This window comes from Anabrus simplex, chromosome 6 (genome assembly GCF_040414725.1).
Source record: "Anabrus simplex isolate iqAnaSimp1 chromosome 6, ASM4041472v1, whole genome shotgun sequence".
In the NCBI taxonomy this organism is placed as follows: domain Eukaryota; kingdom Metazoa; phylum Arthropoda; class Insecta; order Orthoptera; family Tettigoniidae; genus Anabrus; species Anabrus simplex.
Genome location: NC_090270.1, coordinates 269,169,869 through 269,453,871, shown reverse-complemented (window position 1 = coordinate 269,453,871; position 284,003 = coordinate 269,169,869). Strand labels below are relative to the sequence as shown.

The window sequence follows — 284,003 nt, the reverse complement described above, 5'->3', positions numbered from 1 at the left end:
TGTGACAGACTTCAGCAGCCGGCACAATTCCTACCCTCGCCGCAAGATGGGAGCTTCATTCATTCCATCCCCGACCCGGTCACTGACTGGAAAACAGGTTGTAGGTTTTCATTTTCCCTCAGGGCGCGGCTCTCCCACAGGGCTGTTCAGTTGCACTATGTATGACTAGGCATGACCTCTTGGGTCAAAATGAAACAGGTGATAGTGGATCCACACCCGATTATATTGAGATAGAGAACCAATGGTTGGAAATACGTATTTATTGTGTTATGGACATATACAGCGTACACCGCATAACAACGTAGCTCATAGTAATTGTTCAAATTGATGATCGCCAGTCTCAATGCATGTATTGCAATGGCATGAGCAGTTTTGCTGCACTCTCGTAAAGATCCTGGGTGTCTGTTGTACACTGGAACAGGCTGCGGGTGATAAACAGTGTACACCCCTGCCCGCCAAACAGATGTACTGTACACAACTTATCTCATACCATGTGTGTCATGTGACGACCGCATGCATCGCACAACGCATTATCCTGTGCCGCATGCACATCACTATCCCTGGTGTCAGTTGTCCATTGTATCAGACAGCTTGTAATGTGTCCATGGTGAGGTGTGTGACGCATGATACGTAGTAAAAGTTGGAATGTTACTCGTCATGAGAGTTGGCAGACACGCATTTAATGTACGGTGCAGCAGGATGTAGTGCCCGTAAAGAAGCACGCATGTACAGAGAACACTTTCCTAACAGGCGTCATCATCCTAATTGGAAGAAGTTTATCTCTTTGGATACCAACGTATGAGAGACGGGGTCATTCACGCCACAGAGAGCTGGCCAAGGTTACCGCCAAAGACATCTCTGAACACCAGACTTTGAGGAGATGGTGTTGGATCATGTGGCCGATCACCCAGCAATAAGCACCCGTCAACTTGGCCATGAAACACACACTTTGAAGGATACAGTGTGAAGAGTAATGGTGGAACAGGTATTACAACCCTATCATAACGAACATGTGCAAGACCTGGGACCAACGGTTTTTGAACTCCATGTTCACCCCTGTCAATGGATTATTCACTGCAGTGTGGTAGTGCCAAAATATGTACAGTTCTTCTTGTTCAAGAATGAGGCCTCAATTACCCAGGATGGTGTTTTCAACAGCCACAATGTCTGGATTGAGAACAATCCCCACGCCACCCATATCGGTGGCCACCAATTACAATTCTCTGTCAAGTTATGGATGGCATTGTCCAAGACCACGTAATAGGACCTTATTTGCTGCCTCTCCATTTGACTGGTCCATGTTACCTGATGTTCCTGCGAGATGTGCCGCCACAGTTCCTGGAGACTGTACCCCTTGTTGTCCGCAAAAGGATGTGGTTTCAACATAAAGGTGCACCAGCCCACTTCGATGTTAATGTCGGCAAGCACCTGAACAACACGTACCCTCATCATTGGATTTGAAGCGGAGGTCCTGTCCCATGGCCAGCGCAATCGCCTGATTTCACACCACTGGACTTCCTCTAGGGTTACATCAAATCATTGGTATATGAAACCCCCGTAGAAACGGATGAAGACCTGCTTGCTAGGGTCCAAACTACCTGTCTGCTGGTACAACAGACACCAGGGATCTTTGACAGAGTGCAGCAGAACTTCATGCACTATTGCCACGCATGCATTGAGAGTGGCGGTCATCACTTTGAACAATTACTGTGAGCTACATTGTTATGTTGTGTACGCTGTGTATGTCCATAACACAATAAATATGCATTTCCAACCATTGGTTCCCTGTCTCAATATACTCGGTTGTGGACCCACAATCATCTGTTTCAATTTGACTCAAAAGGCTTGAGACACCCTGTATTGCTTTTGTAATATCAAGGATTCCTACTTAGATTTTGGAATGTTGCAGTCGAAAAGATCACACTTTTTTCTTTTTCATGTGCTCTTCTTACACCGTGCAGAATTAACCATGAAAATGGAGCGGTGGGTTTTAACATGATAATTTTGTATACTCCTCTCATCAGAAGGCCAGTGCTCTATCGTCTGCACTACTCAGCCCAACTCAGTTTAATCACTTTAAGGAAAGATGACTAGACAGATTGTCAACTATCATCATCACTTTTGGTCCTTCTAAATGCTTTGAATATGGCAATAAAATATGAATAAACAATGATTTAAACATTGAAAGATCAAGCCAACCACTTGGGTTCCCATTGTAACCTGCACTAGTTACAACACGTTGGCTGCTGCCTGATGCGTGCATGTATCATGTCGTTCCCGCGCTACTAGCTGTTGACGTGCATGTGCATCATTGTACCTTACGATCTGTTTTCTCTTGTCTTTACTGGTCGGCACTGTGATTGGGCTTTGTTCTTCTGTAATGGCACTTGGATTGAGGTTCGATTTACGTTTTTTTGTTTTTTAAGAACAAAGAATCTCCCCAAGGAAATTGAGTTTAATTAAACATCCACCTGTTCAATACTGTACAACTAATTATAAAATTAGTCAATTTAATCTCAAATTAGGACATGTTTTGGTCCTGGTATGGACCATCATCAGCTAACGTCAACAGTGCAAGATAAAATTAAAAGAGTACAAAGACTTTTCATCAAAAAACACATGAATAAAATAATCTTACAAAAAATAATTGCTGTTTTGCATCTAAGAAGGATAAAAAAATCCTTTCATGTTTTTTGGAAAGCACAATGAACAAAGTACAAGGACAGTTAAATTAAAAATTAAACACACGGACAGGTTTAGAACTTCTTTAAAACTTCTTGTTGATTAGTGTGTAAAAAGAGGATGAAAAACAAGGATAAAACTGATGCTTACGGCATTCAATACAAGCAGTAAAACAACAAATGTCAAAAACACTTGAGTGTGTACCTGCATTAAGTACAGATATCAACAAAACTGAATGTGTACATCTGCGCTTCGAGGCAGGAGGATAATTCAGTCACTTTTATAAATTTGTTTGGATTTCAAATGACGATCACCTCACTGTTCCTTATTAAAGAACCAGCAGTAGTATTACATAATGACGGTTACGTTAAAAGATAACAAAGTAACATTTTAGCTTCAATCTCTTCACCAGTGGTTTTAGTGCTTTGTATTGAACACCATAAGCATAAATTTTAAACCTGTCCATACATACATACATACATACATACATTATCATTAAAGACTGTTATGCCTTTCTGCGTTCCGTCTGCAAGTCTCTGTGAATTTACTAAACGTCGCCACAATCCTCTATTTGCAACCAGTGCTGTGGTCTCATTTAGTTCTATACCTCTTATCTTTAAATCGTTAGAAACTGAGTCTTGGTCTACCTCAACTTCTTTTACCCTCCATAACAGAGTCCATTATTCTCCTAGGTAACCTATCCTCCTCCATTCGCCTCACATTACCCCATCACCAAAGCCGGTTTATGCATACAGCTTCATCCATAGAGTTCATTCCTAAATTAACCTTTATCTCCTCATTCCAAGTACCCTCCTGCCATTGTTCCCACCTGTTTGTACCAGCAATCATTCTCGCTACTTTCATGTCTGTTACTTCTAACTTATGAATAAGATATCCTGAGTCACCCAGCTTTCGCTCCCGTAAAGCAAAGTTGGTCTGAAAACAGACCGATGTAAAGATAGTTTTGTCTGGGAGCTCACTTCCTTCTTACAGAATACTGTTGATTGCAGCTGCAAACTCACTGCATTAGCTTTACGAAGAACATTGATTCAATCTCACTTACTATATTACCATCCTGGGAAAACACACAACCTAAATACTTGAAATTATTAACCTGTTCTAGCTTTGTATCACCAATCTGACATTCAGTTCTCTTCGATTTCTTACCTACTGACATCAATGTATTCTTCGAAAGGCTAATTTTCATACCATACTCATTGCACCTATTTTCAAGTTCCAAGATATTACACTGCAGGCTTTCGGAACAATCTGCCATTAAGACCAAGTCGTCAGCATAGGCCAGACTGTTTACTACATTTCCACCTAACTGAATCCCTCCCTGCCATTTTATGCCTTCAGCAGATGATCCCTGTAAACTATGAACAGCAAAGGTGAAAGATTACAGCCTTGTCTAACCCCTGTAAGTACCCTGAACCAAGAACTCATTCTACCATCAATTCTCTCTGAAGCCCAATTGTCAACATAAATGCCTTTGATTTATTTTAATAATCGACCTTTAATTCCGTTGTCCCAAAGTATGGCGAACATCTTTTCCCTCGGTACCCTGTCATATGCTTTCTCTAGATCTACGAAACATAAACACAACTGCCTATTCCTCTCGTAGCATTTTTCAATTACCTGGCGCTTACTGAAAATCTGATCCTGACAGCCCCTCTGTGGTCGGAAAGCACACTGGTTTTCATCCAACTTCCTCTCAACCACTGATCGCACCCTCCCATCCAAGATGCCAGTGAATACCTTGCCTGGTATACTAATTAATGAGATACCTCGATAGTTGGTGCAATCCTTCCTGTTCCCTTGCTTATAGATATGTGCAATTACTGCTTTTGTCGAATCTGAAGGTACCTTACCAACACTCCGCGCTAATCTTACTACTCTATGAAGCCATTTCATCCCTGCCTTCCCACTATACTTCACCATTTCAGGTCTAATTTCATCTATTCCTGCTGCTTTATGACAATGGAATTTATTTACCGTTCTTTCCACTTCCTCAAGCGTAATTTCACCAACATCACTTTCCTCCTCCCCATGAGCTTGGCTGTTCGCAACACCACCAGGAAGATTTCCTTTTACGTTGAGAAGATGTTCAAAATATTCCCTCCACCTCTCCAGTGATTTCCTGCAATCTATTATGAGTTCACCTGAATTACTCAAAACACTGTTCATTTCCTTTTTCCCTCCCTTCCTAAGATTCTTTATTACTGTCCAGAAAGGTTTCCCTGCTTCTTGACCTAGCCTTTCCAGGTTATTACCAAAATCTTCCCACGACTTCTTTTTGGATTCAACAACTGTTTGTTTCGCTCTGTTTCTTTCATCTACGTACAAATCCCTGTCTGCCTCGCCCCTTGTTTGGAGCTATTTCTGATAAGCCTTCTTTTTACGTTTACAGGCTGCTCTCACTTCATCATTCCACCAAGATGTTTGCCTTTTCCCATCTTTACACACAGTTGTTCCTAGGCATTCCCTTGCTGTTTCTACTACAGCATCCCTGTCTGCCACCCATTCTTTTTCTATATCCTGAATCTGCTTACTGTCTGCTGTTCGAAACTTCTCACTGATCATATCCATGTACTTCTGTCTAATTTCCTCATCCTGGAGATTTTCTACCCTTATTCGTTTGCAGACAGATTTCACTTTCTCTACCCTAGGCCTAGAGACACTTAGTTCACTACAGATCAGATAGTGGTCTCTATCATCGTAAAATCCCTGGAAAACTCATATATTCCTAACAGATTTCCTGAATTCGAAGTCGGTTAAGATATAGTCTATTATGGATCTGGTACCCCTAGCCTCCCATGTGTAGCGGTGACTAGACTTATGCTTGAAGAATGTGTTCGTAACAGCTAAACCCATACTAGCACAGAAGTCCAGCAAACGCTTCCCATTCATATTAGCTTCCATATTTTCCCCACATTTACCAATCACCCTTTCATATCGTTCAGTTCTATTTCCAACTCTCGTATTGAAATCGCTAATTAGCACTATTCTATCCTTGCTGTAGACCCTGACCACGATGTCACTCAATGCTTCATAAAACTTGTCAACTTCATAGTCATCTGCACCCTCACATGTTGAATACACGGAGACAATTCTAGTCCTGTTTCCTCCAACTGACAAATCTACCCACATCATTCGCTCATTTACGTGCCTAACAGAAACTATGTTGCATGCAATGGTATTCCTGATAAACAGCCCTACTCCATACTCTGCCCTTCCCTTTCTAACACCCGTCAAGTACATTTTATAGTCTCCTATCTCTTCCTCGTTATCTCCACTTACCCGAATATCACTTACTCCTAGCACATCCAGATGCATCCTCTTTGCTGACTCAGCCAGTTTTTACTTTCTTTCTTCCATAAGCCCCATTAATATTGATAGCTCCCCATCGAATTCCATTTTGTTCGCCAAATTGTTTCCAAGGAGTCTCTCGCCTGTCAAATGGGAGTGGGGCTCCTGTCCATGTGTTTCATTTTTAATTTAACTGTCCTTGTATTTTTTTAATTGTGCTTTCCAAAGGTCACGTTAATAAGAAATTAAAATGAAGGTCCACCTGTTCAATACCATTTACTATGATTTAAAATCACTTATACAATGTGATCGGTTTTGACCCCATTATGGGTCATTTTCAGCCATGGCCTAAAATTGATAATATATAGTGCAAATACAATCAAATTAACACTTGAAATATTATGTACATATTACAAATTATTTTACAAAAGAGGCAAAAAATCTCCCAATCTATAATACTGAATCTAAAGTCCACTAGTCGAATTTTGTCATGTGTGACATTGCCATTGATAATAATTTTAAGTTTAATTCTCAGTTTATATTGTACCATAAGATATTCTACAGAAAAGTCCACAACAGTATATACCTGTCTGTTTAGAGTTAGCCCTCAATAAGTATTTTTATGTTATAGTAAAATTTACTCATTCTGGACAAACATTTCAGATTCCCTATGGGAATCAACATCTGTATCATTTGATGGCCAAGCAGGCATCAATTTTTGGTAGTGAGACAAAGTCTCTCATAGTGCATTGGCACTGCTGGCGGCTTCAAGTAGCCTACACAGTGGCCTCTACGGTATGCACTAACCATGCGTCTTGGTAGGTGTGCTAGGTACCAACTGATGAGCCCAACCTAGCACACGGGGGCGAAACGCTGGCAACCAGGAATGAGTTAGCTGGAAAATTTATAATGTCCAATAATGGTCCATTTATATTGCTGTTATAAATTTACTCATTCGGGACAAATATTTCAGATTCCCTATGGGAATCAACATCTGTATCAACGGACATATTGACGTTTGTTCCTTCCTTCAATTAATTGCGGGCAGGAGCCAGTTAAGCTTAGGTCAGACTTACGGCTGTATGGTCTGAATCCTCTTTTATATCACTATTCTCCCATACTAATGTCAAGGGTCCCCTAACCACAAGCAAAAATAAGAGTATAACTAAGTGAAAATCAATAAACATCATTATTCAGAAATTATCAGCAACTGCCATAAAGTTTACATCCGCCAAGACACTAACTTCACAGAAATCCACATCCGTGCAGGGCTCTACAAATGACCTGTCTTGTGGATGGGGTTAACTTCCAATAAGTAACCAGGGGAACCTGACCCCTTCAGAGCGTGTCCCCAGGTGGCAGATAGGGCGTTCCCTATTGGGATGATCCTTGGATCCGTGGACCAACAGATAGCCCAATTCCAGGGGGCTTTAAAGTGCTGGGACACCCTCTCTCCAGGGGTCATAAATATAGAGGGCCCTAGCACAAGGTGATGTATGAAGACCTCAACAGGTTCATACGGTAAAGCAGAAGACCTGCGGTACAGTGTAGAAGGTGGAGAAGGCAACCCAATACTCGGGATAATATCATATAGGTAGCGTCTGTTCTCCATGTTGGGGGCGGCTATTGACAACGTCTGTACCCCAGGTTAGGGGTTGCTGAACAGAAACCAGAGAAGGCAACGGGAAACCACTCTGATTATACAAGTGTCGAGTCATAAGTCATGGCAACTATTTTTTTTCTCGCGAACAGGAGAAAACACAGAAAATCTAAGATATGCATTTGGAAATACAGGGCATGTACTTATGCATAGTGCCTGAAGACAAATTCTGACTTCAGAAGATTCTCATAGGAAAGTGACAGAACACAGGCCATTGGTAAACATTGTTTTATTATGTTATAGATAGCAAATACACAAGACTAGGTACAAAGGACAGGTCTCCACTGGTTACAGACCTTTGAAATAATCACCCAAGGTTTCCACTGTGCGTTGCCAGGGGTGGGGCAGGCGCTAAATACCATTCGCTGCATGTGTATTGCTAACGTGTGACACCTCTCTCCGAAATGCTGTAACGATGTCCTCTTTGTTAGCAAACTGTTGTCCACGTAATGGCTTCTTGACTTTGGAGATTAGATCATAGTCACATGGGCTCAGATCAAACAAATATGGCAGGTGTGGAAGAACCTCCCATCCCCACCGTTGTAAGCGACGCTGAACGATGGCTGCCGTGTGAACTGTCTCGTTATCGTGTAGGATTATGGCGCTGTCCAAAAGATCTGGACGTTTGGTTCGCACCGCACGGCGCAATTGGTACAACAAAAAAGGAATTGTAATAAACTGCATTGACAGTGTGCCCCTCATGCGCTGGATGACACACAGGAACACCTTGAACATTGTATGCCAGGATTACCATAATCTTATTGGGCAACTTATTTTGTCGAACCTTGTGTTTCCGTGGTGACCCCTGACGATGCCATTCACTTGACTGTCTCTTCAGTTCAGGTTCATAAGCACGTGCCCATGTTTCATTGACTGCAATAATGTGATTCAACATGGCTTGTCCTTCTTGCTGAAACCTCTGCAGATTGATGCAACATGTTTTGTAACGAGTCCACATCTGTACCTCAGTTGTGACGTGGCACCCACTTTGCACAAAGTTTATGCATCTGTAGGTCCTTGTGTAAAGTGCGCCGTATTGTTGCCGCTGGTATTGCTGTATGTTCTTACAATTCCGCTAGAGTCCAACGCCTGTCCTCATGTAAATACTGATCAATCACTGTTATCCATACATCCTTGTCCATGGACACTGGACGGCCTGGGCGAGGCAAACTGGCAGTTGATGCCAAGATAGGAAGCCTCTTTATCTAGATTCAGTTGTGTTTACAACATAGACAAGCATCTGTTATGGTCAAATTTATCAACAGGCATTAGTCGGAGTTGAAAATATGAAATTGGTTACAATGGTTTGAACATATGCTGCGAGCAGAAGCAGATACATTTTGAAAAATGGGCTCATGTTGGAAGTCATCAGAAAGAGACCCACGGGATAACCTAAGCAATGATGGGCTGATACACTACACAGTGACATGAAGAGAGTAAATCTACATCAGACATAGCCCACGACCATACAGAATGACGATAAGAGTCAACATTGCGGATCCTGCTACTAAGTAAGATGAGTAACTGTGCTTTATGAAAGTGGAAATGTACAAAATCTATATATATAAAATAAGAGTTTTGTCTGTACATTGCTCAGAATTTGAAAATAATGGTATTTCTGTATCGGTCATGTCCATAGTAACAGGAAAATGCACTTTTTACTTTTCCGTAATTTCTGTCTGTCTGTCTGTATGTATGTATGTACACGCATCACGAGAAAACGGTTGAAGAGAATTTAATGAAAATCGGTACGTGAAGTCGGGGGATGAGCCTCTACAATCTAGGCTATAAATCATTTTGCTCACGCTGAGTGAAATGGTAGTTTAGGGGAAGGCCTAAAATTGAATTCTCAACTATTTATGTTATTAGTGGTCGTATTTTAAAGAAATTGGGTATGCAAAGTTGGGGAATAAGTTGCTACAATCTAGGCTATCAATAATTGTATTCACGCTAAGAAAAATGGTAGTTTAGGGGAAGGCCTAAAATTTAATTCTCAAATATTGTTGTTATTAGTAGTCCTATCTTGGTGAAAATCGGTATGCAAAGTCGGGAAATAAGTTGCTATAGTCTAGGCTGTAAATTATTTTATTCACACTGAGTGAAATGGTAGTTTAGGGGAAGGCCTAAAATGTAATTCTCAAATATTTCTTAATAGAGGTGTAATTGATGAATACTACATAATTAAGGTTATATAATATTAAATTTCCTATTATTCATGTCTTATACATTGTTACCGTACTGGCTGTGATCACAAAGATATTCATGAATTTGGATTTTTGTTACTAAGTCCATATCAGCGCCGAGTAACGAGAAAATGGGTAAACAGTATTTAATGAAAATCGGTATGTAGAGTCGGAGAATAAGAAACTACAGTTTATGGTATAAAATATTGTACAAATCACAGAGTCGAAAGAAAACTAAATGTGAAGGCCTACAATATAGAAAGTTCATAACATTGATCAACAATAACATTACATTGACCATTGTTTGTCGTGATGTGCTTTGTGTCTTCTGTTGCCCGTCATCTCCGGTAGATAGGATTACTGCTGCGTACAGAGTATTTTTTATTTGATTTACGTTGCACCGACATAGATAAGTTTTATGGCGACGATGGGATAGGAAAGGGCTAGGAGTGCCTTAGGCCTTAATTAAGGTACAGGCCCAGCACTTGACTGCGGTGAAAGTGGGAAACCATGGAATACCATCTTCAGCGCTGCCGACAATGGGGTTCGAATCCACTATCTTTCGGATGCAAGCTCACAGTTGCGCGCCGCTAACCACACGGTCAACTCGCCCAGTCGTATAGAGTGTAACAGCCTGTCTGAATATTGATGGGAAGTAACTGGGGAGTTAGATAACTTTCTTCTTTAGCATGCCATTCCCCTGGTTTATAAATTTTCTGATACTACTGGTGCGTAACACACTGGATCATCATAGCATTCGGGCTATTCAATCCCTACTCTGAGGCACTGATTGGAATGAACAGTGTGCATATTTAGCGGAATAATGGCAGATGAGTGTTCATGGCAATCTGCGGCCTGGTCATCCCAGCTCTGGAACTTTGGACTATTAGATTGGCACCGCAATCTAACCGCAGCACTGTTCGTTAAAAGTGATAAAACGTGCGGCTTTCCATTTGATCGAGTATTTTATATGATATTGCTTTTAATCGCTACATTCATACTTACGTTTTTGTAATGACCTATGTTGATTTCAGGTTAGGAAAACCACAAAGTCAGTCTTTCTGAGAATCCCGTAGCGAAGCACGGGTACATCAGCTAGTATATTATATAATTCATGAACTTACCTCCTAAAAGATGTGGTAAATAACTTGTCAGAAGATACATATTTGTTTTCCATGGCCAACCTTTTTAGAGAGAGAGAATGAAAATTACTGCATCCTTGGAAGAATACGCCATGATGTCAACGTTAAGTAACAGTTCTGCTCTCTATTCACCTATAATTCTTTGAGATCAGTTACATTTCCTTTATGGGCACACATTGCCATGAATGTTGATGAAGCATATTAATTCATATAGAATCTGTTGAGATTGCAGTTTTTACAATGAACTCTTCTTCAAAATAATGATATTATCATGTTTTACTGTAACATAACCTCATCTTTTGTCCACCTCAGCCATTGGTTAAATGGTAATACTTAGGGGCCACTTGCAACTTCAACTTTTTGCTCATTTTGTGAAAACTCTTGAAGTATCTGGTAAGGCTAGGGTACATTTCTCTTCATATTTGTTATTAGTCAATCTGGAAAACACTCTTAGATAAACCAAGTTCTTTTCTACGACAATTGATGTTGCAATAATCTAACTCAATGAAAAGAAAGGAAAAACAGACTAACTTGTATGTTTGAACAAATTAAGGGTTCAAGAGAGATGTCAATTCTTGTGGAACATGAACTTTGGACTCTATATATTTAATTTATTAAATAGTAGGTGTAGTCATTTATATACAAATGCTCACTGCAGTCTAGTTCAGTGAAGCCAAGCTATCCTAGATTCCTTAAATTTTGACGGAAATACCTTTATACCACATGCTTTCATGTAAGAGACAGGTGCAAAATATTCAACATTTATCTACATCTGTTGCTGGGATGGTTGAAAGAAGGGAAACGGACAAGTAATTATACCAGAAATATTTATTGCTTTACAAATAATGTTATAAATTAATACAATATGACCACTATACAATATAATACAAACAGCATCCTTATAATCAAGTACATCACAGTACAAACAAGCATAAACAGAGTAAGAATATTGCAATAAGGGAAGGTGAACATGGCATCAAGACAATTCACAGTCACTAGAGATAGAAATGGGAAACGAGAGTGCATGTTTCAATGTCTTGATGAGGTGATATGTCTCGTGAAACTTTCAAAAGGAATAGGCACTTCTTATGTTACGTTGTGATATCTTGGTCAACCAGATAAGTCAGGAGGTGGTTTCATCTTCCATTCAAACTGAAGAGTATTGATGTATGTGCAAGCGAGCAGAAAGGTGGATAGCAGAATCTATAATTTAATTTGAGTCTGAGCCCGAGCTGTTCATTTTTGGTGGATGGAAAGGGTCTGCGTCCTCCTGCTCGTAACTTATTGAATGTAATATTTTTAACACACGAATGGCTATTGAGAAAAGGTTATGGGCTTGAGAGGACTTTACAGCAATCCCAAAAGACTAAATCAGGCACAATTCACCATCTGAAGACCCACAAGACATTTCAAGGCAGTCAAGTATCGGGTAGTAGCTCTTCCACTTCGCATGTTGTGTTTGTAGCATAAAAAATTTACTGTTCTTCTTTATTCCTTTTTTTGCAAATGAATAGTTAAAGTTTTATAGTTAAAAACAAAATTTTAATAAAAAGAAAGGAATAACACCACTCAAATTTTGTTTACTAGTAAATAATATTTTGTCTATTTTTGAAGAGTTTTGGATTTTGTTCTATTTAACAAAGAAGAGGCACTAGAGGTAAGAAATTCTAAAAAGATGTACATATGTTATGACAGATGACTCGAGTCTCAAATTTTGAGATAAAAAATGTTCACAACATGTCATTTGCAGAAAGTGCAACCCTATTCAGTTACACTTGTGAGAGGTGGTGAGATCCTCTATCAAGAAGAATTCTCATTCCTAACTACAGAGAGAAGTTGGGGAAAATATTTAATTAAAATATTTTAGTTAGAAACCTGCTTGACTGAAAGCATAAAAGTTGTCAATATTATAATTTTGTTCATATGTTCTATTTCTGCTTCTCCTGTATGACAAACAAGACTGGCTGTAAAGGGGCCAACAGGTTCAAGAGAGGAAAAGATGTTAGTCATACTGAGGGATTATGGGGTTAAATGTATATTATTAAAAAGCAATCAAAGGTATTGTTTTTGACAATTGGGTTATAGTGAGATTTGATGGTAGAATGAGTTCTTGGTTCAAGGTACTTACAAAGGTTAAACAAGGATGTAATATTTTACCTATGTTCATAGTTTACATGGATCATCTATGGGAAGGTATGAAGTGGCAGAGAGGGATTCAGTCAGGTGTAAATGTAGTAAGCAGTTTGACCTATGCCGAAGACTGGGTCTTAATGGCAGAATGTGCTGAAAGCCTGCAATCTAATATACTGAAGCTTGAAATTAGGTGCTGTGAGCACTTCCTGAGCATTTCCAAGACTAAAGTCAGAAGGGAAGAAACCTAAGAAAATTGAATGTCAGGTTACAAATATAAAACTGGAACAAGTAGATCATTTCAAGTATTTAGGATGTGTATTCTTCCAGGATAGTTAGTGAGATTGAATAAAAATGTTACAGTTGTGATCAGTGGTATTCTGTAAGAAAGAAGGCAGCTCCCAGATGAAACTATCTTCACACCAGTTTGTTTTCAGACCAACTTTCCTTTACGGGAGAGAAAGCTGGGTGGATACAGTATATCTTATTCATAAGTTAGAAGTAATAGACATGAAAGTAGCACAAATAATCCCTGGTACAAACAGGTGGGAACAATGGCAGAAGGTTACTTTGAATGAAGAGATACAGGCTAAGTTAGAAATGAACTCGAATGGTACACATAAAAAGGCATAGGAGAATAATATACTTGGTCACAGGGGGTAAGAAAAGTAGAGTGACACCAAAACAACAGTAATGAAGCTGTATGACATATGTATATAACAGAGCTATAAAATCACAAACAACATTTTCTTCTTTTTTTTTTAAATTTCCCTTCCTAAAATTAGGGTGTTGGATTATTCGCATATACGCTATATGGTATTTTGGTACACTGGACTATTCTTACCTTTAGGTGGCTAAAATCACAGTTTCAGAGAGACAGAGACAATCTATACATGTAATACTGAAATACTTTCCATCAAACTCCTTACCTTTGACAATCAGTGAAGAAGGAAATACCATCTGTTATGTACTTGATTAGGATACTGTGCCACAACCTCAACAGATGTATATCTATGTATTCATCAACATGGTCATGTTGATAATGGAATGTATCTTACCACAAAACAATTATGAGAGTATACCTAGAAATTAACTTAAACAGTCAATTGGAATGGAATTACCATATTATGTTAGGCCTAGTTCTTTTGTTTGTTTGTTAAGAAGGAAGCTATACTTTCCAGTGCCGACTCAGTTAAATGTAACTTAAAAGCTTTCCAGTCTGTTGAACACACAGTTAAATATAATATTACAATATAACATACCTTTAAATAAAAAAATATTATTTTTATTCCTTGTTTAATTATGTGGTTTTCACAGGTCTGTTACAGTGTTATATTATATTTAACTGTGTGTTCGATAGACTGGAAAGCTTTTAAGCTACATTCTTTTGTTTGTTCCAACTTGTATTGAAAGGACCTACTCTTTACAACAAAGTGTAGATCCTTGACTATTTGATATACGTATAACATACATTTTACCAATGAAAAAATTAGAATATTTTAAACAAGTTACCTTTTTAAGTGGGAGAGGTAAAATACAGCATTTACAATTTAGTTTTATTTTCTTTATAGAATATACTTTCCTCTTTAATCTGATGAAAAAGAAATTATCTTTTCTACTTCAAAAGATTTGTAAATGTTCATAATATCATTTGCAACTTTTAGTTTTCACAAGAGATTCTTCATTTAAAAACTACTGAAGATATCTGTATGAAAGTTTGCATGGTAGAGCATTTTATGTATATGAACGACATGCGACATGCTAAGGGTTTCTTCTTTGACACTAGTAATTTAATATAATTTTTGTTTTCCAGTCTGTTGAAACAAATTATAACACTTAGAAACACTATAATATACCTGTAAAAAAACAAACATGTTTAAAGAACAATAAAGGACATGTTTAGTTCTACAAGAACATCCTCAGATTCTATCAAACCACTTTTAACCATGTGTATATCATGGTTTTACAGGCAAAACACATTATGTCATATATCGTACTTCTGAGAAGAACTGGTCTGAAAGTTTTCAGCCTTTCGCTGCCAATATCTACTCTCAGAATAAGAATGTTTCCCTTTAAAATTATGCAACCAAAATAGCTACATACCACTTCTTGAGGCCTTCTTGATTTGTATACAGGTTCTGAGTGTATTTACATTGCATGTATACACAGTATATATATTTATAATAAATATAGCACAGAAAGGGGAGCACCCTTCAGGACCCCCTTCGCAGCCTCTCGCGCGGCTAACACCCATGCTGCCATCCGCTACACGCGATCAGTCCCCGGTCTGAGGCAGCTCGGGGATAGTTGGTCGTGGCAGGGGTCAGCGTATGGCAGCAAGGGCATTAGCCGCGAGAGGGGTATAAAATGAGTGTTATTAGTTATTATTACTGTATTATCATTATTTTTATTGTAACTAAGTAATCTTTGTTTCGTAGCTTAATAAGCATGTATCTATTTACTGGACAAGTAATTTTCTCATCCAGTTTCTGAACTGCGCTCATGAGAAAAGCTGATGGAAGAAGTTTTCCATGACCTCTTAATACTGTTTGTTTCTATGTTAATCACAGGTAACATTAAATACAGGAGAAAACTTTTAAACAAACAGTGAAGCTAATGTTACTGTACATGCAATTTACATTACAAGATATTGAAATCATTCCGTATTGATGGTTTTCACTTTACAAAGGAAAATTGAATGTGTCCTATTCAATACATAACTCCATCATTAGATGGAGTAACAAAAGTCAAACATGTTTTGACTCGTTTGAGCATATCTTCAGTCAAAAAAGGGGGTTAAAGTTATTTACATAATAGAAGTTGAGGACCTCTTAGTCTAAAAATTTTGCAGTGTGATATAATTAAAAACAGGACAAAATCACAACTATAAACACTTATTGTTCGTTTCCGTCTTATCTCATTTGTTTACATTCTTTTCTTCATAGGTTTTTAACACACTCCTTAGCTTCAATTATGTACAAATATTAACTTTTTTCACTGAAGATGTCTCAAACGAGTTGATTATTACTCTCCATCTTATGATGGAAATGTGTATATATTGAATTGTTTTTTATTTCTGTCACATCTCTTTTGTTTTTCATTTGTTCCTTCATTATGTTTTTAACACATTTTTAGCTTCTATTTTAGTAACACTAACCCCCTTTTTTCACTTAAGATGGCTTAAACGAGTCAAAACATGTTTGACATTTATTACTCTATCCAATGATGGAGTTATGTAGTGAATAGGACACATTAAATTTTCCTGTGTAAAGTACATGCAATTTGTAATCATTAGATTCACTCCGAGCGAGGGATGGCATGGTACGGTGTCCTGCGCTATGGCAGCAAAGTCACACGACTTTCCCTGCATCGGCCAACTACTCTCCATATTATTCTAAGAAATACAAATGCAAAGTAATATTTTTAAAAAATAATAATTTACGTATTCCACAGTTATAACCATTCAATATATAAAGATTACATCCCATCCATGGACACAATTTTCCAACCTCCCATCCCCAGCCGAGAAAGAATTACCTTACAAAACTGATAACTTTGTTTCTTGGAAATATAAAATTCTGAAATTTATAAACAATATATAAAACATCCCAGTGTATATAGTGTTAAAATTTGGATTCAATCAGATGATAGGTTTTGGAGAAACAATCTCTTAAATTAACAGGTAACAGGGAGGGATCGGCTTAGAGGCAGCCCTGCCCACGGAGTAGTGCCCCTGCCTATGTGAGTCCCAGAACACACTCACCCGGTGTGTAACATTTGGTAAAGGGTCACAGCTCAGGGTAACAAGTGAAGACCTCAACGGCAGCAAAAGCGGAGAATATGATTCGGTACGGTGGAGCTGGTGGAGGAGACAACCCATTCCTCTGGGAGGTAGTACAGATGGAACCCACTGCCTTGTGGGATGAGGAGGGATCCTCAAAGGCTAAGGGAGTAAACCCCGAAAGAAAATCCTCAACTACGTTATGCCTAGCAAGCCAGTAAAAGAGCTTATTTGTAGTTACTTTCAAAACACACAAGAGCCTCGGAACGCATTTATTAACCAAATTAAGATGCCAGCATGAACAGACTCATGTTAGGGATGATGATAGACAGGGTCTTGCACAAATGCAAAAATCCCATAGGAGACTAACACGGATTGGGACCATCAACGTACTCAGTCTCACAGGAAAATGTGAAGAACTAGTGGACCTCATGGAAAAAAGGAAATTGATGATACTGGGGATGAGTGAAACCAAATGGAGAGGGAAAGGAACAGTGGTGGTGGGCTCTCAGGAGCACATGAGCACGTGAACACCCAGTTTTAATACATCTTTACGCACTTATGGAGAATTTAAAACGTTTCTTTCTTTCGACCTGATTTCGACAATCGATCAAAAGCATTCGACTTATACCAAAGCTCCGTTACAACGACAGTTGTTCGTTTTGACTGACAGTGCAGCGAGCACACTGGGTAATGCGCTATTGTGCTGAAGACTATACGCATGCGCAAAGCAGATGACGTCATGGTTTATGCACTGATATTCCCGTTAGCGGTAAGGTACGTGCCTTGTCGTCTAGAGCCACCCTCAAACCAGTGACAGTATTACAGTTGACCACAAGGGTCCACCACCTCCCCATTACAGTTAGCCCCAGCCTCCTAGGAGCTACTATTTCATTACATTACCGGCAGATTTCGCTAGTAATTCTGAACAGGCATTTTCTAGCTCGTTGCGAACAGCTGTTCGTAATCACGGGAAGAAATTTGCTTTACCTTGTGATTGGAAAATCTTTTCAAGTGACATTCATTTGAATGTTGTGTTTTGCTTCTCTGTTGGTATGGTTTGTAAGAGGAAATGAATTCAGTTCAAGTAATTTGAACCAACGAAATATTAATCTCAGGATAAGTTAGAAATTAAAAGGTTTGGACCAGACAGACCAGATTTGATTATTGAAAAAGTTACAAAAACTGACAAACGCGAGTATAGGCGTAAGTTTAAGAGAGAAGTGTACGAAACACGCAAGTGGCTCTGTGGATATACTGTAGATCTAGGAATGCGCTTTTTTGTTTGCCCTGTTTAGGCCTATTGTTCAACAAAGAAAGAAGGGTATGGAATTGAGCTGGGTGCATAGACCTTGCTCATTTGAGTACAAAAATAAATTATCGTGAAAATTCTCATGCACACAAAAACACAAGTATTGAATTCCCTATGCTAATGTTGTCTATAATTTCCAAGACGAGAATAATTAACATGTGATACAGTAGAACCCTGATTAACCGAGACAATATGGGGACTATTGGGGTCAATTAGGAAACAATTATTTTTAAAAATCCACTGGTAAATGTGGTACACATTATTTCTATGCTTCTCGTCATGACCAGGTGAACTTCGAGCTATTCAAGAACCAAGAATAGTGCTCGCATCTTTCAATGTTTGCAGTGCAGTGAAGTTTTATGAATTTTAATTTTGTTCTACACTAATACAAACGGCCCCGTGATGTAGGAGTAGCACGCCTGCTCCTTACCCGGATGCCCCAGGTTCGATTCCTGGCCAGGTAAGGGATTTTTACTACGATTTTAGGGCTGATTCGGGTTCGAGGTCCTCTCAGCCTATGTGATTACAATTGAGGAGCTATCTGACGGTGAGATGACCGGACTAGAAAGCCAAGAATAACGACTGAGAGGATTCGTCATGCTGACCACACGACACCTCATAATCGGCAGGCCACCGGGCTGACCAGCGGTCACTTGGTAGATCATGGGGTTTGGTTTTGTTCTACACTAACACCCAGGTGAACTTCGTGCTATTTCAAAACCAGGAATAGTACTCACATCCTTCAATATTCGCAGTGTAGTAAAGTTATTATGAATTTTTCTTTTGTTCTACACTAACAGATTAGTCTAGTATAAAATTTATCCTCGGTTACAGGGGTTCTACCATATTATTTGTAAAAAAAGAACCACACAAGGAACTTTTAGTGAAGTGATTTATATACCTATGTTACTTTTTTGCTGATTTGAGACGCGAACAAAAATGTTGTTGTGAACCCCCTAAAAATTTTATCACGAGCCGCCACTGGAAAGGAATGAAGAAATTAAGAAGTATACACTGTATTGGCATGGAAATGACAAAGAGATGAGGAATGGTGTTGGTTTTATCATGAGTAAAGATCTAGAAGGAGTTGCTGACATTCAGTATGTTAGTGAGAGAATAATAAAGGTGACTGTGCATTTAGGGAAAGAAAAACTAACTTTGGTACAGGTGTATGCACCTCAACCTGGATGTTGTCAAGAGGATAGGAACCAGTTTTCTTGATGATTTGGAAATAAATATAGGAGATCTGAATGCACAGATTGGGACAGATAGAACAGGATATGAGAACGTAATGGAACCTCATGGATATGGTGGAAGAAATATAGGATAACACCTCCTTGACTTCTGTACAAGGCAATGGATTGGTGGTGAAAAATAGTTGGTTCAAGAAGAGGCAGAGCCATAAGATAACACGATACAGGTTGGGATGGACTACAAAAGACTGCAATTGATTATGTAATCTCAGATGAAGATAGGAGCAGAATGGTAACAGATGTCAGAGTAATACCCAGCGAGAGTCTTGATAGCGACCACCGTCTATTAGTAGCAGACCTGAAAAACTTCTATGTGCCAAAAGTACAGAACAGGAAAATGACAAAAATCAAAGCATGGGAACTCCATAAAAATAGATAAGAGAACTGAGTATCAGAACTGGATAAAAAACCCTGTACCCTAGAGGGCAGCTCCCTCGGTCGTGTGCACGGAGGATCGTTCTTTCAGCGAGACCCTTGTCTTATCTCTTTGGAGTGAATCTTTGCATTGTTATGGGTGTGAATATAAAGATGGAGCCCTCGCAGATTGGAGCGGCGTTCTTATGTTATAAAGGTTTATAACAGATTTAAACATGACCCATACCACCTTGCTTCTTATAATTTAAATTACTGATATGGGAGGTACGTTAATCTTTATTTTAACCATGCTTTTACGGTGTATGTAAGACATTCTTCACATTCATGTATAGCTGTTTGATATGTGTCCTTGTACTCAGAGCGAGAATGGGTTGTGTGTACTGTTGCTGACGTGATAGCGATGTGTTCATGGCTGGGTCTCTGATTTATTTTGGTGCACTGCATTGTAAAATACTTTGCCATCGTATGAACGAATGCCCTGCATCTCGGCTCGGAGATCCATTTCGGGTCGTACAGAGTGCATAAGTGATGGGTTTATGCGTGACCGTTAGGTCACTAATATGTTGCTGCTAATTGCCCGAGTCGTGCATGCTATCCCTAACATATGTGAGACCATTATTTGTGATCAGGTGCGTCACAATATACGAGTTTGTGTTCAACTTATTTACTGGTGCAACTGCTCGTATCATTTGCTGATGCTGGCAGTGTGTATGTGTTTGTTTTTGTGTGTGTGGGCATGTGAAAGGAGAGTAAGGATGACGTATCGATCAGATTATTAAATATTTTAATCTTTTTCTGGACCTCATGCTTGTCGTGGGTACGGCTATTCTTGTTTTCTTGTTTTGCCTTGGTGTCCATCCTGGCCGTTCGTTGACCTGGAGGCCGCCATGTTGTTTGTTTTCATTCGGGCTATGCGCTTACCTGTGCTTCTCTTTGGTTTTGAATTTTAATTCTTTGGTCCTGAGATGTTGCTCTCTGTGCTAAGATGTGATCTTGCGTGTTTTGTTTATGTTTCTCTGGGTTTATTGTTAACTATTCTTTTTCTGCTCCTCGCTGTAAGGGAATTATGATTTGTAGTAATTGTTGAGACGATGTGAAATATAATAGACATGTGGGCTTGGAATTTTCATTATGCTCCCTGAAAGAATGATTGAACTAATCCGTGTGGATTGTAATTGCATCATGGTATTATGTAGTGAGACTACAGTTGAAATGGCGAGTGCGTTATATTAATCATTTCAGCCCGGTGTTTTGAAACGAAAAGATGTGGTCACACATCAATTATATGATTTCCAGTTGGATGGGTATTGAACATGTATGTATTATCTCTTTTTGATTGGTGGCTTCATTCCTTATTTGTTCTTTTTTGAATTTTTCTATTATTTTCAATAAACACTCATTTGAATTTAATATGTATTTTACTGTTAGTAGTCTTAGTGTTTATCCTATACTGCGTTGAAATGAGGGACATTTCCAGTTCAGGGCTGTGTCATTAGCCTTTCCTAGTCACGGTCCACGCCTTGATTCTCCCGTTGTGCGTATCATAATATGTCTGATATTATCTAAAAAGGGAGGGGTTTGGTTCAGTTGACTACAGTTGGGAAAAACCACAAAAACAGTCAGTCCCTCTGAGAATTCCGTAGCGAAGCACAGGTACATCAGCTGGAATTCTAGAGGACAAACTGGGGCAAATACTCATTTACAGGAAGAGGAATTAGGGATTGGAATAATTTACCAAAGAGCACAAAGGTCAGTGTGGTAATGTGGAAGCCACAAAAACTGACGATGTGTTTTGCTTGCAAATCCATGATATACATTTGATTAAAACTTGCACAAGTGATTACTGGGCCTATTAAAATTCAATCATTATTTTCATGAACAATAATTAGTGTATGTTAACCACACTAAATTTTGTTGAAGTACAATTTGTAATTGCTGAGCCATAAGAATTAAATATTTACTAAATTTAATTTAGCAGAAACTGTATCTTGCTCCTTAAACAGTGGGAATAAGAAAAACTTTCCATAGTTTGAACATAATTTAAACTATTAAATAAATATGAGCTGAAATAAAAATCACTCATCTCTGAAGACCATTCTTCCAGTCTCACTGTTAACAAGTTAACAAAGAAAAGGATGGTTTCTAACCAATGAAATTCATAAGCTTGGATAACCAATTGGATCTTTTATATAGAGCTGTTTTCCATAATGCCTCTGACAATTTTAATGTTTTACAATATATGATCAAACACCTAAGCCACTTATCACATCTTTTTCCTGAGGGAAGGATAAAATCTACTAACATATATCTTGAGAAATATATAGAAAGAGAGGAACACAGGGCAGGATAAACAGAATTTAAGATCAGTGTGGGATGAAGGAGCAAAATAAAGATGCAACAAGTACAAACATTAAAACACAAAAGGGTAAGTACAATCTCCACATCTTCATACACTGCTGTCTTCAAACACATCCTCATCAATCTCAATTTTACCGGGCGAGATGGCCGTGTGGTTAGGGGTGCACGGCTGTGAGCTTGCATCCAGGAGATAGTGGGTTCGAATCCCACTATCGGCAGCCCTGAAGATGGTTTTCCGTGGTTTCCCATTTTCATACCAGGCAAATGCTGAGGTTGTACCTTAATTAAGGCCACGGCCGCTTCCAACTCCTAGGCCTTTCCTATCCCATCATCGCCGTAAGACCCATCTGTGCCAGTGCAACGTAAAGCCACCAGCAAAAAAAAGCGACGTAAAGCCACTAGCGGAAAAAAAAAAAAAACCAACTCAGTTCTACAATGATTTCTGCTTAGCCCCTAATGAGCTCATTTTTGCATCTCAGCTTCATCACGAGGGCTAAAGATAGGAAAAGGAAAGAGAAAAAAATATAGAAATGGATACAGGTTGTAGCAAACAAGGATCACAGGACAAACACGGAAGAAGAAAAGGAATACAACATATTTCTCTTATCTTTTCCTGTGCTGGTATTTATCCAGCTTTCTTCTTATCCTACACTTCCCACATCAAGCTTAAAGATCGGGCAAGGTGGCCCTTCAATGACAGTCGATGTTTGCCCTCCTGATGAAGCCGGAAAACAAAAAGGAGCTTGCTGGGGACTGAGAAGAAATGGATGTAAAGGAACTGGGTTTGGAGACGGGGAAGTAGAGTGGTATGTGATGTGGAGACTGTCCGTGTCCCATTGCTTTTTCATTTTTATCCTCATCTCCTTTTCTATCGTTTTCTCTTCCCACAATGACCTGTAATGTTCAGTAAGGAACAAATAGCAAGAATGAAAAGAGACAGCAGAATATGGAGAATAAAGAAATTTCCATATTCTACTTCATATCCTCAATCTCTCATCAACTGCACTACCTTGACCATTAATGTTCTTCAAAAGGAGATGGCCCAAATAATTTCCAATAGTATAGTTTCTATTACGGTTTTAAGAATAGTTTCATACATACAAAATCAAGGAATAACAAAGAGTTAACATTTTAAAATTCACCTTTACTCTGATTATCAACTGTGAGCTCCATATTTCTTTAACTGAAATCTGGTATATTATTCATTTCTCATAAAGGGGGGACCCGACTGAGATTTTAGAGAATTTTAATACTAGGACACACTCCAAACTTTGGGGCACATGGTGGTACCGTTCTTTTGTATGTACAGTCATCTTTAAAGATCCTGTGGAGACATTTAAATCACATTTGAGTTTCTATTTAACTGGGCATACCCATTCAATCATTGCTATTTTCTTAAAAGCAGCTAGAATTCAAAATACTCCAGACAAACCAGTTTTAACCTGATTAGCTTTATACGAAGCGTGTTTTTCAAGTAAGGTTCGTTTTGTTGTAGACACTAGTAGTTCGCGCGCATATCGCAATGAGCACGTGCACCGTGTACCGCCATGCCTCGGGAAAAACTCTGCTCAGTTTCAGCTCTGTAGCTAACCTGTACGGTTCTGTTCTGTGCTTTCAAAATGTTTAAGACTATCAACTCGCCCGCCGCGTGTGAGGTTCGGTCAGTAATACGGTTTTTGTCAGCAAGGAACTTGTCTGCTACAGAAATTCATCGACAGATTTGCGAAGTGTACGGTGATACTGTTATGAGTGAAAGCAAAGTGCGTAATTGGGACGACAATTCAAAGATGGCCGTGACAACGTCCATGATGAGGAACGCTCCGGTCGCCCTTCTTTGATTACAGACGATTTGGTGGCTTCAGTTGATGCGAAGATTCGTGAGAACAGGTGCTTCACAATAACAGGTTTCTCAAACGAATTTCCTAACGTGTCGAGATCAGTGCTTTACAACATTGTTTCTGAACACCTAAAGTTTAGGAAACTGCGCTCCCGTTTGGTCCCAAAACTCCTAACAAAGGACCAAAAAACAAAGGTTCGAGTGTGCGATGAAGTTCTTGACGCGTTATGACGAAGAAGGTGACGGCTTCTTGAGTCAGATCGTAACTGGAGACGAAACATGGGTTTCGTATACACGCCCGAATCGGAGCAACAGAACATGGAATGGAGACACACACACACACACACACTCCTGGAAAGGTGAAGGCCAAACAGACTCTGTCCCAGCGCAAAGTCATAGCGTCGGCGTTTTGGGATAGGCATGGTGTTTTGTTGGTTGACTTCATGCAACGAGGAACCACTATCAATGCAAAAGCATACTGCCAAACTCAGGGGAAAGCTACGCAGAGCGATTCAAAACAAAACACGCGGCATGCTGACAAAGGGAATTGTCCTTCTCCATGACAATGCAAGACCTCACACTGCAGGTCAGACCCACGATTTATTGGACAGTTTTGGCTGGGAAGTTTTAGACCACCCACCCTACAGTCCTGATCTTGCGCTGAGCGATTACCATCTGTTCCTCCACCTCAAACATCACCTCAGCGGCAACCATTACAATGATGACGACGACGTGAAAACGGCAGTGAACTCTTGGTTATCGGAGAAGGTGGCAAGTTTCTATGAAGAGGGTATTTTAAAATTGGTTACGAGGTATGATAAGTGTTTGAACAAACTTGGCAACTATGTCGAAAAATAGAGTGAAGTATGTATTTTCTGAAAATAAATTTACTTTTTTTAAATAACTTTTTGTTGTGTACTTATTTTCAAATGGACCTTACTTAAGAAACACACCTTGTACTTTGCACAAATGTGCACATATATGTTGTTCAACTTCCAGTAATCATTTTTAAACTTCCAGAAACACTGCAAGTCAAATTAGAGAAAACAGTTTCTAAATGCAATCCCACTTATTTTTTAAAAAAAGGTTGTTAAAAACATAAGTTCTTAATTAACTGAAAACATAATACTGCAAACTATTTCTTTGACCCTCCTAAGCTTAACAACCAAGTTTCAAACCAGAAAACAAAACACTGTTAGGCCTAGAGTATTTAAAAAAAAGACATAATTCTGAAATTAGTGGCTCACTTTAACACAAAGTTTGAATTTTTCTAAAGTTAGACTATGTTAACTGTTTCTTCAAATTTGGTGTAAGTTCAGCTAAAATTTACAAATAGAGAAAATTCAGTAAGGTATCTGTGGCTCAAATTTCTGGCAATGGAATGTAAGTCCTAATAGTTCTAATCTGATGTAAAATAATAAATGCAATATTTTGTGATCACAACAAGGAGTGAAGTAATATAAAATATCAAAGTCACTTGTTTTTACAATCCTAACTACAGAACCCCAACAATAACCATAATAATACTAAGTAAGCCATTCATGATAATTACAAAAACTGAACAAGAATTCTGACCCAGAACTCATCTTCATTATTTGTACAGCTTAAAGGCATACTCTCGCAACAGTCTGTCTTTATAAAAGAAAGATATGTAGTGCCACAACAGTGTCAACATAAACACACAGTTTGAGCTATGTACAAATATAAAAATACTTCCTTTTACAATGATACTGCATTGAGAAATTAAGAAAAAATAACAATAACTTTTCTGAAAGAGTCATAAATCATAACAGTGAAGGAGAACAAATGGGATTATTGGCAACTACCAAATGAGGAACAGCATATACCACATTTACAACTCATATTTGATCTCCAAATTGGACCATACTTATTTTATGCACCCTTCATATCTACTGTCATTTCCTTTCCATCGATAAATGAAAGGATAGGTAAATGGGAATTCACTAAAACTGAAATTGTGTTATGAACAGTGTTCTAAACCTAAATTTTCTAGCTGATGGTCTTAATTTCATTTTTTATCTTAATTGGACCCTGATGTATGAACCTTCTTGAAATTGGAGCTTTACTGAGTTGTGTAACACTCTTGCACTCAACACACTGATAAATTGGTGCATCTGATTACAGCATGAACATTCACAGTGCTGTAATATCATCTCAATAATATTTAGCTGTTTCGGTCATGTGTGGCATTACTAAATGACAACAGAGGACCGTGACAGTACCTTAAAGCATTAGTTAGAATTTTTTTTTTATCCTATTGATCCACCAGCGCTTAGAAATAATTTTATTATCTGTTGACTGTGAATGTTTATGTTGTGAAGGATCAAAGATGTCACTACATAGATTTTTTCACTAGGCTTACAAATACATTAATTTAGTTTTGTTATAAGTTTACCATGTTTCTTTGATATGATTTCTGTGTTTTTTGTTTTTCCCCAAACTATAATTATATGCACTTTTGTTATTCTCCTGAGTGTGCTTGTATTGGTGTTAATAATTCATTGTCAAGGCTGAATGATTCTGAAAAGCTAGATGCTTTAGATAGTGGTAGTGACTTTGATGATGCTTGTTGTTTAAAGAGGCATAACATCTAGGTCATCGGCCTTGTAGTGACTTTATTGTCGAAAGTGATTCAGATTAAACCGAAAGTGATTACTGTACTCCTAAATACTATATATACGCGAATAATCCCCGCATATTTTTAAAAATAATTTGAGCATGTTTGTGGCTTACTGTAGTCATGTCCTAGTTTGTGAACCATGGGCAACGGCTGAGTGGCCTAGTAAGTGGTCCTGAGAGTCGGGATACCAGTTGCTATGGAATGGGAATGGGCATCTCGGAAATATTCTGAGTCATGGCCCTCCTTGTGCTCAGGCGGCTAGGACTATACAATTCACCGGTGGTCCATAACCCGTTAGAGGAGAGATCCTCACTTGGACTATGTGCAAGTAGGATAGCATCCTGCTTCATGAATTTACCGAGCTCAGAACATTTTAAGCAAGCCTCGGACCTATGGGAGTAACGGAGTCCCACTCCCATTTGAGAGGCGAGGGACTCCTTGGAAACAACTTGGCGAACGAAATGGAATTCGATGGGGAGTTATCAATATTAATGGGGCTTATGGGAGAAAGAAAGTAGAACTGGCTGAGTCAGCAAAGAGGATGCATCTGGATGTGCTAGGAGTAAGTGATATTCGGGTAAGGAGAGATAACGAGGAAGAGATAGGAGATTATAAAGTGTACTTGACGGGTGTTAGAAAGGGAAGGGCAGAGTCTGGGATAGGGCTCTTTATCAGGAATACCATTGCACGCAACATAGTTTCTGTTAGGCACGTAAATGAGCGAATGATGTGGGTAGATTTGTCAGTTGGAGGAATTAGGACAAGAATTGTGTCTTGTGTATTCACCATGTGAGGGTGCAGATGAGGATGAAGTTGACAAGTTTTATGAAACATTGAGTGACATCGTGGTCGGGGTCAACAGCAAGGATAGAATAGTGCTAATGGGCGATTTCAATGCAAGAGTTGGGAATAGAACTGAAGGATATGAAAGGGTGATTGGTAAATGTGGAGAAGATATGGAAGCAAATGGAATGGGAAGCGTTTGCTGGCCTTCTGTGCTAGTATGGGTTTAGCTGGTACGAATACATTCTTCAAGCATAAGGCTATACACCGCTACACATGGGAGGCTAGGGGTACCAGATCCATAATAGACTATATCTTAACCGACTTTGAATTCAGGAAATCTGTTAGGAATGTACAAGTTTTTCGTGGATTTTTCGATGATACAGACCACTATCTGATCTGTAGTGAACTAAGTATCTCTAGGCCTAGGGTAGAGAAAGTACAATCTGTCTGCAAACGAATAAGGGTAGAAAATCTCCAGGATGAGGAAATTAGACAGAAGTACATGGATATGATTAGTGAGAAGTTTCGAACAGCAGACAGTAAGCAGATTCAGGATATAGAAAAAGAATGGGTGGCAGACAGGGATGCTGTAGTAGAAACAGCAAGGGAATGCCTAGGAACAACTATGTGTAAAGATGGGAAAAGGCGAACATCTTGGTGGAATGATGAAGTGAGAGCAGCCTGTAAACGTAAAAAGAAGGCTTATCAGAAATGGCTCCAAACAAGGGCCGAGCCAGACAGGGATTTGTACGTAGATGAAAGAAACAGAGCAAAACAAATAGTTGTTGAATCCAAAAAGAAGTCATGGGAAGATTTTGGTAATAACCTGGAAAGGCTAGGTCAAGCAGCAGGGAAACCTTTCTGAACAGTAATAAAGAATCTTAGGAAGGGAGGGAAAAAGGAAATGAACAGTGTTTTGAGTAATTCAGGTGAAGTCATAATAATAGATCCCAGGGAATCACTGGAGAGGTGGAGGGAATATTTTGAACATCTTCGCAATGTAAAAGGAAATCATCGTGGTGGTGTTGCAAACAGCCAAGCTCATGGGGAGGAGGAAAATGATGTTGGTGAAATTACACTTGAAGAAGTGGAAAGGATGGTAAAAAAACTCCATTGTCATAAAGCAGCAGGAATAGATCAAATTAGACCTGAAATGGTGAAGTGTAGTGGGAAGGCAGGGATGAAATGGCTTCATAGAGTAGTAAAATTAGCATGGAGTGTTGGTAAGGTACCTTCAGATTGGACAAAAGTAGTAATTGCATGTATCTATACGCAAGGGAACAGGAAGAATTGCAACAACTATCAAGGTATCTCATTGATTAGCATACCAGGCAAAGAATTCACTGGCATCTTGGAAGGGAGGGTGCAATCAGTGGTTGAGAGGAAGTTGGATGAAAACCAGTGTGGTTTCAGACCACAGAGAGGCTGTCAGGATCAGATTTTCAGTATGCGCCAGGTAATTGAAAAATGCTACGAGAAGAATAGGCAGTTGTGTTTATGTTTCGTAGATCTACAGAAAGCATATGACAGGGTACCGAGGGAAAAGATGTTCACTATACTGGAGGACTATGGAATTAAAGGTAGATTATTAAAATCAATCAAAGGATTTATGTTGACAATAGGGCTTCAGTGAGAATTGATGGTAGAATGAGTTCTTGGTTCAGGGTACTTACAGGGGTTAGACAAGGCTGTAATCTTCCACCTTTGCTGTTCGTAGTTTACATGGATCATCTGCTGAAAGGTATGAAATGGCAGGGAGGGATTCAGTTAGGTGGAAATGTAGTAAGCAGTCTGGCCTATGCTGACGACTTGGTCTTAATGGCAGATTGTGCTGAAAGCCTGCAGTCTAATATCTTGGAACTTGAAAATAGGTGTAATGAGTATGGTATGAAAATTAGCCTCTCGAAGACTAAATTGATGTCAGTGGGTAAGAAATTCAACAGAACTGAATGTCAGATTGGTGATACAAAGCTAGAACAGTTTAAATCTAAGAATTTCATTTTTGTCCGTATTGAACCGAGAATGGAAGATAGGAAAACTTAAAGGGTCCACCTTTTCAATACAAAAATGTTATAGTTTTATTTATAACATATATTTGCAATTGGAACTAGTTTCGACGCTGTTTGGCGTCATCAGCCAAAATGTGGGCAATAGGCCAGCATGTAGGCATTTATATTACACAAGGCGTTACGTTAAACAATACACATCTTACAAGGAGATAAAAACAGGGACGAATATAGAAACAAATGAATCGTTGAGAAAGCAAAAGTTATACATATTAAAAATAGCCTTAACCACACATCTTGCAGTGCGAAAATATTCGTCTTGAATGATTCTTGAATACAAAACACACGCGCACACATTTCTGAAGAGCCAGCAGGCAGGAAAAAGTAAAGTGAAACCTTAAGAGTTCTTCTGAGAAGAGTTCATCATTTTTTCTATGTTCCGACTAACTAATGAATTCTCCCTTGAGTTCCTGATAAACATACACAACAGGAAATTCTCCTTCACTCTCAACAGTAGCTATAAAGACCAACGGTAAAATTTCATTTTAAATATTGTGCAGAGACGTGAAAGCATGATCTTGAACATGATATAACTTCTTCAATTAACCCAATTTTTTACACAAGGTGTTATATTAAACATTACTTTTTCCTGCCTGCTGGCTCTTCAAAAATGTGTGCGCGTGCGTTTTGTTTTCAGGAATCATTCAAGGCAAATATTTTTGCACTGCAAGATGTGCGGTTAAGCTTATTTTTAATACGTATAACTTTTGCTTTCTCAACGATGCATTTGTTTCTACATTCGTCCCTGTTTTTATCTCCTTGTAAGATGTGTATTGTTTAACGTAACGCCTTGTGTAATATAAATGCCTACATGCTGGCCTATTTCCCACATTTTGGCTGATGATGACGCCAAACAGCGTCGAAACTAGTTCCAATTGCAAATATATGTTATAAATAAAACTATAACATTTTTGTATTGAAAAGGTGGACCCTTTAAGTTTTCCTATCTTCCAAGCTAGAACAGGTCGATAATTTCAAGTATTTAGGTTGTGTGTTCTCCCAGGATGGTAATATAGTAAGTGAGATTGAATCAAGGTGTAGTAAAACTAACGCAGTGAGCTCGCAGTTGCGATCAGCAGTATTCTGTAAGAAGGAAGTCAGCTCCCAGACGAAACTATCTTTACATCGGTCTGTTTTCAGACCAACTTTGCTTTACAGGAGCAAAAGCTGGGTGGACTCAGGATATCTTATTCATAAGTTATAAGTAACAGACATGAAAGTAGCAAGAATGATTGCTGGTACAAACGGGTGGGAACAATGGCAGGAGGGTACTCAGAATGAGGAGATAAAGGCTAATTTAGGAATGAACTCGATGGATGAAGCTGTACGCATAAACCGGCTTCGGTGGTTGGGTCATGTGAGGCGAATGGAGGAGGATAGGTTACCTAGGAGAATAATGGACTTTGCTATGGAGGGTAAGAGAAGTAGAGGGAGACCAAGACGACGATGGTTAGACTCAGTTTCTAACGATTTAAAGATACGAGGTATAGAACTAAATGAGGCCACAACGCTAGTTGCAAATCAAGGATTGTGGCGACGTTTAGTAAATTCTCAGAGGCTTGCAGATTGAACGCTGAAAGGCATAACAGTCTATAATGATAATGTATGTAATGTATGTATGTTGAGCACGAAGTTGGAGTTTTACTTGCGTCAAGATTGTCAACACGCTCCTGCGTCACGTAGTTTTCGATGTTGAGTGTACAGTGTTTTAGACGTGGAGTGCGACAAATTTTTAAGTAATTTAGGAAATGATTCTAGTATTGCAAGGGACAAAGAATCTTCCGATCTCCAGCAAATCGACCCTATTGCTAGTTCAAATTAATTAAATACTTGTTACGTAAGAAGGCCTACTTGCTAATTTTTATGACAGATATATTTTATTTAAAGTTAAAAATTTCATTGTTCCATATTGAAGAAGCACCTTTATGTGCTTGAGGGTGCGAAGAGTCTTGTCGTATTGTGGTTGCTGTTTGGGTTGGTTTTCTGAATATTTTGTAAGAGAAAGAAGAAGGATGTCTAGTGATAGTTAAGTCTAGAAAGTTAAGAGTTTGATTGTGTTCTGATTCGAGGGTGAATTTAATGTTAGAGTCTAAGTTGTTGAGATGAATAAGTGTAGAGGCTGCATTGGTTGATTCTTCATTTAAAATTACCAAAGTGTCGTCGACATATCTAGCCCAAAAGAGGATGTTGGAGAAACATTATAAGACTTTGCCTAACACTGCGCGTGCCATACTGCCGCTCAGAAAATTACGCACTGTTTTCTTTTAAGTGACTTACATTGTATCGCCTCTTCTACTGATCCGGAGTGTACTTAATCTTTTATCTCCTTTTCCTATGCATTGTTTTTCATGTTTTAATTGGCTGATGATGACCTGGACTAGGATCGAAACCGGTACCACTTCTACTTATTAATAAATAAGAACGTAATTCACTACATTTCTTATTCTTTTGTATTGAATAGGTTGAATCTCTTTATCAATTATTTCAATTTTAACTGAGATATATTTTATAGCAGTGATTATGCATTTTTATCACATCTAATCTGTTCAGGTAAAGTAGCTATATGTCATGTTCATATTTGCGTAAAGACCAAGTGAAACTCGAGGAGTGATACGGAATGTTTGTTTGTTTGTTTGTTTGTTTTTGTCCGCATTACTCTTTCAATGCAAGGAATTGCAGTTCATTTCATTTTTTTCAAAATGACCCTTCCCAACATTAGGGTGCGGGGATTATTCGGTGGTGGGGATTATTCGCATAAATACGGTATATCCCTACAGTGTCACAGCTGCTCTTAGGGCTGATGACCTAGATGTTAGGCCTCTTATAGAACCATCATTAGCATAGTCATCACAGCTGCTCACAATGTATTTGACAGTGAGGAAGTTAGGGTGGATGAAAGTGATGCGTGCAGTGAATAACATAAGTGAACTTCAAGAGTGAACTGTAGTGCACAATACATACCAAAATCAAACTATTCACAAGTACATGTTTTTGTTTTGTTTTTTCTTCCAAGTTTAACAGCAGAAATAATGTGTGAGCTTTCTGTCAGTGAAACCAGTCTTGTTTTTCAAAATTTCTTTTTAAAAACATTTGGTATTTGTTTTAAATGTTACTTGTAACAGCATGTCTGAAATGTTCAAGATTTTGGGTATTAGTGAAAGCTTTTTCATTTGAATATGTGTTGTTGCTGTTGTTATTACTTAGCACATGGCAATAAGTTACACATACATCTAAAATTATATAGGTACATATGTATGTAAACAAGATACATGAATCTTGGGGCATCATATCACATCTGAATATGTGTTAAATTGCTCACTGTTGATTTTTAAAATATTTTGCTCGCACAATTACAAAAAAATATACTCTGAGCTCCCTCAAGCAGACCCCCGCAGATAGATTGAGTACAAAGGGATTAATATGGGAACAGGCAGGAGAATGTTTAATATTGTATTAGGTGAATACTCAGGGCCTCATAGCCCATGAGACATCAGGCTCCAGCTAGTCCAGTACTGCTTCCCCTTACTTGTGCCAGGCATCTTTCTTCATTTTTTCCTGTCTAACCTCCCCATGTCACATTCTGCTCTTTTAAGCGCCCAACATAAGACAAAAAATAAGACTGAAGATCTTGCAAGGAGAAGTAGCTGTTATGAGTCACTGATTTCATTCAAACAGGGGGAAGTTGATGTACTTCAAAAATAAACAGATGGTAAGAAGTCTCAAAATAAAAAGGAACAAAAGGTAACTGACAGTAAAACTACAAACCAAGAGTGTTCTGTAAATAAAATTCCTACAAAAGAAAACTATCTTACATATCAGTTCACACAAGCATGAGAAGCTAATAAATGTGAGCTAGACAGGATTTAAACCCTGTAAAGGACAGTCAATCAATGATGTTTTGTTATCCAATAGGAATAAGACAAAAAAGGCATAATAACAAAATCATAAAATCAATCTTTACACCATTTCCAGTCAAATTTGAATTCATGCATTGCTCTCATATAATTATTTAGAGCAACTTTTTATCATCCACCAACTGGATCCAGTATTTCCCATGAAGCGCGTGAACAGTTGCCCAAAAAAGTAACTTACACAATTCAAGATCATCTTAGCCCTTCCTATCTTTGGTAACATATTGTTTTCACATATTTTATTTAGAAAACCATTTCAAGCCAACAAATTTGTGACAGGAAACAATTTCAAACCAATAAATTCCTGAGAGATTTGAATCATTTCACCTATTCATTACAAATTTGAAGGTCTCTCCGAGTTTAATCAACAATAGGATGGATATCTGCTTGTATCTAATTCTGTACCTTAGCACAAAAAATACTGTATTTCACTGCATAATCGTTGCACTTCTTATATTAAAATTTTCAAAAAAATTGCAGCATGCGACCATTATGCGAAGAAAATTTTAATACCAATATTTGTATTACTAAAAAAAAATTGTATTTGCTACAAGTGTAAGGTGCACGTAATACTCGCGTACATACATTGAAATAATGAAAATAGCCCAAATCTAATGTATAAATAAATAAATAAATACATAATATCAGTATATGTATGATGCATGACAATTAGAGTATGGTTCCCTCACCAGAATTACTTGATTCAAGAACTGGAAAAAAAGTCCAAAGAAAAGCAGCATGATTTGTAGTTTGACAATGTGGTCGGGAGACAATGTACAATTTATTCACCAGTGATATGAGTTCTCATTTAAATATGTAAGGCCATAAGTTATCACTTGTCAGCTACATCGCTGGGAAATAGTAGCACCGCACATACTAGTCTACTACTATGGCTTTCAACGCCTTGCAACCAGGGGCACACTGGTATCAGAATATGCAGGTAAACAGCGGCAAAATGAGTCACTGAGAATCTAATTCACAAAAACAAGTTAATATTGTTCATGTCACTGGTAACATCGAAATGAATTTGTCCTTTTTTCATTAACACTATCATGTAAACCATAGCTGGGCGACTGGAGTGGGACAGTGATGATGATGATGATGATGATGATGATGATGATGATGATGATGACTATCATGTAATCAGCTGTTCAGATCTGAAAGTGAGCTGGGATTGGATCTGTAGATTCATGACACGATAGGGATTATGCCTGCAAAGGCGAACATCTCTCTGACAGAGAATGCCAAGCGTTTCAGCGACAAAATCATAGATTTTCATCGCCATGGGACAGCAATGACCTCTTATCCCAAATTGGCAATGCAGATCAAACCATGACAAACTTCGACATGCCATGCAACACCACCATCAACAAGAAGGGAGAATCTAGCATACTTGTACGTACAAATGGGTGGGAAAAACTGCGCTGCACTGTCATGCTAACAATAACCACAGACGGAAGAAAATTGCCGCTGTACATTATTTTCAAAAGAAAAACAGTACCTAAAGCGAAGTTTCCCAAAGATATCCATGTACAGGTTCAAGAGAAAGAATGGACTGATACAGCTCTTGTTCAGTACTGGGTCCGTACGGTGTGGAGAGTACGGCCAGGGGCACTGCTTCGACGCCCAGCAATGCTAATGCGGGACAGTTTCCGTGGACACTTAGTGGAAGACACGAAGAAACATCTTCAGGAAATGAAAACTGATCTCGTTGTAATTCCTGGTGAACTCACACACTGTCTACAGCCCTTAGATGTTTCCGTTAACAAGCCCTTCAAGGACAACATACGTAAATTGTACGCTGAATGGATGGCAGGAGGGGAGCATGAGCTGACATCAGCAGGCAAAATAAAGAAGCCGTCAGTTGAATTGTTGTGTGATTGGGTTATGCGGGGATGGGTTATGGTGTTTACAGACGTTGTTGTGAAGAGTTTCTTGAAGATGGGCATAGCAAATGCATTGGACAGAAGTCAGGAAGATGAAGTATCGGATGGTGACCAGAATGATGTTTGTGAGAATAGCTCGGCGACTGAAGGCAGTGACAATGAATACGGTAAGTATGTCAGTTGTCTTGTTTCAATAGCCTAATGCAATTTTTATGTTTCTTGCAGGAATACAATCTTTTGCACACAAATTCTCACATATATCATGCACTGAAAACGTTCACACTTATTTTTTTGTCAAAAATGTGAGAGTTATATGCGAGCAAATACAGTATTCTGCGGTCTTCAAGCTAAACGTAATTGTCTTCGCTGAACAGTATGGAAACAGAGCTGAGGAAAGAAAATTTTCCATGAGTGAAAGGGTGGTGCATAACTGGCGGAAATTAAAAGACAGCCTAAAAAACACAAACTATTCTATACACATGTTAGTCAGCTGGAGCACCAGCTTCATCTGATGAGTGACGATGTCACATGATCACAGCTGATCAACATGGTTGGATCCCGATCCTCTGAAGTAGTCTCCGCATTGTCGATGGCAATGTATTCGGCGAAAGTTGTACAGACATCTCACAAACGCGACTGTGTTGCTAAAGTTCCCATACGCCACACACATATTTAAACTGCGCTTTCATATGCAATTTACACTGCAGTTCCGTTTACCTTTTAAGCAGCTCGAGGAACAAACTTTGAACATGCAACTATTATGAGATGAAATTTTAAAATCCGATTTTTGTGTTGAAAATAAAGGGCGCAACATTTACGCGGTGGCAACGATTATGATCTGATAAGAGGAGGAGACTGCTATGGGTTACTGATTTCATTCAAACTTTGGGAAGTCGATCTACTTCAAAGATAAACAGATACATATTTGAGGATTTGTGCCACTGGTCCTCATTTAATGAGAAGATGGTCCTTTTAGTTAAAGAGCCTGTATACCTGTTGGCAATTTCATACGAGAATTTGTGGCACTGTTGGTCTAGAGGTGAGCGTTCCTGCACACAAGTGTCTCAGGTTCAAGGCGGGTCAGTACCCTACTTTTCTTTTTCCTTCTATCTGTCCATGTGAACTAGGAAATGTGTTGATAACATATAAAGTATATCATAAAGTTGTTTACTATCTTGCTACTCATGGCTTGAAAATATTTTTTTTTCTGTGATTTTTATAACCACTGCTGCAGTTAAGATCTGAGTTGACTGCATGCAAGTTAACAATTTGCAAACTACAGAGAGAGGGAACAGGCAAGTGGAGTGCAATGACAAATTAATCTATAACCTAGGATGACAGTGTATGTGCTTGTTATGAGACAAACTTGCATTCATACTGTGCATTTCCTAGCCCACATGGAAAGTAAAAAAAACACATAAAATTAAAAGGGAGAAGAAAAGAAAACTCAGAAATGAGATGTTAGCACGCAATGAACCCAAGATCGCATGTCAAAATCAGGAATGTTGACCACCAGACCAGTGGTGCTGCAAATAAGCATAAGCAAATTTCCAAAAGTATGAAGAATGTTAAAGGGCTAAATAAGTGCCAACTGCACAAACCCTCAGACATGTATCTCTTTACTTTTGACGTAGATAAACCTCCCAAAGTTTGAACAAAGTCGGTGACCCCATAGCTGTGGCCTCCCCTTGTTAGTTCCCAAGTTCTGGGTCTTTAGCGCTTTAAATAAATGAATTTGCTTCAAGCTTCCACAATCTTATAAAAACTTATAGCCAAAATTTCATCACTTGCATTCAAATACTATCTCATTCTTGATTTGGAAAAAAAAAACAGCTGAAGTGACCCTAACTTCAGTGTCTTACAGCAAAGGTGGAATGTTATAAAAAATATGTATAAAAATCTATATTTCAAATGTTGGGAATACATTAGCTATTAAAAGTTAGATGGAGAAATCAGAAGAAGAATATATCATAAATGAGATTCCATACAAACAAAACTGCAAAGTTTTTTGGAATTAAAATCTTAAAATGTTAATGGTTTCAATACTTTGATTAAAAGGAAGAACCCATCAAAGAAAGTGGACCACCCAACCTGTCAAATCTTAGGGCATAATGTACAACTGAAATGTCCTTTAAAATGCACAAGAATGCAGTAGGAGAAATGAGGTCCCTGGTAAAGAGGGTAACATCAGTATGAGTGGAAACTACAGACTCAAGAATACAGAATATTAATATATATCTAATCAAACCTTTTATTTCAATACTACTTTTTGTCCAACTTTCAGCTAAAAATGTTAGAGCACCAATTAAATACATGAGATGTTCACATGAATGTCAACAACAAAGGCAAATTTGTTGCTTCCCATGTGTCCTCCTTTCAAACAGAAATATAAGGAGTGACCATTACTCATTCACAAGTTTCATAAACTACACTGTATTAAATATAACTCAGTTTATATTATATACTGCACATAACAAAGTTAGAATTTACAGGATTATAGTATTGAGGAGGAAGTGTGAAGCTTGGTCTAATGCATGTTCCATGTCAATAATAGTGATCATGCACAAATAACAAATCTCCACAAGATGGCATTACTGTCAAAGGGATTATGAGAAACATTTTCTTCAGCTGTTCAAAAACTAACCAATCCATGATGAATATAGCACCTAGAAACCTATAAAGCAGGTTCATCTTATGCAATATAAGAAATGCAGTGAAACATTGAGAGGAGCCAAAAAGAATTTCAATAAAATGAGAAAAATCTTCTGCAGCATTGACCTTAGTTTTAATGCAAAAGTTAGACCTTTGAGGTGCTACCAGGTGTATGCATAAGTTTTTGCCAATTTTTGTGGTAAAGAAAACAAGTAATTTTCAAGGGAAATTCATTTTTTGTTTATTCAAAATACTGGCCGTTGGCTTCTACACACTTTGCCCATCTTTCAGGTAAGTTGTGAATAACATGCCAGAAAAACTGCTTGTCTTTTGCAGCAAACCATTCGATGATAAAGATGTTGATTTCCATTGGGAAATTGAAAATATTTGTTCCGAATAGCCTATGCAGTGGCCTCCACGGTATGCACTAGCCATGCGTCTTGGTAGGTATGCTATTTACCAACTGATGAGCCCAACTTAGCACACTGGGGCGAAATGCTGGCAACCAGGAATGAGTTAGCTGGAAAATTTATAATGTCCAATAACGGACCAACTATATTGGTATTGCAAACCATTCATCGAGCCATTTTCCAACTTCCTCAAAATTGTTGAAGTGCTGCTCTGCAAGCGCGTGCCCCATTGATGCAATGAGATGATAGTCAGATGGCGCCAAGGTTGGAGTGTTTTATAAGATACACCTTATGTTCTATACACCTCAAGCTGGACTATTTTCTAGTGTATCATACCTTAACACATCTGGGTTACCTTCTCTGATTTGCTTTCAACGTTTTAACTTGTTACAATTTAAACTTTAACATTTGTCATTTTATTTGCTGTCATGTGTTTTATATTTTAACTAGTCATAATTTAACATTTTTTTTGTAAGTGCTGTCATGTGTTTTTTGTTGTTTGATAAGTTGTGTTTTACTCAATTGATTCATTGGCTGATGACGACGCGTAATGAGCGTTGAAACCAGTACCAATTTTCTTTAAACGACATGCGATTGCATTGAAAAGGTGGACCCTTAACATTTTCATTTTACTGTAAGGTTAGAGAAGTACAGCGGGTGTAGAAGGATGTCCCATCCAAGCGATTTCAGGTGCCTTTCACTGGTTTTGCTGTGTGAGACGGCGCATTGTCATGTCTTCTGGCCCATTCCGGTCATCTTTCAATCAATGCATTAAATTAATAATTTGTTGCTGATAGCGTTGTGCATTAACGGTTTTGCCGGGTTTCAAGAGTTCATAATACACAATACTGCTACCAGAGCGCGTATTGTCCTTAACATTGAAATCACCACGTTTAAATTGTCTCACATGTTCTAATCAATGGAGTGTGTTCACCATATGTTTCTACTAGCGAATAGCCTTTTTGTTTTGATTAAATAAGAAAAGCAATGTGTGCCGCAAATGTTCTTTTTTAGGCACAAACATCGACATGATCACTGAATGATACGACACAAATGCTAGTGTTTGGCGGGCTCAACTTGTGTGTGTTGGTAGGTTAAACAAACTGACATGTGTCAAATTCATAAACTGCGTACTGTTCGCTGGCGCCATCTCTTAGTGAAAGTGGAAAAGACTTATGCATACACCCGGTAAATATTTTAGACTTTTGTACAGAATGGAAACATGGACCCTGTATAAGAAAACAATGAAGAAATTGAAAACTTATGAATTGTGGACGTACAGGAGATTCTGAGGTTGAGCTGGATGACCCAGGTCATAAATGAAGAAGTCGTGAGAAGATGAAAGAAAGAAGGAAAATTCTCACCGTAATGAACAGGCTTTGGATAATTATACACCTTGCATATTGCAAATGTATATCTGCGGAAGTTTTACCTTTTCTTTTTGCTAGTGGGTTTACGTTGCACCGACACAGATAGGTCTTATGGCGATGATGGGATAGGAAAGGCCTACAAGTTGGAAGCGGCCATGGCCTTAATTAAGGTAAAGCCCCAGCATTTGTCTTGTGTGAAAATGGGAAATCAAGGAAAACCATCTTCAGGGCTGCTGACAGTGGGATTCAAACCCATTATATGGTATGATGATAAATGGGGTTAAAAGTCAGGTTGTGAGTTTCACAAATAAGAAAAGTCCTATCAGGGGTGAAAGTTACCTTTGGGGATCATTGTAAATACCTAGGTATAAATATAAGGAAAGATCTTCATTGGGGTAATCACATAAATATGATTGTAAATAAAGGGTACAGATCTCTGCACATGGTTATGAGAGTATTTAGGGGTTGTAGTAAGGATGTAAAGGAGAGGGCATATTTGTCTCTGGTGAGACCTCAACTTGAGTATGGTTCCAGTGTATGGGACCCTTACCAGGATTACTTGATTCAGGAACTGGAAAAAATCCAAAGAAAAGCAGCTCAATTTGTTCTAGACGATTTCCGACAAAAGAGTAGCGTTACAAAAATGTTGCAAAGTTTGGGCTGGGAAGACTTGGTAGAAAGGAGCTGTCAGTGGAGAGATGGCGTGGGAGGACATCAGTAGACGAATAAGTTTGGATGGTGTCTTTAAAAGTAGGAAAGATCACAATATGAAGATAAAGTTGGAATTCAAGAGGACAAATTGGGGCAAATATTCGTTTATAGGAAGGGGAGTTAGGGATTGGAATAACTTACCAAGGGAGATGTTCAATAAATTTCCAATTTCTTTGCAATCATTTAAGAAAAGGCTAGGAAAACAACAGATAGGGAATCTGCCAGCTGGGCGACTGCCCTAAATGCAGATCAGTAGTGATTTATTGACACTACCTCGCGGATGCAAGCTCACAGCCGCGCGCCCCTAACCGTACGGCCAACTTGCCCGGTAAGTTTTATCTTAATAGTGCATATTTTAAGAAGTATTTTGCATCCTGAATGTAGGCATCAGCTTCTCAATGTCAATACTGGAAAATGTGGCAAGTATCTGAGATAACTTCAGTGTTGGAAATCTGTATGTGACTTATGCCATGTTCATGTTCAAGAAGTTGAACTGTGCTGGTTATTGCTATCACAAATTACGCTCTTTGACAGGTGGGAAATGCGTTTAAAATTAACAACACCAACTTTACATCCGGCCATGTCTTTGTTTACCTGCAACCCAATTAGGCAGGTATTGATTCCTGAAATTTCACTCACAACAGGGCAGTCTTTTCCCCACTTTGTAAATGATTCAATATAATTTACTTTCATGCACAATTAGTTCTTACCAGCCCTGCTTTGGTTGTGTTGAAACAGGTTGTGGTTCATAGTGCATTAAAGGGCTGTATTGTTACAACTTAATTTATAATGCCTAAGGAGAAGAGACCGCCTTTGCTGGCAGGACCTAGTGTTTACAGTGCACTATGTCTTCCGGTATGGGCTAGAGCAATTTCGTTACTTTCATCGATCTGTCTCTGTCTTATCCTTGGCTTTGACAATATGAAAGTGACTGAGGTATGAGCGATGGTAGTAATGCCAATTCTTATGCAGCCAGTCCCTGCTTTGAATGGTGTGAAAATGTTGCTCATAGAGCCGGTTTGTGTATGCATTTCAGTGGGCTTGGCAGACTGATACATAATAGCAACTCTGGCTCGGTGAGGAAAGCAACGGGAAACTACCTCACTCCTCATTTCCCTAGTACGCCTCTTCAGTGATGCCTAGGCTATTCATGACAGCTGATGGCAGAGCTGTTGAGGATCCCACCAGCGGCATCGCTGACAGACTGAATATACATACAAAGGAGAAGAGAACCATTAGTGAAATATTGAAAGCATATTATGCGAGTTTGAAGACATTTCAACCGAAGAAAGTATTTTATTTTGCAAACACTGTAACACATTCATAACCGCAACTAAAAAATATAAAGTTCAACATCATCTTCAAATGATGAAACACAATATTGATAGTGGTAAACTTAAAACAAAAACACCAGCCTCTGGACCATCATGAAGTAAATTCAATGAAGACTTATGTAAAGCATTTGTCTCAGCAAACATACAGTACCAATGGCTAAGCTAAACAATAAGAACTTTGTTCAGTTTCTGGAGGAGTATATGAAACAACCAGCCTCAGATGAATCCACAATTAGGAAGAATTATGTTCCTGAGTTTTTTATAATGTGACGTTAAGTAAACTAAGGGTAAAGGCTGATAGAAAGTATATTTGGGTCTCACTACAAAATACAACAGATGTGGATCAAAGATCTGTAATATACTTGATGTTTGGAATTTTAGGAGAGGAAAGAGAGAGAGACAACTATGGATGTGTAAGCTAACAATAAAGCGAATCACTCAACAGTTACTGCATTTTTCAATGATGTACTTACTTTTCTGTGGCCATCCCACATCTTTGCTATCATGTTCTCATGGCCTGCACTTACATGTGCAAAAACCTGGAAGGTCTTGCAATATTACATTACAAGATGATGCACGTGACGAGTGTAGGACATGGAGTTCATAGAGTAGCAGAACAGTCTGGGCTTCCTTTCTGGTTTTGATCTCTACATTGAAAATATTCCTAAAGGCTTCATGCCACAAGAATACTTTTTGAATACAGATGGTAATGTCCCGCACCCACCTTCACCAGTTCATACAAGATGAGGAATATCGGTCAAATCTAGAGCTTAATATGCCAATTATTTTGATGTAGTACAATAGTTGAAAAACTTGATTTGAAAAAGCTGCTTCTATTAAAGGAGCACAAGAAGTCTAGAGCAAAGATGATATTTGTGAGCAACTTATAATTATTCATTTGTTCCAATGTGCATACTATCAGCCACCAAGACATTGCGAGTAAAAAGGACTTTCCCTTCACATCAGTACTGGTATTGCTGAAGAAGTTAATGATCCCTAATGAACCTAACAAATCATGTTTTCTCACGAAAAATTGCAGAGTGTAGTGTTAAAATCCCTGGTCTCTGCAAACTCAAAAGTATTCCTGGTGTTCTCCAAGACAAAGAAAAACTGACAGGACATCGATACAAGAAGAGTCTGATTTTGTTAAGCTGGAGTATTCTCCAATTGTAGCACATGATGTAGAGAGAGTGTTCTCCGAGTAAAAATTCATTTTAGGGGAAAATAGGTAAAAGTATGTGTTTGAGCATCTGTTGCACTATGCTGTAATTAAGTGTAATCAAGACTTGTAAATTTCATTGAGGAACTGGAGCATTTTACTGTGGTACAGGATGTAATTTTTTGTTACTTTGGTGATGTTTAAACTTTTATTTTTTATGATATAAATTGTTAATTGACATTAGATACAGGTTTGTTTTCAATGCATATTTTAAAATTTGTAGTGCATATCTTAACACATTTTAGTGCATATTTGCATTCATATTTTGGCATTTTTAAGTGTATAATAATTATCCAAAACCTGGTAATGAAGGTGAAGGAACTGCATTAACCAGGTCACTAGGATACTATAGTTGATCCTTCAAAGGAAATACAAGGCAGACATACATACATACTGGCTGGACAACTTGAAAATATGGTACAACTGCACTACCAGTGCTTTATTCAAAGCTGCAGCATCTAATAATAATTAACTGGTTTTAACATCCCACTAACTACTTCTACAGTTTTTAGAGATGCTGAGGTGCCAGAATTTTGTCCCACAGGATTTCTTTTATGTGCCGGTAAATTCACCAACACGAGGCTGTCGTATATGAGCACCTTCAAACACCACCCGACTGAGTTGGGATCAAACCTGCCAACTTGAGCTCAGAAGGCCAGCACTCGACCGTCTGAACTACTCGGCCAGGCACAGCGACATCTGTAGTCAGGATAGCTGTGATGTTTGTCTGCCTTCTAAGAGGAGCTGTTGCATAGAAGAAGAAGAAGAAGAAGAAGAAGAAGAAGAAGAAGAAGAAGAAGAAGAAGAAGAAGAAGAATGAAGAAGAGAGACGGAATTATTGAATTCCTTGTAAACAAGAAACATTAGTTGTATTTAACTCTCTCCTAAATAAAACAAATCTTTTCCCCACCCTTGATCATGAAAAGACAGGATACAAGTAATGATCAGGCTACATTTGGAAAAATTCAGAGTAGAAGAGTGACTTATCAAGGATGTGAAAGAGGTACAAGGTGCTAAGATAAAGAAAAATATTCTGATATAATATTATTACTTTTCTATTTTCCTAGATTTGTTGTTCCTCCTCTCATTATTTTGTTATCTGGCCTGATTCTTCTCCACACCTCAAATTTTACTTTTGAAAGGGCTTGAGGTCTCGCTCATTTTGGATACATGTAAACAATGATAGAGAACTTATGTATATAGTTTAAGAAGAATATGTTCTAAAATGAGAATACATATATAGGTCAAAGAAAGAACATCTGGTTACAAGTTACCAGCCTTTCCAGCTCATACACAATATGTACTTTATATAAAGGCAGAGAAAGATTTATTCAAATAAACTGTGTACTTCAAGAACAAGGTTGACCCAGTACAGCTGAAACTGATTTATATGCAACCTGGTTGTGTGTAGTTCTGAATTAAATATAGGTTCTTTCAAGAACCAGTAAAATGGCACTGCATTACATACAATATTTTTATGAGTTAACATGGTACATACCGGTACCACAACATTATGAGACAATAAAAGATTAATTTACCTGTCAATACATGTCTGCAGCAGTCATAAGTGACAGAAAATGGAAATGTATTTCTCTATTCAAGGAGGATAACCACAAAATCAAAAGCAGATATTGGAACTGGTATAGTTTTATCTCGCATCTACTTTTGAGACTTTATAACGAGCATTTCCTTGCTTTTTTCCTCCTGAATTCATACCTGCCAACTTTTAGAACCCAAAAATAGGAAGATTTTTTAATTCTTGGATTTCATCACGCATATTTCACCACAGTCTACGTGAAAATAGCTCAGGATAAAAGGCATACATACCTACAGTTACAATGCGAATTGATCATTAAATTTAAAATCTTAAACTAAGAAAACATAAAAATGGTTACAAGAAAATGTACCTAATCACTCTCATTTATGACACTTACATACGAATAATAATATTTATGTCACACCGACACACACAACAAAATCCATAATACCATATTTTCTTGCGTAATTAACGCACTTTTTTGACGAAAAATACAGGCGAAAACTGCGGATGCGTAAATTATTCACGGAATTCAGATCTTTACAAATTATTTATAATTCATTTACGTTTAAAAGATACATCATATATAGTATAAAGACAATTGATTCAACTCATTTGCGATTATCGTCATACAGCGTAAAATTCCGGCGTGAGATTTTTTTCTGAAAAGTCAAATAGGGTAAATCAGGTAAGTTAGACACGTGGGTTTCAAGTACCGACACTAGAAAATATTCTTCTCATTATGAGCTGAAAATACGACCTGAATGACATACCGAAAAAAAAAAAAAAAAAAGAAAAGAAAACTATCCAACACGAGAAGGGCCGGGCATCGAAGAAGGGACTCTGCTACATTACCCCAAACCGTTCGTATCTAATCTTGTACCGAGTGACGTGTCCATCCATCCTTTCTGTTGAATACGAACGTCAATAAAAGTAAGTGTGAGTTCTCCCCTCTTCATACTTGTGTTCCACTCGGGTGAAGTCAGATGATCTATCAAAGAAGAAAAGGAAGGTAGAATTTAGATAAACTAATAGAGAGTGCCTGTTGAATGTGTTTTGAACTATCGTGTGTGTTACTTACGTTCGAACTTGATATGTCATTGAGCATGGTCGGGAGCGTGCTGCACACGTTCCGTGTACGTCATGTGGCTGTTGTAGCATTAAGACGGAAGGGTAGTGGGGAGGGGGAGGCAGCTTGTGGAGGGGGTGGGGTGGAGTGGTGTGTGTCTTTTGGGGGTTTGTTTGTGTGTGTGTGAATTTATGTTTGCTGATTCTTTTTAAATATGTATCTTTTAGAATAGGAAAGGTTGTGTTACAAAGAATGTTTGCTTTATCTTTGATTTCGTTTAGGTTGAAGTTGGGATTAGCATACTGATACATATAGATGTAGAAATCTTCCATTATATTGAGCAATGGGCCTGTGGGGTTCATGTTTAAAATTTCCATGTCATTCTCAATATTAGTGAATTTATGCTTGTAATCCTCGACATGTTGCCCTTCAGATGAAAAATGGTTATGTTTTATAGCAACATTGTTGCTTGTTCTATTATGTGTTCCCTTTCCTGTTCCTATATTTCTACGTATTGATTTGTCATGTGTGTGTTCCTTTCCATTACTTACGGTTTAGGAATTCGTAGGGTTTTGAACTGAATTCAGAAGATTTAAGAACTAATATTTATATGCCAAAGAATTTGTTCATCTTTCTTTCTATTTTTCTTCTTCTGTCTTGACAGCATTAGAACATTGTCTGCCATTTATTGCAATATTGATTGTAAAGTGTGAAAATTGTTATACAGTGTGAATAGGTTATAATACATAATTGTTCATGATGTGTTTCTGGAATTTTGATAATACGGTGAAGAGTATCATGCTGGGAAATGTCTAACTGATCATGTCTTCATGTACTGTGCAGTGTAATCCTCAAGTTTGCCATATGGACTTGACAGTGTTCAGGGATCAGCAACTTTCTGTTAGACACCTGTTATATTGGATAAATGAATGTCTGTTGAGTTAGAAAATTGGAATGTGTTTATGTATTGAAGACTCTTTACAATATCATTTCATATCTCATTAAGTTTATAGAAAAGCAATGATAGAAAGCAACAACTTACCAGGCGGATTGTTGTTTGTTCTTTTCTAATACTTATATTATACTGTTGGGATCCTTTTCTTCTTTTGTGTTTAGCCTGCGTTCCTAGTCTTTTACCATCTATATTAATCTTTACTTTATTGGTAAAACTGCCATTAAGTATTCACGGAAGATGGATTAGAGATCCAACCTCGTATGAAATGTATAGTAATTAACAAGGGCTGCCAACATCGGAGAGTTACGAGAAGGTAAGACCATGGTTCTAGCAAAGGGAATCTGAGGGCATTACGTCACAGATTAGGGCTGTAAAGCACCCTAGAGGCCTGTAGCATCTAATGGAGTCCAGCTAAAATGTGACAAAAGTTACAAAGTGACAAAAAGTAAGATTATCCAGCTCACAGCATGACAAATTCAAACTGTGCAGTTTTCTTGTTTTTGCCGAATATGGCAGCCTAGAAGCCACACATTATCATGGAACAGCTAATGTCGTGATGCTGAACGATAAGACAGAAGAACTTTTCAATTTCATGAAGGAGAAAAACATTTGCCATTTTGGGAATAAGTGAGACAAATAGGAAGAGTTAAGGAGACTTGATACTTAGACATTGATACAGGCTATTCTACAGTAGAGGATCTCCACCTAAAACTGGATTTGCAATAATTCTGAAAAAGAAATACAAAGTATTCACAATTACAAAGAATGGCTACCTTCCACTTAATCAATACTTTATTATATCTTTATTATACTATACAGTACCAGTTTCGACCTTCACAGAGGTCATCCTCAGCTAGTCAGATTGTTAGTATCCATTGCTGAAATCAAGATATTGCTGCAGTATAAAAGAGTTACCCATTCTTTGTAATTGTGAATACCAAGTATCAATACGGGCATGAAACTGATAGATTATAATAATCTGTAAAGTATGTTGGTGGCAAGATGATGGTAATGAGAATGCAGTTTGAAAATAGTTCAAAAGATATTGTTCAGCTGTACATTCCTCGAACAGGGAATAATACACAAGACATTGAGGACTCTTGGAGGAAGTAGAAAGCCATATAAAAGATAAATATGTATGTATTAATGATGGGAGATCATGGCCTTGCTCTGTTTTGCAACACACAGGCATATTAAATACCCAAACATCTTGCGTCGAGCTGAGTTGGTGTTGTGACTTTTCACTCATAGGCTAGCGCACAGTGCGCATCTGTTGATAAACAAGAGAATCATTTACAATAGACCAATGGTCAAGTATTTTTCACGTTCAAACCATTATTGTTAAAGAAGCCTTTGTTGTGGACAGACATATTTTCTCTTCTAAAGATGAGGAGCAAAGTCTCTGTGAAACATGTAGAATTTCTCTTTGTTTTCTTGGACACAGCAAAATCCCAATAGATTATAATGTCTATCAATTAATTACTTGTGATTGTTTCTTTCAATCCCAAATGTCAGGGTGAATAGGAACAGTTTTAGTTTTCAATTTTGTTTCTGTTTTGGGCATCCCAATTGGGACATGTTTGGAAACCATTCTCCTTTTGATAAGTAACAATAGAAACAAATAATTAATTATTTATATAGATGGCTGTCATTTTATTTTTAAAATGAAATTGGCATAAAACACACATTAAACATACCAAGTAATCAAATATATTAGCATAGCATGCTGAAGTATCTTCATTGGGGTAAGGAAAGATCTTCATTGGGGTAATCACATAAATTGGATTGTAAATAAAGGATACAGATCTCTGCACATGGTTATGAGGGTGTTTAGGGGTTGTAGTAATGATGTAAAGGAGAGGGCATATAAGTCTCTGGTAAGACCCCAACTAGAGTATGGCCCTCATCAGGATTACTTGATTCAAGAACTGGAAAAAATCCAAAGAAAGGCAGCTTGATTTGTTCTGGGTGATTTCTGATAAAAGAGTGCCATTGCAAAAATGTTGCAAATTATGGGCTAAGAAGAACTGGGTAAAAGAAGACGAGCTGCTCGACTAAGTGGTATGCTCTGAGCTGTCAGCGGAGAAATGGCGTGGAATGACATTAGTAGACGAATAAGTTTGAGGGCGTCTTTAAAAGTAGGAAAGATCACAATATGAAGGTAATGTTGGAATTCAAGAGGACAAATTGGGGCAAATATTCATTTATAGGAAGGGGAGTTAGGATTGGAATAACTTACCAAGGGGGATGTTCAGTAAATTTCCAATGTCATTGAAATCATTTAAGAAAAGGTTAGGAAAACAACAGATAGGAAATCTGCCACCTGGGCGACTGCCCTAAATGCAGATCAGTATTGATTGATTGAATATTAATCATTCATCATTTTTTGGCATAATGTTGTTCTTCGTCGAAGAGAAAGTTCATTTCTCTTCAGAAAATTAATCAAGCCTCGGCTAACCTTCAAATCCGAGACACTGATTCCATGTGCCGCGGCTATTTCTCATTCTTTAAAATACAGCATTTCGTGAGAAACGGCTTATCCAATTGCCCAACAAAATCATATATTTAAGCAGATAATCCTCTACTTGCAGAAACTTGCCGCTTTTTGGTCCGCGAAATGCTTTGGGAGACTTGTTGGCCGCTTGAAGTGCACTTCTGTTACCGCGGTAGCGTACGTTTCATTTAGACACTGAATACTTGCTGCCCGCTGCTCTATTCCCGTATGTTTCGACGTAAATGATCACCGCGAGTTTGTATGATGCAGTATTACTGGAATACTGTGTACTGACAAACAATTTTGAGATCACAGAAGGTCCCGTACCTGAAACACTCGTAAAACTAGTGCAGTGGGATTTCCTGACGGCTAATAACAGCAAGTTATGTGTGGAATGCCTGCTTCGCGATAGGAAGCCTGCTACTTGAGTAGTTGGCATCTTTATTTCGAAACGCATCCGGAGCTGAGTGATGGATGTTCGAAGTTGTGGGTGCGTCAAATACGTGAACATTTCTTTTTCTCCACTTTGGACCCAAAATTATTGGGATGCGTAAATTATGCAAGGGCGTTAATTACGCGAAAAATACGGTAGTTTCCCTTAGACGGTAAAATGAACGGAAATTTATAGGTATCTCTGAACACTTGCAGATAACGTTTGTTATATTTTTTGGCCATAACGAGAAAAGAAAATGCCAGAAACTGTCACCGACAAGAACCCCCTTAAAAACATTAAATTCATTAAAATTATGCACTTAAATACGCGAAACTACCACATGCAAAACAATTCAATATGTCCCATACATTATTAACAAACGACTTTGACAGAGAGGGGGAAAAACACGTGGCCTACCACTCCGACGAAACTGTGCACAGAAAAGATGTCAACAGCGCGCGAACAGCACAATAAACTTGTTCTTTCGTCCCGATTAACTGAGTCGCTAGCACGCGCTAGTCTCTTGCTTGCGGGACGATTGTCGCCCCGAATCCCCAGCTGCATAAAGCGCGCACGCTGTTGTAGTGTGCGGGAAACACGATACACAGAGACGACGAACGAAACACTCACGAAATAAAGCAACAAATAAAGACGCTTGAAAATAAGGTTTCGTAAATTACACAAGTACGTAAGAATTTATCCTTCATCGAAGGGGAAGAGTATTGGCGGTACTAGAGGTTATATTAGTCAAAAATCGGAAGAAGTAAAAATAAATCGGAAAATCGGAAGACGAGTTAAAAACCGGAAAGTTTCCGGGTAAATCGGAAGGGTTGGCAGGTATGTGAATTATATACTGTTTGATAATATTTTTCCATTTAAAAAATAACTGAATGATGAAGTGTTTAAAAATGTTTACAATGTTCATTAAATTAAATTATTTCAAGATTTTATTTTCTACTAAGAAGAATTTTTAAAAATATTATTATTATTATATTGTTCCCCTTGAAATACATACAAACCAGTTTCTCCTGCAGTTAAATGGGATACTCAGCATCACTGAGCATTTTGAGAATTCTGTACTTGAAAAGGTAATTTTACTCTGATAATTTAAACATTTGCACCTGAAGTGTCCACTCCAAAAACTCATAACCAAAGAGGAAAGGAATTTTAGTAACTTTGATTCTAGCATCAATACTATAAACTGTACAGTCTCCTCATTATTTCCATAATTCTACCATTCATAGCAATTTTACAGTTTCAATCACTAAAATAGTGTATTTTTATATAACATGGGAATGAGTAAGGTATCACAGCAGTTAAGTAGTCTGGCCACATGACTAATAAAATATAAATGCTATGTAACAAAAACATGTAAAGAAGATAACAAAGGTTACCGATTCCCATACCAAGATATGCACTAGAGAGATCATTCGTTCTTATCTTCAGGCTTGGGTACTTCGTACACTCGCTCCACCAAGGCTCGTAGGATGCTTCCTGGCAAGCGTTGGTGCTTTACAATGAGCTCTTCCAAAGCGCAGGCTACCTGCAGCAATCAACACACAAATGAGTTCCTATCCACTCAATGAAAAATACATTAACATTTTTATTTATTTTTAATTTTTCCTTCTAGCACTTCCTAAATAAATATTCTACATCCTTCCATGCCAATCATAACAATTAAACTTAATCCAGTTTACATATTCTAACTGTATCATTTACAATGATCATTACCAGTCATTAAGAATGATCTGCTTTATCTAAACCATCACTTTACATAGTTAAGTCATTATCAGAAAAACAGGAATGCATAATAGGATAAATAAAATAACAGGTCAGCATCAGAAAAGAAAACCACAGAAAGAGAAGACAAACATAAAAACATTAAAGGACAAGGAAAATTTCCACATCTCATACACTGCAGTCTTCAAACGGATAGGATTCCTGTTCATCAATCCCAGTTCTGCTATATCAATTGATGAACTCGTTTCTGCTTCCCAGCTTCATCAGGAGGGTGAGGGTCAACACTAACTGAGAGCCATCATGGCAGATTTTCAGTCTTTGTGTGAGAAATATAGGATAAACAGAAATGCAGAAAAAACAGGAAAAATAATTCTTCTTTCTGGCTTATTTCCAATTTATTGGGGCCAGTAACTGACTGGATTTGGTCCAGTTTTGGCCGGATGCCCTTTCTGACACAAAACCTATGTTGAGGGATGTATTACTATTGCACGTTTCTGTGCTAATTGGTAGTGTGATGTATTGTAAATAAATAAACTAACTGCATTAAGCAAAGCAAAGCAAAAGTCATCTCTGTACAGGCCATGAAGGCCCATGGATGGGTGGAAGGTAAAGGCTTCCACTATCCGTAACCTTGATGGCGTAGAGTGGTTAGCTCTATGCCCGGTCACCTTTGCCCCCAGGAATTAACCTGGTACTCATTTTTGGCACAGACTGAGTAAACCTCAGGGCCATGTGTACCTCCGGAAGTGGAAATCACGGCTGTCTGCGGCTTGGTCATTCTAGCTCTGGAACTTTGGACTGTTAGATTGGCAGCATAGTACTGTTCATTAAAAGTGAGAACATGTCTAGTTTTTCATTTGATTGAGTATCTCATATGAAATTGTGTCATTCCTATATTTCTCACATGAAGATTGCTATTTTTATTTTTTTTGCTAGTTGCTTTACGTCGCACCGACACAAATAGGTCTTATGGCGACGATGGGACAGGAAAGGGCTAGGAGTGGGAAAGAAGCGGCTGTGGCCTTAATTAAGGTACAGCCCCAGCATTTGCCTGGTGTGAAAATGGGAAACCATGGGAAACCATTTTCAGGGATGCCGACAGTGGGGTTCGAACCTACTATCTCCCGAATACTGGATACTGGCCGCACTTAAGCGACTGCAGCTATCGAGTTTAAAGATAAAAATTTCATTGTTCCGTATTGAAAGTATTAACGTTAAAAATTGAATAATTGAAAAAGAGGTTCAACCTATTCAATACATAAGAGAAAGAAATGTAGTGATTACATTCTCATATAATAGTAATTAGAAATGGGACCGGTTTCGACCCTAGTCCAGGTCATCGTCAGCCGTTCAAAACACAAAAAACATGAAAAACAATGCATATGAAAAAGATTAAGTGAACTCTGGATCGGTATAAGATGAAATATAAATTGATGATGGGGGTAGAAATTGTGAGTCACTTAAAAGAAAACAGTACGTAATATTATGAATCATAGTACGGCACACGCAACGATAGGTAAAGTCTCACAATGTTTATGAACAGTGGAGAACGGTCAAATGGGTCAGTTTTTACACACCGTCAGGTACAAAGTCACAACACTATCGAACAACATATGAAGATCCATAAATATGTTGAAGTCGAAGACGAATAGATTTATAGAAGCAAACTGCCAGCTCCCGGTGATCAGCGCGGCACACTCAAGGTCATGCGCTGTGGTCTCGAACGCCAAAGTAGAATGGAGAATATCCTGAAGATCCAGTATTTGCCTCGGTTGCGGGAAGTTAAGTACGTATATATAGAAATATACAACGCAATTCAGTATAATTTAATGAGTAATTGTGCTCCTGCTAGATTTACTCTTAATGAGCTCGGTTACATGAAGACTGAAGATCTGCCAAGATGGCTCTCAGTTAGTGTTGACCCTCACCCTCCTGATGAAGCTGGGAAGCAGAAACGAGTTCATCAACTGATGTAGCAGAACTGGGATTGATGAACAGGAATCCTATCCATTTGAAGACTGCAGTGTACGAGATGTGGAAATTTGTCTTGTCCTTTAATGTTTTCATGTTTGTCTTTGTCTTCTCTTTCTGTGGCTTTCTCTTCTGAGGCTGATTCCTGCCCGTGGTGCCCCTGCTAAGGTAGTAGGAATTAAATTTCCATTACTGAACTGAACATCAGCACTTGGCGATCAGACTGTCTCTCAAGATCTCCTGACTAATGGTACACAAACAAATGACAGCTCACAGAAGCTCTTTTCAGAGCCAATCAACCAAACCCTTGGATCCTGTATTAAGAGTCCTTCAAATTAACATAGGAGGCATGAGTAAATCTAAGGCCGACTATTTGTCCAAATTGTCATTAGAAAATAACATAGATTTAATCTGTGTTCACGAAACTCATATCTCTGATGAGTCACAAATGCACTCAAGAGGAAAGATCCATGGTTACTGATTATTGGGAGTTACTTATCATCAATCATACGGTTCTGCGACCTATGTTTGCAACTCCATCATCGATGCTCATCTAGTCTCTACATACCATGAGAACAACATTTCTAACATTGTGACTCAGATTAACAGCTTGACAGTTGTGAACACTTATAAACCCCCAGGTATCCCATGGCCTGATAATGTTCTTCCAAACTCTGCACATCCTGCTGTCTATGTGGGTGACTTTAACAGCCATCACACCCAATGGGGATACAGATCAAATGACCTTTGTGGAGAAAAACTTACTGAATGGTCAGACTTGTCCAATATGCAGCTCATTTTCAACCCAAAGAAAAAAGGCTCCTTCAAATCAGCAAGGTGGAACACAGAAACCAATCCTGACTTATGTTTTGTGTCCACTGATCACCAGGGATACAGTTTACCTGCTATTCGTAGAGTGCTCACAAACTTCCCACACAGTCAGCACCGTCCATTCTTTTGGAAATAGGCACTCAGATCCCCATTATTAGATCGTCTCCTCTTCCATGGTGGAATTTTGTCAAAGCTAATGGAATTTTGTCAAAGCTAACTGGGACAGTTTCTCTGCTGATCTTGATAGCAGCATAAGATGGATTCCTCCTGTTGTCAACAACTACTGTAGATTTGTTAAAGCAATACATGCCACTGCAAAAAAGACACATTCCTAGAGGGGTCAGAAAGGAGTACATACCCGGATGAAATGAAACATGTGAGAAACTCTACAGTGATTTTCAAGAGAATGGAGAAACAGATGTTGCTATTGAACTCATGAACAACTTAGATGAAGCCAGACTGAACAAGTGGACAGAAACTGTGGAGACTATGGATTTCAAACATTCTAGCAGGAAGGCTTGGAGCCTCTTAAAGTAGTTGGGGAGATCACCTCACATTCCACAGCCCAAATCTGCTGTATCACCTGATCAAGTTGTCAAACGGATTGCTGGATTGTCTAAAGTGAAACCCAAGAAAGAACTCAATCGGTTAATAAGAAAAGAACTAACCTTCATGAAAAGACATAACATTGGTTCATCAAATATTTCTGCCCCTTTCACCGAAGAAGAACTCCTGTCTGCTCTGAAGTCAACAAAAAACAAAAAAGAACTAACCTTCATGAAAAGACATACTGTAATATTGGTTCATCAAATATTTCAGCCCTTCACCGAAGAACTCCTGTCTGCTCTGAAGACAACAAAAAACTGCAAAGCACCTGGTTTTGATAGCATTCACCCTGAATTCCTCAAGAATTGTGGGAAGAACACAAGGAAATGGTTGTTATGGTTTTTGTCAAATATTCTGATTACAGGCAAACTTCTTCCAGAGTTCAAACGAACCAAGATTCCGGCTATTCTGAAACCAGGTAAACCTTCAGATTGTCCTGGAAGTTCTTGATTTATTAACTTCATTTTTCCGTATTGATATTTATCAATCGTCGCAAAAGGAAAGAAAAATTCCACCTAATCAATAGATTTATTTACATGTAAAATATTACATATCTAGGACCGGTTTCGACCCTTTATAGGTCATCCTCAGCTATATCAGAATCATATTTACATTTTTATCTTATGCCTCTTAAGGACCTTCATGACATACTATTTTATACTTTCAATAAAAACTTTTCTTAAAAAACATACAAAATTACAAGCATTGTGATAAAATTACAAACTTTGTCTTATTATATACATGCAATTGTGGCTGAAAGAATTCGTCTTTAACCTTATTAAGCATTTATCATAGGTATTTTGCTTATTCTGCTGAATTAAGCCCCATTCTATAAATGTGTAATCTTATTTGAGATAAGTTTGTTTACGATCGTGAAGTTATAGCGATAAGCTATCAGTAAAATGTAATGAATAAAATTTGCGTGTTAACTTCAATAAAATATCTTATTACATTTTTACATCCAAAAATAAAAAATAAAAAAATAAAAAAAAATCTCTTTATTTGCAAATGAGGTGTCTACCTCGGTGGCAAATGGTACACTAAAATACATTATTGTCAAGCACTAAATAATAAATTAACAAGAGAAGAAAATTTTCCTATAATACAATATTTTACAATTTACGCTAACAAAGTTTTCTATTAAATACACAGCTCATCCTTAATAAATTTATATTGTTTACTAAATTTCTACTTATAATATCTCCTGTACTACTTACAAATGTAGTCATCTGACATACACTATGTGGAATTACTTCAAATGATACTATACAACTGGTATAAGATTAATATTTACATTGCATTTATTTACTTATTTACTTTTTTTTTTTGCCACCACTTTTCAGAGTTCCTGAAGGGCCTTCACAACTACCATAGCGGTCCCAGGGCCCTCGAAGTCCCCACTGTACTTCACCCCTACAGGCAGTCCCCTACTTTGGCTGTCCAAACTCCTTAGACCAGGGGATGGAATTAATTTATTCACACACATTTTTTTAAATTTACAATAACCTGCACTGGTCGAATGCCCTCTAACACTTCATTTATTTTCTCTGTTGCTGTTTATTCACTTCTTGAATATCTGTACAGATTTTGGTAAAGGATCAAACACTACCCCTGGTAAACTGTTCCACTCCTTCACACCCTTCCCAATGAATGAGAATTTACCCCAATCGCTTCTGGTAAAATTCCTTCTAATTTTATATTTGTGGTCAGTCCTGCCGATATAATTATTTTCCAACTGAAGCCTCTCACGGATATCTCCCCATGCTTCTTTTCCTGTATAGGCTCTATATAATCCTATAAGTCTAGTTTTCTCCCTTCTCTCACTTAGAGTTTCCCACTAAAGTTCCTTTAACATTTCTGATACACTACTCTTTCTCCTGAAATTCCCTTTTACAAATCTTGCTGCTTTCCTCTGCACACTATCTATTTCTTTTATTAGGTATTCTTGGTGAGGATCCCAAACACTGTTTGCATATTCCAATAATGGACGAACCACACTCAAGTAACTTTTTTCTTTTAATTCTTTGTTGCATCCTTTAAGTAGCCTCATGACATGTAACGATCTGTATGCTTTCCCAACAATGTCATCAACATGACCCTTCCAGTGCAAATTACTTTCAAATCTCACACCTAAGTATTTGCACTTGCCATCTTTTGGGATAACTACCTCATCCAAAGAATATTCAAATTCAGTTTTAAAGCTCCTGTTTGTAAAAGTTGTAACAGTTGATTTGCCTCCATTAACCTTCATATTATTTTCTTCAACCCATTGTTGGATACTTTCAAGGTCCCTTTGTAATTCTGAACAATCCTCAATGTTGTTTATTTCCCTATAAACAATTATGTCATCTGCATATATTATCTTATTTTTGATGTTATATTGTTCCCTAAATCATTTGCGTATATTAAGAAAAGTAACAGACCGATTATACTACCCTGTGCAATTCCCTTCCAAACTTTCTCTTCCTGAGATACATTATTTCCTACTTAGACTTTCTGAACCCTTGAATTTAGAAATGTTTTTATCCAACGTGTAACCCTTACGTCCAATCCTATTCCTATTCCCTCCAATTTCTTTAATAATATTCCATGTTCCACTCTATCAAAGGCTTTGGAAAGATCTATGGCTATGCAATCTAACTGACCTCCTGAATCCAACTGATCTGATATGTCCTGCTGAAATCCCACCAGTAGTTCCTCACAAGAAAATTTCTTTCTAAATCCATACTGGCTCCTCATGAACCAATTTTTATCATCACATATCCCTCTGATGTACTTTGATATTAAACTCTCCAGTATTTTACAAACTATACTGGTCAGGCTGATTGGTCTGTAGTTCTCTGGTTTCCTTTTATATCACCCTTTCCTTTATAAATTGGTATTATTATAGATTCCTTCCATTCCTTTGGTATTACACTATTATTTATGACATAGTCAAAGAGAAATTTTAAATAAGGCACTATGTACCACCCCATTGTCTTTAATATCTTCCCAGTAATTTGATCACTTCCTGCTGCTTTTCCTTGCTGAAGCAGTTGGATTTCTCTGAAAATATCTTCATTTGTGAATGAGAAGTTTCTTGTTTCCCTCTGTGTCTCTCCCTCTCTATCTTCTGTTTCAGTTTCCAACTCTTGACAATCATCTACTGAATCTCTAAATTCCCTACTAAATAGGTTTGCTTTCTCAGTATCTGTTAAATAGTGTTCACCCCCTTCTCCCACCATTGTAGGAATTTGGATTCCTTTTCCTTTTTGATTCCTGATATATGAATACAGCTTTTTCCATTTCCCTTTGTGGTCATTACCCTCTTGAAGTATGCCATTCATATAATTCTCTTTTGCTTCCTTTTTCACTCTCTTCAGTTCCCTCATTAGCTGTTTTCTAGTTTCTCTACTCTCCCTACCCTCGTTGATTTTCCTGTTCATTATTCTACATTTTCTTTTTAATTTTCTTATTTCCCTTGTATAATAAACAGGGTCTAAGGTCATTTTACCCTTCTTAACAGGTAAAAATCTCTTCTCTTCTTCCCAAATGATTCCTTTAAATTTAGCCCAAAGTGTATCCACGTTACTTCCTTCACTTATCCAACAACTGAATTGTGATTTAAGGTAAGTCCCAAATTCATCAACTTTAGTTTTTCTGTACAATTTCTTGTCTTGTGTAACCCTCTTATTAAGCCTTTTTGGTACGAGTCCTACATCCATTATTACAGCCTTATGGTCTCCTATTCCTTCAATTACCTCAGTTTTATCAACAATTTCCCATGGTTTAACCAAGAATACATCTAGTAAGTTATTGAGACGAGTCGGTTCTTGTACTACTTGTGTAAATCCTCCCTCCCAAATTAACTTATTTGCCAGTTTCTGTTCAGGGGCTTCACTTGCAGCTCCATTCCATTCAACTTCAGGCAAATTTAGCTCTCCCCCAATTATTACCATATCATTATTATTGTTTTTATGAGTAAAATCTATTATTTTCTCAAAGATTTCCATGTCTCTTTCCTCTCTTCCAGGCCTGTATGTTCCTATAACTCCCACCTCCTTCATATTATCACAAACTAATTTTATCCCTAATATTTCATCCCTTTCATCGGTAAACCATTCATGTGAACAGTAAGTTTCCTTCACCAGAATAAACACCCCCTCCCTTTTTATCTCCTCGGTCTCTACGATAGACTGTGTACCCTTCTGGAAATACTTCTCTATTACCCACCCCTTCTTTCAACCACGATTCCACATTAAAGTATTGGAGTATAACAATGCTTTAGGTAGACTATAAATGTATGTTGACTACTATGAAATTTCACATAAACACACTAAAATATTTTAAAGTGTAATTATTATACATTAGAGTCAAAAATATTTGTTTGCCTTAGTTCTTGCGTTGTTTTATAATGAAATATTGCAACAATTTGCCTTTACATAACGCTAAATATTTAAAATGATATTTAAATATGCTATATATGGATGGCTTATAAGTCCAATTATTAAGTGTCAGTTCCTTCTTGCGCAAACTAAGTGCTTTGGAAATTGATGAATTTATGATATCACTCAAATTTGCACTCAATAACAATTTTTTTAAATTTCACGATACAATTTACCAACAAACAGGTCTACCTATGGGGTCACCCGCCTCCGGTATAATAGGGGATATATACATAGACTACTTAGAACATACTGCATTTAACAAAATAGAAGGAATATTTTTCTGGTGCAGATTTGTGGATGATGTCTTCGTCATCATCGACAACAGAACAACCAACGATAATGCAATATTGGATAAAATAAACGCCATAGATACATGTATACAATTTACTAAGGAATCTGAGAATAACAGTGAACTAAATTACCTAGTTCTAATGATTACTAGAACGACAAACATCTCACCTTCAAAATTTACTGTAAACCTACACATAAGATAAATACCATAAAAATGGATTCTAATCACCCTAATCCACATAAAAAAAACAGCATATCAAAGCATGATTCATAGAGCATTTAATATACCGTTGTCAAAAGCAGATCTCAACAATGAACTGCAGCTAATTCATGAAATGTAGCTCAAAAAAATGGTTATAGAAAAGAAATGATTAATTCCATTGTTCGTAAGTTCAAATCACGGCCCAATACTACTCTGACGAAACCAGATCAACCCAAAAAAGATTACACAACTTTCACCTTTAATAATACGGGCATATAATCAATAACCAATGTTTTGAAGAAGCATAACATTAAAATAGCTTTTAGGACCACACAAAATAATAGGCATATCATATATAATAATAAATCAGTAAATAGTAGCAACAAATATCTTCAATCAGGAGTCTATCGGATGAAATGCAACAACTGTTTAACAAGTTATGTGGGGCGTACGGGCAGGAATTTCACGATTAGATATAATGAGCACGTGAATGCCATTAGGCATAATCATTTCTCGGCAATAGGACAGCATATGCATGAACACAAGCACAAATTTAAGAACATAGGTAATGATTTGAAAATATTAAATGTAAAACCTAAAGGTCCTTTGCTTAATATAAGCGAAGAATTATATATAACATTTGATCAGTATGCAAATCCCAACTATAACATTAATGAGCTATCTGAAAAAACTAATATTTTGTTTAATAAAATTGTTCCTGTCTTAAAAAATGACTACGTCAGACTAGTCAACAAACGACGTCATATACAAGCTACGGCGTAGACAGCAAGCCTTCATGACTCCGCCCATACACATTGAGAAACCTCCCCTACTTATCCTTCCGCCCCTCTCACAACAGACAACACCAGAACTGTCAGTACGAGATACAATACGCGACAGACGGCCAAAAAACTCGCATCTCAAACACCCAGCAGTAAGTAGATTATTTCAGGCTTTACATATTCACACAAAATTACACTTCAATTGAAATCTAATTCACTTCATTCATTTCGACTTACAGATTTTACCAACCTCAAAAAGGGAAAAGAACCACCAACTTTTATGGCATTTGATGGGAGAAAACTCCAGAACAGAAGTTGGGCCAGAATATGTTCAAGACAGTATACAAGTGGTTGAGTCAGACACATAGTGCATAAGTAACGCGTATCAAAGCTTGGAATTTGAAATTGTATTGATCCATTTTATGAGTATAAGAAAGTGTTGTCATTTACAAATGGAACTCAAAAGACCAATATATGGCATAGAATAATATCAAAATTCTTAAGTAAAAGGTAAATGGTGCAAAATATAACGCAAGAATCAAGGCCAACAACTATATTTTTAGATATATTTCAGTGTCACTAATACATTGGCCATATTACATGACATTTTAGGTGTTAAAAACTTTTGAAGTAAACAATAAGCATTTCAGTTAAGACATTTGTGTTTCACACAAAACATAAACATCCCATATTGGAACTTGTAATCTGCGCAAGAAGGAACTGACACTTAATAATTGGACTTATAAGCCATCCATATATAGCATATTTAAATATCATTTTAAATATTTAGCGTTATGTAAAGGCAAATTGTTGCAATATTTCATTATAAAACAACGCAACAACTAAGGAAAACAAATATTTTTGACTCTAATGTATAATAATTACACTTTAAAATATTTTAGTGTGTTTATGTGAAATTTTATAGTAGTCAACACACATTTATAGTCTACCCAAAGCATTGTTATACTCCAATACTTTAATGTAAAAATGTAATAAGATATTTTATTGAAGTTAACAAGCAAATTTTATTCATTACATTTTACTGATAGCTTATCGCTATAACTTCACGATCGTAAACAAACTTATCTCAAATAAGATTACACATTTATAGAATGGGGCTTAATTCAGCAGAATAAGCAAAATACCTATGATAAATGCTTAATAAGCTTAAAGACGAATTCTTTCAGCCACAATTGCATGTATATAATAAGACAAAGTTTGTAATTTTATTACAATGCTTGTAATTTTGTAAGTTTTAAGAAACGTTTTTTATTGAAAGTATAAAATAGTATGTCATGAAGGTCCTTAAGAGGCATAAGATAAAAATGTAAATATGATTCTGATATAGCTGAGGATGACCTATAAAGGGTCGAAACCGGTCCTAGATATGTAATATTTTACATGTAAATAAATGTATTGATTAGGTGGAATTTTTCTTTCCATTTGAGACGATTGTCCTGGAAGTTATCGTCCAATTGCTCTAATGAGTGTTTGTTACAAACTTCTGGAACGGCTCATCTACAATAGAATAAGCCCTCTAATTTTACGATCGCTCCCAGCAGAACAAGCCGGTTTTAGACCCAACCGTAGTTGTGAAGACCAAGTTCTTGCGTTAAAACCCACATTGAAGCAGGTTTTGAAAAACAACTGAAGAGTGGTGCAGTGTTCATAGACCTTACAGCCGCTTATGATACGGTTTGGAGAGAGAGAGTTGTGTATAAGTTTTTTAAACTTGTTGGATGCAGAGCAATGTCACAACTCATAAACAACATGCTATCAGATAGATTGATCAAGGTAGTTATGGATAACAAACATAGTAAAGTTAAAAAGCTCAACAATGGTCTCCCTCAAGGATCTGTGCTCTCTCCATTGCTGTTGAAAATGTACATTGCTGATATACCCCGCACCACATCATGCCAATTCGCTTACGCGGATGACCTAGCAATAGTTACTCAGCAATCCAATGTGAATGAGATAGAAGCAATTCTGAACAGAGACCTTGACATTTTGAGCGAGTACTTTGATAAGTGGTGTTTGATACCTAGCACCAGCAAAACGGAAACCTGTCTCTTTCACCTTAACAGGCAGGCAAACATTACTTTGAATGTTTCCCTCGACAACTCTCCCCTACCACACAATCCTAACCCCAAGTACCTTGGAGTAACTCTTGATCGGACACTATCCTTCAGGAAACATTTAATGAATACCGCTGCTAAACTGAAGACCAGAAACAATATCATTCAGAAACTTGCAGGTTCTACATGGGGAGCATCAGCATCCACTCTTAGGTCGTCAGCACTGGGACTGGTATACTCTACAGCCGAGTATTGTTCTTCTGTTTGGCTGAATAGCCCTTATGTTAAGAATATTGATGTTGTTCTGAATCAGACGGTGCGCATTGTCAGTGGCACAGTCAGATCTACTCCTCTTTTCTGGTTACCAGTCTTGAGCTACATAACACCTCAAAGGATTCGCAGACAAAACAGCCTAATTCGCGAGTTCAGGAAGATAACAATGAACCCAAGTCTTCCCATTCAAGAAGACATGGTTGTTAGGTATGGAGGTCTGAAGTCAAAATCTCCGCCCATTCAGACTGCAAGGGAACTCATCAATGGGAACTTTAACGGTTCTGATCAATGGCAATTGGAGTGGACCAACACAGCTCCAGATGAATGGCAGACCCTCTTTAGTCGCCAACACCCACCACCTGGTTTTTATCTCCCCAGAAGAACTTGGGTTCTTCTCAACAGAGTCCATACCAATCATGGACGATGTGGGTCACTGTCCCCTGAGTGCGACTGTGGCGAGAAGAAACAGACCATCCGTCATATTGTCACCGAATGTCCTAGGAGGTCATACTCTGGTCACCTGAAGGAGTTTGTGTGTGCATCTGATGGGGTTGTACAATGGTTGGACTGCTTAGATCTGAGTTTATGAACTGTTTTAGAGATTGGTTGATTGTTTAAAGTGTTATATTGTTTGTTATATTTTTTAATATTTGTATGTAGAGTTATGTACTAGCCATAAGCTAAATAAATAATAATAATTCCTACTGACATCATTGTAATGACCTATGTTCATTTCAGTTAGGAAAATCACTAAGGCAGTCTTTCTGAGGATGTAAAAAAGCAGGTGGAGAGTGAGTGTCTGCCATTATAATGAAAACTCCCCAACCTGATTGGGACTGATGGTAGGCAAGCGGGCCTTTACCATTACAATGAAAATTCCTTAACCCAGTAATTAATACGAGAAAACGCGTCTGGTGACTTCCCCGTGGCGTTTCTAGGGTAACGTTAAGAGCTATGCAATTTAATACAATCTTGCTCACAACGTGTACACTACCTAACCTAGAATTCTGTATACAATGTAGAATTTCGTAGCGAAGCACGGGTACATCAGCTAGTTCTTCCCTAAGTTTACTCTGGCTTTCATTATTCTATATTTACAAAGATAACATCTGTGACGTGTGATACCTTTGTGGAGTACCAAACCTACTCCATTTTGTGCTTCCTTTTTATTACCATGCCAGTACAGTTTGTAACCTCGTCTTTATCATTTTGAATTCGTCCCTTTTCATTTTGTCTCATTCAATCCCAGTATATGGATCTTTCTTCTTTCCATCATATCTCTTCACTCTTGCCTGTCAGAGTTATCACATTTAGAGTTCCTATTCTCAGTTTATGTTTGTATTTTAGTCCTGTCCGAGTATTTTAACTCTCACTTATATTATTTCCTGTATTCCTACGATTATCTTCAAACTCTGGAGAGTTGTCATTTGTTCCAAGGGTACATGGAGTTTGGCCTAAATCTGGTTTATTCTTCCATCTGAGGCTCGTTCTTAGATTGAAAGCAACACACAATAACACTCTTCTGCTGACCTGCTAAGCCTAACGCATCAGAGGATTTTCTTTCACGGTTTACTCCTTTAGCCTTTGAGGATCCCTCTTCTTCCCACAAGGCAGTGGTTCCTTCTGTACTATCCCCAGATAGACTGGTTGACTGGTTCAGCTGTATTGAAAACTTTCATTTTACGCCTTTACTGCTGTTAAGGTCTTCACACGTATCCCTTGTGCACGGGGCCCAAGTTATACCCCATGGGACTGGGTCGCCACCAAAACTTGGCCACTATCGTAGCTTTGACTTCAGTACCGCGGCCCACATCCGCGGCATGGACGTGCCTGACAGGATTTATCCATATAGACACACATCTCTGACATCTCGTGGACCGGGTTAAGGACACTGTCTGATGCCAGCTCTGTACTACTATGCATAATTACTTTCTACCATATGAAGTGTGACATAAACTAAATTTGGAGTTTGTTCTACATCATCAACTCCCTCACGAGCCTACTCATGATTATCTTGATTCTACCACTACTTATAAAGAAGTCTTAAATATTGCCCAATCTAAACAGGAATGAATTTCTATTGTTCAGTTTTATGCTGCTCCCTCTTTCTGTCAGTTGTTTTAATGTGGCTGCTCCACCCACCACTGTGCTCCAGTTGTAAAATTAAGCTCAAGCTCCCATTGTACATTCTCTTGGTGACATATCATACTATACTTCCATTCCTCAAACGGTTCGATCTCCTGTCAATATTATTCCTAAACCTAGAGTTCTTCCTTTGTCTATCAATAAATCTTCTATTATTTTCTTTCGATGCGAAGGCACCAAACATATTGCAAAAAATTGTGCTACTCCCAATCAGCGAAACGTCTCTCATACTCGTTATTAGGCAGTAAGCAAACTTTACAGGTAAATCTGCATTCTACTGTTAATTTTAACAAAATGACAACTATATGCATGTCCTAATTTTAATTCTGTACAGCAATCTCCCTCTAAATTAGTTTCTCACAACCCGACAACAAGTTGTTCTTCTTCTCCTTCTTATTCTTCTGCTGCTTCTTCTCCTCCTCCTCTTCTACACTGAACTTCACATATTGTGTTATCTATTAATCATATTCTATCTATCGCTATTTTGGACTCTGGAGCTCCTGTCTCATGACTCAGTTTATCGTTTCTCCAGTCGCTTCAACAAAATTTCCCTCCTCTTCAACTTTCTCAGTCTAACTTGCAATGCATTTCTGCATCTAATACCACTGTTAATATTCTTAGTCAAATTAGTTGCCAAGTTTGTTCAAACACTTATCATACCTCGTAACCAATTTTAAAATAACCTCTTCATAGAAACTTGCCGCCTGCTCCGATAACCAAGAGTTCACTGCCGTTTTCACGTTGTCGTCATCATCATTGTAATGGTTGCCACTGAGGTGATGTTTGAGGTGGAGGAACAGATGGTAATCACTTGGCACAAGATCAGGACTGTAGGGTGGGTGGTCTAAAACTTCCCAGCCAAAACTGTCCATTAAATTGGGGGTCTGACCTGCAGTGTGAGGTCTTGCATTGTCATGGAGAAGGACAATTCCCTTTGTCAGCATGCCGCGTGTTTTGCTTTGAATCACTCTGCGCAGCTTTCTCAGGGTTTGGCAATATGCTTCCGCATTGATAGTGGCTCCTCGTTGCATTAAGTTGACCAACAAAACACCATGCCTATCCCAAAACACCAATGCCACGATTTTGCACTGGGACAGAGTCTGTTTGGCCTTCACTTTTACAGGCGAGTGTGTGTGTCTCCATTCCATGCTCTGTTGCTTCAATTCGGGCGTGATATGCGAAACCCATGTTTCGTCTCCAGTTACGATCTGACTCAAGAAGCTGTCACCTTCTTCGTCATAACGAGTCAAGAACTTCATCGCACACTCAAATCTTTGGTTTTTGTGGTCCTCTGTTAGGAGTTTCGGGACCCAACGGGAGCACAGTTTCCTAAACTTTAGGTGTTCAGAAACAATGCTATAAAGCACAGATCTCGACACGGCAGGAAATTTGTTTGAGAGACCTGTTATTGTGAAGCGCCTGTTCTCATGAATTTAGGCTTCAACTGAAGCCACCAAATCATCTGTAATCAAAGAAGGGCGACCTGAGTGGTCCTCATCATGGACATTGCCACAGCCATCTTTGAATTGTCGTACCCACTTACGCACTTTGCTTTCACTTGGAGCAGTATCACTGTACACTTCGCAAATCTGTCGATGAATTTCTGCAGCAGACAGGTTCCTTGCTGACAAAAACCGTATCACTGTCCGAACCTCACACGCAGCAGGCGAGTTGATAGTCTTAAACATTTTGAAAGCACAGAACAGAACCGTACAGGTTAGCTACAGAGCTGAAACTGAGCACAGTTGTTCCCGAGGCAGGCCGGCACACGATGCATGCGCTCGTTGCGATATGCATGCAAACTACTAGTGTCTACAACAAAATGGACCTTACTTAAAAAACACGCTTCGTATTAAGTTAAAACAAATCAATTTTATTATATGGTTAACCTTTTCAATACATTACATTCATAAGAATGCTTAAAATTTATACATTACAATCAGCTGGGACATGTTTCGCACACAAAATATTGTTGATCCTCTCGTCAAATCTTCTAGATCTAATTTTTACATTATTAGATAGCTTTTCTGAATTTCTTGTCCTATGACCATTACGTAAGATTTCTTCTCAGACTATCATAAATTTGAACCCTTTCAGTCACGCATTTTTTCTAATTGGAAAAAAATTCTAAAATTTGGTACACTTGCTAAATGAAACCTTGCGATTTATTATATCTGAGCTCAGAACACTTATCTCAAGCAGTTTTCGAGATTTTTAATGTGCATTCTAATGTACATTGTGACTCGAAGGTTGCAGAGTACAAGACACAGTTAATATTATTTATACAGCTTTATTCAATCTATCCAATTAAATAGTATGTAAATTAGTCATAAAATAAGTTCTAAAAACAATATACCAAAGATCCTAAATAAGAATATACCAATATAACATTACTGAAAATCTACCAGAAAAGAAAAAAAGAAAGAAATTTTTTGGAAAACGGCCAAGAAGTAACACAAAAGTTTGGTATTGGCAATTCAGCGCCTAGAATTACCTTCTAGTTTACTGGAGACACTAGTCAATAGAACAGAAACAGTGCCTGAAGAATGAAAACTTTCTTCCTCTACAGATTTATGGAGTATGATAACTCTGGAAGCAATTGCGTTCCCTCTTCATGCAAAGGTGAACTTGACATTTTAGGCACAAGAAGTGCGTTCTGTTGCATTCTGAAGCCTTGCATCTTGATGCAAATTTTTTGTCATCAAACCCTCTCCTGTGGCTAATTTGATCCAAACATACTTCGTTGATTGGATGCTGCTCAGCTTGCTTGTGTCTCTTCACTTCTCGTACATCACGTTCTGCATTGGCAGTTTCAGCTCTGTAGGCCGCACTTTTTGAGAGACGATCAAGGATTCACCGATGTGTTGCCTTATTAGAACTTCAGTCCATCTCACGCAATATTAGTACCATGGTAGTACCATGGTTACTGCTTGCATCGGCAATATCTACGCGCGGTATGACTGTCCTATGTTTATTTCTCGCAGACGACTTGCAAGACTCGCCGATGCTGCCAACCACTGTACTTAGGAACTAGCCCTGGACCACAATTACCTTTATTTTCAGATATTAGGATACTTAGCCCTGGACCACAATTACGTTTCTTTTCACATGTTATGGTACTTAGCCCTGGACCACAATCACGTTTCTCTTCACATTAATACACCACGGCATTCTATGTTGGTTACTGGTCACAAAATAAGAGGACTGATAGCAGCAAAGCCTACTACTTCTTTCTTCGTACATAGCGCATACAGTGCATCTGTCCATTGTTGATACACAAAACATATATAATTATACTGACATGGCATCGTGCGATGGATGTGTTATGTAACAAGTTTTTCATCGAATTACAAGAACAACTTCAATGATTTAGTTCAATTCTATGTACATCACAATTTGATTTCAAATAGAGTATGTGAAAGGTGTGGCCGAGACGTTAAATTATTAGTGAATGAGAAGTTCAATCGTGTTGTTTTTTCATGTCGTCGCCTATCCTCCACTACATTAAGGTTGGTTCCACTTACAAACATTCTTCTTGTCTATTATACATTGTTTAACATTCACGTTACATTTCCTTGTGTTTTTTTCTTCCGGTGTCGGGAACGCTACGTGCTACTAATAATTAGGCCTCTATTTCTTGTTAATATTCAATTATAAGTCGCGCAAATTTAAGCCTCTATTTCATATTTAAGCATAACTAGCGCTATCTATGGTTTCTAGTGTTTAGAATCGTAATTACTGCATCGAAACGTCTCAACTATTCCATCACGTTCTTATATAATCGTGGCTGGTGTTGGCACGAATGGACTCTGCCATCGTCTGAAGATTTGCCCTATGAAATGTCACTACCATACTTCAAAATAGCCAGATATTGTTACTCTTATTTGTTTCATATAGTTATTCTTTGACATTGCCTCACTCTTAGGTCTTTTCATCGCGTAAGTTGGTCATAACTTCTGTCTGTATTGAATTATGGGAACGACATTTCACTGGACTAGCCTTCAACCAATGGCAGTGTCCATTCGCCCACCGTCAGCCATGATTACTATAAAACAAACTTGCGTAAGGAAGACTGAAGTTTTACCGTTGCCTTAAGTGAACCAGGTACAGAAGTTCTTTCCTGGTACACCCAAGTACTTTGACATCCCTTTTATATTTCAACCAGCTGTTGGTGCAAGCCAACCTTTGAGGCACAATGTACATCCCTCTTTATAAAAATCTCAAAGTGAAAGAAACTAATTACCTGCAGTTTATTTCACATTTCCTAGCATATTAATCTATTTTCTTTAGAATATAATGTTGCATGAACTTCAATGCTCACGTGTTATAGCAGAAATTTGCCTTCCGATAACACACTGTTTGCTGACGTCATAAACAGCAACTACGCAGCGGAGCAATTCCTGGTATTTTGCCGGTAAAACCACCAGATGTCGGGCCAAGTTACTCAGTAGTGACACGGAAGATGTACATCTCAATGCACATTGTGACTCAACGGTCGCACTGCATCGAATATTTCCTAAGCGGATACCGTAATATCGATGTGCGTTATAATGTACATGGTGACTGAACGGGTTAACTCATCAAATTTTTCCTTTCACTGGCCTACCCAATTGTTTGGTTTCTGATAATGATACTGTCTTTACTTCTAAACCCTTTTATAATTTTTGCTTTTCTAATGGCATCAAGAACATTTTTACAACATCTTATTAACCCCAAGCCAATCTTGTTGAAAGGTACCATAAAAATTATTTTCATCCTTCCACATACCCTATTTATATACTGAGACTTTTCAACCTTTCCTCAGTCCAGTCTTGAATGGGCTCAACATCTTGCCGTACCGTGTGCTGGTCACGCCTTATTATCATCCTACACCCAGGAATTTTCATTTGTGGACACTTGGTGAGCAAAGACATTATTATTTGTTGGGACTTCGTTTCCTGAAGATGGATACTGACATTCTGCGAGTCGGAGCGTGGAATGTTAGAAGTTTGAATCGTTGTGGTAGGTTAGAGAATCTGGAAAGGGAGATGGATAGGCTAAAGTTAGATGTAGTTGGTATAAGTGAAGTACGTTGACAGGAAGAACACGATTTTGGTCAGGCGACTACCGAATTATCAACACAAAATCGAACAGGGGAAATGCAGGAGTTGGTTTAATAATGAATAAGAAAATAGGGCAGCGGGTAAGCTACTACGACCAGCATAGTGAAAGAATTATTGTCGTCAAGATAGACACCAAACCAATGCCCACCACAATAGTGCAGGTCTATATGCCTAATAGTTCAGCGGATGATGAAGAAATCGAAAGAATATAATATGAGGAGATAGAAGATTTAATACAATATGTAAAAGGTGACGAGAATCTAATTGTGATAGGAGACTGGAATGCAGTGGTAGGCCAAGGAAGAGAAGGTAGTACAGTAGGAGAATTTGGATTGGGACAAAGGAACGAAAGAAGAAGTCGGCTGGTTGAGTTCTGCACTGATCATAATTTAGTCCTTGCCAATACTTGGTTCAAACACCACAAACGACGGCTGTATACATGGACGAGACCTGGAGACACTGGAAGGTATCAAATAGACTTCATTATGATTAGGCAGAGATTCAGAAACCAGGTGTTGGATTGCAAAACTTTCCCAAGAGCAGATGTGGACTCTGACCACAACTTGTTGGTCATGAAATGCCATCTGAAGTTGAAGAAATTGAAGAAAGGAAAGAATGCAAAAAGATGGGATCTAGACAAGTTGAAAGAAAAGAGTGTGAGGGATTGTTTCAAGGAATATGTTGCACAAGGATTAAATGAAAAGGCTGAAGGAAACACTATAGAGGAAGAGTGGAGAGTCATGAAAAATGAAGTCAGTAGGGCTGCTGAAGAAATATTAGGAAGGAAGAAAAGATCAACTAAGAATCAGTGGATAACTCAGGAGATACTAGACCTGATAGATGAACGATGAAAATACAAGAATGCTAGAAATGAAGAGGGCAGAAAAGAATACAGGCGATTAAAGAATCAAGTGGATAGAAAGTGCAAGGTAGCTAAGGAAGAATGGCTGAAGGAGAAGTGCAAGGATGTCGAAGGCTGTGTGGTCCTGGGAAAGGTAGATGCTGCACACAGGAAAATCAAGGAAACCTTTGGAGAAAGGAAATCTAGGTGTATGAATATTAAGAGCTCAGATGGAAAGCCACTTCTAGGGAAAGAAGACAAAGCAGAAAGATGGCAGGAGCATATCCAACAGTTGTATCAATGTAAAGATGTAGATAATTTGGTTCTGGAACATGAAAAGGCTGTTGATGCTGATGAAATGGGAGACCCAATTTTGAGGTCAAAGTTTGACAGAGCTATGAGTGACCTCAATAGGAACAAGGCACCTGGAATAGATGACATTCCCTCTGAATTACTGACTGCCTTAGGAGAAACCAGCATGGCAAGGTTATTTCATTTAGTGTGCAAGATGTATGAGACAGGAGAAGTCCCATCCGATTTTCGGAAGAATGTTGTTATACCTATTCCCAAGAAAGCCGGTGCTGACAGGTGTGAAAACTACCACACCATTAGTTTAGTATCTCATGCCTGCAAAATTTTAACACGTATTATTTACAGAAGAATGGAAAAACAAGTTGAAGCTGAGTTGGGAGAAGATCAATTTGGCTTCAGAAGAAATGTAGGAACACGTGAAGCAATCCTGACTTTACGTCTGATCTTAGAGGATCGAATCAAGAAGGACAAGCCCATGTACATGGCATTCGTAGATCTAGAAAAGGCATTCGATAATGTTGATTGGACCAAGCTATTTATGAGTCTGAAGATGATAGGGATAAGATACCGAGAACGAAGAATTATCTACACTCTGTATAAAAATCAGTCTGCAGTGATAAGAATCGAGGGCTTTGAAAAAGAAGCAGCAATCCAGAAAGGAGTGAGGCAAGGCTGCAGTGTGTTCCCTCTCCTTTTCAATGTTTACATAGAACAGGCAGTAAAGGAAATCAAAGAGAAATTTGGAAAGGGAATCACAGTCCAAGGAGAGGAAATCAAAACCTTGAGATTTGCCGATGATATTGTTATTTTATCTGAGACTGCAGAAGATTTCGAGAAGTTGCTGAATGGTATGGATGAAGTCTTGGGTAAGGAGTACAAGATGAAAATAAACAAGTCCAAAACAAAAGTAATGGAGTGCAGTCGAACGAAGGCAGGTGATGCAGGAAATATTAGATTAGGAAATGAAGTCTTAAAGGAAGTAGATGAATATTGTTACTTGGGTAGTAAAATAACTAACGATGGCAGAAGTAAGGAGGACATAAAATGCAGACTAGCACAAGCAAGGAAGAGCTTTCTTAAGAAAAGAAATTTGCTCACTTCAAATATTGATATCGGAATTAGAAAGATGTTTTTGAAGACTTTCGTGTGGAGCGTGGCATTGTATGGAAGTGAAACATGGACGATAACTAGCTCAGAAAGAAAGAGAATAGAAGCTTTTGAAATGTGGTGTTACAGAAGAATGCTGAAGGTGAGATGGATAGATCGAATCACGAATGATGAGATACTGAATCGAATTGGTGAGAGGAGATCGATTTGGCTAAATTTGACGAGAAGAAGAGATAGAATGAGAGGACACATCTTAAGACACCAAGGACTTGTTCAGTTGGTTTTTGAAGGAAGTGTAGGTGGTAAGAACGGTAGGGGTAGACCAAGGTATGAATATGACAAGCAGATTAGAGCAGATGTAGGATGCAATAGTTACGTAGAAATGAAAAGGTTAGCACAGGATAGGTTGGCATGGAGAGCTGCATCAAACCAGTCTATGGACTGATGACTCAAACAACAACAACCCTTCAGGGTCTGGCGCTTCTCGCCTCTATTAAAGCCATTGTATATTCTCGTAACTTCGTGCATTTGGTGCGAGTGCTATGCTCGATAAGTGCACATAACTAGTTTTGGAATTGAAGCATCTGACTGCTGGAATGTTAAGTGCAACATTCTCCATCAATTCGTTACAGACTCTTTCATTGTGTGGTGATAGTTTCCAAAATATTCTGCCTTTTTACTTTGCTCGGTGATATACCGTTTCCCATCCCTGCCAGAGATCCCCCTTTCCTTCACCAGTTTTTATTATAATGATGACGATGATGATGATGATGATAATAATAATAATAATAATAATAATAATAATAATAATAACAATAATAATAGTTGCATTGTTTCATTCCCAATCTGTGCCTCTGTCAATGTTTTCCATACCAAATTCCTTGGGACACTGTCATATGCCTTTTCAATATCTAGAAACGTTACTACCATGTCCTTTCCATATTCCCAATCATTACTATTATTTACCTTTGTCGTTGACTTCTGCCCTACCGCCATACCACCAACACCTTGCACCATTGCCTGTCATATTATTATTTTTTTTTTTTAATTTTTTTTTTATTGGTTACTTTCTCACTATTCTAAAATACAGTCTTTCTTCTTCATCTTCTTAATCCATTCCCCAGATTCTCTCTGGGTAGAGTAGGGTACCAAAGCCCTCCACCTTACTCGATCTTTTCACCATTCTTCTTCTAGTACTTCATTACTATAGACTCCTCTATTTGCAATACAGTACACAACAGACCTCCTCCATCTCATTCTAGGATGTGCCCTAGGCCTCTTTCCAGTCACTGTATCCATGTATCCATGAATGTTCTCTTTGGTATTCTTTCTCCTGGCATTCTCATCATGTGTCCAAACCATTTTAGCTTTGCTATATCAATCTCTTCTTGAAGGTTACACACTCCCATGCTTCTCCTTATTTCCTCATTTTGTATTCTATCTCATTTTGTCTTTCCCTGTATGCTCCTCAAGAACCAAATTTCAGCTGCTTGTATCTTACAGGGTTATTCTAAACAACTGTCGGGGTTTCGTGAATTTTTTTTTTTAAACATGGAAAACGTACTATTTTTACTGTTGTAGTAATGGTTAGACAAACTCTCAAAGTTTTGCTTTGCATCAACTGTAGTACATAAGTTACCACCATATGGCAGTAATAGCAGTGTTTAACAAAATGGTGGTTAGCGATAAGGAGAAAGCTTTTTGTACTCTTGAATTTCATCAACACCGATCCGTTACCAGAGTCCAGCGCCATTTTCGGACAAAATACGGGAAGGAACCTCCTTCCGACAACTCTATTCGCAGCTGGTATGCACAAATTGTGGATACAGGTTGTTTGTGCAAAGGGAAAAGCAGTGGGCGTCCCGCTGTGTCAGAAGCGGACGTGAATCAGAATAGGGGCGTTTATCTCCGTAGTCCTAAGAAATCAACTACAAAATGTAGCAGGGAACTGCAAGTTCCTCAAACCACAGTATGGCGTGTGTTACGAAGGCGTCTAAAGGTAAAGCCATATCACCTACAATTGCGTCAAGCTCTAACAGCTAATGACAAAGCCCTACGTTTCAACTTTTGCATGGCACTGCAGGAACGGATTGAAGAAGATGGTTTTCTTGACAGAGTAGTTTCCAGTGACGAAGCTACTTTTCATGTAAGTGGAAAAGTAAGCAAACAAAACGTTCGCATCTGGGGTGCAACGAACCCCCATTGTTATGTGGAACATGTGCGAGACTCTACTAAGGTGAATGTGTTCCGTGCTGTTTCAAACACCATGGTCTATGGCCCGTTCTTCTTCAATAAACAGACAGTAACAGGGCTGACTTACCTGGACATGCTCACAGAATGGCTGTTACCCCAGTTGAGTGACGACAGGGACGATTACGTGCTGCAACAGGTTGGTACACCACCTCATTTCCACAGGGAGGTTAGAGCATTTTTAAACCAAGAACTTCCACAACGATGGACGGGACGTGGAACGGAAGGTGATCTGATGCCCTTACCCTTTCCACCACGTTCACCAGATCTTACACCACGTGATTTCTTCCTGTGGGGATATGTTAAAGATCAGGTATTTGTTCCTCCTCTACCGGTGGATATTCAGGAAGTGAAGCAGCGCATCCAAGCTGCCTTCGAACGCATCACTGCTGCCATTTGATTCGTGTGTGGGAAGAGATGGACTATTGAGTAGATGTGTGTAGAGTGACTCAAGGTGCACATATCGAGCATTTGTAATATATGTGAAAATAACTTGATGAGTTACAGTATACAATAAAACACAATTCATATTCCTACGTCAATTGCACTGTGAGTTATGAATTTTTGTAACCCCGACAATCATTTAGAATAACCCTGTACTTTGGTTCTGCTTAGCTAACATCCAGGCTGCTGAAGTATAGGTCAAAATGAGTTTATAATAGGACGAGTATAAAACCTTCTTGTACTTCATTGGCACATCTTTGTTCCATACAATGTCTCTCACACACTGGTAGAAACTTGCAGACTGCTGTATTCTTAAATCAATTTCTCCATCCAAATTTCCATCTTGTGATATCACGCTGACCAATTATTTAAAATTTTTCACTACTTCAAGGGGTTCATTTCCTATTTTTATCACTCCCTTGGATTTTCTGTTACCTCTTGTCATGATCAAAGTCTTACTTTTCACAGTACTAATCTTCATTCCAAAACTTCTTATCTCCTCATTCCATAAATCACCTTGTGCCTATACTTCCTCTTCATTACCTGCCCAAATTACAATGTCATCAGCAAAGAGCATAGACTTTACTTGCTCGCCCATCATCTTCTCCTTGATATTATGTAGAATTCTATCCATGATGATAATGAACCATTCAGTTTGACCCACTTTGGTTCCATCACAACTTTCGCAATTTTGATACAATGCTATTACCATCTGCATTGTTTCATTCCCAATCTGTGCCTCTGTCAATGTTTTCCATACCAAATTCCTTGGGACACTGTCATATTCCTTTTCAATATCTAGAAACGTTACTACCATGTCCTTTCCATATTCCCAATACCTTTCCATCATTTGACGCAATGTATATATTGGGTCAAATGTGGACCTGCCTCTTCTGAATCCATACTGGTGTTCTGCCAATTTTCCCTCCACTCTGTCTCTTATTCGTCTATGCAAGATTCTTTCAAGGATCTTAGCTATATGAGGTATCAGTGTGCTCCTCTGTCATTTTCACATTGCTTCCTGTCTCCTTTCTTGAAAATTGGTATAATGACCCCTTTCATCCACTCTTTTGGAACAGTCTTTTCTCTCAATATCACTCTGAAGATTCTACACAACCACTGTAGACCAACTACTCCTGCTGCTATTAACATTTCTATGGTGACCTCGTCAATTCCAGCTGCCTTGCCTCATTTCATTCTTTTAGTGGCCCACTCAATCTCTGCCATGGACACCTCGTTTTCCTTATCTTTCATCTGCACTAAATCTGGTTCTTAGTTTTCTCCTTGTACCGAGGTATTTTGCACATTGTAAAGATGTTCAAAGTATTTTCCCCACCTCTGCAATATATCCTGCTTCTGTGTCATCACTTCCTTCTGTTCATTTTTAACCCCTTAACTGGGTTTGACGCCTAAAGGCGTCAACAGCTGTCGCACGAGTATTGGGTTTGACGCCTTTAGACGTTCTTGTACTTCTAAATGTGTTCTTACATAGGGTTAGCTTCCTATAGGCGTCTGACTATTCTTAATCACTTCTGCCATCTACTATCGTAATTTAAAACAAATTCCATTCATATTAGATGTGATTATTGCTGTCCTATTCATTTTTATCCGGTCTCACGCTAGTCGGGTAGTTTGCGCCGAGGCGGCAGTCCAACAGCTGTCTCGTGTTGCCTCGTATGGTCCGCGCCAAATTCTTCGTAAAGAATTTATTTGTGTGTATGTACACTGAAATAACTAAATTTGCGAGTTGTTGTCATGGTGGTTGTTGTTATTACTACGATATAGTTGTTCTGCGAACTCCATTGTCCACATTCTGATAACTTTTTTTAACTTGGTCTGTATATGAAGGGGTTAAAGGTATAGTGGTGTAAGTCACTTTATCATCGTTTTTAGGAAATGAGCATAATGCGAAAGGTATTGTAGTTAATTCAGTAGACAAGTTTTTGTGATGGTATTGTTTTAGAGGTACTACGTAGGTCCAAACTTAGGGATTAGGCTTGATTTGAAATTTTGTTTGCTCAAAAGTTGTACCTCACGCACTAACCAAAGTCACTTGCACCACTGTGCCTTACCAAAGCCTGTGACATACACCACTGTATGACCTAAAACCAAAGACTTACACCACTATGGACATCAACAAAATGATGTAAAGTTGACTTGCACTTCTCAAACACATTTTTATTGAACATTACACAAAGTATAAGAATAATACAAACAATTTAATTTTTTATCACGAATGGAGTCTTAATGTTTTTAACATGGCAATACGGATTCAGTCTATTTCATCAGGATATGTGGTTTCCACAATTTCCAGAGGTCCAACATCTACAAGCTCCTCACCTTCTTCAATAGTGGTTCGCAGGGAAACGAAGAATTCATGTTTCACTGGTGGAATGTATGGCAGAAGATCAAGCATATCTTTCTTTTTAGCCTCGGTAACAGGCCTTCCCCTTGGGTACAAAACATCTTGAGAAACGTTGGCCAGAGAATGTCGCCTACCGGGCTTTGCTGCCTTTAGATTTACTTTAGAAAATGGGATATCCTCATTCACAGTTTCTTTGTAGAAGAGAGTGTAAGGTTGATCTTTCAAAATTCGTATCCATTGAATTTTCAACCAATTAACAGCAATGTTGTTCTCATTTTTCTTTCGTCGCGTGATACAACTTTCCAACTTTGCAACAGATTTGAAATCCTCTCGGCTCATTTTCGTCACCATGAATGGATTGTTCCTTCGGCACTTCATTATGATACTGTACCAGTCGTCTGCAGTATAAATGGACTTGTTCTTTGCGTACGATTCAATTGATCCAAATTCAGCGTCGTTGGGTAGAAAAGAGTGGCCACTTACCATAAATTTGTGATCGATAATTTCTGCATTGCTTTGAGGGCCCTGTATGTACTTCATGAGGTACAAGGAAAACTTAATATTACGGTTTTGGCCCGTGCATGCGTCACTGTACAACACTATGTGCCTAGCAGATGACGCTCTTGCTGCAAGATGTTTGACGATACAGGAACCAATCTCTTGAGACCCACGAGAAGCGATCGTTTCATCCCAGCAGAACATGAAGCCTAAACCTGTTCCAAGTTCATGGCAGCCAAGGTTATAACAATACATATTCCGCTTATAGTAAGCCATGGACGTCGTCAAAACAGGAAATGGCAAAGCCTTTTCGAGGTCGAATGTCAGACCATAGAAAGATTCGTCTTCCCGTGCTTTCACTTTGTCCCGATCTCTAGCCTCTCTCACCTTTTCGGCATTTCTGAGGTGTAATTCTTTTTCAGCCTTCAGCTTTGTAGATTCGTCTTCATCTTCACACACTTCAATCTTCTTGTCAAGCACATCGCATCTGGTGCACGTATCTTTAAGAGGCCGGTGGAAATGCAAGTTGAACTCATTGCTAAAGGTTCGACGGTAGATGGCTTCAGAAACAGGAATATCACCTTTTTCCGTGCACTTTTCTTTGTACAGTTCATACATTGTACGTACATTCATGTCAGGAGGAAGGTATTTCCTGTTAGGGTTCTCTGATCTACTGTAGTGCGACTGATACGATGGGAAAGATGCTATGTGGTCACGCACACCATTCATGGCAGCCTCCGGTGTTTTATTTTTGGGGGGAAGGCGTCCTCGGCCATCACTTCCTGGTTGTTGACCCTCTCGTACTTTTTGTATTGCCCTTGTCATTCGCCCATCCGAAACTTGGAGTGTTTGTAAGAAAAAACGCTTGCACACAGTAACGCTATTGCCTCTGACTTGGAATCTGAAGCTGTTTGAAACAGACTTTGCATTTCTCGTTGAATTTCGTGGGCGTCTTACATTAGGTTTCTGTTGCACAATCAAACCACATAAAAATACGTTTTGTTCAGAAAAACTGCTTAGCTTCCAAAAGGTGTCGAAAATTTCTCGCCTCGCCACTTCAGGTACGTTCTCCACACACTTTTTTTTACATTTACAATCAAAGTTCTGATACAGCTTACCGGCCACTTCTTTTCCTCTAGAGGACACGTACGGGAGCCCTGAATTTCGTGCTCGCTTTCGCTTTTGAGCTTTACTTTCGTGTTTTTGTCTTTTCCTCGTTCTCGGGTGAGCGTTTTCTCGATTCTCAGAAGTTCCAGCAGTAGGAAATTCGCTGGAATGGTTGCGCTGGCGTCCGCCGTCTACCTCTTCATCTCCTTCTGATTCTGAAACAACAAACATCTTGTTACACTTACTACCGAAATAAAAAACTGCAGGGGAAGCTTCGATTCAGCATTCAAAATTACGTGAAAAACGATACTCAACACGACCATTTTCAATAATCACAGAAAATTCACTAAAAACATCACTCTTCATGCATTTTTCTCCATTTATCCTTTCTTTTTTTCCGAACCGATTACAAAGGTGTATTATTCAGGGAATAGTAGACCAAAAGGACCTAAGGCATAATCTAATGTAAGTACTTGCTAAAAACGTTGCAACAAAATAGGTTAGTAGGTGAGTAACTGAGAGGTTAGAAGGTGAATAGTACTTACCATCATCTGTTTCTGATGTGTTTTCTCCTTGTTCACGCTCCCATTCATCACTGGACTCCAGCTCATCCAACGGATCACTTAAACTTATTTCAGAATCCATCGTTTCTTTGAGTATTCACGCATGCATTCAACACTCAATGAAAATCGCGGAACAATTACAACCACACTGGTGTAAGTCTGACTCACACCACTTCAGTTATCAGCAAAACAGATGATCCATTACCAGTCTAACTTGTGCTGCCATCTAACGACGAAATGAGTGAAGCTCTGACTTACTCCACTTTTTCTATGAACAGTTTTTTATTTCTACATCGCCTTTCTGTGCCTAAGTCAACTTCTACCGAAAATTGACTTACACCACTTTGACTTTAACCCCTTCATATGTTGGTAAACTGTTCCGTGTGACGTGATAATCGCTTGGTTAGAAAAGACAATGAATTATCTGAGAATCCGCCGACCAGATGTAGGAATCACTCAAGAAAACGTTGTGTTGTTTGCCTGTCAAACCAGAGGCGACGGGAAACTGTCTACCACTGTGAGGAACGTGATGTGGCACTTTGTGCTTGCCCGCCCGTGCTTCCGTATTTACCACACTGTGCGCAATTCCTGAATGACCTATGAACCAGAAAGTATGTAGAACCTATTGATGCATATCTGAAAACTTGAAAAATGTCATCATAATAATGAAAGGAACACTTTTTAAATTCACTTTTGTATGAACACACTGTGTATATATGTATATATTTACGGGTTTACAACAGAAACGGTAATAACATAATGCTATTGAATTTCTACTATATCACTCATAATTTAAATAAATCAAGTAAAATATATTTCTCTGTTGAGTATTTACATCTATGCCAGCCAGTGGTGTAGGGGTAGCATGCCTGCCTCTTACTCAGAGGCTCCAGGTTCGATTTCCGGCCAGGTTAGAGATTTTTACCTGGACCTGAGGGCTGGTTCGAGGTCCACTCAGCCTACGTGATTAGAATTGAGGAGCTATCTGACGGTGAGATAGCAGCCCCGGTCTCGAAAGCCAAGAATAACAGCCGAGAGGATTCGTCATGCTCACCACACGACACCTCGTAATCTGCAGGCCTTCGGGCTGGGCAGCGGTCGCTTGGTAGGCTGTAGTGCCATGGAGTTTGTTTTTGTTTCATGTATTTACATCTGCCGCACGGCACTGTACCCATTCCAAAAGTGCGCGTTGCGCTGAATGATTACTCACTGGCTGGTTGATGTTATGAAACTATTCCCCAGTTAAGGGGTTAATTAATTTAGCACCTTCTCCTGGGTTTTTCTTCTTTTTAACCCACTGGAATAAGATCTTTTTGTTTCCGGTTGTATCTTCTTGCAGAGATTCAGTGAATTTTTGCCAGCGTTTCTTTTTCTCTTCTTGAAACACCTTGGAGCACTCCTTCTTGCAGTGCCTGTATTATGTTTTGCATTCTGTTGTTCTGTTTCTCAGCCATCCTTTCCAAGGTTGTTTCTTCCTTTTAATTATATCTTTTATCCTGTCATTCCACCAGGGCGTTTCTTGATCTTTCTTCCTGCCTGATACTCTTCCACAGGTCTTTTCTGCAGACTCGACCATGACTGTTTTAAAGTATACCCATTCTTCTTCGACCCTTCCAATTTCTTCCTTAGGTACACTTGTTTTAATGTGTGTCTGGAACTCTTCATTTATTTCCTTCTCCTGCAATTTCCACACCCTTAGCTTTCCTTGCCTAATCTCAGTCATTTTTGTATATCTCCCATCTTTAACTTAGCTATCACAACCTTGCGATCTCCTTCGAAAGATTCACCTGGGAGGGCTGTTACATCTACCAACATTTTTCTGTTACCTTTCTCGACCAAAATGTAATCTATCATAGTCTATTAGCTTCATCTCCGTATTGATTGCTACTACAACACAAAGATAAATGATAAGTCTCCACCTTATCAATACATTAATTTATTTACTTTAAAGTAGTAAATTCAGTCAGTACCGGTTTCGATCCTTATGGGATCATCCTCAGCTGACACACAGAGAAATAGTTACAAAAACATCACATATGAAAGATTACACCTTATAAAACTAGTCCAATTAAATCAGACGTTAAAAGTTGTTTGTTAAAAATTAGTGAGTATATCTTTGGTTAAAAGCACCAGCTGTGTGAGGCATATGACCCCACTATGTCTAGACTATTATACATTAAATGGATTTTACATTTGTTTACATTAGTGTTTAAGATATTACACTTAATATAATTGATCCATTTGATTCAAACATTCAGAATTGCTTATTAAAATGATAAATATGTCTATCTTTGGCTTAAAAAGTACATTGTTGTTAAGGCATATCGTCACACTGTGCCTATATTATTGAACATGGAATGAAGTTTGCACTTATACACACTAGTAATTGTAAATTTGTTGTAATGTCTTGAAAATATTTGTTATTTGAGGCTTATCACTTCATTGTATCTGATCTATGAAATGTTAATAGGATTATTTACACTTTTTGCATTGATATTTAGGATATTTTACTTTTGTATAACTAGTCCAATTGGAACAAACATGAAATGCTTATTGAAATGGAACTTTCTTGGCTAAAAAATGCTTGTTATATGATATGTGTTACCTCATGCACCTATTTTATTGTGCATAAAATGAGGTTTATACTTGTTAACATTAGTACTATGAGATTGTTATCGTCTATAGTATATACATGAAAATTTTTTGATCTGACATGGCAAGCAGGTTAAAAGTAGATAAAATAGTAATAGGTCCAGTTTCTTATTCATTCTGTTTGTTTTTACCACTTTGCACTAGTAAATTGGTAAGTGTATGGCATATGTATGCTAAATTAAAGTTTATATTGTTTTTCCATTTATTACAATTTTCATAAATTGCTGCTAGTGATAAAGTTATCTTGGTCTATAGATATCGTTGAGAAAAGTTGCGTGTGTCGTTGCTGAGTTAAATGGTGACTATTACGAGTTGAATTTCGTTAGAAGTGCCGTGCATCTTGATGAAATTTAAATTATGTAGTTGTTAGCCAATACACGTTTGTTGTGATGATAGCGTGGAAGCTTCTTGTATGTTGTAGGGTATATGTATCTGCAAGTAGAAATAATCAGTATAAGAGATGGTGTATTGTGGACTGTGGAAAGTGAGTTGTATGTTATATTACTTACGTTGAGTATTGACGCTGTATGCTCTGCGCAGCTGCCTGTCAAGATCTGTTACTTTTTATCTTAGGACTGTAGTCTGTGGCGGCAGAGGGGAGGTTTGGAGGGGAGCGGGGTTGGAGGAGGGGAGATCTTTGAGCAGTTCATTTGTATGTGTGGGTTGTTGTTTGTTAATTCTTTTTAAATAATAATTTGTTAGGAGGGGAATGACTGCATCGAATATTGTTTTTATCTGTGGTTTCATTTAAGTTGAAATTTGGGTTGATGTATTGGTCTAGGCTTATGTAGAATTCTTCTAGTATACTGAGCAAGGGGCTCTTCGGATTGGTATTGAGGATTTGCATGTCATTATTGATATTTGTGAATCTGTGTTTTTGGTCATTGATATTGCACCGTTCCTGCGTCCACGTGAGGACGCATGAGATCCAGACTAGCTCTTACTATAAGTAATTCTTGCTGATTAACGTTTATGGGCTATGAGTTCCGCTTGAAAAAGTATACCGGTGAACTTATGGTAAATCTCAACCTACGTCGAAGGACGTCTCCTACACGCTATCAGTCGGATACCATATACACATGTCGCCAAATTAATTGCAGATAAAATAAGTTAATACGGTCTTACAACTAATCCATATATGTCGCCAAAGAAATCGCAGGTAGAATAAGTTATTATAGTCTTACAACTAATTCTTATCCTAAGTAGACATTAAAAGAATTGTGAAGTTTCACCATTCATCATTTATTGATTGCTCAATTCAAATATTGGGAAAAAGGTTCACCTTCAACCTCATTGAAATATCTCATATTGAGTAAATAATCTCGTAGTACTCTAAGAAATCTTGTTTGTCAAACTAGATGCTTGGAATTATAGTTATTCGATCTTCGTTGATCCATTAATTCAGTATGCAGTGGTCTGTCATTGCTAAATTGAAGTAAAAGAAAAATTAAGTTTGGAAAGCAAGTAGCAGGTAACTAAAACCTAGGCCATAATTATCAATCTATTAACACTTTGGCCTCTTGAAAATATTTAAGTAAAATATAAGATAATGTCAAGAAAATCAGTTGAAAAATTAAAAGTATTGGTTAAGCAAAATATACTAAATAACATTGAAAATATTAGATGCATCTAGCTACATTAATTAATATGTACATTATTCCAGATTACAGTTGTTCAAAAGAATGTAGAACGCAGTTTGAAATGTCTAATAAATATTTCATTAAGAGTTGGAATCTCTTCTTCTTGAGCCGAATTGCTCCTCAAAATAATTTAAAAATTCTGTCAATTAATATTTAACTCATACATGACTAGCAAAATGAATGTCATTCTGTGCTGTACTTAATATTTTGTGTCCATACACAACTGAAAATCACATGGAAAATCATTTGCAATCTTCTAATAACTTCAGTTCATTAATATATGCTTACGTGGTATTTGCATCATCCTTTTTCTTAGTATTTGACCTCAGCATAAGCAAAGTCATGTCCGCTCTAAGTCGTAATTGATCTTAAAATAATATAGTCATATGGCTTATGTGGTAAATCCTAAAAATTATTACCTTAATCCAAGGTTAAGAATGAATTTAAGTGCGTATTTGCCTAAAGGTAGCATTATCAAGTGTATTTTGCTAATTTTCTAACAAATCATACCACAGGTAGAAAATCTGGCATGTTAGAAGACTCTATCTTCAACAAAAAAATCCTTATATGAGTAACTAGATCTCCAGTGATATGTCAACTTGCTTAAACAAAATCAGAAATTAGGTTATCATGTGTGAGAGTTCTCTAAAATTGTCATAAATAATTCAGTGAAGGAGAAATTATTATCATCGTTAGCCTCATGGCTCGTTTGATGACCCTTAATACTCAAAATAACATTGCACTGATGGTATTGAGATCGTATCCTAAGCTACCTTGAGTGTACCTAGGATTAGAATTAGCAATTGAAAGTAGTATGTTTTCAATATATATCTCAGAATGCATAACTTGGAAATAACATCATCTCACATAAGACTACTATGACCAATCTCTCGAAGAAAAACAAATATTACTATCACTAATCACCATCAGCCTATATCATCATTCTTATTCATCAATTATCATTCCATACTTCACGTAATAAACATCTCAATACATTATAAGCACATCATTTCATTAAACACGATGCATATGTGCCACAATCTTCTCATATTATAACATTATTCCTACCGTCATAGTGTCAAAGAAAAATGTATCATAACTCTAAGCTGTACTACTTCATATTTCACCGTAGACATTTCCTAAATACGATCTCTTAACTCACTAGCCTGATGAAATCATCGCACATGTGTATTAACATCTATCTCGCACTTTATACACTTCACTGATAATGATAAAAATACGAGTTACCTTCTCTCACACCACATTGATAATATTACGAACGGTTATCACTGGTTGACTATGCCTACATGTGGATTTGACATTAATAGCAGATGAATACCTACATCCTATAACCTCATTGATGTATATGTACGCACACACTCACACTGTCACAAAACATATTATCACATAGCCAAATAAAGAAAGACCTTTACTTACGAAAACGACTCATAGAGGACTTAACTTTACTTATTGAATCCTGTTGCCATCTCGCATCTGGTCATCGGAAAAGTAGACCTCGCTCCATGGTTCTCTCTTAGCTGTATGGGTACATCTCAGTTCTTCCCAGCTGATCTCTAATCATCCTGGAGTATCAAAATTGGATCGCGCTGCCATAGTCCGAGTAGTATCGCCTTCATCCTTTTACAGCATCATAGTAGGATCTCGTGCGTTAGGAACAGAATAAAAAAATATGTTACTTAGTGTCGTCATCTTACAATTAATATCTTTTTTTTTTGTTTTTTTTTTCTAGGGGCTTTACGTTGCACCGACACAGATAGGTCTTATGGCGACGATGGGATGGCAAAGGCCTAGGAGTTGGAAGGAAGTGGCCGTGGCCTTAATTAAGGTACAGCCCCAGCATTTGCCTGGTGTGAAAATGGGAAACCACGGAAAACCATCTTCAGGGCTGCCGATAGTGGGATTCGTACCTACTATCTCCTGGATGCAAGCTCACAGCCGCGCGCCTCTACGCGCACGGCCAACTCGCCCGGTAATATCTGTTTTGGAATGCTTATGATATGTAAGTTCTGCTTTGGGACGATTAATCACAATATAGTGTTTCAAATAAGGTGAGATAGGTAATAACTATCTATCTTGCTTGGAAAGCGAATGTGATTTCTCTATGTTCTCTTTATTATAAATGCACTTGACAGCTGGTCAGTCTCTGCTGGCTGTAATAAGCAGTATCGGACAAATATAGGTCTTCGAAGTCAAATCGTGACGTATCGTTGTATCAATCTTGATAATTCTTTTCGCTGGTCGTTTAATTTCGCGCAGCAATTTAATTTCTGCAGCTGATGTCGTGCGTGTTGCCGCGAAAAAATCTTCTTTCTAATAATTGGTTTAAATAATCTCCATTTGTCATTCCGTTTTTCACCGCCTTCTATGTACGGTTCTTTTGGTAACTACCTGATGAAAAGATCATCATTTTAGTTCGTATTGACGTTAGCTGTTTTCACATTGACACTTTAGTAACTTGAACTCCATTTTTGTTCCGACTAGTGCATATATAGAATTGTGAAATGGCACAATATGTTGTCCCATGGCTGAAAAGTGTCTATGCTTGATTGCATTTATATGTTCGTTGTATCGTATTTGAAAGTTTCTTCTGGTATGCCCTATATAGCTGGCTCTGCAGTCATTGCATTTTAGGCGGTAGACACCCGAGTGGTTGTATTTATTGATATTATTGACTGATTTGGAATTGTATAGTATGTTAGTATTGCTACGTGTGGTTTTGTAGGCTATTTTCAAGCCTTGTTTTTTTTAAATGTTAGTTATGGAGTGTATGTGGTTATTATTATAGGTAAATAGTGCATATTTTTTTTTATCTTTTACGGTTCAGGTTAACTTGGTTTTTGATTGGTTTTTTATTTTGTTGATAATTTGGTTTATCATTTCCTTTTTGTATCCGTTCTGTTTGGCTATTTCATGAATTAGGTTCAATTCTTTGTTTAAGTCTTTTATCGTGAGTGGAATGTTGTATGCTCTGTATATCATGCTATAGTATGCAGCTTTCTTGTGGGTGTGTGGATGGGTGGAATCTATTTTTATTGTGTTAGATGTGTGGGTAGGTTTCCTGTATATGTTGTATGTTAAATGGTTGTTGTGTCTAGTTATGGATATATCTAGGTACTGTAGTTTATTGTGTTGTTATTTTCTGTTTTCATAGTGAATTTTATGTGAGGGTCTATTTTATTTAGTTGTTCTAGGATTTTACTTTCATTGGTATGCCTATTATCTATTATAACAAATACGTCGTCAACAAATCTACACCAAAAGGGAATGTTGTCTAGTTTTTGGATTTCTTGATGTTCTAGGTAGTCTACGTATATTTCAGCCAGTATACCTGATGTTGGTGATCCCATAGGTAATCCTTTTTGGTGGAACATAGTATCATGGAATTTAAAGTAATTATTGTTAATAGCAAAATGTAATAATTTCATGAATTCATCTAACTTGCTTAGCTTACTATGGTTTTTGAGATTGGATTCAATGATTGTTATGGTTTTTTGTGTAGGTATGTTGGGATACATATTTGTTGTGTCATATGATGCTAATTTATGGTGTTGTTCTATTTTTATGTTTTTGGTACTGTTGCAAAATTCTCGACAGGCAGCAACGCAGAGCATACAGCGTCAACACTCAACATACATATACCCTACAACATACAAGAAGCTTCCACGCTATCATCACAACAAATGTGTATTGGCTAACAACTACATAATTTAAATTTCATCAAGATGCACGGCACTTCTAACGAAATTCAACTTGTAATAGTCACCATCTAACTCAGCAACGACACACGCAACTTTTCTCAACGATATCTATAGACCAAGATAACTTTATCACTAGCAGCAATTTATGAAAATTGTAATAAATGGAAAAACAATATAAACTTTAATTTAGCATACATATGCCATACACTTACCAATTTACTAGTGCAAAGTGGTAAAAACAAACAGAATGAATAAGAAACTGGACCTATTACTATTTTATTTACTTTTAACCGGCTTGCCATGTCAGATCAAAAAATTTTCATGTATATACTATAGACGATAACAATCTCATAGTACTAATGTTAACAAGTGTAAACCTCATTTTATGCACAATAAAATAGGTGCATAAGGTAACACATATCATATAACAAGCATTTTTTAGCCAAGAAAGTTCCATTTCAATAAGCATTTCATGTTTGTTCCAATTGGACTAGTTATACAAAAGTAAAATATCCTAAATATCAATGCAAAAAGTGTAAATAATCCTATTAACATTTCATAGATCAGATACAATGAAGTGATAAGCCTCAAATAACAAATATTTTCAAGACATTACAACAAATTTACAATTACTAGTGTGTATAAGTGCAAACTTCATTCCATGTTCAATAATATAGGCACAGTGTGACGATATGCCTTAACAACAATGTACTTTTTAAGCCAAAGATAAGACATATTTATCATTTTAATAAGCAATTCTGAATGTTTGAATCAAATGGATCAATTATATTAAGTGTAATATCTTAAACACTAATGTAAACAAATGTAAAATCCATTTAATGTATAATAGTCTAGACATAGTGGGGTCATATGCCTCACACAGCAGGTGCTTTTAACCAAAGATATACTCACTAATATTTTAACAAACAACTTTTAATGTCTGATTTAATTGGACTAGTTTTACAAGGTGTAATCTTTCATATGTGATGTTTTTGTAACTATTTCTCTGTGTGTCAGCTGAGGATGATCCCATAAGGATCGAAACCGGTACTGACTGAATTTACTACTTTAAAGTAAATAAATTAATGTATTGATAAGGTGGAGACTTATCAATTATCTTTGTGTTGTCAAAATGTAATCTATCGAAGTTTTGATTTTGTTATCCCAACTATATCTTGGTATCTTTTGACTGTTTTTCTTTCAAAACCATGTGTTACTAATGATCAGCTCATTTCTTCTACAAAGGTCTACCAAAATATCTCCAGCCTTGTTTCGCTTCTCATATCCAAATGGACATATAATCTCTTCATCTCCTTTTCTTTCCTGACCTACTTGGGCATTCATGTCTCCTATGATCACAGCTTGTTTGTCCTGTATATGGCCTTCCAGATATTCAAGGTATTCCTCTATATCCATATCTGTATTTCCTGTTTGTGGAGCATACCCTTGAATTATATCTGTAACACCAGTTTGAAGTCTCAGTCTGGCCTTAATCAACCTGTCATTTAAGTTTTCCACCAATTCTACGTATTCCTTTAGGTCTTTTCTAATTATGAGACCTACACCATTTTTGGCTTCTCTTCCTCCACTATAGTATAAGGTGTATCCTTTCTTTAGTTTCCTCTCACCTTTTCCTTTCCATTCGATCTCACTGATTACCAGCAATGCTATATCTTTGTCAACAATAAAATCTACAATTTCTTCCACTTTCCCTGTTAGTGTCACTACATTGATGGTCGCTATCTTGATGTATTTGGTTGCTGGTCGCCCATTTCTCACATTTCTCCCAGCATCACAAGAATTGCACGTCGCTTGTGGGAAACGCCCTGGCATTTTCCGAGGCTTCAGTACACTTGTAATCATATAGGCTTTTATTACGATGGGTTCGCCACTCCCAAAGGCATTTTAGAGCTACTGCTAGCCAAAACTTGTAGGCCGCTCCTAACATGGAGAACAGACACCTTTTGGAGTACGGACGGTACAGCTGATATGGGGTTTCAGTGGCATTTCCTCCACTGAGGTCCCATTTTCCTTCTATAAGGACTCCTCCGCCCTTAGCCATTGTTCCTTATAGTGGGTCAGGCTATTTACTGCCGCCCAACACTCAGCGTGGAGACACTGGCTGTATGGTTTACTCCATTATCATAACAGATTAACTGGCCAGACACACTCTAAAATATGGTACCAAGTTATAATATATATGACTTCCACCTCTTTGAATCTTATATTACGTTACAATCCATTAGCTGAGCTAACCTGAGATACCCCACAAGACCTTACTCATAGCATGAAATAAATTTCATGCTTAAAAGCCCATACTGATGGTGATTATTTATTAGACCTTACTGTGACCAACTTTTATCTGTAAGGAGCAGAAAATCTGCAGTGTATCTTTACTGCCCACATACGTTTAGTGACTTATAAAACCGCAATATTGAGATACATAAAAAGCTACCACAAGCAGATCTCCAGAAGTGTTTTCTATAAAAATTAGATGGGTTCAGGCTTACATAGTTGCTTGTAGACATTTCCAATACTTGTTATAGTGGACAGTGACATTCTAAACACTCAGATATTTTTATATTCTTTAATACATTTGAGATTGTTACCGGAAGGAATCTTATAAAAGCAGTCACATATGCATATCTCCTTTCAGGTGTCCTTGAGTATGATATGATATGAGTAGGATATGATCCTACAAAGGATTGCATTTGTAAAAACTGCAGGAAACAATTTGCAATATCTTACCTTTCGCTGCAGCTGCTCTGGAGTGAGATCTGCATTATAAGGAATGGGTTTCCCAATATGTGTTCGAAGTTTTACCGGAAAGCCTCCATATATGGGAACGATGGGGAGCCTTGTAATACTATATAACCTGAGCCACAACCGGTGGCCTAGGCTAACACTACGAAAGGCCTCCCTCAAGTTCTGGGTGAATATTGGTATTATAGGCTAGAACAAGAATGCGAACATAAACTATAAGAAGAAAAAGTAAATTATGCTTGTACAATTATATTATATATATATAATTTATATTATATTATTTCATAGAAAAAAGATGTTAGGTGTATTGAGGGATCATGGGAAGAGGAGTATTATTTCATAGCATACAAGGATCATATATCAAAATGTATAAAATGGTAGTGTTGATTCATTTGGTAGAAATGTAATAAGTAATTTGGCATATGCTTATGACTTGGTCCTGATGGCAGATTGTGCTAAAAGCCTGCAATCTAAAATCTTGGAGCTGGAAAAGAGAAACAACAAATATACTGGGTATCCACAATTAAACTGACGGTGTTCAGCAGGGCACAGCACAGGTTATAATGACCATAGGAGTCTGAAATTTTGTAGATACGCGAACTAATCAATGCACTCTCGCCAATTATGCCAGAAAGTTATTAGTTCCAAGTCTTGCCACTAGGTGAAAATATGGAGCTGTAAGCAGTGGTAAAGTCACATGATAAAGGCACGATCAAACAAATGATAACGGTGGTTCTGGCAGGTTTATTAGGATTTATGGTTCTAAACACTTGTTCAATATGGCTTCCCAACTCAGCAACAGGCTGCATCTGTAACATAGCATGGTCGACAGTTGCCCGCAGCATATCAGGTGAAATTAGAACGACATTATATAGACAAGAAATGTGCTCCACCTATCAATACTTTATTTATTATAAATGGATTTACATCAGTACCATTTCGGCCTTCCACGGCCATCATCAGCTGGTATATTACAATATTGTAGCCATTAGACATGTCACAAAGATGTTATTATGATTAGATCATCCGGATGTCTAATGGGGTTAAAAATAAAATATATTGTAGTAATGTTTTGCCTATGTGGGGTTAAAATAGTATCTATGACAATGTGGCAGCGAAGACTACAGTAAACTAAAACTTATTGAGTGTACTGTACATTAGACATATTGAGCACATTAAACATATTAAAATACATAAAGCACAGTATAAAGCACTTGATAAGTTTAAACACACTAAAATATAAGGTACATGTATGTTAAAACACTTGTTAAAATTTGAGAGTTTGTGTTGTGTGGAGTTCCTTCTTCAAGCTTCCTTATAGTTTTTGCACTTCTATGTCTATGTTAATTTAGTTGCATAAAGTGATCTTCGAGAATATTCTTTTTTTTTTTTTTTTTTTTTTTTTTTGCTAGCTGCTTTACGTCGCGCCGACACAGATAGGTCTTATGGCGACGATGGGACAGGGAAGGGCTGGAAGTGGGAAGGAAGCGGCCGTGGCCTTAATTAAGGTACAGCCCCAGCATTTGCCTGGTGTGAAAATGGGAAACCACGGAAAACCATTTTCAGGGCTGCCGACAGTGGGATTCGAACCTACTATCTCCCGAATACTGGATACTGGCCGCATTTAAGCGACTGCAGCTATCGAGCTCGGTAGAGAATATTCTATTTGGCTGATATATGTCATGTTAATTCGAGGTGAAAAACCTTACAAGTTATAATTCTCATATTTAGGTCCGTATTGAAATGTACAATGAAGTCAAATAAATATTAAAGTTTATTTAATCCACCTTTCAATACATAAAAAAGATAACGAATTAAATAAAATTACAGGGACATGTTTCACCCTTTAATTATGGGCATCTTCAGCCTTAATCTCAAACTGAAAGTTGATTAATCAGGTACCTGATTGTAATTAACTTACATATGAATGTGAAGGAAAAGTTGGAAAAGTGCGAAATGGTTGACAGTAGTTATGAAATTCCTAATATCAGGCCTTAATAAAGTCTAAAATACAAATATTCGTAAAATAATACACTTTCTTGAATGTAGTTAAGAAATTCTTGAAATGAGGCCTTAATGAAGTTTAAAATACAAGTAGTCGAGAATTTATAAACTAGAGGAAACTTTTGGATCTTAAACAGATTGAATGTCACTAGAATAATTAACTCACGACTACTTGTATTTTAAACTTCATTAAGGCCTCATTTCAAGAATTTCTTAACTACATTCAAGAAAGTGTATTATTTTACGAATATTTGTATTTTAGACTTTATTAAGGCCTAATATTAAGAATTTCATAACTACTGTCAACCATTTTGCACTTTTCCAACTTTTCCTTCACATTCATATGTAAGTTAATTACAATCAGGTACCTGATTAATCAACTTTCAGTTTGAGATTAAGGCTGAAGATGCCCATAATTAAAGGGCAAAACATGTCCCTATAATTTTACTTAATTCATTATCTTTTTTATGTACTGAACAGGTGGATTAAATAAACTTTAATATTTATTTGACTTCAGTGAAAACCCTTGTCGTAAAAATTTTTCAAGTACTGCTGTGATTCAACCGTTGATATACTTCAGTAAGTCTTGTGACAGACTGCAAAGTTTTGAGTTTTAAAATTTGTATTAAAGGAGCTGTTGGTAGCGACACCTCTCTCGCCTGTATTCGTGTTGTAGATATTGCTGTTATTGTTGTTGTTGTTGTTGTTGTTGTTGTGGAGGTCATGTAGCGTTGTGTTTGGAAGCTTGCTGTGTACTACTGCGAGTCGAACTACGAACGTATCGTCTACGTATCTAGACCAGTAATGTATGTTACTAAACTTGTTTCCGTTATCTATTACAGAATCCTCCAAAAAATCCAAATCTGGATGAGCAGATAACAGACGCGACTGCTACCTTAGAAAAACTCAATAGTATAGACCCATATATTAACCCCTTAACACCGAAATTATTTTTTTCGTATGTTTTCTTTGATATTCATCTAAATCACTTCAGGTCCATAGTATAACATAACTACAAAATATTAAGCTCATACTTTTCACGGTTTCATCGTTAGGTGGCGTGTTCATATGATCACGCTAGTCGGATTTGTTAGCATTTCAGTCGGTATAGCATTTCTTTGGTATTTACAGATTTTATGTATTGATATTGATAAATTATGAACAAAATACACTAAAATTAACTAAAGATGATAATTTATGAAGAATATACATTAATTACAATATGTACATACATAAATAAAGCAATGAAAGTCTCAAGATATTCGCAATATATTACATTCAAGTTATCTAATTCACAGAAATGACCGAATAGGAACAAGTATAAGAACTGTATGCTTCACACAATATGAAATAGGACAAAGCATGGAACACAGAGTCCAACATTACATTTTATGCACTCGGTGCGAACAGTACTGGAGGATTCCTTTCCAGCACAGTGTCGACGATTGCAGGGCGCTACGAGGTGCCCAATCCCGTCAAGTCGTACATCGTCAGTGACACTGCTCTGCTGGATACTGTGTCTTGAGGTGATGGGGCGGCCTCTTCCTACTGGCATTATTTTGAACTTATGTATATATGTTTGCACAATGTGGTGACGAAATTCTAGATGTGACAAATCACATCCAGACCTGCTTAGCAGTAACCATGAATTGTGAATGGATACGTCCAGGAGCCATGTGAATAGCGACCACCACCATTTCTTTCCACGTATGCCTACCCTGTAGTACGACACACTCTGGTCCAACAAAATTAAATTCTTTCAAGGTCCACCTATTCAATACAATGACGTTTTATTGTGATTTAATCACATGTCAAATAGTCAAATGGTACTCTGGTCCATCCTATCTGTTTCACCCATTCCACTGTTGTAAGCTCCAAACACAGCCGGCCGGTTTATACGCACTTTCCTTTTCTCTGCCTGGAAGTAACGTGTTACCTTAGAAACTGGTTCAACACCATGGCATGTTGATGCTATGGTAACGAAGGAGTTATCAACCCACTGAACAATAATACCCTCCGAGTTTGTTGCCATGTCGTATGTCCCACGAGCCTGTCTCTTCATTTCATTTGAAGGTGTGATCGAGCAGTCTTTGGGAATTCTATTCTCTTGAATGGTTCCTGTAGCGCCATATCCGCAATGTTTTAGATGAGCCAAAAGTGCCATTCCAGTAAAAAGATTATCGAAATATAGTTGAAGGGGTAAGTGTGACATATCATCAGGTAGTTCTTCCAGCATCAGTACCATTGGAGCAGCACATTTACCAAATCGTTGCTCATATTCAGTCTTACCATGAGGATTCTTTCCTTGATATATGTCAAAATTTATGAGATAGCCCGAGGGAGTGTTCAAACACCAGAACTTATAACCAAAGCGGATGGGCTTTCCGTGGATGAATTGCTTGCAGCTGTGCCTACCATAATATTCCACCATGCATTAGTCAAAATATAAATCCTTTTCAGGCCGGAAATTCGCAGTATGTTTATAAGAGGTCGTAATTTCCACATTTTATCATTCATATCAGGCTGAGTATCATCCGCGCAATTAATGAAGCGACAAATTTCCAGAAAGCGGTCTCTTCTCATAGCATTTACAACATGTGTATTACGTACATCATCCGCTGCTTCCCAATACGATCGTTTGCTAGGCACATTGTTGTAACCGGAAAGAATTAGCACAGCAAGAAATTCTTTTAATTCCTCCTTAGATATTTTTGGGTCGTCACAATTCTTAAAAAAGGCAAACTTGCTTGATTCTTCAATCATGAACTCCATCACTTTGTTGTCAAACATTACTTCAAAGCACTCTGTAGGAGATTTGCCGGATAAGGTGGAAAAATCGGCTTCCGGGAATATGCCAACTGATTCTCGGTTGTCATCCTTACTCCACACAGGATTTATTCTTTGAAGTTTAGTTTTCTTGCTAGATGACTGATCTAAAATACCTGCTGAAACGGGATCATCCTCTGCGCCTCCTATATGATCGTTGCCAGTGAGTACAATTTCTGCCTTACTTGAAAGCTGGCGACCTGTGAGGTTATCAACCAAACCACTAACAACTTCATCTCCTGAATCTTCGTCGGAGTGAATATTAGCTTCCGGAGCTTCAATAAAAATGCTGTTAACATCTCCAATTGGTTCGTCCGATTTAAGAATATCTAATACTTCTTGGAGCGTAATGTCCCTGTAAAAGGGAAACAAGGTTTTGTAGCTGCATATATGATAACAAGTCGCAACTTATTTAAATGTAGAATAAATGACCGTAAATCGAATAAAGTTGTTCAATGAAAATTGATATATAACAGTAATCATAACAGGTAGCATAACGTCCACCATCAAATACACGCACAGGGTGATTAGCTAACACAAGCGCCTAGCGTGATCATACGATCACGCAACGTTTTAAGTGCCTATGGGAGTAATATTTACTGTTAAATGTAAATTAACTGCATCATAATGTGAACATAGATCACTCCCAAACTTGTTAAGTATATGAGTTGTGTAATCTAAACATAAATATTTGTAAAATATCAAAAAAAAAAAAAAAAAAATTTCTACTTGCTTCACGCCGCACCGACACAGATAGGTCTTATGGTGACAATGGGACAGGAAAGAGCTAGGAGTGGGAAGGAAGCGGCCGTGGCCTTAATTAAGGTACAGCCCCAGCATTTGCCCGGTGTGAAAATGGGAAACCACGGAAAACCATTTTCAGGGCTGCCGACAGTGGGGTTCGAACCTACTATCTCCCGAATACTAGATACTGGACGCACTTAAGCGACTGCAGCTATCGAGCTCGGTATCAATCTTACTTGAAGCGCGCCATCATGATTCAGCTGCTGTGACAATGACACGAAACGAAAGTGCGCCGAAACAATGAGTCGATATGTATCACGTAATAATATCCTCGCACATAGTTGCCACATGCTTCTTGAATTGATCTACACAGTCATCAATCAATTCCAGCGCTATACAAAGCACTGAGAGCAATCTAAATGAAAGAATGCAGGTCGTGATCATATGGACACGCACGGCGTTAACGGGTTAAGTTCACTTTGGAGTCAGAAAAGAATGGCTCAATTAATTTTTTAGATTTATCTGTTAATAGACAACCTTCAGGCTTTACATTTAACATTTTTAGAAAGCCCACACAGACTAATGTTACCGTAAGACAGGATTCAGTACACCCACAAGCCCAAAAAAGAGCTAGCAGACATTAGTCTAGCAGATCGCGCTTTTAGGATCCCAATATCTAAAGCTGACTTGAGCAAGGAGTTGAACACCCTATAGCTTATGCTAACGGCTATAAAGGATCTTTCATCAGACGTATAATCAGTAAGATTAGACATCGTCTGCAAACCACGCTAAGCAGAGATAAACCCAGTCATAATTCTTATTCAACTTTCACATTTAATGACATCATTTATAAAGCCACTAATATATTTAATACTAGCAGAAGCACCCGTTCTTCGTACGGGTTATCAGAAACTGGCTTTAGTTACTCATACAATTGGTGTGACTGACTTCATTAGATATTTATATCATTGGTGTATTTATTAAGTATGTAGAAATTATTTGTCATGTTTGGAATTATAGTGTATCTTCTTCTTTTCTTCATGGGGCCTCTAAATATTAGTTCCTAATTAGAGTCGAGCTCTAAGATCTTTTGCTACCATGTTTTTCCTTCAATCCCACCTAGATATACCTGCTCCCTTCACAAAGCTGCAGGTTTAGTGTAAGTATACTTCCGCTAGATAGTACAACAAATATAAATATTATTGAATGTATTTGTTTTATCCGACATTTCGTAACAATTACAAATGATCAAGGAAATACGCGATGCATAAAAGAAAAGACTATAATTATCAAGAATTGTAACTCTCTGGGCTTGTCACTCATGTTGCACATCATATAATGAATCTGAGTATAAATGTTGACAATTGTGTACAGTATATAGGTTGTTTTCATGGTTACGATGATCGTAAAAGTGGACAAAAATATCGGCACTAATAACATCAGTGATCCTACTACTCCATGATTTGATAGAAAATAGTTTAAACTATAGGTAACAGACTCCGCAAAATGCTGAAGCCTAAGCCAGTATGTAAAAATGGAGGCCCGTCGGCAACCGCTAGTTGCTGTATTATGGAGATCTCCGGGGCTATTATTTTTATACTTCGCTCCCTTTCCATCCCCGCCCAAAGGAGTGCTATGAGCGTCTTACACAGCAGTTTATTTTTTTCAGATACTAAGTCATATGTGTATCAATTTTGTTCAGCAGCTATGCCCAAATGTACATGCATAATCAGGCTGCTGTAGAATCCTGGAGCTGACACTGCCATGGTTACGGCCATTCGTTTCTTTATCCGATTCCTAGAGCAGGGGTAGTGTGGTTCCAATATCTCCATTATGCTTGGTTTTAGGGCCTTAAAACATGGTTTTCGGGCCCGAAGGGTTTACCAAGTTTTGTTCTTAGCGTCAAGGGGCTTAAAATGAGCTTTGTCTCATCCTTGTACGGCAAATTCGATTTCGCCTATATTAGCCTATTATTTTAATATTTTTATATCACCACCCCCCTTCGCCCCCCCACCCCCCTCGAATTGTTTTGAAAATAAAATTCAGCCCATGTTACTCACTGGCAATGTAGTTTTCTATAGGTGAAGTAATTTTTAAAATCAGTTCAGTAGTTTTTGAGTCTATTCGTTACAAACAAATATACAAATTTTTCCTCTTTATATATTAGTATAGAAGTATAGATTACATCTCTACGCATACGGTTGCCGTCAGGAAGGGCATCCAGCCGTAAAACAGGGTCAAATCCACATGTGCAACACACTTCGCACACGCAAACCCACACATGTGGGTAAAGCGATAGACGAAGAAAATATTCATTTTAAAAATTCACCCGCTTTTTTCTTATTCTTTTCACCCCCTTAAGTGGATTTTCCAAAAAGAGTGTGTTCATTTTTAAAGTAAATTGCAAGTTCCAATCTTAAAGTCTATAACATCATTTTTTTTTAGATATATGTATCATCATATAAATAATTCAACTCCTTCCTCACTTCTTTTCACCCCCCCCTCCCCTTTAAGTGGATTTTCTGATAACGAATATTTCTGTTCTTTCATTTTTAAAGGGGATTCCAAATATCAATTTTCATGTCTGTAACATGTTATGTTTCTGAGATTTATTGTATTCATCTCAGAGACCCTGAAATCTATGGATTCGAAACTGTTTTTAATTATTTCTATATCTCACCCCCCTCCTTTGCTCACCACCTAAAAGGGGGCTGGACTTGGACTTTAAAAAATTCTAGAGTATTACTTTTCAACTCAGTGACCCTGAAAACTATGAATTCGACACTATTCTCGATTATTATTATAACTACCCCCCCTGACCCCCTCCCTTAAGGGCGCTAGGGATGGCTTACCCCCCCCACAGTGATCGTCTCCCGATAGTAAGTAATACGTGTACCAAGTTTGGTTGAAATTGCTCCAGTGGTTTAGGAGGAGATGTGTCATTTGTACACACACACTTCCCTTTCTATATATAGTAAAATTTTTATACTCATACTTCACCCCCTTTCCATCCCCGCCCAAAGGAGTCCTATGAGTGCCTTAAACAACAGTATATTTTTTTCAGATATTAAGTCTTATTTGTACCAATTTTGGTTGGGAGCTATACCCAAACGTACATACATAATCTCACTGCTCTAGAATCCTGGAGCTGATGTTGCCATGGTTACAGCAGTTCATTTCTTTATCCGATTCCTAGAGCAGAGGTAGTGTGGTGCCAATATCTCCATAACGGTTGGTTTTAGGGCCTTAAAACGTGGTTTTCGGGCCCATAGGGCTTACCAAGTTTTGTTCTTTGCGTCAAGAGGATTACATTGAGCTTTGTCTTGTCCTTACACGACAAATTCGATATTTTGCCTATATTAGCCTATTATTTTTATATTTCACCCCCCGTGCCCCCGACATCGAATCGTTTTGAAAATAAAATACAGCCCATGTTACTCACTGGCAATGTATCTTTCTATAGGTGAAGACATTTTTAAAATCAGTTCAGTAGTTTTTGAGCCTATTCGTTACAAACAAACAAATTTTTCCTCTTTATAATATTAGTATAGAAGAATAAGAATAAAGTAATCCTTTCGTACTGATAATAGGAGTACTGAGGTGTTACATAATTCAACCTCTATAAATAAATCCAATCCTCATCTCAGATCAGGAGTATACAGATTTCAGTGCAATGACTGTGGCTGCGCCTATCTCAGGCAAACTGGGTGCAACTTCAAGATAAGATATGCTGAACATGTTAATGCCGTGAGATATAATAGATTCTCTGCGGTAGGCCAACATGTCCACAAATTAAAACATAATTTCACAAGCTAGGAGCAAGACATTCAGATACTAGAGACTGTAAGTAAAGGACCGTTGCTGGATGCTACTGAACTCTGTTATATCCATCTAGACCAGTATTTCAATTCAAATCTCAATCTAAATGATATATCTGAGACACCGAAAGTTCTCTTTGATTTCCTTATAGCATTTCTCATAAATGTTCAAATTCCAAACAAGAGTTTAATTTTACGTATTATGCACAAGTTTTCTCAATATTCGTTTCGTAGTCCACGCCCACCAGATCTCCTCCACACGCCCTACTTCTGCCTTCCCTTGTCCCGTCCATATATGCATACTTGACTCGAGCTGTTCATTGTTTACTGCACATTATTTACATTACGATCAGTCTACGGCCGTATGGTGTAAGTCTTGCATAGACTTATATTATTGAGTAGAGTCTTAAAACTTTCTGCTTCGAATTGTTATTGGTGTTTTTTATTTTTCACAGGTTCCACATTTGAACTGAGAAACATAGTTCCTGTTTACGTCTTAAGGAGTTATTTATGTTTCCACCTCATAGGCCTTAGATATAGAAGAATTCCGCCATACCCAAATTTTATTCAACAGTTTATGTTCATGATTACTTTAAGATGGCTCCGCAGTTTATGAACCGTAGTTGAATTAAGGTGTAAAATGTTTTAAAACACAAGCTATTTTATCATTGTAAATCGTTCACCAAATTTATTGAGCTTACTACTGTATATCCACAGGGACATGAATCAACTTGAGAACTGTCATTCAACATTCAGTATATTTTTGACTTGCAAGTCTTTAAGGTTTTATTATGTGTCATTGCTTTAATGTAGATTTCATAGGGTTTTTATATCACGTACAATTTAATATTTATCATGGGTTTTTACGATTTCTTTGTACAGCTGAGGATGACACAAAAATGTGTCGAAACTAGTACTGAATATAATTAGAATGTTGTAATTACATCTATAAACAACATTATTATTGTATTGAATAGGTGGACATTAAAAGTTAATCATCATAAGATTATGTATTCGAAAGGGACACACACACCCTAATCATTGTAACTGAGTGTGTTTAAGCAATTCTTATTCATGTTTGGGTTTTCTTGCATTAATAAATGTTTAGCATAGCAGATGGCCTTGATTCGCGCTAACCCTCTCCACTCTTATCATAGTCTGACTGGTTCAGGGCTCCAAACTTTGGCCCACGCCTTCTTTGCATTCCACTGTCTATTAATGGTGCAAATCAATCAATCAATCAATCAATCAATCAATCAATCAATCAATCAATCAATCAATCAATCAATCAATCAATCAATCAATCAATCAATCAATCAATCAATCAATCAATCAATCAATCAATCAATCAATCAATCAATCACCAGTGATCTGCATTTAGGGCAGTTGCTCAGGTAGCAGGTTCCCTATCAATTGTTTACATAGCTTTTTCTTAAATTATTTCAAAGTAGTTCAAAATTTATCAAACATCTCCCTTGGTAAATTATTCCAATTCCTATAAACTAATACTTGCCCCAATTTTTCCTGCTTTTAAAAACTCAATTCAAGCTTATTTACCTACTGGTATGTAAGCCTATCTTGGACAGTACAAATTAGTGTGAAAAATGTAATTGGAAATTTGAAATGAATATGCTAATAGGAAAAGAAGTTACCCCATGTTATATACACTACATGTCAATTGTATAGAATCGTAACAGGTGTTATGAAATTTCCCCATGAACCATATTGAGTGTAGTTGTAAATGGAAGTTATACTTTGACATTTACAGATCTGCGAACTGTTGAGTAACTCCATAGGCCTATAGTTATCCATGGGTAAACACTGGAGTGGAGTTTTGTAACGTTTGTTCCTGTGCTTTGTTACCTGTGACAGAGAAGGCTAACTTTAGAGAAAATTGCCTTCCACAATAAATCGCGCTGCCTTCTTTTGGATCTTTTCCAGTTCTCAAATCAAGAAATCCTGGTTAGGTTCGCATACAGTGGAACCATAATCTAATTGGGGTCTTATCAGTCTATTATATGCCTTCCCCTTCATATCCTTGCTACTGCCTAAGTACCCTCATAAACATCTGCAACCTTTATTTACAACCTCGTGAATATGATTACCACAATGAAGAGCTTTTCTCATATTAACAGCTAAGGACTTTCATTGATCCTCTTGAGGTACTTCCTTCCCAACAACACAGTCAGCCTGACTTCAAATTCCTTTTTCCATCATACCATTATCTTCTGTCCATCTTACAACAATCTTGAGGAGCAATTGGCTCACAATGCACTACCTTATTTATTACTCTATTCAGAATGATGTCATCTGATAAAAAATATATATATTTAAAAAAAGCAAAAGTCAATTAAGGGTCTTCCAGCACTACTGTGCTGGTAACCAAGCTATTTGTTGTTCAATGAATTTCAAACCGCTACTGGCAAGTAGATGACTTTGTAGTGTTGATGATTTTTCGGAGATTCTTGTTTGTAGAATTTGTGTATTATTTTAAGGCATAGACCGAATACCAGAATAATTTAGGTTTGGATAGAACACCAGTATTATGAAATGTCTGTACCCATATATAACTGTAATTGTGGAAACCATTATTATTATTACTACAGCAAAAATACATCCAATACTGGTATAGAAAGGTTACATTACCAGTAAAGAATGTGGGCAAATATAATCGTAAAGAAATACTTTACTGGCAATTGAATTCATAATTAGAATATAGATTACGAATAGAGAGATTCCAGAGTAAAAATTTATGAACAATAGGTCACACTAGTGAGCCTAGTCATACTGAATTGAAACAAAAACAACCTGAATATTAAATATTAAAGGAAAATAAATGCCTCTGTCTTCATTTGCTTTTGTGTACTTTCACAATCACATGCTGGCAGCACGGCTGAATGTTGTGTGCATGTATTCTGGAGTGCTATGATAACCAGACAACAATGCTTACTGTGGATTAATCCTTATTAACAAGATATTTTTTATTGTGTCACTGTTTAAGTTATAATGATGAAGAGAAAGTATGTACCTTAATGACAAAGTCTTTCAACACTTGCTAGAGAGGGTTGAATGATTGCGCTGAAATTCCTCCCCATGATTGCCCTAGAAATAAATTAGTCCACCATATTACATAACAGACATTTAGAAGTGTGTTTGTTAATAAGAAGCATCTGTTTGCAGCAGTTTGCTCTACAATAATATACAATGAAGGATCCAACATAGAAACAGATCACTATTTAACAATCATCAAGATAAAGTTTATTCCCAGCAGCAAGAAAAAACGCACAAACAACAGATTACTAAGATTTGACACTCAAAAGCTGAAACAGAACAGCAACAAGTACCAAGAACTGATGAACATTGAAACAACTGAATGGAAGCAAATGCAGCAGACCAAGTACCTTTGTTTGGAACAGCAGTCGAAACTGAACTCACTCCGTGGAAACTTTTTCTCTAACATTAGTTACCTATTTCATTGGTTATTTTTCTTTTCTCGCTTTCTCATTGATAAGTTCGCAGCATAAAGTGATACTGGCTGCTATGAAGAACCGGGCTAACCGTGAAGTGAAATTATTTTCCAACATGTGGCATTGAGTGCAAATTATATCTTCGGAGGCACTGCGATATACAACCTCCTATATAATAATCCAGGGGGGAGGCATATTCTGGTTCATTCGCAAGTAATCATTCAGTTGTTGAGATTGTTTCCAAATTGCGCGGAAGCTCATTTGGTGAAGGTGTGTTTAATCTCATTTTAATTTGATACTATGTACAGAAACGATCACCATGAGTGTAATGTTCAGGTGCTGATTATACCTGCTGTATACAATATTCCTTGTTCTTGAATGGGGGTTGATGATCCAGTTGAAATGACAATCTCGTGACATGTAAGATGATGATTTTCTACTTAAATTATAAATAGCTAGTGAATGCTTCGAAGGTCTTAAGCATTCGTGTACCGAGCTCGATAGCTGCAGTCGCTTAAGTGCGGCCAGTATCCAGTAATCAGGAGATAGTGGGTTCAAGCCCCACTGTCGGCAGCCCTGAAGATGGTTTTCCGTGGTTGCCCATTTTCACACCAGGCAAATGCAGGGGCTGTACCTTAATTAAGGCCACAGCCGCTTCCTTCCCATTCCTAAGCCTTTTCTATCCCATCGTTGCCATAAGACATATCTGTGTCGGTGCGATGTAAAGCAAATGGCAGAAGAAAAAAAACCATTCGTGTTAGATATTACTGCTTTCTCCTTCGCGCTGTATTCTCTCTGTGGCCTTGGTCTCATTGACGATTGTCCTGCGACTTGTTTCTAAGTCTCTTCGCTCCCGTCTCTTGAAAATCTTCCTTTACACTATTATTTGTTTCCTTGGCCTACATATCTTCCCTTCTCTTCAAGATCTACCTTTGTGCGACGTTGTAACCATGAACCTATTACGCTGGCACAGGAGGGGAAGAGGTGATACTCCCACGTGGCGCGTCTCAGGTGGCGGATAAGGGGGGTCCTAACCGGCTTGCCGGGGGGAAATAAAATGCGGACCAAACACACAACCCCCTGTGGGTGGGGGACACAGACGAAGAATACACTCACGGTATCCCCTACCTGTCGTAAGAGGCGACTAAAAGGGACGACCAAGCGATGATTGTATTAGACCCATGAAACTATTTGTGATTAGTACCACCACGCGGGGAACACCATGGGTCGCTTTTACTTGCGCGTAGTATCACTATGTTAGGTACACAATAGGTTTGTGCTTAGTAGCAACTAGAGTGCGTTGCCGGCATTTACTATACCAAATGAATGGAGAGTTGCTTTAGTAGCCCCTGTGTATAAATGAAAGTGTGATAGACATAAAGACACAAAACTGAAAATTACAGGCCAGTAAGTTTGACATGGATTGTATGTAAGCTTTGGGAAAGCATTCTTTCTTATTATATTAGACATGTTTGCAAAATTAATAACTGGTTCGATAGAAGGCAGTTCAGTTTTAGGAAAGGTTATTCCACTGAAGCTCAACTTGTAGGATTCCAGCAAGATATAGCAGATATCTTGGATTCAGGAGGTCAAATGGACTGTATTACAATAGACCTATCTAAAGCATTTGATAGGTGGATCATAGGAGACTACTGGAAAAAATGAGTGCAATTGGACTAGACAAAAGAGTGAATGAATGGGTTGCTATATTTCTAGAAAATAGATCTGAGGATTAGAGTAGGCAAGGCTTAATCTGATCCTGTAGTAATTAATAGGGGAATATTCCTCACGGTAGTATTATTGGACCTTTGTTTTCTTATAAATATATAAATATGAGTACAGTAGTGGAACCAGAGACAAGGCTTTTTACAGATGTTATTCTGTATAGAGTTACAAGATTGCGAGCAACTGCAAGATGACCTCGATAATGTTGTGAGATGGACAGTAGGCAATAGTATGATGATAAACGGGGTTAAGTCAGGTTGTGAGTTTCACAAACAGGAAAAGTTCTCTCAGTTTTATTACTGCATTGATGGGGTGAAAGTTCCTTATGGGGATCACTGTAACTACCTAGGTGTTAATATAAGGAAAGATCTTCATTGGGGTAATCACATAAATGGGATTGTAAATAAAGGGTACAGATCTCTGCACATAGTTATTGAGGGTGTTTAAGGGTTGTAGTAAGGATGTAAAGGAGAGGGCATATAAGTCTCTGGTAAGACCCCAACTAGAGTATGGTTCCAGTGTACGAGACACTCACTCCACAGGTTTCTGAGGGACGTGAAGTTCCCGTGCAGGTCTCTCAATCCTCTTCCATCCTTTTCGATCTTGAGCCTGCTCTTGTATGTATGTTCAGTCTGTCAGCGATTCCGCTGGTGGGATCCTCAACAGCTCTGCCATCAGCTGTCATAGATGGCCTAGGCATTACTGAAGAGGCGTACTAGGGAAATGAGGAGTGAGGTAGTTTCCCGTTGCTTTCCTCACCGAGCCAGAGTTGCTATTACATATCAGTCTGCCAAACCCACTGAAATGCATACGCCAACCGACCCTATGAGCAACATTTTCACACCATTCATAGCAGGGACTGGCTGCATAAGGATTGGCATTACTAGCATCGCTCATACCTCAGTCACTTTCATATTGTCAAGGCCAAGGATAAGACAGAGACAGATTTATGAAAGTAACAAAATTGCTCTAGCCTATACCAGAAGACATAGTGCACTGTAAACTCTAGGTCTTGCCAGCAAAGGCATGAGCCTGCTCTTCCTAGTTATCAGTTTGGAGGGTCCAGCATACATTGTTAATCTCCTTCTTCCATGTGCTTCGAAGTCTTCCTGAAGGTCTTTTCCAATTAAGAGATCCCTTGTACAGATCTACTCCTGCTCTTTTATCCTGCAACCTTAGTACATGCCCAGCCTAGCGCAGTCTGTTGGATTCTATCACACCCATTATAGTGTGTTGTTGAGAGAAGGTGTAAATCTCATAATTAGATCTTTTCTGCCAGCTTTGAGAGATAGGATCGAACCATGGGCCAAATATTTTTCTATAAACTTTATTCTCAAAGACTTACAACTGTGGTTGCTCTTACTTGGTTAAACTCCAAGTCTCGGGACCATATAGAAGTACTGGTCGAATGACTGTATTGTAGATAATCACTTTTGCATTCCTTGTTAAAAACTTGGAGCCTAATATAGGGCTCATAAAGTAAAATGCCTTATTTTCATTCTTAATTCTAGCTTGGTGTTCCTGTTGCCTTTGGTGTTCCTCACTGATTAATACAACAAGGAAAGTAAACTCCTCTACTCTTTTAAATATAATAAATTTCCCAATCTTCAAAGGCAATCTGTCAACCTCCTTATAATTCAGTCTCAGTACAACCATGTAATGTATTTTTGTCATTTACCCGTAAGCCTATTTGTGCTGCCATTTCCTCTAGTTCCACAAGTAACTGCCTAATTTCTAATTCATCACAGCCAATTCAAGAACTGGAAAAAATCCAAAGAAAAGCAGCTTGATTTGTTCTGGGTGATTTCCAACAAAAGAGTAGCATTACAAAAATATTCCCAAGTTTGGGCTGGGGAGACTTGGGAGAAAAAAGATGAGCTGCTCGACTAAGTGGTATGTGGTATTCATTTATAGGAAGGACAGTTGGGGATTGGAATAACTTACCAAGGGAGATGTTCAATAAATTTCCAATTTCTTTGAAATCACTTAAAGAAAAGGCCACGAAAACAACAGGTAGGAAATCTGCCACCTGGGCGACTGCCCTAAATGCAGATCAGTAGTGATTGATTGATTGATTGATTGATTGATTGATTGATTGATTGATTGATGCAGCCAAAGAAACAGCATTACTCAAGAAATCACGAAAACATCCATGGTGGAATGAAAGATGTGAACAGGCAATATCACTCAGACTATAAAGATGGAAGAAATGGCACTCATCAAAGAAAGAGGAAGATTACAACAGCTTCAATGAACAAAGAAAATCAACCGCAAAAATCATAAGAGGAGAAAAAAAGAAAATTTGAGAAAGAACAACTGGCTGCAATAGAACATAACTTCCAAAAGAATAACACGAGGGACTTTTATAAGACATTTAAGAGGAGCCTTTCTAAATATCAACCACCGAGCTTGTGTTTCAAGAAAGAGGATGGCACCATCACAACAAACAATGAAGAAAACTGCCAACTGTTAGCAGAATACTTTAAACAGCTACTTAACTGCCCAGTGCCAGAGGAGAAGCTCGCCACAGAACATACGCAACAGTACCCAGACTCAACACCGCCAGATGAAACAGAAATCACAGATCTAATCAAGAAGCTTAAGGACAACAAAGCAGCTGGTGAAGACTCAATAACGAGTGAACTATGTAAACATGTGAGCCCCCAAATGATCTAGAACCTATGCCAGTTAATACAAGAAATCTGGAACACTTGGGCTATGTTCACAAAATACGACTCCGAGTAGAGTTGGAGTAGAGTAGAGTATCGTGGAGTAACTAGTAAGGTTAACTCTGAGTAACACTATTTTGTGAATGCTTGGAGCGAATACAGAGTAACAGAATATGGTTAATCAATTAGGGAAGGTTATTTGTTTTACCATAACTCATTTGCGAGGAATTTAATGTCGAATTCCCAAGTGAGTTTCTTCATAGCAGTGTGCTATATGAGTTGTTACTACTTTCCTAACCAAGTTATGCCTTAAAACAGTATCCGTTATTCTTTATCTTGTAGGAACAATCGGATTACTTTGATGATTTATACCAATAGGCCTACATCGGTTTTGCACCGGTGCACAATAAGCCATTTAGGACACCTAGCTATGTAGATTATGTTGTTAACAACTACGACGAAACTGAATTTAAACAGCATTTCCGATTGCCTGGATCAGCATTCGAACATCTACTCAGAGTCATTGGCCCTAAACTTTCTAAATCCAAAATTGGAGAACAAGGAAGACTATTGCAAGACCCACGAGTCTTCACCCCGATTATCACACATATATTCAATTACTGTCTTAGAAATGGAACTTTCCCTGCACTCTGGAAACAAGCTAATGTCATCCCAGTGCCCAAGATAAATGATCCTAAACTGACCTCTGACTATCGCCCAGTTTCTATTCTTCCAGCGCTTTCTAAGGCTTTGGAAAGACTGGTGTACAGCAAGTATTGAAATATTTAAATAACTATTCTCTCCTTGACCCATTACAATTGGGCTTTAAGAAAGGGTACAGCACTGCCACGGCTCTCCTTAAAGTGACAGAAGACATCAGACTAGCTATGGAACAATGACAACTTACAGTACTAACGCTACTGGATTTCAGTGGTGCATTTGATACAATAGACTTACAGCTACTAATTAAGAAAATGGAATCTTACTTGTTTGACCCTTTAGTACTGAAGATTTTTACGTCATATTTGAAAGATCGGAGGCAGCAGGTGATAACTTGCGAAAGAAATTCAGAATGGCGTACAAGGAAAGTTGGCACGCCGCAAGGTAGTATTTTAGGACCGTTGCTTTTTATATTGTATATCAATGACATTTCATCTTCTCTAAAAACGTGTAATTATCACCTATATGCTGATGATCTCCAAATTTATTACCATTGCAGCTTAAGCGAATTACCAAACGCAGTAAAATGCATAAATGATGACATGAAAAAACTCGGTGAATATGCTCTCGCAAACAGACTTCTCATAAATCAATCAAAATCGCAAGCTATCATTGTCGGTTCCCAGAAGCTCCTACACAAGATCAACGATTCGATCATTCCTCCTTTACAAATAAATAATAGCACAATTCCATACAGTAAAACAGTGAGACATCTTGGGGTGACTATGACTGAAACTCTAAATTGGACAGAACATATCAAAAACGTAAGTCAGAAGGTGTTTGCTACTCTACACCCACTGAAATTAAATAAAGATATTATACCACTAAACATGCGGCAAAGATTAACACAGACCCTAATTCTTCCTATCCTTGACTACTGTGGTGTTATCTTGGTAGACGCTACTAAAGAACTAACTAGGAAACTGCAGCATATTATGAATTGTTGTCTTAGATTCATTTTTAACTTAAGGTATGATGTGCATATTACTCCTTATTATCAAGCACTGCACTGGTTAAAACCTGATAAGAGACGTGAATATCATATACTTGTCTTAATACACAAACTTTTGCATAGTAACTCCCGCCAGTATATTTCATCTAAACTTCACTTCCTCTCTTCCTTCCATAATCGTAACACTCGCTCGGGCTCCACTTTAGGTATTCCTCTTCACCACTCTTCTATGTATAATAAATCTTTCATTGTAACCGGTTCCAGGCTTTGGAATTCCCTGCCAGTAAGTGTCAGGGGCATTGACTCATTCCTCAAATTTAAAATATCTTGCCGAGACTTCCTGTTGAGAGTTACCGATTGAAGTGTGTATTGGTGTGTATTGTGTGTGTGTGATTGGTAATTGTAAAATTAAAAATTGTTTGTTAGTTTTATATAATGTAAACGTAAGGGTAGTTGATAAGTGTGTACATTGTAAGTGTGTGTGCAAGTGTCTGTGTGAGATAGAAAAGAGGACTGAAGTAACGAGCTAATAAGCTGCATATTGTGTGGGTGTGTAACTTAAGCTTAATTTAGGAAATAGTATAAGTAGCGTAATTAGTATAATTAGTAATAGGCAACCTTAATATTATTTGTTGTATTGTGGTTAAGTGTAAGAGAGGGCTGTGTGCCCTAACTTCGCCACATGAAAGAAGCCATAATAAATAAATAAATAAGTAAATAAAAACTTCTGGTTGTATTTGGCTCTTAGCACCTGATTCGTACAGATCCGTTTCGTAAGAGTTATAAATGCACTGTGTGGTATTTCTGATCATATAATTAAATGGTCACATTCAGAAGATCATCTAAAATAAAAAAAGTTACGTCTTATACATTTATCAAGGAAATCTTAGAAAGTTGAGGCTAATAAATCAGCTGATCATTCATAACATAAGTATTCTTATAAAAATTCAATTATGTTATTTCTGCCGATTATTAAAATTGGAACCTATTTTTCCTGTTTTAAACAAAATATCTCCTTCTTTATTCAATACATAACACCCTTCTTTGTCAACAACTAGAAAATGATTTGAATTCATTACCGGTACCATGTCAATACACTCCCATTTTAATATTTTCCAACGCCACCAATGACGGCATTACTGTGCATGTCGAGTTAAATCTACCCCCCTATTTATGCGGAGTAAAAAGAGTTAACTCAAAAGCATTTTCTGAGCACGTTGGAGAGTTAACTCTTTACTTTTGTGAACGGATAGAATGAACTCTGAGTTTACTCGGAGTTGGAGAGTAGTATTTTGTGAACGCAACCTTGTAAGATTCCCATTGATTGGAAATTAGCCTTAATACACCCACTACACAAGAAAGGGGATAGAACAGATGTTAGCAATTACAGAGGCATCTCACTCCTTCAAGAGACATACAAGATACTATCTATGGCACTGCTATCAAGATTAAAACAACAAGTTGAACACAAAATCGACGAATACCAGGGAGGCTTTCGGAAGGGACGATCGTGTGTGGAACAAATTTGGAACCTCAAAACAATACTGAAGGACAGAGTTGCCAGGGGCAAGAAGTATGTAGAAGTTTTTGTTGACTTTCAAAAAGCATATGATTCAGTTGATAGGAGCAAACATCCTTAGAGAAAGGGGTACAGATAAGACGTTACAGCTAATAAAGGTGACCTTAACAGACACATACTCAAAGGTTAAGTTTATGGGAGAGATATCTGGACCCTTTGAAATCAAGACAGGTGTAAGGCAAGGAGATTGCCTATCCCCACTGCTGTTCAGTTGTGTCCTGGATAAGGTCATCAAAGAATGGGAAAAAGAACTAGCAGAAAAAGGCATTAATGACCAAATAAGGATAGGATACAAGAAAGAGAACATCACTATCAACTGCTCAGCATTTGCTGACGATCTTGTACTGTTATCAGAAAATACTGATCGGCGATAATACAAGTTAACACTTTAAAGGAGGTAGCAATGAAAACCGGCCTGCAGATATCATTTGAAAAGACACATATCATGACCAACATCAAAGAAGCCCCAAGATTAACACCAAACAATGATAAGATAAATGAAGATGTTAAATTCAAATACCTTGGTGAGATAATACAATCTAATGGGCTTGATAAAGAAGCAAACTGCGAGAGAGCCAGAAAAATGGAGTTTGCATTCCACATTACAAAAAACACATACAACAAGAAAGCGATCTCTATTAGGACAAAACTACGCCACTATCAGGCAGTAATTCAACCAGAGTGCTTGTATGCTTCAGAATGCCTGAGATTAACAACCAGGAAAGACAATGAAGAAATTGAGAAGGAAAGAAAGATTTTAAGAAAAATCCTCGGTCCAAAGAAACATACTGACTCGTATCGATTACGCAGTAACAAAGAAATATATGAAACATGCAGCAGAATTTCAGATGCCATTCAAAAGCGAAGAGTTAAATTTTTTGGACATATTTCAAGAATGCCTGATGACAGACTTGCTAAGAAAATCTTTAACCACTTCAATTAGCCCAATAGGAAAGGCAGCTCTTATGAAAAATGGTTTGTTAATACGAAGAAGGATTTGCAAGAAATGAACATTACACATCAAGACATCCACAATAGAACCACCTTCTACCGAGCTCGATAGCTGCAGTCTCTTAAGTGCGGCCAGTATCCAGTATTCGGGAGATAGTAGGTTTGAACCCCACTGTCGGCAGCCCTGAAGATGGTTTTCCGTGGTTTCCCATTTTCACACCAGTCAAATGTTGGGGCTGTACCTTAATTAAGCTTAATTAAGGCCATGGCCGCTTCCTTCCCAGTCCTAGCCCTTTCCTGTCCCATCATCGCCGAAAGACATATCTATGTCAGTGCGATGTAAAGTCAATAGAAAAAAAAAAAAAAACCTTTAAAAAAAAGTTACATTTAAGGGTTTCCTAGAGCCAGAAACAGCGACCAAGAAGAAACAACAATGGATGGCTGAAAGGAAAGAAGCAGCAAGCAGGAGGATGAAGGACTACTGGCACCAAAGAAAATTTAAATCATGAGGAGAGTTATTTACATGGTCCACAGGTGGCCAAAATCGATGAAAGAAGAAGAATGTAACAGATGCCCAGCATGGCATCATCCAGCAGTAAACTTGCTCTACTCGAAAAACAAGAAATACGTGCAATCTGATGTAAAGAGGGAAAACATAATTGTGGTAATGCTTTTCATGCAACAAATGCAACCTCTTCATTGCCATTAGAGATCATAAACTTCAATCATGTAAACAAGGCTGTGCAGGGTTTGCTCCAATTAGAAAACCAAGAAATGGGCTGTTACTGTATGTGTGCATTGCCAAAGAAAGATTGCATTCAAACTGCATCTCAGGGTACAAACGTGAATTTTGAAAGATTTTGTGTTCTGTGAATGTTGAAATGTGATATAATGCTTTGTCTTATTTAGTTCTTAATCCTCATATTATCTTTCATCACAATGTTTTTTCTTTATTTTTTTTCATGAAACATAGTACAGTAGAGTCCCAAAAATTCAACACTGGATAAGTAGACATTCCATAAAACTTGCCATCTGCAGAAATTTCTTCTTTTTCCATAGCTGATAAATCATTAAATTATTCTTATTATTTTATTTCTGTTCAGGTCGAGCAGTATGATTTGGGGCAGTAATTTTTAAAACAAACTGTAATACATAAAGTTCATAGTGACAAGTGACTTATACCTGAAAATTTCTATCTAACCCAGGGAGCAAGTATTGAAAATGGGACAGCTCTCATCAATTACACCTCAATCACTGCACTCCTTTCTAATTTTGCCTGTCATTATAAAGGGTGGACGTCCCACAAAAAAAAAAATCTATGTTCCATGAATTGGACTTGCCATTTCAAAGTGAACCATTGTGCAAAAAAGTTTTCAAGTTAAGTTTTGTGTTGTTTTACCAGTGAAAATTTTAAGTGAAAAAATAAACAAAACCATCATCATCATCATCATCATCAATGTCCCACTCCAGTCACCTGGGTGTGGTCAACAAGCCTCCTCCACTCCTTTCTGTCCTTCCATTTTCCCTGCTCCATTATTTCCGCCACATCCAATCCAGCTCCTCTAATGTCCTTCGAAATCTCATCCATCCACCTTCTTCTCAGTTTTCCCTTAACTTCTCTTTCCAATTCCCATCCTGCTACCCATTCCTTTCCCATATTTTTTAAATGTCCGAACCATCTCAGTCTTGTTTTCTGTATGTTCAGTATTTGATATTTACCTTGTTTTATATGTACATGTTTCGGGAGCCTTAACTCCCTTCATCAACGTTACAACATCAAAATCAACCTTGCCCAAATCCTGAGAACTAATATCATACCATATTTACATTAAACATTGCTTTATATAATATTAAATTTGTCCAATATATATACAATGTTATTTTATTGATATTGTATGTTATAATGTTGCATGTAAACACTTTATGGGACACTTTGAAACACTCTTGAACACTTCACTATTCCTCCTATATTTTACACTCTTATAAATACGTATCATCACCCTAGATGGGTTTATTAGCCGAGACGGCCACTGATAAAATGTTGTTTGCCAATGTTTGCATTATTGTTGCCTCTAAGCATCATCCATCTTACTGTCAAATTTAAAATCATGTTGCTGTTGATCCTTTATAGGATGTACTGATTTATTATTAAAATTACGTAACATATTAAGATTTAGTTATGTATGAAGCTATCAGGGCAGATGATTTCGTGCTTGCTATTGTTGGAATTGATGTTTTATCAGAGCGGAACAAACTTCCCATATATCCTTAAATTTGTTCTTCTAGTATAAAATAGTTAAAGCGGAGGAAGCCTATCCGCTTGCCAGCCAGACACTTACTATAATGTATACTAGAATGTATATAAAACAAGGTAAAAATCAAATACTGTAATATACCGACAGGGTAGATAAACAATCACCCATGTACATTATTGTTAGGAGTCAATACGGACCAATTAAAGACCGATACCGATGATGGTCAAGTTTGTCGAATTCGTATGTTCTGTACTAATGGTTCAATATTCAGCTCTTCTCTGATATTAATATTTTGAATTCCATCTCTTCTAGTCTTTTTAACACGTTGGGTGCCACGTGCCGCCATATGGCGTCACGGTGGTCTACAAATTTGAGATGGCGTGACGCCATATGGTGGCACACCGTTCTTGAAATCAGAGTTGGCGTGACGCCATATGGCGGCACAGTTGAGTTTCAGGCGATGCGCCGTAGATAATCAGCTGTGACATCTATGCGCGTAAAATTGGTACTACGTGAAGGGCGAACTTCAAGGTCTATTCCAGCTATGTATTTTTACTGTATGTCACCATGTGGCGCCACAGTATTCTTCCGAAGCCACTGACTGGCCAGTGGTCTTTGTCACAGGTGAAAGCGCGCCAGGCTTTGTTTATTCCTCGTTTACGTACGTGTTATCATTCAGTTTATATAGTTGTGCAAAAATATAAAAAAATGGAAGATATTGGTAATAATCTTACGAGGGAACACATACATGTGTTACACTCGGATTCGGTTGAAATTTGGTAGGAATATTCGTGGGAGGCAGTAGAATGCCAAGGTGAAAACTGCATGTATCCAGCGCAAGTTTAAACGCCAAAATTGAGCAAATAAATAGTCATAAAATTAGAAGTACCACGGGAGTATTGGGGTGTGGCGGAGAGGTAGGGAGGAGCGAAGCATCGGACGTGAACCAACCGGGCTGCGTCGAGCTGCGCCAGCAGCCAGGTAGCGTACAGTTAGCGCGTTTCCCTTAACTTCCCGATCAGATGTGCAAAACGTAAATATGAAAACAGCACATGAAACAAGTGTACAAAGGACGATGTTTGAACAACGATGCCAATAAGGTTTGAAAAATTACAACGAGTATCAAGAACTCGGGCATGCCGAGACGCATATTTTCATTGTTTAGAGTTATCAGAAAACTGTTCACAACAATATCGTCCCTGCTCTGGCAAACTAACGAATCTGCAAATTGTCAAAAGGTTAGGAGAGCTGAAAAAAGTTGTGATTACTCGTGTCAAATCAATTTTTTTAATTAATTATTGGTTTTATATGTTAGGCATACAGAACGAGCTGCAGATGTGAGACTTTGTCAGAGGGTAGACAACATATAAATAACAAAAACTAGACCAGAACTTCAGAACTACAGATTCCTTAGTTTGTCAGTTTCGCTAGTTTGCCAGAGTGGGGACGATATGTAATGCAATATAAGTACTTGTTTTGCATTTTACTAGGTTTTCATAAATATTGCGTTAATTTGAATTAGGAAATAAATATCCCGTATTGGAAATTCGTATTGAACATTCCATGTCAAAAAATTCTGTGACACCATATGGCGTCACGCTATATTTTATCTTTCCTAAAAATTGATGTGACACCATATGGCGTCACGCATGACCATGGTATGGTGAGATAAAATTTACTTAGTACATCATATAAATACATCCCAAGATTATATAAACAGTCTACAACGCGTACAATTGCTTTGGCACCAGCGGAATGCAATTCAAAAACATGCCTGGCACCAGTGGAATAGTGTGCTACAATCGGCTCGGCACTCAACGTGTTAAACGATGTTCTTAAAAATTTAATTTCTACTGCTTGGATCTATCTTGTCTCTTATTAGTTACCAGTGTTTCTAGTCCGTATGTTACGATTGGTATGAAATACTGTTTATATAATGTTAATTTCATTCTCTTGGGTACTTTGTCATCCCATAAAAGCTCTCTGACCGGGCGAGTTGGCCGTGCGTGTAGAGGCGCGCGGCTGTGAGCTTGTATCCGGGAGATAGTAGGTTCGAATCCCACTATCAGCAGCCCTGAAGATGGTTTTCCGTGGTTTCCCATTTTCACGCCAGGCAAATGCTGGGGCTGTACCTTAATTAAGGCCACGGCCGCTTCCTTCCAACTCCTAGGCCTTTCCTATCCCATCGTCGCCATAAGACCTATCTGTGTCGGTGCGACGTAAAGCCCCTAGCAAAAAAAAAAAAAAAAAAAAAAAAAAGTCTCTGACTTGATGATAAAATTTTGTACCTTTACTTAGTCTGTTATTAATTTCAGGGTTGATTTCATTACTTCCAATAATAATGCTACCCAGATATGTAAACTGTTCTACATTATCTAACTGTTCTCTGTCTATGTTCACTTGGGTTCTCTTTTTCTCTTTTCCACAGTGCATGACTACAGTTTTCTTTTTAATAATTACCAATCCAACTCCTTCAGATTTTCATTCCAAATGTCCAGTCTCCTTTGTACTTTTCTCCCTTTCCCCAAATCACCACATCATCTGCAAATACCAAAGCATTCACTTCATCACTACTGATACTCTGTTTTACATGTTTTATGATTTCATCCATCAATATAATAAACAATAATGGCGACAGTGCACTTCCTTACATGAGACTTTTTTTTATATAAAATGTTTCCGAGTCACCACTCCCCACTTGTACACTGCTTTTACTCTCATTAAACAACATTTTTATCTTGTTAATTAATGATTTTGGTACATTCCTTTTCAGTAGGCATTCCCATACATTTTGTCTCTTAACTGTATCATAATCGTTTTCCAAATCCAGAAATACGAAGATGATTTCCTCGTTCCTTTCCAGATGTTTTTCCAATATCGTTCGCACTGTAAATACCAAGCCTATTGTTGATCTATATGGTCTAAAGCCATATTGTTCTTCCTCTAACTGTGTTTCTATTATATCCCTCAAGTCTTTTGTCTACCGGGCGAGTTGGCCGTGCGCGTAGAGGCGCGCGGCTGTGAGCTTGCATCCGGGAGATAGTAGGTTCGAATCCCACTATCGGCAGACCTGAAGATGGTTTTCCATGGTTTCCCATTTTCACACCAGGCAAATGCTGGGGCTGTACTTAATTAAGGCCACGGCCGCTTCCTTCCAACTCCTAGGCCTTTACTATCCCATCGTCGCCATAAGACCTATCTGTGTCGGTGCGACGTAAAGCCCCTAGCAAAAAAAAAAAATAAGTCTTTTGTCTGTGACTTTCTCCATTACTTTTAGCCCATGTGGTAACAGGGTTATACCTCTATAATTTTCACTTTTCCTCCTATTTCTTTTTTTTGAACAATGGTACAATGCTTTCTTGCTGCCAATCTTCAGGTATTCTTTCATCCTTCCATATGTCATTGAGGGCTCAGTATAGCCACTGAAGTCTACTGCTTCCTGCTGCCCTAATCATATCAGCATTGAATTCGTCTTTTCCACTTGCTTTACCTTTGATCATTGCTTTTACTGCCCTTTCAAGTTCCAACCATTTTATCGGGTTCTCTTCCTTTTCTCCATTTGTTATTTCCATTTTCTTATCTCCTTCTTCCTCTGAGCAGTCATCCTCATTATAAAGTTTTTAAAAATACTTTGACATCACCTTCTGAAGACCCTTTTCGTCATGTACTATGGATCCATCTTCTCTTTCTAATGCCTTGATTTTTCCTTGATTTATTCTTTTCGATTTTATTACTCTGTATAATAGTTTCCGATTTCCTCGACTATCTTGCTCAATTTTGTTGGTAAGCTCTCCCCAACAATTCTCCTTTTCTTCCTCGATACTCCTCTTTACTTGCAGTTTCAATCTTTTGTATTCCAAATGTAACCTTTCTATCTTATTCTCATCCCTTTATGTTTTTTGCTTTTCCTTATCCATTTCTTTATTCACTTTGATCCTTTCTTTTATTTCTTTTTTTATTCTGTCTGCCCATCACTGTGTCTCCTTTCCCTTAACCTCTGCTTTTGTTTTCCAGCATATTTCATTTGCTGCTTCCACAAATGTCTGTCTTAAATTGTCCCACTCTTCTTCTCCACTTCATATTTCCGTGTTAGGCAACTTACTTTTTAATCAATCTTGGAATGTCATTCTGTTATTCTCCTCCTCCAGTTCCCAAATCCTGATCTTTGGTTTCTTCTTCAGTACAATTTTAAGGATTTTTGCTTGTTTTAATTACACAATTAATAATCTATGATCACCTTCCATACTTTTGCTGGGGATTATCTTCATATTCATGATGTAATTTCCCCATTCTCGGTCTGTTATTATAAAATTGATGAGTGTTCCAAAACCAAGCGACTGTAGAAATGAAACTGGATGGTGGGGTGTTTTTTTTTTTTTTTTTTGCGTCGCGCCGACACAGATAGGTCTTATGGAGACGATGGGACGGGAAATGCCTAGGAATAGGAAGGAAGCGGCCATGGCCTTAATTAAGGTACAGCCCCAACAGTTGCCTGGTATGAAAATGGGAAACCACGGAAAACCATCTTCAGGGCTGCCGACGGTGGGATTCGAACCCACTTTCCCTTTATCCAGTTTCACCCCACAGCCAACTCGTGCGGTGAAACTGGATAAAGGGAAAGTGTAAATAAATTTGTATTGGACTTAGAAGTTGGATGAGTTTGTAAAAAAACATTTTTGTGACCTGATACCCTCAGGATCTATAATTTTGACCATCAAGGCCACAGTTGGTTCCTATTGACTTTAATTGAAGTTATGTATTAAGGTTACGCCGTGTCAATCCAATACCTAGTTTATTATCTAATACGCATATCAACATGTGTTAGATAATAAACTAGGTACTGTATTGTATTGTAAAGGCGGATCCTTAATACGTAACATTGACCTGACACCCTCTTAGTCTACAATAGGTACAGTTTGTGAGCAACTGGACTTGACTAATTTCTTTACAGATTCCTAAATAACATGGCCAGATACGTGAAATGTTGCACATTTGTTAATTATTAATGGTTCTGATTTCAATTAGAGCATAGAACATTTCATTTAGAGCCATTTTTAAAATGTTGAACAGACAAAATCCGAATTTAATTAGTGAAAAGTAAGTTAAAAAATGCCTCAAAGAGTAACAGGATTAGCATGGAATGTGAGTAAGGTATTTTCTGATTGGATGAAAGCAGGTATTTTTATACATCTTCATTATAGGAAAACAGCCTACAGATAAATGAAGAAAAGAGAGCAAATGACCTTCAGAAACGGTGGGAAATCAACGCCCAAAGACAACATTACACCAAAAGCCATTACAAAAGGTACGAAATTACAAATATTTAGGAATAACACTACAGACAACGGTGGCGTCCTTTGGTATAAACATTCAAGAAAGAACGGCAGCAGCAATCAGAGCTTCATACAGCATCCAAAACATATTGAACCTATCAATTAGCATGGCGATGAGACTTTTCAAGACGGCAGTAGCGCCAGTAATAACATATGGAATTGAGATCATGGGGGAAAAGCTAAAAAACGGAGACCTGATGAGAATAGAAAGAATAAAAGCAATGTTCATGAAGAGGATTACGCGAGTTGGAAAGACAGCGCCATCCCGGATGGTATACGAAATTATGTGGGAGACGTATTGCATAGAAGACATATGATCACAATTCTACCTACAATTAACGGAAGCAAGCAGGGCACAGTAAACATCAGGGAAAGGAAGAAAAGTGAAACTGACCTCGACTTCTACGCCTCACCAGCGATGACAGACGATAGGTGGACTAGAGAGTGCAACACGCAGCGCCACGTCATAACACAACTCTCTATACACGGATTTCACCACAAGATATGCGCAAACAAGAAGTTCCATGAACCAGACGAAGATTGTAAGTGTACTTTGTACGGACAGAAGTGCAGTAGATATCACATCATAACATGCATGAAAAGAACCAGGACAATTACAGACTACAGCAAAGACTGAAATGTGAAATTTAATTAATGCTCAAACTTGAGTGTATATTTCCCTATTAAATTATAGACTTCTATGCTTTTCAGTGTTCAGTTTGCAAGTGTCTGTGAATTAACTAAGTGTCTTCACAATCTTCTATTTGCAACTAGTTCAGTGTCCTAATTGATCATTAAAAAAATGAGTCTAACCACTGCCCCTTTGGTATTCCTCTAATTCTCTCATCATCCATAGCTGAGTCCAATATTATCCTACGTAGCCTATCATCTTAAATTTGCCTCAAACAGCCCCACCATCAAAGCCGCTTTACGCGTACAGCTTCAACCATCGAGTTTATTCCTAACTGAGCTTTTTATCTTTTCGTTCAAGTACCTTCCTTCCATTGTTTCCACCATTTTGTACCAGCAATTGTTCTCGCTACTTTCATATCTGTTATTTCTAACTTACGAATAAGATATCCTGAGTCCACCCAGCTTGCCAGCAAAGCTGATCTGAAAATGGACCGACGTCTGATATAAAGATAATTTCGTAAGGGAGCTGACTTCTTTCGTAGAGAATACCGCTGATCACAACTGGAACATCAGTACATTAGCTTTCCTACACCTTGATTCAATCTTTCTTACTATACTACCATCCCAGGAAAATGCACATCCTAAATACTTGAAATTATCCAAAAAACACAGTTGGTTTTGTATTCCTGACCTGACAGTGAATCTTCTTAGGTTTCATCCCCACTCACATCACTTTAGTCTTGGAAATGCTAATTCCCATACCATACTACTTGCATCTCTTTTCAAATTCTAAGATATGAGATTCCAGCCTTTCAGCATAGTCTGCCCATCAAGACCAAGTCATCAGCATGGACCAAACTGGTTACTTTGCCCAACTGAATCAATTCCTCTCTCCCATTTAATACCCTCTAGTAGATGACCCATGTACATCATGAATAACAAAGGTGAAAGATCAAAGCATTGTGAAACCCCTGTAATTATTTTCAATTAAGAACTCATTCTCCCATTAATTCTCACTGTGTCTCAACTGTCAACATAAATCCCTTTGACTGCCTTTATAATACTGTACCTGTAAATTTTTATATCACCACCAAGAACAAAAAAATAATATTTCAGAATGACCAAAGGCTATAAATAAGGTCAGACAGTTTCATTTGATAAGGAAAATCTCAACTAAAGTTTGCATGAGCAAAGGCACAAGAATGAGTCAAAAGCTGTATACTTACACATTTAGCTTCAAGAGCTACTTTGGCAAACCCAAGTCTCTTCTTCCACATGAGTCTATAATAAGAGTTTCCAAACTGAGCCTCATGGACACCTCCTGGAGATATGGCCAGCAAGTTGTTCTCCTTGAGGATGTTAGCACAAGTCTGGATAGTGCCAGGGATCACATTCAGCACCTCCGATACTATAGAAAACCCTGTATGGTGAAAAAAATGGTATAAAATTCACAGAAAATCTGGCAAATTCTTTTCATTTGTTTTAATAATAATAATAATAATAATGTTACTGGCTTTACAACCCACTAACTAATTTTACGGTTTTTGGAGGTGCCAGAATTTAGTCCCGCAGGAGTTTTTACATGCCAGTAAATCTAGTACAATTTACGAATGCGTGGAATCTGGTAACATACCTAATGCATGGCGAAAGGCAGTCATAAAGATGCTATATAAAGGACAAGGGGACACGAGCAAACCAGAATCTCGCAGAGGGATAGCCCTGGAGTCGGTGGCATTTAAAATACTCACCAAACTATTAGCACAGAAACTAAGTAACCTGATGGAACCACTGTTACCTGATGGAACAATCTGGATTCCGGAAAGCGAGATCCACCCTGATAGTGGCGAGCTGTCTGCAAAAGGACATACAAGAAAGAACACAAGCCCACAGGAAGAAGTATGTAATCTTCATTGATTACACCAAAGCCTTTGACACTGGCAACAGAAGGAAATTAATCGAGAAACTAGAAAACCTCGTCGGACGATCAGATATGACGAATTTAATAGCTAACATACTAGCGGCAAACCAAGTGCAAATCAGAGACGGGGTATCCCAATCAGACTGGATAGATCAGACCATCGGAGTGCTACAAGGGGACCCCTTGAGCCCTTTACTGTTCAATGCGCTGACCCAGGATCTTCCTACAAAAATCAAAGAGGGAGCACAAAATGTAAGCATATACATATATGCGGATGATATGGCACTAGCCGCTGATAACATAAAAGATTTGCAAAACGGAATGAAGCTTGTCACACAATGGGCGGATGACAACAAGCTAAGGATGAATCTAAAGAAGACAGAATTAATGGTATTCAGGAGAGGAGGACGCTTATCGAAAGGTGACTACATTGTATGTGGAGGACACACATTAACACCGAAAAACCAGTTCACGTATCTAGGGATCACACTAGAAGTCTCCGGGACGACCTTCTCAGTGCACATAAAGAAGAGATTAGCTGCTGCACTTAGAAGCATAAGTGAAATCAAACATCTGCAAAGAATGTCACTGGAGACGGCCATGAAACTTTTCCAAGTCAAAGTGCTACCAACGCTCACATAAGGATTAGAAGTAATATGGGAGTACATATCATGTAAACAGCTACGAGAACTAGAAAGCATGAAACCGAGATACCTTAAGAGGGTCCTAGGGGTATCAAAATTCACCCGGTCCCGGTACACATGTTTTAGCACAGAAAACCTTCCTGATAGAGGATTTAAGACTACAAATGCCTCTACAGCAAACTCCGGCATACGAGGAGCTGTTACGAGAACTACGAGAGAAAAGGGACTCGATCGAGGAAAGCTTTTACAGTACAGACGCACTGATAAATAAGGATTGATGAAAGAGGAATATGAGTTGAGACATTTGGTGACACGCTTTGCAATACACGGCTTTCATCACTGTATCTGTGCCAGGAAATCCTACCACCGGGCCAGCCAGGAATGTGTATGTGTATTGTGCAATGAACAGTGTGATACATATCACGTAATGAAGTGCAAGAAGAGAAGTCTCTATGAATCAATTTTGCTCTGAATTATAATTTAATTGATGTAATATGTAAATTTTACACATTGTGCGCAATAAAATTTATTATTATTTACGACCTTCATCGTGTAGATCCATATTGATACAGCTGAAACTTAGCAACAATGTTAGGTTTTGGTCCACCCAATCAACACACATCACTTTACAAGTGAACTATTTAATTAAAAACATATTAAAAATATTAGGGACATGTTTCGTCTCTATTTGAGACTTCATCAGCCATAAAATCACGTGGTAAATTAATAAACTCAAATCAGAAACTAAAAAAATGTAAAAAATGGAAGAATCCAATGACTTTTTAAGGACTATTTGGGAAATGCATAAGACATAAATATATATACATTTACACAAACTGACCTCACTTCTTGCAAAAACTTTTGTTTTCAATGTTAAAAAATGAAATTAACGTGAAATAGACAAGCATGCCATAACGTCTCATACAGAATCAATGTCCATTGTTGCTGTCCGTATATGAAACGGAAGTTCCTTTTGGACTATTGAGAAAACATAGAACAAATATACATACATTTAAAGAGGTAGTTTAAAACTTCTTGCAAACCATCTTTCAGCCAAGTTAAATATGAACGACCTTACTTGAAAAACGTTGCAATAATTGTTGGAATCTGGTAGTATCAGTGTGTTGACTGGGAAGATCAAAATTCTGGCCTCGGAAACGGATTGGTACTAAATCCATATCAGAACAATTAAAAGCATTAACTTAATATTCCTTCAAATTTAGCTAATTTGGTAGAAGAAATCTGAAGCCTTATGAGACCGCCTGTCATATAGCAAAGATCAGCGCTGCATGACCACAATATTCATGGCTTAAATCCTAAGAATAATCCTTTTTGAAAGAGACAAGGTCTGAAAAGAAAGAGATATAAAAATTAATGGGTTTAAAACCCTTAGATAACTAGGAAAAGAGATTCTGCCATGAATGTATGACCTAAAAGCTTACCGTAAATGACACTCCCTATAGCTGGTTTAGAATGAGCCTCGCTCTGACTTGCTTCTTGCCACGCTACTGTGTGTGTTGTAGCTGTGTTTTCTTTCACCCAGTGGAACATGGCTAGTGGCGGTAGGGGGGTGGGAACAGTGCTATTAGTGGGGGAAGGGGAAATAGCTCGGCCTGTACTAGAAGCGGAAGGGCGGGAAGTTTGAATTAGAGGAGGTGACTTCCAATTATTAATTCTTCGTGAGGACAGAAGCGATGGCATTTGTTCATATAACGGATTTTTGTTCTCTTGTATGTCATTTAAATTTTTGTTTGCGTTAATACTCTGGTCTAAACTTATATAAATACTTTCGTAACTGCTGGTCAGGTTCCCTTTGCTTACTTTTTTTTTAATGGTCAAGTCTTTATTTATGTCAGTATATTGGTGACCAGTATCCCCCATATGGACACTCATTGCAGAATACTTCTTGTATCTGGTAGCATTGATGTGTTTGAGATATCTGGTTTGAAAACTCCTACCTGTTTGCTCCACGTACGTGAAGAAGCATTGATCACACTTAAGTTTATAGATACCTGAATCTAAGAAATCCTCTTTATTGTGATTAACACTATTATGGTTATAAAATATATGACCATCATTGTTTTTAGTCAACTACTGAAGCTAGTACAGGTGTATGCTCTGCAGACAAGATGTAGCATGGAAGAAAAAGACGATTTCCTCAATGAACTGGAAACTCATATTGTTGGAGATGGGATCATGATAATGGGAGATCTGAATGTTCATGTGGGAACTGATAGAACGGGATATGAGAATGTTTTGGGCCCACATGAGTATGAAGATGGAGAGAAACTGTTGAACTTTTGTATCAGAAATAACCTGATAATAAAGAACACATGGTTTATGAAGAGGAATAGCCATAAAATCAGCCGATATAATTGGGATGGAGAGTATGGAACGCTCATTGATTTTGTAATAACAAACCGAGAATGGGGAAGATACGTCATGAATACGAAGATAATCCCCAATAAAAGTATGGAAGGTGATCCAAGGATAGAGCCCTGCGCGGATATACTTGTAATATACAAAATAATATCCGCATCCGCAAATGAGATTTATTGCTTGTAATGGTTATCCACATCCGCAAAACAGTTATCCGCAGATATTGTAGATATTTAACCACAGTATATTAAACCCAAGGTATTGAAAAGGGTAGATCTGTTAACCCCTACATTCACAGGTTATGAGGAATTTTCTCTTGAGACAACTACCGACGCGCTGACCTTTGTTCCTTCCATTAATTTTGGACAGGAGCCAGTTAGGCTTAGGTCAGATTTATGGCTTTATGGTCTCAACGCTCTTTATATATCAGTATCCTTCCATACCAACGTCAAGGGTCGCATAACCAAAAGCAAGAACAATAGTATACCTGAGTGAAAATCAATTATTTAGAAATTACCTGCAAAATTATCTGCACTGCCGTACAGTTTGTATCCGCCAAGACACTACCTTCGCGGATCTGATATCCGCATCCATGCAGGGCTCTAATCATAGATTATTAACTGTCGAATTAAAACAAGTAAAAATCCCTAAAATTGTACTGAAGAAGAAACCAAAGACCTGCATTTGGGAATTGGAGGGGGAGGATAAAAGAAAGACATTCCAAGGCTGGATAAAAAGGAAGTTGCCTAACATGGAAATCGAAGTAGAAGAAGAGTGGGACAATTTAAGACAGACATTTTGTGGAAGCAACAATTGAAATATGCGGAAAAACAAAAGCAAAGGTTAAGGTAAAGGAGACATGATGGTGGACAGACAGAATTTAAAAAAAAAAAAAAAAAAAGAACAAGGTGAAGAACTATTCTATAACTATTCTCTCCTTGACCCATTACAATCGGGCTTTAAGAAAGGGTACAGCACTGCCACGGCTCTCCTTAAAGTGACAGAAGACATCAGACTAGCTATGGAACAACGACAACTTACAGTACTAACGCTACTGGATTTCAGTGGTGCATTTGATACAATAGACGTACAGCTACTAATTAAGAAAATGGAATCTTACTTGTTTGACCCTTTAGTACTGAAGTTTTTTACGTCATATTTGAAAGATCGGAGGCAGCGGGTGATAACTCGCGAAAGAAATTCAGAATGGCGTACAAGGAAAGTTGGCACGCCACAAGGTAGTATTTTAGGACCGTTGCTTTTTACATTGTATATCAATGACATTTAATCTTCTCTAAAAACGTGTAATTATCACCTATATGCTGATGATCTCCAAATTTACTACCATTGCAGCTTAAGCGAATTACCAAACGCAGTAAAATGCATAAATGATGACATGAAAAAACTCAGTGAATATGCTCTCGCAAACAGACTTCTCATAAATCCATCAAAATCGCAAGCTATCATTGTCGGTTCCCAGAAGCTCCTACACAAGATCAATGATTCGATCATTCCTCCTTTACAAATAAATAATAGCACAATTCCGTACAGTAAAACAGTGAGAAATCTTGGGGTGACTATGACTGAAACTCTAAATTGGACAGAACATATCAAAAACATAAGTCATAAGGTGTTTGCTACTCTACACCCACTGAAATTAAACAAAGATATTATACCACTAAACATGCGGCAAAGATTAACACAGACCCTAATTCTTCCTATCCTTGACTACTGTGATGTTATCTTGGTAGACGCTACTAAAGAACAAACTAGGAAACTGCAGCGTATTATGAATTGTTGCCTTAGATTCATTTTTAACCTAAGGTATGATGTGCATATTACTCCTTATTATCAGGCACTGCACTGGTTAAAACCTGATAAGAGACGTGAATATCATATACTTGTCTTAATACACAAACTCCTGCATAGTAACTCCCCCCGGTATATTTCATCTAAACTTCACTTCCTCTCTTCCTTCCATAATCGTAACACTCGCTCGGGCTCCACTTTAGCTATTCCTCTTCACCACTCTTCTGTGTATAATAAATCTTTCATTGTAACCGGATCCAGGCTTTGGAATTCCCTGCCAGTAAGTGTCAGGGGCATTGACTCATTCCTCAAATTTAAAATATCTTGCCGAGACTTCCTGTTGAGAGATACCGATTGAAGTGTGTATTGGTGTGTATTGTGTGCGTGTGATTGGTAATTATAAAATTAAAAATTGTTTCTGTTAGTTTTATATAATATAAACGTAAGGGTAGTTGATAAGTGTGTACATTGTAAGTGTATGTGCAAGTGTCTGTGTGAGATACAAAAGAGGACTGAAGTAACGAGCTAATAAGCTAATAAGCTGCATATTGTGTGGATGTGTAACTTAAGCTTAATTTAGGAAATAGTATAAGTAGTGTAATTAGTATAATCAGTAATAGGTAACCTTAATATTATTTATTGTATTGTGGTTAAGTGTAAGAGAGGGCCGTGTGCCTTAACTTCGCCACATGAAAGAAGCCATAATAAATAAATAAATAAATAAAGAAAGAAAGAAATGGATAAGGAAAAGCAAAAAATGTAGAGGGATGAGAATAAGACAGAAAAGTTACATGTGGAATACAAAAGATTGAAACCGCAAGTAAAGAGGAGTATCAAGGAAGAAAAGAAGAAATGTTGGGGAGAGTTTACCAACAAAATTGAGCAAGATAGACGAGGAAATCAGAAACTACTATACACAGTAATAAAATTGAAAAGAATAAATCAAGAAAAAATCAAGGCATTAGAGAGAGAAGATGGATCCATGCCTGCCTCATCCAACAAAGGAAAACATCCATGGTGGACCACTACATGTGACCATGCTATAGAAGATAGACACAGAGCCTGGGTCACGTGGAACCAAAGCAAAAATGAGGCTAACTACCAGGCCTTCCTTACTCAAAGGCAAATAAGTGCCAGTATAGTACGACAGGCTAAGAAGAACCATAACAAGGCTCTAATACAACAGGCGGAAGAGGACTTTAAGAGGCAGAACTCAAGAGACTTCTACAGGGAACTCAGAAAACAAACAACGAAGTACAAAGCTCCCACCCTTCATCTTCGTGGACCTGAAGGGAAACTTCAGTTCAACAACAAGGATTGTACCGATACTCTTGCAGGGTATTTCAAACAGCTCCTCAATGCAGAGGAACCTAAAGAGAGACTCGCATTCTCTGAGCCTCTTTCTAGAAACCGAGAGACTCCACACCGCCAACCATTGAAGACATAAGGGTGATTATCACGAGCCTAAAGAACAACAAGGCCTCAGGTGAAGACGGTATAGTAGCGAAGATGTGGAAACATGCTGATGAACAATCCATACAAAGCATCCATCAGATCATAGAGGATATTTGGGCAACGGAGACCTTACCTGAGGAATGGACCTCAGTGGTGATCCATCCTCTACACAAGAAAGGTAGTAAGATAGACCTCGACAACTACAGAGGCATCTCTCTAATATCGGTTACATACAAGATCTTTTCTTTTCTCTTTTTTTTTTTTTTTTTTGCGTCGCACCGACACAGATAGATCTTATGGCGACGATGGGACAGGGAAGGGCTACGAGTGGGAAGGAAGGGGCCGTGGCCTTAATTAAGGTACAACCCCAGCATTTGCCTGGTGCAAAAATGGGAAACCACGGAAAACCATTTTCAGGGCTGCCGACAGTGGGGTTCAAACCTACTATCTCCCAAATACTGGATACTGGCTGCACTTAAGCGACTGCAGCTATCGAGCTCAGTGAGATCTTTTCTAAAGCCCTGCAAACCAGAGTGGTCAGTCAACTGGATTCCCAATTAGGTGAATATCAGGCCGGTTTTCGCGCAAATAGATCTTGCACAGAGCAGATACAGAACCTCAAGACAATCCTGAGGTACAAGAAGCGTGGCGGACACAAATGGGTAGTCATACTAGTGGACTTCCAGAAGGCATATGATTCAATAGATAGGCAGAGCCTCTTTTCCACCTTATGGGAATTAGGCCTGGATGAGAAGACCACCAGACTAATCCAGGCTACACTCAAGCTCTCAGAGAGTTTCTCTATCCAAACGGGAGTTAGACAAGGTGATGGAATTTCTTGCATTCTCTTTAACTGCGTTCTAGAGAAGATTATCAGGGAATGGACTGCCACATTACCTCCAGGAAGTGGACTGAAAATTGACTACAAGAAAGATAGTCTCAGTGTACCTTACCTGGCCTTTGCCGACGACCTTACCTTATTAGCCAACAACATAAAAGAAGCTACTCACCAGCTACAGAGCCTCTATACCATAGCAGCTAAAACCAGCTTGAGGGTCAATATAAAGAAAACTGAGTTCATGACTAACATAAAGGGAGTCCCACACACTATGCCATTGGAAAACACCACCATTCGTAAGGTTCCTGCAGTGAAGTACCTAGGGGAGTGGATTTCAGCAACCGAGAATGAGACATTAGCAATAGACACCAGATGCACCAAGTTGGAAAGGATCTACCATACCTGTAAGAGCATCTATACATCCAAGTGCCTCTCTAAGAAACTTAAACTTCAACATTAGAATTCAGTAGTAAGACCGTCCATACTGTACGCCTCTGAGTGTCTTCTGATGAACAGAAAAGGTCCACTGAGGAAGCTAGAGCTCGAGGAACGAAAAATATTAAGGAGGATTTTAGGACCAATAAGAGAAGGGGATGGTACCTACAGGATAAGGCACAACAATGAGATCTATGATCATCAAGAAGACATAGTTACATCCATGAGGAAGAGGTGATTGACTTTCTATGGGCATTTGACTCGTATGAGTACTTACAAACTTACCAGCAAAATCTTTACCACTACAGGCAAAGGGAAAGCGTCCAAAAATAAACGGATCATCACAGTGAAGTCCGACTTAGAACAGCTGGGGATTTCAGAACAAACCATACAGGATTGTGTATTATTCCAGCAGTTGACCTTTCAAGGTGTCTTTCCAGAGTCTCTCACCAGCAGACAGAGTACAGGCACCACCCAACCGAAGTGGACCAAGGAAAGGAAACAAGCACACAGCCAGAAGATGAAAGCTTTCTGGGAGAAGAAAAAGCAGAATTTCCATACAAGGAGTCGAAATGAGCCCCATGGTCTTCAGTAGGCCCAAACGACAAGAAGAAGCGAGAAGAGCTATAGAACCATTAGTACAGAACATACAGAAAGCAAGACTGAGATGGTTCGGACATGTAAAAGAATGGGAAAAGAATGGGTGGCAAGAAGAGAATTGGAAAGAGACCAGTTGGAAGACCGAGAAGAAGGTGGATGGATCAGATTTGAAAGGACATTAGAGAAGCTGGGTTGGATGTGGTGGAATTGATGGAGCAGGAAAAGTGGAAGGACAGAAAGGAGTGGAGGAGGCTTGTTAACCACACCCAGGCGACTGGAGTGGGACGACGACGACGATGATGATGATGATGATGATGAAATCCACTGAAGATGGAACAAAGCTTCCGAAAGCCAGTTCTGGATTAACTGATTTTAAAAAGTGTGCTGATATAGACCATATTTTAATTCAATACATTGTATCACACCATCAGCGCTGTTAAAAAATTGGCTTTAATTTTTTATGATGAATAAGTCTCATAAATAAAGGACACATAAATGATCAGAAATTCTAGTTTCTATAACTTTGGTTGCATATCATTTTTATATAGCACCAATAATTTTGGAGATATTTGGAAGTCTGTGAGAAATACAATAATCATGAATATCTCCGTTATTATTCTCACATGGTAAAAATGTATGAACCATAAACAACTGGATATTATGTCTGACCCAATGTTTATGGTATTTGAATTTATCTTGAATATTCATTGATTGATTATAGTCAATACGGGATTAGTATTACTTAAAATATTACTTAAAATGAAGCTGTTAAAGCTTATCACTTGTAATGTTCCATTAATAAGGTTACCCAGATATGTAAACTGTTTTGCATTCTCTAACCATTCTCCATCTTCTTTTCTCTTTTTCTGTTTTCCACAGAGCATGACTACAGTTTTCTTTTCACTAATTGCCATACCAAACTCCTTCAGATTTTCATTCCAAATGTCCAGTCTCCTTTGTACTTCCTTTTCTCCCTTTCCCCAAGTCACCACATCATCTGCAAATACCAAAGCATTCAATTCATCACTACTGATACTCTGTTTTACAGGTTTTATGATTTCATCCATCAATATAATAAACAGTAATGGCAACAGTGCACTTCCTTGCTTGAGACCTCTTTTTTTTTAATATAAAAGGTCACCACTCCCCCATTTGTACACTGATTTTACTCTCATGATACGACATTTTTGTCTTGTTAATTAATGATTTTGGTACATTCCTTTTCAGTAGTCATTCCCATACATGTTTTCTCTTAACTGTATCATAAGCTTTTTCCAAATCCAAAAATACGAATATGATTTCCTTGTTCCTTTCCAGATGTTTTTCCATTATCATTTGCACTGTAAATATCAAGTCTATTGTTGATCTATTCGGTCTAAAGCCATATTGTTCTTCCTCTAATTGTGTTTCTAATATATCCCTCAGTCTTTTGTCTATGACTTTCTCCATTATTTTTAGCCCATGTGATAATAGGGTTATACCTCTACAATTTTCACTTTTCTTCCTATTTCCTTTTTTGAACAGTGGTACAATGCTTCCTTGTTGCCAATCTTCAGGTATGGACTAAGCAAAAATAAAATCTAAATTCATGAATATTTCTGTTATCATAGCTGGTACAGTAAAAGTGTAGAAGACGTAAGTGATTATAAATTATATAGTATAATACATACATATTATTTCTCGATTGGCCTGCAAAATCCCCAACTTGAACCCCATTGAAAGTCTGTGGGACATGTTAGAACAGCGGGTAAAACACCGACATCAGCATTCCCGCAATTTGGTGGAAACGCACAGTCAAATCCTCAGCGAGTGGCTTAACCTGGATGTGACGTACCTGTACAACCTTGTGGACTCGCTTCCTAACCAAATCCAGGAGGTTATCAAGTCCAGAGGCGGAGTTACACGGTATTAAATGATGCTCCTAATTATTTCTCCATGGGTGACCAATTTTTTGTCTGGTGAGCTTATGTCAGCTCTTATATATCTCTCTAACCGTGCATCAGACAGAACTTGTTGGAAACAACTGTTTTCCAAAGAGCATTTGGATATTTAAGGCTTTGGCAGATATATTTTATTTGGTGCCTCAGGTTGTTTATTCAATGGCTAAATTAGCTTCAATTACCTGTTACACACACTGTTTTTTTTTTTTTTTTTTTTTTTTTTTTTTTTACAGGATCTCTGAATAGCTTTTATGAAAAATCTACAGTATAAGTTCTGTACGACGGGTAAAATACGTATGAACATTCCATGATAAAAAATATATTTTTATTGATAAATGTAACTTTAGTACATTGACCCACCTGGTATTTTGAATAAGAAACGGTCGGCAACAGTGTGGATAAGACGATTCTTGTACAAATATGTTTTAGCTATGAAGTAGTATATATCGATGGGTATGGCTCCATGATAGTACACTATGAGAGCCGATGAACTCTCTGGAATGTTTTCCCATCCACTGATGTCGTAACCTGGAAGAAAAATACCCCGTGAGCAAGTTGATGGTTGGAAAAGCAGCATAACACAAGCAAACTAAAGGGAGTTAGTATCAATACCATGCCACAGCCAACCATGGGCGTCCCAAAAGGCAGCAATCGTCTTGCGTGCACCGTCCCAAATATCTGTCTCGTATGCATGGCGCAACCGCTCTCTGAAAGGGCAAGCATGCTAACAGCATGATTAGAGTCAGCATATCAACCAGTGATGAAGGGAGGGGTTTTAAGTGCCATGATAATGACACGGAGGAAAGATGAACAGTTATCTGTACAACAAGGTGTTATATTTTATATCATAAATGCTTAGGTACACAGAGAGCAATTACATGAGGAAATAGGTGATGAACACGGGCACTTGAGATGATGATGATGTTGATAATATTAATTCCTTTGGCATTCAACAGTTTGGCCAATACAGAAAGGACCTCAAAACTTCAGAGGGCATTTAGATCAACATGGGATCACTACAAGAAAGGTGTAATATCACGTAATGATAAGTTGAAACATTACAAAGCAGTTGTCCCACTGGAAGCTCTATATGCATCAAAAACCTTAACTCTAGGAAATCACATGCGGACATTGAAAAACAAGAAGGTAAAACTCTTAGCAAAATTTTCAGCCCCACACAAGAAAATAGAATTTGGATCTAAACGCGAACTTCAGACCTCTATAATCACATAGAGAGTTGCATCAATACTGTATGGAGGAGACGTTTGAAATTTTTTGGACACATTTTTATGAAGGATAACAATAGACTCAAGAAGATTATTCAATGTAATAAATTCCCAACATAGGAGAATAAATTGGCTGGAGGAAACAAGAGACAACCTGAATTAACTGAACATTGGGAAACATATCATGAGAAATCACGAAGTCTTCAGGTCCTCAGTAAGTAAACATACATTTATGGTGAAATCTAGCACCAGGATTGGTAGAAAAGTAGTCAGAAGAATGAAAGAGACAATATAGCGAATTCTTGAAGAGATTTTGGAAGAATGAGAAGGCGAAAGTGTTCAAGCCAAGGAACAAGTTCCGAAACAATCTATGAAGAAAATAATAATAATAATAATAATAATAATAATAATAATAATAATAATAATAATAATAATAATAATAATAATAATATGTATATGTTTGTGTTTTAATTAATTTTTCAGGTAAATACCAAATGCAGCACCAGAAATTTTTTACATGCCAACAGAATGGATTTTGGAAGAATAGGAAGACGAAAGTCATCAAGCCAAGGAACAAGTTCCGAACGATCTGTGAGAAGAATAAATAATAATTTTGCTTCCACTCTTCAAAAATCTGACTCTGTCTGGCAAGTTTGAACCCATGATCTTTGGATCCAGAAGCTGACACACTACCACTGATCCACGGAGAGAGGACCTTCAGTCCAATCTTTGTCAGTGGATGAGAAAGGAGAACAGTTCATGTAAGCTACTCTCAGATTACTTAAAAATATCCTCTAACTATTGCACCTACCAATTTCTACCAGCCATCAGGAAGTTTAAGCCTAAATGAATGTTTTATGTATCATTATCATAATCTTCTTCTTCTTCTTCTTCTTCAACTACCTGTCAAGTGAGGTAATAGACCAGTGACCACCACTTCTACCCTTTCTTCTGCTATTCTTCACTGTTCACACCTCTACTCTCCACTGCTTCCTCTACTTTGGTTATCCACTTCTTCCTCGGTCTTGCTCCAGTCACCTTCCATTCCAACATAGCTCTAGGGATTCTCATTCCATCCTGCCAATGTGGCCAAACCACGCCAGTCCCCATACCGCTATTCTGTTTTGCAACATCTCTATCCCCAGCTTTTCCTGTATCTCTTGTGTTCCTTACAGGGTCCTTACTTTTCTTTCTGTAACGTGCTCCTCTACGTATTTATTACTTCAAGATTTCTACTTTACCATCTGTCAACTTCTCCAGCCTGCTCTCAATACAGCGTGTGCTTTGACTGCTTACCCAGCCCGCTATGCACTCTACTACTGCTCTGCCTCCATCCCCTCCCCTCTTCCGCTGCATGTATACGTCATGCCTACTTCTCGTACATTCTGGACTCTGCTATCTTCCACTATAAATGCCTGCCCTGGTCTCGAACAGACAGTCAGACATTCAGTGACGAACTGTGCGAACTGCAACATCACATCTGAACTTTCAACGGCTGGCTGGGTGAGCAAAAATTAATCATATTGTGCTTTCAACTCCTAAATAAGGAACTATTAATCTCTTCCATCATGCCCTTCAGGCTGGATTCGCAGTATTACATTTTGTGTGGCAACTAAAATTATCTACGAGTATGTTCATTCTGAACTTGATTTATAATTTTCAAACTGTTATTGCCACTACACATACTTCGTGTACAGACGCTTGAAGAGTTAATCATATCAGTGATTTTCTTGGCTACAGAACAGTGTATGCGACTAATGGTGTGCGTGGCTTAACTACTTTCTGGAAACTTTTATGCAGGCTGAAAATCTTCCTCACCCCTCCCCTCGCCGGCCCTTTAGTTTTTTTCCCCTATTGCTCCTTATTCTTTTTCTAGGTGACCCTGGGGTTTTCTTACTGTACAGTGGCCTTCGTGTTTTATATCTCCTTCTAAATATAGTGCTCTTTTTTCTTAAAATAGTGTTAGTCATATTGCAATCTAGTCATGATTTGCAGGATCGAACCTTTTATATTCGTCCTGCGTATTGAATTTTGTGATTATTCCCTTCTCTTCCACATTGAATCTATACTGTTACGAATTTGCCCCTTTTTATGGTGTTAAAATTTCTAGTTTCTTGGTTTCAATTAAATCTCGTCGTCTACTCTGTAAAAATCAACTTATGCACAAAAACTTGTCTATGTAACCATATTCTTATTGGTATTTGTAATATACAAGTGTTGTGCAAATCTATGTGGTTGTACGTTCCTGAATGTCATTTCACCTTTCCCTATTCTCTTGCCAATCTGTACTTACCACATAAGACTTCTGGAAAGGTCTCAGCAAAACGCTTCGCGCAAAACTCTGCTCACTAGCTGCGATTTGGATTTTGAAACTTGATTAGTCTCCTGTTAATGAAGCATCTTGTTAAATGCTGGGCACTCACAGTATAAAGGTGTCCACGGTCTTTACTGTTTACATCGCCAAACTGCAGTTCTGACAAGACTGGTGTCTCAATTTTGGAGTATATTTCTATACTAAATTGTTATTTCTATTTATACTTATCTGAGTACATAATTGTGAGTAAGTATAATCGACCATTAAGCCTTATTATTTTAAAATCATATCCAATCAATCACAATCAACATTAACTATAATCTAAAAGTTACGTCACATTTCCAAGCATGATTCTAAGGAACTTCATTTCCACTCCCTGGATCCTGCCTTCCTCTTTAGATGTTGTTGTCCATGTTTCTGCTTCATATGTCATTGTCATCATGGATAGATTTCTACATAATGTCAAGGAGAAGATGATGGGCGAGCAAGTCAAGTCTATGCTCCTTGCTGATGACATTGTAGTTTGGGGAGATAATGAAGGGGAAGTACAGACACAAGTTGATTTATGGGATGAGGAGATAAGAAATTTTGGAATAAAGATTAGTACTACTAATAGCAAGACTTTGATCATGACGAGAGGTAACAGAAAATCCGGGGGAGTGATAAAAATAGGAAATGAACCTCTTGAGGTAGTGAAAAATTTTAAATATTTGGGCAGCATGATGTCACAAGATGGAAATTCGGATGGAGAAATTGATTTAAGAACACAGCAGTCAGCAAGTTTCTACCAGTTTGTGAGAGACATTGTATGGAACAAAGATGTGCCAATGAAGTGCAAGAAGGTTTTATACTCGTCCTATTATAAACCTATACTGAGCTATGCTTCAGCAACCTGACGCTGACTAAGCGAAATCAAAGCAAGATACAAGCAGCTGAAATGAGATTCTTGAGGAGCATACAGGAAAAGACAAGACGAGATAGAATACGAAATGAGGAAATAAGGAGAAGCGTGCAAGTGTGTAAACTTCAAGAAGAGATTGATATAGCAAAGCTAAAATGGTTCGGACACATGATGAGAATGCCAGGAGAGAGAATACCAAAAAGAACATTCATGGATACAGAAACTGCAAAGAGGCCTAGAATGAGATGGAGAAGCTCTGTTGTGGACTGTATTGCAAATAGAGGAGTCGATAGCAATAAAGTACTAGAAGAGAAGTGGTGGAAAGATCGAGTAAGGTGGCGGGCTTTGCTACACTATCCTACCCAGGGAGAATCTGCAAAAGGGAATGGATGAAGAAGAGAGAAGAGAAGATGTCAGAATACGGACAAAATAGGTCTTGAATAAAAACTCTTTGCATGGTTATGGAATCTTTTCACTCTTACTACGTCCCTTATGCTTTGGAAAAATATTCCTGCCATTTGAACCCACTTACTGATCTCTTGTGTCAAGTCCCATCTTGTGACACTACAGAACCCAAGTACTTGAAAGTGTCAACTACTTCCAGAGGCTAATTATTTAACTTTATTATACTTCTTCCATTTCTCTGTCTCGTAATCACCACTACTGTTTTACCTATTTTCATGCCTCATTCTTCTATTATTACACTCCAAGCATCTAACTGAATTTGTAGAGTTGATCACTCTCACCCCATACTACAATATCATTATTAAATAACCAAGCTGTTGTATCTCTGACTCTATCTTCCTTTTGACTTTGTTCTGTACTTCATCCATTACAATGACAAACAAGGGAGGCGAAAAGACACTTCTCTGCCTCAGTCCTATCTTCACTTTAAATGAATCTGCCTTTTCAATCCTTATCTTTATTCAGCTTTTACATTTCTTGTGCAATGCCTGTTTATGACGAGGGTTGGGGCAAAAGTCAAGGGAATTAAATTTTTTTCACGAATGCAGGTTATACCAAACAAATGGGAGTGGGGAGCGTAATGTGCTGTGGAATGTATGAATAATGCTGAATAGGTTACCACGAGAAGGATGCAAAACATGGAAACTGTCAGGCATGGAATTTTGTGCTACGTAACATTTATTCTCGGTGAGTACAGTAACCTTTACGGTAAAGCCACAAAGTAGTCCTAAGATTGTCCAAAGCACATTTCAACAATATGAGAGATATCAGATACCAGTCACCTCAACATGTATGAATTTTGCAATTTCATGTTTCCTAGCGTTGGCAATGTCCTCTTATGTCCAAAACCATCTCCCACGCAATGATTCTTTCACTTTGGGGATGAAATCAAAACACATGGAGACAGGTCCAGTGATTGTGCGGGTGTTCCAGTACATCCCACTCCCAGTACCGGAGCTGTCTCCATACAACCTTTGCAACATGCAGTCTAGTTGTGGATGGTTTGTTTCTCAATGCCTGTAACTCAAGTAGTGTCCATCTTCTGTCGATGACCATGCACTTGGTAATTATTGCACATGACACATCAATCCGGACACTAACAGGTTTTCTGGACTGTTGCACATCGCTGCTTGTTCACGTCCAAGTTGAAATGCTGCTGCTCTCATCTTGCAACAGTTTGGTACAGAAGGACAAGAGTCCCCACAGCTTCCACAAGCTCTCTATGACATTCCTTGGCATTGCAACACAGCAAATGGCCAGTTTGATGTATGCACACTCTTCTTGCCTCATCACGTATTATATTCTGCAAAGAGCCTGACTCACTACTGTCATCTCAATTGCCCCATACCTGTCCATGTACTATGAGTGTTATACTTTCCAGGACATATGACAACTGTATGGTAACATCATGCAAATGTGAGGGAAAAAACAGCTGCCTTGGCTTATGTCCCAACCCTCATATATTATTTATTCTAATTTACAAAACAAAGGGGTAGAATAATAGAGGGAAACATTTCAGAACAGCCAGTAGTCCCTCATCTCTCTCTCGCTCTCTCTCTCTCTCTCTCTCTCTCTCAGATGTTTAACACTGAGTGTTGCCAATGCTCCATCTTTAGCATTTGCTAACCAGTTTTAACTGCCTCTACCTCCTACCAACATCCAGGTATACAACAAACTGGGGGAACCAACTTTTTCTAGTCTCTCCCCACCAAAAAATGTTGTAGGGAATTTTTTTACCAATATGATATGTATCAAACCATTCATACTGAAGTTACTGCTCTTCACCAGTTTCTTCAACTTATCATTCTCTTTCACAAATGGTAACACATTTTTAGTAAGCCTATTCAATCTTCCACACCCTGTAAATGAACAAAGTATTACTTACTCAAAATACAATTGCACTCAGGCATGGAGGTGCTAGTGTTTGCTTATCAAAGTCAATAGACAACAGTGCGGCAAGCAGCAGGCATGTCAGCAGGCTGATTAGAGTAATCATATGAGTCTCATATTATTGACAGGACAAGATAGAATTTAGAGAAGAATTTACAAGTGCTACAAATGCAAAAACAATACGGCAAATTCAGAATGGAATATGAATTAGCGACATTGGAGCGAAAGGAATCACTGTAACAGTAAGGACTGACTGAGTGATTAACTGAGCAATCATAGATTTAGCATGCTCCTGTACATGTTGACAGAGCACCGGACGTAAACAAGTACTAGTTCCTGGCAAAGCCGAGGGCAATCATATTTTGAATATGTAATACAGTACAGTACCTCTCAGATATCCATTTTATTTCAACATTGAGGTCTAGATGATTATGGCTGCAACCCTCATATATTTCTCCATGCTATAGTACTAACCTATTTCTACCAGCAAGCATTCACTCTATGTTTGTTATCTATTTGAATTTGAAGAATTGTCTGCCAGTCAGTAAACATATCATCAGCAGAAATTATCAACAGAGTACCAGGAAAGAACACAGTTTTATTAACTTGTAAGAAAGCTTCTCTGGGATTTAAAATTCCCTTTAAAGGACAAAGTTAGTACTCTATAAGAGCTTCCTTGTGCCAGTTATCACAAACATTATAGAAACCTGCACACCAACCAAAAGAGGTCTCACCAAACTTCAAGCTGTGAAAATGAAGTTCTTAAGATCAACAGTGCAGAAAATGGTGTCAAATGTCCCTTTGGAAAAATCAAATAATCATAAATATGTCATTCAATAAATGAAACTCAAATTGATAACATTAATTTAGTTGCATCTAATGAATCATTTTTGAGAGACATCTGTATGGAATTTGGAGTCGACAAGTGTCAGATTCAGTGCACTGAAAGGGGAAATTGACTCAGGGCCTATGAAACTACCACAAATAAAATAATTAGTTTTCTACAGTATGATGAGATGAGGCCTCTTTGAAAAAAAAACCAGCCTTCTATATGTCTCTCAGTCATAGCCATCCACCAATACTCCACATCACAGTCTCCATGGTTGCTAGAGTGGTGGTGGTGATTATTGTTTTACGAGGAAGTATAACTAGACAACCATCCTCTATACAACACTAATCAGAGAGAAAAAATGGAAGGGACCTGACACTTCAATAAATGAAGGTATCGGTCAAAGAAAGACAAGGGCCACGAAGGGCATGAAAATGAAAGAATCCCTAGGCCTCCATACGTAATACCAACAGGATCGGAACAAGAGCTGGCCACAGCAGGTCAGATAGGATAGCATACGAAGGTGGTTTGAAAAGTCCGTGCAAAGTCCGAGAGATGGCACCACCGGCGCGTATCAAGGTCATGTTTAGTTAGTAGCATCTCTTGAATGAACGCACACCAAGTTTCAGCCATATTGGTCTATTTCTTTGTGTTTGGTATTCATGTGAATCAAGGAAGTTGAGTGATTTTCAAGAAATGGACGGAAAAATATTCGTGTGGTGATTAAACATTACTTTATGAAAGGCAAAACGCCTCAAGAGACTAAAGAGAAGCTTGATAAACATTATGGTGACTCTGCACCTTCGATTAGAACAGTTTATAAGTGGTTTCAAAATTTTCGGACTGGCCACATGGGCACAAGTGATGCTGAACGTTCTGGACGGCCTGTGGAGGTTATAAATCCAGAAATCAATGAACAAATCCATGATATGGTGAAGGATGACAGAAGAGTTAAGGTACGTGAGATTGCTAGTGCTGTGGGCATCTCAACTGAATGGGTACATAATATTTTGCATAAACATTTGGACATGAGAAAGCTATCCGCAAGATGGGTGCCACGATTGCTCACGCTTGACCAAAAACAGAATCGGTGAAGTGTTGCAAGGATGGTTTGCAGTTGTTCCAGAAGAATTCGGAGGACTTTAAGCATCGTTTTGTCACTGTGGATGAAACATGGATACATTACTATACTCCTGAGACCAAACAACAACCTAAACAATGGGTTACCAAGGGTGAATCTGCACCAAAAAAGGCGAAGACCGTTCCTTCGGCCGGAAAGGTTATGGCGACTGCTTTTGGGATTCGCAAGGGATAATCCTCATCGACTATCTGGAAAAGGGTAAAACTATTACAGGTACATATTATTCATCATTACTGGACCGTTTGAAAACCGAGCTGCAAGAAAAATGCCCACAATTGGCCCACAAGAAAGTCCTTTTCCATCACGACAACGCACCAGCACACACCTCAGCAGTTGTGGTCGCAAAATTAATGGAACAGGATTCCAACTCGTTTCACATCCCCCCTATTCTCCAGACTTCACTCCCTCGGACTACTATTTGTTCCCCAATTCGAAGAAATGGCTGGCGGGACAAAGATTTTATTCAAACGAGGAGGTGATTGCCAACACTAATGGATATTTTGCAAGACTTGGACAAATCCTATTATTCGGAAGGTATCAACAAACTAGAGCATCGTTGGACGAAGTATATAAGCCTAAAAGGAGACTATGTCAAAAAATAAAAAAGGTTTACCCCAAACACGTAAGTAGTTTTTATTTTTTGCACAGACTTCTCAAACGCCCCTCGTAGCATAGGATGGGATGGGACAGGATGGTTGCTAGATAACACTGCATCATACTTTTTGTATTGCTAATTTCATCATGCAAATTTTCAGATGAACCCCAGCCGTAAGACATATTTATGTCAACAAGATAAGATATGAGGAAATACAACATCAAGTGCACGGGATACTCAAGGAGGTGTGTGTTGGAAATAAATTAAGACAGCTTGGTCACCTAAAGAGAATGGACCCACATGGAAAGAAGTTAAAAGAAAGAGACCAAGAAGTTGGCCAAGGAATAAATGGTTTGACCATATAAAACAAGACCTAGAAGGGCAAGGGCTGGAGTGGCAACATCTTGAAGACAAAGGTGTATCCCTGGACAGGACAAGTGGAGAGTACTTGTTCACCACACCCAGGCAAATTATGACAAATCACAGCCCATGCTGAAGGGGTAGCGTGCCTGTCTCTTACCTGGAGGTTCCCAATTCCTAGCCAGACCAGTAATTATAATTCCAGAGCGGGGTTCACTCAACCTCATGAGACCGAAAGAGGAGTTGTCTTATATGACATGAAAGCCAAACAATACACCCAAGCCTGTCATCATGTTGACCATCTGGCTGGGCAGCAGTTGCCTTGGAAGACCAAGTCCCTTAATGGGCAGTTGTGCCACAGGTTTGTTTGTTTGTTTGTTTGTTGAAGAAATTATTTATTTTGCAGCTTATTTTCATAGTTTGCTGATAGAATACATAAGTACAGAGAAGATTAGATGAAAGGAACTCAAACTTTAAAGAGCAAGAACGTAATAATGAGTATGAGCAGGACACCTACCCAGTGCAAACTTATGTCAGAGAGAGAGAGAGAACTGAATGTGTGGAAACCTTCAATTACCAGAGAAGTACAATATCAAGTGGTGGAAGTACCAAACTAGAAATGCAGAACGGAGTAAGAAAGGGATCAAAGTTCTTTCACTAAGTGTAGGACCTAGAGTGGTACAAGGATGTTCCTGTGTGAGCTCAAGAGACCATGTTAAAAACATATCTCTTTCCTAGCATGACATACTGCTGTGTAATTAATAAGGGAGAATTGATCAAATCCCATGCACGTGAAATGAAGTTTCTGTGGTTACCCATGCAGAAGATTATTTTTTTTGCTAGGGGCTTTACGTCGCACCGACACAGATAGGTCTTATGGCGACGATGGGATAGGAAAGGCCTAGGAGTTGGAAGGAAGCGGCCGTGGCCTTAATTAAGGTACAGCCCCAGCATTTGCCTGGTGTGAAAACGGGAAACCACGGAAAACCATCTTCAGGGCTGCCGATAGTGGGATTCGAACCTACTATCTCCCGGATGCAAGCTCACAGCCGCGCGCCTCTACGCGCACAGCCAACTCGCCCGATGCAGAAGATTAGAAGAGATAAAATTGGGAATGAGAACGTTGGATAAAGAGATGTAGGTGGACCTGTCAATGGCAGAGTGACTGAGTGCTGCACGACTCAAGTGGTTCGGACATGTGTAGAGTATGAATGAGACCCAAACACCAAGACAATACACGGATAGGAATGTACAGGGCAGAAGAACTGGATGAACCAGGAAGATCAAAGATGACCTGGAAAGTAGAGGAGAAAACTTGAAAACAATAAGAAGATAAGGTGTATATCAAGATAAAGTAAAATGGAGGCAAATTGTTCATAAACATCCTATCTGGCTCACTGGAAGGATATAAAAATGATGATGATGATGATGATGATGATGATGATGATGATACAGAGTACATCTATTGTGACAGTTTCGATAGGCTTAATAGTGTGTTTTGATAAGACTGAGTGGTATATCTTTGTGTCAGTGGACTTTGCACACTTGCCGCTTTCATTTGACAAGTTACTACTTTTATATTTATTTCCGGTTATCTGATTTTCGCTGCGGGACTACAGACCTGTGTCAGCAGCTAATGCATAAACCCGTTTTTTGAAAGGAAAAAAAAGAAAGAAAAAAAGGTGCTAGCAAAGTTATGAGAGGGATAAAAGACAGGTTCTTATTATTATTATTCTTTTCTTCATGGGGCCTCTAAATATTAGTTCCTAATTAGCGTCAACCTCTAAGATCTTTTGCTACCATGTTTTTCCTTCATTCCCACCTAGATATACCTGCTCCCTTCATAAAGCTGCAGATTGTTCTCATTGGGTCTTCTTGGATTTTTTCTCTCTCTTCATCTGGTAGTCCTAGAGTGGAGAGTCTGATTCTACCCAACACCTCACATTCGAAGAGTATGTGTTCAGCTGATTCCTCTGCTTCATTGCATTTCCTGCATATATTGTTTCTTATTACTCCAATTCTATGTAGGTATTTTTCCAGATGGCAGTGTCCTGTCAACAGTCCTACTACCCATCTTGTATTTTCTCTGCAGAGTTTCAACAGTTCTTTAGCATGCTTCTTGTTTGGTCCTTTTATCAGTTCCTTTGTAAGCTGCATCCTGGAGATTTTCCAGTTCACCATTTGTTTATTTTGTACCCATTTTCCTATGCAGTGTCGGACTTGTCCATAGGAAATTCCGCATACAGGTTCTGGGCCTACAAAATGTGTTTCTGCCCTCTTCCTGGCCAGTTTATCTGCCTTTTCATTTCCTTCTATACCTGCATGGCCTGGTATCCATATTATTTAGACAATGTTGTACTTTGAGAGCTTCAGAAGAAGTGAATGGCAACAACAGACAACTCTGTAAAAGACATGTTACTGACTATGTTGAATTTCAGGTGAGCGGTGTTATAATAAATAAATATGGCAAATAGAAGATGATGCTCATTCTCCTAATAATATATTACGTTTTATCATCACTGATTTTGATATTAAAAAGACGCACATCATATAGAATGAATTAGTGTAGTAATAAAATTGTGTCTTGAATTTTGTAATACTTTCGGTATGTGCGAGTGAGATGTGCAGAGGTTCAACGAGGTCACCTACTTGCCAGCTGTTAGCATACAGTCGGTCACTGGGTCATTCGCCAGATGTCATTCACCAGTTGTCAATCGACATTCATTCTCCATTCTCCCAGCTGACTTTGGAAAGCAACAGTCTTGCTTATGAATAACCTCGTGTTCTTGAAGACTTGTCACGTTAGCCATTTTTATTGATAACGAGCCCAATAGTTAACAGACGTCAAGTTGATCGAGAATGTTTAGGTACGTGTCCACTGATAAAATTGTGAGGAATCTGCAAGTTGGCAACATCATTAATAATCTTTGTACAAGTTTCAGCTTTGAATTAAGAGGAGTCAAACCACCAATTCGACATGGAGACATCGCAAATGACAACTCTCATGATTGATCTGTATTAAAACCGACTATATGCAAAAATGACAAAAATAATTTATTTATTATCACCACCTATTCGATACATGCCACGTGTTACGTGGTTGAAATTTACATAATACTATATAAACAACTCAGGGACATGTTTCGCACCTTCTAAAGAGCATCATCAGCCTGTAGGCAACGTTAGGGTCAAATGACTGAAACCTTGCCTGTCCACACATGGTTTACAAAGGAAGTTCCATCACACATTAAAAACCTCTTAAAATGAATATGCTACAATTATACTATAAAAAGATGCTGCATTACACACTATGAGTATCGAGAATTGATGGTATCTTATACACATGAAAATTAAAAACTTAATGGTGCTGTTCATTCTAGATTCCAAATAAGTCCAAAGCTGAAATGGATCCTCTTCTTATCAACCTGCAGACCATTGAGATAGCAACAACTTGAGTATAGTGTACTCTTCCTTGGATATATTTGACCCAAATGTTCAATATACCTAATCATGATAAAATCAAAGTCAATTAATTATAAACAACAGCTGGATGTTTAACAGTAAATTGGATAAGATTGAGTGTTGTTATTAAGATGTTGTAATTATAAAAATATACGATCGTATGTTTTCTGTCACGTGAAGCAGTGTCAAGATTCCAAGTTGAGGCTACTGCTTAACTGTGAAATTATGTCCTTGGCGTTTATGAACAGTCATGTGTGAATAATCTTTCTTGTTGATGTGATTATTAGCTTTAGAGAGGGATATTGTCTGTAATGAATTAAAAGAGAGAATTAGTATTTTGACGATGATGATGCTTGTTGTTTAAAGGGGCCTAACATCGAGGTCATCGGCCCCTAATTAGTATTTTGAGGCATATGTATTAACCAGAAACTTCAAGTATCTAATACGTCAGCTGTGCAGTAACTTACTCATCAAGGTTGTGCTAGGTAGATCTGACTGTTCCAGCAGCTCCTGCCTGACTAACACTTCTATTCCTGGTGTTATACCTGTGCGGTAAAGGAGGAGTGAGGCATAGAGCGGGAGAGGGGTTAAGTTGATCTATAATGCGCCTGTGCTGTTACTCGATGGGTATTAATGGGGTGGTGTAGGCAGGCCTAGCGTTTGGCTTGGTAAATTATAAATAAATTATTTTTTGTGATAATTTTGCTTATAGTCAGTTTCAATACGGATCAATCATGAGAGCTGTCACTTGCAACTTGGTAGCCAACCAGGCAAAATACCGTTTATATATGTACTTTAATCTTAAGGTCAATATATATATATTAGCAATGGATAGAAACTTCTTGAAACAGTGTCTTAAGCTAAAATTGATACCTAAATTTTTGAAATCTATGCAGAGAAAAAACCTAACCAATCAAAGTTTGAATAGAGTTCAGAACAAAGTTAATGAGATGTGAATAAGAAGTGAAATTAAAGCTATGTATAAAAATAAATCACTCTTAAATTTGCAGTTGAATAAAGTTCATTTAGGGCTGGTTTACACGGGTAGAGTAGTGAGGCGAGTAGAGTAGATTGTAGAGTAGCTATGTTACTCTACTCTGCCACTGTCTGGTAGAGTTGACACTCATGTCGTTCATACGGGAGTAGAGTCATACAGTAGAGTAGAGTAGAGTAGAGTAGAGTAGAGTAGAGTAGTAGGAACATGTAAAGACGTAAGCACATAGTAAGGAAGTGTTTAAAGACATTTGCAAACATATTAATGCAAGAGGTTAGTGAAGCTTTAGAAGAAGTAAATGAGGAAAGAACGGAATGGGTAAGAGTCTGGCTTAGTAGGAGAGATACACTCAGGGCATCAACATTAATTGTGAGAGAACTTGCGACAGAGTATAAAGAAGAATACAGAAAGTGTATGAGGTTGACGCCTGATAACTTTCAGACATTGTTAGATGCTATAACACCGCAAATTTTAAGACACGACACAGTGATGAGAGATGCAATAACACAGAAAGTTAAGCTTGAGGTGTCTCTGAAGTTCTTGCCCACTGGTAATAGCCATCAGTACACTGGCGTAAGCGTAATTTGTAGTAGCTTCTTCGCCAAAAATACCCCAATTATTAATCTATGTATATCCTTTTTGATTTTGTTTGCTGCTTATACGGCCCGGGTGTAGAGTTTAAGCTTCATGATCTGACATTGTACAGTACTGTAAACAATAATTATTTTGGATATTCCAAACAAAATATGAAAATTATTGAACTTTTTGGGGAAATTACTTTTATTGCTGGAAATTAATGGCAACGGCAAGTGATATGTAGAAGATCCCTATGTATGTTATTAATATAAAGTCCTGCACCATTGTCTTGCCAACTTCAACACGTCGAGACACATGATGAACTCACTGTGTAACACTGAAACTTGAGAAACCTTCATTTAAAGGGACAATTCAGCTGACACTTGTTTATATTTTATGTTGCATCTTCAAAACCATTATAGGTATAGGTATTTTTAAAATCCTTCTTAGACAATACACCTGCATTTGTTTGACCTCCAAAGGTGTAGGCTACCTCCCTTAATATCACTCAGCTATAACGTTACGTTGTGGATGAATAGGCCTAATATACCTAGCTTTTGGTATTACCTTGCAAAATATACTTTACTAATATTATCATTTAGACTTTCACGGCCCGTGTAAATAACATGAACTGTATTTTTGGGCTTATGCCGTGTAAATAATTATAAACACACTCAACGTTTCAAAAGGAACCTTGCCTTTCTTCATCAGGAGACAAAAGATAAAAGAAACGACGTATTGATGGTTGCTAGGAGAAAGCAACAAGGAAGCTTCAAATGGTGCCCAAAGATGTAAAGGGGGCTTCCTTGTTGCTTTCTCCTAGCAACCATCAATACGTCGTTTCTTTTCTCTTTTGTCCCCTGATGAAGAAAGGCAAGGTTCCTTTTGAAACGTTGAGTGTGTTGATAATTATTTACACGGCATAAGCCCAAAAATACAACTCATGAATATATACTTTACTAAATCACTTAAGAGGGGCAGGTAGATGTCTACGGCACCACCTTCCAACTTCTTGGATTTACGAATTTTCATCAGTTCTTGGTTGTAGGGTACAGCGTAATTTTTCATTTATTTTCTGTTTAAGTTCCATTAAACCAAAACCTTTCTACCCAATTTCGTAATCAAGTCCTCTTCTGCCGTCCGTCTTATATTCTTGTTTTCTGTAAATATGCTGTTTATGTTCCATAAACATTCTTTTTCACGGTAAAGTTCTACAAATTTGCATGTTTCTTCTTCTCTCCACTTCATTTTACCACCAAATAAATGCACAGATTCTCAGTACACTCAACGGAATACCATCAGAACACATATGGAAATAGTCGAACGACGCGCTAACTGAAAAATCGAGCGTCCTCGGCCTCCTCCGCTAGCTCTCGGAGCTCGGTTCCGGTGGAGGGGGAAGGATAGTGGTAGAGTTACTTTACCACACCGGAAACCCACTCTACTCTACTGCCTACTAGCTACTCTACTCGCTACTATCCCAGTCGTTTACACTATGCTAGTACCTCTACTATCCACTCTACTCGCCTCGCTACTCTACCCGTGTAAACCAGCCTTTAATGTTAGCACAGGCATTGACTCCGTAGGAATGGAGCTCTTTCCAATTACATGTGGATAATAAATTAGTCATAATATTGGAGAGGAAGCAGGCAACCATTAACAAGAAATTATCACAGGTGAAAGAATCCCAACTATGTTTCCCTAAACTTTGTACAGGCAAACAAAGAGCTATTTCCCCTCAGGTCAATACACCTACAATACTTAACTTGACAAACATGCAGTTTTCTGAAGAAGAGATAGGGATTCTGAACAGAAGCTTAAATCACAATTGGCCTAGCAAGAAAAAAAAGAAATGGACATTATTAATACAGTGGCTGAAATCGAAGCTAACATTTCAAAACTCCCCTTAGAGGTTCAAAACGATGTTATGTTCGAAGTAAAAAAGACATTACCTAAGTTGGCAGAAGAAACGAACGCAAATTTCAATTACAACCACAATAAATTGATCCGGAACATGAAAATGAAACTAGACAACAACAACAACATTATCGTCCCAAAAGTGGATAAAGGAGGATCCACAGTTCTATTAGACAAACACACATACATTCAAAAAACTGAAGAATTCTTTAGGGACAAAATTTATACAATAGTTAATAAAGATCCTATCACAACAGTACAACGAAATCTAAAAACTTTAATTAATTGCTCCAATTTTCTCCTTAATGAACAGGAACAACAAAAACTTTTTAATATGAACCCTAGTATACCAACAGCCAGAGCCATGCCTAAAATCCACAAAAAGGATATACCAATGCGCCCTATCATAAACTGTAGAAATAGTCCTACCTACAGGGTATCAAAATTCATTCACACTTTTTTAAAGAAACTTTATGTTTTCAATAATAAATACCCCTTAAAAACTCAGTTAAATTTTGTGAAATTCTGAATAAGTTTATTCTAAGACCCAACCATATATTATGCTCTTATGACATTGTAAACATGTACCCAAATATACCAACCGATGAAACAGTAAGAATCATCAACAATATCATCATTAAACATAGTAACTTTAGTAAGCAGGAAATCGAAGAATTTATGAAGATCTTAAATTTTGTCTTAAATAATAATTATTTATCTTTTAACGGTACGGTTTACCAACAAAAATGTCTAGCTATGGGTGACCCTCTTTCTCGCATCCTGGCAGACATTTATATGGATTCTATAGAGCATACAAAGATTTTATCACAGATAAAAGGCATATGTTTATGGCTTGGATTCATGGATGATACATTCATAATTATTAATAAGGACGTCACCAGTAGTGATGAGATTTTAGATAATTTAAATAAATTGAATATTGAATTTTCACGACCACATTGTAATCGAAACAGACTTTCAAAGTATTAGGTCGTGTTACGTACATGTAGTACATGTTGAAGAGATGTTAAGTACAGAACAAAAATTGATCAACTGATCAACTGGTAGAGCAACCGATGCGAAATCGGCAGGTTGTGGGTTCGGATCCCACTGGTATCCGGCTGGCCATTTTTGTTCTGTACTTAACATCTCTTCAACATGTACTACATGTACGTAACACGACCTAATACGTTGAAAGTCTGTTTCAATTAAATAAATTTGACCCTAACGTTAAATTTACTAAAGAAGACGAGATGAATAATTCCTTAAACTTTTTAGATATAACAGTCACACGTTTTCATAATGCATTTGATTTTCGTATCTTTAGAAAACCTACACACTCCCCCATTTCTTTAAGAATACCTCTCTACATTCTAAGGCCCAAAAACATGCCTCATTCTATAGCTTGATTTATAGAGCTCTGAAAATTCCTCTTTCTTCTAACAACTTAAAAGCTGAATTGAATTATATAAGGAATCTTGCCAAAATTAACGAATTCAAAGTTGACATGGTCAATCGTCTAATCAACAAAGTAAAAACTAAATTATCCATGAATCTCATCCCAGAAAAGCCTAATAAAAAAAAAAAATGTTACATTTACTTTTAATAACACTGCCATCCACCAGATTACTAATACCCTAAAGAAGCACAATATTACTATATCTTTCGAGATGTTCAACACCAATCAAAACATATTTCTTAACCACAATAAAGTTAATTGTAATAGAAACATTTACTCAAGATCGGATGTATATAGATTAACATGTACACAGAGTGGATTTTTATACGTTGGTCAGACTGGGAGGAGATTTTCTGAAAAATATGAGGATTGGGGCAAAAGTCATGAAACTATTTTTTTTTCTTGTAGATATGTAAACGAATCACAAACGTATATGTGTCGTGTGGAAGTTCTGCAGGCATAGTGTGTATACAGAACAACAGATGGCTCTGTGATAGCTGGTAGTAGGGCAGCAAGGGCTGTGAAACCAGTCAATTTGTGAGTGTCGTGCGAGATGGAAGTAACCCGTGTTGAGCAGGGCACTTACATCAAAATAGCCATTCTCTGAGGGAGAAATGCAATGGAATGTCACAGTGAATTAGTGGAAATCCTTGGGAATAATGTCCTACCAAAACATACAGTAGCACGGTGGGTAGAAAAGTTTCAGCAAGGACGTGTTCAACCAGTGATGAGCAACGTTCAGGACGACGTGTCAGTGCGCGGACCGATGTGGCATGTGCCGTCATCGAGCAACTCCTGGATGAACACAGACGGTGGATGCTACTGGAGTTAGAGAGGGCAAGAGGCATCGAGAAACGCACCATCCACAGGATATTGCGTAATGAGCTGCAACTGCGCAAAAACGCATCACAGTGGGTACTGCATGCACTGACGGAAGTTCAAAGGTGGGTGCGCTCCGATCACCTTGCATGCTGGCAACAGGACGGCGATCAATTCTTGTCACGAATAATCACCATCGATGAATTTTGGGCCAGGGCATACGAACCAGAACTGAAACGTCGGTCCGCAGAGTGGCGACATGCTGGACCACCAAGGAGGCAGAAGGTCCGTCAGAATCCTTCCCCAATCAAATGGATGGTGATCGTCGCGTATGACATCAGGGGTGTCATTGTTTGCCACTTTGTTCCGCAAAGCAGAACAGTGACCGCACAGTAGTACAGGGACTACCTGGTGCAACAGGTACGACGTGGCGTTCGGGAGAAACGTCCGGATCTTGTGGACAGTGCAATAATCCTGCATGACAATGCAAAGCCACATAAAGCAGATTGTGTAGGCAGCTACTGCGACATTGGGGATGGGAAGAATTGGAGTACCCACTGTACTCTCTCGATATTTCGCACGTGACTTTGATCTCATTCGAAAGATTAAGGAACCACTACGTGGTAGGGGGTTTGCAACATGAGAGGACATTGCTAATGCTGTGTGCCAACAGGTGACCTGATTCACACATGGTGCGGCAAATGCTGAGGCAGATGGTATTCAGCGCCTCCCACATTGTTGGCAGCGTGTGGTGTCAGTAGCAGGGGACTACTTTGAGGGTCTTTAGGCCCAGGTTTGTCATGTCAATTTTATGTGAACTGTGTTGTCATTCTTTTGCACCGGGAAGGCCATATTGCCCTGTATACTACCGTAATAAATTAGTGTGTTACGATATTTCAGTGCTATTCATTGTCCACACATGTAGTTAACACCTTGTCCTTTCGTCTGTATATGTCACATTTGACAACGGGACTGGTATCTTCAAGAAAAAAAATATTTGCCATGACTTTTGCCCCAACCCTCGTACATGGAACACTACAACGCTTTTAAACATAATAAGTATTCGGCCATGAGCCAGCACATGACTGAGACAAACCATCACTTTACTATTATTAGAAGTATCAGTAAAGGAAAGTTAATGAACGAAATAGAAAATTTACATACCTTTTTGGATCAAACCTATAATAACAATCATAATCTAAATGAGGTCATAGAAAATCAAAATCTTCTATATGAATTAACACTCAAATTAATATACATTGTGAATTCACATCAGAATAAAATTCCATCTTTTTAAATCCATTCATCCAGATGTTTCATCCACCAAGCCAAACGCTAGGCCTGCCTACACCACCCCCATTAACGCCCCTCCAGTAACGACACAGGCGCATAAGGATCAACCTTACCCTTCTCTGCCTCCACGCCCCACTCCTCCTTTACTGCACAGGTATAACACCAGGAATAGAAGTGTTAGTCAGGCAAGAGCTGCAGGAACAGTCAGATCTACCTAGCACAACCTTGATGAGTAAGTTACTGCGCAACTGACGTACAGTAGAGTCTCGCTCAACCGACCTTCGCTTATCCGACATTCCATGTTATCAGACACTGAACTTCTGGTGGAGATTAAAGGACCTGCCAATATCTGGCCCCATTCTGCAAGAAAAGGCGATGTATTTCCAGAAGGAGTTTAATGAAGGGGACCCTAAATTTACTGCTAGTGCTGGGTGGCTTCATCGGTGGAAAAAACGGTACGGCATTAGGCAGCTTAATATCTGTGGAGAAAAACTGTCAGCTAAATCTGATGAGGTTGTGAAATTTTAAAAGGAATGTCAAGTAATAATACTTGCTGAAGGATTAACCGGTTATCATATTTTTAATTATAATGAGACTGGGCGAAATTTCAAGCGCTGCCATCAAAAACACTCGTAGCCCAAGCCGAGACGTCTGCACCTGGCTACAAGCGTAGTAAGGAAAGATTTACTGCTCTTATCTGTAGTAATGTTACTGGGTACTTAAAAGGAAAATTGCTTATGACTGGTAAAGCAAAGAAGCCTAGGGCATTTAAAAATATTTCTGTTAATGCTCTTCCAGTCCATTACACGAATCAGAAGGCTGCCTGGATGTCTGCTGACATCTTTAAAGACTGTTTTGTTACACAGTTTGTTTCAGATGTAGAAAAAATTCTAGCTTCAAACACTCTCCCTAGAAAACTTCTTCTTCAACTAGACAATGCTCCATCACACCCAAATGAACAGCAACTTAGAAGTGGTGACATCAAATTCATGTTCCTCCCTCCTAACGTGACGTCATTATGCCAGCCAGTGGACCAAGGTGTGCTGGAAACACTGAAGAGGAAATATCGGCGGAAACTCCTTTCATCCTTGATTGCTGGCAAGTTTCTTTTCGTAAGATACTTGGAATGTTTTCGTTCAATACTGCATGTACTGTACAATTGAACTGATAATTCAGTAAATAGAGTGCTGTAAAACATGTTATTGTTTTAGTAATAAAGTACAGCCTTCCTGTTTGTTTTAGTTAATTTTCAAAGTAATTCTGTATTATCTGACATTTTCGCTGATCCGACATACTCCAGGTCCCGTTTAGGTCGGATAATCGAGACTACACTGTATTACATACCTGAAGTTTCTTGTTAATACATGTGCTTCAAAATACTAATTCTAACTTCTCTTAATTCATTACAGACAATATCCATCTCTAAAACCAATAATCACATCAACAAGAAAGATTATTCTCACATGACTGTTCATAAATGCCAAGGATATAATTTCACAATTAAGCAGCAGACTCAACTTGGAATCTTGACGCTGCTTCACGCGACAGAAAACATACGATCGTATATTTTTATAATTACAACATCTTAATAACAACACTCAATCTTATCCAATTTACTGTTAAACATCCAGTTGTTTATAATTAGAGGCATGATTTTTTCGCATTAATTTTTGAACAATTTCGCGAGGATACTAATTTTCGCGTTATTTCGCGAATTAGATATTGCCGTATTGCTTTAATTTCGCTTTAATGAAATTCTAAAATTAATCTTTAAATGTTTCATTACTATCACTGATCGTTGATTGTGGACGTTTAACACTTTGAAGACGATGTCACCCCATGTGGGGTGACGGACCCTCATACAAAATATAGTATGTCACCCCTCATGGGGTGACACGGCAGTGCGTCCAGGCCTTTCAACTTTAGGCTGTCGCACGAAACTAGCGCTACCATTCGCTGTTGTATTGCATTGCTTGTTCACGTAAGGTGTTCATAGAGTGCAGTGCAGTGCCCATTCCTTTCTCAACACGCTGGGCATTGCGCAACAAACAGTGGAATTTCTCTGACATTTGTCACCCCATATGGGGTGACATACGCAACCATCAGAATTCAATTATTAATGGCAAGGAAAATAATGTGGATTTGAGTCTATTATTGCTTTATTCTTACATACTGGTTGAGATTTAGTACTCAGATGAAATTGTAAACCGGGGTTACATCTGAATAAAAAAAATGTTTCTGCAAACCTGGGAATGTTCCCCAGTAGTTGTCTCTGGCTGATGATTTGGTTGAATCATTGCCCGATGCAGCACCGGAATCTTTGCTAGTGTCCTCACTACACAAACTACTGTTGAATTCTGACTCGGAAAAGGTGGCATCGCATTGCAAATCCTAAATGTCAACATCTCTTGATTCAACACACGAAACCTTTTCAGGTTGTTCTTCTATCTCTCTATCGGTAATCATGGCTTACTCAACACAGAAACACACAACATGAATTAATTTCTTGTCACAAAACTGTAAATTACAAGGAACTCGTTGAAAGGCACGTAAATCAACAGCTCACAGTACAGAGCACGGTGTTCCACAACAACAAAGGTAAAAAGGCCGTCACCCCTGTAGGGGTGACATGCGCTTTCTCTGTTGCATAGTCAACCTAATAACCTTATGTCACCCCAATGGGGGGACACAAAAATAGTAACTTTGAACATAAAATATGTCTTTGATTATCATCTACGAATGAAATTACGAACATCCGTAGCCCACAACAACCTGAAAAATGTATACGGCATTTCAGCAGTTTACCGCGGAAAAAGCAAATGTACACGTCGACGCTAAAGTGTTAATTGATAGACTGTACATACCTGGTACATACTTTTGAAGCCATTTCCGGACTGCAGGGTCGTCTACCTTCTCCAGTGGGATGTTGGCTTTGACTAGCATCGCTGTTGTTTCAGGAATAAATTCTATTTTTTCACTCTTAGCTTTCTTTTGCATATCTAATGAGAGGTCTATTGTTGCCTGCTGTTTCACTGTTGGAGTGCTAAATTTACGTTCTGAATGTTTCTTATTTTTAAAACAATGTTTTGAGACAGTATCTTTTTTCTCCCACACGATACGAACATTAAAAAATTTACACATTAATATATTGCTTTCCAAAACTTATAAACCTTCACTCGCAAACTGTTTAGCTCTGCTGTGCACCTTAACACTTGTCGAGCGACTCATCTTCGCTACTGTTTGTGATCACTTTCTTAATTTTACCTGACCACGAAGCCGAAATACACCAGTCAATTGTGCTGCTTGTAGACGTCATTAGGCATTCAAGGACTGCACAGTGCCGTGAGGAGACAGACTGGGGTGGGATTACCAGCCACCACAAGAACAACATTCCAAACATTTTGTTTGGCAAAGGGCCTGGTGCCAACCCCTTTTCTTTGATGCCATGTCTTAAAGATATTTTCCAGAACATTAATGATATGATAACATGTCTTTCCTGTCGATGAATCTATGTTCGTTCTTCCTTTTCTCTTCATACATAATCTTGGAACAAAATGTCAAGTTCGTTATTCACTATAGATTTCGCTGTAATATCGCGCTTATCGCAAAATAATTGAATTTCGCTTTAAAATGGCCTTATCGCTTTAATTCGTGAACACAATATCCATATTTTCTTAACCAGAAACATATGATTCATAAAGATATCGCAAAATCGCTTCAAAATATTTTTTGTAGCGTTTATCGTTAATGCGAAAAAATCATGCCTCTATTTATAATTAACTGACTACCTTCAGATTGGGCAAAAGCAGTAATTGCACCTATCTATAAGCAAGGGAACAGGAAGGATTTCAACAACTATTGAGGTATCTCATTGATTAGTGTACCAGGCAAAGTATTCACTGGCATCTTGGAAGGGAGGGTGCGATCAGTCGTTGAGAGGAAGTTGGATGAAAACCAGTGTGGTTTCAGACCACAGAGAGGCTGTCAGGATCAGATTTTCAGTAAGCGCCAGGTAATTGAAAAATGCTACGATAGGAATAGGCAGTTGTGTTTATGTTTCGTAGATCTAGAGAAAGCATATGACAGGGTACCGAGGAAAAAGATGTTCGTCATACTGGGGGACTATGGAATTAAAGCTAGATTATTAAAAGCAATCAAAGGCATTTATGTTGACAATTGGGCTTCAGTGAGAATTGATGGTAGAATGAGTTCTTGGTTCAGGGTACTTACAGGGGTTAAACAAGGCTGTAATCTTTCACCTGTTCGTAGTTTACATGGATCATCTGCTGAAAGGTATAAAATGGCAGGGAGGGATTCAGTTAGGTGGAAATGTAGTAAGCAGTCTGGCTATGCAGACAACTTGGTCTTAATGGCAGATTGTGCTGAAAGCCTGCAGTGTAATATCTTGGAACTTGAAAATAGGTGCAATGAGTATGGTATGAAAATTAGCCTCTCGAAGACTAAATTGATGTCAGTAGGTAAGAAATTCAACAGAACTGAATGTCAGATTGGTGATACAAAGCTAGAACAGGTCGATAATTTCAAGTATTTAGGTTGTGTGTTCTCCCAGGATGGTAATATAGTAACTGAGATTGAATCAAGGTGTCGTAAAGCTAATGCAGTGAGCTCACAGTTCCGATCAACAGTATTCTGTAAGAAGGAAGTGAGCTCCCAGACGAAACTATCTTTACATCGGTCTGTTTTCAGACCAACTTTGCTTTACGGGAGCAAAAGCTACATGAAAGTAGCAAGTATGATTGTTGGTACAAACAGATGGGAACAATGACAGGAGGGTACTCAGAATGAGGAGATAGTCTAATTTAGGAATGAACTCGATAGATGAAGCTGTACACAATAACCGGCTTCGGTGGTGGGATCATGTGAGGCGAATGGAGGAGGATAGGTTACCTAGGAGAATAATGGACTCTGTTATGGAGGGTAAGAGAAGTAGAGGTAGACCAAGACGACGATGGTTAGACTCGGTTTCTAACGATTTAAAGATAAGAGGTATAGAACTAAATGAGGCCACAACACTAGTTACAAATCGAGGATTGTGGCGACCTTTAGTAAATTCACAGAGGCTTGCAGACTGAACGCTGAAAGGCATAACAGTCTATAATGATAAATGTATGTATGTATATATGATTTTATCATGATCAGGATGTACTGGTATAATTTTCAAGAGCAGAGTCACGTCATAATATTCGAAGATTGTTGTGCATGCAAACTGTAAATGATTATAGGAATATTTAGGATATTCGTACAATATTAGATAGTTCTAGACTGTGTGTATATGATTCTGACTATGTCTTCGGTATATTTGTGTCCAGTAATACAGTATTATATTCTGAGTTCTCCGATACTGTTGTCAATTTCACATTTATTCACGCTGACTGTGGATCATTCTTCGAGATTATTCCCGAACATTTGATGACTTTCATCCCGGGTCAACCACTTGTGTTTGAATGGCGCAGATATTCATGTAGTAAAGCTACTGATATGCGATTGTGTTTGAGCATAACGGTCATTTCGCGTGTTCTCTAATTTTGTAAATATTGTAATATATTGTAGATATTGTGTTGGGATTAAAGTTGTAGTTTTGGTGTGCGTATATTTCCACTGTTTCACATGTGTTATATTGTGAACTAGGCAACATCATTTTTTCCATATTTCAGTGTCTGGACTTGTACTGTGGTGTTGTCAGAGTTTAGATTTTGTTTAATTTAGGTGGACCATTTAGAGTGACATTTCACTACTTGAATTTATTTCTTTAATTTAATTAAACCAGAGATAAATAGAATAATGAACAGATACTTATTTCATTGCATTAATTCAGTTTTAAAAGAACATTATCGCATCAAATTATGTCTGTAAACAGTTATGATAAATTCATATTTTTAATAGAATTATTGTGATCTAGTATGATTTCTTACCAATTTAATTTTTTCTTCTTTTCCTAATATTTTCAGATTTGATCATGAGAACCCAGATCTTTTCCATTTACAAACAACAACAACAACAACAATAATCATTTCTTCGCTCCAGCAAGCCGGGTGCAGTTGTGTACAAGCCTCCTCCAGTTTATCATGCGACGCCAGTTCATATCTCTAATTTCAAGGTCCTTCAGTATCTGTTTTTTCCAAACATCACAAGGTCTTCCTCTTGGTCTCTTTCCAGGAACATTGTGGTCAAAGTATGTTCGAGGAGTCCTGTGAGGGTCCATTCTTTTCATGTGACCATACCATTGCAATCTCTTCACTTCTAGAGTCTCCAGCAAGCTTCTTTCCAATCCAAGCTGTTGCCGGGTATCTGCATTCCTTATTTTATCAATTTTTGTTTTTTGTAGACAAGAACGGAGGAACTTCATTTCTGTTGCCTGAAGACGACTCTTTGTTGGTCCAGTAAGTGTTGTTGCTTCCAGGTTATACGTCAATATAGGTACTAGATATATTTTGTACAAGCTGATCTTGGAAACTAAAGGAAATGTTTCATCCCAAAGTATTTGACGTACAGCGTGATCAAATTTGGAAGCTTTCCGTATTCTGTTGCTAATCTCTTGATGTATGGTATTGTCTGATGACAGAACACTACCTAAGTACTGGAAGTTGTCTACAATATCCATCTCCTCATCTCTAATTCTTAGATGAACAGTTGGAGAGTTTCTGCTCATCACCAAGCCAACTGTCTTCGTTTTGCTGATTTTGAGACCTAAGGTTGTAAAAGCTTCATGCTAGAGATCTAGTCTAGTTTGTACGTCCGCTTCTGTCTCGCCCCATACCATTACACGATCAGCGAAAACCAGGGCATTAGTTGTTGGATCCTTTCTTTTAACTGCTTTTAAAACTTCATCCATTATGATTATGAAGAGAAGTGGTGAAAGACAACTTCCTTGCTGGACTCCACTTTTCGTTTCAAACCAACCTGACCTTCCATCCTGGACCTGGACACAACACTTGGTTTCATCATGTAATCGTTGTACTTGTGTTATGATGTCATCAGGCACTTTCTTATGTCTCAAACATTCCCATAAATGCCTGCATGGTGTAATTATGTAATGTGTAATTATGAATTGGTTCGGGCAAAATAGGAAAGAGTTTAAATGTACCATCCCATCTGATCTATTTTTCTGTACCTTAAGACCAACAATTAATTATCTAGTAACAATTATTTTCATCATCATAACTAAAAAGAATGAAAAATAATACTTATCTTCTTTTTAAACCATGCCAATGTTTGAATTTTATTCAGTTTTTCTTTGTCATATCCCACATCCTTAGTCATTTCATTCAGGCTTGCTAAATCCTTACTGAGCACCCCTGAGGAGTCTCAACGTTCTGCTGCTGATGTCTAACGGGTGCGCTATCCACATTAAGCTCCAATCACCACGTGAGTTGGCTGTGCCGTTTAGGTCACATAGGTGTGAGCTTGCATTCTAAAGATTGTGGGTTCACCTGATGATGGTTTTCCATTATCACACCACCTAACTGCTGGGATCATGGCTGCACTACCTTCCCAGTCTTAGCCCTTTCCCATTCTTGGATTGGTGAAAACCCTCCATGTGTTAATTATAGATTAAACCATAAGAAGGAAAAAAAGAAAAAAGGGATGAAAAGGGTTCCAAAGGGTTGAACTTCTGTAGGGATAACTTGAGACACGGAACTGAGTTATAACCTGCAGAACTGATAACTTGAGACAACTTGAAATTGTTCTTCAATTCAGAAAGAGGCCAAGTTCTTGAAATAGTCAACATGTTCAGGTTTGAGGTCTCTTCTCCACCAACACTCGTTTATTTTTTGCTAGTGGCTTTACGTCGCACCGACACAGATAGGTCTTGTGGTGGCAATGGGATAGGAAAGGCTTAGGAGTTGGAAGGAAGCGACCATGGCCTTAATTAAGGTACAGCCTTAGCATTTGCCTGGTGTGAAAATGGGAAACCACAGAACACCATCTTCCTTTAGTTTCTGAAGACTTGTAGTTATGATTGTGATAACAACAGATAGATGAAACTTCAAGTTTATGGTCTTCTAATTACCTTATCTATAATTTTGTTCAGGTTCTTATATGTGTGGCAGGGAGAGATTCAGTTAGGACAAAATGTAGTAACCAGTGTGGTCTATGCTGACAATCTGGTCTTAATGGCAGACTGTGCTGAAAACCTGCAATCTAATATCTTGGAACATGAAAATAGGTGCAGTGAGTATAATATGAAAATGAGCATTTGCAAGACTAAAGTGGTGTCAGTAAGGAAGAAACCTACGAGAATTGAAGGTCAGGTTGGAAACACAAACCTGGAACAGGAAGATCATTTCAAGTATTTAGGATTTGTATTCTCCCAGGATGGTAGCATAGTAAGCGAGGCTGATCAAGGCTCAGCAAAGCTAATGTGGTAAACTCGCAGAGAATGTTAAGAAGATGCATGCAGAGGATGCTTCCAGGTCCTGACTGATCCCTTTAGTGCTGTGAAGGCGACATCAGGATGACGTCTTTGTTGATTCTGAGGCCGTTGCAGAAGTCGGCGAAGAAAGACATAGTCATACCCCATGCTCCGACCATAAGTCCCACAACTTCCTGGTTTTTGAGGTAGTATTGATCAAGATAGTACGAGAGGTGGTCAGTAGTGGTGATTGAGCAAGTGGGCAGGCAAAAAAATGTACCGACAACAAAAAAGATCCGGCTTTGTGAAATATAGCGGGCAGAGAGAGGATGGAGATGTTATACATCAAAACTGAAAGAAAGATAAAAGCTACAAAATGGTAAGTTTTTTAATGCTCTCTGAACGAATTTCAACACAGAGATAAAGGTTGTAGGTTTGGATCCCACTGGTGTCCAGATGGCCATTTTTGTTCTGTACTTAATATCTCTTCAACACATACTATATGTATGTAACACGACCTAATGGGCTGAAAATAGATTTTGATTTTTCAACCTTCATAGCTAATTTTATGTTATCTTTTTCAGACAAATTCATAACCTTGATCTGAATTGGAAAACAAACTTCACTCAAATTTGTATTTTCTTCTAACACATCAAGATGTTTCTAATGGAATGCCATATGATTCCACTCTAAATTAAGTAACAGTCAAATTCCATACGCTTTTTTTAATGATGAATATCATCCATGTGACTCTGTACTACGTCATTTTGAAACCACAAGCCCAAGAAAGTGTAACCTCACTTAATGTTTCACCAAAACTGTGACGTAATTTTAATTCTACTGTAAATGAGTGAAACTTCACTTAATCATTCTGCAGGACCGTAAAGCAATTTTAATCTGACGATGTATAACACTTAAGACATTCAATTTTAATTTGTTGTACAACCTTATTTTAATTTATATGTTTCTATATTATGACCTGTCAAGTTTATATAATTTTTGGCTGAAGATGATCTCATGGGAAGATCAAAACTAGTTCCAACTGAACGTGGCCTTTTTAGCAAAGTAAAGAATAGGTGGAACCATTCTAGCTTTTTGCTTTTCAATTTGTAATTTGTATTTGAATACAGATCAGTAAGAAACTTACTGCTTATGATCGCAAAAGTCTGGCGACCAAGGAGCAATTCTTCCTATTTTGTAGGTAGAAGGTTCTGGGTTCAGGATAATTTTCTCTGCCCATGTCCATGTTTCCCTTTTATCTTGACTTCTATGATTAGTTGTATCAGGCCATATTGTCATTTTGGAAGAAGTGACTGAAATAGGCTGCTTTTCTGCATATTGTGAGGGTGAAGAGTAGGGAGGCATCCTACTGAGTTTTGTAAGTCTTGAAACTTTTACCTTATATTCACCATATTTTGTGCGTTCATTAAGCCAAAATTAAGATTAATCTAGCATTTGGAACAATTTGGTAACATAATTTCAGATATAAAACACATTTTATATAAATAATTTTAATATTTTAAAAACATTATGTACCATTTTTTGAATTTTTACTTTGAAACTTTTTTGTGATAGTTCTTAGTGACATGTGAATAATTATTGGCATTATTTTTTGAAAAATTACATAATTGATGTTATTAGAGTAATTTTTATTTCATCATTTTGCATTCTTTTTAGAAATTCTCAAATATTCATATTTGACTCAGGATATCTCTGTCAGATATTATTTTTCAAAATGGATATCAACTTCTATGCATCTCACATGGTAGTATAGGTATGCCAAGTTTGAAGACAATCAAGCACTGTTGCACTTACAACATTTTGATTACTGAAAAATAAAGTTTTGAAAAAATGCTAATTTTGTATAAAATCACAGTAGCTGCTGCATCAGAACTTCCCAGCACCAAATATTTATCTTTCCTTGGCCCTTTTCTTCTCCTCAGTAAGAGTTTTTAACATTCTACTCTTACTTATTAACACCTTATATATAAAAACACGTATCCCTAGCAGTAATGATCTATCTTTAAATGTTCAAAGATAAGAATAGTTTTCACTAAATATTGTTTGTATATTCCATCACAGTACACCATATCATATACTAGTGTTAAGTTATTAATTCCATTTAAGAATTATTGGGAAATCTAACACGCTGAACCCAAACTGAACTTTGAAGATTGAAATATTCCTCAGCAAACGTAAACAAAACTACAAGGCGCATATGATGTGCATGATTTGCCATATATAATGGGGAATATGACTATTTCTCATGTTCCTCTGTGTACATAATTACAGAAACTGTCCACAGATGACAACACAAACCAGTACACCAGGAATCGTCAGAAATTCAAAAGCAGAAATATGTTATACAGTGAAATTTCATAGGTATTCATTGAGGAAATGGGCATGGCTTTTCAAAGGGATTTTTTAAAATGGCCACGCATTAAAAATATAATATCGCCATGTGCCCCAAGGAATTGGGTAACTTTTTGGGCAAACACCTCAATTTTGGTTTTTGGGCCATTTTTGCCTTAAAAAACTCAGTAGGATCTCCCCTTTTAACATGAGTTCTGGGCATTATGGATTACCTCCTTGTTGGTGATGTGGTCTACCAATGGGATCTTCAGTATTCTGTCATACATCCACATTTGATGATGATGATGCTTGTTGTTTAAAGGGGCCTAACATCTAGGTCATGGGCTCCTAATGGTACGAAATGAGACGAAATGAAATGACTAAATCCTCCACTAACAAGAATCAAAATGCGAGGACGAAGATTGAATGGATGTACATGAATTTAAAACGATCAGTGGAACCGACCCACAGTGCCCCACATGCACAGAAGCTGGCATTAAACAATAGTACAACTGACTAAACAATAGTACAACTGACCAAGGACTGCTTCTATAGCACGATACTGAATCAATGATACTTATAGTCAAAAGTGGTCCGAAATCCAAGTCATCGGCCCCTCATAATGGTACTTATCGCTACAAAAGTAGAACCATGGTATTTGTCATGTTGCGTTTCTAATCAAAAGTAGTGTAGACTCGCAGTATTCCACACATTATGTTACTACTCACAGGTAATGAAATTCGCACATGTATTACAGACCTACGGTGTGTCGCACATTGCAGTGCCATTTACAGGCAACGCAAACCTATGGTGTTCATCACATAAGTGTACTAACCACAGGGACTCGTACTATCTCGTGGTGTTCCTCATACAGTGGGTACTAATCATAGGCAAGCCAGAACCATGGGTTCCCTCATCCCATGGTGTTGCTCATATAGTGCTACTAATCACAGGTTCTGTAAAAGCCGTTGCGCACTTGTTTTCTACTAATCACAAACCTATTTGGTACCTAACATAGTGGTACTACACGCAAGTAAAAGCGACCCATGGTGTTCCCCGCGTGGTGGTACTAATCAAAAGCAGTTTAATGGTTCTATTAGTCACCTCTTATGACAGGCAGGGGATACCATGGATGTATTCTTCATCTGCGTCCCCCACCCACAGGGGGTACATCCACATTTCAAAGGCCACCAAGTCAGTTCATCGATGAAGCCTTTAATGCCCATCCCTCGACACTAGTGATGCAAATTCCAGTGCCTCTGCTGACAATGGTGTGCACAGTGCCAGTGCCAAGCGTGTCACTGTGCCAAAACCACCGGTGCCACGATGACTACTTATTCACTGGACTCATATAAAACGTTTATGCTTCATGTATTGACAAAAAAGGAACTACACATAGATATACCATAATTTATATTAATATTTACACGCAAATTACTACAAAGTAACCCTCAAACAAATTTTTCATTCACATTCAAGAACGGTATTTTTCTCACTTTATTCACTGACAGTCTGTTTCGTGTGTTAGTCAAAATTTACATGCAAATTACTACAAAATAACCCTCAAATAAATTTTCCATTCATATTCAAGAACAGTATTTTTTTCACTTCATTCGTTGACAGTCTGTAAGCGAAAATTTCATCAGCTTTCAAAAGCACACCTTCGGCGGTCGCCGATGTTGCTACAACACACAACTTCCGGACAGCTAAATAGTAAATGTTGGGATACTGAAGCTTTCTTCCCAACCACCATTTTAATGGATCTGTCTGCCTAGCTATTAAGAGGTCTTCCAGGTACGACGAAGCATATGCCGTTAACCCATTAGTGCCTAAAGTTATTTTTTGTCTTACCACCATCCTGGCTACAAATGTGATTCAACAAGGAACGCTACGAATTGAGAACAATGTTTTCTTATTTCCTGTTAGCTACAGCCTTTCTGAAGTGAAAGAAAGTATTGTGGGCTTAAAACCATGCATAAAGATCATACTTTTTATCATTTTTAAGACGTTCGAATTTTCGGATGCTAAGCACTAATAACATATTATTGTCGATTTGAACGATATACAAAATTTGAAAATATCTCACACTGCTATGTACTGGTTTGTATCATCTGCAGTGAAATAGCTTCACAAAGGGCTAGATTTTTGTCTACCTGCCATTGACACGGAGTTCATGACAATCAATAATATAACGAAAGAGAATAAAGCATAGTGTGGCACGGTACGGCAGCACTTGGTAGGATGGGGTGACCAAGTAGGTACCGTACTGTAGAAGTGATCTGTCCTGGCACTGACACCGGCACGTATCTGGGAAGCACTGGTCTGTACGTGCCATGCCGTTGGCACGAGACAGTCACGTGGCCACACACAATAGTGCTTCGTTTGGCAACAGTGCCAGCCGCCAGTGCCCGTCATACTGTTTGATGTACACATGGAAAAGCAGACTTGATTAATGTGTGTTCTTGTTCTTACTAACGCTATAAATAAGGTCAATATTCACGTCACAAACCCTTTTGTTCTTGTAAACGTTTCACAGATTTATTCTTATGGCAGTGCCACTGGCACTGATTCATTTTAAATCGTGACACCGTGCCGTCTCTGGCGCGGGTGTCAAAGCACGGTGCCAGTGCCTTCCTTACATCACTACTTGACACCAAAAAGCAGCACCAGTAACATATAACACTTCACAAGTTTTGAATTGGAGGTCAAGACTGCAGAACTAATTCTGGTTTTGATCCTATTCCTGTGTTAGCCAGCACGCTAGATTCCTGAAATGTGACACACTTTCTGTCCAGGCTCATAACAGTGTTGGTGATTTTCTGCTTGCTGACTGCCATGAATTTTGTTTTATGAATGTTTATCTTAAGATCAAACTCCCTACTTACTTCACCTGATGCTGTTCAAAAAGAATTGAAGGTCTTCAAAATTGTCAGCATGTATCATGGTATCATTTACATAGTGGATGATGTTTATTTGCTTCCCAATGATATTGATTCCTTTATCAACTTCATCAAGAAAAATGTACTCAAAAATGACTTAAACGTTCGGCCATTAACACGTTCACTGCCGCCTTAAATAAACCTAGAGACTAAATCACCCCAGTAGCCAATACGTTTTTCTTTCCTTTCTCTTAATTAGAATATAGTTTTAACACTACAAGAGAAGTTTTTATACATACACATGAAAAATCATTGATGATGATGTGTGAAGAACTGAAGGACAATACAACATCCTCGGTGCCAGTAAACACACATATGCATCACTGATGTGCGTGTTATAAATACAGCATATTTACATTGCTTTGGAACAAATGATGTTACACTGTTATGTAATAATTGTTCACACCAAGAATATCTTTCAATAACTGTTTTTTGATGGAATAGTGAATATTATTGTAGTCATTCATATCATGTATAGCACTAGTGGTAAATCCTAATGCAAGGCTCTAAGCAGAGTGCAGAATTTCCAGGGCACTGAGGACAATTATAAACTGAGACAGTTCATTTCCCTTTTTGTGGCACAATTGACATCACTTTCCCATAGATTTGTGCTTTGTGTTGAATTTAAAGGGCCAGTAGAATTGTCACTGCCAATTTCATCCATTATTACACCAGTATGAAAGCAACAGGTCACAAACCAATAACCCTAACACGTAACTCGAACCTCAATCTGAGTACCATTAGAGAAGACCAAAGCCCAATCACTGTGCCGACTAACAAAGACAAGCAAAACCCGGATCATATACGATGACGCACATGAATGTCAACGGCATGTAGTGCGGGAACAACATGACAGACATACGCGTCAGGCGGCAACCAATGTATTCATCACCTTCAGTATGTAACAAATTTAAAAAACGTAATGCTAAAATATTAGAAGGTAATCTGTTTGGGTTGAACAGTAGTCACTTGGTAGCCCAAGCCCAATCCAGGCTGTAGCGTCATGGGATTTTGCAGTACTGGTACAATGAGGAAAATATGTTTTATTACATGTGCTATTTGTGATATACATAGTATAATACTTAAGGTTAAACATTAAAAGTCTTTTACTGACTTGAGAGTTTATGTACATATCCTGATTTAAAGAGAATGTCCTACATTTCTTATTAGCAAAAGAGCTGAAAATGTCTACAAAAAATCTTTCTAAGCTCATAACTAGATAATCTTGAGGTGCAGCTTAGTCAACCTACTGCAAAATCCGGCCCTGCTAGGATTAGAAAGGAAGCAACCACAGCCTTGAATGCTACCATCCATCAAAAGATTTAAAGTTAATTTTCTTAGAGAATTAAGGTTAAAAGCAACACATTTTTTATAGGAAAGGTGACAGATTTAGAGGAGCTCACGACCACATACTCACCAGTTGGGAACACTTCAATCACTAATATTTGACACTCAAACCCCTACTCTTCATCACAGATCACAACAGCAATTAAGTAGCATAAGCCAGATGGTATACATACCTGTGCAGTTTATAAATGTACAATATAACAGCATTCATGTAGAACATAAAAAATATTACAAGAGGTAAGATGAACGTGAGGAGTAATGGAGCAAGCAGCCACCATATTGTAAAGTTGGAGGCGACATAGTCCACTGCAAAGAAAAAAAAAATACACTCACTGTTGTGTAGCACTGGAAATTCTCCAAGGTCTCCACAGAACACCAATACCATCTACTCGCAGTGAAAGGAACTAGGTCTGTATGTTGAGAAATGAACAGATTAACTAGCGGAAAGCAAATTTAGGAATTAAAAGGAATAGCAGATTTACAGGGATTTGCAGTACCAAATAGGAAAGGATTGTAATGTTCATGTTTAGCATACTTCTTCAATAAGTATTGGAAACTAACAATGTCAAATCAAGTATATAGATAGGAACCATTGTTCTTTCTTAATTTCATTTTTGTCCCTGTCTCTGTGCACAATGCAATGTTATTTCGTTAATCCTATTATGTGCTCCTTTTCATGCTCCTATTTCTCTTATATATGACCTTATTTCTTCAAAGGAGTTCAATTTTCTCTGAACTACATTTTAGGACTTTTTCTATTTCCCACATAAACAGAAGATATACATGTGGTCAAAATTAAGGACATTTTTAAACAAATATTACAAAAAAGATTTTTTATCATCAAGTCCTTTCAAAAGCATTCCTCATATAGTGACACACCAAAAGTCATGGGATAGGGACGTAGCACTGTGCAGGCTCTCTTCCAGCTCAGCCAAGTGCAGCAACTCAAGACATCAAATCCACAAGTGGACAGCTACCCACAACTCTCTATTTGCAGGTGCAGGGTCTTGGGTGTGAATGAACCTCACCATCACATCCCATAAAAGCTTCACAGGGCTCATATCAGGTGAACAAGGTGGCTACAGTACTCATTGAAACTCTCCAGTATGCTCCTCAAACTAGTTCTGGACAACATGGATCCAATGACATGGTGCATTATCCTGTTGGAACATCTCATCATTGTAGGGGTATGTGAAGTCCATGAAGGGCTGCAGTAGATCAGCGGATTCAGCCCAAGCTACGTGAACACACCCCACATTATTATGAAGCTGCTACCGCTAGCCTGTATGGTGCCTTGTTGACAACTAGGGTCCATGGCTTCATGGGGACTGCGCCATATCCAAATCCTGCCATCAGCTCAAATCAACTGGAACAGTGACTCATTGAACGAAGCTACATGTCGCCAGTCCTCCAGGATTCAATTAGAACGTCGAGCGCCCAGGTGAGGCACTGTGCCCAGTGTCTTGGTGCTTCTGCTCCCATATCCCACTGACAAAGAATGCACTGACCTGCTGGATATTGTCTGGTACCTCCTGCATTATATGTGGATGTCATTTGAGCCAGTGTGACTTGTCTGTTATCATGGATAATTCTAGTCAGACACCAATGATCATGAACATTAAGTATCCATAGTTGGCCACTGCACTGTCCACTGTGAGTGGTAATGCCTTACTTGAGGTATTTCCGATACACATGACACCATCAATCAAGGAATGTTAAATGTCCGAACAACTTTGACAATGGGATGTTCCATCCATCTAACCCCCACTATCATGCTCCTTTCAAAAGACGATAATTCACGTCGCCTTGCCATGACTAAGACAGACTGTGTTTGCACTCGCTCTCGAGATGGCCGATCAAACATGAGTCAGGTCTGGGCAGTTCCAAGACACCACGGAACGGTGGCGCTACAGACTATTACCTTTAAATACTGTTATCCCACGACATTTGGCATGTCAGTGTACACTATTGGACAGGAAGTAAAATTTTTATCCCCCCACCCCTCCCACTCGGCTCTGATAGCACTGCAAAACTGAATGAAAGATGCTGAGGCTGAATGTAACTCTTATTTCATTTGTACCTATTGTACTGCTAGTTTTCTCATAGAACACAATTCAGGGTTTCTTCCCATTGGACTGTTGGACAACCCAACAGTGTTGATGATGCAAAATGGAGGAGGACTCAAAGCTGGAAAAATACAGAGAATAGTGACTGAGACACTAGAGAGTAATTTCCTGATATCTGAAGATGGAATTTTTGACCAGTCCTCAATAAGAAGACAACATACCGTAAGTGTTCCAATAAAGATAACCTGAATAACAAACATTACTGGAAGAGCACATCAGGACCACTTCTCAGGAGCCTTTCAGCAGCTATTTACAAGCAAACTGTCTGGATTGGACCAAACAGACTTCAATAAAACTTAAGTGAATGATCAATTCTACTTTCTTCTTCTTTTTCTTTTTTTTCATGGGGCCTCTAAATATTAGTTCCTAATTAGCATCGACCTCTAAGATCTTTTGCTACCATGTTTTTCCTTCATTCCCACCTAGATATACCTGCTCCCTTCACAAAGCTGCAGGTTGTTGTTATTGGGTCTTCTTGGTTTTTTTCCTCTCTCTTCACCTGCTAGTCCTAGAGTGGAGAGTCTGATTCTACCCAGCGCCTCACATTCGAAAAGTATGTGTTCAGCTGATTCCTCTGCTTCATTGCATTTCCTATATATATTGTCTCTTATTACTCCAATTCTATTTTCTTTTTTCTTTTTTTTTTTTTTTTTTTTTTTTTTTTGCTAGTGGCTTTACGTCGCACCGACACAGGTAGCTCTTATGGCAACGATGAGATAGAAAAGGCCTAGGAGCTGGAAGGAAGCAGCCATGGCCTTAATTAAGGTACAGTCCCAGCATTTGCCTGGTGTGAAAATGGGAAACCTCGGAAAACTATCTTCAGGGCTGCCGACAGTGGGATTCGAACCCACTATCTCCCGGATGCAAGCTCACAGCCGCGCGCTCCTAACCACATGGCCAACTCGCCCGGTTATTCCAATTCTATCTAGGTGCTTTTTTCAGATGGCAGTATCCTGTCAACAGTCCTACTACCCATCTTATATTTTCTCTGCTGAGTTTCAATAGTTCTTTAGTAAAATGACCAATGAACATAACCTAAATTTAATGGTGAAAATAATTTTGCTGTAAAATCAACATGATTAATTGCTGAAAAATAGCTGAGTGGCTCAGAGCAGTTAGCTGATTGGTACATAGCATGAGCATCCACTGTATAAATATACCTGCACCAATAGTTCTATTTTAAAGTTGCATAAAAAAAATTAAAAACAGGTTCACTCAACCATACAAAATTTGGCTGCTTACTAGAATTGAAGAATTCGCCACATTACAGACCCACCAATCAGGCTAAACCTGTACAATACTGGCCAAGAATCGGAAGCCTACATAGTATCTGGCTTGTAGACATTACTGGGATCCGATTTCTAGATCAATGCATAACACACAAACAACAAATAGCATAGGAAATTGTTTCTAGAAGATACAGGAGCAGTTATCTTTCCAATAAACCTGATAATAAGATACCTCTTCACTAAATGGAGATATGCAACCAGCTTTGACAGTGGAATGTACTAGCTTAGTTGATGATGATGCTTGGTGTTTAAAGGGGCCTAATATCGAGGTCATCGGCCCCTAACGGTACGAAATGAGATGAAATGGAATGACAAATTAAAAGTCCAAAATTCTCCACTGACCAGAATTCAAAACGCAAGGATGAAGAATGAATGGATGGAGATGAATTTAAAACAATCAGTGGATGCGACCCGCAATGCCTTACATTCACAGATTGGGACTGCTGCTATAGCATAACATTGAATTGATGATGCTTGCAGTCTAAAAGGGGTCCAAAATCCAAGTTATCGGCCCCTCATAACGGTACTTATCGCTAGAAATGTAGGACCATGGTATTTGTCATGCTACGGTACTAATCAAAAGTAGCAGAGACTCATGGTATTCCATACATTACGATACTACTCACAGGTTATGAAATTCGACATATACTACAGACCTATGGTTTTTCTCACATTGCGGCACCATTTACAGGCAACGCAAACCTATGGTGTTCAGCACATAAGAGTACTAACCACAGGGACGTTCCCCTATCCCGTGGTGTTCTTCACATAGTGGGTACTAATCATAGGCAAGGCAGAACCATGGTAGCTATCATCCCATCGTCCCGCTCATATGGTGGTACTAATCACAGGTACTGCAAAAGCCGACCGCACAGTGCTCCTGTGTGCTACTAATCACAAACCTATTTGGTACCTAATATAGTGGTACTACGCGCAAGTAAAAGCGACCCATGATGTTCTCCGCATGGTGGTACTAATCACAAGTAGTTTCATGGTTGCAAGACAATCATCCCTTGGTCGCCCCTTTTAGTCGTCTCTTACGACAGGCAGGGGATACCGTGGGTGTATTCTTCGTCTGTGTCCCCCACCCCCAGGGGGTTGTGTGTTTGGTCCGCGAGAGGTATTTTATTTCCCTCAAGTCCGCCGGCAAGCCGGTTAGGACCCCCCTATCCGCCACCTGGGACGCGCCACGTGGGAGTATCACCTCTCCCCCTGCTACGCCAGCGTAGTAGGTTCGTGGACTAGCTTAGTTAGTAGAGGTGCTATATAAGGTTGATAGGGTATCAGTGATTCAAATAAAACAACTAACAGCAGTCGCTTTTTGTAATACACTAACAATACTAACGGGGAACAGTTACTGTAATTCCTTATTTCATTTCATTTCTCTGTATACGAGTACATATGATAGTATAGCTTGGGTAAGATAGTAAATATAGAGAGAAGGCATATTACTTATTTTTATTTTTGTTATTATTTGTATTTAATTACATAGATCTTATTTTTTAATGCTCAAAACATGTTAGTTCATTTCTATCTTAAGGGTTAATTTTGTTCAACATATGCACACCTATTCAATACTATAATCAACTATTCAATTACATAAATAGTTATTTAATATAAATTAGTATATGTTTCAGTCCTTGTTTGGATCATCTTCAGTTAACATTATCATCCAGAATACAAATTCAATCAATCAATCAATCAATCAATCAATCAATCAATCAATCACTGACCTGCATTTAGGGCAGTCGCCCAGGTGGCAGATTCCCTACCTGTTGTTTTCCTAGCCTTTTCTTAAATGATCGCAAAGAAATTGGAAAATTATTGAACAATTCCCTTGGTAAGTTATTCCAATCACTAACTCCCCTTCCTATAAACAAATATTTGCCCCAATTTGTCTTCTTGAATTCCAACTTTATCTTCATATTGTGATCTTTCCTAGTTTTAAAGACACCACTCACACTTATTCGTCTACTGATGTCCTGAAGGTAGGATGCTAAATGGTTTATTTTGTCACCTATTCAATACATATAAATTTTACATTTAGGAATTTATTCTTAATTCCGCTTGAGACATGTTTCGCCCTTCATTGAGGGCATCATCAGTCAAAATTATCACCTCAAGGTAAAAATTTCTCAACTGTTCATTTAGATAATGTATATTTACTGTATAGTTACCAACCATTGGCAGTAATTTTTGTTAAAAACATTGACGCCGAGCACTATACCCTTCCCCCCGACTGTTATACTGTAAATAATTTTAAAATTTATAATTTCCTAAGAGTGCATCAATTATTCTTCAGAGCACCACTGCTGAACTCCGCTATAATTACCCAGTAATATTAAGCAATGGTGCCTACTTCTTATTCTTTAAACTTATATTGTTTAACCATCACCATTGTACAAGAGTTTCTCGTACTTAATTTTGCCATTGTAATGTATACTAATATGTGCAAGTTAAATACTAATCAGGTACCTGATTTTTACCTTGAGGTGATAATTTTGACTGATGATGCCCTCAATAAAGGGCGAAACATGTCTCAAGCGGAATTAGGAATAAATTCCTAAATGTAAAATTTATATGTATTGAATAGGTGACAAAATAAACCATTTGGCATCCTACATTCAGTATCTTCAATACGGACAACAATGATTTTTATCACTTGTTACTAATGTCCTCCCACGCCATCTCTCCACTGACAGCTCAGAACATACCACTTAATCTAGCAGCTCATCTCCTTTCTCCCAAGACTTCCCAGCCCAAAATTTGCAAATTTTTGTAACGCTACTCTTTTGTCGGAAATCACCCAGAACAAATTGAGCTGCTTTTCTTTGGATTTTTTCCAGTTCTTGAATCAAGTAATCCTGGTGAGGGTCCCATACACTGGAACCATACTCTAGTTGGGGTCTTACCAGAGACTTATATGCCCTCTCCTTTACATCGTTACTACAACCCCTAAATACCCTTTATTAACAATCATATTTATGTGATACTCCAATGAAGGTCTTTTCTTATATTAACACATAGAGACTTAAAACTGACAGAACTTTTCCTATTTGTGAAACTCACAACCAGACTTTTAACCTTGTTTATCATCATACCATTGCCCACCGTCCATCTCACAACACTATCAAGGTCACCCTGCAGCCGCTCAAAATTTTGTGACTTGTTTATTACTCTGTACAGAATAACATCATCTGCAAACAGCCTTATCTCTGATTCCACTTCTTTACACCTATCATTGATATATATAAGGGAAAAAAAAGGTCCAATAATACGGCCTTGAGGAATTCCCCTCTTAATTATTACAGGGTCAGATAAAGCTTTGCCTACTCTAATTCTCTGAGTTCTATTTTCTACAAATATAGCCACCCATTCAGTCACTATTTTTTCTAGTCCAATTGCACTCATTTTTGCCAGTAGTCTTCCATGATCTACCCTATCAAATGCCTTAGATAGGTCAATCGCAATACAGTCCATTTGGCCTCCTGAATCCAGGACATCTGCTATATCTTGCTGAAATCCTACAAGCTGAGGTTCAGCGGAATAACTTTTCCTAAACCCAAACTGCCTTCTGTCAAACCAGTTTTTAATTTTGCAAACATGTCTAATATAATCAGAAACAATGTCTTCCCAATGCTTACATGCAATGCATGTCAAACTGACTGGGCTGTAATTTTCAGCTTTATGTCTATCACCCTTTCCTTTATACACAGGGACAACTATAGCAACTCTCCATTCATTTGGTACAGCTCCTTCAACCAAACAATAATCAAGTAAGTATTTCAGATATGGTACTATATCCCAACCCATTGCCTTTAGTATATCCCCAGAAATCTTATCAATTCCAGCTGCTTTTCTAGTTTTCAACTTTTGTATCTTACTGTAAATGTCATTGTTATCATAGGTAAATTTTAATACTCCTTTAGTATTACTCACCTCCCCTATCTGGACATTATCCTTGTAACCAACAATCTTTACATACTGCTGACTGGAGACTTCTGCCTTTTGAAGATCCTCGCATACACACTCCCCTTGTTCATTAATGATTCCTGGAATGTCCTTCTTTGAACCTGTTTCTGTCTTAAAGTACCTATACATACCCTTCCATTTTTCACTAAAATTTGTATGACCACCAATTATGCTTGACATCATGTAATCCTTAGCTCACTTCTTCGCTAGATTCAATTTCCTAGTAAGTTCCTTCAATCTCTCCTTACTTCCATAACCGTTTCTAACTCTACTTTGTTCCAACCTGCACCTCCGTATTAGTCTCTTTACTTCTCTGTTATAATATAGTGGATCTTTACCAATCCTTACCACCTTTAAAGGTACAAACCAATTTTCACATTCCTCAACAATTGCTTTAAACCCATCCCAGAGTCTGTTTACATTTTTATTTACCATTTTCCAGCAATCATAGTTACTTTTTAAAATTAACTGAGTACAAAGATATTAAAATAAATATGATACACAGACACATTAAACCCATCTTATAAAATCTTTGTTTTTGAGTCTAAAATGGTGATTAAGTATATTCTGACTCTTGATGGTGTTCTCTGAAAAGTAGTAGATTCAAAGATGAAGAGTAAAATAGAGGCAGGTATGTTCTCTTAATACTGTGAACGTAACCATCGTAAGGAATATTGCTTGCTAGGTCTACAATATGGAACATTAGTGCAAAAAAACGTTGTTTAAAATACCCAATAAAATATCTGAGAACAATCTGAAAAGAAAAGAAAAGAAAGAAAGAAAGAAAGAAAAATAAGGCCCAGAAAAGTAAGAAGAAAGAAATTCAAAGTTAAGAAAAAGAGATGAATAATTAAAATACTGCTCACTGATTCTTTTCCTGCCTCACAGTATGTTCACCCATATTTTTGATATCTGTATGAGTGCGAGTATGTGATCGCCTGAGTTAGCCTTTTCTGAGGGGAGTGGCAAAGAAGGGGAAGGAGTGAAAAAAGTGGGGATGTTATGCTTATGTGATGAAAACTTATGTTTTTTTTAATTCAAAATTAATTATTATTGATTCGTCAAAAAAATATTAGAAGTTTCTTTTCCCAAATTTTGTTAAGATTAGAATTTGGATAATATCTTTGATCAAAATGAATGTGTACGTTTTCTAGTATGTTTAACATTGGTCACTTATAGGCTACCTGAATGATTTCTAGGTCTCCATTCAAAGAAGTAAATGTGTTCTCCTATTGCCGAAAGTCTTCTATATTTACCAGCATTGATATGTTCTTTATAGCGGGCTATGAAATTTCTTCCTGTTTATAGGCGCCTGATTGTATTTATTATTGTTGTTAACAGTATGCATATTGCAAAACAGTCTAGAGTTATTACTACTACTTCTACAAGCAACATTAAATTTCTTTTTATATTTGTGATTTGATATAAATTCCTGTTATAAGTGAAAGTGACAAAGCTTTTTTTTCGTCTTGGGTTCTTTAATTAGTATACCGACAGGTTTGTTTTTGATTTTATTAATAATCTTGTGAGCATAATTTTTGCTGCAACCATTGTTAACAGCTATAGTACATATGCTGTTAATTTCTTTTCTATAATCGTTATCCGAGAGAGGAACGTTAAAGGCTCTATAAACCATGGTATAAAAACATGCATTCTTATGGGCGTGAAGGTGAAAAGAATCTTTATTAATCACATTAATTGTCTGACAGGGTTTCATAAATACTGAATTTAAGAAAGTCGTTGCTTCTAGAGATTTTAAGATTATATAATTAATGGATTTTTTGAACTCAGATTCGAAGTTCAACTTAATTTGGGGACTTAAACTATTAAGTTGCTCATTTTCAATTTTTAATGATACATTTTTATATGAACTACATTTCCACTAAACCTTAAATACAGGGTGTCTCAAACCTTTTGGGTCAAATTAAAACAGGTGATAGTGGGACCACAATCGATTATATTGAGATACGGAACCAATGGTCAAAATGCATATTTAGTCTGTTATGAACATACACAGCGTTCTCCACATAACAACAACATAGCTCATAGTAATTGGTCAGAGTGACAACCGCTAGTCTCAATGCATATATTGCAACACCGAAAGCAGTTCTGCTGCACTTTCGCAAAGATCCAGGTTGTCTGTTATACACTGAAACAGGCAGTGGGTGATAAAAAGCGCACACCCCTGACCACCAAACAGACGTACTGTACACAACTTAGCTCATAACACGTGTGTCCTGTGACGACTGTATGCATCACACCGGCGCATTAACCTGTGCCACAAGCACACCACTATCCTTCGTGACAGATGTCCTTTGCAACAGACAGCTTGTCATGTGTCCATGTGTTGTACAGTGCAGGTCGCGTAGTGAAATATAACACTACTCGTCACGAGAGTTGGCAGACATGCATTTAATGTATGGTGAGGCAGGATGTAGTGCCCATAAAGTAGCAAGAATATACAGATAACGCTTTCTCAACAGGAGTCATCCTAATTGGAAGAAGTTTATCTCCGTGGATAACAACTTACGAGAGACAGAGTCGTTCACACCACAGAGAGCCGACCAAGGTTCCAGCCAAAGACATGTCCGAACACCACATTTTGTATGTATTATACTATATAATTTATGATCACTTACGTCTTCTACACTTTTACTGTACCAGCTATGATAACAGAAATATTCATGAATTTAGATTTTATTTTTGCTTAGTCCATACCTGAAGATTGGCAACAAGGAAGCATTGTACCACTGTTCAAAAAAGGAAATAGGAAGAAAAGTGAAAATTGTAGAGGTATAACCCTATTATCACATGGGCTAAAAATAATGGAGAAAGTCATAGACAAAAGACTGAGGGATATATTAGAAACACAATTAGAGGAAGAACAATATGGCTTTAGACCGAATAGATCGACAATAGACTTGATATTTACAGTGCGAACGATAATGGAAAAACATCTGAAAAGGAACAAGGAAATCATATTCGTATTTTTGGATTTGGAAAAAGCTTATGATACAGTTAAGAGAAAACATGTATGGGAATGTCTACTAAAAAGAAAGGACCAAAATCATTAATTAACAAGACAAAAATGTCGTATCATGAGAATAAAATCAGTGTACAAATGGGGGAGTGGTGACCTTTTATATTAAAAAAAAAAGAGGTCTCAAGCAAGGAAGTGCACTGTTGCCATTACTGTTTATTATATTGATGGATGAAATCATAAAACCTGTAAAACAGAGTAACAGTAGTGATGAATTGAATGCTTTGGTATTTGCAGATGATGTGGTGACTTGGGGAAAGGGAGAAAAGGAATTACAAAGGAGACTGGACATTTTGAATGAAAATCTGAAGGAGTTTGGAATGGCAATTAGTAAAAAGAAAACTGTAATCATGCTCTGTGGAAAACAGAAAAAGAGAAGCCAAGTGAACATAGATGGAGAATGGTTAGAGAATGCAGAACAGTTTACATATCTGGGTAACATTATTAATGGAACATTACAAGTGATAAGCTTTAACAGCTTCATTTCAAGTAATACTAATCCCGTATTGACTATAATCAATCAATGAATATTCAAGATAAATTTAAATACTATAATTAATTCAATACAATATATAATTTATTATATCTAGTACATGTTTGGTCCCCTAAGGGACATCATCAGCTAATAATAAATTAACATTAATATATCAGAAATAAATATTAAAATAGGAAAGGCACCTTAAAATTTTTGACATTTAAAATATATCATGAGAGTAAAATCAGTGTACAAATGCGGGAGTGGTGACCTTTTATATAAAAAACCCTATTATCACATGGACTAAAAATAATGGAGAATTTAATATTTAAAATAAGATCTTCGAAATTTTGTTAAGACAGATAAAACAGTTGAATTGTCCATATTTCTCTTGTTGATGTTCTTGGAAAATACCAGTTTTGCTTATAAAATCTCAAAATATCATTTGTTGTAAATAGCACACTTGATTTGTATCTCTTGGTGAAAGACTTGTTGAAACTTAATAAGCATTCCTTAGATGGTATAATAAAATTTAAATGCTTCAGAATTTAAAGTCAGATCGGGGTAATAGATATCATTTTATCTGAAATAAAATGAAAAAAAAAAAAAATTATATAAGTGTAAGTAACGTGAAATGGAAGATGAAATAAATATAACGTAATGTAATAAAATTGTATTACTTACTCATTATTGGCCCCGATGTGCGGAGAAGGACTCAATTCAAAAAACCTCAAAGAATTCTCAAAACTCAAAAGAAAACTAATGAAATTTGGATTAAAAGTGAAATCAAATTTCTCTACAAGAAAAAAGCTCATTTAAACTCAAAGCTTTATGAGGCACACCTCAAAGCCCCATTATCATTGGGCCCGACTGAATGGGACTCTTACCAAAAACATTTAAACATTAAACTCAACCTTATTTTGAATTTAAAACAAAGTAATTTGGATAAGAAATTAAGAGCATTATTTAAACAATGTGAAGGCTCTCCCGATATTTCCCCGAAACCAAGGGAGGACATAATAATAGAAACGCAATTCCATCCACCCATCAAGAATTTCTGATATATCCTTCAGTACAACAGAAGAAGCTATCCTTAGTAACGGACTCAAATATAATTGGCCCCACTCTAATAAATTAAAAGATAAGATAGATACAGTTGCAGAAATAGAACACTCAAAAATTACCTTTAGATCAACAAGAAGAAACACGATATGAAATCAAAAGAAACTAAAGGATATTTTAGTCAATCCTGATAGCAAAATTGAACCCAAACACACTAATAATAGACAATTAAAAGAACTTAAACGAAAGATTCAAGATAATAATCTTATAATTACAAAAGCCGATAAAGGTAATGTTACAGACATTATGGACAAAACTCAATATGTTGGAAAAACTGAACTATTCTTCACAGAAAGCAATATTACAATAGTTAGAAAAGATCCCACTAATGGACTCCAAAAAAAGTTAAAACAAATTTTGAAAAACAACATATTTCTGATGAATGAACAAGAATCTAAGAAGCTGCTTAATATGAATCCGAGACTTCCTACTGCTAGAGCGATGCCAAAAATACATAAACCTGGGGCACCCATCAGACCTATTATTAATTACAGGACTAGCCCAACATATAAAATTTCACAATACATACATAAATTTCACAACAATAAATCTTTAAAGAACTCTATCGAATTCTGTAACGCTACCAAAAATTTAGAATTAAATTCCAATCACACAATACACTCGTATGATATTAAAAATATGTATCCCAGTATTCCAATAAAAGAAACCATCAACATTATTAAAGAGAATTTGATCCAATTTAGCCACTTGAGCCAACAAGAAATAAGTGAATTTTTAATAGTCCTAGATTTTGTCTTAAACAATAACTATTTTATGTTTAACAACAAAATCTACCAACAAAAAGGTCTTCCGATGGGTGCCCCAGCATCAGGCATCCTAGCCGAAATTTATATTTATCACATGGAAAAAACTAAAATTATCGACAAACTTGATGGTTTGTACCACTGGTCTAGATTTGTAGATGACACCTTTGTAATACTAGATGAAAGAATTACTAATGGCCAGACCTTTTTAAACCAACTTAACTCCCTTGATCTATATATCAAATTCACACTTGACTCTGAAGTAAATAACACTTTAAATTATTTAGACTTGAAAATTACTAGAAATAATCAAAACCTTTCCTTTAACATCTTCAGAAAACCAACGCAGAGTGTCAATATGATCAAAAATTATTCTTTACACCCGGGAGCTCATTTAGCATACAAGAATGGCTATAATAAAGAGTTTGTAAACAGGATTATAAATAAAGTAAAAAAATAAGCCTAAGACTACGTTAATACAAGAACAAAAAGAAAAAGAGAATAAGAAATTTGCCGTATTTACATATAATAGCAGTAAAATATATAGTATTACGAATCTATTCAAAAAACGTAATTTAAGAATTGCTTTTAGGACTAACAACACAAACTCTAAATTATTTTATAACACTCATATCGTTAATAATAATAATAATAATAATAATAATAAATTCCAAAATTCGGGTGTTTATAAACTGAAATGTGCTAGTTGTTTAAAAAGTTACACAGGACAAACAGGTAGGAACTTCATTATAAGATATCAGGAACACACCAGAGCCAAGAAATACAACAGATACTCGGCCATGAGCGAACACATGACCGAATCCAATCACATGTTTACAAACATAGATAATGACCTTAAAATACTGCAAACCGTAAATAAAGGCCATTTATTAAACATATATGAGGAAATCTACATTTATCTGGACCAGAGAAACAATCCAACAAATAATATCAATGAGCTTTCTGAGAAGTATAACATTTTATATGAAGAACTATTAAAAGCGAAAGTTAGGAAGGAACGTCAGACTCTACGTCACACGCTCGGTGACACTCAGGTTGTTCAACTTAAGACACACTCTCCTACTTCCCCTCCACACTCCTCGCTCAGCATACCAACTACCAGTACTTGTTTTGAAGCAGATGCACACTTACCTCGCTAGAAGCGAGTCCTTCTCCGCAGCACATCGAGGCCAATAATAAGGAGTAAGTAATACGATTTTATTACATTACGTTATATTTATTTCATCTTCCATTTCACGTTACTTACACTTATATTATTTTTTATTTTTTCATTTCATTTCAGATAAAATGATATCTATTACCACACAGAACTTTACCATCACGGCCCCGATCTGACTTTAAATTCTGAAGCATTTAAATTTTATTATACCATCTAAGGAATGCTTATTAAGTTTCAACAAGTCTTTCACCAAGAGATACAAATCAAGTGTGCTATTTACAACAAATGATATTTTAAGATTTTATAAGCAAAACTGGTATTTTCCAAGAACATCAACAAGAGAAATATGGACAATTTAACTGTTTTATCTGTCTTATGACTTACAATTTTAACAAAATTTCGAAGATCTTATTTTAAATGTCAAAAATTTTAAGGTATCTTTCAATTTTAATATTTATTTCTGATATATTAATGTTAATTTATTATTAGCTGATGATGTCCCTTAGGGGACGAAACATGTACTAGATATAATAAATTATATATTGTATTGAATTGGCGGACCGCTTAATTATAATATTTAAGTTTATCTTGAATAATCATTGATTGATTTATTAATGGAAGTAATGAAATCAACCCTGAAATTAATAACAGACTAAGTAAAGGTACAATATTTTATCATCAAGTCAGAGGGCTTTTATGGGATGACAAAGTACCCAAGAGAATGAAATTAACATTATGTAAACAGTACTTCATACCAATTGTAACATACGGACTAGAAATGCTGGTAACAAATAAGAGACAAGATAGTAAGATCCAAGCAGTAGAAATGAAATTTTTAAGAACATCGGTTAAAAAGACAAGAAGAGATAGAATTCAAAATATTAAAATCAGAGAAGAGCTGAATATAGAACCGTTAGTACAGAAGATACAGAAAGCAAGACTGAGATGGTTCGGACATGTAAAAAGAATGGGAAAGGAACGGGTAGCAAAAAGGGAATTGGAAAGAGAAGTTAAGGGAGAGAGACCAGTTGGAAGACCGAGAAGAAGGTGGATGGATCAGATTTGGAAAGACATTAGAGAAGCTGGTCTGGATGTGGCAGAAGTAATGGAGCAGGAAAAGTGGAAGGACGGAAAGCAGTGGATTTATTTGTTTATCCGTGTTCAAAATCACTACAATATATTTACAAATACTCTATTTACACTTTGTCTCTCCAGTATTCAACTGTCGAGATTGCACATTCATTGGCTTCCACCAAATCCTCCATACTACATGGTTTAGGCAGATTTCTACAGGTGAGAAGGTGTCCATGATCTTGCTTTTCACCACACTCACACAAATCATGATCACCATACCCCCACCTTTTCAGGTTGGTTTTACAATGTGTCACTCCAGATCTTAATCTGTTAAGTGTCTTCCAATATCCATACTGAAGATGATGTCCTGCAGCTGGCTTCTCTTTCACGTCCCATAATCCTACAGGCGACTTCCTTCTCCAGAGCTCCTTTCGCCGAGATTCGGCTGATGATGGGATTGACGTTGTTGTTTGTAGGAAGCTCTTCCTCGATTTCAATCTTGATGGGTGGGCGTGAAGTCCAAACATTGGATGTCTTGGATCTGTTTCTTCCTTCTTCTTCTCAATCTCTGCTGCGAATTGTCTCCTAACATCTGGAGGTGCTACTCCCATAAGTGGAAAGATCTTATTAACAGGAGTTGGTCGTAAGCAGCCTGTAACAATGCAACCTGTCTCATGGAGGGCAACATCCACTTGATTTGTATGAGTGGAATTCCTCCAGACTGGAGCAGCATACTCTGCAGCAGAGACAACAGACACTAGGGATCTTTGACAGAGTTTGGCAGAACTTCATGCGTGTACGTCCATAACACAATAAATATGCATTTCTGACCATTGGTTCCTTATCTGAATATAATCGGTTGTGGACCCACAATCACCTGTTTCAATTTGACCCAAAAGGTTTGAGATACCCTTTATATCTGGCAATTAAAACACAGGAAAAAAGAAGCTAATTTTATCATTATATATAAAATAAGAGTTTTGTCTGTACATTGCTCAGAATTTAAAAAAGAATGGTGTATTTCTGTATCAATCGTATCCACAGTAAGAAGGAAATGCAATTTTTAATTTTCCATCATCTCTGTCTGTACGTATTATAATATAATTTATGATCACTTACGTCTTCTACACTTTTACTGTACCAGCTATGACAACAGAAATATTCATGAATTTAGATTTCTGTTACTTAGTCCATATCAACGCCAAGCCACGAGAAAATGGCTGAACAGAAATGAACAAAATTCAGTATATAAAGTTGGGGTATAAGGCAGTACAGTCTAAGTTATAATTTTTTTTTCATGCTAGGTGAAATAGTAGTTTACAGGAAGGCCTAAAATGTAATTCTCAAATATCGATGTTGTTAATGGTCCTACACGAGAAATACGATATAACAAAAGTTGTAGAGAATACAATTTTCAATCTTTTATGTCTTATATAGTGGGATTTTTTGTTTTGGTTTTTTACAAGTTGCTTTACGTCATACTGACACAGATAGGTCTTATTGTAATGGTGGGACAGGAAAGGGTTAGGAGTGGGAAGGAAGCAGCCATGGCCTTATTTAAGCTATAGCCCCAGCATTTGCCTGCTATGAAAATGGGACACCATGGAAAACTATCTTCAGGGCTGCCGACAGTGGGGTTCGAACCCACTATCACCCAAATACTGGATACTGGCCACACTCAAGCAACTGCAGCTATCGAGCTCGGTAAACTTATACACTTTTACCTTAGTTAGTTAGTGATGTTTTATTTTACCTGGCAATAATAAGGCCTTCAGGCCTTCTCTTCCATCTAACCAGGCACTGAAATATACATATACTGTATTACATTGTATCACTTTACAATAGATAATAGATTTAATAATTAAATTAATAGTATTACAAGAATGATGAGTGATAAGATTAAATTAAGATGAAATAAATTAGATGTAATAAAAGGATAAATTCTTAAAACTAAAATCCTACATGTAAAAATGAGGTAGTACCTAAAATTTAAGAACATTAAAAAACAGATTGGGTAAGAATTTTAGACTAATCTTCTAACAGAACATCCATGACAATAGAATGGTTGTGAGTAGCACCATCAAGTTTACAGATGATCCTTACTGGTGCATGAAATGTCTCCACAGTGCTTCCTTGAAAGTGCAAATAGCAGTTAACCCTCTGATACTTTTGGGAAGGAGGTTCCACTCACGGCAGGCAATTACCATGAATGATTTATCACAGATGACAGATCTATGGGTAGGTAAATCAAGGATGGAATTATTAGTAGATTTGGTGTTAAGACTGTGATAAGAAGATAGGTATTTGAAATATGAAGTAACGTAAAATGGCTGTGAAGAATGAAGGATTTTATGGAGATGGCATAGGGTATGCACAGTGCAACAGATTTCTAATCGGGGCCAAGATAGGTGGTTATAGGAAGGAGTTACATGGTCATAATACCGTAGGTTACAGACGTATCTCACACATGCATTTTGACCACGTTGTAATCTGCTCAATAACTTGCACCCAGCGTCTCTATAAATCATGTTACAATAGTCGAAATGAAGGAAAACCAGAGCTTCTACCAGCTTTGTTTTTTAGTTTTTCAGGAAATAAGTATTTATACCCGCGCAGCATGTGCAATGCAGAGAATGCTTTCTGGGTGATGTTCGTAATATGTATTTTCCATGACTACCAGGTATGATAACAAGAGATATCATAATTTAGACTTTCGTTGCTTAGTCCACATTAACATCGAGCATCACTAACATGGAAATATTATTGTTGTGTTAACTGACGATGGTGACGTTTCAGTCATGATTGTCTTAAGGTGAAAAACTGCATGCTTGTCAGCCTATATCAGAAAAAAAAAAATTTTAAACACTACCGAAATGAGAAAAAATTGTGAAGGAACATCATGAAACGAGGAAGGAGGACTCCCTTTACATTGGATGACTTAATATCACGGTCAGAAGAAAACTAGATGTGAAGGCCTGCAATATCGAAAGTCCAAAAAATTGATCAGCAATAACATTACATGTGCTTTATCTCTTCTGCTGCCACTGATCTCCGATAGATGGTATTACTGTTGTGTGCCAAGTAGAACAGCCTGCCTGAATATTGGCTGGAAGTAACTGGGGAGTTATATAACTTTTTTTATTTAGCATGCCATTCCTCTAGTTCATACATGTTCTGATAACTACTAGTACGTGGCACATTGGTTCATCATAGTATTACAGTTATTCGATCGCTCATATGAGGCTCTTGTAGGAATGGTTAGTGTGCATACTTAATGGAAAACAGCAGAGTGATGTTCACAAGTGTCTGCAGCCAGATCATTCCAGCTCTGGAACTTGGCATTATTAGAACGCCAGTGTTAGTGAAAAGTGAGAAACTGTGCCATTTTCCTTTCATTGAGAATTTCAAATGATAACATTGCTTTTAAACGCAACATTTCAGTCTGCTAATATTGTGTTCTGTTCGTAATGACCTATATTGGGTTCAGTTTAATAATTGTCTGTGTCTATCATAGTACCATGGAAAAAAGGATGAGTGGATTTTAATGGAACTTGGTATTTGAGTGTAGAATAAGGTCAGGTCTGATCTTAGTTATAAGTTGTTCAAAATATTTCAGAAGGACAGGGTGTTTCAGAAGAGGTCTAAAGCATAAAAATCGATGTGTCACTCTTACGGTTGGTTTTACAAGAAAATAGCTCATGGCACTGATTTTATGTTCTATACTTTTTCTGATACAGCCAAAAATAAGGGAAATATCAGTGGCAGTCATGTGAAATGTTAAGTCCAAGGAAACCAACACTATATACTGTAAAACATTTTGCTATGGAGATCGTTCTGGTCATGTTTAGAAGGCTTTGTACATCAGTCAGTATTTTTTTTTTTGAAAATTTACCGGATACTTGTCTTTTTTAATACCGGAAGGATGAGACCAAATCAAGATCAGCAATAATAGAAAACAACATGAAACTGCAAAAGGGCCAGAGAGAGCAAGGGAGTGAGTACATCACGACAAGCTACTGACAGGGAGAGGCATGCCTACTTATGCACCTCAGAATCTGGTAAACAATATGAGTGAACAAAAATATAATCATGCACATGCTAAGTAATTGTCCCGTCAACAACGGGTATTACAGCTAGTACAGTATAACTACAGTCTACAGTTATTCTTACCTCGCTTAACTTCAAAATTTGCCCTCCTGTTTATCATTGATGCAAAATGTTGATAACATTGTGGGTGGTCCAATATGGCATACCCTAGTAGCGAAAGGACAGAAAGCAGGAATGAAGTCATCTCTGTAGAGTGGTACAATCTAACAGGGGCATTTAGAACTGTTTCTCGATACAGCAGGAGTCTTGCTGGTCTTGTACAAAACCCAAGGACCGATACTGGCGAGCGTGCTACCTGATGCTACATCCCTGCTTAAACTACACTGTGCTGCACTGTTCACTTGGGAGTTGCCAAAGGAAAGCAAACCCTCAAGTTAGATTTGAAGCTGACTGTGTTTATTAGTCTATAGCCTACTAGCCTGTATGAAACAGGCTTGTACTTATACGGAAATTTGCTATTGATAAATAAATGAAAAACCAGATACAATATGTTTACAGATGTCACCTTCAATCAAAGATCCTGTTACTTTTAGCATTTACGCAGCAGAGATCTAACACTGCTAATACTTTACTTTTTAACATTGCACTAACACAGATAGGTTTTGGTTACGAGCATATAGTTTCAAGGTTATCATTTATATAATGTCTTATTCCTCAAAAGCTGCAATAATATGACATTCTATGTCATGCTGAGCCAGTTGGTAGACTGCTATCTCAATGAGCAAAATTACAGAATTAAAAGCCCTTTCCGACACTAATTATAAGAGGAAGCAGCCCGAACTCTCGAAAGAAGAGGATATAGAGTAAAGTATGTGAAAGGTCATGAAGAATATACAAGTGAGAATGATACCTAAGGTTCTAAAACCTGATGTTGGGGTCAGAAAAGAACAGTTGATCAAGGGAGCTCGGATAAAAAAATAAAATAATAAAAATTAAAATTAAAAAAACAGACAAACAATGGTTAGCACTCACAGGCTGTGAGTCTCTGAGTAACATGTTGCTCTCAACTCCACTTCAACAGATAAATAATTACAACATAACGTCCTTAACCTATACATTCCCACATGTTAGAAATAACAGATGTTCAGACTCAAGAGCTGAAAAATTAATTTCAGACTATTACATATATTTGATTCCAACATTTTTAAAAAATGCGCTGCTTGTTGGAAAATGACAGTTCATAGAAGTAAACAGAAAAAACAATCGCCGTATGCAACCTCTACACTATGTATGGTATTTTAAAAATCAGTGCCAGTTCATTAAATACATCCTAAAAGTAAACAATAGTGTTTTAACCTGATTATTGGTTAAAATTTTGGATGACAACGTTAATTTCCACTTCTACTGCTGTTCACTGACAAGTTGATTTCATAACCTCTTACCCATGAAACATTCCATGTAGTTGAACACTGCGCTAAAATACTGCAGCATTGTCAGATAAGTTATTATAAAATATTTTATTTAGGCCTATCGGCAATATCAGTTGACACTAAGTGCGAGTGCGAGTGCGAGGCGTCTAAAATCATAGCAAGAAAAAATGTAGATTAAAGCCTCGATTTAGGACATCGTAGGTCGCCCAAAGAGCGTAAATACCAGGTAAATACTAGGCAGTGGCGTAAAAAAAAATGAATGGAACCAAGGAGCATATAAGACTAATAAAAGAACCACGAACATCACTCAATGTTCACTTCATCACAGACTGTAGGCCTGAACGATCTGCAGTCTTCAGATTAGGAAGCAACGGCCGTATAAAAGGATATCATATGATCTTTAAGATAGAATGTCGTGACACGTGAGATATCCTTGAAGTGCCAGTACTTTTCCATCATTTCACAAGAAGTATTATACGTTGATGCCCATCTGTATACAATAGGTCCTCTACACCAAAGAGAATCGACTACAATATTCTAGTCTTGGCTTAAGCTGCGGTCTTTTTTTTCTTTATCATTATTATTATTGTTTTATTTTTATTTATTTATTTATTTATTTATTTTGTCAATATAGCAGCATTTACAATGTCAGAAATGCTGCTTCAAGCCAGTAGTATGTTTGAATACTGCGCTGTAGCTACTGTACCTATAGTTATCCCGTTGTTTTAGCTACGGGGTGAAAAAATTTGAACGAAAATCACTGCGGATAGGTAGACGAGTTGTTCACGTCTGTAGAATGTTACACTTTTTAGATATAAGCTCTCATCCATCTCTGTAATCTGCTTGATATTAAGTGCTCGAGGAACCATGCCTAATTTTTTTGTCTACCTCTGCAATACCTTCGGTCTGAATAGAGATTTCATCTATAACATCGCCATTACCACACTCAAGAAGTCGATCATGATCTTCAAGAACCTTTCTCCCAAGTCTTCCCAGCCCAAACTTTGCAACATTTTTGTAATGCTACTCTTTTGTAGGAAATCACCCAGAACAAATCGAACTGCTTTTCTTTGGATTTTTTCGAGTTCTTGAATAAAGTAATCCTGGTGAGGGTCCCATACACTGGAACCATACTCTAGTTGGGGTGTAACATCTTCAATGTTTGAGATATAAGTATCCTCATAAAAGGTATTCAACCCCTTTTTCACCATTTTTCACCCCCCTTAAGGAAATTTTCTGAAAAGAAAAAAAAAATGTTTCTTTATTTTTAAAGTAGATTCCAAATACCAATTTTTACATTGTAAACTGTTAAGTTTTTGGGATAGAGATGTACTCACCGGGCGAGTTGGCCGTGCGCGTAGAGGCGCGCGGCTGTGAGCTTGCATCCGGGAGATAGTAGGTTCGAATTCCACTATCGGCAGCCCTGAAAATGGTTTCCCGTGGTTTCCCATTTTCGCACCAGGCAAATGCTGGGGCTGTACCTTAATTAAGGCCACGGCCGCTTCCTTCCAACTCCAAGGCCTTTCCTATCCCATCGTCGCCATAAGAACTATCTGTGTCGGCGTGACGTAAAGCCCCTAGCAAAAAAAAAAAAGGAGATGTACTCATTTAAACAGTTCACCCCCTTAGCGATGGAATATCCTACACTGTAATATAAATGTATCCCCAAAATTTCATTTCCTTATGTCACGTAGTTTTGGCTGGGCGTTGATTACAGCCAGTCTGAGTTGGCCTTTTATATACAGTAGTCTCGATTATCCGACCTTAACGGGACCTGGAGTACGTCGGATCACCGAAAATGTCGGATAAGACAGGATAACTATGAAAATGAACTGAAACAAACAGTAAGGCTATATTGCAGTACTAAAACAATGACATGTTTTACGGTACTCTATTTACTGAATTATCAATTCAATTGTACAGAACATGCAATACTGAACGAAAACATTCCAAATGTCTTACGAAAAGAAACTCGTCAACAATGTCTTCTTGCCTCCTGATCCACATTTTTTTACTGAGAGATCCCGCCATTGATGAAAGATCAACACCTCCGTTGCGCTTGCTTCCGGCTGTTGCTCAACGTAGGCTAATGCCATTTCCAATGCACTTAATCCTTCACTGTAAGTCATCGTTTTCTCCTTTTGTTCTGCAGTGCCTCATTCTTCTTCTTCTTCTTCATCATCCTCATTTTCATTAGCATTCACAAAATCAATAATATCAGTGTCAGTTAGTTCAAAAAGCTCATCTTGTGCACACCACTTACATCTTGAGTCGTAGCATCCTCACACCCAGGAATGCAATTCAGTAAGGACACAATATTTTCCATGTTTTCTTGTACCACCTCCTCTCGATGTTCAACCTCACTCAACAATATGTTCCAAGACTTTGCTAATGTTGTTGTTTCAACTTCTTCCCAAGACTGCGCTATGCAGTATGCCACGTCTTTCATGTTGATTGGTTTTAACTTTTCTAACATGTCGTTGCCATTGACCATTTCCTCTATCAGAGATGAAAGGAGTTTCCGCCGATATTTCCTCTTCAATGTTTCCAGCACACCTTGGTCCATTGGCTGGTATAATGACGCCACGTTAGGAGGGAGGAACATGACTTTGATGTCACCACTTCTAAGTTGGTCTTCATTTGGGTGTGATGGAGCATTGTCTAATAGAAGAGGAGCTTTTCTAGGGAGATTGTTCGAAGCTAGAAATTTTTCTACAGCTGGAACAAACTGTGTAAAAAACTAGTCTTTAAAGATGTCAGCAGACATCCAGGCAGCCTTCTGATTCGTGTAATGGACTGGAAGAGCATTAACAGAAATGTTTCTAAATGCCCTAGGCTTCTTTGCTTTACCAATCATAAGCAATTTTGCTTTTAAGTTTCCAGTAACATTACTACAGGCAAGAAGAGTAACTCTTTCCTTACTACGCTTGTAGCCAGGTGCAGACATCTCGGCTTGGGCTGCGAGAGTTTTTGATGGCAGCATCTTGAAATTTAGCCCAGTCTCATCACGATTAAAAATCTGACCACCAGTTAATCCTTCAGCAAGAATTATTTCTTGAAATTCCTTTTTAAATTTCACAACCTCATCAGATTTAGCCGACAGTTTTTCTCCACATGTCTTGCGCCGAAAACAATGATGTTCTTTTTACTCTCTTGACTGCGATCATTGTGTTTTGGACATTAACTGAATTGCTACGATATGAATCAATGTTAATTTTTTGCCTGTGTTCAATGTATTAGTTGTTTTAAGATCTTTGTATCTTGCCCTACTTTACTATTTGGCTGATGATGACACTTGTAATGTGTCGAAACCGGTCCCAATAAACAAGTTGTGACTTCTTTTTAGTTCAACTTACAACGAAGTATTGAAAGGTGGATCCTTCTAATATTGTACATCTTCTTATTTCTCTATTCAATACGGAACGATCATGAAGTTTTTAACTTTAAATGATCTAGTCATACTCAGTAAAACCAAAAGCGATGTTATTAACTAAAGAACCAAGTCAAATGTAAAGGAAGCATATCAGCCTCTAAGATCATGTCAGGTCTAGCGCAGTTGAGTAGTTTCCATGCTCAGTGTTACGAATATAAGCATGGATGTGAGAGCCATTCTGTGAGTTTTATTTTGAATTAAATTATTGCCATTTCCAGTTTATTCGTTTTTAGATACTCATCATTGAAATTCTTGTCTGTTCAAATTGGAACAAGGGTCAATGTGAATTTACATCAGATGTGAATTTAAGGCTTAATTAGAAATCAGTTGAAAGCAGTAGGTCGTGGTTAAATAATTGCTGGATGCAGAGAGGAAGCGTCAAACTAAGTCAATCAGTTAGGTCAAAAGAGGTCTTGTGATAGGATCATCATTTATATGCTATGAGAAAGCAGACAGATAGTGTAGTTCATATAGGACGGTGGAATCATTTATTGTGAAGTTCATATAGGAATTCAATAGAGAGCCGTTAGTGCCATGAATAGACAATTAATTGATAGGCCTTGGGGACAGTAATAATGATGTTTAGCAGCATGTTCTTTGAAGTGAAGGCAGGGCCGTGGTTGCCTGCGTCTTAGATAAGCACAATTTCAATCTTCGAGAGGAATTAATGAATTAGAGGAGCCTGTGAGCTCCCGAATGTACTTGCCGTAGGGATCGACTGACGAGAGAAATATAGTCCCAAAGATTGTTTAGATAGTAGCCTATATGCAGGGAATGAAAATGAAAATCCACAGTCTGTTTCCAGTCATTCATCCACAGTAATTATATACGAGTGAGTAATGATAGCCATTCTGATCCTTTGCACCAGATTAGAAACAACAACGCATAATTAGGAAATTAGTAGTAGAGGAGATTAATGAGGGAGCGTAAATTGAGATTCACAGACAGTTAATCAGCGTCGGTATGCATGAGAAACTATGAACGTGGAATGGCAGAGTTCTCTCTTGGTCAGTGTGTGTTTTCTTTTTATGTATACTTGTGAGAATGACATGATGTTACAAGTGCATGTTCTCCAGGCCTATTTACTGATTTGATTTGTTGTAAATATGTGTTTTACCATGGTGAATTGAAATCCATGTGAGAGTTTTATGTGATTGTATGTAATTTTATTGTGTGTGTAATTAGTTATTGTGATTCACATACTATTATTAAGATAAGTGTAAGCTACGTGATAATACCCCCCCTAAATAATTACGTAAAGACAGTTAGGATTTCACCACAGTGTCTGCGGACATAAAATTTTAAGCTACTCATTTCTCATGAATGAAATACAAGTCACCCATGATTATATTGCAAGTATAGTCTGGTTATATTCGAGTTATTTGATTCTGAACGGATAAGTATTTCTACGTTGGCTTAGGCGTGCTGATGGACTCGTGAACATCTGTTGACATAATGTAAATTTATTTGTGTGTGTTTCTGTTTGGTTGTTTTCATTGAGTTTGATCATTTTGTGGTTTCATGTCTATTTGAATGAACTTAGTAACTAAATTTAACCAATTGTCACCCATTTTAAGTAGATAGCTTCACCCGATATTAATGCTGGTCTGTCGAAGTTTATGTTCCCCAAAATCTGTATTAGTGGTAAAATTTTAGACTATGCTTAGAGAGTTAGGACTGGACACGCCTGAGTGACTGGCTAGCTGGGGCATGACCAGATTTTGGTGGCGATATGGGGACAGTACCTGGACAGAACATTATCTTTCACACAACACTGTCAGAATACTGAACAAAAGGTGTGCGCTAGGAGTAATATTATTAGAAAACTAACGGGCACATCTTGGGGTGCATAACCTCATGTCCTACCCACATCTGCCCTGGCCCTCTGCCTATCAGCTGCAGAATATGCATTACCCATATGGAGAAACTCTGCCCAGGCTAAGCAAGTAGATATTGCTGTGAACGAGACTGGTCGCATAATTACAGGGTGTCTGAGACCAACTTCAACAGACTATCCTATCACAGGAATCACCCCTCCTCACATAAGAAGGGAAGCAGCAGCGGAAGTTGAATGTCGGAAGCAATCATCCGATCCATGTCACCCCCTTTATGGCCATCAAATGCAGCCTGTTAAACTCAAGTCAACGAAGAGTTTAAGAACAACCATACCCCATGTTGAAACGCCAGGAAAACGAAGGCATGAACTGTGGCAACACCAAATACGTAATCTATCCCTGAGTTCAAAGGAGGAACCTTCTGCAGGTTTTCGCCTTCCGTATCCCATCTGGAAGACCCTCAAGCGACTGCGGATAATTGTTTCAAAGTGCCAGTCTAACCTAGTTAAGTGGGGCTATGTACAAGGAGACATGACCTGTGATGGTGGATTACTACAGGATGAAGAACACCTTCTGGTTTGTCAGCATTTACCATCACCGTACACAAAGGAAGATGTTTTGCAGGCCAGTGATAAAGCTATCCTTGTAGCCAAATATTGGAAAAACATTATTCAGCAGTGTATCTGGACATGAAAATAAATAAATAAATAAATAAAGAAAGAAAGAAAGAAAGAAAGAAAGAAATAAACAAACAAACAAACAAATACCTGACAGCAAATACTAGTATATGTTTCGTCCACTTTGTGGACATCTTCATTTAAACACCATCAGTGCTAAACCATTTACATGGAATTATTAAAAGAGAACAATGGAATTAAAATCCATGGGGAAACTAGCACATGACGCATTAAAATCTAGAACGAGTCACCAAATTAAAATGCGAACAGGAAGTGCATCTATCAAGTCGTAAACATCACACATATTACTGGCAAGCTAATAATCACTTAAATCTTAAAATTATTCTTTGATGTGTTGATACACAAGGTCTTGATGTAGTGAGAACCAAATTACGTGTCACATATAACAAAGTGCATAAAAGATGTTTGAATTAGGATAAACATCCTCCTGTAGCGTGGATCAGTTGTGGTGAACTTCAACACGGAACCACTGAACCTTTTAAATATTGAGATCTTGTTAATGACAACCGCATGTAACACGTAAACCATGTGAGGTCTAAGAACAAAGTAAACATCCAAATTAGATTAAAGACTAAAGAGAAAGAACTTGCTTTTTAAAGTTTAACCTACGGACGTGAAGCTCATGATATAGCTTTAGCTACAAATCATAGTAACCTGAAAGAAACAGAGAACATTTTAACTGATGACCTTTCCATTCTTAGTGACTATTTTCAGAAATGGAGACTCCAACTAAACACCAGCAAAACTGAGGTGACCTGCTTTCATCTAAATAACAAAATGGCAAACTGTACTCTCCAAGTGTCTTTTAATGGAAAGGTCCTCAGACACAATAATTATCCAAAGTACTTAGGTATAACATTAGATCGGACACTCTCCTTCAGGCAACATCTAGTAAATACAGCAGCAAAGATCAGGAGTCATAACAACATTCTGCAGAAGTTGTGTAGTACAACCTGGGGTGCTTCTGTAACTACCTTGAGATGTTCTGCCCTTAGTTTATTTAATTTCTTTTCCGGGTTGAACCGGGCTTACGTCAGCCAGATAGGCTAGGATATAAAAGGCCAAGATCAAGGCCACACTAGTAGTGTAATTCTGCCTGGGAGACTGATTACCTCGGATCGAGTAGGGGTATTTCAGTCGCCTTGACAATGAATACTGCAATGTATTCGAAACGTCGGCAAACTGTACGTGATATGCGAACAGTACAACACGGTTCAACCCGGAAAAGAAATTAAATAATTCTTCACACCGTGGAAGCTTCACTTCTAAGATGCCCTTAGTTTAGTTTTCTCTGCGGCAGAATATTGTGCTCCTGTGTGGATCAACAGCTGCCATGTGAAACTTGTGAACACTCAACTCAACAACACAATGAGGATTATTTCAGGCGTAATAAGATCAACTCCTACCCACTGGCTTCCTGTCTTGAGCAACATAATGCCTCCTTCATTCCGTAGAGCACAAGCACTGTTGGGAGAATACACCAAGATAAATGAGAACCCTGACTTGCCCATCCACTCCAATATTCCTGACCTTCAGAGGAACCAGTTGAAATCTAGACATCCGCCAGTTAAGTTCACTCAGAAGCTCACAGAAGACAATTTCAACCTCTATGCCCAATGGAAGGAAGATTGGATCTCAAAAACAGGTGAACATCTCTGGCCTTTCTTCCCACCTAATTTGAGGTCTGATCTCCCAAGAAGAACTTGGACTATCCTTAATAGGATTCGATGTGGTCATGGTGTCTGTGCTGCGTCCCTGTATAAATGGGGAAAGATACAATCCCCCGAGTGTGACTGTGGTGCTCCTTTTCAAACCATCAAACATATTGTAAAGGTGTGTAGCAGAAGAGCCTACCCTGGAGATTGGTTTGATTTTCTAGAGGCCAATACAGAGGCTCTAGAATGGATAACAACTTTGGACATTAAAATATAATGTACTTGCTTTCTTGTTTCTGTATATATATGCCATACGATAAATAATAATAAATAATCCAATCCTGTTTTAAAGATGAAAAGGAATGATTGAAATCTGACATATGTAAACTCATGGCTGAAACTGTATTATATTTCTTTAGCATTAAAATACTCCTGTTAAGTAATGCTAAAACTTCTCCCTGTCTGTCCCACACAGTTCACTTCGCATTGTGGGCATTTTAGTTTGCAGACTCCCGAGTTTAAGAATTTACTAATGCCATTAACTTAACTTGTGTTGTAGAAGATTAGAGAATTAATGTTATTGGTCTTTAAGGCAATTGTGAAATTTCTTCTTTTGAACTAATTGGAGACTTGATAAATTTTATCATTATTATATGTAAACGTGATGACATTTTTCCTTTCATTCCTTGAAGTACTGGTGTGTGTACTGGGAATCTTGCTTTTATTTTTTTCACTATTTTGTCTGCCATGTTCCTTTTGTATCCGTTTTGAAAAATAATTGCAGATTCAAATTAATTTGGAAAAGAGCAATGTACCATGGTGGAAAAAACAAAACATTTTTTATGTGCTTCTGGGTGAAGAGAATCCTTGTCTGATAGAGTTGGAGGTCTGTGTGGGTTTCCTGTAAATGTTAAAAGGGAGATGTGTAGTGTCCCTTGTGATAGTTAAGTCAAGGTACTTAAGAAATGTTGTTACTAGCCAAAGACAAAGCTTGGAAGTGGAAACCTCGCCCACACATGCTAGAGAGGCATCCATGTTACAGTACATCCGCATGGGTGATATGGTGTTTCAGGTTAAGTGGGTGCTGGTGATTGAGGTGAAAGCTCACTGTGGTGTGCTGGAACCAACACATCACTTTGCCGTATGTAGCCTGAACGAGCTGCGGGTTGGGAATGGGACAAACCGAACCTAGGGGAAACCTATGGCTGTGACCTCAGTCTTGGTAACGCCAAGTGGGAACCACGTGAGTAGGTCTATTGAAGGTGGAACAAACCTGGTCGGGTTCGGGCCAGGGGTGGACTGCTGGATGGATGGCCTGAGTTGTGGGAGGACAATGTCTGGCGGAATGCCTCATCACGGATGGTGAGAACACGGCTTAGGACCCTAGAAGGGGCAAAAACCTACGTTATACGGAACATGGACATTCCAAATGAACCAACTAAACAAATACCAAGGGAAGCTATGCAAGCTCCAGAAGAGCAGGTCGAGCGGCAGGCCCAAGAGGAGAATATGGAGACAGAAGTCCCAGTAGGGCAGGCTGAATCCAAATCTGAAGAAGAAACAGAAGAAGCAACAAGAAAGCAGACTTCTGGACGAAAGGAAACAGGAGATTTCAAGGAGAAAGACTTGAAGATATCAGCATCAAAACTAAAGAGGATGCATATAGATAGACCACCTCGCACAAGTGCCTACTACAAGGAAAAGAAGTCATGATAGCAGCTGGGAACAGGGATAGGCGAGATGCTATGCCAATGACTACGCCCAAATGGCCAAGGTCGGAGGAAAGCACGCCATCAAGTTCGGCCACAAAACCACCCTCCAAGAAACAGAAGGAAGAAAAAGTCAGGGCCTTTTCGGTAAGACTATCCTCATGGAAAATTCTAAATTTCCATGGGAATTTAGAATTTTCCATTCGGAATTGCTAGGCGGGCAATAATTCCATTGTGGAGATTTATCTCCCATATGCAGTTATCAGACTGTGCCTCATATATAGGCTTCTGATAAGCTCACCTGCATACACCCAGCATCTGTGGGTAGGGTTTGACACATCCCACTCTGACGAGTCTAGTGTCAAACCTAAGACAAAACGCTGGTTAATAGAGCAAATGCCTGAAAAGCCTTACATCTGATAGACTATCCTCAGTTAAGGTTGCAATAATACCTAAGACCTTTCCAGATGGAAAACTCAAGGAGGAAGACGTGACTGAATTGTCATCTGCTCTGATAGCACAAATGAAGCCGCTGTCAGACGGATGTCTGCCAGGGTTCCTTAAGTCACCAAGGCCAGAAAGTGGAGCTATGGTACTGATCTGTGCAAATCCAGAAACAAAAAGTTGGAACAGACAGTATCAAATTGTAACCCATGAAAATGGGACACACTAGAGGTGGCAGATGCAAAAAAGGTGCTGAATATGTCCAAGTTCATCACCAAGTTCCCACCACCTTTTGACAAGATGAAAGTGGAGGATGTCTTGTCAGAATCAATCAGTAATACCAATATAAATGGTCCGTTATTGGACATTATAAATTTTCCAGCGAACTCATTCCTGGTTGTCAGCGTTTTGCCCCCGTGTGCTAGGTTGGGCTCGTCAGTTGGTACCTAGCACACCTACCAAGATGCATGGCTAGTGCATACCGTGGAGGCCACTGCATAGGCTACTTGAAGCCACCGGCAGTGCCATTGCACTATGAGAGACTTTGTCTCACTACCAAAAATTGATGTCTGCTTGGCCATCAGATGATATAGATGTTGATTCCCGTAGGGAATCTGAAATATTTGTCCCGAATGAGTACATTTATAAATTTACAACTCTCATAGTATTGAAACTGACTATAAGCAAAATTATCACACAAAAAATTTATTATTTATGGCAAGTATTGAATAGGTGGTGATAAATAAATTATTCTTGTGATCATTTTGCTTATTATAAATTTAGTCGAGCAGCTCATCTCCTTTTTCCCAAGTCTTCCCAGCACAAACTTTGCAACATTTTTGTAATGCTACTTTTTTGTCGGAAATCACCCAGAACAAATCAAGCTGCTTTTCTTTGGATTTGTCCAGTTCTTGAATCAAGTAATCCTGGTGAGGGTCCCATACACTGATCGATCATCAATCAATCAATCAGTTTATACTGATCTGCATTTCGGGCAGTCGCCTATGTGGCAGATTCCCTACCTGTTGTTTTTCTAGCCTTTTCTTAAATGATTGCAATGACATTGGAAATTTATTGAACATCTCCCTTGGTAAGTTATTCCAATCCCTAACTCCCCTTCCTATAAATCAATATTTGTCCCAATTTGTCCTCTTGTATTCCAACTTTATCTTTATATTGTGATCTTTCCTACTTTTAAAGACGCCACTCAAACTTATTCATCTACTAATGTAATTCCACGCCATTTCTCCGCTGACAACTCGGAACATACCATTCATATTAAATAACACTAGAATGTTTATATTGTTCTCCCACCTATTCAATACAATACAATCTTAAAAGTTAGGACTTTGTCGTTATCAAAATATTAACATGAAAATACATTGGATGGCACATGTCTCGTCTATCAATAGTAGGCATCATCAGCCATTTTTTACCTTAGGAATAGATCAAGTACCTGATTGGGAATGACTTATGAATACTGTTAAAAACTATGTCTTGTAAAATGGATTGGAGATCGTTAAACAACTAATACAAAATAAAATGTGGTATACTATTACTTAACAATTTTGTGTTAATATTTGAGTCTAAAAACATGACAATCATTTGAAGATTACAACATTGATATTAACAGATATTACAATAAAGATAAAAATCAGAAAGCTCATTCCATTTAATTGTCAAATGGCGTGTTAAAAACTTGAGGAAAGTTGAGCATCGATAGTGGTCGTTGGTTCTTGAAGTAAATAAGTATTAATTTTCATTTATATGCTTATAAATTTTGAAGAATTTTCATATGGCCTGGTTCTTTTTAAGATGATAATATTAGTTGGAATGCTGGTGCCATAGGCTATATTATGTTTGTGTAGATGTCATTGGGCCATCTTCTTTGGAGTAGTATTTGTGGGAAGAGTTTGTGAAGGTCTGAAGGTTGAATGTGTTGAGGTGAGCGTACTAGTTGAAAGGGATCGTTGTTGTCAATCAGTGAGTAGCCAAGAGTGTGATGAAATTCCCTTTGACCGCTGAGATATATGGAGGGCGTTTCAAAGCTGACCAATGATAAAGATTGTTCGTCCATTTCTAGAATCGTAGTAAGTTCGAATGATTTCTAGAGGACCCACTGCAATTGCTGTTGATGATTAAGACGCCAGATGCCATGCCACCTGGACTACATTTACGAAATAAAAAACATACGCCTCAACCCAGGATCGACCCCTTGACCTCTTGCATGCTAACCCAAAACTCTACCCACTGCATCAACTGTACAGCACGATTAACATGTGCTGACAGAGGTAGTTACCCTACATGTGGTTGCAGTGTTGCCAGATTGCCACTCTTTAACGTCCTTTATCTGCTGGATGTACTCGCAGGATGAACTTTTGTGAGAGACATTTTTTTATTGCTGGCATGTGAGGAGTCATGCTGCAATGCCTGAGTGCGCGAAATTCGGTTCATCCTGTATATAAGAAAACATAAAGGTCCAAAAATATTGCCTTGAGGAATTCCCCTCTTAGTTATTACAGGGACAGATAAATCTTCACCTACTCTAATTCTCTAATTTTCTAGAAATGTAGCCACCCATTAAGTCACACTTTTGTCAAGTCCAACTGCACTCATTTTTGCCAGTAGTCTCCCATGATCTACCCCAGGCTCGGCCAACTGGCTGGCGTGTGATGTAAGAGAGACCGTGTGACGTCGGAGAGACCATGTGACGTAAGAGCGCAGAAGGTGGGGAGCCGGTCGTAGACTGGAGACGAAGAGACAGCCTCGCTTTGTAGTAAACACGTGAAGTGCCATACATGCTGGTGGCTACGGCTTTTATAGACACTTTTCACAACAAGCCACACAAATCCTTCTTATTTAAAAATTTATCTCTTAGTTCTCTATCACACTGTAAATCTAATAACTCTTAACTGTAAGTCTAGATCAACGTTATCTACAACTGAAAATGGCGTGGTTAAAAGTTTGTATCACGCTGCAGATTATGATCAGTATCAAGGGGAGGAAAGGGTACGTGTAATTACAGAACTAAAAGGTAAAATAAATAACCATGTCGAGCATTCGATCAGTGAGTCAGCAGTTCGAATGAGTTATACAATTTCATATTTAATTACAAAGAAACTTAAACAGTTCAGTGGTGGTGAATTCGTAAAGGAATGTTTAATTCTAGCAGGTGAGAAGTTTTGTCTAAATATCATTCAAGAGTTCGAAGCTACCAGCTTGTCCGTGCACACAGTGTCGACAAAAATTCAAGACCTATCTCATGATGTCCACCTACAATTATCAGAACTGACAAAAAGCTTCCAGGCATACTGCTTAGCAATTAACGAGGGCACAGATATTTCTGACATGGCCCAGCTGGGGTTGACAAAAATTTAACAATTTGGGAGGAAATACTGGATTTAGTGCCTATGAAGAATACCACGAAAGGCATCGACATTCTCAACTGCATTGTAAGTGTTGTTGAAAATGCTTCTTTGCCATGGAACAAACTAGTTTCAATAGCAACAGATGGTGCACCTTCTATGGTAGGGCACAATTCTGGAGTAGCTGGGCTCATAATATTAAAAAGAAAGGTTTCCCCGATTGCATAGGTTTGCAGCGGGAATGTTGAGTATATTAGGTTCCACATATGCCTGTGAACGAATCTTTTCTATTTTAAATCAACAAAACCAAAATATTGAAGCCAGTTGTCAGATCACGATTTGAAGAGTGCTCTTAAACTTAGTGTTTCCTCAAACATTAACTCCAAATATTGCAAAACTAAGAAACGAAATAAGACTACAAAAATCAAAGAAACCCACGAGTGGCAACTGAGTATCGTTATCATGAGATAAAACGTATGTTTCGAGTTTACAGATTACTCTCTGTACTATTTTTGTTGTAAAACTGTGCTGTTTGTTACTATTAGCACTATTTTTTACAGTGGGTGATATTGTAAAACACAGCAATTTTGTGTTCAATATCAGTTCCGAAGATTCACCGGAAAAAGTTAGTTTAGTTTGTATATGTAGAAATAAAGTTGCTTTATAACTTTTATATTAATTCATAACAAAGTTACGTTACAATAAATTATGTGGAGAGAAATATGTACTACACATACCGCATTGTACTACCTGCAGCCCTTGGGCCTCCCTCTACGAATGAAGTTGCATTTCCCCTCGCCCCTCTAGCCTTCACTTCTCAGTTACAGTACTAAGTACTTCGTTTCGCTGCCCGAGCAGTGTGTGACATGTTACCTGACATCACACGTACTCGCAGTTGGCTGACCCTGATCTACCCTATCAAATGCCTTGGACAGGTCAATCAAGTAAGGCCTTAATAGGTCAATGTTGTAATGGTAATAGTCTGGAACAACGCATCTTGTCACTAGAATTGTACAGAAAATTCCATTCATTGTAAATAGGCTATTGGAGACTAGAATTGAAGAGAAAACATGTTATGTCATACTTTTCTAGAAGCCTGGCCAGGCAATATATATAAAGAGGCAGTCTTGGGAGTTGGAGTTCAGTTGTTTAGCGAGACTTTTAGTGGAAGTCATTAGCTGAGTGTGTGAACCCATGTTGTGTTGGTAATCGGTTGACATCCTAATGGAGCAGTCTTCTTCTTCTTCTTCTTCTTCTTCTTCTTCTTCTTCTTCTTCTTCTTCTTCTTCTTCTTCTTCTTCTTCTTCTTCTTAGCAGTGTTTTGTCCAAGACTGCAGTTTATTAGTGTGTGCATGTATAATGTGTACATAAATTGTAAATAAAACACTGTACACAATTTACAGCATCTCGTGTGTGTGCATCTTTGTGGTTACAACAACGGTTTAGCTTGAAACTGAAAATAATAAAGTGAAATGGCTTTTCGGTATTATTGAGGAATTAATTCCGGGTAAAGATGGACAGACAAGAATTGTGAGGCTGTGAATAAAGAACAGGTTGATTATTTGCCCTATACCATCCTTGATCCCTTTGGAGGTGTAATCTGGGAATGAGGACAGTACCAAATAGAACCTGCGACAAAAAAATTTGGTGAATGAAGTCAGAACGGTCGATCCGGCACCATTGCCGACACGCAACGCTGCACCTGCATAGCAGCAGGTTTTGACCACCTGCTCCCAACGTTGTTCAGTTGAGCATCGTGTGTGTGTGCCATGTAGGACCTGTTTTGACGCAGTGCATGTTTAGTGTGTTGGTTCTGAATTGCGAACAGGAACATGAAAGACCAAAAGAGCAATGAACAGTTTTGTTTTAAGCTTGGCAAGAGACCTAAAGAAATGCATGCGATGCTGGTACGTATTTATGAAGATCAAGCACTGTCCTTGAAATGTCTGTACTAATGGTTCGCCCGTTTTCGAGGAGGTCGGGAAAGTGTTTCTGACAACCCCCCTAGTGGACGACCGGCGACTGCTGTCAGTGATGAAAACATTGAGGTGAGGACATTAATCACGATCGGCGATTAACTGTGCGCATGATAGAGGATGAACTGCAGATTAATCGTGAATCTGTGTGACAAATGGTTACCCAGAAGTTAGGGAAGAGGAAAACTTGTTCTCGTCTTGTGCCACAACACTTGACTGACGATCAGAAGCAGGCACGTTTAGAGGCTTCACAGGATTTTGTCGAAACGGCAGATGCGAAACCAAATTTCTTGAACTGTATCGTCAACGAGGATGAAAGCTGGTGTCTCAGGTACAACCCTGAAATGAAACGGCAAAGCATGGAATGGTGTTCTCCGGGATCCTCTCATTGGAAAAAGGTCAGAGCCTAAAAGTCATGCATCAAAACGATGCTCATCCCCTTTTTCGATAATCAAGGCATTATACACAAGGAATTTCTACCTGAGGGAACGACGTTGAATACTGCACGGTACATTGAAATTTTGACCCGTTTCATGAAACGTCTACGCAGGGTACGACCCCAGTACGCACAACAAGGTTCATTGTTTTTTTTGTCCATGACAATGCTCGCCCACACACAGCCATTATTGTCAAACAGTTCATGGCAAAAAAGGGGGTGGTGCAACTTGAACATCCCCCATACTTGCCAGATCTCAATCCTCCTGACTTCTTCCTATTCCCACAACTCAAACTCGCTTTGAAAGGAAAGAGATTTTATGACATTCCTGACATCCAACGAAACATGACGAGGCTTTTGAACACCATCCCAAAAGAAGCCTTCTTGCAAAGTTTCCAGGACATGAATTGCCGATCTCAGCAGTGCATAGTTATGGGAGGGGACTATTTCGAAGGAGAGTAAGGCCACTGTCGTGCATTGTTCATCTATGTTGATAGTACAGGACTGTTCACCAAACTTTATTGTCACAGGCTGTACAACTTCATCAGCTGTCCAGGAACTGAATGTCATTAGGATGCTGCCCACTGGTGTTCAAGGTACTCAGACATGTAGTGGAAGAGTAGTTAAACGACTTACGTGATTTTTATGAGTTGAGATGCCAATGAATGACAGTGCAATTGTTTCACCAGTGTTGTTTTAAATGTTGCAATTTTGGTGAGAATAAAATTACAAGGCGGGAGAGTGTGACGTATCTTCAGAGTTTCTCTTTGGAACTAGGTTGATTATTGCTTTGTTTATTTTCTCTGTGGTTTTTCGTATGCTTTGTTCAGCTCTGAGTATCTTTGAGATTGTACAAATAAAGGTCTTTTCTTACATAAGTAAGTTAATTGGCTTTGTAATTATGCTTCATTAATATTATGGACTATATTTCTGTAACAACATTGACGAACACATTCTATTAAATCAAGAAAATAATCCTAGCAGTAATGTAGATGAAATACCAGAACACACCAATCTAACGTATTTTAAAAACAGAAAATACTTAGCAGCAATAATAAGCTCACCGGATAAAAAATTAGTCAACCTAGTGCGCATGCACAGATGGATCGTTAAGCCTGAACAGATGGCGCAGCGAACGAGTCCCTTACCCAACCATCGCAGGAGGCCATTGCTCACAGGCACATAAAGCCGTGTGTCTTCAATGGACTAGAAATCATCAAATATTGTCAGTAGCCTACTGGTGTTACGTAAATTGGTCTGACAAATCACATTTTTGCCTGTATTTCAATGACGCACATTTCGAAGTGCACTGAAGGCCAAATGAAGCATTTCATCCTGGATGTGTGCAAGGTAAAGTTTGAGCCAGAGTTGAGTCTCTGATGTTTGGCGGGTGTTTCTTGTATCACCGATAGGGTCCGCTCACTGAGGTGACAACCAACATGAATCAGCATGTTTATTTAAACATTCTGGATGATCAAGTGTTTCTTTTCAGTCAATAGCTGCACGATGAGTATGCTATTGATACCCCGATTTTTCAGGATGGCAACGGGCTGGTTGCACATGCGTCTGGTTTTATGAACACTCCCCCATCCTATTACATCTTGATTGGCCTGCAAAATCATCTGCCTTGAATCCCATTGAAAATCTGTGGGATATTTTGTAACAGCGGGTAAAACGCCGTCATCAGCATCGCCGTAACTTGGTGGAATTGCGTGTGATCAAATCCTCAGCAAGTGGCTTAACCTGGATGCATTGTACCTGCACAACCTTTTGGACTCACCTCCTAACTGAATCCAGATAATTATCAAGTCCAGAGGTGCAGTTACACAGTATTAAATGATGCTTGTAAGGATTTCTCCAGGGGCGACTCATTTTTTGTCAGGTGAGCTTATTACTTAACTAATGATAAAAGAAAATTCAGAATCTTTATATATGGTTCCATAACAACACAACAATTTATTAAATAAACATACTCTAATTATTAGCTGAAGAAGATATGTTTCAATACATGTACTTAAAAATATTTAAGTAATGAATGGTGGAAAAGATATAATATTCCATTTAAAGTAATAATTATTTTACTATACATATCCTATGTCGTTCCATCTATTCGATGGGACAGCGAATGAAGCCCCTCCACCAACTTCTGTCTTTGTATTATCTGCGCACTTTTTATCGATAGATTTGTGTACGGATTTGAGGAGTAAGGAGGGAGCAATTCCGGTTCTAGTAGTACTGCCAACTGAATGGAAATGAAATCTGAATTGAATCGATAATATGATCGATCGATATGAATTTTGCTAAACCTTTGTTATCTTAAGCCAACAACTGTGTCACACACACATTATATAACATTTCTCGATGTGAATCTTATTCCTAGAGTGAATTCTATAGTTTGGCTTTGCTGTGTAAATAACAACAGTACTAGTACGTAAAGTGTACGCCAGATGTCACACAGCAATGCATAAGCAATTCATAGTTTGTGTTTCAAAGGTTGCCAGTACGAATCTCGAAGATTGCCGAGGTCGACCAATTCAACACTAGGGTGTAAATCTATCCAGAAAAGGTGCGCAGATAATACTACTCCTTTTTCCTCTGCAATGCTGTCCCAGTCTTGTCTCATTTGCTGGATGTTGTTTCTCACCGTCTCTTTCCTGGCCATCCTTTTTGTCTTCAGTCTTCCAGCTGGAATACATACATTTCTCTTGGTATTCTACCAGCATCCACCCTTCATATGTGGCCATACTGCCCAAGTCTATGTAGAGTCATAATTAATTTTATCTTATCTTGTCCTTCCGACCATAGCTCTGGCAAATCTCATCTCTTCATACGGACCAAGATTCAGCCAAGAGTCAAAATTGGCATGCAATTCACATTGTTAATTGTCCTGTACTTTTTGTCTTGTTTGAATGAGTTTCATTCATTCATTCATTCTTCTTTCATTATCAAGACATTTCTAGATTTGAAATAATTCCTTGTCATATTTTATTTTTATGCAATTATTGTCACATAATAATGTTATCATTCAATTTTCCTGCTATACTACTGTCAGCAGGCATTGGTATGGGGAAATCTTTCTGTTGCAAAGAATCTTTTAATAATAATGCTGATAATAATAATAATAATAATAATAATAATAATAATAATAATAATAATAATAATAATAATAATAATAATAATAATTATTATTATTATTATTATTATTATTATTATTGAATACTTATTAGCCTGATTGGTATGACTCTTAAGAATACTCAATCTAAAGTTAGATTCAGAAATGAGTTATCTAAATCATTTGCAATTACAACAGGCCTCCGCCAGGGAGATGGACTTTCGCCATTATTGTTCAATTGTGTATTGGAAAAGGTCATGCGAGAGTGGACTAAGGTATGTCCTCCAAAAGTCAAAATTGGAAAAAATATCAAACTAAAATGCTTGGCATTCACGGATGATCTTGCGATACTGGCAAATGGTTTACAAAAACAATATAAATATAAGTCACCACCTTATCAATACAAAATTTATTCACATTCAGCTAGTAAATATGGTCAAGACCGGTTTCGACCCCTAGGGGTCATCTTCAGTTGACATGCATAAAAGATATATTTTATAAAAAGATCACATATAATGATTAAAACTTAAATTAAGTCTAACTGATCATAAATGTTGGTATGTATGTCTTGGTACATTTGAGCTATTGTATGTGTCAATCCTAAGTTTCCCAGCATACAGTGTCAAGGTAAGTAGTTAACTAATATACATCATCCATGAAATTACATGCTATTTTTCATGTTATCACTATCTAATTTGGGTTGTACAATGTGGAATGAGATATACATACGTTTGTGTAAATTAATAGTAGTAAGTTCAGTAATATACATTAAAAATTGGTTCTTAAATTACATTAATTGATTATTGATCAGTCATATGAAAATGTAGAATTATTGGTTTTCATATGACTGATCAATAATCAATGAAAATGTAGAATTATTGATTTTCATATGACTGATCAATAATCAATTAATGTAATTTAAGAACCAATTTTTAATGTATATTACTGAACTTACTACTATTAATTTACACAAATGTATGTATATCTCATTCCACATTGTACAACCCAAATTAGATAGTGATAACATGAAAAATAGCATGTAATTTCATGGATGATGTATATTAGTTAACTACTTACCTTGACACTGTATGCTGGGAAACTTAGGATTGACACATACAATAGCTCAAATGTACCAAGACATACATACCAACATTTATGATCAGTTAGACTTAATTTAAGTTTTAATCATTATATGTGATCTTTTTATAAAATATATCTTTTATGCATGTCAACTGAAGATGACCCCTAGGGGTTGAAACCAGTCTTGACCATATTTACTAGCTGAATGTGAATAAATTTTGTATTGATAAGGTGGTGACTTATATTTATATTGTTTTTGTAAAGTAATATCTATCAATACGGAAATGAAACTTATAAACAACACTGGCAAATGGTTTCGAAGAGGCTAAAGTTCGATTGGAAGAACTTGCAAATGTAGCAAAAAAAGTTGGATTACAAATTTCGTATGATAAAAGAAAAATAATGCCTACTTTCAGAACTCTATAAATTCAGAGCTATTATTAAATAATAATAAACGAATTGAAACTGTAAGGTACATTTAAATATTTGGGTGAAAATCTCACTTGGAATTGCAATAAAAAAACCATCAATAGAGAGCAGAATATATATACTGAAGCAGGCACAACGGATAACTTGGCCTACATACAAAAAGAAATGTCTTTCGATTAATGCTAAATTTAGGCATTATAACTCTGTTATTAAACCAGAAGCAACTTATGCTTGTGAAACATTATTTAAACTCAATACTAGATCAACAACAGAACGCTTACAACGAGTTGATTGAAGGATACTCAGGACGATCATAAACAAGAAACATCAGGTGGGTGGACAGTGGAGATTGTTGCCGAATGAGGTTATCTATCGGGAAAGTGAGTCCATCACAGACACGATGAGAAAAGGAAGAATTGCTGTTTTTTGTCATATATTTCGACCAAGTGATAACAGAGTTTTAAAACAATTATTTAATTACTTTTGGAATAGTAAATCAAAAAACAATTGGTTTAAAGAAGTTCAAAGTGATTTGGAGGAGTTGCATATTACCATGCAAACCATAGAAAACAGAGGCGAGGAAAGTATTTTGAAGAATAAATGCATCAGGCTTCCTCTGACCACTGTACAGAGGAAACAATATGTTATAACGGATGCGGAGAGGGCAGCCAGGTCAACCAGACTCAAGACTTTTTGGGAGAAGAAAAGGAAGACAAATTTGTTGTAGTCTGATTTAAGTGCTCCAATGTGGGCGTAAACTCTGTAAATAAATAAAATTATTTAATACTACACCTTCTCCGTGCATTTGAACTAAGCGCCTTTTAGAAGGCCATCTGTGATGTAAACCCTGAACTGTGTATTGGAAGAAATTTAGAACTTGAATCTTCAAATGTCTCTACTGTCGACTTATGTGCCCCTCTGGTGGGAGGACGGACAATTTTCAAAAGTATTTTGTATTTTCTAAGTGTGTAAAACTGAAGGGTTTGTAGATTGTTTTTGTGCGCTAAGGTTACTAGCATTTCTATCACTTCTTTCTTCATGAAATTTTTAGCCAATCAAAAATGTTGGTATATATTTTTGTAGCCAATCAAAACTGAGGGTGTGTACAGGCCATCCGTCAGGTCAGGTCAGGAAAGACTCTGCTACCGTATCTGACAGTAGACGGTACTACCTGCGACCGTCTGGCCGGGTTGGGCGGCCGATACAAAACCCGACAAACTAGGGGAAAACCAACAGCTATGGGTGGAGGAGTTTTCCCTTAGAAGGTTAGATGAGACCTTCGTGTATTATTATGAGATATGAATTTCATTTTGAATGGTCCGTATTGAACTGTGATCACAATTAAATTAAAAATTAAGAGTAAAATATTTCCCCCTTTTCAATACAAAATCAAGTAATGTGGGTTACATTACGGAAGAAACATTTATTGGAACTAGTTTCGACCTACTTTTTTAAGGTCATCATCAGCCAAATTGCGAGCTGCACAATGTATCTAATAGTTCATAGAAATTGTAAAAAAGTCGTGAAAACACTGCGGTTTAACAGTATAAATGTGAAAAAGTCAAAATTGTTGTAAGAGTTTCGGATAATGCATAAAATGCATAAATTAATGCACTTAGCTGTTGAAGGAAAATTCAAGAATAATAATTTGGGCATTGAAGATTCTTGAGGTTTGTATATATCACTCCTTATGGAGTTCTAATAGTTGCGCTGTGGTGTGTTGGATGTATTGCAGGTAAGGTCTCATTTTTTTTAATCAAAGTTTCAGAGTATGTTTAAAAATGCAGGATAACGAAGATTCTTGAGAATTACATATCACGAGTTCTAAAAGCTGCAAATCATCAACAGTAGTAACAGTGCTGAGAAAACAATCCATGCACACGCAGTGAACAATGTAAAAAGATGGTAAATAGAAGTCATTCAGAGATTCAAGTCCTTAAAAAAGCGAACGTGAAAGTAGCGCTTGAAAGTTAAAAAAAAAAAAAATTATAAATGGTGGAGAAGATTCGCAGTTCAATGCAGAAATAAAGGAAATGAATAAAGTTATAAATAGTAACAAAAGCCAAATTAGTAAAATGGCAATGGAAATTTTTTAAAAAAGAAAATATGTAATATGTGACTCATCTTGCGTTGCTAAGTGTAATGTAACCCATATTACTTGATTTTGTATTGAAAAAGTGGAAATATTTTACTCTTAATTTTTAATTTAATTGAGGCGTAGGAAATGACACAAACTCATCAGCTGTTGCCTTGCAGTTAGGCAGGGGACTGCCAAAGGCTAAGGGAGACAACCCCTGATAGAAAATCCTCTGAAATGTTAAGCCTAGAAAGTCAGTGGAAGAGAAATTTTAACTGCTTTCAAAACAAAAAGAAGCCTTGGATTGTTAAACAAACCCAATAAGGACGCAAGTTCTCCTGGTATTGATATTAATGACAGCTCGATGCTCCATCAAGATCCAGCAAGAGAACTAAAATCTATATATATAAAATAAGAGTTTTGTCTGTACATTGCTCAGAATTTGAAAAGAATGGTATTTCTGTATTGGTCATGTCCATAGTAACAAGAAAATGTACTTTTTACTTTTCCGTAATTTCTGTCTGTCTGTATGTATGTACACGCATAACGAGAAAGTGGCTGAAGAGAATTTAATGAAAATCGGTATGTAAAGTTGGGAGATAAGCCGCTACAATCTAGGCTATAAATAATTTTATTCACACCGAGTGAAATGGTAGTTTAGGGGAAGGCCTTAAATTTAATTCTCGAATATTTATATTATTAGCGATCCTATCGATAAATACTATATAACTAAAGTTTTAGACAATCAATTATGTCTTACACATTTTTACCGTATCGGCTCTGATAACACAGATATTAATGAATTTGTAGTTTTGTTGCTAAGTCCATATCAACACCTAGCCACGAGAAAATGGGTTAACAGAATTTAATGAAAACCGCTATATAGAGTCGGGGAATAAGAAACTACAGTCTAGGCTGTAAATAATTTTATTCGCCCGAGATGAAATGGTAGTTTAGGGGAAGGCGCCTAAAATATAATTTTTAAATACCGGTACCTATGTTATTGGTGCTATCGAAAAGTACTATATAACAAAAGTTATAGACAATACAATTTCCGATCATTTATGTTTCATTCAGTTTTACTGTACCAACTATGATAAGAGTGGTATTTCAGAAGGCCTACAATATTGAAAGCGCATAACAATGATCAACAATAACTTTACATTGACCATTATTTGTTACTGATCAACAATAACTTTACATTGACCATTGTTTGTTGTGATGTTCTTCATTTCTTATGGTCCCGCTCAACTCCGATAGATGGGATTACTACTGCGCACCGAGTATAACAGCCCGACTGAACATTGGCGGGAAATAGCTGGGGAGTTGGAAAACTGTAGGACATGTTTTTCTCCGGGTACTCCGGTTTTCCCTGTCATCTTTCATTCCAGCAACACTCTCCATTCTCATTTCATAGCATCTACCAGTCATTAATGTATCACTGGGAGTAGCGACCCCATCGTACTAACAGCCTATATATATGCTTCATTTATTAAATCCCTGACCCGGCCAATGACTGGAAAACAGGTTGTAGGTTTTAGTTTTCATTTTCATTTTCCTCTGGTTCATACATTTTCTGATACTGCAGGTATGTAACACACTAGTTCATCATAGTATTCCAATTATTCGATCCCTACTCTGACGCGTTGTTTTGAATGAGCTGTATGCACACTTACGGCAGAGGCTCAGTAGTAGTAGTAGTAGTAGTAGTAGTAGTAGTAGTAGTAGTAGTAGTAGTATGACCTGGTCTAGAATTACTATTTAAGCCTATTTCAAATTATAGCACCACAATTCACTAAATAACTCAAAAGGCAACCCTGAAAAGAGCCGTTTCTTAAGAAAAGCTTCTTCCTCTTCACTTGTATTAAATTCTACATTCATTTAATTCCAAATTAGCAGTGAAGAGAGGGCTTCTCCTCTGGCTTGGAGGAAAAAATTGCCTCCAAATCAGATAGGTTTTTCCATTGCCATTGTAGTGAATTGAGATTTTCCGACTCATCAGGTACTCCTCGGAAACAGATTAGTAAAAAGGCATAGTTTTTGCCCTGGGACTCTCCACTATTCGCCTTCCCCCCCACTCCCCCGCGCACCGCAGAAAAAAGACGAAGAGTGTTCACGGATCAGAACTGTCTGCGACATGGTCATTCCAGCTCTGGAATTCCAGCATAGTACTGTTTGCTAAAAGTGAGAAAGTGTGTGGTCTTTCATTTGATGGAGTATTTCATATGAAAGTATTGCTTTTAATCACGCCATTCCTACTGACGTCATTGCAATGACCTATGTTCATTTCAGTTGGAAAAACCACTAAGACAGTCTTTCTGAGGATGTAAAATGGCTGGTGAAGAGTGAGTGTCTGCCATTATAATGAAAACTCCCCAACCTGGTGGTGACTGATGGTAGGCAAGCAGGCCTATCATTACAATGAAAATTCAATAACACAGTCTTCATATGAGAAAAGACATTTGGTGACTTCCCCGTCACGTTTCTAGGGTAACGTTAAGAGCTATGCAATTTAATACAATCTTGCTCACAACGTGTACACTACCTAGCCTAGAATTCTGTATACAATGTAGAATTCCATAGCGAAGCACAGGTACATCAGCTAGTCTACAATACAACGACCACAATCAGAGTAGCAACTCTGAATATCATTACTATGACAGGGATAATAGAAGAGTGTGTTGACTTGATGAAAATGAGGAATGTTAATGTACTAGGACTGAGTAAAACCAAGTGGATGGGACAAGGGTCAAAAAAACTCAGAGAAGGTTACCATCTATATTAATCGGGAGGAAGTTCAACTAAGAATGGAGTATGTGTTATAATGAACCATTCAATGAAACAGCATGTAATAGACCAACTTCAAATCTGACAGGATTATCCAAGCCAATCTAAAATTGAAACCTACCCAGATCATTAGTACCATTCAGTGCTATGCCCCGCAAGTAGGTTGTGATAGTTCAGAGGAAGACCTATTTGAAGAATCCTTGGAAGAGCAAGTTCGAGGTGAAAGAACCATTGTTATTGGTAACATGAATGCCCAAGTTGGGTCTGTTAGGCAAGGTTATGAGAGAATCATGGGCACACATGGATGGGGACCAAGGAATGCTGAGGGAAGCAGACTCCTAGATTTCTGTCTGAGAAATAACATAGTTATTGTTAATACCTGGTATCACAAATAGAAAAGTCACAAAATCACCAGATATGGATGGAATGGGTAACAGGAGTCCATCATTGATTATATTATGGTAGATAAACATATACAAGAAATGTTGATGGAGTGATCCCAAGTGAGTCTCTTGACAGTGATCATAGGGTTCTTGTTAGTGGTTTCAGGTTTAAAAAGTTGAAGGAAATAAGAACCATCCAGGACAAGAAATTAAAGGTATGGAAATTGAAGGATAAAGAGGCTACAGAATATCAAGAAAATATCCAGCAGCGAATACCAAAAACAGACACTGGAACAGTTGAAGAAGAATGGAAAAATTTCAAGGTATGCTTGGTCAAAACAACAGAGGAGACATGCGGAAGAACAAATGGCAAAAGGAAATGGAAAGAGACATCATGGTGGAATGATAAAACAAGAGACACAGTCCTTAAAAAGAACAATGCCTACAGAAAATATTTCAAAAGTCGAACAGATGAAGACAAAGAACTCTATAAGTTGGCAAAAAAATAATCTAAGCAGGTTGTAAGAGCAGGAAGAGAAAAATGGTTGAATGAATGGAGTGATAAAATAAATGAAGATGTAGATGGCAACAGAAAAATGTATGGAATGATGAAGAATAGGAGGAGAGACAGACTAATTATCTGACTAGCAATAGTGGGTATCTCATTACAGATGACAGAGAGATCAAAGAGGAATGGAAGAATTATTTTGATAAGCTGTTAAATGTGAATATCACAAACATTCCATTAGATAGATTAGTTAATGATGGAAGGATGGAAGGCACTATAACAGATCTGACATGGAATGATATAGAATAGGCATGGAAGTACATCAAAACAGGAAAATCTCCAGGCATTGATGAAATGTGTGGTGAAATGATCAGGTCTATGAGAGATGCAGGAAAGCAGTGGATGTATAGGCTTTTTCACAAGATATGGAAGGATGGCCAGATACCAGCAGATTGGAAAAAAGGCATCATCATTCCACTCTTTAAGAAAGGTGACAGAAAGAAATATTCCAATTACAGAGGAATTACATTAACTTCCCAAGTGGGAAAGCTGTATGAAAGGATTTTAGAAAGAAAAACAAGACCATTGATAGAATTAAAGTTATCAGAGGAACAATACGAATTCCAGAAAGGCGGATTAACAGTTGATCTAATATTTGGACTGCGTCAGCTAATGGAGAATTATTATGAACATAATAAGGTCCTTTGGCTGGCCTTCCTGGATATCAAAAAGGCCTTTGATGCTGTAAGCAGGGGCAAAGTGTTGAGAAACAGTGGAATCAATAATGACATTTAAAAAAAGAATTGAGAATTTATACGAAGACATCAGCAGTCATGTCAAAACACCATCAGGAATGACGGAACCCTTTAGAATAAGTACAGGCCTAAGACAAGGTGGACTTCTGTCACCTCTTCTCTTCATTACTGTGATGAATGAGATTCAACAACAACTATGCCAAAATGTTGGTGAAAACAAAATGAAAGTCATGCTATTTGCTGATGACGTGTGTATGGGGAGATTCCAAGGAGGAACTTCAGGATCAGATCAATGCATGGACAGAAACAGCTAAAGGGTATGGCCTAAGATTCAGTCAGGAAAAAAGCGAAGTGTTGGTTATGCAGAGAAATGGTCAACCTGAAGGTTACATTGAAATAGAGGGTATACAACTCAAGGTGTCCAACAAATTCAAATATCTAGGAAACATGATATCAGAAACAGACTCCATTGAAGAGGAACTTACCAGCAGGATTCTAGCTGGAGGAACATTCTATAGAGTTGTCTGAGGCCTATTATGGAAGTACCATTGAAATGAAAGCGAGCAATTTATCTGACTTATTACATGCCAATTTTGACATATGGGAGTGAGACCTGGACCACGAAGAAAAAGGATGAAGCAAGGATTCAGGCACCTTAAACGAGATATGTCCAAGCGACGGTTGGCAAAACAAGACAAGATAAAATTCATAACGAGAACATCAGGGACATGGCTCAGGTTGGCAGAATGCAGGATAACATAACCCGAGTAGACTCAAATGGTATGGTCACATGCAAAGGTTGGATCCAGATTGCGTATCCAGAAAAATTTATGATCTGCAGTTAAAATATTCAAGACCAAGAGGGCAGCCAAGAATGCAATATACAGACATGGTGAAAAATGACATTCAGCAATGAGGAGGGGACTGGGACAGCATTGAAGAAGGAGAAAAGTACAAAGACATAAGTTGGTGGAGGAGCTTCATTCACCGAACCATCATATAGATAGAACGTCATAGGATATGTATGTACAGGCCATTGGCCTAGAGAGTTCTGGAACTTTCCCCTCTACTATAAAAGCTGGGAGCTTTTGGGCCATGTTGTCTTCTTCGCTCCAGTCTACAGTGCATAAAGTGTTAAGTGGAGGCAGGGAAAAGCCTTGCCCATCATCAGAAGGCCCACCAGCTCAAGGTAATGGCAGACATCTTTTAAATATGTGATAGCTCCAGATAGCTGACTTGAGGGGAAGGTTTCAAAACTGTTTAATGTAAATTTAAGTTTAACATCATCATTTAAATGTAATTTTCAGGCAAGTCTAAGGACTATTCAAATCGCTGCTGGGAAAGATGTAACTTGGGGAATAAAGAGTGTTCACCCTCTTTTAATTCCCATTCAACTTGGTATGGGGCGAATATGATTTTCTAAAACTCTAAATTTCTTCAAAACATTTTTGGAATTTAATATTTTTGCCATCTAGTCACCCTCTGTAGTATAGGCTTCCTCTGTAGTATAGGCTTAGCCTGTGTAACTGTGGGCCATAAGCCCATATAGGATTTTAGCCGTTTTTCGAAGAGTATGTCAAAAGGAGTGCAAATGCTTTGCCTCCTAGCATTTTGATCATGGCCGATTTTCTTAAAATTTTTCTTTCTGTACTTGTAGGCTATTTAGTATGGGCACTTATTGCCCCTGTTTAATTTCTAACTATTCATAGTCAATTGTGAATCAGACTGTTGAGCAGGAAAGACAGCATATACTGTTTCAGATGTTCCGGATCACATGGTGTACACTGAAAGTATAAAGGCCTCGGTTTGTTTCGCGCCACTTGGGAAGCCAAAATACAGCATATTAACATCTGCAATAAATTATCACTTGCAAATAACGGCTACATTAATGCAACTAGGAACTTGGAGCAAGAACATACAATTTGTTTGCAAGATCTAGGCATAGAAATGAATGATCAAGTTATGTCCAAAAGCAGTCATCTTCCCAACATAAGGAAGGTCCGACAGATACGAGACAGAGAAGTTCAGTCATGGACGAAGCTGCTGCACAAAGGAAGGGGCGTTGGACTCTTCAAGGAATACACACCAGGGAACAAATGGATAAGAGATCACCGAGGCTTATCCTGTGTGGAATGGAGAGAGGCCATCAAGATGACAGCGAATGCGTGCGCCATTCTCTCCGTGCCGGAAAGGTCCCAGGACAGCACCCTCTGTCGGCGATGCCACAGAGACCACGAAACTCTTGCCCACGTTCTGGGTGCCTGTCCTTACGGGGAGGTATTGACAAATTCCCATCATACAATACGAGACATGATTGCGACCTCGCTGAGGGACCACGGTTTCACGGTGCACGAAGAGGTCTCTGGCCTAGCTACTGGTGGGAGTAACAGGCGTATTGACATGATAGCCTTTAGACCAGCTAGCAAGTAAGGACTAATCTTAGTTCCCACTATACAGTTCCAAGTCGCACGTTGGCCAGGCCAAAGAGGTGGATGTCGAAAAGAAGTCGATTTACCAGCCAACCGTAAACTACTATAAAGATAAATATCACCTAGACAATATTTCCGTCCATGGACTCGTGATCGGAGCTCGAGGCACAATCCCTAAATTTCTTCTACAGCTATGGGATTCTCTCGGTCTCAACCGGACACGACTTCACCACATCGCTATAGCCACAATACGAGGTTCAGTAACCATACTCTGCAATCATCTATATAAAATTTGAAGAACCATACATCATGCCATATCCCAAATTCACTGCAAATTTATTCCTGAGCCTTGTGGTGGTTATTTCTATCTGGCACACTAGCAAACTCACCAGTAACTTAGAAGACAAAATACTGTGTAATCGACATACTTTGCCCTTGTGGCAGCCTGAGGGGGAAGTTTTAATAATAATAAGTGATCTAATGTAAAATTTGGATTAGAAACTTGTGCCTTGAGAGGCTGGACTATTGTAAATTTTGGAGCTCAGTCTTCTAATGTAATTGTGTGGAGCAAAAGTGTTCTTTGAAATATTGTAACTTAGGAGCTACAAGCTCATTTTGGAAATTACTGTGTATCTGAAGTTAACTTAAACCTTTCCTGTTATCAGAGCAGACGGGCTCATCGTAATCCAATGTAACTGTCATTTGTTACTGTTCATTCAGATTATTTATCAAATTTAAAGTCGGGGAAAAAAAAAAATAACATTTCAAATATTAGTGTTTTAAATTATGCTCTCATCTTTTCTCTGGCCACTCATTCAGCCCGTACCTTCTTACACCTCTGCAACCTACTAAAATACCGTAGTAATAATAATAATAATAATAATAAAAGACAATGGTTACACCCTTGAACATAATTATGGAGCAGTTGGGAAGAAAGATGGATGCTAAATTACAGGAAAACAGACTCGTAACAGTGTATTTTAGAATGGATTGTCAGATACTGGAGGGGTTGGGTTGATAAATAAATATAAACAAGATCTATATTTAAAAGGCAATTTTATTATTTTGTTAAAACTACTTCAAACTCAAACTGAGAAATTGTAGCCCTGGTTGAAATTATCATCCTTAAAATCTGCAAATGTATCTATATCACAAATAATGTACACACAGATATGAAATCTTTAAACTGAGAAATAAACTCATATGATGACTTCATTCTAGAAGAACTTGGCCTTACAGATTTGGTTCCAGATACAAGTAAAATATAAAACTCCTGTAAACTACACCTCAGAGCAGATAAATCACACATCCAGAGCAAAATTTCTCATAGCTTTGTGTTAGTAGTAGTACTAAAAGATGTGAACCACATTTGTAAAATTCTAAAACTACCATAAAAAGTACAAAAAAATGAAAGTTTATAAAAACGATTCAGTCACAATTCTTATCACAGAAACTCGAAAGTACTTAATAAGTGACAATTTAAAATTTATCTTTAATTTTAAATTCTCGTTTGAACAATTGGTCAAATTTGTTGGAGACAATATGAAATGTTGAGAGGACAGGATCTTCAGGGGCAATACCAAATTCCTCCAAACATGTACATACAGTACACAGCATTAATCTGAAGTCATTGAGCAGACTGTAGGCTTCGCCTGACCTGATACCATTATCCATGATTATGGATGACAGAATACCATGATTGTAGAAATCCCATGCATATGCATTGAGCTGAACGGAGTAATCCAGAAGTGGAATGACTTTTACATCTGTGAAAACCTGCAACAACATTCAATTCACTTAGGGATTTTTGTTGTTTTGTACCTTACAGAATACTTGGAATACAAAATTAAGGAAAACGTGTACAGTGCTTAAGATTTATGAGCAAGATGAATTTCTCGGATGTGATATGCTGGTTGAGAGCAATTAGTCAAAAGGGCTGGAATCTGGTTGTTATGTCTTTTTTATTCAAGGACACTGTGCTGGACATGTGCAACACCTGCAAGGTCCGATCTAATTTTATGAAGGATAAAAGTTTTAAAGTGCAAATCCATTCTACAAGAAAATAAGGAAGGTAGTTTGGCAGGAGGTACTGAGAAAGTGTAAGGAAGTAATGCATATGGTGTACTATACAGCCATGTAGCCATGTTATCATATGCAGAGGAGACCTGAGCAGTGACAAGAAGAGTGTATAATTCTAAGCTGGTAAAATGAAATTCATAAAAAATGTAACAGGAAACACAAGGAAAGACAGCACTTAGACTAGACTATGATGGTTCGGACAAGTAAAATGAATGGAGGTGGAATGGATACCGAAACAGATTATGGAGGCAAATTTGAGGAAAAAACACCCAGAGGAAGACCCAGAACGACATGGATGGACTTCAACACAACCTATATCAGAAGGAACCTAGAATGGAACGAAATACACCACAATAATAGTGGAAGGATAGGGGAAGTTGAGGAAGTACTGGGTCATCCCATTATCTTGGAATTGGAGCAGTAGCTGAGTGTGACCAAGCTCACAGCCGTGCAGGAGGGAGGGGAGCCTGTGGAGACTATATGTTCTGGTCATGCAAAACAGTCTGTTTTGTGCATCAGTGAGAGCAACACCTGTGTGCAAAATAAAGTGCGAATACATGGATGATGATGACAATAATAATAATAATAATAATAATAATAATAATAATAATAATAATAATAAGGAAAAGATGGATTACTTTGATGAACTCCTGAATGTGACAAGGGTGTAGGCAAGATAATTGAGGTAGAGTGTGAGGAGAGCAGAATCTGAGAGTGAAATCACAACGAAAAAGGTAGAAACTGTTGTCACATGAATGAAAGTGGGAAAAGCAGTGGGACTGGATGAATTGGGTGTGTAAATTATAATAGAAGCAGGACCCATTGGTCTACAATGGGTCTATAGGCCATTTATATGCATTTGAATCTATTTTTGACTTTCATATACGTAATCCAAGATAAATGAGAATTACGAGCCCAAAATATAGAGAGTACGGACAAAATAATGTTATTTATAAAGATAATTCTTGTATTTTAAAACCTGCGGAGTGTTTATCTTGTTGGCTTCATAATTATGAACACAGTCATGTAGAAGCTTGTAACAACTCACCTGATGTCGAATGTTAGATATCACATTTGTTCGTGAATAAAGACTCCTATCGGTGTGGCCAGATAGTGCAGCAAACTGAGAGCATATGGAACGGGGCACGTTCTCAGCTATGATGGCAGCTTCTAAGGTGCTGGCTGAAATGAACATCCCAATCAAAACATAAATAGAAATAATAAATTACTTCAATGTAATGCCCAAATTTTTAAATTTAGAACTGGCTGTAAAGGACACAGTCTTTTACTTAAGTATTATTACTTAAGGTCAGCATATGCCATATTTATGACACGAAGAGAAGACTAGTATGTATGAGGATATACTTAACAATCCCAGGAATTAAAATTTTATGAAACATTAAAACTGCACAAATGTATTTGGTAACTAAAATTAAAACCCAAATGTACACTAAAACAATCATCTTATAATAGGAACACCTGGGGCATGACACTTCGTGACCAATGATGTACTACCGTGGGATATCACAAGTGGCTAACAGATAACATGCTGGCCTATCTTCTACACGTCAGACTATAACATTTGTCAGTGATGGGGAAACGTGGCAACTTTACGACTGTGACCACGGACAGATAACTGGGGCCCGGAGATGAGGTGCCAGTATCTCAACAGCAGCCACTCATCTTGTCTATTCTCGCACCACTATTCTCTATTCTCACTTCACCGCAGACACACATCACATGGACCAAGAAATGTGTCAGTGGACCTTCGACACATGGAGTTCTGTTTCCTGTTGTGCTGATAGCCGAGCCTGCAGCTGCCATGAACAGCATGAGACAGGCCCCTTCCACCTGTACTGTGCGTTACCAACAGGCCAGTGGTGGTGGTGGTGGTGTTGGTGTTGTTGTTATGGTCTGGGGAGCATTCTCCTGGCATGCCTATGACCATTAGTCATTTTACCACGCACTTTGAATAGTGAAGACTACAGGAACCTATTAGCCAACAATCTTCACCCACATCCCCAGGCAGTCTTTCCTGACAACAATGCCATAATTCACCAGGACAGTGCACCACGTCGCTGGGTAAAGGAACATAATAATGAATTCTCCACTCTGCATGGCCCTAAATTCCTTAGCTTATAACCCCATCGAATATGTCTGAGATATGCAGGAACATACTGTGAGGGCTGCTGTTATGCCTTCATAAAATCTGCGCCACCAAGTACATAAGATGCCACAGCAAGCACGGCTTGAATTGGACAAGGACGACATGCGTCCTCTTGTGGAATCTGTCCCCCGATATTTGCAAGTTGTCATTACCAGCAAAGGGGGACTAACACCTTATTAGAAACATTATCATTCAGTGCAAATGTTTCGTGCAGCTAATTATTTAAGTAGCCACAAGAAAGCATATAACTTCACTTCTATTTATCGAGTTTTCAGAACCGTTACAGTTCAAAGAGGAAGATGAGGAGAAGATAATACATTTCTGACGACTGTGGCATAGCTCTGAGCATACAGTAGAGTCTCTATGATCTGAGGTAATGGAGGAGGGTACGTTAGATTTGGAATAACTCTGACTACATCGAGCGATACAGGGAAAATTGTGAAACAGGAATAAAATCGACTATTGAAGCTCTAAGGTCCGATTGTCATTTCTTACAGTGTTGCAGTTTGGGTTAAAGTTAATTTCTGAAAAGTCCTTAAATGACTTCTGTTTCTAAAGCATCGTTTCTGCGCAGCAATGCCATGCAGTGTGCCTGCGGGAGTAGCCTCTGGTAGTTGTTCTACATAGTGTACTGCCGCCTTCAATGCAGCGAGACCCTTGCTGTGACATCTTTGGCACCGTCTCTTCTAAATCTTCTTCCTCACTATCTTCTGTTGGTTCATGCAACATTTTGATGATTCATGTGTCTAAATTCATACCGTTCATCAATCTTCATCCATTCTGCAACTTCCATTTCATTAGCATCTTTACATCCTGGAATCTGCAAGATTAGACCTGGCAACTTTGGTATGTCGTCATTATTGTTGTTGTCGGAGTTACTGTCAGCAGACACAGCACTTCATAAAATCTTTTTCCACAATTTCGTAAGTGCCTCTGGCTAAACTTCGTCCCATGATTCTGCTAACCAATTCACTACGTCACTCATGGTTACCTGTTTGAGGAAGTTCATGATGTTATCCTCAAGTTCTGCTGCTTTCAGGAATGAATGTAGTAGGTGGTGCTGAAACTATTTTATGTAGACCTTCCAAAATGCCCTGATCCATAGGTTGTGTCAAGACTTATGTTACGGGGCAAAAACAAAGCATGAATTCCATCACATACTTCCTGTTCATATGATATGACCCTGTGTTGTCCAACAATAAAACTGTTTAATAGGCAGACCCTTCTTTCTAAAAATATTTTAGTTTCAGGCACATATTCTTAAAAGAACCACTTCTTAGATATTTGTCTACCAATCCACGAGTTCTTTTGGTTTCTGTAAGACATGCAGTGCTGACAGTGAAATATCTTTAAAAGCTCTTGGTTGAGTAGATCTTCCTATGACTAGCTTTAATTTATGACTACTAGATGCATTTAATATAGCAAGAACAGTCGCTCTTTCTTTACTTTTCCTGTGACCATGGGCATGAGCTGCTTCACGTGAAGCAAGTGTATTAGAAGGCAACATTTAAAAAACAACAGTTGTTTCATTGTAATTGTATTAGTGATCATCACAAATATTTTCAGTTGTTATGAAATGTTCAAGATTTTAAAAGAACTTTCTAGCACCTCTGGAATCATTAGAAAGTTCCCCCCTCCCATATTTCAAGTTGTTGAACACCATATCTGTTTTTCCAACAGTCCTCTCCTGCCTACAGTTTTTAGTGTAATATTGGACCTGATGTTGGACTTCCCTTCTGCTGTTATTGACTAAACCACAAAAACAATGCTTCACTGAGGGTGTTTTTTATTCATATTCAGATTTCCTCATGCATTTTCTGAGCACTCACCAGAACACATTTCTGGGTTATGTCTGTTTCGTTGCCAATCACAAACAGTCAGTTCTCCAACTCCACATTCAACTGCCAGCTTTTTAATTGTCTCCCTTTTAAAGAGTTTAAAGTTTTTCATTTCATTTTTAATGGCACAAACTTCCTTTTGCTTTTACTGTTCATAATGAAACAATGTACAACAGCACTACTCACAACCACCAACCACTATGTAATGTACACTGTTCTATGCAGCAAGTCTGACACACAAGCACTGGTAAAAGCAGGCACATACTCTACTGGCAAGAGAGGTTAGAACATGTGACAACAAGCAAAAGTGTGACCTCAGTAGAGGGGAGGCACAGTATGATACCACGGCAGGAATAAACAGGGAATGAAATGCTGTGGAAAACTAGTTTTAAATTCAGGAGGGGAAAAAAAAAAAAAAAAAAAATCAAGTAATGGATTAGCGAGACTACTGTAGTTCTTGCTTTAATGCTCATCACTAGAGCCCGGATTTTTAGGTGCTGATAGGTTAGACTGCAAACTTATTTAAGCCAATAAGAAGTGTACCCTACCGTGTACAACAGTTATGCTATGAGGTTTGCATAGACATTAGGAGTACGGCCTATAGAACTCCTAAAATGTATGTTACTCTTGCTACAGTATGAAAGAGCGGGTTGTGAGACACTTCCTATTAACCAAATCAGTTTGCATTCTAACCTATTACCACCTAAAAATCCGAAGTCTACTCATCACATGGCAACAGAAACTTGAAAGTGATTTATGCAGAATTCTTATTCTTCTCTGCCTTAATCGGTCTGGATATGGCAGCCATCAGGACTATTGTAGTTTTGTTCATAAATCTTCGGAAGAACTTGGTGGATGACAGTTCAAACCAATGAATGAGGTTTTTCAGCCATGAGATTCAATGGCACCCAGGACCCCCGTTGTCATGTCCGCCCCCAGTTTGAGCTCACGACTCACTCTTCCAAGAATCGAACCCGTGACCGGGAACGTAGGAGGAATGGTGTCGCTGAGACATGCATTGATATTATGGGGAAATTATGAGTTAATATTCATATTTATGTAATGGCAGTGAGGCCAAGGTATTATAATAATAATGGAAGAAAGATTTTTTTTGCTAAGGGCTTTACGTCGCACCGACACAGATAGGTCTTATGGCGACGATGGGATAGGAAAGGCCTAGGAGTTGGAAGGAAGCGGCCGTGGCCTTAATTAAGGTACAGCCCCAGCATTTGCCTGGTGTGAAAATGGGAAACCACGGAAAACCATCTTCAGGGCTGCCGATAGTGGGATTCGAACCTACTATCTCCCGGATGCAAGCTCACAGCCACGCGCCTCTACGCGCACGGCCAACTCGCCCGGTGAAGAAAGATTTAAGGTAAAATTAAGAACCACATAGGTCTTAAGAGTTTGAAGGCACACAAAAGCCGTAAGCAACAGGTTGTGCAATTGGACGTAAGGCTTGGTCGAAGTAGGCTGAGTCACATGCTGCACCCTGCTGAAGGTGCGTAGTATGTCTTTAGAAAAGGTAGGTGGAAAGTGAACGGAAATAGGCGATTCTGTTTTGGTGTGTCTGTGGACGGTTACCATAGGAAGAGAACTTATATTGCTTTCTAGAAGAAGGGCGTAACGTAGAGGGGGTATAAAACAGGGATACACACCCTAGTTGAGGCCTTTTGGAACAATTCTACTAGGAGTGCGGGCGGAAGCTCTGTCAGTCAGGTCTCCGATGATAATGATAATAATAATAATAATAATAATAATAATAATAATAATAATAATAGGGTCCGAGTTTGGACTTAAAATATTCACGTCTGTATTTCGACCACGCCAAGTCTTCTATATTCTAATATTCGAACTTGAGAAGTTGTAAATACTGTATAAAATTATACATATATATATATATTCATCAGTTTATAATTAAAGAAGGTTTTGGGAAGCAGAGGACTTCGTCTCTTTCACACGTAGCGAATAACCCAGGTCCATTGAAATAAACATCCTTACCGCTCGGGTAAACAATCTGATTATTCATCACTATTCGTCGTGGCAAAACCTGTGTCACGACACCCTTTCCCAAATTTTTCCTTGCATGATGAATTGGAGTATTCAATATATTTCCCTCATTGCGCATGACGTGTCTGAAATGTTCTAGTTACTACCTCTTAATGATTTTCATCAGCTCTTTATTGTGGCCGATCCCCAGCAGGACTACGATGTTGTTCATGTGGTCCATCCAAGGTATTCTGAGCAGCTGTCTATAGAACCATGTTTCAAATGCACCTATTCTCCTCTCAGTTGTTACCATTAGTGTCCACGCCTCTACACAGTACAACAGAACAGGGCAGACATAACACTTGACTATGCATAGCTTGGTCATGATCTCTGGAGCACTGGTAATCCTTGAGTAGTTCTTGCAAATTTCAAACTTTAGGCCTAATTGCAATTTTCATTTCTATTTGTGCTTAGTAATAATCTATTGTAATTAGGATACGTCTGAATGTAGTTTAAAATTATTGCATTGTACTGTAGTATCTGAACGTAGTCTGAAATTACTAAATTACTGTAGTGTAGCATAGTATCCTGTTAGAAATTAGTGTGTTTATTCTATTACTGTAAAATATTTGTGTAGTATTGTATGTGTAGTATCTGTGGTAACTCTCTTACTAGAATTCTGTTGTAGTAATTAGGGTAGACTTAATTGCAGTTTAGAATTGCATAATTCTTGTGTATTACAGTACTTTCGGTTATCAGTAATTAACAACAATTTTCATTCTCTTAGGGTGTTGTAGAAAAAAAAAAATTGTACGAGAGAACATTGGCAATAATTGCGATGAAACTTGATCAATTTCGGGTGCCGACATTCATTAGGGCGTTAACTAAGGAGCCTAAAAGTTGCAACATTTCAAGTTCCGCACGAACAGAGATGAATACATGCTGGCCAATGCTAAGCCTGCCTCATGCCCAACCTTCGCACCTCCTCTCTTCCCCCATCCTTCTGGTTCCCCGCCGCACGTTTCCCTTCTCCCAGCGCCTGCCCGTCTGCTTAGCTGCTGAACAGGACCGGTGCTACACTTTGCGTACTCTATCACCCTTCCTCATAGCTATCCTTTGTAATTCCCACATTGTATTTGTCAGTTTACTTTTTCTGAAATGTTCTTTACCACTAAAGATGAACAAGACATACATCTCCAGGTACTAATCAAAACCTTCCTTCTCAGGTTCACCCCCCTCCACCAAGACGACACACTTACAATACGAGGAGCAGAACGTTAGCGCTTGCCAGTATTTCAAAAACCTCCCACACAATAAGACAACAGTCCAACAATATTGAAGAGCTTGTATACATTGGACAGCTTAACATTAATAACTTATACCACAGTTTGACAGCCCCTTTCAACTAGTAAACTAACATCTGTACACTAACAACAGAAGCATACCATCGACATAGAATATGTTTCAACAGAAGAAGATAATCAATGACACTTCAGCAGTCCTCATTTAAGTTGTTAACTATTCAACATAGGTTCTCGAGTAGAACTTAGACATGAAAGCAACGCCTTTCTGTGCTAGGCACACTATCAACACAGAATATTGCTCAATGGAAGAAGATGGTCTAATGACATTTCAACAGCCTCATTAAGTGGTTCTGTAATAAATTGTTCAACATAGGTGCTCAAGTAGAACCACGACGTAAATACCGTATAACGTCTTTCTGGGCTAGTCACAAACTAAAAAAATGAGAACTTATTCGCTATCTTTTGAATAAGACTAAATTAAGTACACATGTATTACAAAAAATGGCACAGTGTTGGAATGCATTTCCTTATTAGTTTGTATATAATCATTTGCATTGTTCTATACTCACTTTCATCATTTTGTAACAATATTTTTAAACTTTCATTCATATTCAACATTGACCATGGTTCAAGGCCACCAATATTGTAATTTTCACTTGTACCTAAATCAAGTTACTCAAATAACGACGGCCTTTAGATGTTTTTCAATGTATTCAATTTTGTAGTAGATTTTAGATCAATTTTAACCAGGCACCTGATATGGTTTGAGGTAATGATACGGCTGATAATGCCCCGTAGGAAAGGGCGAAACATGTATGAATTCTTATTTTAACGAGGATTTAACTATAACTTTAACATATTGAGTTGTATTGAATAGGTGGAAAAGAAATAAATTTCGTACATTTATCATAAAACAGAAGGATGCGGAAGCGGCATGGAAGCCCAACTGAGGTGGATGGAGTGTATTCGTCATGGACAAAAAATGAATGAGCTCAGCTTGAAGCTAAGTAATTGTAACGATATTAGTGATGAATGTGAGTTCTGAGGGTAAACTCCTAAGCAAAAAAAAAAAAAAAATTTACATTTGAATTAAGTTAATGTCCGAAAAACAAAAAGAAATAGTGCTTACCCTGAAGCCGGCATCCCATAATGGGATGGATCCAGGAGCGCGACCGCTCACAAGGTAGGTCAGAAGCAAAAGACATGGATGCAAGCTTTGCTCCAACGAAGGAGCGAGAAGCCGGAAATGATGCAAGCACAAAGTAACCAATCAGGCTATAGAATTTTACTCCCGACTTTCCCATTCACCAATTATAATACCCCTTATTTTAACCAATGAAAGTTGATTATTTCTCGGTGATCTAGAAAAGTCTTTTACACAACAGGAAGAAACTGGAAATGTGCTTCTAAAAATGGCATGTGTCAGTATAGTCTGTTTCACAAGTAAAATATTAAAACTCGCAGATACCTGATACAAAAAAAAAAAAAAAAAAAAAATTCAAGTAATAATAATTTTTTACAACCACAATATTTTCAAAATAGTTGTTCTTTAAAGTTCAAATCATAATTTATTTTCTTCACAGATCCAAACACAATATATTAAACATCATCATTATCATCATCATTTTACAGTTCCAGTTTTCCGGGTACTGCTGGTGAGCCTCTTCCATTCTGTCTTATTGAGATATGTTCTGTTTTTAATGACGTCCTGTAGTGTCGTTCCTCGATCTGCAATGTCCATCCTTACGATGTCCATCCAGTGGGTTCTTGGTCTTCTCACAACATAAATAATTTTTTAAGACAAATTAATTTTTCAAAACCAAATTGAAGAGGTTTCCGTCATTTCCCCACTCCTGTCCCAATTCTGGCTACAGATGTAATTGATGCAATTATGCTGACAATAATGAAGATTTATCACTTAAATGATCAGTTTACAGTATTTAGGCCTACATTTTAATTTGGAGCACCCAATGATGCAAATGTGGATTAACATTACAAAACTAGGTTATGTTAGCCAGGCAGTCTGTAAAAACGGCTGGGTGATGCGCCCATTAAAAAGGTCCTAGGGACAACACTAGTCTGGAGTCAGTCAGCTCGCAAGAGGCCATTGCTCACATAAGCACACAAAGCCTTTCAGTCAACATCTGCATGGTGAGTATGCTAATGATACCCTGACTTTTCAAGATGACAACAGCAAAGTTCATCAGGCTGGACGGATATGCGACTGGTTTTATGAATACTCCCCCACCCTATTACATCTCGATTGGCCTGTAAAATCACCTGACTTGAACCCTATTGAAAATCTCTACCCATTCTGAAGGTAATACTGAACTACATCAAACCCTCAATTGCCTTTTATAGCAGCTGCGATGGTCATAATGATATCTAGGCTCTAGTTTGTGCGTACAGAGGAATGTTCCCACACTTTTAATCAGATAGTATATGTCTGAGTGCCAAGAATGGTCACATTTTAAACTTTTTCATTTGTTTATACAATAACAATGTTCTAGGAAATACCTTGGGGCTGGAGTACGACTGATTCTGAAGGTCCAAATCTAACACCTGACAGAGGCAAAGTGTCATCACTGCCAAACTTGTTGGCTACATGACCGGCCACACATCGAAAATAGTGATCGTACATAAATTCCACTTCTTCATTATACTGCACCACATCCTGTAAGAACACAAATTGATCCATTACATACATATACAGTTCAAAAGATTAAGGAAGAAACACAAATACTTACTACTAGTTGCAACATTTCGATCATAATGAAACTCAAATCATGAGAGGTGAGACAGAAGAAAATTTGTGCCAAGAGGGGTTTCATTGATGCTCAGCTTGAACCTTAGCAATATTGAATTAATGAATATACGAGGGCTATCTCCTTATCATAGGACACTTTAATACACCACCACCACCACACCACCACCACCACCATCCAGTTCCTGTTTCCTGTGTATGGTGTACAAGCACTTCCCGCTTCTTCTTGTCAAAATATAGTTTATGTTCTTCTATGTTTTCGTATTTGACACTCCTATCATTGACCTCTGATTTCACTGAGTCTATCCAACAATTCCTTGGCCTCTCTACAGGCCTCTCTTCTTTCACTTCTCTGTCAAAGTAATTCCTTGCTGTTCACGTTCTGCCCATCCTCATAACAAGCACAAACCACAGAAGCCTGTGTCTTCCTAAAAGTTTGGAAACAGGAATTTTGATGCCAGCCTTCTTCCTGTTTGGTTCATTTCTAATCTCGTCTTTCCTGGTCTTTTGGTTCATTGTTCTGATGAATTTCATTTATGTTGTCTGTATTTTAACATTAGCCTTGTTATGTAGGGTGCATGTTTTGAGTATATAGGTGAAATGTGCAATGAAGCAGGTATGAAACATTGTCAATTTTACTTTCTGGAGTGTTCTATCATCCCAGAGTAGATTTCTCACTTGAAAGAAAAAATTGAGAACCTTCCTGAGTCCTATTAAGTATTTCTTGGTTTCTTATGTCATCTTTTGAAATGATACTTCCACGGTATTTCAAGTTAGAAACAGATTGTGACAGAGTTCCCTCCAGGAAAATGTTTGAAACTGTTCCTTTCCTGCTGATAGTCATTTCAACAGTTTTCGTTTAACTGATGTTTAGTCCATATTCTTTAAACGTGCCATTCCAAAGATTTGGTTTCTCCTGTACTTCTGCTTCATTTCTCCCCAGATCAGAACATCTGCAAACATTAGTGTGTTAGGCTCTTTGCAGTGTTCTTTTTGTAGGATTTTATGATCCAATTCACGACATTGGTGAACAGAAGTGGTGACAAGGCACTTCCCTGCGCGACTCATATTTTGGTTTCAAAACAATGTGATCTTCCATCCCCTACTTGGACACAGTTCAAGCATTCTTTGATGAAGCATCTTTACTTTAACAATTAGAAAGTTTGGCACACCTATACTTTCTAGGCATTCCCAGACTCTCTCCCTAGGTACTCTGTCGTAGGCCTTCTTGATGTCCCTGAAAACCATCAGTAAGTTCTTACCATATTCCCAGTGACTCTCTGTTAGCATTCCGATGGCAAATAACAGGTTTGTAGTGCTTCGGCTCTTCATGAACACATGTTGCTGCTCCTCCAATAACAGTTCTAATATGTAACTGATTTTTCTTTCAATTATCTTCTCCAGAAGTTTAAGTGAGTGAGAAAGTAGTGATGCCTCTATAATTTCAACATTTCTTCCTGTTTTCCTTTTTATACAGGGGGATAATGATACCTTTCATCCAGTCTTCTGGTATCCTGTTCTCTTTTCAGATTCTATACAACCTCTGTATACCTTGTTTTCGAGCTTGCCTTTATCATGTCAACAGTGAGGTCACCAAACCCTCGGGACCTACCATTGCTCATGTTCTTCAGCTGACTCCACTTCTAGCCATGTTAGCTAGTGTTGTGTTCCGTCACTCACATTTAAACTGCAGTCTTTAAGGGTATCACTCGAAGACTTTCTCCATTAAGTACTGAAGTAGCTCTTCAGTTCTTCTCTGATGCCTTGATCTGTCGTAGGTATGACATCGTAACTGGTGTAAAACCTTCAATTATTATGTTTAATATATTTTAATTATAATTTATATAATGCTAAATTATCTTTTATTAAATGTTAAACATGACTAGCACATGGTTTCCCTGTAATTATGTAGCATAAATTTGTATAACCTCAAATACGTATTGTGTATAAGTTTAACCTCAAAATCTATATAGTCAAAAGCGGTAGAAAATTCCATAATGTTCATACGTTAGACTTATTGTACCATAATTTGGTATATATGAAGAATTCTGGAAACTTACTGTAAGGTTTTATTATTACACTAACAATTTTAAATGTACTATTTTTAATTAGAATTTTAATGGAAGAAGTTTTAGTCTCCGACAAGATTATAGTTTAATCATTGACAGTATTTCCATTAACATGTTTGTATAATGTATCATTTTTTCACATTTTTATGTCCCAATTTTTAGTAACTAGCTAAACTTTTAGCTTCCATATTTAATATTAGATGTACTCTTGAAGATTGTTTTTAGGCTAAAGATGCCCTAAATTAAGGGCAAAACATGTCCCATTTAACTGATAGTCTGTTTATGTAACCACTATAAGTGAAAATAAAAGTATTGAATAGGTGGATTAAAAAACACCTTTATTGTTTTTGAATTGAAGGTTTTATTATCCAGATACATGTAGAGACATTAGGAATGTTGTAGAGATTTCCATGCGTATTGGTAAACAGTAAACCAAAGTTCGAGTACCCATTCAACTAGATGGTCAATCGATGTTTTGAGTGTGTTCCATTAGAGTGTTGTAAGAACTCTTCCAGAAACCAATAATTCTAGATGGTTGACCGAACAGTATATATATCGAGCTATCAGTCAGTGAGGCGGTGAGTTTAAGAGAGTGTATGTTATAGTGCGCAAGTCAGGGTTGTTGATATCTGTACTTGTCAGAATCGAGTTCAAGGTACTCCGCTATTACGAGTTGCAGTGTCACTTGCTAGTAGGTATAATTGTGTGTTGTGACTTACCGTGTAAATAAAGTAATTTATATAAGGAAGTGAATGTGTTCTATGTGATATTTATTTACATAAAATAAAATCGCATCGCAGAACGATAAAAATGGCGACCGTGACAGGATAGGGCAGGACAGGACACTTCAAGACTCGGCAATGAAGATCGAACAAATGACCGTGGCGATGTTACGGAAAGCGTTGGCATCCCGAGGTTTACCGACGGCTGGAAGCAAAGCGGACCTACAGAAGAGGCTGCGCCAGGATTTGATACACAACGAGGAGGACCCAGGCTTTTTCAACTTCGAAGTCACCTCGGAGAAAGAAACCAACGACCAGGTAAGCATTATGTTCACACAACTAACTGCGCTGATTCAGGCCCAGCCTGAAAAAATCGAGGGCCAGTCCGAAAAACTCTGGTGTAAAATAGAGGCCTCGCCTGGAAAAATCAAGGCCCAATCCGAAAAACTTGAGTTTAAAATTGAGGCCCAGTCTCAAGAAATAAAGGACCAAATTAAGTCTTTGGGCAACGAAGTACGAGTCACAGTGGAGTCTGTAGTTCAAGCGGTAAAAGCGAGTGCGCTGTGTAAAAGTACGACAGCTCTGGAGACATGGGTTAAGCCTGCAAGCAGTGATGGCAGCTCCGGCGTTGTGAAGATGGCAACTCCACGGGACGACGGGATCATTGTAGCGATGGTGGAATCCGTAGTTCAAGGCCAAGCGGAAAAACAGTACCCTGTGTGAAATCACGACAGCTCCGAAGACACGGGTGAAGCCTACAAGCAGAGATGGCGGCTCCGGCGTCGTGAAGATGGCAACCCCACGGGACGACGGGATCATTGTAGCGACGACAACCAACAAACGAGGGTGCCACCTGACCAGGACACTAGTCCTGGTACGAAACCATATATTGGTAGGAACATTGAATTCAGCACCCCAGAAAAAGAGGAGACTCAATAGGGCCAAGTCCACGATGTGCGAGCCTCTCCCATGCATCACATCGGTGGACTACAATGACGCGTGGGCCCTGTCAGAACACAAAGGTATGAGCGAGGGGAAAGTCAGTGGAGTGTCTACTGCCACGCGAGGACCTGTGGTTCATTGCTACCGAGAACAGGGACACCGTCAGCCAGACCCAGCGGATCCCTCATGGAAAGGTGGTAGCCACCGATCGAACTATCTCGCTGCGAAATGTGTACTGCAACAGCGCGAAGGAGAAGACAGTGTGACTGAGGTAGTCTAAGTGTAATTAAATAGTGAGGACTAAGAGAGACAAAGAAATAGATATAAGGACACCTAGATATAATTTAAGACCTAGATTAAGGAATGTACAGGGTAGATATTGAACGTTTTAGGGGGGGATAATTGTCGTAGGTACAACATCGTAACTGGTGTAAAACCTTCAATTATGTTTAATATATTTTAATTGTAGTTTATTTAATGTTAAATTATCTTTTATTAAATGTTATTAAACATGACTAGTACATGTATAACCTCAAATACGTATGTGTATAAGTTTAACCTCAAAATCTATACAGTCGAAAGCAGTAGAAAATTCCATAATGTTCGTATGTAGACTTATTATACTATAATTTGGTATATATGAAGGGTTCTGGAAACTTACTGTAAGGTTTTATTATCCAGATACATGTAGAGACATTAGGAATGTTGTAGAGATTTCCATGTGTATTGGTGAACAGTAAACGAAAGTTCAAGTACTCATTCGACTAGCCGGTCGATCGATGTTTCGAGTGTGTTCCATTAGAGTGTTGTAAGAACTCTTCCAGAAGTCGATAATTATAGATGGTTGATCGAATAGTATATATTGAGCTGTCAGTTAGTGAGACATTCAAGTCAGGACTGAGTAAGTGTTGGACTCGGAGTCAGGTTGGACTCGAAGGCAAGTGATGGACTGCGAGTGACTGTTGGGCTCCGAGGTGGAGTCAGGGAGTTCAAGAGAGTGTATGTTATAGTGCGCGAGTCAGTGTTGTTGATATCTGTACTTGTCAGAGTCGACTTCAGGTTACCCCGCTATTAAGAGCTGCAGTGTCACTTGCTAGTAGGTATAATTGTGTGATGTGACTTACCGTGAAAATAAAGTAATTTATACAAGGAAGTGAACGTGTTCTTGTGCGATATTTATTTACGTAAAATAAAATTGCATCGCAGAACGATACTATTACTTTTACAGTCTTTTGTTAGCCTGGTAATTAACTTGTCCCAACACTTTTTCCTTTTCTTCTTTAATCATCGCTTCACAAATAGTTTCTTGTTCTGGTATTCCTGTACCAGGGACTGAATTTCATCTTGTTGATGGACTGATTTCTGTTTTTCTTTTTTTCTTTTTGCAGCATTTTTTTCTTTCACAGCAGTTTTCACCCTCTCATTCCACCGTGGTGTTTGTTTATCCTTGCATACTGCACTTCTCCTCCCACATAGTGATTTGACATCTGAAACCAGGGTGTTCTTGAATGACAGCCACTCTTCTTCTACTCTTTAGTAATTTGACTGAAATCTTTCTTGGTTATTCTTCTTTCTTCCCATCTTCTCCTAGTAACCTTTGGCATCTTCTTGCACTTGACAGTCTGCACATGGACGTTCTCAATGTGCGCGACCAAAAGCCGGTGGTCACACTCGAGACTTTCACTTGGAATAACCTTAACATCAGATACAAAACAGATACCACAATATAGTCCCCAGCATTGTGTAGAACCTGTTTTCAACAGTGTGGAAGACATTGTATCCCTGTAGCAACGGCTCTTTTCTGGATGGTACGAATGGATCGATCTATTGCCTGCGGAGCATCAGGAATGAATGCTGAATCACATCAAAATCGTAGCGGCTTAAGTCCAGGGATTATGAGGGATGATACGGCATTTCCCAGCCTCACAAAATATATAAATTGGCCACCAGCTGTGCAGCATAGCCTGTTCAGTGATGGTCACAGGTGATGTTCCAAAAATGAACAGTAATACTGCATGGTCACTGCTTGTCATTGGAGTTCGGTATTGGGTGACAAAGCACGACACACCAAGCACACTTTCAATACATTTCGTTATTCACTCAACACTCTATACATACAATCAATACAAATATGTTTGTTCATGAATAGTTCTTAAACTCCCTGGTAGATTACACGTGGTAGATGGCGGCGCACTGTCTATTTACAATCCTCAACATGCTCCCCACCTGGTCGATCTCGAGGGGGATGACCAGTTGTATGGGCCTCCTGATAGTGGTCCCGTCAGCTGTCCGTAGGATGACTGTCCGCACCTTTCTGTCCAGTCCAGGTCTTCTCTCGATGATGCAAACCCTCTGCCACACATGCCCTGGTCTCATGTAGTTGGACACCGTCTCCTACTCCACACTCTGTCAATCTTCCTTTCAGGCTCTGGACTTCATGGTAGTTCCTGAGTTTGAGAAGATATTCCCTTCTTCCATCTCGTCAGGAAGTCCTCATGTTGCTTTTGTCTGTGTCTCACTCCCTTGTGAGGTCTGCTAAGGATATTGGGCTCTGGACCAGTGGGCAACATCGCCAGTTGTTCACCATTTAAAAAATGGCTTCGTGTCGGTATCTCGGTGCCATCTTGAATAATAGGTCGAGAGTTTAGGGCTGCTTCTATTTCCACCAGTGTCGTTAGTGTCTCTTCATCGACCTGCGACCGTCCCAACACTTTTCTCAGGCATTCTTTGGTTGTTCCAACCATTCTTTCCCACCAGCCTCCCCACCAAGCCCCCTGTGCAGCAATGAACTTCCAGGGCACCTGAAGATGAGCGAAGTGTTGGCTCGTGAGTGGACTAGTGAACAGTTGGGTGAGAAGGCCAGTTCCTTATTAGCTGCCTGGAACGTCTTCACAATGTCAGAGTAGATAGTATGTGGTATTCCTCTTCTACCGCAGAACCGTCTAAATACCAACAGAAACTTGTCTGTGCTCATGTCCGATGCTAGTTCAAGGTGCAGAGCTCTTGTCGTAGCGCACGTGAAAGGATAATGTAAGATTTCTGTGGCCAGCTCCCCACCTTGATATAAAGTCAGCCGGCGAAGTCGACACCCGTGACGGCAAATGGCTGCACGAGTTGCACATGAGCAGCTGACACGGAGCTTCTATTTCACGATGTCGGTCGCTCTTGGCTATTTTGCACGGTAAACATCTGTGCATGACCTTCTTCACTGGATTGTCTTGCCTTGAGAACTCTAAGTTCCTTGCATACCTCTGATAACACAATCCTAACTCCCTAATGATGAAGGCGTCTATGGGTTTGTTTTATCAGACATTTCACAAATGGATGGGAACCATCAAGAAGGAGAGGGTGCTTTTCCTGTTGAGACAATTCTGCATACTGGAGGTGTCCTAGTCGTATGAGGCCATCCTGTAGGAAAGGGTTGAAGCGACCTATTTTGGATCTGCCTGGGAGTTCTCTTTTCTCGCTCACGGTGTTGTACTCAGCAGTAAAGCTCTCTTGCTGGGACATTTGGATCCAACACAGTCTTGCAGCCTCCAATTCACATGCGGTCAGGTGGCCGGTGAGTTTCTCTGAGTGTCTTTCATTGTGGAAACGTAGAATCCATGCTATCATATGTTACACTTTTCAGTAAGAACCGTATTTTGAGGCATCAATGGGGAGGTTCCCAGGTACTCAATAGTACCTGCTGGCGCGTCTTTCGGATCTCTGGAAGTGAATCCTCTGGGAATATGTGGGGAGGCCAAGTATCTGGGTGTTCGGTGAGGATCATGAGAGGATTGCATAGTCTCAATATAGCGTGAAGCACATTTCTCTTAGTAGCGGGTTCGTCTTGTAGCCTGTCGGTGATGTCCTGATGGTCGAAAAACAGTGAATCACATTCAGTGTCCCAACTGACGCCCAGAATTGTGGTTTCCCATTAGATTTCCTGCCCTTCTGCCTTCCATATATCTTTGAGTGGCCGGGAGTTCGTAACCCACTTTGCCATCAGTATGCATATCTGCCGCAACAGTGCTGTCATCTTGTAATATGAGGTTATAGCCTCATTGCAGTCTTCGGAACTGGCGGTGAAGTTGTCCACAAATGTACTCTTGTTAAGCAGTTCCGCGGCCGTGGGGAATCTATCACTGAACATGATAGCCAGTTCACACAGGATAACAGAGAGGAGGGACTGCCTGCGAAACCAAACGGTAAACAAGTGAATCTGTATATGATTACGTCATCTGTCCTACACCAGGCTCCCTTTTCTTCATCCTCGGCGTGAAACCAGAAAAACCTGGTTAAGTTCCTGTCACTCTCTTCCAAGGACAATTGCAGAAATGTTTGAGTTCTGTCCCTGATGATCGTTGGCTGGAACATACGGAAACTTATCAGTGTCGAAAGTATTTCTATCGAGAGATTAAGCCCTGCCTCAAGACAATCATTGAGGGATGGTGAATCCTCCTCGTGGGATGAAGCGTCGAAGACAATCCTCTGTTTGGTTGTTCCATGTCTCTCTTTCTTCAGTGCGTGATGAAGAAGGTAGAAGATGCCGTTTGTAGGATCGTGAGCGTTGATCATCTCACCTTGCCCTTTGTCAATGTAGTCTATCAATAGAGAGCGGTACATTTAGAGGAACTTGGAATTGCCATTAAGTTTCCTTTGAAGCATTTGGAAACGCTTTTCTGCGTTGCAGTAGTTTGAAGACTGGCATGTGTCTTCCTTTCTAATCAAAGAAACATGCTCTGTCAGACTTCTGTACGGTAGTCTCGTGAAAGTCTTGTAGAATGAGAGCGTCTTTCAGCATTAGTTATCACTCCTGTTGGTCCTCAATTCCCAAGGTCTCCAGGTCCCAGAAGTGGCGAATTTTGTGGTCCAATGTCATAATCGTCATTGAAGTGCATAATGGTTCCCAACAACGTGGTTTACAGTGGTGCCGGATATTTTACCACTTAAAACCCAACCAAATATCAATGGAAGGAGCACTGTGGAACTTGAAAGGCAAAACAGTTCATCATCTTTCATCACCTTCCAATATTGATCTCCACCTATTAGGATCCTTGGGATCTGCGAGTTTCAGCTTCTTAATTTGTGGTAAGGCTTAGATGTCGTGTGCAACAGCTGGATATGGTGAGTATGCATTCTCGCTTTCAAACGCTGAGAGGTTTACTGTAGCTTGTCGAAATTCCAGTAAATACTGAACTGGACTATTTCTAGATGCAGCGCGAGGTGATCCAAAACGTGTAATGGTTATAGCCTTCTATCCACGATGTGTAGCTTCAATTGATTTACCAGTTCCATGCTGATGAAACTGGTTTGGCTTCCTGTGTCAAATAGGCAACGTGTACGTTTCCTCAACCCAGTCGGGGCCAAGATCCAAATACGGGCAGTCTGGAGCTGTGTGAAGTGAGGCAATTCTACGTCAATCTTCCCTACTGAAACTTCCTGTTTTTTGTTGCAGATTGACACATGATGGGATTTCTTGCATTTGGAGCAAGATACTTTGCTTCTTTTGCTGCAATCTTTTGTATTGTGTCCTCACTTGAGACACAAGAAGCATTGATGAACAGCTCATAACTTATCAATTCGTTCCTTAATGTTGGATCCCCTGGAACAGTATTAGGTCCAGTGGTCTTGTGACTCGCAGAATACGCAGAATGCCGATGGTCCCCTCTTCATTCTTCTGCCCGTCGTTTTCGATTTCAGATTCACATGAAGCGTAGCAGCTGTGAGGAGTGCAAAGGTGTCTGAAATGGTACAGTCACCTCTAATTTTGTATGAGATCATGGCTCCTTCCACCTCGTCATTCAAGAATTCCGTAAGTTTCATTATATGACTTTCAGAGATCTTTTCTCCCTTAGAACATACGTTCCATCGGTGGACGATATCCTCCGGAAACGCACGTAATAACTTGGGAGCTAACATCCGTCCGCAGTCTTCAACCTTTTCCCCTAATGCTCGTAATGCCTGTATGCGCCTGTTACACTCAATGAAAGTGCTATTTGTAACCGTACGCATGTACGATCCCCGAGTTTTTAGGTTAGAAAATTTTCGTATATAGTTTGTAATGTTAAAATCATGTAATTTTGTTTATTTACAATGTAAAAACGTAATATTTTAAGAAGAATGTATAGTTAGGGAATACTGCATATGTTCATCATTATATTTTGTATAAATTTCCGTTTGGGTAAGAGTTTGCAAATATGGCCTAGCCGTAAGGATTGTGCAACCGGGAAAACAGCGACTATATCGGGAAGGACGGTTGAGGTCAGTTGTGTGTGTTGCAACTAAGTGGCTTGAAAACACGGGGTACGGCAGGTTGTATCGGTTGAAGAATTGGAGTAGATCAATGTGGACATACATGAGTGGACGGTCTATGTCACATCATATACTCGATTGCCAATGCGAGGGCTTTGTTTTCAGCGAGGTTTGGGTTGACAGAGTGACGCGGGAAGAAGTGCCGGTGTGAGCGTTGCTACCAGTGAACTTTTCAGGACGCTATAACCACGTGTAGCAAGCATATATAAGTGTGTACGCGTGTGCGGCGAGTTATTCTGATTCCGATTCTCATTCTGTTTCTGACTCTGATGCTGATACTGTGTGTTTCTCATTTGTACTGGTCTGCGGGAGCTACGGATTTGCGCAGTTTGCTATACGATCTGCTATTATTCGTGAGTATCTGTTACGGAGTGAACATGGTATAATCACAACGACTTGCCGGCTTTGCAGTGGACTTTCTGTAAAAGAAAGTGTTTGTTTGGAACTTGTCACCCGAGTATGCAGCTTCAGTTGGAGAATTTTGCTGTTTGCTTGCCTCCGGACATGTAACGCTTTCTGTCCAGCCAGCAATTGGAAAGAATTCAAGACGTCGACGAAGAAGTGTAAATAAGGTTAGGGATGCTGTTAGTAAAGAAGGTTGCATCCATATGTAGAGAAATAGTCGTCGTACTTTTCTCTACCAGATTAGGATTCACGGTAACAGTGGAGTGCAGTGGGGCTCTTACCTGGAGGTATGTTAAAAGTATAATGATGTTCTATTTTTTAGTGATGATTTTAATGATGTGTAATTTGCCTTTGTAGACGACAAACGAGTAAATCTCGTGAAGAGATGATTTTGTTGGGTAGTATTGTGTATATTAGCTCTATGTAAACGGCCAGCACTAAGTGGGTTGCATTAGTGTTGATTTTGTTGGTGTTTGTCACATATTAGTTCTTATTCGATGTTCTATTTTTATTGGTGATTTTAATGATGTGTAATTTGCCTTTGTAGACGGCAAACGAGTAAATCTCATGAAGAGATGATTTTGTTGGGTAGTATTGTGTATATTGGCCAGCACTAAGTGGGTTGCATAAGTGTTTATTTTTGTTGGTGTTTGTCACATATTAGTTCTTATTCTGGGAGTAAAGTCATAGAATCAAACTTAAAGCGAGTCTTTAGTCAGTGGAGTGAGGCTGAACCTGGCATGTTACCTAAATTTAATTTCAGGGGTTATATAGCAACAGGTAAGGTTATAAAGTAAGTCTGGAGCCTCGTCAGCCTGATGACCGTCGCCTTGGGAGAGGGAGTGGCTCGTTGCTCTACATAATTAAATATTCCTGCAATTGTTTGGCAGGTGGCGCCCATTATCCTTGTTATTTACACTTATTTGAGTCAACGTTTATCTGTTCAGTATTTCAACATCTGCAGTAGTTACATATTTAAGGCATCGGGAGAAGCGTATGATATCGGTTTCACGGCTTCGCGATAATCCAGATGAGCCTGGATTATATGATTGTCTCCGTATCATGAAATTAGGAACCGTTTTTCTCCTTGTATGCATCACAGGTAATTGATATTCCATCAACCAAATCCTTAGGTTCGCCTTCTATGTACCCGCAGAGGTAGACATGCTTGTCGATGCTAGAGATTGAAGGGTCGCTGTCTATTGATGACTGGAACTGCTCCCAGAAAATGGCTCTAATCTGATGACAGGTAGTTTCATGGTGTGCGTAAAGGGTTGCTGGACTGACTGGAGTAAGATTCAAAATGGCGAATGATGAGGAAAGTCTCTCTTCGACTGCGCATTTTGCCTTAAGGATTGCTCTTTTGGCTGTCAACGTACTTTTCGCACTTGGCGTTTCGTATTCTTCGTCGGATAAAAGGTCACGAATAGCAGAGTCCAGGGTAATGAGGTTATCTAGCGCATCTTGAAAGCCTTTCTATTGTATTCATAGTCAATTACCGTGTCCAAAGTAGCCTCGTTAACTGCAGTGCTACGTTTAGTTAGCAGTGCCTTGGAAGTCGTCTTTTTCCTTTTCAAATTCCTCAGTTGTAAATCAGGCTTGTCTTTGTCATGGTGTACCGGTCAGCTGGAATATTTTAAGCAGTAAAGAAAAGGGCCGGCTGGCAGTAATCCTTTTCACTACCTGCTCGCTAGAAGAAAGATAGTTGTTGTGAGAGGGATGAAGCAACAGTGACGGCCAGAAGCAGTGGTACATTCAGTAGCTGTTACATGAGGATCGTAGTCTGAGATTACAGTACAGGGAACAGGCGACAGATAGTGCTAAATCTGCAACATTTCTCTTGGATTCTTAGGCGCTAGGGTTGTGATGTACATCCACATGCTTGTTAGTGTATCTCATTGCTACCAGATATTGCTGGCATCATGCTTTCTTTAGTGTAAAAGTTTTATCTTCAATCAATCAATCAATCAATCAATCAATCAATCAATCAATCAATCAATCAATCAATCAATCAATCCTGATCTGCATTTAGGGCAGCCGCCCAGGTGGCAGATTCCCTATCTGTTGCTTTCCTAGCCTTTTCCTAAATCTTGTTATTAAGCATTAGCGATTTCTCTTTTGGATTTGCAATCGTGCATTATTTCCAATTAATTTCCCAAGTATAAGTCTCAAATATACGTCCATGCTCTGTGATGACATGTTTGTGATGTCTGGAGTGGCTGGTTACAAATTTGTTGTTTTCAACTCTTCCCTCGCTGCAAAGTCGTCCAAACGCTTGGAGATCATCGTCCATCTTCTTGCACAACCGCATCACGTATTGTAACAGTCACTCCCCTGTTTCGGCATCAAAATATTGGGGGATAAAACACGACACCAAGCGCACCCTCAATAAATTTTTTTTTTATTCACTCAACAGTTGATACACACAATCGATACAGATATGTTTGTACGCTGAAACTCCTTTGTAGATGGCAGGACACTGTCTATTTACAATCCTCAACATACGGTATGGCATTTCACTTCTGGCTCGTACGACGGGACCCATGTCCCCTCCATCATTATGATACTGCACAGGAAAATCTCCCCTTCAACTGCATATCGTTTTAAGTGAGCTTCCCGCACCATTGTATTACTGTATTTTCTGTAATTCTGTCAAATGGTGAGGAACCCAACGCTGTCTCTCGGGCTAACTCATGAACCGTCTGGGTTATATCGGTCCCCTGCAACCTACCAATAAGCTGCATATCCTAGTCACCGACTTCAAGGCGACTCGGCTGAGGCACGGCAGCCACATACTGTTGTCTCTCATTGAAGGATTTGACCCACTGTGCCATAGTTCTGTAATGGAACACCAAATTCCAGCACGCCTCACTAAGATTTTCATGACAATGTTGCACTGTATGACCACAGGCACTTTCAATCTTAATCCAGCTGTATTGTTCAAGAACATCTTGGAAACTAATGGTTCGACCGCTCTCTCAGAGGTGATACTACTCTTCGCAGCACAGTGCATGCGTGGAGCTTTGGATGGAAGACTATTACTGTTGTAACGTTTTCATTGTCCTGATATTGGAATAAAGGTTGTCATACGACATAAGTTTGCCATGCACGGTAATGAGATCGTGAAGATTACGTAATTGGGCCATACATCAGAAAAGAACGCATATATTAAGTGAAATAGGCTGTGATTTCGGAGTGTATATATTATACGAACGTGTATAATCAAGAAGGCCATGCACGTGACGGCAAAGTTGTTTATTTGATGAATTAAATATGCCTAGATCACGGACTGAGACGGAAAGTTATAAAGGATCCATGCGGCCGTGATAAAATAATAGAAGGTTTTTAAAATTGTTAAAAAAAAAAGAAGTAGCTGAACAATGAAAAAAATTTGTTACGCAAAACGACGTAAATTTATCCACGAGAAGAAAAGTTAATCTTCGCATAAAGAAGAAGGGAGATATTGTAATTATTACCGGCTGGAGAACCTGCAAAGCGAAGGAATATTTGGATATTACATATATTCGAACGAATATCGTGACGAGCAAGTTGGAAAATACCCGAACAGTAGTCTGAGTATAGACTGAAGGCCGTACGAGAAATCAAGTCGAATTTAACGCAGTATAGGTTGATTAGCTGGATAAAAGAAATTTTTAGAAAGCTAAATTGATAGATTTTACCTGTTAAACCGCCGCAAAGAATTAACCTTGAATTACTGTCCTAATAACCTGAATCTTAGATACAAACTTGATACTCATTCCCAGGAGTATGGACGTGAAATTAATTCCCGCTTTGGAAATGTTTCTTTCATATATGACTGACGGCTACAACATGAGAGGCTAAATCGGAGATGGAGCCGACTGTCCAACGAAAACCGCCCAGCTGTTTCTACTATCCCGGGTCCCAAAACTACAACCTGATGGTGACATAACGGAGGATGGAGTCGTTCTACAAAATCCTAAGATGACAACATCGAAGCCAAAGCCAGTAATCTAACGTCAGTGATTGCAAGATAAGTTCCAAAGAGTTACTTTATTTTCTTGAAATTAATATGCAGTAAATATAGTAGTTATATTTGTAGTGAACATTGGTATGTTGTTTTTACGTAGTTCTTCGTGATAAAATCTCAGTCGTTGCCATCTTTGCAATGAGATTGTCCTTGTTGACTTATTATATGGGAATAGGTAGTTCTTCAGAGTTTACAATCAATGTCATAATATAGGAATGTTTATAATTGAACAAGGAGAGATTTAGAATGTGATTTTCAACCATTATGGGATTGAAACTTCGTATATAAAGAGACGTAACCCTAATTTAATATTTTTAAAGAAGATAGTTGATTTCTGAATAACCAATATCTGTTTGCTGTTACGACGCGATGACATGTGAGTAGATAATAACTTGTTTAGCTTATATATGTGTTTCATTTTAAGGATAACGTGTTTATGTGTGTTATATATGAAATCTAACCCGAAAGTGTACCGTTGCAATACATTAATGAGATGATAAGATGATTTGCCGCCGTGTTGGAAATGATAAATGTTTACGTAGGGAAGTTATGATTTGAGTGGCATGTTGATATGGATTTACGAATAATTATTCGCTGAGATATGTTTATGGGAGTAAATAATGATATATTATGATAATTAATATTGGTAAATGGAGAGATAGATATGCTTATGGTTAATTTTGGCGGTAAATACGGAGTATTACTGGCCAATGGTGATGTTTGACTTATGCGGCAAAATATTTATATGGTAATGCGAGATATATTGGGTTAGTGGTACACGAATACAATGAAATACATCGCAGATATCGTATTGGGTTACCGTAAACCGTCTTCATAGGAAATATCCAAGTAGGAAATAAAAGAAGGGAAACTTGTTGTCTTCATAGATAATATATATCAACGTTGTACTGAATATTATTGGAAGTTTGTTGTCGAGAATGAATTTAATTCATAGAACAATCCCATAATTTAAATCTCTACCACAATTAGATAAAATAGGTTACCAAATGCATTCCTACGGAATTCTTGATACCTGATTGAATATTGGTAAACCATAAAACATGTTAGGTATAATTTCTATTTGAACTACGATTATAATTATTCTTTACACGATACCTACATTTTATTTTAAGGTGTTATTGGAATATTTTAACCAAATGACATGGTCAAGGTGACCAATATTACTTATTTAATGAACTATATATATTTGAAATAGCTATTTTAAGCTGATGTATATTTGGAACTTACTTGTGATTGCTAACGTTATAACATCGAAAGAAACGCATGATAGTGACAGAATATCAATGTGATAGTGATGAAAATAAGCATTTTTTTTATAAAAGAAAGAAACAAGAACTGATGGACTCAGATTACACAATTTTATTATGAAGTTTAATTAGGCTTAGGGACTTAAATTTATTGTTAACCCAAAAATGTTATACTACGTTTTCAACAGTTAGGATATTTATTTTTGAATTATGTAAGAGAATTTATCCTTTATTTCTGTGATACGCATAATGGATGCATGAAGAATAGTTGAAACAAATCGAAGATAGATTCAAATTTAATTTTTCTTTTATAGAGAGGAGGAAGAAAGTTGTTGATAAATATTATCAGATTTTCTCTTATGATTCTAGAATCATGAAATAAATTATAGATTATCCAATTTAGATGTTATTATTTTAGGAGATAGGCTAATATCATTAGGATATAAATGATTTTGAATTAATTCATTTAAAAAAATATTTTATTTATTTTCTTCACTTTTATTCGAATGATTGGACTTGGAAAACTTGATATTGATTCTGGATGATGAATGGTATCGATAATAATTTATTTAAAAAGTAATGTGGTGTCTCAGTTGATCTCACGTAAAAAAAGTATGGTTCGCAGATGCAATTTAATTATCCCTGAGAGGTGTCTCGTAGCAATTTAAGGATATCATTTCAATAAATGTGATAGGAAAAATGAGAGTTACGACATCGTTAAAATTCTGTGATGCGATAACTGTTTATTCAATGAGTATTGAAAGCGAACATAGCTACTGACACTTAGCATCAATTTTATTATATGCATTCATCCATTTAATGATCTGTAGAAGTGATAAATGGTTGAGGAGAAAATAGCCGGAGCAATTGTTAGGTCGCCCAATCTGGCGTACATATTAAAAATGGTTGCCTAATATGGTGCAAGAAAGAAACCCCCCTCAGGATGGTGCACTGTGAAGTACGTAGTGCACCACAGTACCATGTGCATATGTGAAAAACACTTGTTCCGTTATTAATGTATATAACTGTGTTGCCACTAATGAAGAAAGAGCCCTAATAATATTATCTTTTCTGTAGCAAGTTGTGTTATTTTGCTAGAGGCAAATCATTAAACAACAGGACTTTTACTGTAACATATTTACAAGGCTGCATACAGAAAATATGATGAATATGACGATTATTGAGAGGCTAAACATCCAGGTCATTGACCCTTGATGGCATGACAATTTAAAACTTATAAACTAGCAATACATACATACATTATCATTATGGACTGTTATGCCTTTCAGCGTTCAGTCTGCAAGCCTCTGAGAATTTACTAAACGTCGCCACAATCCTCGATTTGTAACTAGTGTTGTGGCCTCATTTAGTTCTATACCTCTTATCTTTAAATCGTTAGAAACTGAGTCTAACCATCGTCGTCTTGGCCTCCCTTTACTTCTCTTACCCTCCAAAACAGAGTCCATTATTCTCCTAGGTAACCTATCCTCCTCCATTCGCCTCACATGACCCCACCACCGAAGCCGGTTTATGCGTACAGCTTCATCCATCGAGTTCATTCCTAAATTAGCCTTTATCTCCTCATTCCGAGTACCCTCCTGCCATTGTTCCCACCTGTTTGTACCAGCAATCATTCTCACTACTTTCATGTCTGTTACTTCTAACTTATGAATAAGATATCCTGAGTCCACCCACCTTTCGCTCCCGTAAAGCAAAGTTGGTCTGAAAACAGACGATGTAAAGATAGTTTCGTATGGGAGCTGACTTCCTTCTTACAGAATACTGCTGATCGCAACTGCGAGCTCACTGCATTTGCTTTACTACACCTTGATTCAATCTCTCTTACTATATTACCATCCTGGGAGAACACACAACCTAAATACTTGAAATTATCGACCTGTTCTAGCTTTGTATCACCAATCTGACATTCGATTCTGTAGAATTTCTTACCTACTGACATCAATTTAGTCTTCGAGAGGCTAATTTTCATACCATACTCATTGCACCTATTTTCAAGTTCCAAGATATTAGACTGCAGACTTTCGGCACAGTCTGCCATTAAGACCAAGTCGTCAGCATAGTCCAAACTGCTTACTACATTTCCACCTAACTGAATCCCTCCCTGCCATTTTATACCTTTCAGCAGATGATCCATGTAAACTACAAACAGCAAAGGTGAAAGATTACAGCCTTGTCTAACTCCTGTAAGTGGGTTACTGTAGTCACGTCCTAGTTCGTGAACCATGGGCAACGGCTGAGTGGCCTAGTAAGTGGTCCTGAGAGTCGGGATACCAGTTGCTATGGAATGGGAGTGGGCATCTCGGACATATTCTGAGTCGTGGTCCTCCTTGTGCTCAGGCGGCTAGGACTATACAATTCACCGGTGGTCCATAACCCGTTAGAGAAGAGATCCTCACTTGGACTATGTGCAAGTAGGGCAGCATCCTGCTTCATGAATTTACCGAGCTCAGAACACTTTAAACTAGCAATAACGTAAACATAAACATGAGTTCAATGTGATCAGTGGATCTGATCCACAATGTCTTATCATTCATAAAAAAGATGTTTTAAAGATTTAAAAGTATGGATAAATGTGACAAAAAACAATACAGCAATAATTTAAAAATATTCTCAAAAATATTATAAAAGATTAAAAGATGGAAGCAAATTTAAATCATATCTCTACTAGACAAAAACAGAGTTCAAAAGTGTTGTTGTTTGTCCAACCCTTGTCCCGTTTCCCTACGGGGTAGGTATGAGGCGAGATGAATTTGTCGTGGCGGTTTTTTTATGACCGGATGCCCTTCCTTACGTCAACCTCATCAGAGGAGTTAATGAGAGATGAAATGAATGACGTGATATATGATAGTAGGGAGAGGGTGAAACCTGGTGCCAGCACATAGCCTACTCCTGTCGAATAGCACCAAGGGGTCTGCTCAAGGCTTAACGTCCCCATCCGACGGACGAATCACCATCAACAGCGTCATATGCCCTCACTCCATATGAGCACTGCGGAGAGGTTTGGAATTTAATCCAAGCTTTTGGCACGCAATCTAGTGATTAGAAATTGTATACCACCACCTCCCCTACCCTGCCGGCCAACATTCTGATGGTGAAATTTTTTTCGACCAACGGGACTCGAACCGGCTAACCTCAGTGTTAGACCGTTTTAGACTTCAGCGCAATGATCATGGCCACCAGGCGGGCTAAACAGAGTTCAAAAGTAAAAGACTAAATTTAAGTGTTTTTAAAATTAATATTAATTTACTATAAAAAGGACAAAAAATAGATAAAATCTCCAATATAAAACAGTCAATACAATAAAACAGACCACTACCTCTCACAAAACCAATGATGAAGTTGTTCCTTCACTTCTTTGCTGTTCACTCCCCAGACCACCATATTGTCTGCAAATAGAAATAACTTCATCTCCCTATTCCCTTGTGCTTTGTCTCCGTTTCAATTTTGTCCAGAACCATTAGAAACAAAAGACGTGACTGCACACTTCCTCTGTCTTAGTCCAGTTTAATTTCTAAACCATTCTGTTTTTCAAACCAAGAGTTTGTATGCTGCTGATGCAGTTTTACATTGCTTGCACCATTTCTACAGTTTGTATACCCACTCTCTTTTCAACCATGATTTCCCACACTATGTTCCTGGGTTATACTACATATGCCTTTGTTAGATCTATAAATGTCATGACCAGGTCTTTTCCATTAATTGCCTCATGCTGAAGATTGGGTCCACTGTAGATCTTCCACTTCTAAAGCCATACTGTTTCTCTTACAACTGGCCTTCTACATTTCTTTTCATTCTCCTCTCCAATATCCTTTCCAGTATTTTTGCTGCATGGGATAACAGTGCAATTCCTCTATAGTTATCACACACTTTTTTGTCCCCCTTCTTAACCCCTCTGAGTGGGGGCATTTAAAGATCTGACCTTCACTGGATGCAGGAGGAGCTTTCACTGGGCATATAAATGCCAGCATATCTAAGCACCAAACTCTTTTATAATGTCAATGTCTCTGTTAATTTCCAACCAATTATGAGTATATTTACACAAATTAATGTGATGTATAATTTAAAAATTCCGCAATTACTCACATAATCATATATCCATAATGTAGATGCAGCAAAATGTTAATCAGACATGTCACTCCACACCAGCAGACTGCTACTGCATGACGTATGCTACAAGTCACTCCATGCTGTCGGGTTAAAGACTGCTATTATTCCATTTCCCCAGTTTTCTGGCACACAATTATTTCCATATACACTTTAACAATCTGTACACCCACTGTAGTCCAACAGGTTCAACAGCCTTTATCATTTCCACACTAATTTCATCCATCCCTGGTGCCTTCCCCATTTTCATTTTACAGACTGCTATTCATTTATTTAGCATATGGCTACATCACTAAAAAATTAATATTTACAATTATCTCATAATAAAATTACCATATCCAGTACAGTCTGCTAATTCCATCTCTAACATTTTCATATCATCATTGACTGTCGAGTAATCACACCATAATTACTACTGTCTCCTCTACATAACTTCTCATATTTAGCAACTTTTCTAAATACTCCTTCCAACTTCTCTTTATTTCTTCTAGATGGCATATCAGTTCCCAACCTTCTTCTTTCTTTCAATTACTTTCATACAACATTCTTTTACTGCCAGTTCCATCCATTTCCATCCTTTGTCTAAATTCTTCCCAACTTTCCTTCTCTTACCAATTTCTTACATTTCCTTTTATTATCAAGACACTTTCTTTTGCTTTCTTCTTTTATTATCTCTATTCCATTCTTTCCATGCTTTTATGATGATAGCCGTGAAACTAAACGTGGCAACAAAGCTAGTTGCAAACAGAGGATTGAGGGAGGTGTTTAGCTAATTCACAGAGCCTTGAAGACTGAATAGTCTGTTACAGACTAGACTATAGACCTGAATAGTCTATAATGCAGGTGTATGAATGTACAGGTCCTACCAAAAGTTTAAGGAAACCTGCATGTTTCATGAACATGATTCCTGTCCTTAAACTTTTAGTCTCAGGCATACAATTGTTCACAGGGAACTAGAACATATTTAGAGGAACATTTTGCTGAAATTTTCATTAAAATATTGTTCTTTGTTTTGAAGTTATTGAAGTTCTTGTTTATAATAATTGGAAAGAAAATAGTTAATTTTTAATACTTGAGCAGCTCTGGACAATATGTTTTTAACTATTCTGTATTATCTGTTAATATCTTTAATCTTTAATCTAAACTATTAACAAGCAGCTGAAGATGTCTCATGAGACAAAACATGCACTGCTAATTTTGATAATGTAATTTAATTGCCAAGTGTGATTAGAATTTTACTGAAAAGGTGGAAATCCTCAAGTCTTTTATTCTAGAGTTTATCTCTCTGCAATGTGGAACAACTATGAAGTTTGTAACTTGTAAAGACAAATGTGATGATTACTTTTGTTTTTAACAATTTCTTTATGTTGCACCAACACAGATAGGTCTTATGAAGACAATGGGATAGGAAAGTGCTTGGAGCAGCAAGGAAGTGACCATGGCCTTAATTAACATACAGCCCCAGCATTTTCCTGACATATAAATTGGAAACCATGGAAAAGTGTCTTCAGGGCTGCTGACAGTTGGGTTAGAATGGGCGATTATCTAAAACGAGATGTTATGTACACATCATTGATCAGCTAGATTTTGTATTTGCAATAGTAATACTATTTAGCAGAGATGAATGACAGTAGAAGAGACAGAGCACCTCTCAACTAACAACGATAGCCAGTCAGTGCAATGTTGTTAAGTTATAGGTTTAGGTCACTGACTTTTGTTTTCTTCCATCTCTACGTTATTACAGCATTCGAGGCATAAATTTTCAAAATCCCCTAACCCCATCATTCTTCAAGTGATCATTCCTTCTCTTTTCAATAGTCAACATCATTATCTTCCTTATGAATACATAGGAAGTCATGATTACCTGGTTTTGCATCTTATAAAAACGATAATGACGATCATCATCACATCCATGTAGTTCATTGCGATGATGACTGAAATATATTTCCATGTCAATGGTGCTAGCCATTGACAGACTTGCAATAATAATTTAAATTAGTGAATATCTCTGTTATCATAACTCATATGGAAATAATGTACATGGCATAAAAGAATCAAAGACATCTCTTGATAACCAAAAGGGCCAACATACATTTTTTGGGGAAATTGAGTTATTGTGAGTTCATATTTAGCACTATGAAATGCACATTCTGGCAAAAGGCAGAGATTTCAGTTTCACAGTAAGCCAAGTACAAAATTAAGTTTGAGTCAGGGACGAAAGTTCTCCAGACATTACCGTCATAAGGACAACGTCCTATATTGACCATATATTTAGCCTGTTTTACAAACAAATATAGGGTACATGATATCCTTATTTGGACTGTTGTTACAATTACAGATAATATGCTTTACAATGTATCATCATGTATGTACCCTTATTAAGCTTCAGCATCAGCTAGAGGTAGAGAGTTTACATGGTTGTTTGTAATGTTCATGTCCATAACAACTGTTAATAACACAATCTCAAGTTGGATTTTCTCTTGGACTGCCTATATCATCTGTGCTGAGTAGCAACAGTTACAGAAGAACGAATTCCATTGCATTTCATTGCAGAAAGAAATAATCCATAATATTAGGAGGTGAAATAATAAATGACTTGCTTTTAGGCCAAGGAGGCTTGTGGTTACGTTCTTTTAATTTTTCATTTGTATGTTTCAGGTATCGATGTGTACAGTTATTTACAGTTTGAAGTAATATTATACTTAGTAAATAATGTTTTGGCTTAGCCGTACTTGAAGAGAGGGCTTTCTATCATTTCTCAATACTTACTTTATATTACGAGTAGACCTACACACAGTTTGCAAAAGTCTTTTTTTTTTTTTTTTTTTTAATTTTATAAATGACATAAAACATTGAAATAATTTTAAACCTTGTGCAGGCTATGAATAAGTCATGTCCAAGCCCTTAAGGGCAGCATTTAAGAGAGTATGTCTGCAGAATCACAATATCAGTCGTTGGTAAGTAGTGTAATCGTTGGTCCTGCATATCTGACCTTGAACAGTGGAAGAAGCTGCTAAATGAAAGAATTGGAGAAGGTGACTACCGGACCACAAAATGACCAATATTAATAATAATAATAATAATAATAATAATAATAATAATAATAATAATAATAACTGGAAATGTGCACTAATTCACCCACTGCACAAAAAAGGTGATAAAAATAACAACTATACAGGTGTCTCCTTGGTATCAGTTACGTACAAAATTTTCTCCAGTTCTACTGAGAAGATTAGAAAGACACAGAGATGTTGCCCACTTATGCTATAGCTCTCATATCTCCTTACAATGCCAGACTAAAGTCAAGCTCAACAGGGTCTTCCTTCTCCATTAACTCTCCCAAGCCCGTTCCTTTGGCAGTGGTTTTGCTAGATAGTAGATCTCGTTAATCCAGTCATGCACATCGATCGCCTCATGGAGAATACCAGGCAGGTTTCAGAAAGGGCAGATCATGCACAGAACAAATACTCAATCTCAAAATTATCTTACAAATGCGCAAAACTAGACAAACAGTGATCACCTTCGTAGACTTTAGAAAAGCATATGACTCCATAGTCTGACAGACACTTTTCAAAGTACTCGGAGAATTTAAAGTAGACAGAAAAACAAGAGAACTGATCAAACATTAACTGACACTACTTCCAAAGTTAAATTCTTAAAGAGAAATATCTGAGCCTTTTGATGTCAACACAGGGGTTCGACAAGGAGATGGACTGTCACCTCTCTTGTTCAATCTTATTCTAGAAAAAGTAATCAGAACCTGGGAAAAAGAAGTTAAAGGAATAACTCTTGGTAGACAACTGAAAAGCAGAATTCATGTGCGGCGTCTAGGTTTTGCAGACGCCCTGGCAATTCTTTCTAGTAATAGGCAAGAAGCGATCCACTTCCTCAAAAACCTACATGAAATTGCAGCCAAAACAGGACTTCAAATATCATACGAAAAAAGCCAGTACATGGAAGGAGCCTCTCAATTTCTAGATGGGCAAGCTATGAAGACTAAATTTGGACAAAGTTCCCAAGTAAATAAATTCAAATTCCTTGGAGATATAATTAACCTTCTGGATTAAATTATGAAGCAAATAAGGAGAGAATTACTAAATTACAGAAAGCATATCGAATCACTTGGAACACATAACAAAAAATCATCTCGGAAAACAAAACTAAGACATTATAACACAGTAATAAAACCTGAAGTATTATACGCATCGGAAACCTTAATCATTGGCGGTAGATCACGCATAAAAAATATAGAAAAGCAAGAAAGAAAAATTTTACGGAAAATTTTCAGCCCTGTCTACACGGAGGGAGTATAGATGAAAAGGAAGTCTCATGAAATTTATTGCCACACTGAAAAAATCTCAGACACTATCCGGAAAAGGAGGTTGAAATTCTATGGTCACATTCTCAGAATGGACAATGATAGACTGACCAAAAAATTCTAAATATTGCCCTCATGCTGAAAGTCAAGAACAACTGGCTAAATGAAATAGAATCAGATCTTCAGGTAATCAACATCAACCAGGAAACTGAAGAACCAATCTGCTTTCAGAACACGTGGACAGAAGAACAAAAGCAGAATTTCAGTGAGATGATGACGAGATTTTGAGAAGAGAAGAAAGCAAAATCATCGGCTAAATATGTTAAAGCATGCTCCTCAATTGGTCATAATAATGTAAAAAAATAATAAAGGCGTATGGCTTCCGGAGAAGCCTGGTGCAGGTCTTTTTCTAGTAGATGGCCTATAGGCGATCTGCATGCCTGTGAGGATGGGCCCTCCCTAAGACGAGTTCTGATGACAAAGACGGCAAACACATCCAGCCCCCGAGTCAGACGAATTAACCTATTAAGGTTAAAATCCCTAACCCGGCTGGGAATTGAACTTGAGAACCCTGGATCAAAGGCCTGACTGCTAACCATTAAGCCATGGAGCTGGACAATTTAGCATGATAAGACTAGATGGAACCAAGGCAATGTTGAGGGGATGTAAGTCAAGTTTTATTTTCCTCTTGTAAGGTTTCAATAAAATGCTCACTGTACAGACTAAAACCAAACAAAAATCTAAGAGATAACCCCAATATCATCATCATCATCTCCCTTTATCCAGCTGTAGCCGGGTAGGGGCAAATATGGTTCCTCTCCACTTTCTTCGGTCTTTCCACCACTCCTCCTCTAACACTGTATCCCAGTCCAGGTTTCTTTCTATAATGCTGCGTTGGATGGTATCCTTCCATCTCAATTGTGGTCGTCCACGGCCTCTCCTTCCTTGGATTTGCATTTCCATCACCTTTTTTGGCATTCTTTCGTCGCTCATTCGCCCTATGTGCCCAAACCATCTTAGTCGGCTCTTCTCTATTCTATCATTCATTTTTTCCACTCCAATTTCTTCCCGGATTTTCTCTCTTCTACTCTTCTGTATCATACTCCTCAAGAATTTCATTTCGGCTGCCTGTATTCGACTCTCATCCTTCTTTGTCATTGTCCAAGTTTCTGCTCCGTAAGTTGTTATGGGTACGTAATACATCTTGTACATAGTATCCTTTGCTTCCATTGGCACATCTTTGTCCCATAACATATTTCTTACACTATGATAGAAACAACTTCCAGCTTGAATCCTTTTACTAATCTCAGCATCCAATCGAGCATTCTCCATTAATTCACTCCCCAGGTATTTAAACGTTTCCACTACTTCCAGGGGCTTGTCTGCAAGTCTAATCTGACCTTTCCCTTCTTTCTCCCCTATAGTCATAACAAGAGTTTTACTCGTTATTGCCATTACCAATAACCCCAATCTGTCCTAGCAAAAAGCTTGAGATCTTTATACTAAGAAACTTCTAATACCTTCAGCGAAGTACAAAGATTTCCGTAACTTCTGCACATTTGGTGTTATTCCACCTTACCATGATGAATACCTCAGTCTGAAACCTTTGCCTTATTTACCAGATACACTGTGATAAACAGATGAAGAGGATATCTGAATGGAAACTCAATTTTATTTAACTAATACTTGAGTATCTTTGTTTCTTTTGTGTACAGAAATATAAATGTGATATTCACAAAGGTAAATGAAGGATATTTTCCTTATGTTTGGAAATTCTATTGTTTGTACTTTTCTGCTTCTCTGTAGGATTTTTTTAATTGCTGAAATATGATAAATATTATAACAATGACCTGCTTTCTATGTGATTTGTGCGCAATGTTATTTATTTGAATAATAATTACCTGAGATTGAGATTCAGAACAATAAAATTGACATCCAAGTAATTACGGCAAAAAAAGGGTCAATGTCCCAAAGTTTTCCAAAAAAAGGCCCATATATTAATGTTATTGGCTTTATATCCTATACAGAGGTGCTGGAATTTAGTCCCGCAGAGTTCTTTTAGGTGCCAGTAAATCTACCGACATAAGGCTGACGTATTTGAGCACCTTCAAATACCACTGGACTGAGCCAGGATAGAACCTGCCAAGTAGGCGTCAGAAGACCAGCACCTTAACCATCTGAGCCACTCAGCCTGGCACCAATATATTAATTCCAGTATGGAGGTTTACTGGCAAAAGGGCAAACATCACAGTTTTAATATGTATTTTGGAATTGTTTTAATTACATCCAGTAATAACAGAAAAATGGAGTATCAACATAAACAGAAGAGTTGCACACTTTATATGAGCTATCACTTATAATCTGAAGACAAAGCAACATCTGCTGAAACGTCTGTCGCTGCTCCTGAAAAATGAACAAAATGTAACATTGTAAATTTTTACATTTTGTCAGGTATAGATTATAATCAGCGTAATTTAAAAGTTGTGAAAAATATAACAATGGTGCACATCTCTGTTACCATTCTTTGTACAGCAAAAACTAATGAAATATAAAAGATCGGAAATTATATTTTCCACAACATTTATTATAAACAGTTTATCGATGCAGCTCTTGGTAATGTAAATATTTAATATGTCCCGTTTTGGCTGTCTTTACATTGGTATGCCATTCCATTCTAAACAAATAATATACAGCCTAGGGCATGACCCAGCTATCTCTGAACTTAAAAGCAGAGTTATGGGAAATTCTGTTGAGCCATTTTTCCCATAATGTGGTAACAAACATACAAAAACTGAACCTAACCCATTTTTGAATTCTGTATTCCTAATCTGAGATGAATAGGAATAAAAATTTGAAGTGTCCAGACAAAACTGAAATTTTATTTCTGTATGTCACCATGATTGTGAGAAATGTCACTGCTACAAGTAACTTAAGCTTAGAGAAGTGGTTTACTCACGGCAACCACGGTTTCAGGGAGCGGAGGCAGAATCACAATAGAATTCTTGTACGTTTGTTTCTGACACGTAGAATGAAGAAGAAGGCGAGCAAACAGGTGGCTCAACAGGAGGACAAGGTTCAGCTCTGTCTCTCTAGTTATCTTCCCATTGTAAGTCTTGCAGAGGCGCCTCAGTGCTCCTGAACGCAACAAATACACCAATACCATGTTTCCTGGTTCATGGTAGTGTAGATGTGTCAGAAGCCCACACACCTTCTGTGGCTTACCCTCATCGTCTAGCACACCCTGTAAAAATAATTAACAATATGTCAGAAAGCAGCCAAGTCTGTGAAGATGACAGTTTCACTAATACTACTTACACATTAGAGATTATGCACAATTAACGTAAGTCATGTAGATAAATTAAGAAGCTGCAACCAAAGATGTATTGCCATGAGTTGGAAGTTAGAATTACTAACTTTTATTTTTAGCATGGGAATAATTATGAGGTAAAATTAAGGTAAATATACTATTGGCAAATAAAATTGTCATACAAGGAAATCCTGCGACTTTCCCGCTTCAGATTGTCGATGAATAAACAAAGAATCAAGCTATTTTCTGGCCTTATATTTTGTAACATAATTGGACGTTTCACGTAAAATTGTGCCATTCATCACATGAACAGTCGAACTGCTAGTCTGAGTACTTGGATGATGCAATTGCTGCCTGACAATGTCATGGTCTCAGTCTGCTATAAGCTGCTGTACAGCGTTACTGCTTCTTATAAAGCATAAATTGATCAGTTTAGCACATTTCATGGCTTCTGAATTAAGTGTTTGAACAGCTTACTTTTGTGTGCCGTAGATTTTTAAATGCAAGATTATCAAGGCTGAATTGCAGAATGTGAACTGGAATACCATCACACACTACAATGCTTATCTACAGGCTGAGGGAGGGCATTTTTAACACTTACTGCAATGAGGTAAGTTTTATTTTATTTATCTAATATCTGTCTTTCAATCTGATTAGCCATTCATCTAAGTTGATCGGTTTTCTACGAACATAGAGAATGGTGTAATGCCAACCACGCTCTCGTTTACAGACACGGCATGTACGGAAGGTCGGCAACCCTTGTGGGACTCTGCCTGTAGCTATTCTCAGGGACGAACCAAAATGGTTACATTCCATTAAAACTGAAGGGCTTACAGATGAAAATTCACAAAAAAAAATCTATATAGTCAAAAATTAACATTTTCCCAAAATCTATGTACCAGTACCTGTTAATAACTGCATCAAACATTATGTTCTTCAGCTAAATTACCATGAAGAGCCCTCAGCACATTAAATTTCTGTTTTACACGTAATTTATACTTATCATAGTCTTGTTCAAAGAAGATGCATATTCAGATAGAAATTGAAGTGAGATAACGTTTAAATGAAATTTCTGTCTTATATTTTACCAAGAGGTGCTTTCAGATTGCCTAACTACTGAGAGGAGTTCTAAGTTTTCCTTTCAATAACTCGAGATAGTAAGAGATCTGAAACTACTTCAAAGGATATTACCTTTACCTTAGAGCATGTATTATTAATATTATTACTCTGTCTGGGGGCTCAACCTGGGAGGAACTCTTGTGAATCTGGCAAATGGGAGTGAAAAGCGCAAAATATTTGATTCATCAAGAGAATTCAACTAGCCTCTCTTGCTCCAACTCCAACACGTACCAAAGCCTGGGTGGCTTACACAGGTGCAGAAAGACCTAGCAGAAGTGGGTGTCAAGGAAGAAGAGATACAGGACAGAACAGAACATCATTTAGGAAACAGGTTGCGGGAGTGAGGGATGCACCCGAAAAGCCGTTGGCCAAGCAACAGAAGGCCTCAGTGGAATAGCGAGAAAGAAGCCAAAAACCTATGGATCGTTGACGAGAATGCAACGAGAAGGGCATTAAATTGCATGACAGAAGGGAAAGTAGATTGTGTAAACATGGCACACAGATGGCTGTATCAATGATGTATGACTGAATCTGTCATAAAAATCAGACATAGAAAAGCTGCAGGATTCTCTTGTTGGTGATTACAAGACAAGAAGAATTAAGACATTCCAGATAATAAGGGGAAACTTCACAAAGACTTGTTTAAAGGAAATTGCAGTCTGAAAGATTTCTGTGTTGGGTGAACTCAACAATAGTTGTTCTAATTAATTTCCATGATCATTTTTCATTATTATTTCTCGAAGTTTTAATCCATGATAAATGGAATACACTAGAAATTAACATAAAGCTGGAACCATTAAACTCTATTCATGACTAAACTTCAATGAGTAGGATGAAGAAGAATTGGGGGATAGGAAACTACATGACGGAGTGGTGACTGAGAACTATCTGCACTCCAGAGTGCTTGAAATCTCTATTTACTTTGTTTGAAACCTTATTTTATATGGGAAAAACATCCAACTCTGAAAATGTACCTGTGAACATTGTGCTAGCTTCCACAGATCTGTTTTGTATCGAGACCAAAAAAAAAACCTGTTATTCAGGTCAAACTTACTACCTGGAATGACTCAATTGATAAACTGAATGTCACTTTGAAAACGTCAATAAAAAATAGTCTTGCTTTCTCTGATATCAGAATTTATGCAGTCATTGACAATAATTAATAAGGTTGGAGCAAGGTGGGAGAACAAACTCTCATTCGAGTATGTTACATGTGTTTAACCCAATCACTGCCAAACCCATATATATATATACAAGTTTTTGAATGCCGTGCCACGTCTGCCAAACCCGTATATATACGTTTTGGTGCCGTGTGTACTTCACCGTTCTCACAAATAAACATGATATAATGTCATGCTTTGAGATTCCGTGGAAATGCTCAAAGAAGTTCTGTACTGCAGATACACCACTCCATTTCGCGTGTTTTGAAAGCGATCTCGTGTTATTTCAGCTTCGCTGGAGTGGAACATCTTTCCCACTTACGTGTAGCCATCATGGCGTCTTGAAGTACACATTCATCTCTTGTTGACGAAGAAATTGAATGTTTCCTCATAAATAATGATTCTGGAGAGCTATATTTTGATAATGAAGGTGAAGAATATATAAGTGGTGACATTGTACTACAAGAAAGTGCGAGACAAAGTAGTAATGATGAGTCTCATGCGGAATTGTCATCCCTTCCTCAGATAAATTATTTTTTCCCCAAATATAAAAGATTTTGATATTACCAGTTCTTGGATAAAGAATTTTATATTATATTTCAGTAATAGCATCACCGAGTGGAGTAGCTGGGCATATTAACATGCTACGGAATGGAGCCAAGCTCTGCACTCGGCAGGCGAGTGGGTTCGAACCTCATCGTCAGCTGTCTTGAGAATTTCTTTTCTTTGCGGTTTCCGTTTCGCACTCCCAAGTAAATGCCGGGACAGTTCCTATTCATAAGCCACAGCCGATTCCTTCTACTTCTGTACCCAGTTTCATTCACCATCATTATCATCATTCATTTAATATTCATTATCTTCTGAACTGAAGTTTACATCGGGAAGGGCATCCGGTCGTAAAATATGATGTAAAATATACTCTCACTTCATCCCCGACATCGTATTAGGCTGCAGGGCTAAAGGAACGATATGGATTCCATTAATAGTATCAGTAAATATGTATCTGTTAAAGTGCTTCTTCCTTTAAAAAAACCTGGCCCACAGGGCTCGGCTAGTCATCAAAACGCGGCAGTGAAATGGTTAATAATTACAAGAGGAAACAGTGCAGAGTATTCCATTTTCTATGCGAGTAGCATGTTCCTAGTCCCAATTTAAATTTTATTTCTCATTTTTACCAGCTGAGAGATTGCTGAATAGCAGATTATTTATTTAGCGTAAGATGCTACAGTTGACAATCGGCTAGGTACAAGTTCTTAACAGGCACAAAAAAATGGACTCTATACATATTAAAAAAACTAGATATACAAACTCCACATTATAAAGGTTAATGTGGGGGGGGGGGGGGGTTTCGGTCTCTTATAGATGAATGTCCAGCTCTTCCAACCAAGAGTGTGTCTCAGGGGTCACTCTATGAATCTCCTCGATGGAACCAGCAAAAGCTCGCAGAGGGCAGTCCTTCAGAATGTGCATGATGGTTTGCACTTCAGCACCACAGTCACAAGCTGGAGTCTTTCCAGCCCCACTGATGCAGAGCAGAAGCACTTCTTCCGACTCCGCAGCGTATCCTGTTGAGTGTGGTCCAGGTGGAGCGAGGAAGTATGATCCCAGGCAACTTTGTAGTTGGATCCCTGAATTTGACAATGCCATGAGGGTATGATTGAGACCATTCATGTTTCCATATTTCATCAGGCTTGAAATGTGAATTAACTAATTCCTTTGCCGTTTTCCAGGCAGGTTTCCGTGATTTGAATCTCATTACGGCATTTTCATCTGTATCCTGATGTATTGGAAGGTTCACCGTTCTTCGCTATCCTGGTTCACAGTCTAACAAGGGCGCTTTGCCGCCTGATGTGAGGAGGCTGAATGTTGCTCACTAACAGTAACCATTGAATAGGAGTAGAGTGCAATGTATCAGATATAATTCTCATTGTGTGGTGCAGAGAGAGAGCCTGTTTGTGCTTGTATTTTGCATTCCGTTCAGAAGATAGAAATGTATTTTGTATCGAGTGGTACAGTGAAGTGTAGCTAATATTTGTCGCGCAATACGGTAGCCTATATCTGGATTAGAGACAATCGTGTGAAATTGACTAGCTAATGCATATTTGTCTTGTGATAGCCTAGTTATGGATGTGGAATTCCTTAAAAATGAAGAAAAAATTAAAATCTGTCAGAAAGTGGACTGGCATAAGTATGCATAGGTCACGATTGTTCAAACTCGCACCTTCGAGTTTCGACTCGATCACTCAAATGGAAATTCTAAGTTCCCATGGAGGGAATTAGATATTTTTCCACCAATAGAGCATATCAAAATCAGATCAAAAATTAGATGTATGGCTTTTCAGGCGTTTGCTCTATTAACCAGCATTTCGTCTTAGGTCTGACACTAGACTCTTCAGAGTGGGATGTGTCAGACCCTACCCACTGATGCTGGGGTGTATGCAGGTGAACTTATCAGAAGCCTTTTATTAGGCACAGTCTGATAACTGCATAGGGGAGATAAGACTCCACAATGGAATTAATGCCCGCCTAGCAATTCCAAATGGAATAAAAGGCTTCTGATAAGTTCACCTGCATACACCCCAGCATCAGTGGGTAGGGTCTGACACATCCCACTCTGAAGAGTCTAGTGTCAGACCTAAGACGAAATGCTGGTTAATAGAACAAACGCCTGAAAAGCCATACATCTAATTTTTTATCTGATTTCTATCACTCAAGTTGGTCGAAGTTTGTTTGATTAAAAATGGCAGCCAAAGTCATTCCTCACAGTTGCAGAGGGTTGAGTGTAACATCCAAATCACTGTCTAAGAGTGTGACTAGAAAATAATGATTAATAATCCACTGCTCCGAAATAAAAGGCTCCTACTAACATTTGTTTTAGAAAGCGCGTGATTTGCAATACTACTTCGATATCTTTGTTGGCCCCTGTGCACATGTTTTGTTATTTGTTGTCTGGTATTTTTCACACCTTTCACAGTACTGGTACTTGTTATTTTATAATCCCCAGCAGAAATGGATTTCATATCTGTTCTTTCATGTTTTTCACACCCTTTAATACTTTCCTCTCAACTTTAGAAATGGTAGATAGGCGTATAGTTTTCACTGTACCTGCAGATATATGAAGTAAAATGCCTTCATGTCGAAAAAATAATATGAAGTGTTTCCATATCCCTGAGAAGAGTGTAGGCCAACGGTACAAGATTATGGATCAGGATGTGTATCTAAACAGTCAAGAAAATTAAACAAACTTTCATGAATGATCATACATTTCACCAGCAACCTTTCTACGTACCATTTTTATAACACACTAGAAATAAAATTTACACTAAAATTTAACTTTATATTGATCTATTAATAGTCAAATTTCTCAATTCAAAACAGCTCTCATTCATTTGAACAGATACGTATTTTCTAGCTCTGATTCATTGTCCCATAAAAATAAAAAAAAGATTTCGTTTACATCTGCCATATGGTTACTCTTTCACTTCTTGTGTAAATGCTCTGTACCTGTGATGCAGTCTAATTTAAAATTCTGCTTTAAGAGAAGTTTTGACATGCTGGCATAATGGGTTTCCTTAACGAACTCGTTAGCAGTAAATAAATTATCGTTCCTGTAAAACAACTGCCCTGCAACTGGCGAGAGAACTTCAGTCTGTAACTTTAACATAAGGTTTATGTTACATCTTCGCGATGTGACTTTTTCTGAACTCTTTTCAGCCAAGTGACAATTTCACATCATGAGCTGAATAAAGACTATATTTTATATCTTTCTAGGCAATAAGTTCCTTCTCTTTGGAATGCTGAGCTAACACAACCTTCAGACAGTCGTGGTATTGAATTTTTTTTCTCACTTCACGGATGATATTTCCTGCTATGTACTCAATGACATTTTCAGAGTACTTGGTGAATGACTCATAATTTGTAGCACAGCAATCATGATCAGTAGAGGTGCCGTCATCAAAAGGAACCGTAGTACATATATAAGAGAAACATCACTTTCTGTCGTTGGATCAATCTGTCCCGGTAAACACTTCCTGTATGCTGAACTGAAGTGCTCTGCATTGGGAATATTTCTGTTTCTCCACTATAAAGAATGCATGTAAAGAGCGATTCTAAATTGTTGGTAATGCCTTGGGCAGCTAACATCTCCTAACATTAACTGAACATCCGACCCCACAGAAAAACGGGACAAGGGTTGGACACACACACAGTGAGTGCTCTTCACTGTTCTGAACAGAGAGTACTTTGCTGCTTGGGATACCACTTGTCTCTCTTCATATCATTCACCCACTGCCTAGTCAGCTATTTGTCTTCTAGTGAGAACCTGTGATGAGAATTTGTGCTTTACAGTGGTGAATATTAAGATGATCTTTCAATATACGTAGCCTTCTTTAATAAAGAAAAAAATTTACCGTACCTGAAATAAAATACGCCGATCGTTTTGCGTAAACAAAGCATGCAAAACAGAATGTAGGCATATTCACGCTACAATAAATAAAGCCAAACTACAAAATAATTTCTACAAACAATGAACTTGACACACATGTGAGATTACTCAAGTAGCTCCAGACAGCTGCTGTCATTAGCTGGTATATTTATATCATGGTGGCCGTAGTGTTGCTCGCTTCCGCCTGGAGCACTAATCGAGCTGCTATAGCCAATCTATGTACTATATTTTAGCTCGTTGGCAAGGACTCAATCTAAAAACCTCTTACAAATTTAAATGGATGGTCCAAATGTTAATAGAAATTTATTTATCCCTCGCTGGTCACACTTCCTTAAATGAAACTCTAAGGTCATACTGGGGTCTGATGAACCCCAATATTTTAATGAATTCTAAATTTACAACATATTGTAAAATAGAATGCATGGATGGATTTAGAGACTAATTAAGAATGTTCTTAGCGATTTGTGTCATTGTTTTATAATATGAAATCGATACTACAATAAAAAAATAACAACACTGAAATAATCTTATGTCTAATGAAGAATACTGAAAACATTCTAATTTTTTGCAGTTTTCCTCAGTAATAAACAATTCACTTGTATGCACTTTGCTAACAATCATCACTGGTCTAGCAAAAGTAACAATGTGCGTAATTAGATTATTACATAATGTTACAGGGGTGTTCAAACTTGAGCGTTTATTCACTACAGCCAATGTACAACACTGCCCAATGTTCGTCGCATATCGCTCGTCGGCAAGACGAGCACATGCGTTTTGTCTTCCGAACTTTTACCCGTGGACAGAAGGAGCACCTCTGCTTATGAGCTAGTTCGTCACGTGGTGGAGTTTTGGGATTAATCTTCAAAATATCACTAACTGACAACCGAAGAGACATGCTGAGTGTGGGTACATCCAGACGTTCTTTTAGGAAAGGTTCAATCAGTCCCAAAGCCAGATTCTTTATTATGTAATCGTGTATCAAAAGTTCCCATGCTTGTAAGGGCGTTTTTACATGTCTTGCAGGTCCCCTGCTCCCAGGAAAATGAGTGACAATGTTCCTTGCAACAACTCTTCCTTGTCTACCTGGTTCATCTGCACTCCACAAATAACCATTCTTGCCCTTCAAGACAGAAGTATTTCTTATTCTCGCTTGTACATCTTCATCTTCTACCACACTCATTTCACTCTCCGAACTCGATTGCACAACTACAAAATCATCATCAGCATCAGAATAGTCTGTTCCAAAATCACTCACATTTTCATCGTTATCTTCTAAAAGCAACGTACGGATATCTTCATCTGACCTAAGACACCATCTTCAATATTCAGTTTTACTAATCCTGAAATGAACAACACTCGTTAAATATTTTGCTCCATGCTAGTAACGAAAACAGCCAGCAAAACAGGAATAAATCAAGGAAATTTCCAACTCATATAATATATAAACTCACCCACAAAAGTCACACTGGGGTCCGACCAACCCCACGCTTGATTCAACAACCTACTAACCGGAACGCAGTTAAAACAATGAAGCTGCTGGTTTGGCCTTGGCTCCACAATAATGCCAACTTAATTTACGTAGAATGGCAAGGCCGTAATTCCCGTGCTATCCAATTCGTAATGAAAACAAAAATCTCCAGGGTCTGAGGGACCCCAGTGCGACCATTGAGGGTTATTATTAATTTATTTATATATTTTATTGATTATTAATTTATTAAATGATGATCCAGATGATCCTATTTTGGTGAATATTGGATCTTGTGGCTTGCATACTGTGCACAATTCAAATAAACTGGCAGTAAAAGAAACCCAGTGGAATATTGCAGAGTTTCTTCGTGCTCTTCATTTCTTGTTTTGCTATGTTTCTGTAAGACATGCTGATTATACACATTTATGAGGTTCAAACGTATTTCCTTGAAATACTGTGCTATAAGATGGCTTGAAAAATTGAAAGACATTGAACATGCTATAGATGTTCTAACTCATGTTGAAAAAATGTGGAAAGTGCAAAAAGAGAAAAGAAAATCCCAAAGTATAACATCTTCAAAATAGTATCAATTTCACTGAAAGATGAGCTTCTTAAGGCCAGGTTGTAATTTTTATTATCACTTGTTTAAGATTAGGAACCATTCCTAAAACAGTTTCAGACAGATTTCCCATTTTCACCACTCCAGTATAAATCTCATAGCAAGAATGAAAAATGTAATGACAAGGTTTGTTAAATCCGAGCCATTGCAGTCTTCAGGAAACATCCTCAAAATTAATTTAGACAGTAAAGAAAACATGCTCCATGCTGCAAGGAATGCTCATGCTTTGTATGTTCAAAATCTGAGAAACGTGAAGCATCGGAAGCTGAAGATTCTTCGCAAAAAAAAGAAGATTAAGGCCGCTTTGTTGCTGAAAGAATTGGAAGAAAAGATCAATAGTGCAGCCCTCAATACCCACTTTCGAAACGCATACGTGCGGAACAACTGTTGTTTGTTTACTTCTCGCGGCCCTCTCGCGTAGGAAGTCATCAAGCAATGACCAAGGCTGCCAACCTGTCTACTTAGGAACTAAGCCGCGTTCCATTGGTCTGGATGGGTTAGGGTATGGCCTGGACAAGACCAGTGATATGAGGCAAGCAGAGAGATATAAAGACTAGAAACAACAATATGAATAACACTCATTACTGAAGAAAATTCAAAAGATCACAAACTTTACGTAATACCAAGCACAACGAAGAGGTAGCTTAACCACACGGTGATGCAGACAATACAGATAGCAGCCAGGTTTCGAGATCACGCTCAACAGATATAAATCTACATGAATGGCAGCATGGGATTGGCTGGATCATGACCGAACACACATAAACATACTTCACAAACGCAAAATCTCTAAACCAACAAACAACTTTTATCTTACAATGTGATGTCATTGTATTTCAAATCTTGTTCTGCATTCACAAAATTATGCACGTGTGATATTACAAGCTACTAATCATGACTCAAAACTTCCGAACCCTCCACATGAAAGATAGGTTAGAAACTCGACATGGCGCAGCCCGAACGGTGTCAAGATGCACTACACACTTACACAAGACTTGCCTACATCAGTGCATTTATTATAAATAATAATAATCCCTAGAATGTGCGCTAAGTTTTAGTGAATTTCACACTGTATTCAGTCAGTGCGTCTGTTTTTACATTTTACGAGGTAGTAACTATCGCACATTCATTACACAATTACACAAATAACAAACGCAGTCAGCCGTTGGGCTGTGGAATATTATTTATGCACTTATTTTGTGGTGGAAGCCATGTATCGCATTTAAGAGATTACAAAAACTGTGAAGACAATATAATGGATCACGCTCGCCATTCCCCAACAACACAGAATATTCAATAGTATGGAGATCAAAACATCACGCATTTGATCACTTGATTGTAGCTGCTACTGCTTGATATAGGCTATGTTTGGTTACTTTACTGTACATTTGAGATTGCATTCTTTTTTTATGTTAATTAAGTTTTCTTTACAATTTCTTTCCTGGCATAAAAGACATGCATAAATTCATGTTATAAAAACTGAAAAAAATGCTTCTATTACGTGGATAAATACGATATGTTCATTTTATCTGGCAGAAGAACAAATTTCTAGATTTTTTTCCTGAATTCCCTGACACTTTCCGGTTTCCCATATGGGTGGACAGTCTGATGTATGTATGTATGTATGTATGTATGTATGTAGATAGATGGATTGTATTAAAAACACATTCAGTTTGTTCGTGAGGCAGGACATGAGTTTAACAGAGAAAGGTATTGGAAATAACATAATTTTTTTTAACCTGCCTACCTGTAGCATGAGCAACTGTGTGCAGAAGGCAAAGAAGTGCTTCATCTGATCCCTCAACTCAGGAATGTTCTGGTATACCAAGTTGCAGTTCAGGTAAGTTAAAGCCCTGCAAAAATGAAATAATAAAAATACAAATAATATTTATTCATGTTATAAAATCATGTTACAGAGTTGCTAATATGTAACTAAGAAGTTCTCATGTCTTTCTTGAAGAGATTTTGTAACTCCAGTTCTCCAATTTTTTATATTCTATGCAGTAGTATGGGATACCAATTCTGCAAGAATAAATATGTAAACATTTTTGTTGGATAGAATCTATCCTAGATATAGAAACAGCATGGTTAAGATTCCATATTTGAGCGCAAATATTCTAATAACGTTACATACAGGTGTTTAAAAGTGAGCTAATTAGTAAATTCTCTGGAATACCTTGTTGTGCAGCCAAGTCTTTGCAAGTATTATTTACTGATGATGATGATGATTGTTGCTGTTGTTGTTTAATGGGGCCTAACAGCTAGGTCATCAGCCCCTAATGATACAATGCAACAAAATGACACGATAATTAAAACTTCAAAATGCATCCACTGACTAAAATCTAAAACGATTGACGATGAGAAAATCTTGTGAAACAAAAACAATCATTTAGTCCCGCAGAGTATTTTTACATGCTAGTAAATCTACTGACACGAGGCTGACGTATTTGAGCACCTTCAAATACCACCGGACTGAGCCCGGATCGAACCTGCCAAGTTGGGGTCAGAAGGCCAGCGCCTCAACCGTCTGAGCCACTCAGCCCGGCTAAAGGGGTCCTGATCCAGGTCACCGGCCACTCATAATGATACTAGTCACCGGTAAAGCAGAACCACGGTGTTTGTCCTATAGTGGTACTAATCAAAGGTAATGTAGAATCATGGCGTTTCTCACACGGTGTACTTATCTACTAATCACAGATAATGTAGACACATGGTATGTCACACACAATGGCACTTCCCACGGGTAACGCAAACCCATGGTGTTTTGCACATAAGGGCACTACTCACAAGCAATGCAAACACATGGTGTTCCTCACATAGTGGGACTAATCACGAGCACCAGTACTCTCATAGTGTTCCTCACTTAGCTGAACTAATCACAGGCCATGTATACTCGTGGTGTCGCTCACATAGTAGAACTAATCATAGGCAATGTAGACCCATGGTGTATTACAAATTATGGTAATGCCCACAGGCAACACAAACCCATGGTGTTTTTTTCCACTTTTATAGCCAAAACAAGTAAGGGAGGTCCAATATGCAATAACCTCACTATAAATTGTTCATCTAAACATTCTACACCATTCTTTAACAAACTTATGAATGTATTCTGAGTTTTACTATTTCGTTGGAAGGCAATATTTCTAAATTCAAAGACAATAAATGGTGAACACATGACTTTCAGGCCTACATATAAAGTAAATACAGACATATTTAGTTACTCTTATATTACGTCATTCGTTTCATCTCATTAACTCCTTTAATAAGGTTGACATGAAGGGCGTCCGCTCGTAAAAATTGCTAAGATGATTCATCTCACTTCAACTTGACCCCATAGAGAAAAGGGATAATGATATATTATGCAATATTAAAAGAACTTAATGGCCAGTCATTTGTCTCTGTCAGTTGAGCAGTATGCCTACTACACAGTAAACCTGATCACTGCTTTCATTTGAATTATTATCGTCTTGTGCTGCCAACTTCCCTGCTACCGGTGTGTTGTCATTCCAAATGACGACATGTTCACTGCCATCTCATCAGCCATGCACTGCTATCAAAAGGATTCGACATACCGTCTTTTTGAAACTTTTGAAAATAGTTTTGATCCCGATTAGAGAGTCCAAACAGTGAGAATCTATTCGCATATGATTTCTGGAGATTGTCTCTGTTATTCCCAGCTGGTGTTTATGTAGCAGAAGCCGTACTGTAGGAAGCATAACAACCCATCAGCTGATAACTAGCGTGTGTTACGAGTTGTACTTCCGAATGTAATACATAGTGACTGGAAGCATTCTTTGGATAACTGGGGCTGTTGAAAGCCAGACCTTTATTTTAAAGTATATTTCATGCTTGCTCTCTACATTTAATACATCAGGATTGACCTAAACAAATGTAATCGAGATAAGAGAGACCGCATTGTTAAGTTAGGTACGCTATCCTGTGTCCGAATAGTGCTAGAAGTTCCACGATGGAATGAATAAAAATAAGTAACAGGAAAGCTTGCCGCAGGTGTTGCGGTAATGCATTATATTATCATAATGTTCAATTTCGTACATTAGTCGTCTCCATTCTTTTAATAAAGGATATTATGATTTGTTTGGCATCTCCAAAAATCGTAAAAGTAGTTAGCGAGGATGTAAAATCAATTACATTATTATTATTATTATTATTATTATTTGTTAGGTATGTTGGTGGGTGAGACAATATTTATGATTGGACGGTTTTTATCATGTTTTAAACCTACTTTCCTCCAAGAATTACCTATACTGCCCAAGTTACGAGATATTAAATGATAACTTTATTAATGATCTAGCCTGCTACATTAATATTTCTTAAATGAAGTGAACTCGTGGTGGTGCAGCTCTTTTTAGGCATGCCCCCAATGTACCGCTCTTACCGCATATCAACCTTCCTGCCATTCTTAAATCTCTGGCAGTACGCTAATGAGAATCGAACTCAGGGCCCCGAGAACGGCAGCTAATTGTGCTAACCATTACGTTGGCAGACATTGTTGACTACAGGCCAGGCACCTATACAAAGAGATCTTGACGGTGAACAGTTACTGTTGAGTTGTTGTTTGGAAGTCCTTGGAAGAGAGTTATTGTAGCATGTGGCTGACATGCCAAGTTATGCAGTCTCCATGTTGAACTGATCAATAGTCATCAGTTTTCAACTGTGTAACAAAGTGTAACCTCTGTGGTATTCGACGTCATTTATCAACCGTTTAATGATGGCGACCTGTTGATATTTTTACAAGTGAAGTGTTTTTGTTTTGTGATACGGTGATTAAGGTTATGTGTGTATTAATTTGTAAATTTATGTGAAAATATAATTGTATCAACTGACAGCATCTCGTGTGCATCTTCGTGGATACGTTAAGCATTTTAAGGAAAACCACAATGTCACGTAACAGGCAGTGTGCGGAGAAGCAGAATCTGCGAATGCTGGTGATGCCAATAGTTAGCGAAAAAAAAAAAGCGTGGCTTATAATTATAATCCATTCGTATGCATTGAACAATACAGTCGATGCCAATGAAACCGCACTGTTTTGTTTTGTTTTTTTGCCCAGCCAAAACGGACTGTGTTGCAATGCAGATGGAAGCAAAAGACTTCCTCCCCTCATCATAGGTAAGCTCGATAAGTCACGATGTTTTAATGGTGCCAGGTACTCTCCGTGCAAGTACAAGGCATCTAAAAATGCAAACAGTACAGTAATCCAAAAAATAATAAAGCACTTGCAGAGGGGAGCCAGCATAATTTGTCCTCTTCTTTCAATGCACCTTGTTGAATACATTTTGGAATTTTTTTTTCCCCATGGCGTTTGAAAGGCTTAAACTGTGAATCAATGTTAGTTGAATGCAGTAACGGGTCTTGAACATTTTGTGATGTGGCAACGGTGGGCATTTCGGAAGCACGAGTTGGCAGTTAATTCAAAATCACGAAATTCAAAGTCAGATTTTTGCGTCCCAAAGAGTTGGAATTAATGAGCACTTACTGTATCACAAAACTAACATCAGTGTTTGCTGGTGTGTCTCGTTTCAAGTGTTTACATTTCACGAAAAGAATTATCCACCACCAGTCGTGTTAATGTCTGAGTAAACCGAGACCGCGTGTGAAAAGTGTTTTAAATATGGAGTGTGACATATTTGTAAGTAAATTAGGAGAGGATTCTACTGATGCCAGAGACAACGAATCTTCCAATCTGCTGGGAATCGAGCCTGTTGCAAGTTCAGATTAATGAATACCTGTCACGTAAGAAGGCCTATTTGCTTATGTTCATGGCAAACATATTTTATAGCAGCGATAATGTATTTTTATCATCTCAAATATGTTCAGACCAAGCAGCTATATCCGTAAATTTACACATTCGCATTTGCGCAAAGATCACATGGATCTCACAGAGTGATATGAAATGTTTGTTTATGCCTACTTTACTCTTTCAATGGAAGGAATTTTAGTTCATTTCATTTCTTTCAAAAAAAAAAAATCATTTATTAAGGTGCGCTCAAAAGAGCATTACTTAACCTATTGGCAATTTTTTATATTCTAAATTCATAACTTTAGAGCATTCCCTACTATATTCGCTAACTGATTTCTCCCTTTCCGGACATTCCGTTATATGATATAGATTGGACTTTTGATCACAGAGGGAGCAAACGCACTCATTGTTTGGTTTATGAAAGATTGTATTTCTGCCAATACAATGGTGAAAGCCATGTATGGCTCGCCTGGTAACAACATGCCTTTGTTCTTGACAATCAATATTGATCTGCATTTAGGGCAGTCGCCCAGGTGGCAGATTCCCTATCTGTTGTTTTCCTAGCCTTTTCTTAAATGATTTCAATGACAATGGAAATTTATTGAACATGTCCCTTGTTAAGTTATTCCAATCCCCAACTCCCCTTCCTTTAAATGAATATTTGCCCCAATTTGTCCTCTTGCATTCCAATTTTTTTTTGCTAGGGGCTTTACGTCACGCCGACACAGATAGGTCTTATGGCGACGATGGGATAGGAAAGGCCTAGGAGTTGGAAGGAAGCGGCCGTGGCCTTAATTAAGGTACAGCCCCAGCATTTGCCTGGTGTGAAAATGGGAAACCACGGAAAACCATTTTCAGGGCTGCCGATAGTGGAATTCGAACCTACTATCTCACGGATGCAAGCTCACAGCCGCGCGCCTCTACGCGCACAGCCATTCCAACTTTATCTTCATATTGTGATCCTTCCTACTTTTAAAGATGCCACTCAAACTTATTCATCTACTAATGTCATTCCACGGCATTTCTCTGCTGACAGCTCAGAACATACCACTCATTACATGTAACTAATCTCATTATTAGACCCATATTGAACTATGCTATGATATACTAACAATTTGTTGGTTATTTTGATCCACCTTTTCAATACAAATTACAGTTTGTGTTGCTAAGTTGTAATGTTACAACACTAATTTACTGGGACATGTTTCGCTTTTATTCACAAGCATCATCAGCCTATACAATTGCCTCAAGGTTTGTCATATTTGGGTTGTTGTTACAAATTTCATTACATTGAATGTAAATCTAATTTCAGTGATAACCATATTTAAAACAAGAATAATATACACATTAAAAATTATGACAATATGATTTGCAATGTTACAATGGATTAACTCTTAATTTTAAAACATATTGACGTCCAAAACACAGTTTTTACAATTTGAAAATTTGGCTAAAAATTGTTTGCAATGTTAAAATAAAATTGATTCAACTATAATTTGGCATTAAAATTTGAGTCATAAATATAAATATTGGATGTTAATATATAGGAGCCATAGTTTCTGAAGTGCGTTGGTTTCTAGAATACAGTAAGATTTCAGTATTGAGAATTTTAGTTAAGAATTGTGCTCTCTAAATAATGTTATTTAAAAAGACTAATTTTTTTTTTTTGCATTATGCGTGATTAGTCATGATGATAATCTAGAATTGAAGTCTTGAGTTCGTTGGAAAATGGCTTCTAAATTTGATGAGGCTTGCTGCTGCAGTTTGGCAAGTTGATCAGAGGAAGTATTGACATATTTAATTCTTGTTTGTAGCAACCAGACTCTCCGTTGGAAGTTGATTGTTTTGATGTAAGTTATGGTTAAAAGGGGGCTTCAATCCAAATTTTGAGTATCTGATTATGTTTCTTTCGATTTATGGAATGGAAGAAGCATCTGGAACAAATGGAAATGAACTTAAGTAACATTTTTTGTGTGCGTGTGTGCATGTGTGCGTGTGTGTGTTTTTTGCTTGTAATATGAGTGTTGATGTTGCATTATCACTTACTCACTTAAGTTGTGAGTGTATTTAGATTGAATATTTTAAAGAATTTGCTTTTATCTGATTTGATATTTCGTAATAATGTTGGCAACTGCTCTATTAACGGACTTTTTATTTCGACTGCGTCATTCAAGTTTTTTCCTTTATTAAAGTATTGATCCAAATAAATATATATGTTTTCGAATTCTGTCATTAGCTTCCCCTTTTCGATTCTTTTGATTATTGTAAGGTCTTTGTCTATTGAGGTGTAATGATGACCGGTTTCTTTCATATGATTACTCATTGCGGAGTATTTATTGTGTTTTAAGGCATTAAAGTGTTCCATGTATCTGGTTAGGAAACTGCATCCAGTTTGGCCAACATATGAAGATTTACACTGTGCACATGTTAGTCTGTATATTCCGGAGCCTTGAAATTTGTTATTGTAGGCATTTACTGTGTTATGGTTAAAAAATAAGTTTTTGTTAGTGTTATATGTTTTAAAGGCTATTTGCATATCTCGTTTTTTGAGTGGGTTTGCTATTTGGTGAATCTTTGAACTGGTGTAAGTGAAGGTTGCGTATTTGGATTTTTTAGTCTTTTCCGGTGTGAGATTTGTGGCTCTTTTGAGCTTTACTTTGTTGATGATTTGATTTACTATGTCTGCTTTATATCCATTGGCTAGTGCTAGTTCTTTTATAAAATTTATTTCTTTTGTAAAATTCGCGGGTGATTAGGCTATTTTGTAGGCTCTGTAGACCATACTGAAAAAGGTTGTTTGTTTGTGGGATTTGGGGTGGAGCGAGTCATTTCTTATTGTTATTGGCGTGTGTGTTGGTTTTCTGTATATCTGATAATCAAATTTGGATTTTAAGCGTGTTACAGTAACATCTAGATAATTCGATGAGTTGTTTTTTTCGCCTTCTTTGTTAAATTTTACGTATCTATCGATGTTGTTTAAAAATTCAAGGATTTTTTCGCTATTATTTTTTCGGTTGTCTGTTATTACAAATGTATCGTCAACAAATCTCAGCCAAAGACAGATTCCTTCTATTTTTAGTTTTATAATGCTATGTTCTATGTTATCCATATAAATATCCGCTAATATTCCCGAGCTGGGGTCACCCATGGCTAAACTTAATTGGTGGTAAATTTTATTGTTAAAGGTGAAATAGTTATTATTTAGTACGAATTTAAGTAGTGTAATAAATTCATCTACTTCTAGCTTACTTAAGTTGCTATATTTGGAAAGGTTTGAGTTAATAATTTCGATCGTTTCTTTAATGGGGATATTTGAATACATATTGGGAATGTCAAACGAGCTCATTCTATGGTGGGGTTGTAAGTTGAAGTTTTTTAATCTTTCGCAAAATTCAATTGAGTTTTTAATTGAGGAGTTCAGAAACTTCAGAAACTATGGCTCCTATATATTGACATCCAATATTTATATTTATGACTCAAATTTTAATGCCAAATTATAGTTGAATCAATTTTATTTTAACCTTGCAAACAATTTTTAGCCAAATTTTCAAATTGTAAAAACTGTGTTTTGGACGTCAATATGTTTTAGAATTAAGAGTTAATCCATTTTAACATTGCAAATCATATTGTCATAATTTTTAATGTGTATATTATTCTTGTTTTAAATATTGTTATCACTGAAATTAGATTTACATTCAATGTAATGAAATTTGTAACAACAACCCAAATATGACAAACCTTGAGGCAATTGTATAGGCTGATGATGCTTGTGAATAAAAGCGAAACATGTCCCAGTAAATTAGTGTTGTAACATTACAACTTAGCAACACAAACTGTAATTTGTATTGAAAAGGTGGATCAAAATAACCAACAAATTGTTAGTATAGCATACCACTCAGTCGAGCAGCTCGTCTCCTTTCTCCCAGTTCTTCCTAGCCCAAACGTTGCAACATTTTTGTAACACTACTCATTTGTCGGAAATCACCCAGAACAAATCAAGCTGCTTTTCTCTGCATTTTTTCCAGTTCTTGAATCAAGTAATCCTGGTGCGGGTCCCATACACTGGAACCATACTCTAGTTGGGGTCTTACCAGAGACTTATAAGCCCTCTCCTTTACATCCTTACTACAACCCCTAAACACCCTTATAACCATGTGCAGAGATCTGTATCCTTTATTTACAATCTCATTTATGTGTTTACCCCAATGAAGATCTTTCCTTATATTAACACCTAGATACTTACAATGATCCCCAAAAAGAACTTTCAGCCCGTCAACGCAGTAATTAAAACTCAGAGGACTTTTCCTATTTGTGAAACTCACAACCTGTTGACCTTTAGTCCAGTTTCTGTCACATATAGCGCTTGTGCTGTAGAACTCCTCTTCTATCTCTTCTCTCTTCACCTCTCTCAGTCGTTGAAGCTTCCGGCTTGATCTAGTAGCTGGCAAAGAGTATTTTAATTGTATGTCTTCTATGAAGAAGGTTTCCCTCATAAGAACATAAACTAGCCTTGAAGGGGATAACCTGCTCACACTCAAAACTCTCTTCTTGAAATACGCCTTCACCTTTTCAATTTCCGTTAAGTCACTACATGACAGCTTTTCCCAAATTATTTCAATACCATAGGTGACTAATGGCTCTATTGCACTGTGAAAGAGTGTCATTGCCGTATCAGTTGACAGCTGAGTTATATTTCTTATTTTAAAAGTGTCTCTGATGGCCGTTGTAGATTTTTCCTGAATATGTATCCTGAAGGAACTTCCTGTCAAGTACTTGTACTTCTTAACAACTTGAAGCGGTACACCTTCTAACATGATATTGTATTTTGCTGCTTGTTTCCCTCCTTTTCTGAACACCATTTACTCAGTTTTCTCCTTATTTATATTACGATGATTCACCTCAGACCACTTCTCTAGTTCAGCTATTGCTGTTTGCACTTCTTTGACTGATGATCCAATCATCATGTCACCTGCATACATGATCAAAGTAGCCTTTGAATTATCGTTTATAATTAATTTGACATCTGCCGTTATTATATTAACCACTCAATGTGGAGTGCCGTACACTGCACGCAGACTCTCCAACGCTCTGTCGCGGAGTGACGTGCACTGCACGTGCGTAGCAGCTTCTAGCGAAAATTTCTTGAACTATTACAAATGTAGTAATATATATCTGCAGACGAAGCATTGATCTTTCATTTGATACATACATCTATCGAGTTTTTATCAATTACATACGATATATCACGTCTGAAAAACCAACAAGTTCTGTTGTTGACATCATGGCAGCTGAACGTTTTGTCATCGTCAATTCGAAAATTAACAATGTTTTACCGAATGATGATACGGAAAGTTTAGTCTCATTAAGCAAAAACGATGATATAGAATTTGGGAGTGAAAGTAGTGATCATGACATTGATGTTGCTTTTGATACACGGGAAAATATCGGCCATAATGTTATTGTTATTGATGGCAAGTTTGTGTGAGAAGACATGGATAATTATAGAGGGCAAAGGGAAAAATTTACGGCAAATTATGGGTCTCAGAATGCTGCAACGAACTGCTTATATCCTCTGTGAAAATTTTCAGTTTTCTACTGTCGAGTTCGTAAAGATGATAGTAGAATAGGCTGATATTTATGCTCAACGTCGCATGCGAACACATGGTATGTTACTTCCACTCCGATCAAGGGGAAATGAATGTGTACCGGTTATTCTCGAGGAAATGTATGTAGTTTTTGCATTGTGTATGTTAATGAGCCTAGTACAGAAAACTGTACTGAGATCTTATTTAGCAAAAAATCCAGATACTAGATACTCCTATATTTGTTTCAGTCATATCTCGTTTTCGATTTGAAAGCTCAGAAGATTCCTCCACTTCACTGACCTTGGATAATTCCAGTAAATTATGCTGTTTGTGTGTTTATGCGTTAATAATAAACTGAACATTTTGGTAAAATCATCCTGCACGACACCATTGGTTTGCCTTATTTTCCTTGATCTTATATCGTTGTTACCAATTTCAATGTAATTGTATTTCATGATGTTTTGTATTATCAAGGTGAGTGGGTGGCTTTCCCGTATAATGTCTCCCAATTTTTCCATTAGCTTTCTTATGTTCACTAGGTCAAAGGCTTTTCTGTAATCTACGAATACTCATAGTACTTTTCCTTGGGAAGTCGTAATACTTCTTCTATATCCTGCCCTGCATTGGAAGTTTCACGGCATGTATTGTGCTCCTCTGTTTCCTAGGAGTCTGGTGGATAAGGATCAATTAGTATATTACACCTTTCGTTAATGATACATGTGAATACCTTAAAAAGGACATCCTCCAGCACAATTCCTCAGTAGGAATCTGGGTTGCCGAACGAACCTTTTCCTTTGTAAAGAATTTTCATGGTTGCTATCCTCCATTTTTCTGGTATTTCTCCTGTTTGAAAACATTCGTTGCAGAGGGACACCCATAGGTCTATCAGGATATCTGCAGATTCTTTCAGGTGTTCCAGAAAAATTCCATCCGGTCCTGCCATTTTTTAATCTTGGTTTGTTGTATTACCCACATTATTTCCTCTTTAGTAATTACTGTGTCAATGAACTCATCTCTTTTGGGCTCAATACTGTATGCCTCGTCTGAGTTAATTTGATTTAAAATTTCAATTAAATGCGTCTCCCATGCTTTGATAGAAAATTTGCAAGATGTAATTGCAGTTTTCTTTTTTAATGCCAGGTAAGGATTTGTTAAGGCCTCTTGTACTTGCTTTTTTGCCTCTTTTTCTAGATACTCCTTTCTCTTCATTTCCAGTACAATTTTATATCGTCTTCTCCTCTGCGCATATTGTGGCAGACTTTCCTTTTTATTGGATGTTTTTGGCTATGCATAGAGCCTCCAAAACTACCTTTCTTGCTCTGTAGCTTTTGTTATTGAACCATAACTGTGCATATCTCTCCTTATGTTCCACGCAGGCTGATTGCAGCAGGCTTGTAGCAATGTTTGCGGCTTCATTTAATTTTCCCTCTCCAATGTGCTGTTTTGCCTCTTCGACCTTGTTGTAATTTTATTTTAATTTCTCTACATCTAATTTTCTGGTGTACCTGTGTGGGATTTCTGTCTTCCTGTTCCTAGCCGGCTCCCTCCATATGATTGTTGTCAACGGTACATGCTTCCTTATTGTAGCAGCTGCTGACGTCCTTAGTCCTACCTGTTCGATTATGTTTATTTCATATCCTCCATACAAAACCAGGTCTATTGCGCTAGATCAGCTTGATGCTATATAAGTTACGAGCTGTGGTTTGTTTATAGGAGTGAATCCTTCCTTATTCATAATATCCAGTATGATTTCTTTTTCCTGATCTGGTTGATCTATCCTCACGTTAAAATCTCCTGCAAATATTAATTTTCATGATGATGATGATGATGATGATGACGACGACGATTGTTGTTTAAAGGGGTCTAACATCTAAGATCATCAGCCCCTAATGGTACGAGATGGAACAAAACAACATGATAATTAAAATTTTAAAATGTATCCACTGACTAAAGTTTAAAAGATGATGATGATGATGCTTGTTGTTTAAAGGGGCCTAACATCTAAAGTCCTTGGCCCCTAATGGTATGAAATGGACGACATGAGATGATAATTAAAATATTAAAATGTATCCACTGACTAGAGTTTAAAATAAATGGTGATGAAAACTGATTATGAGATTTAAACAATCAGTGGATCTAATTCACAATTCCTTATTTTCTAATAAAAGTATATAGAGGTGATAATGGAATAAGGCATTGCCTGGAAGTATATACATGTCACCTTTAGGTACTTTAAGGCAGAAACAGGTTCAAAGAAGGACATTCCAGGAATAATTAATGAACAAGGGGAGTGTGTATGCGAGGATCTTCAAAAGGCAGAAGTATTCAGTCAGCAGTATGTAAAGATTGTTGGTTATAAGGATAATTTCTGTTACCTCTACTACAGTGGTAACACCAAACAAGGCACAAACACAGTTAAAAGGGGAAGGTAAGAGTACAATACACAATATAAGAAAACACTACACACTTGGAAAAACAGTAACTAGCCTTTACGCGGATCTCCAACAAAACAAGTACGTAACTATCAGTAGGGCCAACTAGTGAACGACAAAACGGGAAGATGGAAGGGCTGGGAACCTACCAAAGGCATGGACATGGCTTAGATAGCGGATTCCGAAATGAATCACCGTGATCCTTAGTTTTTAAAATATTATTTACAAGATAATTCTACATATACATTCCAAGTTATGAGCTATAAGTTCAGTGATATACATAGGTTATTCGTAGCAGTGTAAATTCAAATTACAAATGAACTGTACATCTAGTTACCAATGCAGTAGTACAATGCAATTTACAGGTTATCCAAAATCTAGTGTACCTAAAGTGATACAGAACTATCAGAGGCAAACCCCAAGGAAAATACTATTAACCTACAATATACATATTTTAGTGAAACAAAACGGGAATGCCTCGGAAACGAACAGGTAAGTCTAGCTCAAAAACTAAGGCGTCATAAGTAGCTAATTTGGTGAATCTAGGCGAGGTTAGGGCAGACTCCTGTATGAAAAGCAAATCGGAACATTACGGAAATTTTAGCAGGAACGGAATTCAAGAGTGCTTACCCGAGGAGAGTGCCATCCCGAAAACCGGGGGACGTCAACCAGATAGGCTGCTCGCAGACGGGTAGACCAAGACCGACAGATATCAGGATACCGAATTCATTCGAACACTGCCTCGCTCACTATATATAGGAATTACTGGCCTTGGAGGCAACCAATCAGCGTGCACGTGTTCCCTATCGCCACCTAGACTCACCAATCACAACCTTACTTTCGATCGAGAACTTTGACTAACATTCTAGAATACGCATGATCGCGAAAGTCGTATTTTTCCAGAATAGACAGAACACACTTTCTAGAACACATACCAACAAAGTAACACACCCTGTACAAAAGTTATGTAACTCTCTAGATCTTTCCAGGAACTATAGACAGAATTCTACTATTTACAAATGCCTATGTTACAACATTATACAGTACAGGTTAGGTCAATAAAAATAAAACATCATATTGCATTTTACAAACAAAGACTTCAAAAAAAAAAAAAATACATTCCACTCGCATTACATATTTCACTTGTAACAATTTCCAGATAGAGGAGGTGACTAGTACTGAAGAAGTATTAAAATTTACCTATGACAGCAATGACATTCACAGTAAGATACAAAAGTTGAAAACTAGAAAAGCAGCTGTAATTGATAAAGTTTCGGGGGATATACTAAAGACGATGGGTTGGGATATAGTACCATATCTGAAGTACTTGTTTGATTATTGTTTGCATGGAGGAACTTTGCCAAATGAATGGAGAGATGCTATAGTAGCCCCTATATATAAAGGGAAGGGTGATAAACATAAAGCTGAAAATTACAGGCCAGTCAGTTTGACATGCATTGTATGTAAGCTTTGGGAAAGCATTCTTTCTGATTATATTAGACATGTTTGCAAAATTAATAACTGGTTTGATAGAAGGCAGTTTGGGTTTAGGAAAGGTTATTCCACTGAAGCCCAACTTGTAGGATTCCAGCAAGATATAGCAGATATCCTGGATTCAGGAGGTCAATTGGACTGTATTGCGATGACTTATCTAAGGCATTTGATAGGGTAGATCATGGAAGACTACTGGCAAAAATGAGTGCAATTGGACTTGACAAAAGAGTGACTGAATGGGTGGTTCTGTTTCTAGAAAATAGAACTCAGAGAATTAGAGTAGGTGCAGTTTTATCTGTCCCTGTAAAAATTAAGAGGGGAATTCCTCAAGGCAGTATTATTGGACCTTTATGTTTTCTTATATATATATCAATGATATGTGTAAAGAAGTGGAATCAGAGATAAAGCTTTTCGCAGATGAAGTTATTCTGTACAGAGTAAAGTTACAAGATTGTGAGCAACTGCAAAATGACCTCAATAATGTTGAGAGATGGACAGTAGGCAATGGTATGATAAACTGGGGATAAAAGTCAGGTTGTGAGTTTCACAAATAGGAAAAGTCCTCTCAGTTTTAATTACTGCGTTGATGGGGTGAAAGTTACCTTTGGGGATCATTGTAAATACCTAGGTATTAATATAAGGAAAGATCTTCATTGGGGTAATCACATAAATATGATTGTAAATAAAGGGTACAGATCTCTGCACATGGTTATGAGAGTATTTAGGAGTTGTAGTAAGGATGTAAAGGAGAGAGCATACTTGTCTCTGGTGAGACCCCAACTAGAGTATGGTTCCAGTGTATGGGACCCTTACCAGGATTATTTGATTCAGGAACTGGAAAAAATCCAAAGAAAAGCAGCGCGATTTGTTCTGGGCTATTTCCGACAAAAGAGTAGCGTTACAAAAATGTTGCAAAATTTGGGCTGGGAAGACTTGGGAGAAAGGAGACGAGCTGCTCAACTAAGTGGTATGTGATTGAAATAATATTACGTGTAAGTGGTATGTTAGGCATAGATATCAAGGATAATTTAATAAAAAACCACCTATTCAATACTTTCCACGTTTAATGTGGTTATTATCTACATGATTTTATGTAGACTTATTTGGTCAGGTACATGTTTCACCCATTATTTTGGGCATCTTCAGCCTGTAAACAACCTTTAGGTCAAGGTTTGGGACCTTTTTAACCAATATAAACATACCTATATATACACTATATACAACATATACATTATATACAAAATATACAAACATAAGTTAATACAGTTAAGTTACCCATTAATAAAAAACCACCTATTCAATACTTTCCACGTTTAATGTGGTTATTATCTACATGATTTTATGTAGACTTATTTGGTCAGGTACATGCGCAATAGACCTGGTTTTGTATGGAGGATATGAAATAAACATAATCGAACAGGTAGGACTAAGGACTTAACAGTTAAGTTACTTAACTGTATTAACTTATGTTTGTATATTTTGTATATAATGTATATGTTGTATATATTGTATATATAGGTATGTTTATGTTGGTTAAAAAGGTCCCAAACCTTGACCTAAAGGTTGTTTACAGGCTGAAGATGCCCAAAATAATGGGTGAAACATGTACCTGACCAAATAAGTCTACATAAAATCATGTAGATAATAACCACATTAAACGTGGAAAGTATTGAATAGGTGGTTTTTTATTAAATTATCCTTGATATCTATGCCTAACGTCATCTTCAATACGGAACAATAATGAGAGTTGTTACTTGTAAGTGGTATGTTCCGAGCTGTCAGTGGAGAGATGGCGTGGGAGGACATAAGTAGACGAATAAATTTGGATGGTGTCTTTAAAAGTAGGAAAGATCACAATATGAAGATAAAGTTGGAATTCAAGAGGACAAATTGGGGCAAATATTCGTTTATAGGAAGGGGAGTTAAGGATTGGAATAACTTACCAAGGGAGATGTTCAATAAATTTCCAATTTCTTTGCAATCATTTAAGAAAAGGCTAGGAAAACAACAGATAGGGAATCTGCCACCTGGGCAACTACCCTAAATGCAGATCAGTAGTGATTGATTGATTCATGTCAGAAGTTAAAATAACACATTCAAATACGCAAACACAAACTAAAATAGAGTCAAAGGGATAAAAGCACAGTTAACACAAATACACCAAGACAAAGGACATTATTATATGCAGTAAAAAAGACCACTATCCCTCATAAAATGGATGACGAGGTCTGCTGACTGCTCGTCATCTCGCAGGATGAGGGAGATGGTACTCGGGAATGTTAGCCTACGGTGCAGATTGACCAGGTCCACGCACTCTATAAGGATCGCTGCAAGTACACACAGGAAAGGGGAAGGGTTCTCCTTTCAATAGATGGGAGTGTGTTAGTAATATTACATTTCTTTCGGTTTCTACCTCTATTATTGCCTTCACGACTGATTCCAACCCATCCCCTATAGAGGTGTCTGGTTTTATGTACATTCCAATAATAGCCAGGCTTTCCGTTTTCACCGTTACTATGTTGTATTCTTTTCTTATTTCTCCGATCTTCCCCACTGTTGGTTTGAGGAGTATTGAGACCCCTCCTGACAGCCTACCTAATGCTGGAGTGGCAAGTGAGTGTACACTGTAGAGTCCTGGAAGCGCATGTAAGACATCTCCATTTATCAGCATTGTTTCTGTTAATACAGCAATGTCAAACTTTTGAAAGTAGTTATTGGGCTGTATAGCGATTGCATTCTTCATCCCTTCTATATTCCATAGTAGTATTTGCTCCTGTGGTTGATTCGCTGCAGAATCCTGGTGTTTGTAACCTGGTGCCCTCTTCGTGTCGTCGATGAAGAAAACTCCTTACTAGCAGTCCTGTGGGCCAGAAACCTGGGACATTTACTCTTTCAACCTCACAAAATGGAATTCCAATAACAATAAGGAAAGCCTTTTATGCCACCTTTGATTTATTGGATCGCATTCTATGTCTGCAATGCCGTTGTCTTTCATATAGATCCTCATGTCCTCTAATAGTTGTTTCATTGTGTAAATGCCCAACGTATAGCCAGGCCCTACGCACGGCTGCTCTTAGGTTATTGTTGCTGGTGTCATCTTTATTTCCTATTATATCATTAGATTGTTGAGTTTTCCTTATATCTTTACGTGATATGACAGAGAACCAAGTATGACTTTCTTCTTGGTTCTGCATCATTTTTCTCAAGTCAGACTGATCCTGTCTTTCCATTGTAGGTGTTGTTGTGGGTGTTATAAAGTTTGATGAGCAAGAGTCTCTTTCGCTGGCTCGTCATTGTCTATCACTTCCCTGCCTCAAAATTGCCATGGTGTTGTGTTCATTTCTTGCACGGCCTTGCTCCACCTTTGGCGGTTGCAGGGCTGTCTTTCTCAAGTTTCTCTTTCCAGTTCCTAATCACATAAATACTGGGGTTCTCGACTGCTGTCAACCTTTCCTGCTGTATTTCAGATACTTGCTTCTTTCTTGCAATACTATTTCTTCAATTTCTCCCTTTATGTTTTTTTATTTCAGTCCTTAGTTCCT

At 38.0% G+C, this 284,003-nt stretch overlaps 2 protein-coding genes across 7 annotated transcripts in view; both read right to left on the bottom strand.

The window, feature by feature from the left end:
• Positions 1–42,788: 42,788 nt before the first annotated feature.
• LOC136875728 (DGAT1/2-independent enzyme synthesizing storage lipids) lies at positions 42,789–187,899 on the bottom strand. 2 transcript variants are annotated; one of them, XM_067149299.2, is made up of 8 exons: positions 187,681–187,899; positions 167,323–167,455; positions 132,509–132,603; positions 132,257–132,424; positions 121,105–121,298; positions 90,188–90,391; positions 50,903–51,039; positions 42,789–43,752 (listed from the first exon to the last, which is right to left on the bottom strand). In XM_067149299.2, exons 1-7 carry the CDS (start codon positions 187,727–187,729, stop codon positions 50,923–50,925), a joined length of 960 nt encoding a protein of 319 aa, XP_067005400.1. In that variant the 5' UTR covers positions 187,730–187,899; the 3' UTR covers positions 42,789–43,752; positions 50,903–50,922. The 2 variants fall into 2 exon arrangements, with proteins under 2 accessions (XP_067005400.1, XP_067005399.1); XM_067149298.2 differs by lacking the exon at positions 42,789–43,752 and having other exon boundaries at positions 49,881–51,039; positions 187,681–187,897.
• Positions 187,900–217,829: 29,930 nt separating this feature from the next.
• Positions 217,830–284,003, bottom strand: part of LOC136876439 (probable ATP-dependent RNA helicase DDX60) — a 131,683-nt gene continuing 65,509 nt past the window's right edge. For all 5 annotated transcript variants that reach the window (XM_067150414.2, XM_068228433.1, XM_068228435.1 and 2 more), the window contains 5 exons: positions 266,940–267,045; positions 256,032–256,316; positions 228,674–228,830; positions 219,907–220,040; positions 217,830–218,555 (listed from right to left, as the gene is read on the bottom strand). In XM_067150414.2, coding sequence (XP_067006515.2) covers positions 218,259–218,555; positions 219,907–220,040; positions 228,674–228,830; positions 256,032–256,316; positions 266,940–267,045 — 979 coding nt within the window. In that variant the 3' untranslated portion in view covers positions 217,830–218,258. The remainder of the gene's footprint in view (positions 218,556–219,906; positions 220,041–228,673; positions 228,831–256,031; positions 256,317–266,939; positions 267,046–284,003) is intronic.

Bases quoted from the DNA above. Each gene is read 5' to 3' on its own strand.
- LOC136875728 (XM_067149299.2), bottom strand. From the start codon at position 187,729: ATGCTGCAGTATTTTAGCGCAGTGTTCAACTACATGGAATGTTTCATG. The intron at 132,425-132,508 runs GTATTGATACTA...TTTTTCTTCCAG, and splicing joins CCATGGTTGGCTGTGGCATG to GTTACGACATCAGTGGATGG. The intron at 121,299-132,256 runs GTGGGTCAATGT...TTCACCATACAG, and splicing joins TTTCTTATTCAAAATACCAG to GGTTTTCTATAGTATCGGAG.